This window comes from Leiobunum rupestre, chromosome 10 (genome assembly GCF_980474605.1).
Source record: "Leiobunum rupestre chromosome 10, qqLeiRupe1.1.hap1, whole genome shotgun sequence".
NCBI lineage: Eukaryota > Metazoa > Arthropoda > Arachnida > Opiliones > Sclerosomatidae > Leiobunum > Leiobunum rupestre.
Window position 1 is genome coordinate 45965229 of NC_143393.1, and position 271699 is coordinate 46236927.

General features: G+C 35.1%; 1 protein-coding gene across 3 annotated transcripts; it reads right to left on the minus strand.

Moving 5' to 3' along the window:
• Positions 1 to 63760: 63760 nt before the first annotated feature.
• On the minus strand, positions 63761 to 203593 carry LOC149926042 (pikachurin-like). 3 transcript variants are annotated; one of them, XM_090160735.1, is made up of 13 exons: positions 203195 to 203593; positions 103019 to 103135; positions 99820 to 100371; positions 85333 to 85534; positions 83764 to 83908; positions 81843 to 82032; positions 78787 to 78912; positions 76643 to 77109; positions 75257 to 75437; positions 73726 to 73801; positions 71008 to 71238; positions 70074 to 70177; positions 63761 to 66550 (listed from the first exon to the last, which is right to left on the minus strand). In XM_090160735.1, exons 1-13 carry the CDS (start codon positions 203313 to 203315, stop codon positions 66402 to 66404), a joined length of 2661 nt encoding a protein of 886 aa, XP_090016861.1. In that variant the 5' UTR covers positions 203316 to 203593; the 3' UTR covers positions 63761 to 66401. The 3 variants fall into 3 exon arrangements, with proteins under 3 accessions (XP_090016861.1, XP_090016860.1, XP_090016862.1); XM_090160734.1 differs by having other exon boundaries at positions 73726 to 73804; XM_090160736.1 differs by lacking the exon at positions 203195 to 203593 and having other exon boundaries at positions 73726 to 73804; positions 99820 to 100390; positions 103019 to 103122.
• Between the last annotated feature and the right edge of the window lie 68106 nt (positions 203594 to 271699).

The following is a 271699-nucleotide window of genomic DNA, read 5'->3' on the forward strand; positions in this document are numbered from 1 at the left end:
TTTATCAAATACACCCTGCAGAAATATAATTTTATCCATTCGTTTAAATTTTATACCTCGCAGAAATATATTTCTTCACATAGAATTTTAAAACATCTAACCCTGTAATTAGCAAAATTCTTACATCCATAATCGATTTTTAAAGCAAAAATATTAAAACTCTTAGGGCGTTGTCTTTTTTTGTCACGAAAATTAAATATAAAGTCCTTCAAAAAAATAATTAATAATTTTATATTTTTATACATGTCTACATATTTAAATTGTTATTCACAAACAATTTTAAATACCTTTTACATACTGATAAATTATAACTGGGTTCTATCCTTGTAGTATTAATCACTTTAATATTCAAGGTTTTATATTTTGAAAAAAATTAATGAAAAATACATTTGGTATAAAAGGGCAAAATTTTCTATTGAATCATAACAGGCTAAAATGGCTTCCACAAGTAATAGTCAAATCTCCGAGAGTCAGGTAGTTTCAGTTTTCGATAGTCCTGAACAGGAGATGTTAATAGAGTCGGACGAATCGGATGGGGACTATATTCAAGAGGTTCGTCGCATGTCAAACATCGAACAAGTTGGAATCGAACAATCAGTGAAAGTCAAGAAAGGGGGAGTGTCTTACGAAACTAAAACTCCGAGAAAAAAAGCGAGCGACAAGGGATTATATCTAGATATCCAGATATATTCATATAAAAACATCAAACATCTTCCCCAAGATGAACTCTGGAAGGGTGATTATAAGAGGGTGAAATTCTTAGCTAACACCCTATCCGTGGATGTTATTCGAATCATAAACTCAACAAACAGGCTGAAAAAATTAATTGAGCAGACGGAAGGAAAAATTGTTGTTCCACCCACGAAGGCAAGTTAAACTCATTAATTAATTATTCGTAATAGTAATTAGAATAATATTTTAGACCTGGAAACGAAATTAGAACATGGAAGACTCCGACGAATACGATTCGGACTCTCAATTAGACTTTTCATCGTTAAACAGTTTTAATTATAAAAAGTTTCATAAAATTAAAAAATTAAGCCCTAGAAATTCAAAAAAGTGGAAATGTAAACAACTGGACATTGACCTAGAACTAATATACTTAAACGAAATCCCCACACATTTATTTTTTACAGTATTTGAAAAGATTCTGTCCAAAATTATCAAATACGTAAGACAAGAAGCACCCGGTTTCGATTTCCTCAGATTTGCAATTCAATCGGAAAATTTAGAACATCCAATTAACATTAAATTTAATAAAATTGATCAGTTAACTGTTTCGCGAATATTTAACCATATAGCTCGCGTTGCTCAATCAAAAAAAGATTTCTTACTAGATGGAGAAATTAAATTTAGTATAATTCTTTTGAAATCCCCACAGAAAATGGGAAAAAAAATTTAGCTTTAAAAAACAGAGACATTATCGATCTTGATGCTTTTTTAAAAACTAAAGCCAATTTTTACTATATCAATAATTTCGATAATTTATGCGTAGCAAGAGCCCTTACAGTCGGAATAAAGCTCTGTGAAATTGCCGAGTACAAAAAGAAAAAACTTCCATTAACAACCGTTCTTAAAGAATATAGAGCCTTAACATTCTTTCGTAGTAAATTACAAACTAAAGCCGCTAAGAAATTACACGACGATGTAGGAATTGCTCGAGGCGCTGTAGAAATTGGCGATATAGCTAAATTTCAATCATTTTTAGCCCCAAAGTATCAGATAATAATATTTAACGCCACGGAAAATTTTCAAATTTATTTCAAGGGTTTTCCCCCTGCCGAAAATAAAATTCTACTTGTAAAAATTGGCACGCACGTTCATTTAGCTAAAAATCTACATTCCATTTGGGGCGGTGTAGCTTCGTGCTTAGACTGTGAAAATGTTTTTTATTCAACCACACATAGAAACAAGCACCACTGTTTTGACACTAGAAATATTAAATGTAAAAGATGTTTAGGTCGAGAATTTCACGAAATTTTAGAAATTCCTTTAATTCGTTGTAAACTTTGCAATAGATATTTAAAACAAGGGGAATGTTATAGTTTTCACCTAAAAAATGAAACTTGCAAGCTTTTCCACAGATGCGAAAAATGCTGTGTTCAATTTGAAACTTCAAAAACTCACAAATGTGAAACAGCTTGCGAATCTTGTAAAATCGATCATCCTCCAAACCAGCATTATGTTAAACAGTCGACCTTTAAAAAGAATCCAAGATCCTATGTATATTTCGATATTGAAACCATAATTGAGAATAATGTGCATAAACCCATGCTCTTAGTGGCCCAAAGTGAAATTTTAAATCAGCCTGTGGAAACCACGGTTTTTGAAGGACAATATTGTGTAAATAACTTTCTTAATTTTTTGTTTCAACATGAAACTATTTTACTTACTGATGGGAAACGAAAGAGAAAAACTATTAGACCAAAATTTACCAACCTCATCGTAATGGCCCATAATCTAAGATCTTTCGACGGAATGTTTATTATTTCTAAATTAATTAATCATGTCATTCCCGAGGTTATTTACGATGGAGCCAAGATACTCACTATTTATATTAAAGGGGTAGACATTCGTTTTGTAGATTCTTTGAACTATGTTAGTGCTCCTTTAAGACATTTTCCTAAAATGTTTTCTTTGCCTCAATCTAAAGGATATTTTCCCTATATTTTTTGGACGAAAGACACTTTGAACTATTCAGGTAAAATTCCGGACGAAAAATACTTTGAACCCCATAAAATGAAAGAATTTGAATACCGAGAATTTAAAAATTGGTATTCACACAAACAGCTCGAACCGGTCTATTGTATTAAATCAGAATCCAGAGCGTATTGTCTTTTAGATTGTAATTTATTACGCTTAGCTATGCAGAAATTTCGCATCTTATATAAAGAACTAATTGAAATTGATATCAGTAATTATGGGGGTATCTCTCTTTCTGGGGCACTTAATAATGTATTTATCGACAAGTTTTTAGAACCATATACACTATGTACTATACCGGCTATCGGTTTGGCAAGTAGACAGAATCAAAGCGAGATTGCATTAAAATATTTATCTTGGTATGAAAAGGAAAATAATTTAATTTTGCAAACTGTCAGATCCGCGGCTGGGGAACAGGCTGTAGGTCCGTATTTTGTAGATGGCTACTGTGAAAATCCACCCATAGTAATTGATGTAATGGGTGATTTCTGGCACGGTTGTCCAAAACATTTTTCTGGCTCGAGCTTTAATTCAATTGTCGGAAAAACATTCAAAGAAATTAGAGAAAAAGAATTAGACCGAAAAGAATTTATTGAACAAAGTTTACCAAACCACACATATATTCAAATTTTTGAATGTGAGATATTAGAACTGTTGAGAAAGAATGTCGAGGCGAAAGCCTTTTTTAATACAATTAAAATTATTCCTAAAATTAATCCTAGAGATTCGCTAGTGGGTGGGCGTGTAGAAACGATCAAGCTGTATCATGAAGTAGAGCCCTTACTTGGAGAACAAATCAGATATTTTGACTTTTGTAGCCTGTATGCCTATTGTTTACAAAAAATGGAGTACGGTTGTAAAAATGTTAAAGTTATCACACACAATTTTGATTATGCCCCAGACGCGTATTTTGGAATAATTAGCTGTCGAATCCTCCCCCCCAGAGACCTCTACTTACCCGTTCTTCCATACCGATTTAATAAAAAACTTTATTATCCTTTATGCGGAAGTTGTGTAATAAAAAATGACGACAAATGTGCCCATAGTATTGACGAACGAGCTATAACGGTAGTCTTACCCTCGGTGGAAATCTACTATTCAATAAAAGAATGTAACTACAAACTATTAGAAATTTTTGAAGTGTACCACTACAGTATTACAACAAATTTTTTCAAACCATATATAGACATTTTTTTTAAAGCAAAAGTTAAAAATTCAGGATTTCCACCCAATATTAAAACATATCAAGAGCAAAAAGAGTATTTAGACGCGATATACGAAGCTGATGGAGTACGGTTAGAGCCTGAGGAAATTGTTGATAACCCATCCTTAAGAACTTCCGCGAAATTGGCGCAAAATTCGTTATATGGCAGAATGGCGTTAAGAATGGACAAATCATCAACTAAAATTATACATAGATACTCCCAATTAACTGAGATTATAGCAGACACATCGAATAAATTAACAGACTTTCATTTAATCAACAACGATGTTGCCATGGTAAGCTATAAAAAAAAGTGAGCTTGCCCCAACTTTTCGCAAAGGTAACGTTATTGTGGCTTCCTTTGTCACCAGTTACGGTCGTATTCATCTGCATAAGCTAATTAATAGGCTGGGGAAGCGTGTAATTTATTATGACACGGACGGAATAAAATTTACACATAAACCACACGAGTGGCTACCCCCCCTCGGTGGTAATTTAGGTGAACTTACGTGCGAGACTCCGAATTCATATATCACAAAATTCGTATCAACTGGACCAAAAAGCTACAGCTATAAACTTGAAAATAATCGGACAATTATAAAACTTAAAGGAATAACTCTTACCAGGGAAAACTCAGACATCATACATTTCGACGCCTTCAAACAAATGATTTTTGTGCCAAATACCGAGTTTAAGGTGAAAATTCCCTTTAACGTAATAAAAGATAAGTACAAAATGCTTTTACGTGTTGGCAACTTAAGTAAAACTTTCAAAAAGACTTTTTGTAAACGTGTGCTACAAGATAATATTTCCAGTGTCCCCTATGGTTATTTAGAATGTGAAAATGGCGAATTGTAAAATAAAGTTGTCATTTAATTATAAATCTAAAAAACATGTAACAAAAAAACTTGCAAAACAGGTGTCATTTAACCACATAGTTATAGTAAATGAAATCTCTTCCGAAAATCGAGTAAATACTTTATTTTTAAATAACCTAAGATTTAAACTTTTAACTTCCAAAATTGAATTTTTACTAAAAAACGGGAATTAATTATTTTTTGGTGAAGGAGATATTGTGATTTTATTTTTTTATTCAAAATGTTATTTTTGTATGTTATTTTGAAACTTTATATAACTGGTGAAGGTATGGTTTTGATAAGAAACATTAATCTTTAATAAAATAATTTTTTAAATTTTAAAAATGTGTTTGTTTATTTTTTCATATATTCTATAAAACAGGCAATGTACTAACAAAATACGTAGTATGTTGTTTTTGTTTAAACAGTAATGTCTTATATAAAATTTCTTTCACCGTTTCGAATGATGGTATCAGGCCCTACTATGTCGGGCAAGTCAGCATGGACGAACTCACTAATTAGATGGAGGAATGAATTAATTGATAAACCTCCTATTAAAATTATTTATTGTTATTCGGTTTGGCAATCAGGTTACCACGATTTATCTCAGTTTTTAACCGATATAGAGTTTATTCAAGGACTTCCGCCAATGGACAGCGAGTTCTGGGAATCAAATAGAAATTCTTTACTTATTATTGACGATTTAGCAGACGAACTTTACAAAAATGATCAAATTGCGAAATTAGTTACCGTAGACAGTCATCATTATGAAATTTCAGTTGTATTAATCTCACAAACCCTATTTCCTCGAGGCAAACAATCTCGTTTAATCTCTCTTAATATGTCATATCTAAATCTGTTTAAATCTCCTCGAGATCTAAGTCAAATCCAATATCTGGCCAATCAAATATCTCCAAATAACACAAAAATAATTAAAATGGCCTACGATATGGCTACTGGAGAACCTTACAATTCACTATTTATAGACACATCTGTAACCACTCCAGATAGCTTACGATTAAGATCGTACACATTTAATCAAAACGGACCACAAATGGTAGTTTTTTCCAATAATAAATAATTTACTATATTATTATCAAGTTCATTAAAGAAAATGACACCAAAAAAGACAGTACGTAAAAAAACTACTCCTATTGCAAATCCCTCTGACAGGTTTAAAACACACTATCCATATTTAAATTTATTGTATAAATCTGAAGGAGGGATACGTAAAAATTTATTAGCTAACAGTTCTCCAACACAATTAAAAGCCTTACAAAGCGTTTGCAAAAACTTGAAAGGTGGTGGAATTATATTATCTAAAGCCAAAAAAAAACCACTTTCTAAATATAAAAAAACAATACGCTTCTTAGCCAGTCCGAAAATTTCGCAAAAAAAGAAGCGTGCTCTAATAATTCAGAAAGGTACGGGATTCTTCATACCGGCTTTATTAGGCTCTATTGTTCCTTTAATTGCCAATTTATTCAATAAAAGATAAAATGAAAAAAAATGATTTTAGTTCCCGCCTCGAGTGTCGGACAAATATCTCAAGAAAATAAACAGCTTGTTTCTCCCCAGGAAACGTATTATAACTTGTTAGATAATGAGTTGCAAAATATATTAACTTCTAATTTAAACAGCCGCTCTAAATTGCGAGAATTTCTAAAAATACTGAGCGAGGCCCGGGAAATGAGAAAAGCGATTCCGGTACCTAAAGTTGAAATTACAAACTTTCAAGCCCCCGGACCTGTTGCTCCATTAAATTCCCCGTTCACCTCGCAAATTTATTCACCTTTCAAAACGCCCGAGGGAGTTAACGCTGGCGACGCTGCGGAGGTGCGTTTAAATACTATGACACGCAAAATGAAAGAATATCTCAGCGAGAGAGAAAACGATCAGAGTAGAAAATTCCCGAGTCTCTTAAAAAATGTAGAATCTTGGAAGAGGAAAGCATCTACGCCGATTGTTAAGCAACAAAAGACAATTACCGATGATAGAATGCGTAAACGATTAAGTCGAGAAAATGAAATATTTGAAGAATACTTAGAAAATACCGATATTGGAAGTCAATTAAGTCAGGAAGATGATTGGGATCGAGAGCTGTCTTTGGAGGAGGAGGGTGCTGTCGGTGGCGTTCCAATATCGCCGCAAAAAAAATTAAAATTACCATCCCCCCCAAAAAAATCGCCGAGGCCTAAAAGACAGACCCGCCCTCCTTCTCGTTGGCAAGAATAATAAAAAATGTGTAAAAAATAATTATGTGTGAAATAAATAAACATTTTTTTATTTTAAACAAATCGATTTATTTTGTTTCCACTCTTTCATCAAATGAATACATTTATTCAACAACGCTAAACTATCATTTCTTTTTAAATCGAAATTATACAATTCGTTAATTATTTTACTGTAAGAAATCCCCATACATCTCGAGGTTAGAAAATAAATCACATGTGGTCCGCAGTTTTGGCTTTTATTTGATTGAAATTTATGAGTATTGTGTCGAATACGCTTGCTATATCGCTCTAGGAAAAATCCATAATCACGATGTGATCTTCCTAGAGAACAAAAAAAGTCCAGAGTGTCGCCCGATTTGTAAACAGCCGTCCAATGAGACCCTGGAAGCGTATCAGGATCTGTGTTGATTACGAAACAATATGATTTTTTTTTAATTGGAACTTTTGGTAATCTATTAGCGGGAAACACTCCGATAAATTTATCTCTCGAGCGGGGGTCACACTTAAGTATAGCTTGGATTTGATTAGTGTTCATCTTTTTCACGTCACTGTCAAAATGCATAATTTCTCATATTGATCTTTTGTTAAGTTGATTCCTCTGATAGATGGTTTTAAACTACCGTCTTCTTTTTTAAAATGTCGCACGTCAAAAGTTTCGTTACATTTTACAAGGTACGTGTCTCTTCCTAAATCGAAGGCTTTGTCGCAAATTCCAATATCTAAGCTGTATTCGGGACTTCTTTTTTTAAATTTCATCGCGGAGGAAACTATTGTTGCGCTCACTCCAAATATTACAATCGCGAGACCCAGGCGAATGTGTACTTTACCCATGGATAACAAAATGTTGAATAAAGACTGTAGCGCTCTACACTTGAATTTTAACTATTTCTTGAGCGTAAAAAGCTCCTTTAATTATATTGCCGGTCAAATCTTTCACAATATACATACAGGGATCTCTCGTAATTACTCTATGAATTTCAAATATTTCGGCTGTAAACGTTCCCTTGTATGCTTTATCAAATGTTGCTTTTGCAACGGCTAATCGAACTTTATCCCCAATTTTTAAACTTGCCTTTCCAATCATACTAAGATTGCCATAGGTTTTTTCCCAAATTGCCGATTCATTGTTTTTATTGACATCTTTAGGGGCGATTCCCGTTGTTGAATGTTTTCGAGCGTTATAAGATTTTGCAATTAATGGTAGTTTATTAAGATAGTGTAAATCGCCGGTCTTGGTAATTATTTTAAAAATTTTAGATTTTACCGTGCGAACGAGTCTCTCGACCATAGAAGCTTTTTTCTCGGAGTACGTGAGGTAATGGTGGATGTTATAACGTTTTAAGAGAGCGCGAAATGGGGCGTTTCGAAATTCTGTCCCTGCGTCGGTACATAAATTAAGGGGTACCCGTTTTTTGAAAATCTCTCTAAGGCCTTCACAATCTCGCTCGAGGTTTTATTTTTAATTGGCAGAATGAAAGCGAATTTGCTTAATATATCCTGAACTAATAACGTATAGCGGTACTTTTTATTAAAAGTTTGTAAAATAGGGAGGTCTAATAAATCGGCCATAAATGTCTCATCAATCGTCGTTACATATAATTTGTTACGTTTAAAATTTAACCTCCTAGCTTTGTGTTGTGTGTAGGTTGGTTGTTTACTGAGAAAATTTTTAATTTCTTTTTCCGAAATTTTGGGAATTTTTTTTCTTAAAGTAACACTGTCAGAATAACTGTATGGGTTTTCAACATCGTAATAAACTTTACTTAATTGTTTGTCTGTTTTTGACAACAACATCTTTAAATGTGTGAATAGAAATAATAAAAACAGATTATAGTAAAAGTTTTATTTTAATAAATTAAATCGCATTTTAAGTTTGAAACATTTTGTACAATATCAAAATATAATTGACTTTCTACTATTAAGGGATCAAGACCAAATTCCTTTTGGAATCTTGTAACAATATGATCGTAGTTTAATTGGGGGATAGCTATTAATATCATATTTTCCACTCGGTCTTCAAAATTTGTGCTAAATCCTAGTTTACAAGAGACATCGTGAGCAATCGAAGATTTACAATGCGGATTCTCACAATTTTCGGTAATTTCAAACATTTTATCCGTGAGCTCATGTACAATTATGTCACGCATAATTTTTTTTGCCGACAAAATTAAATTAATTTCCTGATCGATTGTATGTTTACAATGTTTTAATCTTTTCCACCCTGCTTGGTTGAGATTAAAACCATAATTTGTTGAATAAAAAAGATGATACAAATGGTTTTTTCCTCTGGCACAAGCGCGTACATCCACGAGTTTTTCCTTTTGTCCCTTGAAACAGTCGATTTTTATCTTTGAACCTTCAAGAGGAAGCCAGGTGTGAAAACTAGCAACTTGGTCTTCAAAAAAATCAGTTATTTCCTTTTCGAATGTGAATAGAGATTGCCAGGCTTCCAAATTCAGTTCAAATTCGGCGCAAGTGTCTAGTCGGTAAATTTTGATGGATGGATTTACATATCCTAGCACCGTTACTTCTTGTTTGGGTGAGAGACTGTGAGTTCGAGACATCTTTACCACTACGATTTCGCGAAACAACTAATCAATCTTTGCCCTCGTTGATTGATTTTATTCCGTAATATACGTAACTTGACGCTCTTGGTTAATGACAAATCGGTTTTCGTATTCTCCAATAATAATTATGTTTTGAATATTAGTTAAGGGGGAAGAAAACTTCATTACCATACGTAAACTACCATTTCGTTGAATTGAGAGATTGTTAGAGTTTGCCGAGGAATCGTAAGTTAAATCAAACGCGAATAATGTATTACCGTTTTTATAATTTTCGTAATCAATACAATTACCAGAGTTATTTCCAATTAAATCCATTGCCGAGAATAGTGAATAATACGACCTAGTTTAAAGGTTTTTATTAAAATCTGGAGTTAGAGCAGTTTCTGGTATATTCTGGTCGTCTAATGAAAGTTGTAAGAACGAGAGATTATTATGGTTAAATTGAAAGGGATTTTCTCGACTAGATCCATTGTAAGCTGAATTGTTTACCATTCCGATTATTACACGATTTGGAATTTTACCTAAAAAAATATTTGACTTCACGAAATCGCTCGCGCCTGCTGAAATTGTCAGAGTTTTAACAACAGTTTGTGTTAGATCGTACAAAGCCCTCTGTTTGTGCAATATCGCATTATGTGCCAGCTGGAGATCTGGATTTACGAGAATATGTTTAGCAGTAAGAACCGCTTCTTCGATAATCAATCTATATTTGATATTAACATCTTCTTGTGAAATAAGTATAAATTCATCGGAATTTTTCAAGAGTCGAATTCTTAAATTCACTTTGTTTAAAAGAAATTTGTCTATTTTACAAGAATCTACATGAAGTCTTCCCATATATTCACAAAGTTTCGATCCCGCAATATCTTTACTTCTTTTTAAAATTCCATTATTTTTCATATCTTTATTAGCATCGTTAAACGCTAGCGTTGGGTCGCAAAACCCGTCTTCGTAATAGCCCTCGGCGGTTTTGTAAGATTGTTTGGCGCCTTTATCAAAATTTAAAACTGTTGCTAAATATGCTAAATATGGGTAGCAGTTGTTGCTAGATTGTACTAAAGTCTCATTCATAAACACGTCTATTTGGCTAAAAATAGAATGCAATGGAAGATTGCATAGTGATACTTTTTTTTCGGCTGCAGGTATATCTGTTAAAACACCGTTTTGTTCTTTTTTAACCCGAATTCGAATTTTAAGCATCAAGTTTGACATGTCAATATAATAATCTCCCCCGGGGATAGAAAAATCAATCTGTGTAGCATTAGATAAGGGAGCTATAGGGAAATAGTCTACAAATTTATTCCCCTCAATATTACCATTAATCAGGGGTTCGTTAAAAAGTTCCAACTCCGAACACATAGATTCAAATTGAGGCATAATGCTTTAGTCAAGAAAATCGGTTTTTGTTCTCTTGCGTTTTCTTTGCTTATTGCGTAATTTTGATTTGCGCTTCTTTACTCTTCGAGCTCCAGAGCCTTTCTGTGTATTTAATATGGTATCACCGAGACTATTTAAAAGATTTGTTCCAGCAATTTTACTATTTTTTTTTAACGACTCCTTAAAATTTTGACCAGCAACAACATCGTCCATAATTCTCTTCCCCATAACCAACCCTTGAATACCGAGTGATTTAGCTACGGGTTGAAAAAGAGGTGTTACGAATCTTGCTAAACTTTTAAAAATTGACCCAAATCCACGTCCAGTCTGATATTGGCTTCCTCGAAAGATGTTATATCCGCGTCCTGTTTGAACATAATGATGATAATATCTTTCCATGATGAGCTTGTTTTAAGTGTACTTTAGACTAAGCATCCAGTCTTTTAAATATTAATTTAATAATAGTCTTGCCTGTTTTATATGGCAGGAGTTCACCGTAATCCGACCTTAAAGAAATTTCTATAGTCTGTATTTGATCGTAGAGAACTGGAAAATGGTCTAAAAAATGAAATCTTTCAACCTGTGCTCGATTTTTATTTTCGTTTAATTTGATAATTCTCAGCAGTGGGGTATTAGTGTGTCCTGTTATTATAGGTTGTATAATATTTGTATAGACATAAATTCCGGATATTCCGTGGTTGAGATCTGCGGGGTACATGCCTATTTCTTTAAAAAGAGGCCTTTCAATTTGATTGTTTGAAAAACCTAACATTCGCCCGAGTTTGGGGTTATCTATTGGAAAGGTTAAAAAACTGTTTCCACCCAAACCTTTAACTGAAACTGTCGAATCTGAATTAAAATTAAACTCGAATTTAGCCCAACTCTGATGTGGCAATGATTGTTTCATTGCTAATAAAATATCATCAATAGTGTGGTACACACCAGTTGGAATTCGACAATGGAATTTGTCTACAATATTTAGTTTATTATTTTTACCATGTTCGTAATTGTGGAAATCAATATCACGTTTTTGTCGTCGACTATTCTCAACTCTGTTTAAATCGTTTCGAAAAATTATAAAATTAGCCGTATTATCTAATTCTAATCTAATTTGAAGATGGTCTAATGGTTTGCTTTTATAAACTGAGGATATATAATCTACTTTGTACTCAATTTGTAAGAGGCCTGCTAGAGGACCGAATATTTTAATTTCCAGCCCACTCATTAACTCAATTTGAAAATAATAATTTCCATTTTCTTTGAAAATAAAAAATCCAACCTTAAGTGAGATATGCGAATCAAAATATTTTTGAAGTTCATTCAAAATTTTGAAATGAACAGATAACGGTTTAAAATTCCCGCTTAAATCTTTATCAGCCTCGTAATAGTTTCGTTCAAACGTATAACTGTCATTTTCCCAGTTAGGGTGTTCGATTGGAATATTTTTATTGTACCTAAAATCTATAACAGATTCCTCATCTGACATAAATTTTTCCTCATAAACTTTTAAAGGATTTTGACTGCTAATTACACCATTTTGAAATTCTGGCGCGTTTATATTAAAAATATTTGCTAATCTCCCAGTGAAGGCAATTTGTAGATCTTTAGGAAATGAAATTCTTAAGTAATGACTTCGATTTATTTCTTCTATTGCGTAACTAATTTCGTACCGATTTAAAGGGGGGAAGTTAGTCGCCTGTTGAATCTCGTTTTTTAATTGCCTATGCAAAGATAATGGGATAATATTTCCAAAATCATCTCTCTGACCTTCAAATAAAAAAGGTTGTATGATTGATACGGAATAGAAAGCCCAATCTTCCTGCTCAAATTGCGGTATTTTTGTTGTCTCAATACGTATGTCGATAAAATTTGTACGCGAATTAAAAGTAATATTATTTAAATTATTTAACTGTCCAAATTTTTGAATACCCGTAAAATAAGTGTCTGGTGGAATTTTAAAAAGATCTGCTAATGGATTTTGAAATTTAATTTCCATTCCTACCGGTATTTCTAAATTAAAATATAAATTATCTTCATCATCGGAAGATATTGCGGTTTTTAATCCATCAAACTGTCTTGGTTTACATCGTTCTAATAAATCACGTATAATTAAGTGTAATGTGAACGGTTGAATTTCATTATTATATTGTCTTTCTCCCTCATATCTGCCCGCTTCAAAAACAATCGCGTAATTATTCCATTGTATTTGTTTAATAACAGGCTGAGATGGTGGATTAATGGGTATTGGGAGAGAACTTGGTAGAATATTTTCTTCGGAAGGATTTAAAACTTCTGGTTGGTTGACGTCTTCATTAATATTTAGAATTAAAGGTTCTGTTGGTAAAATGTTGTTTATATTTTCTTCTAGTTTAAAATTTGGCTTTTCTTCTAAATTTGTTTTTGGTTCAAGTTTTGGTTTTTCCTCTTGTTTCACTTCTGGTTTTAGTTTCGGTTTCTTGTTAATTTTCTGTTTTTTTCTCCTGGGTTGTGATTGTATTTCTTCCACGGGAATTTGTCGTGGTAAATATTTTTGTTGATATTTATTCACAACTAACGCTTTTTTAATTCGTACTTCGATAAAATTTGTTGTGTAAGTTAAAGAAATAGTTTTAGCGTGATTCGAGAGAGGATAATTAGAAAGATAATCACTGTCGACAAAATCATTTTCTCGAAATTCCAGAACAGATGCTAGGGGCGATGCTTGAGGTATTCTTACTTGCACATCTTTTTGTAACTGTATTTTTAATTTTGAACTGTCTTCGTTTTCGTCAACTTTTACCGTATTCATATGTATTTTTCCTTTAAGTACTTGATTGGCTTCAATAGTTTTAGCAAACTCGTTGAGTATATTATTTTGAAGAGATGTTGGAATATTATTCTTATTTCGATCTAGATCACCCTCGTAACGTTTTGGTGGAATTTCAATTTTAATATAATCCCATTGATTTTCTTCGGGTGAAATAACATCTGACACGTGCCCTACTTGGAAATGCGAATACTCATTTGTTATATTCGAATAAGTTTCAGGAAGAATTATTTCTGCTAATGCGCAAGACCATTTTTCATTATTAAAATTTAAAGGTTTTGCTAATTGAACTTTAAAGCTAGAAGGTGTATTTTCCGGGTAAATATCGGGTGATGCGTTCGAAGGTAGAAATACTACGAAACTTGACATCTTTATAATGACAGTTTCAGTTGGGCGACATCTCGTTTTATACTAATAAAAGATTTAGCGTGATAGATCGAAAGGATTGTGATTTGAACTTGAGACTGTTTGAATAACGTCCTGCAACGCTACCGATCTACCACGCTAAACCTTAACATGAAAGAGTTAAAATATCTATTTTTACGTAGGAAAAATAATCACAATATATTAGAAAATCATCTTTATTTACATATTTTCAATCATTTGACAAGTTTGTTCAAGATTTTCCAAAACCTCAATGGGTGTTTCAACTTGATTAAGAGTTAAAATTTGATTATTTTTACAATATTCTTGAAAAAAAATAATAGCTTCCATCTGCTCATCAGATGGCATGACAAAGTCTGGTGGAAATACAACATTTGATTTTATTGTTGAATTTAAAGTTTCTTCGGACTTAATACCAGTTGTCTTTTTTTTACGTTGAATTTTCTTTGGAGTTCCAGTACCATTAACAAACTCGTTTAACCATTCTTGATGTTTTACGTTAAACTCGTTCAAATAATCAATAATTTGATCGTCTAATATTTCTTCTTTGGTTGTATATTCTGGTTTCTTTGAATGAAGACAATCGCAAACATCAATACGAATTTGATTTTTATAACTACTCGATAAGTGATCCATTAAGTGTTGTTTAAAAATTGTCTTGTCAAGACATTGTTCTTGACAAATCCAGCATTTAACACTAAAGTTTAAATTATCAAAGAAATTAAAAGCGTGTTTGCGACATGGCTCATTATAATAACAAGGATTCTCGGTAGGCGATTTGCATTTAATTTCTGGTTTCCCCATAAATAACTTCATTTTTTTAACCTTTAAAGAGCTCGATTTTTGAGACGTCTTACGCTTACACATATCCTTTGACTTTTAAATGTGAAAACAATTATTATTTATAGAAATAGTTATTATTGCAAGTTTAGACACGTTTATTAGCTGTTTAAAGTATTTTGGGTGGGGCCAAAACCGCCAAGGGTATAAAGCGAAGGTCGCGAATTCGTTTCCCCATCTCGCAAATAGCTAATTAGCATTTTAAACGGCGAAAAAACGAAAAAAAACGAAAAAACGATATCAAAAGTAAATAAGTGTAAGTATTTGGTGGGGTTACATATTACCGCCGATATCTCGGTTCGACCTTGTCCGATCGTGACCAAACTTGTTGATTTGATAGACCGAGGCTTAGTGGTTGTGGACAGTTGTCAGGCGTCGAGGTCAAAGATCATCTTCAAGGTGAAATTTGAGATTGAAAACAAAAATATGTTTTTCGATTTTTCCAAGGACAAAAATTTTTGTTTTTGAAAATATTTTGGGGGGGTGGGGGGTTGTTTTGTCGGCCATCTTGGCGGCCATCTTGGAAATAAAAGCGCTAAGTTTTAGTTATATTCTACTCGTTTCGTGGTAACCGGCAATGGTGGCAGGAAACCGGACCGATAATTGGTAGCCGAGGAGGTCCCGGGTACGGTGGGACTGGCATCAACGGGCGTGTATTTGGTAGTAAGTAATGCGTCAGCAGCGGTTGGAAGTTCGGTACCAACGGAAGCGGCGACAAAAGGGGTCATGTTAAGGCCAGTGGTAAGAGAGTTTCCGGTCATCGCATTCAAGACCGGATTCGAGATTACAGAGTCATCGGCCAGAGAGACGTTTGAAGGAGCATTCTTTCCAAGAGCAATTGAGTCCCGCCGTGAAGCACAATTTTGAGCGATATGCCCAGCGGCGCGACAACCGTGACACAATATCGGTCGAAACGAAAAAGGTAAGCGGAAGACCATCGAGTTCGGCAAAGAGACGATCCGGTAGGCGTTCACGAGTAGCGCGAGAAGAGAACTTCATGAGGACTTGACGGCGGGAACTAAACAAATTCGGGAGTTCAGGATCGCGCATAGAGTTGCACAGCGTTTTAATCGGTCCAACGACAGTGCCAAAAGAGGACATCATTTCACGGCGAAAGGCATGCTCGAAATGCGTTGGCACATCAGAGACAATAACTAGGACAGGCGGCTCACAAAGTGGCTGGCAGTTAACGAAGGAGGTGTCATGCATGGGTAGACCATTTAAGATGAGATCTTTGGCCCACGAGTGGGACAAGAAAAAGACTTGAATGCATCCTTGAATCTTCATGAACGAGTATATTTGCGAAACAGGAACGACCTTTTGAATAGTAAAAGAAGGTCGGGACTTGAAAACGAAACGACGTGGACGGGTTGTAGCGGTAGAGTTTCGAGCGTTGACGGAGGCGGAGTAGGTGTGATAATCGTTGTGGGCATTGGTATCGGCAGGAACGTTATTTCCATGGTGGTTAGTGAAGGGCGTAGCTAAGTTACTTTTGGTAGAGCGTTTTTATGCGGAATCAGCAGCAGGCGAGTCATCAAAAGACGATGTAAGATCAGGGGGGTTTTTTACCACCTTCGGCCATGGTTGACGTAAAAAAGTCAACAACGTGGGACGACCCAGGCTTAGTAACGGCAAGCCGTTACAGCCCGGTTTTAAAGTTGTATTGGTCCTATTAATTCGAAAACGGAATTAAACCTAAGACCATTTACACCTGGACTGCAATGAAGGTAGGCGTTGTTGTTAGGCTAGTGTCGCCGCTACCCCAACGCCACTATCGTTATTTAGAGGCAACTCTCGTCCACAAGGGAATTCGGGCTGAAAAAACGCGTTCACTTCGCGCTCCTCTCCAGACATTTTACTCGGTCACTCCGCGAGTCCTGACTAATTTTCGCCCGTTATTTACGGCGTCAAGAGAGAGAGCGCGAACCGTTCGCCTCCTAATGAAGGGGGGGGTCAAAAAAGGAGGGGTTGCTGCATGTTTGTGGATTACTATCGCGGATTTTCTCCACTTGGTGATGTTTTGTAGCAGACACTGTGAAATCGGAGTTATAACGTTGGCATTGTAGTCCAGGTGTAAATGGTCTTAGATTAAACACACTGCAAAATATATAAAAAAAGGTAACAGTACCTTGAAATAATAAATTCCCGAGAAACGAGCAAGATAAACCGCAATACACCGCAAAATGACCAAAATTTAATTAAATATTTATAAATTATATTAATCTTATATTTAATTAAATATTTATAAATTATATTAATCTTATATTAAATTAAATATTTATAAATTATATTAATCTTATATTAAATTAAATATTTATAAATTATATTAATCTTATATTAAATTAAATATTTATAAATTATATTAATCTTATATTAAATTAAATATTTATAAATTATATTAATCTTATATTAAATTAAATATTTATAAATTATATTAATCTTATATTTAATTAAATATTTATAAATTATATTAATCTTATATTTAATTAAATATTTATAAATTATAGTAATCTTATATTTAATTAAATATTTATAAATTATATTAATCTTATATTTAATTAAATATTTATAAATTATATTAATCTTATATTTAATTAAATATTTATAAATTATATTAATCTTATATTTAATTAAATATTTATAAATTATATTAATCTTATATTTAATTAAATATTTATAAATTATATTAATCTTATATTTAATTAAATATTTATAAATTATATTAATCTTATATTTAATTAAATATTTATAAATTATATTAATCTTATATTTAATTAAATATTTATAAATTATATTAATCTTATATTTAATTAAATATTTATAAATTATATTAATCTTATATTTAATTAAATATTTATAAATTATATTAATCTTATATTTAATTAAATATTTATAAATTATATTAATCTTATATTTAATTAAATATTTATAAATTATATTAATCTTATATTTAATTAAATATTTATAAATTATATTAATCTTATATTTAATTAAATATTTATAAATTATATTAATCTTATATTTAATTAAATATTTATAAATTATATTAATCTTATATTTAATGAAATATTTATAAATTATATTAATCTTATATTTAATTAAATATTTATAAATTATAGGGTCATTCCACGTCAAATCGACAACTCATGCAACCATGGGTCGGCCGAATCAAATGAAATTTAAACCACCTAAACAAGGGACAAAACCATGGGGAAATTGAAATTTTGGGTGAAATCGATGCAGCGGTTGCGTTACTAGGGCCTTTCGAAAATAAGTCACTTTTTCAAACTCTTGAAAAGTTCATTTTCGCACCCGCAAACATTTTAAATAATAAATTGAAGAATATTTCGATGATTACTATGAAACTCTCGATTTTAGGGTAACATACAGCGCTGATTTCGAAAACATTGATTATTATTTTCTAAATATTACCGTTTTATTATACCAAGTTAAACCATCGTGATTTTTATTCAACGGGGGGTCATTTTCGATGTCCAATTTCGTGATGAGGGTAAACTTTGATTTTGGATTTCAGACATTCATAAAAATGCTCTTTACATAAGTTTTAACTTGCTGTGCTACACTTTATGTCTAAACTATTTCTAATATGCGAAATATTAGGTCAAAGTCAGTAATAAATTCTCGAAATTTTCAAAAAGATTTTATTTTAAAAATTAAAAAGATAACACTCGATTAGACTAGTGCTTCCAACCGACTCCCAGATATCAGTTGCGATATCTGATCTGATATTACATTATATTACATTATTATAATCAATGTACATTACATTACATCAGTAGAGGATAACTAAATTTGAACATATAAATCCAAGATGGCCGCCAAGATGGCTGCCAAAACAACCCCAAATTTTTTTCCAAAAACCAGTTTTTGACCTTGGAAAAAGTAAACAAAATATTTTTGTTTTCAATCTCAAATTTCACCTTGAAGATGACCTTTGACCTCGACGCTTGAGCTCTGTCCACAACCCCTAAGCTTCGGTCTATCACCCCAACAAGTTTGGACACGATCGGACAAGCTCGGACCAAGATATCGGCGGTAATATGTGACCCCACCAAATACTTATGTTAGTTTACTTTTGATATCGTTTTTTTCGTTTTTTCATTTTTTAACTGTTTAAAATGCTAATTAGCTAATTGCGAGATGGGGAAACGAATTCGCGACCTTCGCTTTATAACCTTGACAAGTTTTGGCCCCACCCAAAATACTTTAAACAACTAATAAAAGAGTCTAAACTGTCGATAAAACTATTTCTATAAATGATAATTCTTTTGACATTTAAAAACCAAAGGATATGTGTAAGCGTAAGACGTCTCAAAACTCGAGCTCTTTAAAGGTTAAAAAAATGAAGTTATTTATGGGAAAACCAGAAGTTAAATGCAAATCTCCTACCGAGAACCCTTGTTATTACGAGTAGCCATGTCGCAAACACGCGTTTGATTTTTTAGATAGTTTTAAATTTAGTGTTAAATGCTCGGTTTGTCGAGCTTTATTTCTGAAACGAAGAGTTTTTAAGATGCATCTGATGAACCATTTGACATCTAGTTATACGAATAAAATACTTCTTAATATTGATGTTTGCGATTGTCTTCATTCAAATCAACCGAAATACACAAGCGAAGAAGAAATATTAGACGATCAAATTATTGATTATTTGAACGAGTTTAACGTAAAAAATCAAGAATGGTTAGATGGGTTTGTTAACGATAATAAAACTCCAAAGAAAATTCATCGTAAAAAAAAGACAACTGGTATTAAGTCCGAAGAAACTTTAAATTCAACAATGAAACCAAATGTTGTATTTCCATCGGACTTTGTCATGCCGTCTGATGAGCAGATGGAAGCTATTATCTTTTTTCAAGAATATTGTAAAAATAATAAAATTTTAAGTTTTAATCAAGTTGAAACGCCCATTGAGGTTTTAGAAAATCTTGAAAAAACTTGTCAAATGATTGAAAATATGTGAATAAATATGTTTTTCTAATAAATATATTGTTCTTATTTTTCCTACGTAAAAATAGATATTTTAATTCTTTAAGGATAGGGTTTAGCGTGGTAGATCGGTAGCGTTGCAGGACGTTAATCAAATAGTTTCAAGTTCAACTCCCAATCCTTTCGATCTATCACGCTAAATCTTTTATTAATATAAAACGAGATGTCGCCCAACTAAACTGTCATTATAAAGATGTCAAGTTTCGTTGTATTTCTACCTTCGAACGCATCACCCGATATATATCCAGAAAATACACCTTCTGCCTTTAAAGTACAGTTATCAAAACCTTTAAATTTTAACAATGAAAAATGGTCTTGTGCATTAGCAGAGATAATTCTTCCTGAAACTTATTCAAATATAACAAAGGAGTATTCGCATTTCCAAGTAGGGCACGTGTCAGATGCTATTTCACCCGAAGAAAATCAATGGGATTATATTAAAATTTAAATTCCACCCAAACGTTACGAGGGTGATCTAGATCGAAATAAGAATACTATTCCAACATCTCTTCAAAATAATATACTTAACGAGTTTGCTAAAACTATTGAGGCCAATCAAACACTTAAAGGAAAAATCCAAATAAATACGGTAAAAGTAGATGAAAACGATGATAGTTCAAAATTAAAAAGATGTGCAAGTAAGAATACCTCAAGCATCGCCCATAGCTTCTGTTTTGGAATTTCGAGAAAATGATTTTGTCGACAGTGATTATCTTTCTAATTATCTACTCTCAAATCACGCCAAAACTATTTCTTTAACTTACGTAACCAATTTTATCGAAGTACGAATAAAAAAAGCGTTAATTGTGAATAAATATCAACAAAAATATTTACCACGACAAATTCCCGTGGAAGAAATCCAATCACAACCCAGGAAGAAAAAACAGAAAATTAACAAGAAACCGAAACTAAATCTAGAAGTAAAACAAGAAACAAAACCAAAACTTGAACCAAAACTAAATTTAGAAGAAAAGCCAAAACTGAATCCAGAAGAAAATCTAAACAACATTTTACCAACAGAACCTTTAATTCTAAATATTAATGGAGACGTCAACCAACCAAAAGTTTTAAATCCTTCCGAAGAAAATAATTCGCCAAGTTCTCTTCCAATAGCAGTTAATCTACCATCTCAACCTGTTATTAAACAAATACAATGGAATAATAACGCGATTGTGTTTGAGGCGGGCAGATATGAGGGAGAAAGACAATATAATAATGAAATTCAACCGTTCACATTACACTTAATTATACGCGATTTATTAGAACGATGTAAACCGAGACAGTTTGATGGATTAAAAACCGCGATATCGTCCGATAATGAAGAGAATTTATATTTTAATTTAGAAATACCGGTAGGTATGGAAATTAAATTTCAAAATCTATTAGCAGATTTTTTTAAAATTCCACCAGACATTTATTTTACGGGTATTAAAAAATTTGGTCCGTTAAATAATTTAAATAATATTACTTTTAGTTCGCGTACTAATTTTATCGACATACGTATTGAAACTACAAAAATACCGCAATTTGAGCAGGAAGATTGGGCTTTCTACTCTGTATCAATTATCCAACCTTTTTTATTTGAAGGTCAGAGAGATGATTTTGGAAATATTATTCCATTATCTTTACATAGGCAATTAAAAACGAAATTCAACAAGCGACAAACTTCCCTCCTTTAAACCGGTTCGAAATTAATTACGTAATCGAAGAAATAAATCGTGGTCATTATCTAAGAATTTCATTCCCTCGAGACCTACAGGCGGCCTTCACCGGGACCTTAGGAAATATTTTTAATATAAAAGCGCCAGAATTTCAAGATGGGGTTATAAGTAGTCAAAATCCATTAAAAGTGTATGAGGAAAAATTTATGTCAGATGAGGATTCGGTTATAGATTTTAGATATAATAAAAATATTCCAATTGAACCACCTAATTGGGAAAATGACAGTTATACGTTTGAACGTAATTATTACGAGGCTGATACGGATTCAAGCGGGAATTTTAAACCGTTATCCCTTCATTTTAAATTTTTAAATGAACTTCAAAGATATTTTGATTCGCATGTCTTGGTTAAGGCTGGATTTTTTATTTTCAAAGAAAATGGAAAATATTATTTTCAAATCGAGTTAATTAGTGGGTTGGAAATTAAAATATTCGATCCTCTAGCAGACCTCTTGCAAATTGAGTACAAAATAGATTATATCTCCTTAGTTTATAAAAGCAAAGCATTAGACCCGCTTCAAATTAGATTAGAATTAGATAATACGGTTAATTTTATAATTTTTCGAAACGATTTAAACAGAGTTGAGAATAGTCGACGACAAAAACGTGATATTGATTTCCCCAATTACGAACAAGGTAAAAATAATAAACTAAATGTTGTAGGCAAATTCCATTGTCGAATTCCAAGTGGCGTTTATCACACTATTGAAGATGTTTTAATTGCGATGAAACACTCATTACCACAACAGAGCTGGGCTAAATTCGAGTTTAATTTTAATTCAGATTCGACAGTTTCAGTTAAAGGGTTGGGCGGAAACAGTTTTTTAATTTTTCCAATAGATAACCCCAAACTCGGACAAATGTAAGGTTTTTCCACCAATCAAATTGAAAGACCTCTTTTTAACGAAATCAGTATGTACCCCGCAGATCTCAACCACGGAATATCCGGAATTTATGTCTATACAAATATTATACAACCTGTAATTACAGGGCACACCAACACACCCCTGCTGAGAATTATCAAATTAAACGAAAATCAAAATCGAGCACAAGTTGAAAGATTTCATTTCTTAGACTATTTTCCAGTACTGTATGATCAAATACAAACTATAGAAATTTCTTTAAGGTCGGATTTCGGTGAACTCCTGTCATATAAGACAGGAAAGACTATTGTTAAATTAATATTCAAAAGACTGGATTCTTAGTCTAAAGTACACTTAAAACAAGCTCATCATGGAAAGATATTATACCCATTACCTACAAACAGGCCGCGGCTATAACGTCTTTCGAGGAAGCCAATATCAAGCTGGTCGTGGATATGGGTCAATTTTTAAAAGTTTAGCAAGATTCGTAACGCCTCTTTTTCGACCCGTAGCTAAATCACTCGGTATCCAAGGGTTGGTTATGGGTAAAAGAATAATGGACGATGTTGTTGCGGGTCAAAATTTTAAGGAGTCGTTAAAAAAATAGTAAAATTGCCGGAACAAATCTTTTAAATAGTCTCGGTGAAACTATATTAAATACACAGAAAGGTTCTGGAGTTCGGAGAGGACACAAGCGCAAATCAAAATTACGCAATAAAACAAAAAAACGACCCAGAACCAAATCCGATTTTCTAGACTAAAGCATTATGCCTCAATTTGAATCTATGTGTTCGGAGTTGGAGCTTTTTAACGAACTCTTGGTTAATGGAAATATTGAGGGGAATAAATTTGTAGATTATTTCCCTATAACTCCCTTGTCTAATGCTACACAGATTGATTTTCCATCCCCGGGGGAGATTATTATATTGACATGTCGAACTTGATGCTTAAAATTCGAATTCGTGTTAAAAAAGAACAAAACGGAATTTTAACAGATATACCTGCAGCCGAAAAAAAGTTTCCCTATGTAACCTTCCACTGCATTATATTTTTAGTCAAATAGACGTATTTATGAATGAAACTTTAGTACAATCTAGCAACAACTGCTACCCATATTTAGCATATTTAGCAACAGTTTTAAATTTTGATAAAGGAGCCAAACAATCTTACAAGTCCGCGGAAGGCTATTACGAAGACGGGTTTTGCGACCCAGCGTTAGCTTTTGATGATGTTAATAAAGATAAACAAAACAATGGAATTTTAAAAAGAAGTAAAGATATTGCAGGATCGAAACTTTGTGAATATATGGCTAGACTTCATGTTGATTCTTGTAAAATAGACAAATTTCTTTTAAACAAAGTGAATTTAAGAATTCGGCTCTTGAAAAATTCCGATGAATTTATAATTATTTCCCAAGAAGATGTTAAAAATAAATATAAACTATGTATCGAGGACGCGGTTCTTACTGCTAAGCATATTCTCGTAAATCCAGATCACCAGCTGGCACATAATGTGATACTTCAGAAACAAAGAGCTTTGTACGATTTAACACAAACCGTCGTTAAAACTCTGACAATCTCAGCAGGCGCGAGCGATTTCGTGAAGTCGAATATTTTTTAGGTAAAATTCCAAATCGGGTAATAATCGGAATGGTAAAAAATTCTGCTTACAATGGCGCCAGTCAAGAAAACCCCTTTCAATTTAACCATAATAATCTCTCGTTCTTACAACTTTCTCTGGATGACCAGAATATACCAGAAACTGCTCTAACTCCAGATTTTAATAAAAACCTCTACACTAGGGCGTATTATTCACTATTCTCGGCAATGGATTTAATTGGAAATAACTCTGGTAATTGTATTGATTACGAAAATTATAAAAACGGTAATACATTATTCGCGTTTGATTTAACTTACGACTCCTCGGCAAATTCTAACAATCTCTCAATTCAACGAAATGGTAGTTTACTGATGGTAATGAAGTTTTCTTCCCCCTTAACTAATATTCAAAACATAATTATTATTGGAGAATACGAAAACCGATTTGTCATTAACCAAGAGCGTCAGGTTACGTATATTACGGAATAAAAAACAATCAACGAGGGCAAAGATTGTTTAGTTGCTTTGTGAAATCGTAGTGGTAAAGATGTTTCGAACTCAGTCTCTCGCCTAAACAAGAAGTGACGGTGATAGGTTATGTCAACCCATCCATCAAAATTTATCGACTACACACTTGCGCCGAATTTGAACTGAATTTGGAAGCCTGGCAATCTCTATTCACGTTCGAAAAGGAAATAACGGATTTTTTTGAAGACCAAGTTGCTAGTTTTCACACCTGGCTTCCTCTTGAAGGTTCAAAGATAAAAATCGACTGTTTCAAGGGACAAAAGGAAAAACTCATGGATGTACGAGCTTCCGCAAGAGGAAAAAACCATTTGTATCATCTTTTTTATTCAACAAATTATGGTTTTACTCTCAACCAAACAGCGTGGAAAAGATTGAAGCATTGCAAACATACAATTGATCAGGAGATTAATTTAATTTTGTCAGCAAAAAATATTATGCGTGACATAATTGTACACGAGCTCACGGATAAAATGTTTGAAATTACCGAGAATTGTGACAATCCACATTGTAAATCTTCGATTACTCACGATGTTTCTTGTAAACTAGGATTTAGCACAAATTTTGAAGACCGAGTTGAAAATATGATATTATTAGCAATTCCCCAATTAAATTTTGATCATATTGTTGTTAGATTCCAAAAGGAATTTGGCCTTGACCCCTTAATAGTAGAAAGTCAATTATATTTTGATATTGTACAAAATGTTTCAAACTTAAAATGTGATTTAATTTATTAAAATAAAAACTTTTACTATAATCTGTTTTTATTATTGCTATACATACATTTAAAGATGGTGGTGTCAAAAACCGACAAACAATTAAGTAAAGTTTATTACGATGTTGAAAACCCATACAGCTTTTCTAACAGTGTTACTTTAAGAAAAACTTTTCCCAAAATTTCGGAAAAAGAAATTAAATATTTTCTCAACAAACAACCAACTTACACTCAACACAGAGCTAGGAGGTTAAATTTTAAACGTAACAAATTATATGTAACAACTATTGACGAGACATTTATGGCCGATTTATTAGACCTCCCTCTTTTACAAACTTTTAATAACAATTACCGTTTTACGCTCTTAGTTCAGGACATTTTAAGTAAATTCAATTTTATTCATCCAATAAAAAATAAAACCCCGAGCGAGATTATTAGGGCGTTCAAAGATATTTTTAAAAAACGGGTACCCCTTAATTTATGTACCGATGCGGGGTCAGAATTTAGAAACGCTCCATTTCGTTCTCTCTTAAAGCGTTATAACATCCACCATTATCTCACATATTCCGAGAAAAAGGCCTCTATGATTGAGAGACTTGTTCGTACGGTAAAATCTAAAATTTTTAAAATAATTACCAAGACCGGCTATTTACATTATCTTAATAAACTACCATTAATTGCAAAATCTTATAACGCTCGAAAACATTCTACAACAGGAATCGCCCCTAAAGATGTTAATAAAAACAATGAATCGGCAATTTGGAGAAAAAAATTATGGCAATCTTAGCATGATTGGGAAGCCAACTTTAAAAATTGGGGATAAAGTTCGCTTAGCCGTTGCAAAATCAACATTTGATAAAGCATACAGGGGAACGTTTACAGCCGAAATATTTGAAATTCATAGAGTGATTACGAGAGAGCCTTGTATGTATATTGTGAAAGATTTGACTGGCAATATAATTAAAGGTGCGTTTTACGCTCAAGAAATGGTTAAAATTCAAGTGTAGAGCGCTACAATCTTTATTCAACATTTTGTTAACCATGGGTTAAGTACACGTTCTCCTGGGTCTCGCGATCGTAATATTTGGTGTTAGCGCTACAATAGTGTCATCCGCGATGAAATGAAAAAAACGAAGTCCCGAATATACCCTAGACATTGGAGTTTGTGACAAAGCATACAACCTAGGAAGATACCCGTACCTCGTAAAATGTAACAAGACTTTCGACGTGCGACATTTTAAGAAAGAAGACGGAAGTTTGAAGCCATCTATTAGGGGAATCAACTTAACAAAAGATCAATATGAAAAATTATGCATTTTGACGGTGACGTGAAAAATGAACACTAATCAAATCCAATCTATACTTAAGTGTGATCCACGATCGAGAGATAAATTTATCGGAGTATTTCCAGCTAACAGATTACCCAAACCTCCAATTAAAAAAAATCATATTGTTTCGTAATCAACACAGATCCTGATACGCTTCCAGGGTCTCATTGGACGGCTGTTTACAAATCGGGCGACACTCTGGACTTTTTTTGTTCTCTAGGAAGATCACATCATGACTATGGATTTTTGCTAGAGCGATATGGCAAGCGTATTCGATACAATACTCATAAATTTCAATCAGATAAAAGCCAAAACTGCGGACCTCATGTAATTTATTTTCTAGACTCGAGATGTATGGGGATTTCTTACAGTAAAATAATTAATTGTATTATTTCAATTTAAAAAAGAAATGATAGTTTAGCGTTGTTGAATATATGTATTCATTTGATGAAAGAGTGGAAGCGAAATAAAACGATTTGTTTAAAATAAAAAAATGTTTATTTATTTCATACATAATTATTGTTACACATTTTTATTATTCTTGCCAGCGCGGAGGAGGCCTGGTTTGTCGTTTTGGCCTGGGAGACTTTTTAGGCGATGGTGATTTTAATTTTTTTTGCGGTGATATTAGAACGCCACCAACAGCACCCTTCTCAGAATCTAGCTCTCGATCCCAATCACCTTCCTTGCTTAAACGACTTCCAATATCTGTGTTCTCTAAGTATTCTTCAAATATTTCATTTTCTTGATTTAATCGTTTTTTGCATTTTATCATCAGTAATTGTCTTTTGTTGCTTAACAATCGGCGTAGATTATTTAATTTTCCAAGAATCTACAGTCTTTAAGAGACTCGGGAATTTGGCCTCTCCCCTAGTCTGTTCGTTTTCTCTCTCGCTGAGATAGTCTTTCATTTTGCGTGTCATAGTATTTAGACGCAGCTCTGCGGCTTCCCTAGCGTTAACTCCCTCGGGCCTCTTGAAGGGTGAATAAATTTGCGAGGCGAACGGGGAGTTTAAACCCATTTTTAATGGGGCAACAGGTACGGGTGCTTGGAAGTTGGTAATTTCAACTTTAGGTATTGGTATTGCCTTCCTCATTTCTCTGGCCTCGCTCAGTATTTTTAAAAATTCGCGTAATTTGGAACGACTGTTTAAATTAGAAGTTAATATATTTTGCATCTTATTATCTAATAAGTTATAATATGTTTCCTGGGGAGAAACAAGTTGTTTATTTTCTTGAGATATTTGTCCGACACTCGATGCGGGAACTAAAATCATTTTTTTTTTCATTTTATCTTTTATTGAATAAATTGACAATTAAGGGAACGATAGATCCTAGGAGGGCCGGTATGAAAAACCCAGTGCCTTTCTGAATTATTAAAGCACGCTTCCTTTTTTGTGAAATTTTCGGACTGGCCAAAAACCGTATTGTTTTTTATATTTAGATAATTGTTTTTTTTTGGCTTTAGATAAAACAATTCCACCCCTTTCAAGTTTTTGCAAACGGTCTGTAAGGCTTTTAATTGCGTTGGAGAACTGTTAGCTAATAAATTTTTACGTATCCCTCCTTTAGATTTATACAATAAATTTAAATATGGATAGTGTGTTTTAAACCTGTCAGAGGGATTTGCAATAGGAGTCGTTTTTTTAAGTATTTTTTTTTTTGGAGCCATTGTCTTTAATGAAGTTGATAATAATATAGTAAATTATTTATTATTGAAAAAAACTACCATTTGTGGTCCGTTTTGATTAAATGTGTACGATCTTAATCGTAAGTTATCTGGAGTGGTGACAGATGTGTCTATAAATAGGGAATTGTAAGGTTCGCTAGTAGCCATATCGTAGGCCATTTTAATTATTTTTGTATTATTAGGAGATATTTGATTACCTAAATATTGAATTTGACTTAAATCTCGACGAGATTTAAACAGATTTAGATAGTACATATTAAGAGAGATTAAACGAGATTGTTTGCCTCGAGGAAATAAAGTTTGTGAGATTAATATGACTGAAATTTCATAATGATGACTGTCGACGGTAACCAATTTAGCAATTTGGTCATTTTTGTAAAGTTCATCCGCTAGATCATCAATAATAAGTAAAGAATTTATATTTGATTCCCAAAACTCGCTGTCCATCGGAGGTAGTCCTTGAATAAACTCTATATCGGTTAAAAGTTGAGATAAAACCTGGTAACCTGATTGCCAAACTGAATAACAATAAATAATTTTAATAGGAGGTTTATCGATTAATTCATTCCTCCATCTAATTAGTGAGTTCGTCCAGGATGATTTGCCTGACATAGTAGGCCCTGACACCATCATTCGAAACGGTGAAAGAAATTTTATATAATACATTACTGTTTAAACAAAGACAACATACTACGTAGTTTGTTAGTAAATTGACTGTTTTATAGAATATATGTAAAAATCAACAAACACATTTTAAATTTAAAAATTATTTTATTAAAGTGTAATATGTTTCTTATCAAAAATCATTCCTTCACCAATTATATAAACTTTCAAAATAACATACAAAAATATCATTTTTGAATAAAAAATAAATCATAATAATTCCTTCACCAAAAAATTATACATCAATTCAATTTTAGAAGTTAAAAGTTTAAATCTTAGGTTGTTTAAAAATAAAGTATTTACTCGATTTTCGGAAGAGATTTCATTTACAATAACTATGTGGTTGAATGAAACCTGTTTTGCGGGTTTTTGGTTACAAGTTGTTTTTTAGACTTATAATTAAAAGATGACAATTTTATTTTACAATTCGCCATCTTCATATTCTAAATAACCATAGGGTACACTAGAGATATTCTTCTTTAACACACGTTTACAAAATGATTTTTTGAAAGTTTTACTTAAGTTGCCAACTCGTAAAAGCATTTTGTACTTATCTTTTATTACGTTAAAAGGAATTTTCACCTTAAACTCGGTATTTGGTACAAAAATTATCTGTTTGAAAGCATCGAAATGAATAATTTCTGAATTCTCCCTGGTAAGAGTTATCCCTTTTAGTTTTATAATTGTCTGATTATTTTCAAGTTGAAAGCTGTAACTTTTTGGCCCGGTGGACACGAATTTTGTTATATATGTATTCGGGGTCTCGCACGTAAGTTCACCTAAATTAACACCGAGGGGGGCTAGCCATTCGTTTGGTAGATGTGTAAATTTATCTCCGTCTGTGTCAAAATAAATTACACGCTTTCCCAACTTATTAATTAATTTATGCAGATGAATACGCCCATAACTGGTGACAAAGGCAGCAATTATTACATTACCTTTTGTAAATGTGGGTGCCAGCTCACTTTTTGTTATAACCTACCATGGCAACATCGTTGTTGATTAGATGGAAATCTGTTAATCTGTTTGTTTGGTCTGCGACAATTTCGGTTAATTGGGAGTAGCGATGGATGATTTTAGTTGTTGATTTATCCATTCTTAAGGCCGTTCTTCCATATAATGAATTTTGCACCAATTTCGCGGAAGTTCTTAAGGATGGGTTATCAACAATTTCTGCGGGTTCTAATCTTACTCCATCTGCTTCGTATATCGCATCTAAATACTCTTTTTGCTCTTGATATGTTTTAATATTAGGTGGAAATCCTGAATTTTTAACTTTTGCTCTAAAAAAATGTCAATATATGGTTTGAAAAAATTGGTTGTATTACTGTAGTGGTAAACTTCGAAAATTTCTAACAGCTGGTATTTACACTCTTTTATTGAGTAGTAGATTTCCACCGAAGGTAAAACCACCGTTATAGCTCGTTCGTCAATACTATGGGTACATTTTTCATCATTATTTTTCACACAACTACCACATAAAGGATAATAAAGTTTCTTATTAAATCGGCAAGGAAGAACGGGTAAGTAGAGGTCTCTGGGGGGAGGATTCGACAACTAATTATTCCAAAATAGGCGTCAGGTGCATAATCAAAGCTGTGTGATAACTTTAACATTTTTACAACCATATTCTTTTTTGTAAGCAATACGCATACAGACTACAAAAGTCAAAATATTGGATTTGTTCTCCAATTGAGGGGTCTATTTCATGGTACAGCTTAATTGTTTCTACGCGTCCTCCAACTAAAGAATCTCTAGGGTTAATTTTAGGAATAATTTTAATTTTATTAAAAAAAGCTTTCGCTTCAGTATTTTTTCTCAACAAGTCTAATATCTCACATTCAAAAATTTTAATATATGTGTGGTTTGGTAAATTTTCTTCAATAAATTCTTTTCGGTCTAATTCTCTTTCTCTAATTTCTTTAAATGTTTTTCCGATAATTGGATTAAAGCTCGAGCCAGAAAAATGTTTTGGACAACCGTGCCAGAAATCACCCATTACATCAATTACTATGGGTGGATTTTCACCATCTACGAAATACGGACCTACGGCCTGTTCCCCGGCCGCGGATCTGACCGTTTGCAAAATTAAATTATTTTCCTTCTCGTACCAAGATAAATATTTAAAGGCAATCTCACTTTGATTCTGTCTACTTGCTAAACAGATAGCCGGAATAGTACAAAGCTTATATGGTTCTAAAAACTTGTCAATAAAAACATTGTTAAGTGCCCCAGAAAGAGAAATACCCCCATAATTACTAATATCAATTTCAATTAGGTCTTTATATAAGATGCGAAATTTCTGCATAGCTAAGCGTAATAAATTACAATCTTAAAGACAATACGCTCTGGATTCTGATTTAATACAATATACCGGTTCGAGCTGTTTGTGTGAATACCAATTTTTAAATTCTCGGTATTCCATCTCTTTCATTTTATTGGGTTCAAAAACTTTTTCTTCCGGAATTGGTCCTGAATAGTTTAAAGTCTCTTTTGTCCAAAAAATATAGGGAAAATATCCTTTAGATTTAGGCAAAGAAAACATTTTAGGAAAATGCCTTAGTGGTGCACTAATATAATTTAAAGAATCTACAAAACGAATGTCTACACCTTTAATATAAATAGTAAGAATTTTGGCTCCATCGTAAATAACCTCGGGAATGACATGTTTAATTAATTTAGAAATAATAAACATTCCATCAAAAGATCTTAAATAATGAGCCATTACGATGAGGTTGGTAAATTTCGGTCTAATTGTCTGAAACAAAAAATTGAGAAAGTTATTTACACAATATTGTCCTTCAAAAACCGTGGTTTCAACAGGTTGATTTAAGATTTCACTTTGTGCCACTAACAAAATAGGTTTATGAATATTATGCTCGATTACAATTTCAATATCAAAATAAACATAGGATCGTGGTTTCTTTTTAAAGGTTGACTGTTTAACATAATGTTGATTAGGAGTATGTTCAATTTTACAAGAGTTGCAAACTGTTTCACATTTGTGAGTTTTTAAAGTTTCAAATTGAACACAACATTTTTCACATCTGTGAAAAAGCTTGCAAGTTTCATTTTTAAAATGAAAACTGTAGCATTCACCTTGTTTTAAATATCTATTACAAAGTTTACAACGAACTAAAGGAATTTCTTAAATTCCGTGAAAATTTTGACTTAAACACCTTTTACATTTAATATTTGGAGCGGCAAAACAGTGGTGCTTGTTTCTATGTGTGGTTGAATAAAAAAACAATTTCACAGTCTAAGCACGAAGCTACACCACCCCAAATAGAATGTAGATTTTTAGCTAAATGAACGTGCATGCCAATTTTTACAAGTAGAATTTTGTTTTCGGAAGGCGGAAAACCTTTGAAATAAATTTGAAAATTTTCCGTTGCGTTAAATATTATTATCTGATATGTTGGGCCTAAAAATGTTAGAAATTTAGCTATATCACCAATTTCTACAGCTCCTTGTGCAATTCCTACATCATCATGCAATTGTTTAGCGGCTTTAGTTTGTAATTTACTACGAAAGAATGTTAAGGCTCTATATTCTTTAAGAACACTTGTCAATGGAAGTTTTTTCTTTTTGTATTCGGCAATTTGACAGAGTTTTTGTCCGACTATGAGGGCTCTCGCTACGCATAAATTATCTATGTCGTTTATATAGTAAAAATTGGTTTTAGTTTTTAAAAAAGCATCAAGATCAATAATATCTTTGTTTTTAAGGCTAAAATTTTTTTCCCATTTTCTGTGGGGATTTCAAAAGAATTATACTGAATTTAATTTCTCCATCTAGTAAGAAATCTTTTTTCGATTGAGCAATGCGAGCTATATGGCTAAATATTCGAGAAACAGTTAACTGATCAATTTTAATAAATTTAATGTTAATTGGATGTTCTAGATTTTCCGATTGAATTGCAAATCTGAGGAAATCGAAACCTGGTGCCTCTTGTTTTACGTATTTGATAATTTTGGACAGAATCTTTTCAAATACTGTAAAAAATAAATGTGTGGGGATTTCGTTTAAATATATTAGTTCTAATTCAATATCAAGTGGTTTACATTTCCACTTTTTTGAATTTCTAGGACTTATTTTTTAATTTTATAAAACTTTTTGTAATTAAAACAGTTTAAAGATGAAAAGTCTAATTCAGAGTCCGAACCGTAATCACTGGAGTCTTCCATATACTAATTTCTTTTCCAGGTCTAAAATGTTATTCTAATTACTGTTACGAATAATTAAGCAATGAGTTTAACTTGCCTTCGAGGGTGGGCAAACAATTTTTCCTTCCGTCTGGTCAATTATTTTTTTCAGCCTGTTTGTTGAGTTTATGATTCGAACAACGTCCAGGGATAGGGTGTTGGCTAAGAATTTTACTCTTTTGTAATCTCCTTTCCAGATCTCATCTTGAGGAAGATGTTTAATATATCTGAATATCTAGATATATGCCCTTGTCGCCCGCCTTCTTTCTCGGAGTTTTAGTTTCGTAAGAAACTCCACTTTTTTTTCACTTTCACTGATTGCTCAATACCGACTTCTTCGATATTTGACATGCGACGTACCTCTTGAATAAAATCTACATCCGATTCGTCCGAATCTAATAGCATCTCCTCTTCAGGCCTATCAAAAACTGAAACTGCTTTACTCGCGGAGATTTGACTATCGCTTGGGGAAACCATTTTAGGCTGTTATGTTTTAATGGTAAAATTTTGCCCTTTTATACCAAAAGTAATTTATTTTTTCCTTAATTTTTTTCAAAATATAAAACCTTGAATATTAAAATGTTTAATACTACAAGGATAGAACCTAGTTATAATTTATCGGTATGTAAATGGTATTTAAAATGGCTTGTGAATGCCAATTTAAATATAGGCATGTATAAAAATATAAAATTATTAATTATTTTTTTGAAGGACTTTATTTTTAATCAGTTTTTTTTATCATTGAATCAAATATTTTCCGTGACATAAAAGAAAACGCCCTAAGAGTTTTAATATTTTTGCTTTAAAAATTGATTATAGATGTAAGAATTTTGTTAATTACAGGGTTAGATGTTTTAAAATTCTATGGGAAGAAATATATTTCTGCGAGGTATAAAATTTAAGCGAAGGGATAAATTATATTTCTGCAGGGTGTATTTGATAAAAAAAATTGTCTTTTGACTTGATTTTAAACAGGTTAAAACAGGATGTAAAAATGAAATATTTCTAAATTTTTCTTATAAAAGAGTGTCTTTACCGTATACGTTTTATAAACCATGGGATCTCGCGAAGTTTTGACTTTTTCCGGTAAGATTTATCATCCTCTCGCTATTAACCCTTTTTCACTTAAATATCTAGCTTTACGCAAAGTTAGGAATTATAATCTTTTTAAAATTAACGATGTTTCGATTAGACTTGAAAATTACTGTATGAAAACCGTCTTTCTTGAGTGTCAAGCATTAGTAGAACCTTTTAAAAAAATCGTTTTTGCGTGCCCCTTTATAAAAAAATCTTTTAAATTATCACCATCTGTGTTTGCTTCAGTTTTTTCTAGAAGAATTAATAACAATTCTTGTCTATTTGACGTTCATTCTAATAATTTTTTCTGCCCCCACGATGGTTTTGAGTTTGACGGTTTACTTTTCCACACTCAAGCCACTCTTGAGGGCTGGTTTTCTTACGAAATTTTACGTTTAATTGGAAAACATATGCGATTATATCAAAATTTAAATAAGATCCCATGGTTTCGACAGCATAGAAATCGTAGGAACCTTCAACACGACCTTTTAATTCTCTATCAATTACAACAACTTTCTTTCTTTTGAAAAAAAATTTTAACTATAACCAATGACTTTCGCCTAACAAGATGTACTATCCGTTTAGAATTAGGAATGATAGTTCTATTTTTTATTAATGATTTGGATCTACAAGAAGTTAAAATAGTTACAACTTTAGAGTAAGGAATACTAATTTTAAAAAATAATTACAATAATTAAGATAAATATTTTTATTTAGTTGCAAATTATCTCCTCCAAATTCGAATTTAAACGATCGTCGGCAAATTTTCCAACTACGACTCAAGGTATTTACAATATTTTTTTATTTATTTATTTTAAAAAATTAAATTTATTTTTTTAAAATAGGACTCAAATCTCATAAAATTTTAATTTTGTGAATTAGACATTTTTTATTTAAAAACTATGTGTTTTTTTATTTTTTAATTGTTTATTTTGTAAAGGTTAAACAATTTAAAAAAAAATTTATATTTTTTATTTAAAATGTTTTCTTTTTAAAGAGTTTAAGTGTTTTTTAAACATGTTTTCAAAAATAACTAGCTTTATTAATTTAATTCAGGCGGTGGATGATCTTTTTAATACTTCATAATCTACTTTTTCTTTTTTAACTAGCTTTATTAATTTCATATTTGGATTGGTGCAAAGGCCTTTTTTTCTATATTAAACATCCTTTGTTTTCATCTTTTTTATAAATACATTTTCAAGAAATTGTATTATTCTTATCTTTTTGACAGGTATCTAATTTTTTGGTTAAATTAATTGGGTGATATAAATATCTTTTTTGTTTTTATTAGTATTAGATTTTTTATATTTTCTTTTGTTATTATTATTATTATTATTATTATTATTATTATTATTATTATTATTATTATTATTTAAAAAACTTCTTGAAAATTTATTGTTTACAACTGATGTAAACGAAGTTCCTCTGGGATACAATCTATTGCTCATTTCAAACGACCCATTGGTCATTTATTATTCTTATTTTTTTAATTTTTTTCATATCTTCTATATACTTTTTTCTATACTAATATCGTGTTTAAACTATAGTGTTTGATTTTTACCTCTCCGAGGGGACAAAGTCCCCTAGGAGGGGTTATACAACGACCGTGTCTGTCTGTGGGTCTGTGGGTGGGTCTGTGGGTGGGTCTGTGGGTGTGTCTGTCTGTCAGGACTGCGAACGCGTTCGCATTTTCGGTGCAAAGTGTAATCACTGCGTACGCAGTTTCTCAAAGGGTTGGCAAAACCACCGTGCGACGGTGAGCGTTAACGGATGCATTTGCGGTTTGGTTTGGATGGTGTTTTTTCACTCACCGTCGTGACGGTTTGGTGTATTACGTTTTTGTAATGTTTATGCGTAGGTTGTGAGTGTTGAATTTGTTGTGTTTGTGTTCTGATGGATGTGCATGTTGAGTCTGTTGTGTTTATATGGGCGTTTTCTCTCCAACTTCTTCTTAATGACTTTGGGACGGACCGAGTGCTGAGTGTAATGCTACCTCTCAACGTTCAATGGCAGGGTTTCCACCAGTTGTACACGGTATTCGTCTTAGTATCAATTTGCGATCGTATCGGGCGGGATTAGAACCCGAGACCTCCTGATTGACAGGCGGACGTTCTACCACAGAACCACCGACACTTGTTACGCCTTATTGAAAATTAGACCTTCAGCTTTATCGGAAGCGTATTTAATAGAGTACGAAATTTTGGTTTAATTGAAATAGAATTGAAATTGAAATTATTGCATCGAAGAAATTCTAATTTAGCGTTTCTCTATTGATTAAAAACAAATGCGCCACCCAGGTTTCGAACCCAGACCATTCGGCTTGGCAGTCGAGCGCTCTACCACAGAACCACCGATAGCTGCTTAGATTCACTGAAATTAAGACAGGCATCGTAAGCATAATAGGTAATAAAGTCTTTTTTTATTAATGAATTTATGAAGGCCTAATCTGGTATTTTTTAAAGGTTAAATCTTGTTTTAGCGCAGTCAGCCGAGATTAGAGGGTTAAAGGGTAGACCCTGTGGGTAGTCCACTTTCTTAACGACCTATATATAGTTCTGTTAATTCAAAGGAGATAATTTAACGTTAATTGCTTTAAAAGCTGGCGGTTAGTCAAGTGGCTCTCTGTGCTTTGTTGATGGTAAGGTTTTTGCTTCTTGTAAATACATTTGGTGTGGATATTTGGATATCTACGATTTCTTGGGTGTGCGAGTCATTATATGATATTGGAAATTGGACGGCATTGGTCTTTTTCATGTGGTATGCGTCACAACGTCAACAGGAAGTGAACGAGTTGTCCACTACCAGATATCTACGGTATCTTCATCAAGGGCGAGTGTTGAAATAAAATGAGCGTTAAAGATGCGGCAAGTATTTCGTAAGCGAGTAATTCCAAAAAGCCTCTGTAGATATTTCTTTCATTAAAATTTGCGTCGTATTATATTTAACTGATAAACTTGTTCTGTAAAAGGGTTTAATTCAATTGTGCATTGTTATAGTACGTCTAACGTACTGTTGTAACTACTTAACTTATGATATTCTGAATAAATTAAAATTGGTCGTTTCGTCTCAATTATTTTAATTATAATTAAAATTTTATACCGGGCGGGATAGAAATGGGTTAATATTTTTAACAAATAACTCTAAATTGCGGAGATATATCTTTAAGGGTTATCACGAGAAATTAATACCACTAGGGACAATTCTACCGAGGAGAGGTATATTTTGGCTTGCCAACTTGTCTTATATATGTTTATTTTAGTAATTGTTGAGTATATTAACTGAAATTTTATAAGTACATTTTGTACTATGTCGTTTAAAAGTAAATATAATTGTTTTTTATTAATTTGTTTAAAAAAACTTGTTTGGGAAGGATAGGGATAATTAGTTAACCTTAGTTGTAATACAAAATTAATAATTATTCCCAAAGGCAATATTTTTAAATTTTAAAATATAGGTCAGGCTTAAACTATAAAATCTCAATGTAAAGGATTTTTACCAGGAGAAATCTAGAATCAAGATGTCTGGTGAATTCTATCTAAAGCCTGTAGTTTCTTTGCCCCGATTGTTAAAATTTATCTCTCTTCGAGTAGTAAGAATGAATAATCTTTTTAAAAAACAAACTATTTGTAGATAATTCGAAGAACGTTGTTTAAAAACTGTATTTCTAGAATCTAAAACAGTAATCGAACCATATGGTTCGATTGAGTTTAAATGCCCCTTTTTTAAATATTCCTTTAAGTTAAATCCCTTATTTTTTGTCGCACCCTACGAATCGCGAATTGAAAAATCGCAAAACCTTTGTTCTTTTTCTGTGCATGATAAAAGTTTCAAATGTTATCGTCCAGGAATTGTGTACGATAATTTATTATTCCATTGTAGGGTAATGTTAATCGGTTGGTTTAGCTACGAAATTCTTCAATTATCTAGCAAATATATGCAGATATTTTGTAATACTAGTCAAATTTCGTGGTGGAATCACAAGAATTTAAAACAGTTTGATTCTGAACTTCACGTGTTAGATCAAATTCAACATGTTGGCACTGTACAACATAACGTTCGATCTGTTTTAATTAATTCAGACATTCTCGAACTGTATACTTCCGAAGCGATTAAGACCAAAACCAGTGTTTTTATTCGTGCGATGGTAGAGCAACAAAAAAAATAAAGAATTCTTGTGGTAAATATTTTTTAGATATATTCGTTTTTAATAGATTAATTTATTTATATTTATAAATTCTAGCCCGAATTTCCAACCCGACATGTCGTTTTGTACCGAAGAGGAAAAATACCTTCTACGAATTGATGTAATTATAATTATTTTTAATTATACACTTAAAATATTTTTAACATTGTGTTTTTTATATTTTTTAGCCTTCAAATTATTTATACCCCCTTCTTTAATTCTTTATTATTTATTAATTTAATTTGTTAGATTATATTTTAGTTTTATTTGTAGTGTTTCTTGTGTTGTTTGAAATATAATAGTTATTAAATATTATAATATCTAATTGTGTTTTTGATTACTTTTACTAAAACTAACATTGTTTTAAAACAATAAAACTATTAAAATATTTGCGAAAAAAATGAAAAAAACTTATTTATATTAATTTAGTTATTTAAAGTATTTTGGGTGGGGCCAAAACTTGTCAATGCTATAAAGCGAAGGTCGCGAATTCGTTTCCCCATCTCGCAATTAGCTAATTAGCATTTTAAACGGTTAAAAAATGAAAAAACGACAAAAACGATATCAAAAGTAAATTAACATAGGTATTTGGTGGGGTCACATATTACCGCCGATATCTCGGTCCGAGCTTGTCCGATCGTGTCCAAACTTGTTGGGGTTATAGACCGAGGCTTAGGGGTTGTGGACAGAGCTCAAGCGTCGAGGTCAAAGGTCATCTTCAAGGTGAAATTTCAGATTGAAAACAAAAATATTTTGTTGACTTTTTCCAAGGTCAAAAACTGGTTTTTGGAAAAAGATTTGGGGTTGTTTTGGCGGCCATCTTGGCGGCCATCTTGGATTTACATGTTCAAATTTAGTTATCCTCTACTCAAATCGCATTACATCGCATCGAATTACATTGCATCGAATTACATCGCATGGCATTACATCGCGTCGCATTACATTGCGTCGCATTACATCGCATAGCATTGCATCGCATCGCATTGCATCCCATTACATCATATCGCATTACCCCGCATCACATTACATGGCATAAAATGGCTTCGAATCGCATTACATCACATCGCATTACATCGCATAGCATTGCATCGCATCTCATTACATCGCATAGCATTGCATCGCATCGCATTATTTCGCATTACATCGCATAGCATTGCATCGCATCACATTACATCACATCGTATTACATCGCGTTACATTGCATCGCATTGCATCGCATCGCATAGCATTGCATAGCATTGCATCGCGTTACATTGCATCGCATCGCATCAAATTGAATTACATCGCATCGCATTACATCACATAGCATTACGTCGCATCGCGTTACATCGCAAAGCATCGCATCGCATAGCATCGCATTACATCGAAGTACATTGCTTCGCATTACATCTGTTGTGTTCCAACTAATTACAGCATGACATTTACGAGAGTAAAGGTAGTTGATTGATGATACATTAAATAGTTATTTACATGATGAATGGCGAGGTAAACATTTATAGATCGTTCGGTCGACTGCCCCGTTCCAGATCGTGCAGCCGTATTTATACTACGCGTGATCTAGTGATGCGATAAGAATAGCCACTACGGGTTATCTAGTGATAACTATAGTCCAGTCGGTTTTTTAGTTCGTTTTTATATACACAACATCTTACGTTAACGCAAAAATTCACCAATAGTCTTTGAACCAATTAATACAGACACTGAATTTATATAGCAAGAACGCAAACACTGAAACATTTGGCATAATAGCCACTGTGCATGTGAGGAGCAGCATAGCTTTGATTGTATGTGGTGATTTTAGAAAATACCTCCATGGTTACTACAATCATCCTACATAATTCTACTACATTGCTACAAGAATTAAATTATTATGAAATAAAAATGGAGAATTCAATTATTATTAAATAAAAATTAAGAATAGAATTAATATGAAAATAAAATAAATAGTTCAATTATTATTAAATACAAATTAAGAAGAGAATTAATATTAAATAAAAATTAAGAATTAAACTAATATTAAATAACATTAGGAATGGAATTAGTATTAATTAAACACTAAATTAATATTTTAAAATTAGGAATGTAATTAGTATTAATTAAACACTAAATTAATATTTTAAAATTAGGAATGTAATTAGTATTAATGAAATACTAAATTAATATTTTAAAATTAGGAATGTAATTAGTATTTATTAAACATTAAATTAATATTTAGAAATTAGGAATGGAATCAGTATTAATTAAACATTAAATGAATATCACATATCGTTATTTTGATACAGTTTTTTTTTATTTATCCAACCTTAACATTGCTACCAGGTTTTCATATTTTTATTTCTAAAAAACAAATAAATAGATACCGATCTGATCTGTTCTTTTCCCCCAGATCAGATATCGCAACTGATATCTGGGATTCGGTTGGAAGCACTAGTCTAATCGAGAGTTATCTTTTTAATTTTTTAAAATATAATCTTTTTGAAAATTTCGACAATTTATTACTGACTTTGATCTAATATTTCGCCTATTAGAAATCGTTTAAACATAAAGTGTAACACATCAAATTAAAGCTTATTTTAATAGCATTTTTATGAATGTCTAAAATCCAAAATCGAAGTTTTCCCTCATCACGAAATTGGCCGTCGAAAATGACCCCCCGTTGAATAAAAATCACGAAGTTTTAACTTGGTATAATAAAACGGTAATATTTAGAAAATAATAATCAATGTTTTCAGCGCTATATTTTACCCTAAAATCGAGAGTTTCATAGTAATCATCGAAATATTCTTCAATTTATTATTTAAAATGTTTGAGGGTGCGAAAATGAACTTTTCAAGAGTTTGAAAAAGTCACTTATTTTCGAAAGGCCCTAGTAACGCAACCGCTGCATTGATTTCACCCAAAATTTCAATTTCCCCATGGTTTTGTCCCTAGTTTAGGTGGTTTAAATTTCATTTGATTCGGCCGACCCATGGTTGCATGAGTTGTCGACTTGACGTGGAATGACCCCATTTTAATCTTATATTTAATTAAATATTTATAAATTATATTAATCTTATATTTAATTAAATATTTATAAATTATATTAATCTTATATTTAATTAAATATTTATAAATTATATTAATCTTATATTTAATTAAATATTTATAAATTATATTAATCTTATATTTAATTAAATATTTATAAATTATATTAATCTTATATTTAATTAAATATTTATAAATTATATTAATCTTATATTTAATTAAATATTTATAAATTATATTAATCTTATATTTAATTAAATATTTATAAATTATATTAATCTTATATTTAATTAAATATTTATAAATTATATTAATCTTATATTTAATTAAATATTTATAAATTATATTAATCTTATATTTAATTAAATATTTATAAGTTATATTAATTAAATATTTATAAGTTATATTAATTAGATATTTATGTTATATTAATTAAATATTTATAAGTTATATTAATTAGATATTTATGTTATATTAATTAAATATTTATAAATTATATTAATTTTATATTTAATTAAATATTTATAAGTTATATTAATTAAATATTTATAAATTATATTAATCTTATATTTCATTAAATATTTAAGTATTTTAATCTAAAATTTGATCGTGATCAGGAATTGAACTCTGGTCGCGTTGTTACCATGCTGATAGTTCACCGCCGAGCCATTGACTTCCTTAGGGAAAATATTAAAGTAAAGGAACCATTATGATAAGGCGGGTTTTGTTACTAAACGGATGAATACAATATCTGTGGATATTTTTTAAAGAACTTTGTTTTTTAATTTTTGTGAATTTCGTCGGGAATTGAACCGGGAGCGCGGTTTTAGGACTTTGATTCGTTGCCGCTGTGTTATTGATTCCTTCTACGTTGTGTTATAAATCTGTAATATATTATTCAATGACGTTGTTAAACTCTTTAATTGTCAGTAGGTTTAGTTTTTTCGGATACTCTTTTTTTAATATAATATGTATCTGGGTTTTAGGCAAAGGAAGGGTCGTATGTTATTTTTACTGATCGAGATAGAGGTTGTTTTTTGTCTATTCTTTGATCTTATATTGTTATCTTTGGTTTTTTTAGATTATTTTGTTTCCGCGAAAACGTCCAGTTTTGGAAGAGACTTTAAGGTGTGTAGGTCGTGTTGTTTAGCTATCCGGTTTCATGATAAGAACGTCGAAAATTCCTGTTTGTTAATGGTAAGGTGTCGCACTAACTATTCCGTCTACGGTCATTTGATATACGAGCTGTGGTTTAGTCAAGTGGCTTTCTGTGCTTTGTGATGGTAAGTTTTTCGCTTCTTTTAATACATTATTGGTGTGAATATTTGGACATCTACGATTCCTAATGCAGTCATTGATTTCCTGGGTGTGTGAGTCATTATATGATATGGGAAATTGGATGGTATTGGTATTTTTCATGCGGTATGTGTCACAACGGCAACAGGAAGTCTACGAGTCGTCCACTACCAGTTTTTCGCCTTGAAGGCCTATCGGCCGAAGTACCGCATATTTTTCCCCATTAAAGCTTAGTTTTCTCCCCCATTTCTTGGTCTCTTTACTTGTTCGCGTTTTTACTACTCACTCTCTAGACCATAGGTGGTTCTCGTGTTTTTGCACTACCAGATGTCGAATATATTGTTATTCTACGGTATCTTCATCAAGGGCGAGTGTTGAAATAAAATGAGCGTTACAGATGCGGCCAGTATTTCGTAAGTGAGAAAAATACAAATACCCTGTGTAGATATTTCTTTGATTAAAATTGGCTTCGTATTATATTTAACTGATAAACTTGTACTGTAAATAGGGTTAAATTCAATTTTGCATTGTTTAAGTACGTCTAACTCGCTGTTGTAACTACTTAATTTATATTATTCTGAATAAATTAAACTCGGTTGTTTCGTCTCAATTATTTTAATTAAAATTAAAATTTTATACCGGGCGGGATTGAACCGGGATTACGTTTTTAGTAAATAACTCTGAATTGCGAAGATATATCTTTAAGGTTCATCTCGAGAAATCAATACCACTAGGGACCATTCTTCCGAGGAGAGGTATATTTTGGCTTGCCGACTTGTTGGTACCACTTTGGAACAGTTATTAGGAGTTTCTTAGTAAAGTTGGTATACTTATTAAATAAAGACGTTGTCAGGTTAATAGATAATATAAAAGGCTTTATTCGGAATGAAATATAATAAAATATTATAGACTACACGATTCGGCCACGTAAGGGAGAAGCGCGGTACCTTGCGCATGGATTACCGTTAACCACCAGTAAGGGAAGAGGGAAAAGAAAAAGCAATAAACATGTAAGCATAGGAACACAGGCGCCATCTGGCATTAGTTGCTCGTACTTAAAAAAATAGTTAACACAGTCCTCAATTTCCATTCCTATTCGCCATAGTTCCACTAAAAAAGGTCAATGAAAAAAAGTTCCAAAATGATAGAATGAAAGCCAAAACCAATGGCTTGTACAGTTTATCTAGATACAAATTTTTATTACAGTAATTTGACAGTGCAATTTACGGTAATTTGTTAGAGTGTGCAAGGTCATGCTTTAATTTATTTTCTAATATTTTTTATATTCATTGCTTACTTTGCAATTGCGTGGCTTTACCACAATCCGGCCATTCTCTTTTTGACGCTAGTAACTCATATTTTTTAGCAAATTCTACGGCTTAATTCTCATTCTTAGAAATTTCGCTGTAAAATACCAAAATTGTCATTTCGAACTCACTTTCATGTTCGTTAGATAAAATTCTGACAGACATGTTCTAAAATAGGCAGATATTTACGAATTTTCCCTTCCAAACACAGGGATAAATATTGACTTCATATGTCTATTCATTAAAAGAATACCAATTATAAATTAAAATAAATTAATTTTAGTTACAATTTCGTGGCTTACGTTCCTCACCTACTTTTTTAAAAGTTAATCGGGAAGAACTTTAGTAAAAGGAGATCCATCTGAAAAACACTACTTTTTAATGGTAATTTTGTTTTGTGAAATGTTTTTGAAATACATTAGGCTTTTATAATTATGGCTCATGCACTCAAGTCCAGTAGAGAAAGTGTAATTTAGATATGTACCTTTGAACATATTTTTAATCTAGAGCTATCAATATAAACGTAATATGTCACAAAAAACTCCTACTCTATCTAGTATTGGTCGAAAAATCATCGTGTAGTTTGTGCCTTTTCATCACATTGTACACGAAAAATACATAATTAATGCATGCAAAATAAATTTTAAATGCACGAAAAAATCGATAAATACACGAAATAAAGCCGCTTAATGCACAAGCAATAAGCGCTTAACACTCAAAATATAACAGTTTAATACACGAGCAATATCTACTAATAGCATGAACAATAAACACATAAACACATAAGTACTAGTACAATAACGGTAAAATAAACGACATATAACTGCATAATACATGAAATATAACTACTTAATACACGAACAATAAGCGCTTAATACCCGGTCAATATAAGCTTAATTTAAGAAATATAAGCGCTTAATATATGTACAAGTATCACTTAATACAAGAAATATTACCGCTTAACACACGAACAATAACCACTTAGTCGAACAATAACCACTTCATACATGAGCAATAAGCGGTTAATACTGTATATTTAACTTAGATTAATTATTCGATTGATTAAATGGCAACTTTATTAAATTAGATCTAGTTACATTTACTATGCTGTCTTTATCTGCAACCATTTTTTATTGCGTCATCTATTTTAACGTTATTCGTAAGGACTATTTACGTTATTGGTGTCTATGGCTTAGGGAATAGAAATACGATACAGTACATGACAATATCTACGTGTTTTTCTACCTGGGAGATAGCAATTAAAGTTAGTTGGGTAGTGGCAAACTTCGATGAAGTTACGACCGAAGGCACAGTTTTGTCTAGAGATTCCATTATACTGATGTTATTATAATTATTCCTAATATTTTTCATAATTTTAAATGATTTCGCATCGCAGTTTCGTCACCATGGGTCCTTTTAATATCTTTACTGTAATAGATGCAAGTTGCATATTAAAAGTTTTCTTCCGGTTTGAAATAGTTTGAAATTTTGCTCACCCTTCCTCCTTTTCTCTTGACTTTGCAACTTGAAGTAGTTGAAACCATTGAACTGGTACATGAAGAAGCTTCGTTGCCAAACGGGCTACAACTAGCTTTAACGCCATCTATCACCGCCCTCCGCACTCTTGAAGAAGAAACGGCCAAGTGACACTCAAAACCGAAAGTAAAACTAACCACCACAGTCGAACTTAGTACTTTCTCATGGAATTGGGAGCATTACGGTTACCCTTCACCTTTACTCTCTTTGCACTTCGCGTAGTACGAACCGTGTCATTTCTATAGTTTAAAGAAATTAGCAGCCGATGTCTAAAAGTATATTGTGAAATGCTAAACTAAGCTTAAAACATTAACAAAAATTCCTATGTCAGCCTCTTTAATAGAAAAAATTTCAAGGGACGTTTATACCGCTGACGAAACTTATCCTATAGTTATAAAATTCAACATTAAATATGTTGTCAAAGACGAGCCAAAGAATTAATACCTGGCCCATTAAGAAATAGAGAGCACGAGTTAGTCCCGCTCTATAGGTCTAGTTTAGGTCAGGTAACTGGCCTGCATACAGCTCACTGCCAGCTTAAAAGACTCAATCTGAAGGAACAGTTCTTTGCAGCTGTTAATACTTTGGAGTACAAAGGTTCAAGCACCTAGGTATGCATAAACGGAAAACATCTAACTTTTCGTTTTCTGAGATTGGACCTTTTGCACAATAAATCTCTAGTCAAAGTGCGCAGCTGTGCTTAGTAGCCCGCTTCCCTTTTCAATACAATAGAATTTAATGTCAAGGGGACAAACCCAAAAAAATCCAACAAATATTAAAATTATAGCAATAGTACTTTTTATAATAAAAACATTTTGAAAGAAAAATCACCCGTTATGAAATATGTTTTTGGAAAGCTATTAAATATGATCAAGCTGAAAATTTCGGGATCAAAGGGCCTTATGGTCCTTTATAACCTCCCAAAAGTCCCGAAGCGTCCGGCCATCGACAGATTTCGACACAATTGGTGTCAAACGATGTGTTTTGGAGAGTATAACGAAACGAATACACATTTCTATACCGGAATCTGATATTACAGAAGTAAATTCATTTTAAAGACAAAATTATTCGAAAAGTGTTTTATTTTTAATTTTCTTACCCTAATATATATTTTTATTTTCCAATTTTCACATATAGGGCACCCAGTATGAATATAAATTTTATATATATAACGTTATTAAGCATAACCTAGCAGTTTTTACAGTTTTAAAATGGGTTTCATTACACGCTTAACCTACTTCGATTTTTTAGCACCCGACACTCAGCTATTCAATTTCCGTTTAATTTTCCAATAACTTTTATCAATTACGAAAAAAATCAAAATTTTATCCAAACAAACAATTAAAATACATTTAATTGAATATCTTAATGCAAGATCTCTTCGACCTTGCTGCAAGAATTTCCTCTGCAATGAGAGCATACTGCGGAACAGTACAGGCCTGCAGTTTTACAAGAACACCTTCCAGTGTTTCCCGCTTTGCACTTGCAACTAATAATTTCCAGGAGGTAGTCAAAAACGGAATTGGACGAAGGCCAACGCTTGATTTCTGTCACGCCATTCTCTTGGAGTTGAATCTTTTCCAAGCCACTGAATATAAGTTTGGGTTTTCACGTATTTATATTTGAGTAGAAATTCACCTGCAAGAATACCATCATGGAATGTTGTCTAGCACTGTTTGTAGTTGGTGGTAAGTCTGATAGAGAAGGTTCTACGTTACTACAACTCAGTTGTAAGAATAGTACCGAGCTTCATCTAACGATTTAACTTCCTTTTTTTCGTACAGAGCCAATACAAAAGACTCCATTGCTTTGGCGATTTCATCCTTTGAAGCCCAGTCAAAAATGGAGGCTTCTTCCTTGACTCTACATGGTGTCTCAGGGCGATCAGCTAGTACATTTTTCTCAAAAACTATTTAATTTAGAGTTCTGAAATTTTCAGGGTATGTTTATTGCGAGGGGTAAGACACTCTGCGAACTCGGTGTACACTGCCGTACCTTTGACAGTGCTAAATGCACGAACTCGGTGTACAGATTATCTGACTGTCTTACCCCTCGGTTTATTGGCAAGGGAAAAGATTTCGTAGTTTTCTAAAAATAATTTTTTCACCGATAGTCGTCTGACAAAACGTTTGATAGAGAAAGTTGTAGAGCGTACAAATACATTTTTTTATATCGGAAAAGGGTAATTTTCACTTAGATTTTACAACATTAACAAAATCAGGGCATGATATTTGTCCGTGAAAAAGAAGGCGGAAGAAAAATAAATACGATTCATCCTGACATTTATTGAGACCAACTGTATTGACATTTTTGCTACTAGGTCATTTTTCAGTCATATAAAATATCAAAAAGGAAGTCGGGCCGACCCGTTTGTGCTACAGGGATAAACTGTAAGTCGGACCGACGTCGTTTCGACGCAATTATACAGTACATTTTGAGTCAGGATGACGTCGGAAATTTTGGGTCGGCCGACCCGACTTTGGGTAGGACATTTCGACCGTTTCAACAGAGGTGGTGTGACCTACGGCCGACCCTGCCATATAACTTGATCGTCGACGTCGGCCCGACCCTATTTTGCTACAACAGATAATGGTGAACCTTCGAATCAAAGTTGATTCCGCATTTTGGAGAAGCGATATCCAAAGATGACCATAGCAATCAAAGAAGAGGAAACTTTATTTATAAGAATAGTATGAACCTCAAGGCAGCTCTGAGCATGGTGTTTATCGAAAAACACAAAACTTCAATCTCAATTCGCGATGTTGTGTTTAAACTTCGTAGCGAAATTCTCAAGGCGGGCAAGACAAAATAGCCATTGAAATTGACTGAAGATGATTTAAAAGGAGAAGTTAAAATTTCATAGCTTGTTACCGAGTTTTTAACTTTTCTCATAAGTGGACCTGACAGTAAACGTGGAAATAGTCCAGAAACACACGTAGAACTGGGGCAATTTCCCAAGACTTAATTTACACTGACACAAATATTCACGTTAAACCTTCAAATCATCTACAGCTAGGTCTGTACTGAACCATTTTGGACACCCGTTAAAGCACAAATGTGTGGAAGTAATTGAGACAGAACCAACTTTTTCATTTCTCGAATAAAAACGAGTAACTCCAAAGGAAGCTTGTCGGACACTTATCAACTGAAGTAGCCTGGGACGACTAAGATTAATTCGTTGATAATGTTGATGGAAAATGTACCTTACATGATTTGCTTCCAGAATATTGGCGAGTTGGACTTAAAAAGTGGCAAAATTAATGAGAATATCCAATATTTTCTACACGAAAGCGGACTGGAGTTATCTCCGTACCGAAAAAAGAGTAACCATGAGCAAACGTGAAAGTTTTCTTTCGATTTCAAAACATATGAAATTAGTGCAACCATTTGGATGATTTCTTTAGCCTTAAAAATGGAGGGAACGGCTCTATGGTGTGGCTGGAGCTCCAACGTTTTGATAGATAACCTTCCTCAGATAAATCAATCGCCTACATCACTTTAAGTAGTTGTCTAATCTATGAAAAGATCCCTTAAGATTGCGGAAGAATGTGATCAAGAACATTTGGTCGTTTCATATGACCTAGTAACAGCGAAATTAACCGTGACCAAAGAAGCCGGAGAAAGCCCAAAAATTTGATAACCACTTCATAATGCTAGGACCGTTTCTTATTTGTATGGCATAGTTTAAGGCTGTTGGAAAGATTTTTGAAGAATCATGTGGTCCTGTGGAACTCCTGTTTTAGCTGAGTTCGGAATACTAGTAGACGGATCATTGGATGGCTTTATTGGGGGTTTACATTGCAGCATATTCGTTATACAAATTCTACATTTTGATCAGTTTTGCTCCAAGTATGAGATACCGGATAGCATGGCCAAATATATCAGTAGCTTGTTCTATTTGCACTCACGTTTTGATTTTGAAAAACTGACTAAAAATCTTCGAAACATTGTAACTGTGAAAATATTTCGCCTTTATTTGGAATTATCTCATAGCGTTCATACTGGAAATACAAAGTTGTTCATGCACTTCATGTCAACGCTATTTTTTACTTTCAATCATCCCAACTACGCGAGATGGCTAGTACGATTAGAATACAACTTGCTCAAAATGGAAGAATCACACCAGGGAATCAGGAAACAATTTGAAAATTGAGCTATTTCGATACGACGAACGAGTAGAAACGTTTCCAGATCAGCAATTGATTTAACTAACATTCGAACAAACAATCAACGCAGATGCCGCTAATGGCTTGACAGGAATATCAGCTTTTACAACTACACATCATGGGCTAGGAGTCATTTCATGAGAACACAATTTTCTTGCAATTTGTTCGATGAGCTTGGTTTACAAAAAAAACGAAGTGAGCTACGTTCCAGTAAAGTAACGAAGAACCAGAACCAATTTCAACGAAAATTTAACCATACCTAAGTCTTTTTGAACGGCATATTAAAACCCAATCTCTATAATATCAGTACGAGAAAGGCTACATCGGATAAAACTTCAAATTTTTTATTGAATGCGTTCCATATTTCAAATAAATAGTCTTTTTTGGGAGAGCAAACGATATTTTTTATTCTCAACTGAAGACTGTCTGAAAACGCCACTGCTCTTATACTCGACCAAATCGCATCTGACAAACTTCTCCTTTTGTAGTTTGTTACTTTTCGTGGCCACTCCTAGGAGTGACTAATTTTCCGAGAAAGCCCGTGTTATGTTCTAGTAACAATATGAACGACAAAGCTGCGAAAAAGAGCTAGCGAGATTGGGAACCCAGCTGAAAACCATAAACGCATAAAAGTAGATAAAGATCTCTTCTGTATTCGGGCACTAATGGTTTATTTTTTAGTCCCTTTTAACTTCGAACCCGAAACCTCCACATTCTACAAGCATGAAGCATGCTCGTTAAATTTGATGGCATTTCCCCCTCTCTGGCTCTTTCTCATTACAAACATCTTACGTTTTAAAGGAATCAAGAAATTTCCAATCATATCACAACAATTACAGACAAAATATTTCAAATAAAATATTATATTTCAAACCTTTTTAAAGTAATACATTATAACCAAACATCAATACAAATTTGAATAAGCTAAACACTATCATTAATGGTAAATTGAAAATAAATTTCTAAACGACCATGCGCTGTAATATTTTTGATTAGCAGCCCATACTCATTGCGAGCACAGATGTTTGGATCGCATTTGACTTTGCGCCATTGCACTTTGCGCCATTGCACTTTGCGCCATTGCACTTTGCGCCATTGCACTTTGCGCCATTGCACTTTGCGGCATTGCACTTTGCGCCATTGCACTTTGCGTCATTGCACTTTGCGGCATTGCACTTTGCGGCTTTGCACTTTGCGGCTTTGCACTTTGCACCATTGCACTTTGCGCCATTGCACTTTGCGCCATTGCACTTTGCGCCATTGCACTTTGCGGCATTGCACTTTGCGGCTATACACTTTGGGGCTATGCACTTTGGGGCTATTCACTTTGCGGCATTGTACTTTGCGGCATTGCACTTTGCGCCATTGCACTTTGCGCCATTGCACTTTGCGCCATTGCACTTTGCGCCATTGCACTTTGCGGCATTGCACTATATATATATATATTTTAAACGCGCTCTTTACCTTATTTTTAACACCATATAGGAAGATAAGTAAGTCAGAAATTTATTCGAGAATGCTCAGAAGGACCACCACGATTCGATCACCCTATCAAATGATAATCAGTGCTTTCTTATACGGGGTGTTACGGATAAGAGTACCAAAGTTTCTATATGCATTCTAAGGGTCTCTATGAGTAAAAAATGTCTCATAAACATGGGTCCTAAAGTGCTTCGTTTCAGAGATATGGGCTCCCAAAAAACTACCCCAAAGAAACCGGACACAGCCTTAAATCTGGCAAACAATATTCTTCCTTGAACCAAATTGTTTTCATTAAACTATCTATTGTTTTTTATTCGTGAGGTGAGAAACTTTAATAACGAGTGGCAAAAGTTCATTAATGTCCTTTTAGAAGTTAAATGAGCTTGAAGACAAATACAAGCCATTTTAATTTATTGATACGATTTTAATTATTAAATTTAAAGATACGTTTTTTTTGGGTAGTTTTTGGGAGCCCATATCTCTGAAACGAAGCACCTTAGGATTCCTGTTTATTAGACATTTCTTACTCAGAGACCCATAGAATGCATATAGAAAGTTTCGGTACTCTTACCCGTAACACCCTGTACAGTGGTTCGCACTAACGATACAGTCGTTTTAGTCATCCTTCTAGGAAATTATAGGCATATGGAAGAGGGTGTTAATATTTGTATATTTTATATTATTAGTATTATTATTATATTATTTTCGAGCGAACTTAACTATAAAAGTTTTACGAATCGTTTCTGGATGTCAAGAAAAAGTTCAAGTGTCATTGTGGTGGCTTTTCCGCTTTCCTGTATGGGTGTAGTTATTTTTTACACCAATATCAATTTGAAGTGACTGAAACGTTTCCAAATTTTGATGAAAGCGCAGTTAGTAAATATCGTCCACTTATTTTGTAGTAGGCTCCTATAGACGAATGTTCACTGAGGTTGTCCGATTTAGGAACAATTGATAAACGTATATTTGAACAAAATGAAGAAGACGAAAGAAGAAGACCTTGACTGCGGTCTGCCAAAACCATTCGGCACAAAGAATCGCTTAGTTTACACCTTGAACCGTTTAGGAGGTGGACCTTTGAGAGAAATGAGGAAAGTTAGCCGAAGAAATGCAGGTTTATTCGAAACAAATTAAATGAAAAAAGCCTTTAACTCTAAAACAAAGAGACGCCACAGCGCGTCATCAAAGTTGGCCGTCATCAGACAATACAGCAACCAATGGGGGCCGACATTTTGGAAAGTCACGTGCCGGAAGTGGGTAAACGCCTCGTTACAAAACCGTCAATCCGAAAGCTTTCTGATTTCGAATCTATGGTACGAGGTGTATATTATCTTTGTGTTAATCAACTTGTTATTGAAAGTACATTAAATGGAGAAAATCTAGTTCTCCACAAAATGCTCTGCGTAAGATAAAATTTGCTACTTCAAATATCTGAAATATAGAAATTGGGCAAGAAGAGGCAATGAGGCGGCTCAAAAAGGACGCCGATATCTCTTTCTCTTAAAAGCTTTAAAACTGAAAGAGGTGATGAAGAAGGGCTTCAACGAAGATTATTTAGAGAAATAATGGCAAGGATATATGGGACACGGAAAATTGAGCGATCTTCTCCGAGCTCGTTTTCCGTTCCTAATGCTAATACTGGTCAATTACCCCCTGCAATTCCCACGTCTTCCTAGCTAAAAAAAGTTTTGGATTTTGGCTTCTTAGTTTTTTTTCGCATTCTAGTTGCCCATTCCTCGAAATATCGCAAACCTTCCAACATAAACTTTATAACGGGGTGATGACATCGATTTCACAGGTTCGTGACTTAACAAACCCTTTTCGAAGAAATTCGCCTCATACAGGTAGCTGCATCATAATTCTTGTAGGTGTTACGTTTCATTTAGTCCAAGGTTCGCAGTCAATGTAAGATTGACATAAGCCTTTGACATGAGCCAATTCGTAGTCGTCTCTGCTTTTCATGTCAATTAGTTGACTCCAGCCAAAATGAACACGGTTCTTCTAAAACCTTTTTGAGTAGACTTTTTGGAGTGATTCACCGTGTTAGACCGTGTTCTAAGCTGGGTGGCTTGGACATTCAATCCAGGGAATCCAGCGGTCTCTTAGAAATTGATTTTTTCAATCAATCGACTTTGTTTCTCTTAAAGTTTATAACAAAGGTATCTATAATTATTTTTATATTTGAAAGATATTTAAAAAATACCGGTATGTACATTGTTTAAGGATTTTAAAGAAACATACCTAATTTGAACTTCGAAATAAATGCTTCTAAAGAACCAAAGCTGTTCAGACTAAAATTGAAATTCTTATTTTCAGGATAAATGGCGCACTTTGCGTTCCACTTTTGAATTTTCTTTTGGAGTTGGTCTCCGTTTATTGTGTTGGGAATCCTTTGCGTTTGAACTGCTTGCGACCTTCTCGATTACGCTAAAAAATCGCACTGAGTTGTTTTTTCAGCCGTAAGAAATTAATTTTCCAGTTGAGTCTCGCTTAAAAAACTTGTTGAGGCTAACGGTAATAGTTAGTGTAGGGAGCTGTTGGCTCGCGTGGCATGCAGGGCTTGCCACCACCCTCCTACGCATTGTAACCCGGCCACCTGAATTAAAGGCTTCAAAAGTCGCTTGATGACTTTAGGCCTAGCTGATTATTAATTATTAATTATTATTTCACTTTCTGACGTTGCATTATAAACTTGAATTTCTTTGTGGGTAGACTTTTTAAGGTAGAAGTTCCACCGCGTTGATTGTATCTTCCGATGTATTAAAGGTGGTTTTAAGTTTATCCCCGGCATTATGGAGATAAATTATAGATTTCTTTAAAAAAGCCTAAGCCAAACTTTGAAGCGCTATCAAGTTAAAACTGAATATTCATAAGGACGCGAAGCCGCGAGTTTGAATCACATGAGTTATTTCTCGTGCAGTAACTTTCGATTTGCACTACCTTTTTAAAAGAAAGATTCGATTACTTTAAAAAAATTTAAATTTAATGGATGATAATTTTACAAAATTAAGGAATTGTATCATTACTTGTTATATATAATGTAAACCACGATCCAAGTCGGATTGCGAGCCCCAGTCTTTTGTATGTAATAACATTTATTTTTTCTTTCTCGTTGCCCATACGCCTTTTTTAGAGCTGATTTATTGCGACACATTACTTTCATCTAAGCCGTGTTCACACTAGACACTTTGGAACCGTTTTTAAACGGTTTCGAAGGATAAAATTGAACATTTTCGGTGTCAACTGTATTAATAGCCATACGATAAATACATTCGATATCAAAATTTTACAATTCGATCTTTTGAAACCGTTTTAAAAGGGTTCCAAAGTGTCTAGTGTGAACGCAGCTATAGTGAAATTGACACTAATTGGCGTAACTTACGTCGTGTAATCGAAGACGGTTCTTTAAGATTTGTCCCGTATAAACAGCCAGGCCAAGGGTTTCGACCTGCTTTTCAGAGGTGTGCAGATTTAAAAAAAGTTCATTCTGAAAAGTTCTCCGTCATTGAAAATACAAGCGCGAACGGCTCTACGGGTATTCCCTTCGTGGAATAGATCGAGAGCTAAAATACATAACAGGAAAAAGTTCGGGCCGTCACTAAAAAACGTTCTGAACGGTAACTCGACGGCAAATCTCTCGGCCCGTTTCGCTCTTATCAAAAAATTCTGTTGATGAACTATAATAGTCCAACTCATTTGGTAGAAAGCTCAAAGAAGGCTCTGTCTATAAACATAATTTCAACGAAGGAATTCCTCGCCTGAAGGCGCCTTACCCCTCGCTGAGTGAACTAAACAGTCCGCGAAATATTAGAAAACGTTCAGCAGGAGGCAATTTGAAATGATTCAACCGAGAGCCTTATAATACCTTCCCACATCATCGAAATTCATATCAGTGAACTTTTTCCTAACCAAATTTCACTAGTTCGTGCATTTGAAAAATGGTTTCTTAATATTTTTTTATCGTGGAAAATATTGACTTAATTCTTTTCAGTTGTGTTTTTACTCAAAATAGAGTCGCGTCTCTCTTCGTGTGTGCGTTTGCCAGTGGCGTAACTAATGACCCGCAGACCCGCGACTGCGGGGGCCCATGGTAAACTAGGGGCCCTATAACTTTAAGTAGGGGCCCATCGAAGAAAGTCAATGGGGGAGAAAGTGGAGGGCCCCTCAATCTTCATTGCCAAGCCCAGGAACCAGTGGCGTAAGTAAGGACACGCAGAATAAGTGACTGCGCGGGAGGGGGGAGGCATGACCAGCTTGGGGCCTTTTCGTTTGAAGTATTTCGAACAGGCCGTGCAGAGGAGGAACGCCTCTGGACTAGGCTGAAAAGGGCCCACAACGGACTGATGGAGAGCCGTAGCCAATCGAACAAGGTCTAGAAGGATGGGTGCAAATCAGAACGATTGAAGGCTCGAGGGGGGGGGGGGTTCTTCATAACAAAAAAAAATTTGTGTGTGTGTTTTTTATAAAGGACCGCTTTGATATCCTGCAGGGTGGACCAAAATTTGTCGTTACGCCAATTGATGCTAGAGACAACAGACTAGATGACTGACTGGGCTGGTTTTTGAAGTGTCCGAAGGGGGTCATGGAGGCCATGCGATTCTATTTTTAATTTATTATTAAATAAAAAACAAAGAGGTGGCCTCCTCAAAAATGGTTACAAAAAGGTTGAATACAATTATGTACGATTCCTATCTGAGAGAGAGGTGGGAACCCGCATACCAAAAAGGTACTTTTACCCTCCCACAAAAGGCCACAATATGAGAAAAAAAAACGCGAAAAATATCCGCCCGACCCGGTAAATATACCCTACCCAAACCCGGGCAGTTAAGCCCGGTAAAACAATACCGAGCACTGCAGCGGGTTACCCCTGGGTACCCACGGGTAATTTGTTTAATGTTTTTGTCATGCTTTTGTATATACATGTAGTATTTTATACACCCTGAATCCACGTACGTAGATAAAGTAATTTTTCCAAATTGGTGGCCATAACCAAAACCTAAGGAGTCGTACTATTCGATAATCGATCGTTGCATAAGTAACATAAGTATGAGAGAAAACGAACTGGCTTTTCTCTTTGTGGCAATATATATATACACACAAGACTCAGGGGCGGATCTAGACCATTTAGGAAGGAGGGGCGATCATGGGCACCCGCAGTCACTTTTTTGGGTGCAGTGGCGCACCCAGATTTTTTTCTGAGGGGAGGGGGCGATGATTCCCAAAACATTTTTAGGTAGAGGAGCGCCCCTTTGGGAGTGGGGAGGAGCGTTTATGAAGGATTTGGTCATGCTTAATGTTTCTTCTTCCTGAGGGGTAGTCAGGCGCCGTGGGTGCACCACTGGTAAGGTGGGACAAAATGGGCGAGCTCGGCGACATATAATTGAAAAATAAATGTAAAAATCAATCTATAGAACGTGAAAATGTAACAAGGGGCTCTCATTTTCGTTTGCTTATTGACGAACTACCCTGTACACTCTGTTTAAAAGGTCTTCGACGGGTGAAATTTTCGAACTCTTTTCAATTTTTCCAGAAATCTATAAGCGAGAGAACCATGAATCCAATTGCAAATGTAATTTTTTTTTTCAATATCTTTCGTAATTCATCGTTGGTGTCCGCCAAAAATTACTATTTTGGCGGGAAACTTCAAAACTCTCTTTCGGCAAATTTTTAAATATTGGTGCTACGACACTGAATCTTGCATTTTTGAATTCGCCTTGGTCGGTTCGTATTTAGAAAGTGTCGTTTTTATCTCTATACGACCAACGGTTGAAACGTTATCGTGATAAAGGGAATATAACTTCTAACGCGTTCTTTATGGAAAACCCCCAATATTTATGGTATTCGACGAAAGTTTGGAATCACGATAATTTTTCAACCGTTGGTCGTAGAGAGATAAAAACGACCCTTTCTAAATACAAACCGACCATGGCGAATTCAAAAATGCAAGATTCAGTGCCGTAGCGCCAATATTTTAAAAGTTAAAATGAGTTTTGACATTTCCCCTTTGACCTTTTTAGCCCTAACTGTTAAAGATATATGAACGACACACCGGCATCGACATCGGCATACACTGTACATCCGGGGTGCTCAAACTGGAAATCTTTTGGCAAATTGTGATCTCGACCTTGGAAATGGCGATCTTGACCTTCAAAATGTGTATCGCGAAAATAATGCAAAATTTTGATAAAAAATATTGTGGCGATCTCGGCCTTCAAAATGGCAATCTTTGAAATCACAAATTTGAGCACCCCTGCTGTACATGAAACCAATACACACCAAACCTAGGGATTGTTTGTAAAAATAGCGTTGGGAGAATAAGAAGTGTCATGCTAACATTATTATGTGATTTATGGTCGTTGTAAATTGGCAATCTCGTACCAAGGAAATCAGAAATGTAAACAATATTAAAGACATTCAAACATGATTGCGAAAATTAAATCTTTTATATAAATAAAATTCTTCGTTTAGGTGTTTCTGACAATTTTGAGTGTGCGTGTTTGTTGCTTTGATGCTCTTTATGCACGCCCAAGATAATTTATTCGATTGACATGATATTTGACCTGCTGCAGTTTGGCGCTTGCCGTCAGGTTGTACAGGTGTCTTGAGATTGCTAACCTTCGTTGATTTTTTGTCACTGAACCAAAACCTGTGACCGAGGGACCGAAACGCCTGACCTCGCGTTGTCAAGAGACACGACGATTTTGTATCTCTTTCTACGCTCCCCCGCGTTAGTGCTCCGATTTCGATTAATTTTTATCCATGAATAAAATAGGCTCGTTGATATTTAAATAATATTTATTTAAATAACCAATAAATGAATAAAAATGTTAAAATGTTTAAATAAGTAAATAAGCCCATTATTTAAATAAATGCAATTTTTTTTCAAATAAATTCTTGGTTGCGTAAAAAACATAATTAAATAAATCAAAATGATATTCTTTTTACCAACTTTTGTTAAATAAATCGGAAAATGTGTTAATAATGAATAAAAAATTCCGAGCACTGGGCACGACCTTTAAACTTTAAAGAAGTATTTTAATTTAGTCTTCTTTCTCCACCCGAACGTAAGATACTCACCTAGCTGAAAGCCCGGTCCATATGATATATCTTTACTTCTTCGGTCGTTTCACCCGCGTAATTTCCAGGGCCTGAAACTCCTCGTGTCCAAATTACCCATTCCTTAAAGGCCTTGGATTTTTTCTTCCAGTTTTGCTTTTCCGCAGCGCATATAACCCTGGTGGTGGGCGAACGTGCTCTGCAGTTGGCCTATCACCAGGATATTTGCGTTGCGGAAAATAAAAACTGGCAAAAGAAATCCTAGACCATTAAAACGGTATTAAATACGAGATTTCCGTCACTGACACTCACTATTTAATTTTAAGTGCCGTCATGTCGTATGACTGTGGCTTTCTAAAAAGGCAAGGCTTTTAGTGGCGTACTTTAGTATGATTTGAAAATCCAAGTATACGATATTCTTTTCCACTCACAAACTTTTCAAATAAAAATACAATACTTTGGTCCTAGGAAAAACGAATGATCATAACCGAGGGGTCGGACATTTACCAAAATCCCGTACACTTTGTCTAAAATCGCAAAATCTTTTAACTCACTCTATGGTAAATTAACATCGAAATCCCAAAATCACTTCAAAAAGTAATGATAAAATCGACAAAATCTCTACGAAATCCCGAAATCCCGTACAAAATAATGGCAAGTGTCCGACCCCTCGATCATAACTCTAAAATATTCTTCAATAAGTATGTCTCTTACTGAGAGCAACTCACGGAGTGACTTCATCTCGGTATGAACATCGCCCCCTAGCGAGGCGCTGTTAAAGGCTACGCCAGACACGAGAGCGAGCGGACGCAAAATGGCGCCGAAGCCCATTATGGAGTCTCTTTTGTGACTAGCTCTCAGTAAAGGCATAGCCTGTGAAGACTAAGAAGTGTCATTCTTATGTAACAATATTACAAACTTATGGTATAAACAATTAATGTTACTTTAAATAATACGCACAAGCAAAGTCGTCTGTTATCTTTAAATCAAAGAGGATTTATATTGCTATAAATCCATTCTAAATTGCTAAGGTTTAGTGCGATAATTTGTTTAAAGGATAGGGTGACTTTTTAACCGAAATGTACAGAAAGCGCTTTTATTTTTGATATTAATTGTTATAGTACAAAAGTGTTGAAAAAGCGTCGCAATTAATTTTTATTAATGGTCAATGTTACTGAAAATTTTCTACACACTTTTACCATGAAAATATATTACATATTATTTTGCGGTTTTAAATTGGATTTGAATCTAACAATAAATAGCTATATTCCCGTATTACGAGTAAAGCTGGCACGTGTTTGAGTGTAATACTACACCTACGGTATTTAGTAATATTACCAGTTACCGAAAACATTCTTTCAACGTCCGCGGAACTTGCAGGAATTGATAAGTACCTTTTTGCTAATTTACCATCAAACCCGATTCCGAAGAGATTCTTCGACTGAACGAACTTTGGAAATTGATCTAGAACAAAGTTCATTGATATGAGTTTTAAAAATCGCGGAGTGTTTCGCTCCCTCAGCGAGGGGTTAGCCCCGGCCGGCCGGGGAGCCCTTCGTACCCTGAACGTTGGATAAACGTTCACGTACACTGTAATATAGTTCGTGAAATGAAGGAGAGTGAGCTGAAAAAACATTCACGCCGTGAGCGAAATTTTCGTTTTGCCCAGCTCTGCTGCTTTTACGCGTTCTCGACAACTTACCGGGGAACGTGATGTTAGGCTAAAGTGCCGTCGGCCGTCGTGCCAACTAGGAACAACAAACACAAGGAGAACGCAGCTAGCCTTAAACACGCTAATGCAGTGTTGTGTACAAATTTCATAGGACGAGCTTTTACGCTGAACGTTTTACGGAAAGGGGGAAGTCAATTTCCGAATTTTCCCGTTCCGACGGCAGCAGGCGCTAAAGCGTCTAACCAATGAAAAATGTACGCAAGAAAATCCACGTCTTCTGACGGGTTGTGTTCTCATTGTTGCGGGTGCTGTGTTTGTTGCTCCTAGCTGCCAAGCATTCATCAAGGCTATGTTCACCAGTTTTGAAGTTTCCCCTCTAGAAGAAGATCGTTGGAATTCCATTTCTTATCAGCAAGACACAGCCAATGAATTCAACTACCATTTCGCTATAGTATATCTGCCAATGTAAAAGGGCATCGTCTGATGAATCATTTTGCAAAGATGAGTGTTAATTTTAAGTTTTAAAACGATAAAATTGTGAATAAGCCTTGGCTACGATGTTAAGGGCTCGCGGCGGAGATTTCTCCCGCGTGGTTCTACATTTAAAAACGTTTATAATGCATTTCGCGAAATTTATTTGAGAAATGCATAGTTGAGAACGTAGCCACTAGGAGGTGCAGATTCCCACTCATAAGTACCTAGGAGTCACGATCACCAATTCTCTAGAATGGTCTACCCATATTGACCAAGTCACCTCTCGAGCTGAGCGGGCACTCGGATTTGTGCGCATATATCTCTCGCACTGCTCCTTCTCCACCAAAGCCTTGGCTATAAAAACTTACGTCCTGCCCATCCTCGAGTATTGCTCCTCGGTTTGGTCACCGCACACTGCGAGCGGCACGCACGCGCCGGAGCGCATTCAGCGGCGCGCTCTCCGTTTCGCGGTCAACGTCGGGTTTTCCTGGAGTGTGAGCATGACCAGGGTTATGAAAAACTTCGGTGGGATACATTGTCTTCTCGGCGTCGGGTGAAACGCCTCACCCTAGCGAATAGCGTTATCCATCGCTCGAACGGCGCCCTGGCCCTATTAACCTCCGCCATCTCGGCATGGCGCCGAGCCCCCACGGGGTGAAAAAGGAGTTTCGTTCATCCTCCTTGGCCTTCACCTCTCCGTCCGGAAACATTCCTTTCTCCGCGATTGGAACGATCTCCCTGACTTTCTCAAAGTCGTAGCTAGTCCCAACCAATTCAGGAAGGCCTTTACGACTTACCTAGACCTCTTTGTCTAGTCTCTAGCGGCTCTTTATTGGAACGCTGTATAGCGTTCCTGTATATATTCTAATTCCCTATCTATATGTTACATATTTATGCGGTTTTTAAATTCTCTGTCTGTCTGCTTATATACAGTATATATTTTTTTCGCGCTTCTCGTATGCATTCGGTATAGTGATTCTTGTATATACCTTTTGTTTGTATTACTGTGTCTTGACGTGATGGGTTTCGATCTTTTGTTGGGCAATAAAAAGAACTTCAGAAAAAAAAGATTTTGAATACCTGCCTCTTAATAACGGCTATGTGCTCGTCAAAAATTTGGCCTAGACCTTGGCTTATGATAAGATTTTGATTATATATGTATACACTTATCTAAATTAGGCAGTGTTGGCACTGATAAATCTAATGGAAATGGGCGTTGTTTTCACTCACGCCGTGTTACAATAAATCCTGCCTCACTTACCTCATTTGCTAGCACGGCAGGCGGCAGCTAGACCAGTTTCTTGGAGAATATCATGAACATATCATTAGTGCGCGAACGAATAGACGCTTCAATAAATCATCCTCCCAAGAAATCGCCAAGAAGTAATATTTCTGAGAGCCAGGACCCGCAAGGTATTGTTTATATAGTGTTTGTGGAAATAATGGAAACTTTTCACCTGTAAACAGAACGTCGTGTTTTTACCAAGCCTCAATATGTCAAAAAAACTACCTGGTTAAAAGGGAACGCTTGTGGCTGCCGTAAATGTTAAATTTCCATTTTAACAAGCACTATATAAATAGTGACTTACAGGTCCTGGCTCTCAGAAATATTACTTCTTGGGGAAACAAGCCAGGAATTTTTGCCAGAGTTCGAGAGGCATTCATTCGACGGGCGCTTGCATGTATTCGAGTCGGCGGAGGTCATTTTGAACAATTGCTGTAATTGTTGTTAATTGTATCTTTAAATATAATTAATTTAATTAGTACCATATGAATGTTTGTCAAAAATAAAATTAACAACTTGGTTTTTGAATGGTATCAAGTCATTTAAATTTGGTTGGCCTTGCTAAAGTCATTATTAAACAAAACATATATTTAATAGTTCACAATAATCAACTTTTGACACTAACTTTATCGTTTCATCGATACAAATCAAATGCTTATTCAATGCAAGGAATTTGTTTCAAGGCAGAATATAGTATATTTGAGTGATTTTAGTTGTTTTAGACGGTACTTTGTGGGGCCCATATCTCTGAAACGAAGCACTGTAGGACCCATGTTCATGAGACATTTTCGACTCATCTGGACCAAAAGAACACACGCTCGAGTTCGCGACCTGCTAACCCGAAACACCCAGTTTGATTAAATGAGCGGAAGAGTCAGATTGAGCGAGAGAAGAGCTGAGCTCCCTTTTCACTTTTAAAAATACGATGGAATTAGTTAAGGTTTTCAGTGGTTTTCTATGTTCGTTGATAAAAAAAGTCCATCACTGCATCTATAGACGCTTCAATAAAACATCTTGGACCAGGGAATTTCCAAGAACAGTGCCGGATTAAGGACAAGGCCTACTAGACACAGGCCTATGTGCCCCCACCACTGATGAAATCAATGTATATTTCACTGATTAGGTTTAAGACAAAACATATCAGGCTTGTTGCTTTATTATTTGAAAAATCATTACTCTCGTGAAATAAGCTCAGCTTGCGAGTTTTGCGTTTTTACGCTTTCCTTACATAGACCCCCATCAAATTCTGCTTCGGGCCCCACCTTCAGCAAATCCAGTACTGTCCAAGAAGTCATATTTCGGCGACACCGGCCTGCATGTAGTGCTTGTTGAAAAAAAGAAAACTTTTCACCGGTACGGCATGCAGACAAGTGTTTACTTTTAACCAGGTAGTTTTTTTTTGACATAATAAAGCTTAGCAAAAACATGAAGTTCTATATACAGCTGAAAAGTTTCCATTATTTCAACAAGCATCATATAACCAGTAACTTGCAGGTCCTGGCTCTAGAAATATTACTTCTTGGCGATTTACTACAAGATGTTTTATTTAAGCACCTATTAAATAATGGTCTTGGAGGACCTCGAGCCTGCAATGATAAACTAAGGTCCTAACATTTTGTTACGCCACCACTGAAATATTCCAAGTGTATACGCGTATAATTTCCTGGTCCAAGCTCCAACAAATGGCGTCGGTACCCGGCGAATTAGGAGGGGGGAGCCGGTACAAATTAGGGGGGCCCGGGCTGGCACAAGCTAGGAATCCTCAACCTGGGTTTTCACAACTGCGATAACCGATTTACGCGTAAATCGGTTCTTGACAACAGGACCAATCAGAACGAATAAGTCTCCTTATTTTTTTTAGTTGCATAGAGCTTTTTTTATTTGTTTACAACTTTTATTTTTATAGGCTCACTATACATTGTCGTGGTTTTTTTACTGTGTAATGTTCACGGCATGCTCTTATAATGTTTTATATTAACATGCTCAATACAAAATTAAAAATTTTACTCACGCTCCAGTTTTTTTTTAAATTTAAAGCGCAAAAAACTTGAAAACATTTTAGAGAACATTTTTTAGTTTACTTCCATTTGGTTCACCGTAACAGATAGGTATTGTCACAAATAAATGAACCGAAATCACCGGATAGCCATATCTAAAATGCTATTTACTCATTTCCTACGTGCATTAAAGCCCCTCTTAAATAACATGGTTGTATCAAGAACGCGTTCAGAATTACTGAGGACGTACGAGTCTGCTTTCTGGGTCGATATTTATCACGAGAACGATCGATTTGACTGCCGATTTTAATTTAAGCGTTTGATTATAAATAGCGGAATGATTTATTAAAAAAAAACGAATTTTTTTAAAGTGGAGGCTAACATTCTTTGACATATGGCGAAACTATTTCAACTTTAAGCCCTGCCTAGATATTATTCCTTTAAACTGAATAACTGACTCGTACGTTTCCAAGAGCTCTCAATACGTTCTTGGTTGTAGCGTAATTTCCCCATGAGAAATGTTTAAGAGGCAGAGCGGGGGATATCAACGACCAACGCTTGACGGAAATATCGGCATAAACATTCAAAGCTGTACGATAACTTCGGTTCATTTACTTTCGCTATTGTGATAAGTCGGGTACACAGTGCGCTATATAGTCATAAAATTTCTTGCAATGGGTGGATTTTTTTGTATTTTTCTCGTATCAAATAAATGTACACCTTTTACTTCTATAATAATTTACTTTTTCTATATTTTTTTGGTGAAGTTTTCATTATTTTGTACAGGGACTAGGAACAATCACAAATAATGTTAATGTCGACACTCTAGAGTAGACTTCCGCTGAGAGACCACCATGTTTGTTGAGGGAAGTCGTCATTCAAAATCGTGCCACATTTTGTTATTTTAAGTAATTTTTTTTAATACAAAAGAACCAAAATATAAAGTTTCATCTTTTCGTGTGTGTTATAATTGGGCTGTGATATAATGGTATTTCAATATGCATTTCTAAATCAGAACATTTACATTATAGTGTTTTTTTGCGTATGTACAAAAGTGTTTTTCGTTTTAAGGCGTTGCAAAATATGCTCGTGTATTTCGATTAATTAAAGCGTCGAATTTTAAAACGTGTAGATTTCCACGCGCCATTTAGAAACGTTTCTGAAACCTGTAAAAAAGCTTCGTAGAAGACTACCCGTTTTTGCGGTTTATAAAAGCGCCATCTACTTGAATTTTGGAACATTTTGGTTTCGGTTTCCGTATAACCTCGTTAAAAAAAATTTATGTGTGGTTTTAAGAAATGGATAATAATTTATTATACCAGAAATTAGGAAGGCTTGTCTTAAATGGTAGCTTCCCTGTAAGAATTTTATGAATCGGTCAACTAATGGTACTTTTATAGCCAATGGTTATTGTACTTTTTGCCATCGTATGACGAGAAATGTGGAGATTAACGTTGACTATATTTAAAAACTAATATGACCTTGAATAATTTTAAATAATTTAAAATAAATATTTGGACTTATTTTACAAACAGGCAAAGAACATTAGGTTTAGTGTTAACGATTTTATCTGCACAATGTAATTATGGGTCAAAACAGTCGGTTGTAAATTAAGTAATTAAAATCGTTATAAAAATACATAAAAAAATAATATTCAAATTGAAAATGCGCGGTCATATTTTTGAACGCTGTTCGAAAAACACTCTACATTTAATCCTAAGCAATAGCCACATTTCACAAAATGTGTTTCTAAATAATTTTATCAGGCCTTTTTTTAATTTTTTCCCCTCATAGACTTAAAAATTGTATTCACAGTGATATTTGTTTCACAATACTTTATGATATTATTTCATATATTTTTTGACTAATTTCAATCGTGTCTTTAGTTTTGGAGTTTCTTGATGTTGCTAATGTTTTAGTAGTAGTAGTTGTAGTTGTTGTTGTTGTTGTAGAAAACATTTTATGATCAAATCACCCACAAGGATACATCACAGAAATTTTCTAAATAGCTATTATATTTTTTATTCCTTTTTGTAATTTTTGCCGGTGAACTCAAAAAAAGACGCTTTTTTGGATTCTCTAAGAACATTGATTTTTTTCAAAGGCGAATTTTTTTAAATTTGGTGAAAAGTGCAGATTTTCCGGATGAACTTAATTTAATTATCACCATTAACTTAAAAGTTTATCATTTTTGCATTATTTTTAATATTGTTTATTTAATTTTAATGAACTGTGATATATTAATTTTTTAATTAATTAATTATTAATTAATTAATTTGATTGCTTCAGAAACACGCTTTGAAAAGAGGGCTCAAATCAATTTCGTTAAAGTTTTAAATTTCCCGTTGATTTCCAAAGGAAGCTGGTGATTCGAACCTCTTTCATTTTTTACCTTCATATCATCCGCAAATTTGTAAAAGTTTTGACAAGGCAGATTTTGGTTGTATATAAGATCTGTTTAAGTATTTAGACGGCGTTTCGGTTGTGTGTTGTCAAACGATTTGTTTCCTAGTCTTCTTTTGTCATCCATCCGGACCAGTCTCACGCGGCGTATTGTCAGACGCATGGCTGTATATTGACTCCCGTGGCCGCTTGCGTCACGAGCCTGACGTGGAAGTCAGTCGACAACGTGAAGTTCGCTATGCAGCCTACCAGCCCGGTTTGGAACTTGTTGACAGTCTGATGTCCGATGTCTCTGAGACCCCCTGAAAGTTTGCCAGAAAGAATTGAAAAGTATTCCAGGTCCAGAATTGGTTGTTAATTGAAATGAAAAGTAAATAAGTTTTAAGTTAGGTCATTTCCCCTATAATAAAAGCGTAATTTGACAATTAAGATTTTTTAGAATATACGTCTAAGGATATTAATTTAGCAATTCTACTTAAGAAGTATATTTTAGCAATTCCACTTAAAAAGTATAATTTATCAATTCCACTTAAGTATAATTTAGCAAAGCAATTCCACTTAAGACAAATATTTTAGCAATTCCACTTAAGAAGATTAATTTAGCAATTCCACTTAAGAAGATTAATTTAGCAATTCCACTTAAGAAGATTAATTTAGCAATTCCACGTAAGTATTATTTAGCAATTCCACTTCAGAAGATTAATTTAGCAATTCCACTTAAGAAGATTAATTTAGCAATTCCACTTAAGAAGATTAATTTAGCAATTCCACTTCAGAAGATTAATTTAGCAATTCCACTTCAGAAGATTAATTTAGCAATTCCACTTAAGCAGTAGCGTAATTAGGAACTCCGGGCCCCCCCCCGCGAAAAATCGACTTGGGGGCCTTTTAAATAGCACCGATTTTATTCATAAACGTTTGGGGGGCCCCTAGTACTCGGGTCCCCCCCGCACCGCGGGGTCTGCGGGGGCGCTATTTACGCCACTGCACTTAAGTATAATTTAGCAATTCCACTTAAGAAGATTAATTTAGCAATTCCACTTAAGATTAATTTAGCAATTCCGCTTAAGTATAATTTAGCAATTCCACTTAAGAAGATTAATTTAGCAATTCCACTTAAGAAGATTAATTTAGCAATTCCACTTAAGAAGTATAATTTAGCAATTCCACTTAAGAAGATTAATTTAGCAATTCCACTTAAGAAGTATAATTTAGCAATTCCACTTAAGAAGATTAATTTAGCAATTCCACTTAAGAAGTATAATTTAGCAATTCCACTTAAGAAGTATAATTTAGCAATTCCACTTAAGAAGTATAATTTAGCAATTCCACTTAAGAAGTATAATTTAGCAATTCCACTTAAGAAGTATAATTTAGCAATTCCACTTGAGATTATCTTAGCAACTCCACTTGAGATTATCTTAGCAACTCCACTTGAGATTATCTTAGCAACTCCACTTGAGATTATCTTAGCAACTCCACTTGAGATTATCTTAGCAACTCCACTTAAGAAAATTAATTTAGCAATTCCACTTATGTATAATTTAGCAATTCCACTTAAGAAGATTAATTTAGCAATTCCACTTATGTATAATTTAGCAATTCCACTTAAGAAGATTAATTTAGCAATTCCACTTAAGAAGAATATTTTAGCATTTCCACTTAAGAAGAATATTTTAGCATTTCCACTTAAGAAGATTAATTTAGCATTTCAATGAGCTCAAATCTTTCATTTATGAGAAAAATATAGGAATAAGCGATTTCAGGGTGAACACGCAGAGAATTAGGGAAAAACGAAATCCGTGAATGTACCTGAGACCGAAGAAAAACTTCCCAGCGCGTGTTTTCCCGCGTTTGAATTTCCGAAAACCACGATTTACATAGTGAGTAACATCTAAAAGATCATTTTCAATTCTTAAAAAACATTTTAAATAATGTATTTTAAGGGAATTTATTAAAGCTCCAATACCCCGCAAAAATATCTAAGAATTATGTGATAGAAAATCCTAAATTATGACATAAAAAAAGGAAAATTATAAATTTATAGGACTCTTTATATAATTAAATTATTGAAATATACAAATTGTTTTAAATATATTTAAACCCTGAAACGTAAACTTTAAAATATGCGCGGCACTATCGAGAAAATACAGGGTGTTTCAAAAGTTTATGGAAAACGTTTAAGGGTTCTAAGCGGTGAGTTGATAAGTATGCCTGTTTTTTTTCCATTTTCCTACAATGAGTTTAAAAAAATGCCAGAGAGCTTCAAAATGTGGCGTACTAGCCCCTGGAAGTAGGCCGCAACAAGCGTAAAAAAGTAAACTTAAACAGTATTTAAAGTCCCTGCTGCTTGGTTTTGTGCTTGTGCAGCCTACTTCCAGGGGTTAGTACAGGGTTCGTACGAAAATGTCTGATCTAAAATCTCTGACTTTTCCAGGTTATCCCTGACCATTTTTTTTTGGTTATATTTTTGGACATTTTATTATTATTTTAGGTCAAAAATTGTTTGTTAATGTGTGGTTTGGTTGACTGACCAAAATCCCTGACTTATCCCTGACTTTCTACGAAATTATTTAAATACCTGACTTATCCCTAACATTTTTTCTCCATTTTACAGATCCTTGACTTATCCAGGTTTTCCAGGATATTCAGGTTCTGTACGATCCCTGTAGTAGGCCACACTTTGAAGCTCTCTGGCACTTTTTTAACTCATCGTAAGAAAATGGGGGGAAAAACAGGCATACTTCTCAACTCCCCCCCTTCAACTCCTTAAAATTTTGCGCATAACCATTTGAATCACCCTGTATATTAAGATAAATATGTTTACTGTTGATGTGTAATCTACGTAGCTGTATCAGTTGGAATAGGCGCTTAAATAAAACATCTTCAAGGAATTGCCAAGAAAAATTTGTTCCGAGAGCCAGCACACGCAAGTTACTTTTTAAATAGTGCTTGTTGAAAGAATTGAAACCATTTATCTGTACGGTGTTTCCTTTTTTACGACATACTGTATTAAAGTTTATCAAAAACACGACGATCTGTTTGCTTTAGTCCCATTCGACCGAAGGCGGTTTTTGAGGTGTCCCATTCGACCGAATTCCGCCGAAACGTGTGGTTTTTATGTGTCCCATTCGACCGAACGCTGCTATATAAATTGGCTTTTGCTATGTTTTCAATTTAGTTACTGAAGTCGTTTGCAATGGAGCGGATAGCTAATAAAGGAGGGTATTTATACATCAATAATAATTATTTATTCCGTCTTAATCTCAAAATGAAGTAGCACTCTCCCTACTAGATGCAGTAGCTATGAATTTAGCTATGCCATTTTAATATCTTTGTACTATGCATTTATTTGAAAATAAAATGGAATGAGCATGAATTATATTTTTATCTTCACCTAGTCAAGAAAAGTAACTGAACCAAAACTGAAATAGTAAACTTAACCAACTCTAACCTAACCTAACCTAACCTAACCTAACCTAACCTAAACATGGATCTTCGATAGTACATACCTTATAAATAAAATACCAAATCACCCCGCCAATTGGGCTACATTTTAAAATTCTTTCGGTCGAATGGGAATAAACGATCTGTTTACAGAGGAAAATCTCCCATTGTTTCAACAAGCACTATATAAACAGTAACTTGCTGGTCTTGCCCCTCGGAAATAATACGTCCTGGTGGTTTCCTTGAAGATGTTTTATTTAAGCGCCTATTAAAACCAAATATGATAAAACATAGGATACGCAGGCTGTGGGATAGCTGGGAGTTCAGTATATTGGACACAAAGTTTAGACGCCAATTTCGTAAGAACGAGTACGTTACCTAGAAAGAGTCCACTGTTGACGTTAAGTTGACTTAATCCTCCGGGAGACGCCACCGTCGCAACTGGACTGTTGTCCACTATCAGGGTGCCCTCACGTTCGAATCTAGACGCAAATATCAATTCGTCTTTCAAATGGTTATCAATTTTATGTCCCAATTCAGTAACGTGGTAAAGCATCCTTTTGACAGACTCAAATGGCGAAATGCGTGTCAAGGCTTGTAAATTAGATTATTTGAAAAATAAATGTACCGAGGAACTTAAAATTTTCGTATCTGGTCTGTTCATGCTTCTAAGACATAGGTTAACCTACGATCAAGTGAAAAAACATGAACGACGTCCATCAGTTAGTGTGTAATGTTTTCGAGATTTAATGTATATATTCCACATTTTCTCTGTTTACGTTAACAATTCTTGCTATGACACATTTCGATATTTCAGTCGCTGATCAAGATGCTTCGCTTCATTAACTTTCTAGTAAAACTAACGACAATGTGGGCAAGAGATTGCTTTAGCTGATAATGTGTATAAGATACGACTTAACCTGACAATGTGGGTAAGCGATTGCTTTACCGGATAATGTTACAAGATACGGCTTAACCTGGCAATGTGGGCAAGCGATTGCTTTACCTAAAAATGTGGGTAAGCGATTGCTTTACCTAAAAAGGTGAGCAAGCGACTGTTCTACCTAAAAACTGCTTTACCTGATAATGTGTACAAGATACGGCTTAACCTGGCAATGTGGGCAATCGATTGCTTTATCTGATAATATGGGCAATCGATTGCTTTATCTGATAATATGGGCAAGCGATTGCTTTACCCAAAAATGTGGGCAAGCGACTGTTTTACCTAAAAATGTGGGCAAGCGTTTGCTTTACCTGGAAATGTGGACAAGATACTGCTTTACCTGACAATGTGTGCAAGCGATTGCTTTACCTGACAATGTGCAGAGTATGCCACCAGCCGTCGTCTACTTTGGTGGTGTTCTGTATGAGAGAGACTTCCCCGGAGCCGAGATTGTACTGGAACTTCAGGTACCCGTCTCTGATGCTGAGGGCCAAATAGTCGCTGGCGGGGCCCAGCAAGCGCTCCCCGGTCCACAGGAGCAGTCCTTCGGACGCGAACGACCGGAAACGGAATTTGATGTCCGTTTTATCCCCGCGGATTCTGCGGGCGAAAAAAAGCAACAACAATGAACTTATTTAAAAATTATGGAATATCCGTTGGCCATTTTTAATGTTTAAATTTATTTCCACTCTTTCGCCAGTAAAATATGTATAAATATATATAATTTCAGAAGTAAATGGAATGAAGTTGCCTGAACACCATTCGCTTCGCCCTACGCAATTATGACTAATACACAGTTGCTCTCTAGTTGACCCTAGAACAGCCAATTACAACTTGGTCTAGCCGTGGCTAGACAGCGCTGATGATGCCGTAGCTAGACTGATTGGACACTTGGAGAGCGTCATAAAAATCGATAAACTTACGACGTAAGTCCTGCCTCTACGACAGTTAAATCGAAGTAAGGTGATCTACGTACCTTCAATATTCATGGGTTTATATCAAGAAATGCATGACCATAATTGAGGCATTTATCTCTAACTTGAAATCGTCGTTTTAATGAAAAGTGGCTAATGAATAATCTGGCGTAAAGCGAAAATATTCATTACATTCATGAGTAATCTCCAGCCCTAAAACTCTAGGAGTAGCCGGGACCAACGTAGAGGCAACATTCAATGGGAAAAATAAGATAATTTCAAAGTGCATTCTTATTAAGAAAACTGTAACAGTATATAGGTTGTCTATAACAGATCGATATTTAAACAGATCAATCTAAAGAGATACGGGTAGTCTAAATCGATTATTTTCCATAGACTTTACACGGAGAGCAGTATTTCTGGTATTTCCAAAATATCACATTTTTACAATTCTCCGATATTCCATTTACAACGTTTCTCAAATATTTACGACAGATCTCAAATATTTACGACGGTTCTAAAAAATTTACGAAGTTTCTCAAATATTTACGACATTTTTACAAATTCAAGCAAAGTTTCTCCGGATTTCCCGAGATTTGAAATATTTATAAAATTTCATTTAGTTCTAGTGGATTTCTATATTTCTAGAAAAAGTTGGATTTCTCACTAGCCCCTCGAATTTTGTCGTCGTTGTTAATAAATGACGTAGTAAACATTTAACCTAAGTGTCATACTTACGCTTCGTACGTTACTTATGCTGGTAATAATACAGATCAGTAAAAGAATAAAATTAAAACCCAGGGGCACAAAATCAGGAGTCGTCATTCCATTGTTGAAAATAATACACGTGTAAAACAAAAGCCAACTTCGATCATTTTCATCGAGCCATTGGAGCGAGGTTAATTTGGTCGATCGTTCGCTGAAGCGAATGAAAACATCAGCTTCAATGGGAAATACGCCACTTGAAATTAGAATATTCCTAGTCATTTCATTCGATTGAGCTTTCGATTGGTTCCTCCCCTTCCGGAGCGAAGCACCCTCAAATGGCGTTCTGTTGTAACGCTGATTCTCAAAGACTCCAGGTTCAAATGTAACGAAACTTTGCGCGCGTACAGAACTAACAACCCTTCAGGTTGCACCCTTTTGATTCTTGAATTTCGAACTGGGATATTTGAGGTCAAAGTTCATAATTTTACGTTTATTTTTCAATAGCTTCTTTGGATTTGAATTTGATGTAGTGTCTGCTTTGATGAAAAGATGCAGTTGGCAGACTAGAGATGGAAGTTAATAAAATATCGAGATAATCATTGTGTTCAAATATTTCGAAATAAAGTTTGGAATACACCGTAAATTTAATACTGCGCTTAAATATTCAAAAACAATTAACGGTAGTTCTTTGACTCGATATTTTTTAAGTTAAAGTTAAGGTTACTGAGTCAATGGCCAAATTAAGCCATATTGAGTCAATGGCAAAAGTTAGAAATATATAGACAATGGCAAAAGTTAGCCATATTTAGGTAATGGTAAATGTTAACCACGTTGAGTCAATGGAAAAAATTAGCCATACTGGGTCAATGGCAAAAGTTAACCATGTTGAGTCAATGACAAAAGTTAGTCATGTTTATCCAATGGCAAAAGTTAGTCATGTTGGGTCAATGGCCAAAGTTAACTATGTTGAATCAATGTCATAAGTTAGCCATGTTGAGTCAATGGCAAATGTTAGCCATGTTGAGTCAATGGCAAATGTTAGCCATATTGAGTAATAGGCATGCTGAATCTATGCCATAATATACGGACAACGAACTATAACATTGAAATTATGTTTAAAGGGTTTTAATTTCCAAATCATTGTTTATTGGGGTTTGGGCGAAATACAAATAATGTCTTGAGATTTTTATTTACTTTGGTAAATCATTGACCTAGAATTCAAATAAAATGATAAAAAGAGCTTATAAAATATTTGTGGGCTTGAAATATTTTAAACTCTTGAATTAATTAATTTTCCAAGTAACAAAAATATAAGTGGAGTCTTTTCAGGTGTCAAATATATATAATTTTCATGTATCTACGTAAAATCTTTCACCCCAGTATTTTCCATCTGTCGCGGAAATAATCGTTTGAAAACGAAATGGCCAGTCTAGAACCTTAGAAATAAATAGTTGCGTGTTTGTACCTTTTCATGATATCTTCATCGATGAACTGCAGGTAACTGAAACCGTTGAACATGGGCTCCGCAATCATTTCAGTCACTTCTGTGGAGACAATTTTAATTAATACGGGAACTTTAGAAACACTATCAAGGAACCCTTGACGAACCTGGTCAAAACGTTCGTTGCTTAAAGGAAATATTTCGTCATTTTTTTTTGCTGGATTTCTCTTATACTAACAAGGAGACTACCTGAGGTGGTTATCACCGATTGTGTTGAAACAAGGGGCTAAGGTAGACCTTATGGTAGTATGAAAATTGCCAAAGGGAAAAGTTGCAATGGGCTTTACGTTTTCCATGGCAACTGAAAATGTTTTTGATCTCTCAAAACAAAAATCTCCATTTAAAAAAGCATGGGATTTTCTCGGTTTTACAGGGTACTTACTTACTTAAAAAATTTCAAAAAATTAAATTTTCAAAACTTACCCAAAAAGATGAATTGGACCTGTTTTGGGTAAAATTGATCAAGGATTCTGGGTAAAATTGATCAATTTTGGGTAAACAAGAAAATCCCATTCTTTTTTAAATGGAAGGTCAAAAACATTTTCGGTTGCCATGGGAAAACTAAAGCTTATTGCAACTTTTCCCTTTGGGAATTTTCATACTACCATAAGGTCTACCTAAGCCCCGAGTTTCAACAAAATCGGTGATAACCTCCTCGGGTAGTCTCCTGTAAGTCTAACTACTCGCTCTACTTACACGCTCGATATAAATTAATAAATACAACGAAATATTATTTTCTGGAGTTACAATAAAACCTCTTTAACACCTCTTTTCCAAGCGTCTACTTTATAAATGGTAAGCTCATTTTGCTATTGAGTGTCGCTCATTTTTCGGCGGCAGTGTTTAGCCAATGAATTCGAAAATACAGGTGTCGTCTTACATTCGACCAGCACGTTTTTCCGGGTACATTTCCAGTAAGGCGGAAAACAATTAATTTAACTAAGCTTTGTAAAGCAACCCTTTGGTCTTCTATGACGAAGCTGTTTTTTTTGCTGACCTCATTATCTAAGTGAAAAATTGCTCGTTTGTGATCGAACAAACGTTATTAGTAGGTTTTCAAGTATGCTCTACAACTTTCTCCCTAGCACCTATCGGTCAAAAATTAAATTAAAAAAACGTGAAACGTATTAGAGTTTTCTGAAATTTACAATTTAAAGCGTTCCTAACAAAATACACATACCCTGCAAATTTCAAATGATTATTTCCAATAGTTTTTGAGAAAAAAAGTCTGGTCAGAGCAAAAAACTTGTTGAGATAAACGGTAATAGTGAAGGGCTTACTACCACCCGCCTACGCATTGTAACCCGGCCAACTGAATTAATGGCATTAGAATTCGCTTGATGACTTAGGCCTAAGGTGGTGCCTTGGGAATTAGCCTAGCAAAAAAAATCGAGCAACCCTGTATAATTTTCTGGTGGAACTAAAAATGAGTTGAATTCCACAGGAGGAAATATTCCCTTTAAATACGAAGTTTAATGGAGTGGAGAAATAATACCTTTTTCGCAGTTTGTGCCAGCGGATCCCAGCAGGCAGTGGCAGATGTAGAAGTCCATCCGGGTCTCGCAAGAGCCGCCGTTGTGGCATGGCGAGTGCACGCACGGGTGCTCGCAGTTCGCGATGTTGATCCCGGACAGAGCGTCTTGCACCAATTTTAAAGGCCGATTGTTTATCACCACCTGAAAATACACAAAAAATACGTTTCAGAGATATTATATCAACGAAATTCACGTGGTTACCGCAAGGAGCGCGAGTTATTGTTTTTTAAGTCTATTATCCTAGCCCGCGGGCCTTCTTTCTAGCAGTGAGGTCTAACATAATCATGGCACTAATTCTTAACCGAAGAATAACTTTACGGCAAAAAATAAATTACAATCACCCTGTCCATTAGGAACAATATTTAAATCACTGTCCATTAAATTTATAAGCACAATATAACAACCTACAAGCAGCACTTTCTCAACAACCTAGTGCATTAACAACGGTCCTCATCACCTTGTCTTTTATCAAGTGAAAAATAAATTTCATCAATTGCATTGGTGTAATAACAAATAATAGTAAAAAGAAAATGGGCTTCTTTAAAAATAATCTCCGAAATTACCCAACATGGCATATCCAACCCCCTGTATAACACACGTGCGGTGCCCTAATAAGGACGCTGAAAGATTCCAACGCCCTGTATAACACACGTGCGGTGCCCTAATAAGGACGCTGAAAGATTCCAACGCCCTGTATAACACACGTGCGGTGCCCTAATAAGGACGCTGAAAGATTCCAACGCCCTGTATAACACACGTGCGGTGCCCTAATAAGGACGCTGAAAGATTCCAACGCCCTGTTTAACACACGTGTGGTGCCCTAATAAGGACGCTGAGAGATTCCAACGCCCTGTTTAACACACGTGCGGTGCCCTATTAAGGACGCTGAAAGTATTAGACCATGGACACACTACGTAGAGGTTTCCAAGGTCGATAATCAAATATTTGCGTTCTGAATCTTGAATTGGTACTAAATACAAATATCACAATAGTGCGTACGCGGGTTTTGTGTCCGGCGAATTTGCCTGACTTTGAAATAAAATTTCTTAATTCAACCATAATCGTAGCACTAACTAAAAATATAATAGCCGAAAAAAAGTGTTCAAATGACCTACTTGTAGGTCCCCGATCACCAAAATTCATAACGGGCTATCGAGGTTACGATTGCCATATCATTGACCCTTCGAGACCTAATGGTTAAAAAATTATGTAGAATATGGCGCGAGGAGTACACCCAAAAAGCCCTCAGAGATTGCGTGTAAAAATCAACATTAAACCAGACTGTCGTACTTGCGCTACTTATGGGAACGTGAAATATGTGAAAACGACGACACTCGAAAGCGTACCTTCTGAATGCAGCCGGTAAAGTAATCCTTGATTTCGGCCTTCCTGGCAACGTCGTGAAGGTCAGGCACTCCTCCGATGTAGAGGTTGAGTGGCAAGGACAGTTGGGTGAAGGCGCCGGGAGAGATGCCGTGGACGCGCTTCTGCTTGTTGACCTCCAAGATGGCGTCGCGGGCCGTCCGCGAAATGAAGACGTTGTGCCATTCGTCCATCTCGAGCGGTTGCGGGCTGCGCACCACGGCGGGGCCAGTGCCAAGGTCGAAGCGCAGTTCGACGAAGCCGTTGCGCAGGTTGACGCTGAAGAAGTCTCCGGTGCCGTCCATCCGGTAGCCGTTGTAGAAGAGCAGCCCGTTGGGCTCTCGCGCCCGGAACACGATCTGCACCTCCAGGAACGACAAGACCGTGTTGCCCAGCCCGGAATATTGAAAGTACGACGAACCGTTGAAAGATGGCACCACGATATCCACGGCTTAATATGGGATCACAAAAGACGAGGTTAACACTAGACGACGACCAAAATAATTAAAGTTCGCTTTTCAAGGACAAAAACGAGGCGACGGCGAGTGCCGGCGCGAAAAAATTGAACCTGCTGCACACATAAAGCACGCGCGCTTGCATAGTTTCACGTCGCTTTACGTCTCATGCCGGTTTTCGCCCTAAATAAGATTTTAAAAGGCGACGCTCACCATCGCGGCGTTATTACCCTACTGAAAACCACCCTTTAAGCTGAACGGAGATTTCTAAATTCGACGTTAACAATCGCGGCATTTTTACCCAACTGAAAACCACCCATATGGCTTAACGGATAATTCCTAAACCAACGCTCAGCGTCACGGCGTTTTTCCCTACTGAAAACCACCCTTTAAGATTAACGGAGATTTCTAAAGTCGACGCTCGACATCGTGGAATTTTTGACCCTAATCTTTAACCTTCCTTTAGTCTCCCAATTTACGGACTGTTACTTAAAGGTCTCCAGGAATACTGTCCCGTTATTTTACATAGAAAAATGAAAATTTTACAGCATAATTTAAAGTCATCCCTATAGTTTGTAGAATATAAATTGATAATCATGAATCTTTGCATGGAGTCGTGCTCTAAAAAGATTTTCGCGCGACACGGTGATGACCATAGATATAGGAAACGTATGTAAAGGTCTAGATAAAATATTTCAAAGGGAGTGAATACGGAGGTGACAGCTAGAAGAATCGCGTAATTTCTGCAGGCTATCCGTATAAGGCGCTATCTATCGGTAAGAAAGCTCGTGCTATCGTCGCGAGAGCCATTGTCTCCTGCTTTAAAATTATACTAAAAGTCACCAACAGATGGTGTCTAAAGACTACGGCCTGCGGAAAGGTCAAGCACTTAGTACTAAAATGCTAAGAGAGCTCGCGCTCTTGGTCACGTGCCTTCCTCGGTGTCTGCTAGGTGTCAATTCGGTATTTTATGTTAGGCTTAGACGACCCAAAATTTATCTAGACCTTTATATACATTTCTTATATCTATGGTGATGACAGTGAGAGAATGGGGGCTGATAACAAGTCGGCCCAGCCGAAATATTAGTTTCATATCGACGCAAAGTATCAAAGGTTAAATAGTTAAGCTACCTTCGATGTCTTACGACGTGCAATAATAATCCAATATAATTATTTTACAAGGTCGAAAAATATTCTTATTATAACATATTGAAAGAAATTATCTAATTCAAACTTCCCGCCAAACTAATCCTATTACATTTTTAATTCTTTTTCTTTTAATTATTTTTATTAATTTCAAACTTCCCACCAGAATCTCTCCAACAAAGATTAAATTATTCGGTCGAATGGGAATTCGGTGTGCAGGGAAGATACCTTTGACAAGGGAGAAAAATAGTTAACAGGGAAACAATCATATAAAACTTTTATATAAAGCTTTTGGAGGTACGATTTTAAGGTTTTTTGTATACTAGATGGCGCTAATTGTTAAATAATTATAATTTCGACGTCTCAAAGAGTCTGTTGGTGCCATCTGCAAAGACTTTTGTTATTCAAAAATTGGCCACTAATGGTGATAACCCCTTGTCAAATGGGTATCGATCTATTTATAAAATCCTTGGCAAAATCTCAGCTAGCCCTACTTTTACGGCGAAGTTAAGGAAATAATGTCGTACCCTTTTCGCACAGTGCTCCGGCAAATCCCAGAGGACAAAGACAAACGCCCTGGTCTGGACTGGAGGCGACGCAGTGGCCACCGTTCCGACAAGACATCCGGTTGCAGACATCGGCGCTGCATTCCTCTATGAAAGAACAAGCGGAAAACCAAAACACTTATCAAGACTATTTTGAAAACCAAAAACACAATTATTAGTACAATCGTGAGATAAAACAATATCCAAAATGGCGTCTATGGCCGAAGCTACTAACAAAGGAGACTACCCGAGGTGATTATCACCGATTTTGTTGAAAATCGGAGGTGAGGAAGACCTTATGATAGTATGAAAATTGTAAAGAGGGAAAAGTTGCAATGGGCTTTAGTTTTGCCATGGCAACCGAAAATGATTTTGATCTCTCAAAACAAAAAACCTCCATTTAAAAAAGCATGGGATTTTCTCGGTTTCACGGGGTACCAACGGCGTATTTAAGGGGGGGGGGGGTTGGGGGTCCAACCCCCTCCCCGAAATGCCGATGACGGGGGGGGGGTGCCTAATAAAAATCAGTGAAACTTCCGTCAGCACCCCCCCCTTGAAATTTTCCCTCAAAACCCCCCCGAAATAAAATCCTGGATACGCCCTTGTGGGGTACTTACTTACTTAATAAATTTGAAAAAATTACATTTTCAAAACTGACCCAAAAGATGAATTTGACCTATTTTGGGTAAAATGGATCAAGGAATTTGGTTAAAATTGATCAATTTTGGTTAAATTTTAACAAAATTTGGGTAACCGAAAAAATCCTATGCTTTTTTAAATGGAGAGGTCAAAACATTTTCGGTTGCCATGTTAAAACTAAAGCCCATTGCAACCTTTCCCTTTGGCAATTTTCATACTACCATAAAGTCTACCTAATTCCCGAGTTTCAACAAAATCGGTGATAACCACCTCGGGTAGTCTCCTTGTAAGTGTTACTACTCCATAGATGCTTCAATATCACCCATTCAACGATCGCACCATTATTACATTTTGAAGAAAAAAAATATGCAATTAGGAAAAATTGCGATTATAAAGTTCATGTTAAACCTAGTTGACTTTGTTTGGCATCAGAATGTTTTGTAGGCTAAATCTGATAACCGACCAACCGGAAATTTTTTAAATCAGCGATTCCCATTTTCGCCACTCAGGGCTGGAAATAAAGAAAGCATGGACGTGCAAGGTAGTCTTTACATGGTCCTTGCCAATTGAGCTGGAAGTGGTGCCAGAAATAAGTGCACAAACCCCGCACGGTTGAAAAATAAATTTCTTAGGCCTAACGGAGATTTATTGCGTCGACGACCGCCATTGTCCCGTTTTTGCCCTTTTGAAAAATGAAAACATGCCTTAAGGAAAAAATTCCGCTTATAAAAGTAATGTCGAACCTAGTTGACTTGATTTGGCTTGAGTACGATTTTCATTTACCGATCGCATTTTCAGTTATATTAACTAAAATTATAGGAAATTTGTATTACATTTAATTACTTTTTATTATTTCAGGTGACTTCGGTTTGCTGCACATTGCAATTGTTTTATAACCAATTTTTGGGCATTTTTTATTCGTTTGAAATGTATCAAGCGATTTCCATTTATGATATTTGTTTAAAAATTACTTAATGCCAATCAAATTAGTTAAAATCATGATTTTGACGAAGCAGCGGGTAAAAATACGAGTGTATTTATAGAATGGCTATGTTAAAATGGACTAACTTTAAACTGGCAAGAGAGTGGGGGGGGGGAGAAAAACGTCACATCGGAAGACGTCAGTTTAAGGGAACCAATGAGATACCGGGCTTATTTGATTGATATTTAGGGGGAGGAGCTTACTGTTAGAGAGTGATGTCATGAATGTATTCATTTCAACCATGAATATCAAACTATATCATTACCCTTTCTACCATCTGGGGCTAAGATGGGCGGTTCCTTTCTGCATTTTACGTAACCACTTGAGCCAATCAGGAGACAGACGTTTGTCATTGACTCGATCCACAAAACGTTTCCGGGATTGCGCGATTTAACCGGCGAAGAAAATGACTCGTGATTCTTTGCAGGATCACCGCAGATTCTGCCAAATCTCGGATAAAAATATGATATTCATCTAGCTATCCTGCTAATGTTATTCGGTTAAAACATGTACCTTCCCAGGATGATTTTTAAATAAATGTTTTGTAAGAAAAAATAGTGCTTTATGAAGGGCGTCAAATATTGATTTTCTTACAATATTTATTCTGTGAAATATAGTGAAATAAGTAAATATCCCTACGCGGTGTAATTTTTACATTTCGCAATAGACTTTTTCGTAAGATATCATGTTGTATCAAAAGCATCGTAGCTTGATAATTATCCGATGGAAAAATCATGATAATTATCAAATCGAAAGGAATGCGTATTTTTTTCCGATTTCACTAGCAATTGCAAGTTTAATGGCTAAATGAAGTAAGCGACACAGGCAATACAAGTTTGTTCAAAGCAATATTTTCGCAAGCTTCTACTGAATTACTCCTATATAACCATTGAACAGGTCTATTCTGGTTACGAATATAGGACAATTTCGTACATATTAAAAAAATCGGATAATTATTAAAAAAATCGGATAATTGTCAAAAGAATCGGATAATTATTAGAAAAATTGGATAATTATCAGAAAATCAGATAATTATAAAAAAATCGGATAATTGTCAAAAGAATCAGATAATTATTAGAAAAATTGGATAATTATCAGAAAATCGGGTAATTGTCAAAAGAATCGGATAATTATTAGAAAAATTGGATAATTATCAGAAAATCGGATAATTATAAAAAAAATCGGGTAATTGTCAAAAGAATCAGATAATTATTAGAAAAATTGGATAATTATAAAAAAATCGGATAATTATAAAAAAATCGGATAATTGTCAAAAGAATCGGATATTTATTAGAAAAATTGGATAATTATCAAAAAATCGGATAATTATAAAAAAAAATCGGATATTGATGATTCTTTGAAACCCTGATCAAAATCATAAGTATATAATATGTGTTCAAGGGTGGGCGCAATTTACCGATATCAAGTCCATCGCTGGCGTCGCCCCTGTTGCCTGACCGGAAGTCGTAGAGGCGTTTGTTGATCTCGAGCAGGCGGACGCATCCGTGGAACCCCCGGTCCATCTTGAGCCGCTCCTTTATGATCGTCGTGTTCGGAGAACCGCCCATGAAGAGACTCAAGCGGAACGTGATTCGGGAAAACAGACCCTGGTGACCAAAATTCTAATTAACAATTTCACTCGACGAAAAATGTCTATAGGGTAACCGCGTTATTTAGCAGCGTTGTTTCCAGAACCCGCTAGTTACCGTGATCCCCTACTTACGCTCCTCCCACCATTAAAAACCCTCCTTTTCCCCAATTTCATAACACCACCGAGAACGGTGGAAAGACGAAAAATGAACAACGACAAACGTTTGATATCCGTGATTAAACAAATATTCATTATTTTAATTTAAAGATCTAGCTTTCGTCAATCTAGACGATCTAGACTGTTGCGCCACTTTGTTTTTAATCGGAAGGTGACCAGTTTACAGGGCTCTTACTAGATCCCTAGGATAAAAAAATTAAAAAAAATTTCCTCAACGTCAATGATACAACTCCATAAATTGGAAATTGTTCCCTAAAGTACAATATTTTTTATTACATTCATACAGTGCCGGATTAAGTACTAGGCCTACTCCAAATTGTATCGTCAAGATTTGGACGAATTAACAATTACTCACAGAATATCTAAGCCTAGTACTATTTTATTTACCAGCTTTGTTTAAAGGCCCGCTGCCATGATCTCCTACTTAAGCCCCTCCCACAAATAAAAACACTCTTTTTTGTCCAAATTTTTAACACTGGTCATATAGTATCATTTGAAAGAACTATCTTTCATTTCGTCGTTTGTAAACATTAATTAAATGTTTTTTGCTATAAAGATTTATTTAAATTCTATGTTTAATTCTAATTTAAGTAATGAATGTTTATCTTTGGGGCCGGACCGCCCTCGGTGACCAGTTGACGTCACATATCGTATTTGGTCCCTACCCCTTTTCCGGTAATAACGAACCAGGGTCACACTAGAGGTTAAAACCCAGTTTAGGTCGGTTTGCATGCCAGTTTTGACCGTCGACGATAATTCTTGGTTCACACGCGCGAAATCGCTTCACCCCGGCTCGCTTATAGCTAAAGCTTAACGTCATTTCAAATTATGAACAGAATTTTGAAAATACTAAAATGTATCCCAAAACAATTAGTTAATCATGTTTACTATATATACAGTAATATTATTTGACACTATTTAGAACTTTATTCCCATTATTTTTTAAAAAATGATTAATTTTACTTCGTCGCCTGGTTGTTTTGAAAGCGATTCTAAGCGAACCGACTTGGACGAGTTGCTTCCCGAACCAACACGAAGCGATTTCTCACGCTGGTTTTGAAAACCTAGGATGATGGAAATTACGGAGAGGAAATTATAGGGTAGACTGGGTAGGTAGGCTTGGCAACGCTAAACCATTGAACTTAACACAATATAGACTACTAGCGGAAATAGTTTCAACTTTAGGAAATATTTTCGTCTGCTAGCTATTGGCACGCCACGTGTTATTATAGTTTTTACAATGAAACAAGAGACAAATAATGGTAAATATATATTGTTTAATTAGATATTACAATATTTTGCTACTAAAACCAAAGAAAAAACCGTTACTACTTCTTATTACGAACGTCTAGCAGACAAAATTATACGTACACCCATATATGTTAATCTAGTAACACTGCCTGCCGTAAGATGGCGCTACAGGCTTAGGTTAAAGATTTAGCTCAAGCTACGTGAGCGTAAGTGCGACAGGGAGCCCGTATTGGAATAATACAGTTTTCCCTTCCAGGATACGGGTCAACCAAGCGATTTTAGGGGTAAGTGTGAACCTGGCTTTAGCGAATTAACTGACCTTGGATCTGCCTTGCGTCTGTTTGCCATTGTTCAGTTGCATCCAGGCGTCCCATCGGTCTCGATACACGGTCAGATAGTTCCAGGAATGTAACACGACGGGCTGGTCACTCCGGACGATGCCTTCGCCCATTCCGCAATCGAACCTGCACCGCAGACAAACAGTGACGTATTAGCTGAAAACTATTCGTGAGTTCTGAACCGTTCAACCAGTCCCCATGCGCACTATTCGGCAAAAAAAATTCTAGAACTACCCAAATGCAAACTATTCGCAGACAAGAACCTCTTGTTGAACCGTTCGGAACCGTTCTAAATGGTACCTGCTCAAGAGCAAATACTGGTCGGAACTCAAGGTTGAAATCTCTAAAATTCGTCTGCACATCGGGCTGCGTACGTCAAATCGTACGAATCACAACTATTTGTACAAAAGTTCTGAACTATCCAGAACTTTTGCGTGACGTTACAGCTCAGTCCTAGGCCGTTCTCTTAACGGTTCAGAACTCACGAATAGTTTTCAGCTAGAATCAATCGTGTCCGAAGACGGCGAGGGTAGGGAACCAATGTGAAACCGAGCTGATCCGATGTTCTTAGGGGCGAAGGTGCTACTGCTAAAGAGTGAGGTGGTTTGGGAGTAATGCTAAGAATCGTCTCGAAATAAATGAATTCTTTGTGCTAGGAGCAACAAACACAAGGAGAACGCAGCTAGCCTTTAAACACGCTAAGGCAGTGTTGTGTACAAATTTCATTGGACGAGCCTTTACGCTGAATGTTTTACGGAAAGGGGGATGACAATTGCCGTATTTCCCCCTTCCGACGGCAGCAGGCCCTAAAGTGTCTAACCAATGAAAAATGTACGCAAGAATATGCACGACTTTTGACGGGTTGCGTTCTCCTTGTGTGGGGTGCTGTGTTTGTTGCTCCTAGCTTTGAGTCAGTTAGTTGAAATTAAACTAGAGAGCTCGGCTATCCGGATTTCAAAGAAAAACCTCGTATTCGCCAATTTTGTAAATTTCGGTCTCGTAGTAAATTTAAGTACATATGCAAAATGTACACCTTACGGTAATATATCAAAGCTGCAAAAAAAGTCTAAAAACAAATAAAAAATTTCCAATATAAAATATGGTGTTTACTAGGTTTTGTCGTGGGACAGCCGAGCAGCAACGATACGTTGGTGACCATTTACCAATGTAAGCTTTAAATACCGCGGAATCAGATTTTTCTAATATTATATGGATGGAAAAGGTCATTTTCAGCTCGGGAATGACCGGCGATGGATTTTCAAACTAGTCGCAATGTTTGAGACTGGAATAGAAATGGCGGGAACGGGTGAAATGGGAATTTTCGGGAACGGGTGTAACGGGAATTGCAAGAACGAGTGTAACGGGAATTGCGGGAACGAGTGGAGCGGGAATTGCGGGAATGGGTGGAACGGGAATTGCGGGAATGGGTGGAACGGGAATTGCGGGAACGGGTGGAACGGGAATTAGGATGAGAATGGAAATGTAATGAACGGGGAGAGGCGGGAATGGAAACGCTTCAAATGCAACTCTTTAAATTACGAGTCAATTACCTAAATTCAGCGAATCCTCTGTTGAGAGTGACAGCAATGAAGTCTCCCAGAAGGTCGAGTTTTTCTCCGCTGTAGAGAAGAATGCCATCCTGGATTTCGGGCCTGAACTCCAGCGTGATCTGCATAGACTTGTGCGCGTCCCTGAGGATTGGAAGGGTTAGGTACGACGTCCCTTTGAAACGAGGATACCGCACTTCCGTGGCTAACAGACGGGGAAAGACAAAAATAGATTAAATTTACTTTGTAACCCGGCCACCTGCTTAAAGGCATTAAAAGTCGCTCGATGGCTTGGGCCTAAGGTGGTGCCAAGGGTATAAGCGGATTATTATTACATAAGTGGGGAATCTGCGGTAGTTTTTGTTGAAATACATAGAAATTTTAAACCTTAAGTAAGCCTAACAGGTGGGGTGGCGAACTGGTTATCACTCTTGGCTAGCAGCTTGCAGCACTGAGTGAAGATTTGGAAACACTTCTTTCGCGTTGAGTTTGTAAGTTTCTCCCTGCTGGTTAGAAGGGTTTTTCCCGAGTTCTTCAGTTTCCCCTTTCCACGCCAAGGTTAACGGTAATAGTAAGTGTGGGCGCTATTGGCTCGAGTGGCGTGAAGGGCTCGCCACCACCCTCCTACGCATTGTAACCCGGTATTTGAATTCACAAGTCATTACATGTAGTTGATTTAGGCGTGTGTGGTTCCTTGGCTATTAGCTTAGCTGATTATTATTATTATTATTATTATTATTATTATTATAAGAGAGCCTGCTAGAACTGTCTTCGAATAATATGTAAGCAAGAACCTCGTAAATTAAATTAACACATTAAGTTTTATTCGATAGCTTAAGTGCAAAGTCCGTAAGTTGCGAGATCGTAGTTACTATGTTAGTTCTCTAACTTCTCTTATTTAAAAATAACGCCGCTTAAAACAACCGGCCAATGCCGCCTGCTGATCAGATAATGGAAGTTTTTTTGTTTTTATTAAAAGAAGAAAGGGCTGATTTGAGTCTGAGAAGACCGCGAGCCCGGCGAAGACACCATCTGATTAATCAGGGCGAGATATGTGTAACGGACGTGGAGACAAGGGTGGGGACACCCGTGGCGGAAGTATTCCGACCACCCGTTGGGGGATTGGTGGTCCTCCTCACACGGCCATCCACAAACTCTGCCTCCCGGACGCCTGGGATTACAGGAGTGAGCCACTACTCCCGGCGATAATGGAAGTTACCCTTTAAAATTAACTTAGAAGTTGATTATTATGTGTGTATTTATTGCCTTTCCGCGAATATCATTAAATTGTCGCCATCTAGTAGAAACAAAAGAAACTTTCGGAAATATATATAACAGATAATTACAGAACTATGGTCTTAGTTTTATGTTTACAGAATTTTTATTTCATTATTCGATTCTAAATGTATCTAATGGACGGTTAAATAAATGTGGGTGGAATTTTGAACCGTCGCTACGTTATCTAGGGAGTGAACACCTGGTTGGTTGATATCTGAGCATGCGCAGACACCGTTTTTGCCTGTCGCCGTTAAACAAATATACATGGTAGACGTAAATCAAGGTTCCTAGAAAACACGAGTGACGTCGCCGTAGTTTTATTTATTTTTAACATAAGTAACATAATATTGAAATTATAATACAATGGAATATAATATTATTAAATACAGTATTATGAAATATAATATTATGAAATACAGTATTATGAAATATAATATTATGAAATACAGTATTATGAAATATAATAGATTATAAAATATATTAATTTGAAATATAAAAGATTCTAAAATATATTAATATGAAATATAATAGATTTTAACATATATTAATATGAAATATAATAGATTTTAACATATATTAATATGAAATATAATAGATTTTAACATATAATATTATGAAATATAATAGATTTTAACATATAATATTAAGAAATATAATAGATTTTAACATATAATATTAAGAAATATAATAGATTTTAACATATAATATTAAGAAATATAATAGATTTTAACATATAATATTATGAAATATAATAGATTTTAACATAATATTATGAAATATAATAGATTTTAACATATAATATTATGAAATATAATAGATTTTAACATATAATATTATGAAATATAATAGATTTTAACATATAATATTATGAAATATAATAGATTTTAACATATAATATTAAGAAATATAATAGATTTTAACATATAATATTATGAAATATAATAGAGTTTAACATATAATATTATGAAATATAATAGATTTTAACATATAATATTATGAAATATAATAGATTTTAACATAATATTATGAAATATAATAGATTTTAACATATAATATTATGAAATATAATAGATTTTAACATATAATATTATGAAATATAATAGATTTTAACATATAATATTATGAAATATAATAGATTTTAACATATAATATTATGAAATATAATAGATTTTAACATATAATATTATGAAATATAATAGATTTTAACATATAATATTATGAAATATAATAGATTTTAACATATAATATTATGAAATATAATAGATTTTAACATATAATATTATGAAATAATAGATTTTAACATATAATATTATGAAATAATAGATTTTAACATATAATATTATGAAATATAATAGATTTTAACATATAATATTATGAAATATAATAGATTTTAACATATAATATTATGAAATATAATAGATTTTAACATATAATATTATGAAATATAATAGATTTTAACATATAATATTATGAAATATAATAGATTTTAACATATAATATTATGAAATATAATAGATTTTAACATATAATATTATGAAATATAATAGATTTTAACATATAATATTATGAAATAATAGATTTTAACATATAATATTATGAAATATAATAGATTTTAACATATAATATTATGAAATATAATAGATTTTAACATATAATATTATGAAATATAATAGATTTTAACATATAATATTATGAAATATAATAGATTTTAGCATATAATATTATGAAATATAATAGATTTTAACATATAATATTATGAAATATAATAGATTTTAACATATAATATTATGAAATATAATATATTATAAAATCATATCGATCCATGTTAGTTTTAGGTCATGGTGGAATTAGAAATAAAATAATATTATTTTTACGAAGAATTACCCGTGAAAAGGTTTAAAAATATAAATTGAAATTTTGTTTTTTCGTATTATAAGCTTCGAGCTTAGGAAATATATGTAAAGAAAAAGCAGACAACTTTTGAATTTCTAGGTTTTTCGGTTGAGCTTTCAGCAGACAGCTTTCCTATATTCAAATTAAACCTCGGTCGGTAGGCGGCGATACTTATGACCAAAATTTAAACTACGCACGAAGCCTATAGAGACGTTTCGAACCGCGGCTCGTCGTTCTATAATTATATTAAATATAATATAATATATTATAATACAATATAATATATTATATTAAATATACTATAATATATTATAATACAATGTAATATAATAGATTACAAAAAATAATGAAAAATGAAAGGATATAAAATTAAATTAAATTAAACTGAAATTGAAAATTGCTGGTTTATCTAATTTAAAATTGGGCGACTTTTACTTCAACGTATCGTTTGAGAATATTTAAAAAGGAACGACAGACAAATGAAAGTAAACTATATGCCCCCTCTAATTCAGTCTTCCGAAAACACGAACTCCAGAGACGTCACTCGCGACTGCGCAGGAGGAGAAAGAGAAAAAGAAACGTTTTCAAGAGAGGAGCAACATTTTTTCCCGAATGCGCCCCCGTTGGATGTAAATCACGATCCCTGATCGTTATATTTCTGAAATAAAGACATTGTAACCCGGCCACCTGAATTAAAGGCTTTAAAAGTCGCTCGATGACTTAGGCCTAGGGTGGTGCCTTGGGTATTAGCCTAGCTGATTATTATTATTATTATTAAAATGCTCGTTTAACTAGAATTTCAGCTTTAACTTCGATCTCGTTAAATTAAAAAAAATGATTAATAAGCCAGTTTCAATTATGGCAGAAGCATGTACGTTGACTTCATACCTCAGCGTGACCTCGGTGACCTAGGACGTCAGCTTAGGCTTTCCCTCGTTGTGAAAAGACCCGTAATAGTTATTTTTGAAATAGATAGATGGCGGTTATTGAAACTAGCTCTTTACCATAAACGTAGAAAACAATAGAAATAAGATCAGTGCATATTGAAGTCGGTAAGGCTGGCTGCCTTGAGGTTCTCAACCCCCACTTCCGAGGCTGGGAAGCCTATTCTATTTTACCGTCGTTGCAGTTGTACACACTCACGCTGTGATAAAAATTATACAGATTGCAAATAACGCAAGATATTTGGATGGGATAATATTTATTTCATCCTAACTATTCCATAGAGCGCGAAGCTATGGGAGTTCTTACGCCATCTACTACCCCATGTAAGCACTAAAAATTCTTACTTAAAATAAAGTGAACCCAGTCCTGCGTACGTAAAAGAGGTTGTACTCGCGGCAAAGGACAGGGGCATGTGACAGCCAAGTGTCCATACAAATAATCAGTTTGTCATTCATATCAGAAGCGTGCAGAAGTAAAGCACTGAAGAAGGAAGGTGGACAAGCGAATCACATTTCCGAGCAAGAGGGCCATTTTTCTGAATATGACGTATTCAATGTAAGCGCTACCAAGAAAAATTATAACCGATATGCAGTAGCGGACTGGGTCTGCTATTTTGGGCTGCCAGAAGACAAAGGGCCCCAGCTTTAACAACTATAACACTATCATGTTTGAGGGGCTCACTTCATGAACGGTCTAAGGGGCCCACCTGCCATCGGGCAGGTTCACTCTATGGCCAGTCCGACACTGCCGATATGTACCGATATCAAGAAAGGACCAGTCATCATTTGAACCATACAGGATCAAATGTACAGTTAATGGTGTGTACACTGAGATGGAGGTCGATACGCGATCGGCCTTCACGCTTATATCACGACATAAGGCTGAAGGTATGATCAAAATGGACACCGCTAACACGTCTGGCATTCAACTAGAGTCTTTTTCGGGTCATCAGATCGAAAACATACTCTCCATTATTGTGTACGAAGGAAAGGGTCCAACACTCTGCGGCAGATCTTGGATTTCGTCATCTCTACCAACTCTTTAAGAAATTAACTCTGAAGCAAATAACGTACTTAGTATTTCCAATTCTGAATATTCGTTGCAGACTGTCCTGGCCAAGCGCCAAAACGTCTTCGAATCGGAACCCAGATGGTGTCTAAAAGGTGTAAAAGTGCATCTACATCAAAAAGCAGGAGTCGAACCAGGATTCTTTAAAGCGACAACAGTTCCCTATGCCTACAAGGACAAAGTGGATGGAGAACTGACAAGGTTAGCAGAAACCAACATCATATCTCCGGTTCCATATGCTCAATCAGCTGGATGCAAAATATTCACTAGGCTTGATATGCGAGATTCGTATAGCTAGTTCTCGAGAATATATTTATATTTAAGTAGAATGACAATCACACATGTTTCAATTTCGTTGGAAAACATAAGGTTAATAATAATAATAATCAGCTAGGCTAATACCCAAGACACCACCTTAGGCCTAAGTCATCAAGCGACTTTTGAAGCCATTAATTCAGGTGGCCGGGTTATAATGCGTAGGAGGGTGGTGGCAAGCCCTGCATGCCACGTGTTCGAGCCAACAGCTTCCTACACTAACTATTACCGTTAACCTTAACACGTTTTTATGGAAGGGGAAACCGAAGATCTCGGGGTAAAACCCCTTAAACCAGTGAGGAGAGAACTTGCAAACTCTACGCAGAAGGAGTTGTTCCGAGTTTTCACCCAGTGCCACAAGCTGGGATCGAACCCGGCTCCTCTTGCTGCGAGGCGAAAGTGCTAACCACTCCGCCACCCCACCCAGAGAGCCAATGATATACCGGGTTGATTTGATTGATATTAAAGCAACTGTCGGCTCTATCATTGCCACCTGTATTATGAAATGGCCCCCGTTATTAGAGATGGCCATGAATCTATCCGATTCTTCGAAAAAAGCAACTTTACTGGAGAGCGTGGTGCCATCTATTTATGGCAAAGGAAACTAAAATTTAAAATATCCAAATGGTACCGTCGTCAGTAAGCCATTGTATAGTATTATATTTAGATCTCTTATACTCTATTTAGTCGACTTTAACCTAAATTATAAATCCCAATCCCATATAAAATATATTGTTTAAAATTACTGTAATTTATGTTATTGATCAATTTACAAACGAGCCAATCAACGCGAGGGGTACCTTTAAGTACCCGCCTTTTGGGTCAAAATATAGCTTAACTATCTTGTTTTTATTTCGACGGTAGCGACATCTGTCTAAAAAAAGAGATACTTCACGTCGAGCCGACACTTGCTTTAAAGCGAAGGATCATACTGAGGTGGATTGCAGGAGAAACGCTCAAAATTGTCGGAACATTATCACTGACAACTTGTGAGTATAAGCTAAGACCATTTACACCTGGACTGCAATGCCAACGTTATAACTCCGATTTCAGAGTGTCCGCTACAAAACACCCCCAAGTGGAGAAAATCCGCGATAGTAATCCACAAACATGCAGCAACCCCCCCCCCTATTTTTATCCCCCTTCTTTAGGAGGCGAACGGTTCGCGCTCTCTTCCGCTGTTTTGCTCTTGACGCTGTAAATATCGGGCGAAAATTGGAGGACGCGAAGTGTCGAGGTTAACGGTAATAGTTGGTGTAGTGAGCTGTTGACTCGATCGCGTGGCATGCAGGGCTTGCCACCACCCTCCTACGCATTGTAACCCGGCCACCTGTTTAAAGGCATTTTAAGTCGCTAGGTGACTTGGGCCTAAAGCTTGTTTTCCACTAGTGCGCATCATAATGTTATTTTCTTTACGCGCGTAAAAACGTTTGAAGGTTTCAAAGCTGAGAAACGCGTCGTTGCGCGCGCCAGTGGAAAACAAGCTTTAGGTGGTGCCTTGGGTATTAGCCTAGCTGATATTTTTAAGCATAAACTGAACTGAACTTCTACGTATTTCGTGACGAATGAGCTACATATGCAGCAAGCGTAGCTTATTTTATAGAAAGGCCTATTGGATTTTGAAATCGAATACGTGTGAATGTCCGACTACCGGCTCACGTTCCATTTTTGTGGCCTGGATACTTCTCTCGTTATATACTTTTGGCAGTACGTAAGCATTACGACCACAGTTGTCGGGAAGCAACAACTAAACATCAAACGCTGTCGATCGCCCTCAAGCATTGCAAACTAACTCCTCGACTTCGTACGAAATTACTTTTCCTTTTAACAGTCGTCTGTTTCGCTGAGCTCCGAAGGCGAACATCAAAAGGAGAGCTTCAACACGAAGTAGGCGGAGCGCATCGAAAACGCAAAGACCCGAAAACGCGAACGGATAATAATGCATTGAGCAACAGAATCAATACGATGCTCTCTGCGCCGTTGTTTTTTCGTAGTAATTGATCTTTAATCTCGCCGCTCTACCTTGCAACCATCGAACCAGAAGAAAGAGATAACCAACCGGCAAACAATTTCGACTTTTGTTGGCCCGGGGGGGGGGGAGACCCATTATTTCCACGCTGGGCATCTTCTCAAAATTAAAACTCAGATCATGAGCGACTAGAGTCTAAGGGTGCACTATAGAACCAGCGTTGGGTATTTTCACACGATAAAAGCTCAGCTCGCGAGCGACTTAAAGATAAGGACGCTCTTTAGAATTGGCGTTGAGCATTAAAAAAATGTTCGGCTAGTGAGCACCTCGAAAAAATAGGCGCTCTCTAAAATTGGCGTTGGGCATTTTCACAAAATTAAAAGCTCAGCTCGCGAGCGACTTGAGGATAAGGACGCTCTTTAGAATTGTCGTTGTTGAGCATTTTCAAAAAAAGGTCAGCTCGTAAGCAACTCGAAGATAAGGGCGCTCTCTTGAATTGGAATTGGGCATTTTCACACAAATAAAAGCTCAACTTCCAAAAGAATCGAGACTGAAGGAGCTTTCTAGAACCAGCGTTGGGCAGTTTCACAAAATAAAAGGCTCAGCTAGCGAGCGACTCAAGGTTAAGCGTGCTTTTTAGAATTGGCGTTTGGCAGTTTCACGAAATAAAAAGCTCAGCTCCCAACCGAACCAAGTCCAAGGGCACTCTCGAGAATTGGCATTCACTGATTCACAAATAACTTTCAAATATTTACAACGATGCCCAGCATTTAGAGGTAAGAATTTCATATTATTTATTAAATAACTATGATGTAGTTGAATCTTCGAGCAAGTTCAGTGGGAGGCATACAATTGAATCTTACGGCAGAATTGCTACACTTACCGTTTATTACCGTTTACAAACAGCTTCACTGAAAATGCACCGATTGAAATCAAATTTCAACCTTCTCCCCTTGTTCAGAAACTATGTTTAAATTTTTAAAGCCTTCTGTAAAGCTTTCACGGTACACAGACGAGACCAACATGTTTTCGACTTATTTTTATGGAAACTGGAAACTAAAAACAAGAGGAAACCCCCTTAAACCTATGAGAGAACAGTGACACAAAAATGGACTACAAAATTTAAAGGGCTCGTAAAAATATTTTAATAAAAATATGTCAATATTAAAGTAATACAGTTGACCATCGTTATTCGTAAAAACAGTTGTTTCTATACTCAGTTGCAGGCTAAGAAGAATAAAATATAAAACCGGTAGTACAATAAGAGCAAGAATACCTTACATCATTTCCGCTTACTCGTCCTCGCGAAGTTTTAATTTGACCACTTCACGGTCAAATTTGAAATTGGAATCTTTCTATTTAAGTTTCAGGTCGCCTGAATTTTTAACGAGTAAAAATATTCAAGTAATCAGAAGTGACTTTATTTGATATGAGAAAAAAATTGTTTTGAATTATTTTAAAACTTTAAAATAAAACGATTTAAATAAATTTCGCGTCAGTTTTAGGAATTAAGAAATTTGCGCTTTTAAAATCTGAACATATATATTATTTTATTTTATCCTAATTATTTCTATAAATACTTTAATTTAATAAAGAACAATTATTAAACACAATTATGAAACTTAAAAATAAAAGTTTGATTGGTATGTAATATTTCTATTACCAGGTAGAATTTTCTTATGGAGCTTGAGTGCAAAATCTATTTGTGGTGAGATCAATGTAAACAGACAACTAACGCCATCTACAGACCTGTGAATGAAGTTTCGCGGATGGTTTTTATTGATGCCGACCCCTTTAGTAGTCTCGGGTTACATTTATTTTGAAAATAAATAACATAAAGAAATAGGCATTTCTATAAAATAACGTGGCCTTCTTGTTAACTGTTTTTTCCCCCCACTTCTACAATGCTTCACAAGTTCTGCCACTAAAGAGAGGTAATGAATTCAATTCATCCCTATAGCTTGACTGCACTATCTCAAGAACAAATTGGGCAGTCGTAGCGAATTTATGGAAACCTATTATCATTATTAATGATAGCTCGCTGAGCAGACTCATCCACTCACTTGCTCCTTCACGCTCTGCCAAGCTCAGTTCAACTAATCAAATTACAATATTATTGTAGTTTACGTTCTTCGTAAAAAGGAAATTTTCGATTAATGCTCATAAAAGAGGTCAGTAGTATTGTTTTACCAGCGAAAATGTACTGCGTAAGCTGACATCAAACGCTCAGAATTGCTCAAAAATGAGCTAATCGTGCCCAGCCTTTACCTAGGGTTTTGGTATAAAGGCACGGATTTTTGTCATGGTCTTACAGTAATAAGGTTTAATTAAATTACGGAGGACTCATGAGGCACATGAATTTTAATTGAAATTTATTAAAACAATTAAAAACATATATACAACTTAGATATTACAAAGCCGGACACAAAAATATAGCGCTGAATCTGAACAAACGCTCAGAAACGAGCTAATCGTGCCCAGCCTTTACCTAGGGTTTTGGTGTTCATCACCCGAAAATGTACCTCTCAATCCGACAACAATCGCTCAGAAAGTCTCAAAAACGAGCTAATGGTGCCCATCCTTTACCTAGGGTTTTGGTGTTCACCACCCAAAAATATACCGCTCAATCTGAACAAACACTCAGAAACGCTCAAAAATGAGCTAATCGTGCCCAAACCTAGTCTAAGTTTTTGACTTTCACCACCCAAAAATGTAACGCTCAATCGGAAAGAAAACACGGAGGAGCGCTTGAAATTGAGCGCAGTGTGCCCAGCCTCTAGGTAGGCTCTTGGTTTTCATTCAGGCGTACGTGCCTAGTTTCCGATAAGGCGGGCACGCGGTCAAACGGACGTATTTTCGAGTTGTATTTACTGGGCATCCTCTGTTTTTCGTAGATCTTTCGATTAGATCAAGGCTCTGTAATCGGGAATGGTCAATTCGCAACAGCGCAGGGAGAAAGAGTTGATGGCAAATTAAATGACCACGTTTTGCCGTTTTGTTCCGTACGCCTGGATTCCTTCTCGAAAATTGGGTTGACTTGGCAGCGCGTAAAAAATACCTTTCACCAGAAGCGTATAAGATGCCGTCTACGAGAAAAGTAACCATAAAAAAATTTAACATATTGAAGCAACGTAGAATTGGGGTGAAGTCGAGTGATGTACTACTTATTTTTTTGGCCACGTCTACTAAACAATGCGTGGCGCCCTCTGTTGTCTGAAATCGGACTACAAAGGTCTTTATTTTTTAATTTGAAGTATTACATAATATATTTATAGTTATTAAATAATTTCAATGATAAACTTCAATTTGAAGGGAATATAACCTCAAGTCGTTTTTTAGGTTTTTTATACTTTTTTATGTAAGCAATTTAGGCGGGAAGTCACTAAACAGCACCAAATATATCTGAAGTCATAGGAGGGAGCGGTAAATGGTCGAAGTTTGGTGTTCCACACCTAAAACCTGGGGTTATATTCCCTTTAAATAACAATTATTATAAAGATTTTATTCTTATACTTAACAATTACATAAAAATATAGATAAATAATTAAAATACAATATGAATTTCCAATACAATACTGTTGACTGTTTATAAATACGAACATATTGTTCAATTATGCTCCGCCCAAAAAAAATGGCAAAGCAGGGCGTCATGGAAACGGGGAGTATCTTTTTGATTGTTTTCTATTGTTTCGATACATTCTTGATAAATTATATTTTTCTCGAGGTAGATGGTTAATAGGCGAAACTATAAAGTCCAGAGGGGCTGAAAAGAGGGTAGGTCACGTGACTTTGTGGAGAACTGCAGCGTCATCTATCCTAAGAAATACGAACTATTATTCATTTTAATTTGCTAATGGTGGTTTAAATTTTGATCGATTATCTATTAATTATTATTATTTAAAACACTGTAATAGAAAAGTGGAAGTTAATTAGCTGTCTGCAGTATTTGGAAGTAATAATGTTTTTCTTTAACGTCGCACGGCCAACTATGAACACGAGTTACCGAATCGAAGTTGGCTGTGAAAAGGTAGTCACGTGATTTTGTTTTCCCATTTTAACAAGTTGGTTAATACCAAATTTACTTTATAGTTTCGCCTATTCTCTCTCAACTAGTTGTGTTTTTCTAGTCTCGAACGACGACGACGATGAAGTGGTTTTTATAATATAGATAGATGATATTTTCCCACTTTTTTTGAGATACACAAATCGGTATCGACCCAAGGCCTTAGACACCAGCACACAATAACTGATTAATCAGGGCGAGATAAAAGTAACGGCCATGCCAACGGGGGGATACGTGGGGACAGGGGTGGAGGATTGGTGGTCGTCCTCACAGGCCATCCACAAACTCTGCCTCCCAGACGCTTGGGATTACAGGAGTACGCCACTACTCCCGGCGATATTTTCCCACTTGCCAACAATCTATTGGGCCGTAGCTGCTCCTTCAAAACGGGACGCCATCTAGGGAGGGAACACCCGATTGGTTGATATTTGAGCATGCGCAGACAAACAAATATCTCTGGTAGACGTAAATCATCATTCCTCATGGAGCAAGTGGCGCCATCTAAATTCACTAACCGGTATAACCCTGAAGTAAAGGATTGCTAATGCTCGTCCAACTACAAATTTAGCTCTAGCTTTGAACACGTTTAATTAAAACGCCAATAGACCTTTATATGAATTCCTAGCTAGACAGGCCAAACACTTTCACAAAGACCACATAGCGCTACTTCAGAAGGACTTGGCAACAGGGTTGCCACAGTTTTTTCACAACCAAATTCCCTGAATTTTCTTGGTTTTCCCTATCTTATTTTGTGCCAAGATTTTTTATTTTTTAACTTATATTTTGGTAAAAGTTTCCTATTTGCAACCGAAATTAAATTCAATGATTTTTATACCCATATTCAACTTCCCTGACTTTTCCAGGTACCATGGAATCTTAATTATTCTGTGGTTATCAAAAGTCTGCTCATTCCTAATTGATTGGTAATATTCGGAAACGTCAGTGCATCACCCATAAAGTCAATTTTCAAAATATAGCTAAGGTAGCCTACGTGAAGATAGTATATTTCCAAATATAGTAAGTCCATAACTGAACTATTGACAAAATCAATGAGATATAGTTGGGTAACTGTTTATAACTGTTTGTATAAAATTATAACCGTTAAATGACTCAATGAGTAGGATTTTGATCTTAAATCCACTATTTATTCAGATAACTAGGTTGGCAGGTTTTCCGGATAATTTCTTTTTTGAGCCTCCCTGGATCATGAAAAATCGGGCCAAGCCTTCTGTCTCTCTATACACAAAAGTAAATAATCACAGAAGTAGTATTTTATAGAATGGTTTATTATTAATTGAATTAATTATCGTCGACTTGAAAAACGGTAGAAATGAGCTCAGTGCCTATCGAAGTCGGTGCGGGTGACAGCCATGTGTGGGAGTGGTTAGCACTTTCGCCTCGCCGCAAGTGGAGTAGGGTTCGATCCCAGTTTGTGGCACTGGTGGAGAATTCGGAACAACTCCTTCTGCGTTGAGTTTGCAAGTTCTTTCCCCACTGTTTAAAGGGGATTTCCTCGAGCTCTTCGGTTTCCCCTTACATAAAAACTTGTTGAGGTTAGCGGTAATAGTTAGTGTAGGGAGCTGTTGGCTCGCGTGGCATGCAGGGCTTGCCACCACCCTCCTACGCATTGTAACCCGGCCACCTGAATTAAAGGCTTTAAAAGTCGCTTGATGATTAGGTGGATAGTGACTATGTTGAAAGATTTTTAGCCAAATCTATGGTTAAACTTTTATCATTATTAAAAATGGCGCGAAATTTGAATTTAAAAAAAACCGCAGCGTTAACAATAAATCAAAGGTTAAAAGAATGAATAATCCGTCGATACCAAGTCACCAAGCATACATCACACTAAAAATTTACATTTTACAGTTTTTTACTGTCAGGAAATGTAGAATGGACTGTGAAAATATTCCAATTTATTTTTAAGAACATGCTATTAAAATTATTTCAATATCTATAGATAAATCGAAAACGTACTAAATAAGTGTAAAATATTTGGAAACGTATTTTCGCAATTTAAAATCCGAAACGTACTAAAAAAGGACAATAGGCCTTTTTATATAGTAGCATTGGCCTTCTTGTTTTAATGTTGCTGCTGCGTCACGGGTGACGTATCGATGACGTTTTACTACGAAACGCCTTGGACATAAGAGCAGAAGTAAATGAAGTTATCGAAATAGCGCTCAGAATCGGAGGGCGATTTCCTTATATTATGAAAATGATGAGAAAATTAAATCAAAGAAAGCTAATTTCCATCCCCGTCTTTTGACGCGATAAATTTCACTTGGGAATTGTGGGTATAGCTATTTTGTATAAAAATGGTTTCATAAAAACAAAATCTTTTTTTTTTCGGCCTAGAAGCGCGCAAAATTTCAAATTCGAGGTAAAAATATTTAACTTCATAAGGCAAACCCCTACAGCATGGGGAGTATAGTAGTCTGATAACTTCGGTTCATTTACTTTTGATAAGAGTAAATAGTTATTTTTATAAATTCAGCTTGCCCAAATTGTTTTTATGTGGCTCTTACGCCACGATGTCATAGCTTTATTAGAATAGTTTTGACACGCGCGGGTTGCAGGCACACGTGAAAATCCTGGGTTTATCGCGCCCGAAGCGCGCGCTCGTAATATTACCAAAGTTAAAGCTGTGACGTAGTAGCTACATTCAAACAAGAAGGCCACGGTAATTTATAAAAACACCTATTCGACGAGGCACCATGTTTTTAAGCATAAACTGAATTGAACTTCTACGTATTTCGTGACGAATAAGCTACATTAAAACAAGTTCAGCGAGCGCTGCTTATTTTTTGCAAAGGCCTATTGGATCTGCCGCAGCACCACTGCTTCCCCCTCGCGTGCCCGGGGAATAACTCGACCATGATGTCCCCGTTTTTCTTCGTTAGAAGAAGGGTTTAGAGCGAGCGTATTTGCGGAAGTAAATAAGGGGCGGATCACTTACGGTATTCGCAGAAGAAGCCTCTCCTTCCCAGCGGGCAGCGACACCTGGCGACTTGTTTTCTCTGGTTCACAACACAAACACCGCCAGACTCGCACTCGAAATCGCGGCACGAATGGAACTGCACCTGGTTGGGGGGCGTCGAGGGCGGCTCCTGGTGGCGGGCGTCGGCGTAGTCCTCGTCTTCGTAGTCGGCGTACGAGTCCTCGTAGGCCTCGGCGCTGTCGAACGACCCGTACTCGTCCGCCGTTTTTAATTTTCCCGGCGCGGAGGCCGAGTTCGTTTTCACGTTATTATCCATTTCGTGATTGTACGTTTTCTGTTGCAAGTAACGGCCGACTTTTTGGCGTTCGTCGTCCTCGTAGATGGCGCCATCGGCGTCGAAAGCCTCCAGGACGCGATTGTTTCCATTGGAACGGAGAGCGCCGTCGCTCGACTTTAAAGGTAAAGGCTGCGGAAGAGGTAAAATCCGTTTACCGTTCACGGACCTCGAGTAAGTTAAATTGCCTTTGCTTCTCTTGTCGTTCGTCACGTTACCGCTCAGATTGGAGTTCTCTGAAAGTAGACCAAATTTCTATAAAATCTTTATTTCTAATCGACTTTCTGGCGAAACCAACGAAGTGCGATACTGACCGAAACGCGTTCGGGGACCGAGAATAAACGACGCTAGATTTACTCTTTTAGGCACAAAACGTTAACATAGATGGCGTTCGGAGGCGTAAAAGAGTAACACTAAAAATCAAAAGCGGACGACGTACGCGAGGGAAGGGATTGTAAACTCTGCAGTCGTCAATTCTCAGATACTTATACACATTCTTGGTTCTGCGCAAATTCAGTGATCAGACGCGACATCTACCGTCAGAAAAGAGACACGTTTAGCGTTAAATTTGTTCATCTTTTTACTATCGTACTAGAGATCCACGTTAAGTTGTAAATAAACTGATTTAAAGCGGGGTTGGGAAAAAACCTATTTCTTAATTTTTTAAATAAAAAAATCTAGTTAAAACCACTAATAAAAAAATGCTCAAATTGCTTATATCTAGCCTTTATTACTTTGAAAATGCTCAAATTGACGGATTTAAAAATTACATGACAGTACCTTTACATTGTGAGGTATAGCAGGCTTATTTACCCGCTTTTAAACCCTAACATGGCGGCGTATTTTCACGTGCAAAATAAATTTTAAGATCCTCCAATTGCTTATATCTAGTTCTCATTACTTAGTAAGACGACGTAGTAAACGAAAAAAGTGAAGTTCAGTTTTAGTTTCGTTTTGAAATAAATAAATGCAAAGTATTATATTCGTCATTTTTTCTTTCAAATAAATAGTATTTCAAATTTTCAATATTTCTAATTCATTTCTCAATATTTTTTAATAAGAAAACGGTTTTAATCATGTTGGTTCTTGGCTTGCCAACCCTGATTTAAAGACTAGGGCGGATGGGTTGAAACCCCTTTATTCCTGTTTCACAATTAAAACGCCCCCTGTCGTGGCAGAAGTTCCAAAATATTCTTTCACTAGCTTTTTATAATAAATGATAACTCTAGTTTTATAAAAACCTTCGAATTAATAAACTGCTCCACAAAATAATGAAATGGGGTAATCACCTGAAAAACTGGTTCCAGGAACCCCTGCTTTCAGAATAAATACACTAGTAATAGCAATTAGAAAGCTGGTTGCAAGTACCCCTTAGTTTTAGAATAAATAACTTCGAAAAAGCAATAAAACACTGGTTCCACGAACACCTGCTTTAAAAATAAATAAACTGGGAATGGCGATTAATAAACCGGTTCCAAGAACCCCTGCTTTAAAAATAAATAAACTGGGAATAGCGATTAAATAATTGGTTCCAGGAATCCCGGCTTTAAAAATAAATGAACTGGGAATAGCGAATAAAAAATTGGTGCAGGAATCCCTGCTTTAAGAATAAATAAACTGGGAATAGCGATTAAAAATTGGTTTTAGGAACACCTGCTTTAAAACTAAATAAACTGGGAATAGCGATTAAAAAATTGGTTCAAGGAATCCCTGCTTTAAAAATAAATAAACTGGGAATAGCGATTAAAAAATTGGTGCAGGAATCCCTGATTTAAGAATAAATAAACTGGGAATAGCGATTAAAAAATTGGTTCCAGGAACACCTGCTTCAAAAATAAACAAACTGGGAATAGCGATTAAAAAATTGGTTCCAGGAACACCTGCTTCAAAAATAAACAAACTGGGAATAGCGATTAAAAAATTGGTTCCAGGAATCCCTTCTTTAAAAAAAAATAAACTGGGAATAGCGATTAATAAACCGGTTCCAGACACCCCTGCTTTAAAAATAAACAAACTGGGAATAGCGTTTAATAAACCGGTTCAAGGAATCCCTGCTTTAAAAATAAATAAACTGGGAATAGCGATTAAAAAATTGGTTCCAGGAACCCCTGCTTTAAAAATAAATAAACTGGGAATATCAATTAAAAAATTGGTTCAAGGAATCCCTGCTTTAAAAATAAATAAACTGGGAATAGCGATTAAAAGATTGGTTCAAGGAATCCCTGCTTTAAAAATAAATCAACTTGGAATAGCGATTAAAAGATTGGTTCAAGGAATCCCTGCTTTAAAAAAATATAAACTGGGAATAGCGATTAAAAAATTGGTTCAAGGAATCCCTGCTTTTAAAATAAATAAACTGGGAATAGCGATAAAAAATTGGTTCCCGTAATCCCTGCTTTTAAAATAAATAAACTGGGATTAGCGATTAAAAAATTGGTTCCAGGAACCCCTGCTATAGAATAAATGAAATGAGCCAAGAAATATCCTCCTTCGGTTTGGTATTTTCAAAATATTTAGATGGAAAGTCGACTACGTGCTGCCTGTATATTCGAAAATAGAGCAATATTATAAATGGAATATACAAACAATCAAACAGATATCGTTATTTCACTGTATATGGTTTGCTTAAAAAATAAGCAAGGTTTTCCGTTTGTATCTGCGTATTGCACCCAAGCCTTCATATTCGAAAGTTGGAAAGTTCGCTAGCAGAAGCAGATCACCTACAATCACCGCTAGGTTGCGGGGATTGGCGCGAAACAAATTCTATACGCAACGGAAATATTAACTAATAACACTACAGCGACATCTTCCGAGCTATACGTATAAGGGTATATTCACTTATTGTCCTAATTTAGCCTTAAAATATAGAGCGTTTGAGCTTACCCGAACAACTGTATCCATTGTCTCCTAACGTGTAGCCATCTTTGCAGGCGCATTCAAACGTACCGTCGTGCAGATCAAAACACAGGTGCTGGCATGGGTTGTCATCCCCACACTCACCTGCAACAAAAACGTTACATTCAAAATAAATAATTTTTGTTGTATGTCGGAAATTTCCGGAAAATGACCGAGGATTTTTTCCGAAAAAAATAAAAAAGGTTTCATTCCGTGATTAGTCTAATATATTGTTTGCCAATTTAGATAAAGCGGCATTTTCGCCTCATTGTTTCGAATCTGAAAGTAAAACTAAACATCTAAACTAGTTTAAACTGATTAACAACGTAACACTGAGGCTCTTTCCATGAGCGCACCCAGATCGACCTTTCGGTGTCGACGCATCTGAACGGTCATGGAAACGGGTTAGTGCGATAAAAGTGGTCGACCTTCTTGGCACGACAAAAGAGGTGTTCCGGGGAGAAAATATCGCTCCTTTTTGTTTCTTGGAAACGGTCATCGCATCGTTCTCACTACATTTTGGGTATTTCTCTCCTTATTCCTTCTATACTCGGTGTGCCTCTTAGCCAATTTCCGAATTGAAAAACAACTGGTAAATCTAGCGCTTCTAATTTCTATCTGAACATATCAATCCGTTATCTTTTTCTCTCATGATCAGGTACAATCTGAATTATATATCCAAACTGCTTCACTAATTTCACCGTCAAATTTACATTTATATGAACGTATAAATTTGTGGCGTAAGCGTAAGTAAAATTAGTTTGGGTGAAAGTCGAGTTTGACTTAATCCACCGCATTGGGCTAGAAAGAAGATATTAGTATAAATGCTTCAAAGTGCCAGTTAGTAGCGCTACAAATGGAGCGATCTACTCATCAGTGGGGGTTCGATTCGAGAATGGAAACAGGCGGCGATATCGCGTCGCGTAATTTTCATGACCGTTCAGATGCCGAGACACCGAAAGGTCGCTCTGGGTGCGCTCATGGAAAGAGCCTCACTATAAACGTTTTGTACTATGTTTACTGATATTAGACATTTTATATCGATAAAAGTTAAAAACATTAAAAACCCTTATAAAGTAATTTATGTTTCAATTTTTTATTTATTTACCGGAAAATGTTTTGGAAAATTTTGCGCATTTCGTAAAAAAAAAATTAAATTTTTTTTCCGCATTTTATTTTTCCGGAAAATTAACAATAAATAAATAATACATAATAATGAAGACAAAAATTTAACACTCCTTCAAAATCAGCACTCCACTATATTACGATAGAAGGTTTCCCCAAGTTTAGGCCTGGAGTTGTTTAGCAGAGTATTCTTTAAGACCTTTTCACACGAGCCAACTTTTCAAACAAAAATGCTGAGTCAGCAAAACTGGATCATTGATCCATTTTTTCTCGCGTACTTTTTTGGTGGATCAACTCATCGAACTTTTCTTCACACGAACCAACTAGTTGACTAAACTCAAGTTGACTCATCTAGTTGTATCAAAAAGTTGAATCGTGTGAAAAGGCCTTTAGATGAACGCAATCTGGATAACACACGTGTCTGTATTTTAGATAAGGCAGTAGGAATAGAGGCTCCGACAGACTTCTCACCCCAAAAGTCAATCAACAGCGCTCCTAGCGGCCGAAAAAAGCGATTTCTGATGATCGAACGTCCTACTTTATACTCCCTTTAAGAAATTAGCTACTTTCCGATAACCGAGAAATTAGAGGCATAATTTTACTTCACTCATTTTATAATATGCAGATTCCAAAAGAATTTAAATGCGTTAAAAGACTCGGAATTTCGGCAAAAGTTAATTGCAGGGCGCCGATGAAAGGAGCTCTCTTTACGCGTTTAACCCTTTACAACGACCCCGCAGCGTCTCCAAACTATTCGATAGAGGATTTCAACAAAGACCGTAAATTTTACTTCTCGGGTGTCCTGGAGGGGGGGGGGGGGGGGTTGGCGCGAGGGTGGATCCATTGTTGTTGTCCCGGGGAAAGTAATTGGATTCGATCGAATTGGAGGCAAAGGCTTAAAGAGCAGACGCATCAGCGGTGATCAACGAGCGTTCGCTTCTGACGTCGCCTTCTAGATAGATCATTGTTTAGCGGTGTCGTTTCTCAGAAATAAATCTACGGGTATATTTTGTTTTATCTTCTATCCGTAATAAGGGTTCCAGTATGCCGAATTTATTAATCAACGGTGTTAAAAAAAGGTACGTTCACACCGAAGTTCGGTAAAAAAATGCGCGTTAAAGAAACAGGATCTTTTTATGGAGAGGTTAAAGCACTCTCAGTATTTTTCGCGAGTCGTTCGTCAGTTTCAAGCCAACAATGTGGAAAATGTCATTTTATGATTTACTAACAAATAGATCGCGCTAGATATATCACCTTTTATATACTTTACAGCGTGAAAAAATTAATGATAATGCCAGGATTTTTTAATGGAGAGGTCAGCGCACTCAGTATTTTTCGCAAGTCATTCGTTGGTTTCAAGCCAACAATGTTCAAAATGTCGTTTTATGATTTACCAATAAAAAATTGAGTGGGTTTTATAAATAACTATAGCCAACTTTTTTCAACTTAACAGCGTAAAAACATTATGATAATGCCAGGATTTTTTAATGGAGAGGTCAGCGCACTCAGTATTTTTCGCAAGTCGTTCGTCAGTTTCAAGCCAACAATGTTCAAAATGTCGTTTTATGATTTACCAATAAAAATAGAGTGGTTTATATAAATAACTATAGCCAACTTATTTCAACTTGACAGCGCAAAAAAAATATGATAATGCCAGGATGGTTTAATGGAAAGGTCAGCGCACTCAGTATTTTTCGCAAGTCGTTCGTCGGTTTCAAGCCAACAATGTTCAAAATGTCGTTTTATGGTTTACCAATAAAAAATAGATCGAGCTACATAAATCACCGTAGTATTTTTTTAAATTTAATTTCCGAGGAATTAATCATATTACTGAACAATCAAAAATTCACGTTTTGACGAAAGATTAAAATCAAATAGTTTTCCACCTACACCTCCAATCAAAGAAATGACCACTTTTCTATATGTAAAATACAGGCCTTTACAAATTTGATTTCACCGTTTCGCTAAGATCATAGTGTAGTCACAGTAATATCTTTTGACATCAACAAAATAAATGACTTCGTTAAAACATTTTTTTAAATTTAATAATAAAATACTTCGGCTGAAATCAAAGTGTAGATTATTTTCGCATCAAGAAAATTGATGATTTCGTATAATATGTATATTTTTCAGTTTAATAGTAAGATCATTCAACGTTTGGCTAAGATCAAAGTGTAGTTTCAACAAAATAGATGACTTTTTGAGAACATTATATTAAATTTATTAATAAGCTTGATCATCATTTGGCTAAGATCAAAGTGTAGATTCTTTCCGCTTCAACGAAACAGATGATTTCGTAAAAACATTTTGTAATTTTAGTAAAAATCTTCTTCATCCAAGTGTAATATCTTTTCGCGACAGTTGTTAAAATTTGAGCGGACCATACGATACATTATCACTCGGACCAATAGTCACGGTTGACTGATTTAAATCAACTTGATTTTAATCACGATTAAATCGCGATTTAAATCAATGATTTTTTTCAAAAAAAAATCATTGATTAAAATCAATTTTATAAAGTATTTTTGAAAAAGAAAAAACCTCGCCAATTGCTATAACTTAGGTTTAATTATAATCTTTCTTGTACTTCCCCCTAATGTTGCATTGGATTCTACCTGTGGGTGGAGATTCTGCCTAATTTTTTTTGTAAAGTACCAAAATAGGTTTTTAAAAAAAAACTTGTATATGATTATTAGCTTAAATTTAACAAATTCATTATACATATTAGTCTTTAAAAATTCAAACATTTGATTTAGGTAAAAATTTTATACTAAATTATATAAAACTTTGAAATTTTAATCTAAGCGATCATCGGCTAAGCTCAGAAAAGCCGGCTATATAAATTGTCTCCTGTTTTGACCTCATTAGCGGCAGCTTTGTCTCTAAATTAAAACATATTTGATTTATGTAAATATTTAATTTTAAATTATTTAAAACTTTGAATTTTTAATTTAAGTCAAATAAATAAAAAAATCAATAAAAATCCGATTTAAATAAAAAAAACCGATTTATTTGATTTTATTAAAAAAACAATTGCCAACCCTGCGAATAGTTAATCGTAGATACAACATGTTTTACGAAAATTGCGTTGACTGGTGTTTATAGGTCCTTAACTGGTCATTTGGGGGTGCTATAAAAAATTCCATAAAGCAATTGCGGCACCAATAGCCATCGCCCCGCGTCTCGAAGACTAGACGGAATGTTTTATATCGGCGACCAGCCATTTATCAACTCATTCCGCAGGCGCCTTTTCGGAGCCAACTAAGTAATTGTCCACCCTTTCATTTATTCCACCACCGTTGCCTACGTTATCATAAGGCCGCCGCCACGACTTGTTTATTTGCGTCTTATTCACGAGAGAATGCTGTAACACTAATTTACAAATATACTTTTATTACTTTAAGAATGCCCCCCTTAGTAAATTAATTCATGCTCTGGTCATTTCCCGCCTCTGGTCTTCCCCAACACGTCATCAGCATCGCGCTCGCCTTGGAACCAGTTCGCACCAGTCTTCCCCATCTAGAAGCTTCGCGCTGCGTTGCGCCTTCTCCGTGGACGAACTGTTTGAGGCCCCATAGCTCGTAGTGCCCACCTAGTGCATAAAAAGGCCGGACACACGTGTCTCTCCCCTCTCTTGTTGTTGTTCTTCTATTGAACCTTCACCATTCTTGGCATCGCTAGTAGAAGCCTCTTCAAGATGCTCCCGCCTTGAGCCTGCTGGACTTCGCCCACCTCGCCGGTTTCGTTAAGCCGCTGGAGCTGCACCGATGGCCGCTCGCCGTAAAGTTTTGCCCTCAAGCAATCTACCTTTCGGGCACCGAGTAGTGAACCGTTTTCGTCCATAGTGCAAGTTCTTCAAGAGCATCCACTCAACTCGTAAGATATGCATAACCTTAATCATATATGAAACTATTGGGTAGACCAGAGCAAAACCAAACTCCCCCTCGTACGTATTATTACTATGTTTTTTAATTACAATGTATTATGTGGTAAACTAATTAACTGTTTAATTGATCTATTAAACTTATTTTGATTTCTTAAATCATTACTTTCGACCTCTTTATTTTATATCTAATGTTGACACTTAATTAATCAATTCCCTAGACAAAAACTACGTACCAATTATCAATAAAATAACCTTAAATGCTAAAAGTGTCACATTTTGGGGGCCCGTCCGGTTCTAAATTTTTTTAAACACGACGTTATGACAAATTACCTTTTTAATGATTTTGATTTTCCCTTGGCCAATTAATTAAGTAATGTGGTAGGATATTTTTATTTATCGATATCGTGATTGGAAGTATTTTTGTTTGGTTGGTCACCCCCGTACTTCCACCTTTCTTTTAAATTGTTCGTATATTTTGGCATGCTCTCTTGATTTTTGGGTAATTTAATTTGCTTGGTTGGTTAATGAGTAGTTTTAGGAACTTACATACCCGTGGTTGTAGCCCCCGTTTAGGTCCAATTTATAGCTGCCAAGAGTGTTACGAACTTTATTTAGCTGAACAACTCAGTGGTAGGGACGCCATTATTGACAATTTCGACGGTCCACTTAGGGACGCCCTTTTTGAAGAAATAGAAATTCCATCCCAGTTGTTTGCCACTATGCCAAACAGCGTCGCCGATCCCCGCGCCGCGGATATTGTAGCTCTCCAGGCTCAGGTGGCCCAGTTGACCGCCCTGCTGGGAGGGAACGTGGGACACGCCGCAGCGGCGGCCGCAGTGCCAACCGCTTGGGCACCCCCCGTTACGCTTCCTAGTTTTTCAGGTAGTTTTACAGAAAATAATGCGCAGGAATTTTTGCTAAAGGCGCGCCAAGTTTTAGTCTCTCGGAATTGTCCCGAAAACTATTTTCTTAAACATTGGATACCTATAATGCTCACAGGCGCGGCCCTTGAGTGGTTTTCAGACCAGCCCGATTTTGCCACTTTCATTGCTTTTTCTGCTGCCCTAAAGGCCGAATTTCTAGCCCAAAACAATGACGATAGGTTGTTAGAGCAATTGGATAACCAATTTCACAAACCCGGGGAATCTGTGGGAAAATATGTAGAGGGCATGATTGTCATAATTCGCAAATTAGCCACCCCTATGCCAATGGCGACGCAAATTAGATGTATTCGTAGAAACTTACATGCCGATCTTCGTGTTGCCCTCGCCACTTCCAAATTTAGTACCGTACGCGACCTCGTGGCGACTGCTGATTTAATAGAGCAGGCTAAAATCTCCCGTAGAGGGGACGACAGTTCAACACCCCAGGTAGCGAAGTCTCACGACCAGTCCGTTCATAAAAATATAGTTTGCCTTCGTTGTGGGGAGCGCGGCCATTATCAGAATCATTGTCAAGCCCGCGAAAATAGCCAAGCTGGGAACGGTTCAGGGAATTCCCAAAATATTGGAAATAACCAAAATCGGCAATTTCGTCCCCGAAATAATTTTAGTGGTCTTGGGAATGGTTTTCAGCCGGGCATCAATAATTTTGTTCGCCCTCGTAATGGTGGCATAGTTTGTCACCATTGTGGTGAACCCGGTCACATACGCCCCTTATGTCCCCAATTAATGGCTTCCCGCCAAGGTCCACCTCAAAATGTCCCTGCTCAGCAGCCACAACGAGTAAATCCGGGAAACGGAGTGACGGGAGGTTCGGCCTCCCGACACATTCACCCTGTCCCTCGCGCCCACCAATCTTAAACCCTCCTATTTGTACCGCCAGATTCACAAGTGGAAATTTTCCAAATTCTACGTTGCCTACATTGGCCAAATTAAACATTTCCATTAATAATTCTCCTTGTCTTGCCCTTGTGGATCCCGGTTCAACATATACCCTCGTTAATGATAGGTTTCGGGAGGTAATTTTAAGTGATATTCATAATAAGAGTACACGTGTAAAATTAGGGATTAAATTGGCCAATAAAACCCGAGTAACTGCTAATGGGAGTGGGACGGCACAGATTAGTCTTCCTGGGAAGGTGCTTACCAACACCGTTCATTTTGTTAAGAATTTAGTATTCCCTTGTATTTTGGGCATGGACCTATTGCAATCTTTGGGCATGGTTTTGAATTGCTCGGACATGAGTTTTAGTTGGAATTCTTCCCCGTCGCAAAAGTATTATTTTCTCCGCCATTTCTTACATCGTCCCTCCCCCCCGGTAAGCGCTTCGGCCGTCGGTTGTGAAATCGACGAGGAAGACTTAAAGAAAGCCCTTTGTTTAGCCAAGGTTACTGCCAGTGAACGTACGAACGTTCTAGAGCCCCTCGTTTGTGAATTTAGACACTTATTTGCTAAAACCCCCGGAGTTACTCATACTACCATGCACTATATCGATACGGGTGAAGCTCTCCCCATTTCTTGCGCCCCCTTTCGTTATTCCCCTCACAAGCGCGACGAAATTGACAACATAATCGACCAAATGTTGGAGAACGACTTAATAGAACCTAGTAACTCCCCTTGGTGTTCTCCGTGTTTTCTTGTGGCTAAAAAGGATGGAGGTTCCCGTTTATGTGTCGACTATACCCTGCTGAATAATTTAACTAGAAAGGATTGCTATCCTCTCCCCCGTATCGATGACATTCTCGAGTCGCTTAAAAATCCCAAATATATCACGACCCTAGATATGAAATCCGGTTACTGGCAGATTCCGCTCGACCCTGGTAGCCGCGATAAAGCTTCTTTCGTTACCCACAGAGGACTTTTTCGTCCAAAGGTTTTGATGTTCGGTTTGACCTCGGCCCCCGCGACCTTTCAGCGGATGGTCGACCACTTGCTTTCCCCCCTGCGCCGCGACAATGTTTTTGCCTATTTGGACGATATCATAATTATTTCTTCCTCCTTCACTGAACATATGGCAACCCTTCGCAAAGTTTTCACCACCCTTAGCAACGCGGGATTAACTATTAAAGCCAGCAAAACGACCTTTTGCCAGACCGAAGCCCTCATTTTAGGTCATATTGTAAATGAGAAAGGTGTCACTGTTGATCCCGCTAAGACTTCTGCCATTCGCGATCGTCCCCCACCGAAGTCTTTAAAACAGTTACGTAGTTTCATAGGCGCTGCCTCCTACTATAGGCGGTTTATTCAAAATTTTGCGGCTATCGCCGAGCCTCTTCATTCTTTATTGCATAAAAACTCTGTATGGCAATGGACCCCCGCTCATCAAACTGCATTTGATACTCTTAAACTAGCATTAATCTCAGCCCCAATTTTAGCGCAACCCGATTATTCGAAATCCTTCGATATTTTTTCCGACGCCTCTAACACTGGCTTAGGTGCTGTTCTTAGTCAGATAGTGGATGGTAAGCCTGTGGTGATACAGTATGCAAGTAGAGCGTTAAATAAGGCAGAGCGTAACTATTCAGTCACCGAGCGTGAATGTCTTGCAATTAAATGGGCTGTAGATCAATTTCGGCATTATATTGAGGGTGGTCTTGTAACAGTTTACAGCGACCATAGCGCTCTTCAGTGGCTGCGAACAGCTCGTGACCCCACAGGGAAGCTAGCTCGTTGGCGCCTGGCAATTCACCCCTATGTTTCGGCAATTCGGCATGTGCCCGGTAAATGCAATGGGATAGCGGACGCGTTATCTCGTTTTCCGGAAGAGGTTGATTCGGACTCGCTGGTCGAGTACGAATCTCCTCTTCTAAATGAGCCTGTTTTGGCATCCGCCGCTTGTGTAGAACCTAGTTTGTGTATTGATTTTGACGACCAAATAGTTAAAGATGCGCAATTATCAGACCCTAAGATTAACGCCTTGAAACATTACCTCGAACGCTCATTAAGTCCCAAAGAACCTTCCTTGCTCGACTTCGTTTTAAATCATGCTCCTCGGTGCGCTCTGATTGATGGTATAGTTTATAGAAATATTATGTCACCTACGTCTGAAAACAGTTCGTTTAGAATTTGGGTTCCCTCGTCTTTGGTCGACAAAATTCTAGTTTTAAACCATGACATTCCTATATCAGGTCATCTTGGCATTTTCAAAACCTTACGCAGAGTACAGTCTCGATATTTTTGGGAGAAAATGACGAATACCGTCACAAAATACGTTCGTTCTTGCGCTACCTGCCAAGCGCATAAACACCCCCAGTTAGCCCCCGCAGGTCATATGAAGTCTTCCCTTCCTTCAGACCCATGGCAAGTTGTGTCTATCGATTTAAAAGGTCCCTTTGTCCCCAGTAAACGTGGTTTCACCCAGTTACTTGTTGTTGTCGACACCATGACCAAATGGGTAGAATTATTTCCGTTGCGTCGAGCCACAACTACGGCAATTGTAACCAAATTGGTAGATGAGGTTTTCTCGCGTTTTGGTGTTCCCAGTACGGTTATTTCCGACAATGGTCGACAGTTTATTAGTAAAATTATGACCGCGGCTTATAAACGGATGGGTGTTAGCCAACGATTTACGTCCTATTATTCCCCCAGAGGAAACCCTGTAGAAAGATATAATCGAACTATAGGTACTTTAATATCATCCTATATTACCGATAGTCATCGGGATTGGGATTTGGAATTGGCAGAAAAGGCAATGGCCCTCAGGACCGCGCCCAATGAGTCCACTCGTTTTACCCCCGCTTATTTGAATTTTGGCCGCGAATTGCGCGCCCCCTATGACATCGCTCCTGTAGTTTGTCCCGAACGAAATTTTTCTGAGGCCAACATTAATACCCACGCTAATAGCATCTCGGATCGTGTAACATCCGCTGTCAATCAGGCGAAGGATAATGTTTTAATGGCCAGCGCTAGACAGGCGAAATATTTTAATGCGCGTCGACGCGAATTTGAGTTTCACGTTGGACAAATGGTTATGCGTAAAACGCATTTCCAATCTTCCGCAGGTGATCGTTTTATGGCAAAGTTGGCAGCGAAATGGGATGGCCCATTTCTTATTGGTAAAAAGTTAAGCTCCCATACCTACACTTTAGCTAACCTTAAAACTAAGCGTTTAATGAAGGGTACATATCTCGTTGACCAACTTAAGCTTTATTTTCCTCGAGATTCTGAGAGTATTCCGGAATTAACCCCTTCTCCCATTAACGCTCCGGTTTTTAAGGAGCATGAAAGTTTGCCCTCTAGATCTAGTACCCCCGATTCAATGGACGGTGACCAACCTCCTCTTCGTCGGCGGCTTAGGCCTAGAGATCCATTAACTCATCGCGTCCTGAAGTCTAATAATGTTGTATGATTCAAGGGACTCCACTGAAGTGTGTTTTTAACCTTTAACTATTTTGTTTTTGTTGTGAGTAATTTGTACTTGTGTTTATAAATTATTGATTTTGTTTGATTAATTTGTATTGAGTTTTCAATCTAAGTGCTTCTGTTTGTTTACATGTAGTATGGATCTCAGGTTTCTTCCATTCCGTACGTATCTTTCTTAGCTAGCGTATTATTTTTAGTATTTTGCATGTGTGTTTTTTTTTTTATCTTTTAATGGCCATTGTATATATTGTATATAGACATATCTGGATATCTTTAATTTTGTTTATTATCTCAATTTTCATAGTTGACAAATTGTTCTTGCTCTCGTAATTTTTTTTGTTCAATCGACTTTGTGTTTGATCATTTTGATTTTTGATGTCTGTATGGTCAAACGAGGACGTTCGACGTTTCGTTGTGGGGAATTTGTAACAATAATTTACAAATATACTTTTATTACTTTAAGAATGCCCCCCTTAGTAAATTAATTCATGCTCTGGTCATTTCCCGCCTCTGGTCTTCCCCAACACGTCATCAGCATCGCGCTCGCCTTGGAACCAGTTCGCACCAGTCTTCCCCATCTAGAAGCTTCGCGCTGCGTTGCGCCTTCTCCGTGGACGAACTGTTTGAGGCCCCATAGCTCGTAGTGCCCACCTAGTGCATAAAAAGGCCGGACACACGTGTCTCTCCCCTCTCTTGTTGTTGTTCTTCTATTGAACCTTCACCATTCTTGGCATCGCTAGTAGAAGCCTCTTCAAGATGCTCCCGCCTTGAGCCTGCTGGACTTCGCCCACCTCGCCGGTTTCGTTAAGCCGCTGGAGCTGCACCGATGGCCGCTCGCCGTAAAGTTTTGCCCTCAAGCAATCTACCTTTCGGGCACCGAGTAGTGAACCGTTTTCGTCCATAGTGCAAGTTCTTCAAGAGCATCCACTCAACTCGTAAGATATGCATAACCTTAATCATATATGAAACTATTGGGTAGACCAGAGCAAAACCAAACTCCCCCTCGTACGTATTATTACTATGTTTTTTAATTACAATGTATTATGTGGTAAACTAATTAACTGTTTAATTGATCTATTAAACTTATTTTGATTTCTTAAATCATTACTTTCGACCTCTTTATTTTATATCTAATGTTGACACTTAATTAATCAATTCCCTAGACAAAAACTACGTACCAATTATCAATAAAATAACCTTAAATGCTAAAAGTGTCACAATGCGCTCTGATCTCGACCTAAAAAGAAGTTTTCAAAAAGGCATTTCCATTGAGACACAGTGGCGTCGCTAGGGTGTTTTAGGCGGCGCTTGAACCACCTGAAAAATTTCTGAAGCTCCACCTAAAATTTCCGAAAAGCGCCTCCTAAAATTATGAATTTTTTCCTTTAAACTTGACAAAAGTTTCTTCAAACTTAAAACTGGGCATCAAAAATTTAATTTTTCCTAGTCGCCCTCAATGTTACAACTTTACAAACTTTTTGGGGAGCCATCTCTCCCCCATATAACTCAATGAGACGCCCCTGACCAGTGCTTATGGCTTAAGCGCGACCAGTTTTGAAATCCTGGTGGCCACAAATTCTATTAAAACCATTTAAATTAATGAAATATGTGAAATCACCTTTTTTTCCCTCAAAATCTGACATTACATTACTCCAACTATGCTGAAGATGGCGCTACACAACATTCCGCTTTTATTTAAGAAAGGAGCGTGACCCATGCTCCGTGGCACGTTCCAACTAACACGGGCCACGGAGCACGCGTCGCGCCTTACTTAAATAGAAGTGAGAAAGCCCCTAACGTTGTGTAGCGCCATCTTTCGGAGTAAAAATAATCTTCATTAAACTTCTTTAAATATTGTAGAAAATGTTCATTCCATCCCAAATTTGTTATAATGCAACAGTTTAACCTTTGCAATATTTCTTTCATGTCTTGGACTCTTAAAAATTGAAAGGTTGCCGTTGCCTAAGCAACGGGGTCCATATACCAGATAACCTAGTGGCCTGAATTGTCGAATAAAAATGCCAGAAATTAATTGACCAGTGCACGGGTCTACATAATAACGTCGGCAAAGGTCTGGACATTATTTTAGCACTGGAATATTTAAACAACAGTATGGGGGGAACTAATGGTGAATCTACACACTACGGTACAGTATGATGGTAGTTTTCCCCCGGGTAACGCAGAATCTTCTTCCTACCTTAGTTCTAAATCCAGGTATATCAAACCAATAAAGTTGAGTGAAACATTATTATAATTTTAAAAAGTAGTATTACGAAATGCTTTTTTTTTAAATGGCAAATAAATCTACAATTTTGAAACTACAATGGCACTGGTTTCAATATTTTTTAAATAAACGAATAACTCCATAAAAACAAATTCAGGTAAGTCAAAACTAAGGTAGCGAACTTTTATCGCTAAAAAAAACATCGGCAACGCTCCATTCCTTTCGTCAGAAACATGAACTACATTGATGCACCATCGAATTTTCTATTTTATACTCCCTTTAAATCGCGGATCAGGAAATCTAAAGAGGGACTCACGACTATCGAAGTATCGACACTGTACGCGTGAGATTAAAAGCGCTTTTGCTGTAGTCATTTCAAACACTAAAAATATTTTGCAGTGTCTTTATCCGAAACGAACGTAATTCAATTGCTGGCTCGCTTTATAGCTGGTGTCCGTCAAGTTGACAGGGAAGTCTACTTATTTTAAGCACAAACTCTTGTAAGAAAATGGAGACTTTTATTGATGGTGCCTATCAGCTATAAATTGAAAGATCAGACGGAAAAGGATCTCACGATTTCATAGATAAAGTTGTATCAGCGGTGCTACCAGCCACCTTTCAAAAAAATTGCCCGAAAGGTTGCATTTGAGACGAAGACGGTTAACTAAGGGATAAGTTAAAGTTAATAACCGGCTGGAAGTTCTGGCTATTTGAATTCAATTTTAATTTGTTTGCGACTCAAAAATCTATTAGGTCCTAATTTCGCGTTTTAATTTCATTCTTGAAGACATATTGGTTCGAGTATTTCGTCAGTTTTATCATTACTTTGAATTTGTGAGGGTTTCGCTTCTTTGCTACCTTTTAATTATGGACCTTTCTACCTTTTCACGTGTTTTAACTCAGAGATGAGACCATATTGAAGCGAAGCTCGCTTGTTACGGATTTCAAATATCGAAATGTTTGTCTTTACCATTGGCCTGGTAAAACATTAATTGAATTGAATGCAGTAAAAATTTATGACACACGACTCAGTGCCAGAGCATTGAAAAATATTTAATTTTTATATTTATTACTTTCATTCCAACCTTCCCAAGTATTTATTTATATTTACGTCGTTAGTACAATGATAATGATAATGTTGTGAAGACTAACAGTAAGCTAGTAGCTACTCCCCTAACATAAATCGAACCAGCCCAAATTTTCAATGGGTCCCTAAAATTGACGTTTTTCCGTAGCTATAGTTCTTTCTATAAATTAACTTGGCATTCTGGTTTTAATGTTAAAATGACTAAATATATATCAAATGTATAAATTATCTCGTTTAGTGTTTATCTGCAAAAATTCAAATTTATTTAATACTACACCAGGGTTCATACAATATTTCAAAAACCATTTTCCCTGATATTTCCAGGTTTTCCAGAGTAGTTTTGAATATTTTCCAGGTGTACTTTTTAAAACAATAGGGGTCTCTAAAATGTTAAAAGCATTACTATTACACTTTCTAATACAATATAGTCAAGATTGAACGTATGAATTCAATACTAAGTAATAATTTCAGTAATACTAAAACAAATTGCACATAATTGGGAGTTCTCAAATTTATTTTCCCGGATTTCCCTGATTTTTCAGGAAAATGTTCATTTTACCTGATATTTCCCTGACTTTTTGCTTTAAATAAATTTCACTGATATTTCCAAGTTTTCACTGATTTCCATGTTTGTATGAACCCTGTACACCGTTATCAACACGAACGACAAAACCAAATCAATGATTACCCTAGCGTGCGTTAACACGGAAATTAAATTAAACTATTTTTTTTATTCAGGGGCAAAACTGTTTAACCAAATATATCCGAGTTTCTGTAAGACAATAACATCTTTATCCAAATTTAAGAACGTGGCGAAACCAAAGGTACTTGAGGGATAACTGCTAAATTTTTGTTTATCCATTTTTTAACAATGTATTTTATGATATATATAAATAAAAATGTAAAAGTTCAACTCTGTTTAGCTAGAGTATGTCTATAAGTCTATTAAGACTTGGTCAATGATAACTTGTAAAATATTTTTTTAAATTAATTAAATATTGAATTGATTTGAGTGTTACTTTTACAACAAGAATAAATAAATTATTGGGGCGTCATAAATTTTAAGAAATTTTGGGCTGATTTTTAAATGTGGCATTTAAATCCTGTGACAGCTTCGGGTCGTTAGCCATAAATTAGTTTAAGTTTTGTAGAAACAGGAGAAAATGAATTTACACGCTTTTTTTCTGTCAGTAGATGGAGCTTCAGTCACTGCGCTTGCACCTAGGGTCGGATCACTTACAAGGAAAGTACCCAAGGTGTTTTAAGTGGTCAAAAACATTTTCGGTTGCCATGGCAAATCGAATGGGTAGTGCAACGTCTCCTTTTGGGAAATTTCATACAGATTCATATAGCTCTACATTAAGCCGACTTTGAACAAAATCGGTAATAAACAACTCTGGTACTCTCCTTGTTAGAGTTAGCCTTGACAGCGCTTACGCAATTTACACCCCCCTATTCCTGAATTTGAATATGCAACTCAGCTACTCGTTCTCCCGGGGCTCCCACCAAAATCTAAAAAAAATAGGGAAATAGGGGATTTTTCTGGCTAGAAATTGGGTGAAATAGGAACCAAATATTTTAAAGTAGGAACCAAATAGGGACCATTTTAATAAACAAAAATAAGATCTTAATTTAAACTTTTAAAAGCATCAAATTTTTAAAACTGACTTAGTTTTAATTTAAAAAAATGTTTTATCACAAAAATTAAGTACTTAGTTTAAATTTCTAAAAAAACTTTTATCAATCCCAAAAATGACTATAAATTTTTTGTAATAATTCTATCACATTAAATCGGGTTTTTTTTTTTCGTTTTTCTACGAAATATTTTAAGCCGATGGTACTTTTCACCAAATTTACTAGAAATAGGGTGATTTAGTGACCAAATCCCGATTTTATGGTGGTTTAGGGACCTCGAAAAAAGTAGGGGCTTTTAGGCATTTTAGGGACCTGGTGGGAGCTCTATTCTCCGGAAAAAGGCTTAAAAAAAAGACTTTTTCATCACACGCGAGGAACTAGAAAAATGTAAACACCTTTTTAAGTTCTCTATTAACTACTTAAGTCAATTTCCCCCAAGTGCATTAAAATGGTTTCTTTTGGTGGTCAGGTAATCCAGTGTATAATAGCGCGATCATCGGCTAAGCTCGGAAAAGCCGGCTATATAAATTGTCTCCTGTTTTGACCTCATTAGCGGCGGCTTTGTCTCTAATGGACACAGCCGCCCAACAAATAACTCTGCTCCTTTTAAGCCTTCTTTTTATAATCATAAAGTCCTTCTAGAGTACATACAGGGTGTTGCCAATGTTGGCTATGACCGGGGTCTTTTTCTCAGACATATCTCAACTAATTTCAATAGACCATTCTATAAAATACTACTTGTATGGTTATTTACTTTTGTGTATAGAGAGGCTGAAGGTTTGGCCCGATTTTTCATGAACCAGGGAGGCTCAATAATGGATTATTTGACAAACCTGCCAACCTAGTTATATGGATTGTTTTCCCGGTGCGCCGCTGATGGTAAATAATATTTTATAACAGGGCTACCAGATTTTCCGTTAATATCAGTCTCTTTGCAGCTTTAACAAAAATGTAGTTCTTTTTTTATCACGTCTGTGGCTTCGTGTTTCGTTGGAAACCTAGAAATATTGCTAAAAAGTCCTACAATGAAAACGAAATTTGATATAAACGCCACGCCACGCCACGCCGCCGTCGTTAAATTTTGGTTCAACGCCGCCGCCGCCGCCGCCGATGGAAAATCACCGGATCGCCGCCACCGGTCAAAATTCGGCGGCGTCGGGGTCTACTCTGAACAACTGTGAACACTGGCTTAAGGGGTTTTCTTACAAGATTTTCGGTCTCCTCTACCCATAAAAGAAATGTTGTAAGTCGGAAAGTTTTCCGTATTTTTCCAAACAAAATAAAAACGTTTTCATTCCATGATTAGTCTAATATATTGTTTGCAAATTTAAATAAAAAGGCAGTTTTTCGAACCTGAAAGTAAAACTAAACCTCGAGACTAGTTTAAACTACTTTAAACTGATTAACAATTTAACACTATTAATGTTTTGTAGTATGTTTACTAACATTAGACATTTTATATCGATAAAAAGGTAAAAACATTAAAAACCCTTAAAAAGTAATTTGTTTCAATTATTTATTTTTCCGATCTGCGGAAAATTTTCTGGAAATTTTTCCGCATTTTATTTTTATTAACCACACTACATAAAAACGTGTTGAGGTTAAAGTTGATAGAAAAAGTATATTTATTTCCACTTCAGGAGAATGACCATTGGCGGTCACCATGGTCGAAATTTTGCACAGGCGCGTGCTCCTAACGTCAGCTTTCGGGAACCAATGAAAAACGGGGCTGATTTGATTGACATTAAGGGGGAGGAGTTTACTGTTAGAGCGTGAGGAGTACTGGGAGCAAAGCTAACCATAATCGCGACAAGGGCATTCTCGTTTACTATAAATAAATACATTCTTGGTAATCTTAACTAAACAAGTGGTTAGAACCGGGCTCCTAAGATGTCTGGCAATGATCTGGCTGTAGATTTAGCCTTAGGGTATCGGGCTAGCTTCATTTCTTTAGGGGAAATTGGGGAATAGTAAAAGTAACAGTAAAAATTATATTATCCCTAAGTAGAAATAAATATGTTCTTGGTAATAGTAAGTCAGGGTTCGTACAAAATTTCCGGAATTAAATTCCCTGACATTTCCAGGTTTTCCCTGACCAAATTGACAAATTTTCCATGACCATTTTTGTACAATAAATGAATGGTTTGAGGTTAAAATCTTGAAAATATTTTCTTTCAAAAATTTATTTGTAAAATTCAATGACAAAAATTACTTTTACGATTAATAGTACACTATCTAACCTTTATTTAAAATGTCCTAATTTAATATTTTAATTTTAATTAAAAGTTATATAGTGTACTATTATTCGTTGAAGTAATTTTTATCGTAGCTTTTTAATTAGTTGCGGGTTCAAAAATGACATAATATTTTATAGACGAAGTTACAATTAAGTAAATTTTACTTATTTAAATTTTAGTCAAAGTTATATACTGCACTATAATTCGTTGAAGTAATTTTTATCGTAACTTTTTAATTAGTTGCGGGTTTACAAATTACATATTATTTTATATATATAAATATATATATATTATATTATATTATAGACTTACAATTTAGTAAATTTTGCCGGACGCTTGTCCTTTAAAATCGACTAATTTCTCAAAATATAATTCAAATGCTGAAAAATATTGGTCAAGGTTTGGCTCTACAAAGTGAAGCACCCTGTACGACATTAACGTTAATAGTCCAATTCGCCTACAAGCGACGAAAAGAGGCTTTAAAATAGGCGACTCTTGAAGCCTAAAAAACCCTTGGCCATTAGAGGAGTGGGATAGAGAGGAAATCAAAAGGAGCCCGGCACGTAATGCGCCGGGAGTCAAGACAAGGTTGGGGCGGAAATTGAGGACGCCTCTTCATTCAAGATGACTAGCGCCATCTATGGAAAAAAGAAAGAAGCCGAACAAGTGGGGCGAGACTAATTGTCCTTTCGCCGCCTCATAGGCCGTTTGCTGGTCAAAAGTGTGGATAACTTATTTAGAATCAATGAGAACTTGCAGTTTAACAAGTAATACTTGGTGTGGAGTTTGATAAATCATTTTAGTTGAAACCAAAAGTGTGCCAATCGGACCTATTTCTTAACGTATGTTACGAGCGAAATACAAGTTGGGAGGGGAAAAGGGAAAGTACGCCTTGGGGAGGGAAGGAAATTAAAACCCACAAATAACGCCTCGTAGTGAGGAACGGAGGAACTAAGTAGCACTGGTCAAAGTTAAAGTATTTTTGATTTTTCGTCGTTCTGTAGAGATGCTATCGCCATCTACCTACGATATAATACCATAGACTAAAAAGAGATCCAGAAAGGCGACAATAAATAGTCTTTTATGTGGTTGATCTCGAGTCGAGCATTCTTTAGACCTTAAACGTACGAAAGTACGGGGATTGCCACACTTTTGGTAATTATGTCACTTTTGGCTGGTGGATTAACGAATTTCATATTTTTACCCATAGGCAAGATTGTTTCGATCACTTAGATTTTTTATTTGGCGAAATATTTTTCTCCCACGGATGGCGCTACTAACGCTACGTAGCCCCTCCAGATCAGTGTTACCTAAATGTCACATTTTTAGAATAAAGTCCATGTCAGTGGCATAAAGTGGCAAATATGGCCAAAAGTGGCAAATATGGCAAAAAGTGACAAATAGTGACTAATAATCAATAAATGCATTTAAATGATGTAAATAATATCTTTCAGAGATGTAGCATCACTTACATGTGAGATAATGTTTCAGTTTTTCACAAAAGAACCATTAAAAACACCTTAAAGACATATAGCAGACGAATTCAAACTCAGGAAAAATCGTTGAAAAATAGCCAAAAGAAATTACTAGATTGGGCTATAATTGAGTATCTAGCCCAAAACCTGACAACTAATACAGTATATTTGTCTAAAATAGCACAAATATATTTTTCCTTTCGTATGTTTTTTATTTTTATTAAAATTTATTATTTCCCACTTTTTGGCATATTAGCCAGTAAAAGTATTATTCGCCATGTCGGTATTTACCACTTTTTGCCACATTATTTGACACCTGACATTTACCACTTCGGAACACTGCTCCAGATATTTGGTAGGCTTTACCTGATTTACTGCTTGTGAATCCTATTTTAAATTAGATTCCTCCCTGTCAGAAAATTGACTTTTGGAAAAGAAGCAAATAAATCTTCATTCATTCACCTGAGGAAAGGGAACACCACCAAGTTTTCGTGACATTCGGACTCAGTTCTCTAAATTAATCATCGCTTTGTTATAAATTCATCAACAATTTAATTTTTGAAAATTGCAAACAATCTAAGCAAATCTAAACTAATTAAGAGCCAAAAGGCAAAACTACTTTCAGTGATATTCCTTTATCAATTCTAGTACAAATTTGGAATTTCAATTAAAATAAATATTTCAGAAACTAAAACTAAATGTTCGTTGATTAATTTTAAATATTAAAAAAGTCTTTAAAATTCGCACGAGTAAAAACGCAAAAAAATTAAGACGATTATTAAATTTCCCGCTATCTCCTATAAGTTAGGCTGATTCTCAGTACTCCGATGTAATGGGGGAAAGCTCTTAAGTTTTTGAAGGGGCTACACAGTGTCGGGCGCGCCATCTATTAGCCACTTTTTCATTAGCCAAACTCTTCTATGGTAGAATTGCTAGTGATCGCACCATCTCTCTACAGCCCTGCCATAGGGTAAAACCTCTGTAGGAGCTTCTATTTCTAACGCAAAATTAGCAGACGATTATCTTAGTGGAAAATTATTCGCTTTGCTAAATTATTCACTGCGTAAGCTTCGAGAAAGTTTGCATTGTTCCGTTTAAAGTTTTTTAAATTTTACCGTATTTTGATAATTTACATACTCTCACCAGGTTAATCGGATTAAATACAGATTATACGAATTAGATACTGCTTAAATGGATTAAATAATGATTACATGGATCAAATAATGATTACATGGATCAAATAATGATTACACGGATCAAATATTGATTACACGGATCAAATATTGATTACACGGATTAAATACTGAGTAAATGGATTAAATAATTATTAAAATTGATTACATGGATCAAATAATGATTACACGGATCAAATAATGATTACACGGATCAAATAATGATTACACGGATCAAATAATGATTACACGGATCAAAAAGGGATTACACGGATGAAATATATGGATCAAATAATGATTAAAATTGATAAGGTAGGATTACAATTGATAATTTATAATTACAATGAATAAAATATTACTAAATAGGTTGAATTATTAGTACACTCAATTAAATTTATGAAATCTAATTATGATTGTACTGAAGAAATTATCATTGTAATTGATAAATTATCATTGAAATTGATAAATTATCATTGTAATTGATAAATTATCATTGTAATTGATAAATTATCATTGTAATTGATAATTTATAATTGTAATTGATAAATTATCATAAAAATAATTAATTTATAATTAAAATAATTAATTTGTGATTAAAAGAATTTATTTATGAATAAAACAATTAATTTGTGATTAAAATAATTAATTTATGAATAAAATAACAAATTTATGATTAAAAGAATTTATTTATGAATAAAACAATTAATTTGTGATTAAAATAATTAATTTATGAATAAAATAACAAATTTATGATTAAAAGAATTTATTTATGAATAAAACAATTAATTTGTGATTAAAATAATTAATTTATGAATAAAATAACAAATTTATGAATAAAATAACAAATTTATGATTAAAAGAATTAATTTATTTAAAAAAAATTAATTTATGAAAAAAGAATTAATTTATTTAAAAAAAATTAATTTATGAAAAAATAATTAATCGTGATTAAAAAGAATCGATGCTGATTAAAATAAATTACGATTAAAATTAAATTATCTAGATATTGGGGGTAATAAATCCAGATTACTTCGTGATTAAAATTATGAAATAGTCAAAAAAATAAATGAAATCTAGAGTAAAATGAAGAGCTAGTTCGATATTTAATCAGCAGCAATTATTCATGAAATGTCTTCACTGATTGTCGGCTAAGCCTATTCAGGGCTGTCTCATTTAAATCAATTCATTTTAAAATCACTTATTGTACTTCTCTGTAGTTATGAAAATGTGAAAAATATATACCAATGCAAATTCAGGACGCACGTAATAAGTACTAATTAAATTTAATTATGAGAATTAACTGAAATTAAGTTTACAAGGCACGCAAATTAATAATCAATTTGTTAAGAAAAGGCGAACCAATCCATTCAAATAATAAATTAGATTTAAATCAAATATATCTATTTTATTAACAAAAAAGCAGCAACTCTAGTACCGTAATGGAAACACTAAATATAAAATATTATTAAATGAGAAAAAACAACAACACTGGCGTCGTACTTATGGTTATTATGATACTTACAGAAAAACTAATAAAAAATTTAAAAATAAAAAAATCTTGACTTCAAAATTTATAGAATACAGAAAATCGGCACTTTTGGAGATGATTTCGTCGGAAGCTCCCCAAGGATTTTTGGGACGTTGTAAAAAATAGTAGTAGTAGTTTAGTATTAGTAGTAGAGAAAAGCGAGTCGTAATAAGAGCGTTTGTACGCCATAGATCACGACCGTAATCGGTTCCCCCTTTTCTTTCAATTCTCTCGGCCGCCGATTCAAAGGTCATACAATTTGAAGGGTCACTGAAATGGAAAAATACTTCGAAACGTATCGTCCGTTTCCCAATCAAGTCCGTAGATCTCTTTTTCTATTCTCGCCCTCGCAGCGATGGACACGCTCCGCTCATTTTTGAGCCGTACTGAGGGGTTTGAGCCGATATGGAGCGGATCATTTGTAGGCGCCAATACGGCATAAGAAGAACTAGCATCCACGGGAGTATTTAGGCGGTTCAAATTACGCCAAAAAAGGGATAGAGGGGTGGTGATCAAGGTAGGTTTCTTTTACAGCTCAACAGGGTGCCAAATTTAAGTTCTAGGTTTAAATGAGAGCTAGCAAAAAATAACATTACTTTTAGCTCTTAAGGGTGGTGCCAAAAGTAATTTTCTTTTAGGTCCCAAGGTGACGGGAATAACGTAGCATTTCATTTAGGTCCCAAGGTGACGGGAATAACGTAGCATTTCTTTTAGGTCCCAAGGTGGTGGGAATAACGTAGCATTTCCTTTAGGTCTCAAGGTGGAGTGAATAACGTAGCATTTCTTTAGGTGCCAAGGTGGCGTGAATAACGTAGCATTTCCTTTAGGTCTCAAGGTGGAGTGAATAACGTAGCATTTCTTTAGGTGCCAAGGTGGCGTGAATAACGTAGCATTTCTTTAGGTGCCAAGGTGGCGGGAATGACGTAGCATTTCCTTTAGGTCTTAAGGTAGCGTGAATAACGTAGCATTTATTTTAGGTCTCAAGGTTATGGGAATAACGTAGCATTTATTTCAGGTCTCAAGGTTATGGGAATAACGTAGCATTTCTTTTAGGTCTCAAGGGGACGTGAATAACGTAGCATTTCTTAAGGTGCCAAGGTGGCGGGAATGACGTAGCATTTCTTTTAGGTCTTAAGGTAGCGTGAATAACGTAGCATTTCTTTTAGGTCTCAAGGTAATGGGAATAACGTAGCATTTATTTCAGGTCTCAAGGTTATGGGAATAACGTAGCATTTCTTTTAGGTCTCAAGGGGACGTGAATAACGTAGCATTTCTTAAGGTGCCAAGGTGGCGGGAATGACGTAGCATTTCTTTTAGGTCTTAAGGTAGCGTGAATAACGTAGCATTTCTTTTAGGTCTCAAGGTTATGGGAATAACGTAGCATTTATTTCAGGTCTCAAGGTTATGGGAATAACGTAGCATTTCTTTTAGGTCTCAAGGGGACGTGAATAACGTAGCATTTCTTTAGGTGCCAAGGTGGCGGGAATGACGTAGCATTTCTTTTAGGTCTTAAGGTAGCGTGAATAACGTAGCATTTCTTTTAGGTCTCAAGGTTTTGGGAATAAAGTAGCATTTCTTTTAGGTCTCAAGGTTTTGGGAATAAAGTAGCATTTCTTTTAGGTCTCAAGGGGGCGTGAATAACGTAGCATTTCTTTTAGGTGTCAAGGGGGCGAGAATAACGTAGCATTTCTTTTAGGTGCCAAGGTGACGGGAATAACGTAGTATTTCTTTTAGGCCTCAAGGTGGAGTGAATAACGTAGCATTTTCTTTAGGTCTAAAGGTGGCGTGAATAACGAAATGCGAACTTGGACAGTACTATATTAGAAAGTTGAATAATTGGTCTACGAGATTCTGTTTTACGTTTAGATTATAACGACGAGGCAAAGAACTTGTATTGGAACTAATGACCTCGTTTAAAATCTATCAAACCTGACTCTCAGTAAAAATTTAAAGTGTGAAATTTAAAAACTGAAACACTAACGTGTAACGTAATTTTGAACTTATGAACGCCGCCGCAGCGGATATTTTTCCGCCGCTGAATCATTTAGTTTTCGGCGCGCCGCCGAAAACTTTCAACGCTTCCGAATATGGTTTACAAATCGGCGCACATCGGGACCACCGTGTGATACTCGCGAAACGCCGCCGCCGCAGCCGCCGACATAAATCAAATCGGCGCTATGCTCTACTTATGACGGTAACTATCCGCGTTATTGCTATTACAAAGACTAAAGAGTAAACTTAAAACCGAGTCTTTTTCGTCGTCGTGTACCATGCTTTACCAAAATGGTATTAAAGGAAGGCCGATTTTTCTAAAAGTAATATGAAACTCCTAGGCAGTTCCAGATATAAATTTCCTCGGGGTTTTACATCCCGAAGTGTAACCGACCGATTTTGTTCAAACTCGGGGGATTGGTAGACCTTCATGTAACTTGAAAAATCCTAAAGGGAATTTATTCAATGGGCAACCGTTTTGCTATGGCAACGAAAAATGTTTTTGACAACACAAAATATTAAATTTTCCCATTGAAAATAACATGGGATTTTGACCTCAAATTGATCAAAAGTTGATCAGTTTTGATGTTTTTTTTTGTCAATCTATATCTATTTTTGCTATTTTTGCCATTTTCGAAATTTTGAAATTGGTTAAAATTTTTCACAGGGGGGGGGGCGCGCCTAGGATTCGTTCAGAATCCCATGTTATTTTCAATGGGGAAATTTAAATTTGTTGTTGTCAAAACATTTTTCGTTTAGGATTTTTCAAGTTACATGAAGGTCTACCAATCCCCCGAGTTTGAACAAAATCGGTGGGTTACACTTCGGGATGTCTCCTTGTAAGTCGCCTTGGGAAGAAGAGTGCCTGAGACCTCTATTTCAAGTGAGCAGGAGCGGATTTGCGAGGTGAGCGTCAACTGGTCGAAAATGCCCATCACCGGGGGGGGGGGGGGGGCTAGTAGCGTATAGACTCCGGTACGTAGCGATCACGCTTTACAGGTTATAAAATACTCTTCGGCGGATACTGCAGATAGTGGTTTCTCTCCCACCATTTTATTTCTTTATTTTTTTTCGCAGTTTGTTGGAAGTTTGGAGAAGATTTCTAGAGTCCCCCTCCTCAACTGGCCCGTTATAAATCAGACTGTGTATAGACGAACTCAGTCTAGACTCCATCTATAGAAATAGACGCCTTTACTTAGAGGACTCGCGGGGTTTGATAAACCAGCTCGCTGCAAAAACGGCGTAACTACTTTTTTTTGGGATACTCGTATTGATTCTCGGCTAATACTTTTTAAACTTATATATTAAATCTCTATGTAAAATATTTATCAGTTTCAATTGAATTACGGGCGGTTTTTCATCTTAAAAAACCCTTTGACGGTAAAACTCCTTCAATTTAAAACTTCAAGTTCATCAATTATTTGATTAGTATAGTTGAAGAACCAACTCATTTTGAATTTTGGTTTCCAGCTATCGATAACTCCTATGAGAGTAACAGTAAGCCCTCCCACGTTCCAATTTATCTTCCAAAAAAGGAGTAAATCTCCAAAATTTATCATACTGGTATCGGCTTTAACGAAGCTGATATTGGCCGATACCGGTATTAGAAAAATATTTCCAGGAAAAACTTTTAAAAATAGGAAAATTCTCGATTAACTAACTATTGATAATATTTGATTTGATTGGCCGCGCCACGTACGCCAGACTTCAGAAGCTAGATCATACCTTTTTTTAGACCGGGGGTCATAAACAAATAAATAACCACGATATTCGATATGTGATAGAAAGTATGTATCACGTAAAATGAAAAGAATCATATTCGGATATGCTTTATTTCAGGAAAAATTAGAATAAAATGGTATGACAGTGCACTGAACCGTCCTTTACAATGATTTTATCATATACACTACTGTTATGATAGATACCTTGTTATTATTGAGCACGAATAGCCGATACATCAGCTGTACCCATATCGGTGCATCTCTATATTTGTTTTACTTAAATATGAATTTTTAATTTTGTATTTGGTTTACTTTTTAGTAATTGTTTGTTTTTATTTTTTATCTGTACACAGTTAAATCTCTTAATATGTTCGAAATAAGCCCATTGTAGTTGTTTTTGAATTTATCACAAATAAATAAATTGATTTATTTTACTGTCGTGGGAATTTTTAATCAAATTTTTTAGTTTAACTTTTTTGAGTTTAATTGATTTTTATGTTATGCCACTTATTAATCATAGAAAAAAATATTTCAATGAAATCAAATTTTTTATTTTAATTGATTTTTGGATATTTAACCATCAATTCATTAATAATTTGTATAAGTTTAAAAATGTATACAGGGTGTTACGGATAAGAGTACCAAAACTTTCTATATGCATTCTATGGGTCTTTATGAGTAAAAAATGACTAATAAACAGGGGTCCTAAAGTGATTCGTTTCAGAGATATGGGCTCCCAAAAAACTACCCAAAAAAACCGGACACAGCCTTAAATCTGGCAAACAATATTCTTCCTTGAACCAAATTGTTTTCATTTAACTATCAATTGTTTTTTATTCGTGAGGCGAGAAACTTTAATAACAAGTGGCAAAAGTTCATTAATGGCCTTTTAGAAGTAAAATGAATTTGAAGACAAATACAAGCCGTTTTAATTTATAGATACGATTTTAATTATTTAATCGAAAGATACAAAGATCATAAAAATTCTAAAGGAATGGTTTTAAAATTGTCTTATATTGTAGCTAATATAGTACATTGGTCCAGGAACGCTTATTGCACGGACGGGGTCAAGCAAAATGGGTTAGAAGCTCAAAGATTCAACCAGCAGTAGATTCCTAAAAGACTGGTGTCAGATCGACTGGCGTTTGAGTCTGTAGATAGACGGCTAAGAGAAATACAAGAAATTTGTATCTTTAAATTTATTAATTAAAATCGTAACAATAAATTAAAATGGCTTGTATTTGTCTTCAAACTCATTTTACTTTGAAAGGACATTAATGAACTTTTGCGACTCGTTATTAAAGTTTCTCGTCTCACGGATAAAAAACAATTGATAGTTTAATGAAAGCAATTTGGTTCAAGGAAGAATATTGTTTGCCAGATTTAAGGCTGTGTCCGGTTTTTTTTGGGTATTTTTTGGGTATTTTTTTGGGAGCCCATATCTCTGAAACGAAGCACTTTAGGACCCATGTTTATTAGACATTTTTTACTCATAGAGACCCGTAGAATGCATATAGAAAGTTTCGGTACTCTTATCCGTAACACCCTGTATTGTCAAGTTGATCCCGTCTTTAACGTCAACTTTGTAGTAACTCTTAATAAGAATAATAATAAACTAAACTTCTTATTTTGTAAGACATCTTAATAATAATAATAATAATAGTAATAATTATAATAATAATAAAATAAACTTCTAAATTTGTAAGAACTCTTAATAAGAATAAAGTAAACTTCTAAATTTGTAAAACTCCTTAATACGAATAATAAGAATAAAGTAAACTTCTAAATTTCCTAATAACCCTTAGAAATAATAGTAATAAACAAAACTTCTAATTGCTATAGGAATTTTTCAAATGTGAATATGGTTCTCTAAAGTCCCTGAACTTTTGCAAAATCATACTCAAGTCCGATATCACATGAAATATTCTCTAGATACCATATTTTGGTACCGAGTCAGTCTATGGCCGTTGAGAATCCGGCCACTATACTCAGTTCCTAAAAAAGCCTACATATATATATATATATATAGCAAAAGAAGATTGGAGTATATGTTTCTGTATAGCGGCTATAGATAGAATCAGAGATTCGGCGCCTGGGATGAACGAGTGGGATTGAAGTTTTTCAGATCCTCCGCGCGAGAGGGGGAGCTGGCAAAATGAGGCGATGTGCTTTTCGAAGTTGATCAATCACACTAGAAATCGATTCATTTCTAATTGAATCCTTCGGATAAATCTCCCGACGGTACTCTCCGATGGGTGGGCACCACTCGCTCATTTTAGAGCTCAATGCTCGGCTGAAGTGAGGCGTGCGTGGCGAGAGAGTGGTCAGAAGAGCCAGCCAAGGATATACATTACTTAATTTTTTGAACGTAATTAAGTTGATTACGCGGTCAGTATGATGGATAACAGATCAAATAACGCGATTACAGAGTTATTACAAAATTAGTATGGCGTATTACAGATGTTTTTACGTTTGGCAACAGAACGATTACCAAAAGAGCGATTGAGGTAAAAATAAGAGCTACGTAATAAAAATTGTAACGCTCCAAGCGCCATCTGTTGCAATTCCCGTTAAGCTTTTTTTTAAATTCGGCGTTAATTGTCGCCACCAATCGTGCAACGGCGAGACTAAATGGGCGAGGGAAAAAGTGAAGCAGCCAATGAAAATGCAAATATTATAAGTCTGAGAGCTCGCTTTTAAAGTCCGAATCCATTTTAATTTCTCACTCCCTTAAATATATTAACATATTTTTAATTTTTAATGATAACGTCGGCATGCGAATATCTAATACTCTTATCTTGATGGGCTCCTAACAACCATGATGAAACAGCGAATTAGAATGAGCTGCTCTTGATTAGCTAACAACAGAAAGTTAGAAAGGTTGGGTGGCTCTTGATGAGCTAACAACAATGATGAAATAGCAAGTTAGAAAGATTGAGCAGCTCTTGATGAGATAACAACAATGATGAAACAGCAAGTTAGAAAGATTGAGCGGCTCTTGATGAGCGAACAACAATGATGAAAACCGCAAGTTCGAATGAGCGGCCTGTGAGATAAGGATTAGGTTGGCGAAAATGCCCAACACAAGCAGTAACTCCAGTAGAGGGAAGCCCACGTCTAAGCGCGGGAAGTTACAAGAGGAAGAAGGGAATTAACTCTTATCGACCTTGTGTGGGCCCCGAGGTCTACGTAATTAAAGGTCAAAGGGGGGTGTTTCCTAACATCGAAGTTGTATCAGAAGGGAGGACCGATTCCCAGGGATAAGCTGAGCCATCATAAGCTTCCAGATATCCTCACGGCAATTGGCCATCTCCCGTCCCATTTTTAATTAAACTGAATGGAGGACTGGTCACCGCCATCTTGGTCAATGGCTTGTGCAAGCTACGGACTATTTCGCTGATGAGCGCTCAATTTCGACATTAAGAAATACCTTTCTTCACAATACAGGGTCCATACAACTATTGGCAAACCGATTTCCAGGTTTTTCCAGATGCAACAGCACCGAATGTTCAAAGTTAACCTCAATGAAAAAATAAACGGGATAAGGTTTCTCATTCCACAGTTGCCATTTAAACTAACAAGGAGACTACCCGAGGTGATAATCACCAATTTTGTTCAAACTCGGGTATAATGTACACCTCCATGTAACTTGAAAAACCTGCACGGGAAAAGTTGCGACGGGCTATCGTTTTGCCATGGCAACCGAAAACGTTTCTGACAACATGATTTGGAATTATTTCCATTGAAAATAACATGGGAATCTGACCAAATTGCATTTAAACTTGATTAAATTTAATTATTAAAATCAATTTAAATTTTTTTAACGTTTTTGAAATTTTCAAAATGTTTGATTTTTTAAAAGGTTTCCCAGGGGGACCCTTAAAATCCTTCAGATTCCCATGTTATTTTCAATGGAAAAATACCAAATCATGTTGTCAAAAACGTTCTCGGTTGCCATGGCGAAACGAAAGATCGTCGCAACTTTTCCCTTTAAGGTACATGGAGGTGTACACTATACACGAGTTTGAACAAAATCGGTGATTATCACCTCGGGTCGTCTCCTTCTAAGTTGGTTCCATATTTATTAATGGGGAAACTTTCTGAACTCTTATAAATTTCATTGGTTTCCATGACCTTTACCAAAATATTGGAATTTATTTGATATTTCCCTGACTTTTACTAAAAAATTGGAATTTAGCTGATTTTTCCCTGACTTTTACTTAAAAATTGGAATTTAGCTGATTTTTCCCTGACTTTTACTTAAAAATGGGAATTTAGCTGATTTTTCCCTGACTTTTACTTAAAAATGGGAATTTAGCTGATTTTTCCCTGACTTTTACTTAAAAATGGGAATTTCACTGATATTTCCCTGACTTTTACTTAAAGGATAATTTCCCTGATACATGTTTTGAGTGAAATTTATACAACTACGATATATAACACATCTTAAGAAAGTGTATAAATCTGCCTATTTCAAAATTAAATAAAAATTAAAATTAGTTATTTATAAACCATATTTTCTCGACGCAATATTTTATGCAGCAACCATGGCCATAGAAGAGATGGCTGAGTCAATTTTCCTTCCCCCACCTTGGATTCTGGCTCTGTGGTATTTAGCGCCATAGTGCGGCAGGAATTGGAATTATAAAGTTATATATTTACGCAACTAGTGCGCTCTAGCGCCCACGCCAAGCGGCGGTTTCTTAATGTAACGAACTTTTCCAACGACACCTGTCGACAAGGAACGATATTGTTTATGATTTTATCTAGAAAATATATTTAAAAACTTTAATTTCTTTTATTTAAAATACTATTTTATCAATTGCTATTATCGAATTAAAATTAGTAAACTTGAAAAAAATATAAAATATTCACACACTAAAATATGTTCAAGGCATCAAAAGTCGATCGATGGTGCCTTCGGTATTAACCTAGCTGATTATTATTATTATTTTATTTTTAATAATTTCTGTTTAAAGGGAATATAACCTCAGGTATTTGGTGTGGAACACCAACGCTTGCAGCTTTGGCCGCTCTTGCCTTTGGCATTAGAAATGTTTGGCGCCACTGTGCAGGGAAATTTGAAATATTGAAGGGGTCTTCCATAAAGATGGCTTTGCAGGTTATATTCCCTTTAATAACTCAATTACTATGGTTTTTTGAAAGACTGAAAATATTTTATATAAAAAACTTTTTCCTAATTTTTTTAGTAATAATTTTAAATAAAAAATTATGTTTATTTTTATTTACTATAACGATTTCTTAAATTTTAAATTTTAAATATTATTTTATAATTTGATTATTTGCAAAAGTTAACGCCGTTTATACCGCGATGTGGCGCTATAAAACGTTCATCGGGAGAGCTACGACGAGAAATGGAGGGGGTGGGGTGGGAATGACAGTGACTCAACCCAAGGTTCATAAATACGCTAATAAAGGTTGCCTACTTAGCGGGGTTTCCATTTTCCCGTCGTCTGCTCTTCGGTCTTCTACGCCAGCTATGACGTCAGTGGGACTACTGATGCAACCTTTACTGTGTGTCGACATTGCTTTCTTAAATGTTTTTTAAAACATCATTTTCAATTAAAATTACCTTTACATATGCTAATAAATAAACTGAATAGTCTGTTATATGATTTGCAAATGCTCTGAAGTTTTCATTATTTAAAGGTGGCTAAAAGAGGAAGGTCTATTTTTGTTTTTGGGATAAACTCGAGTCTTAATAATTCAATTCAATGTAAAACGAGCAATATCTCATATATCAAAGTATTTAATTATAATTGTTTATTAAACTTAAATAAAATATTTCAGTTTTAAGAATATAAAAGGAAAATTTATTCACCAAGTTATTAGAAATCACTTAATTAAATAAATATTACAAATAACTATTGATCAAACTTCAATTTCAGTAGAGTTGTAACTACTGATTATATGTAGTTAAATATAAAGATTGAGATCAAAACAATAACTAAATACTTTTTTCTCAAGAGTCCAGGTGGGGGCTAGGGTCAGAAGACCGAAGAGCCCGAGAGTTAAGATATAAATAGGAAACCACATGAGTGGTTAAATTCAATTACAAAAAGTGACATTTGACAATTTTTTCTTGAAGACATCCAGAGTGCCCGCGCACACAATGTCACCTGGGAAGTAGTTCCAGGGAATAATAACCCGATGAAAAAAGGATAATTTTAACGAGTCACATTTAGAGTGCCGGAGTCATAGCTTACGACTGTTGCCTCTCGTTCTGAAGGTAGAGACCAAACATGAAAAATAAGATTGATTCGGATCATGGAGGAGCTTGTAGAGGGTAACCAGATCAAGAACTAATTAAGGGAAGTTAGTCTACCTGAACGAGAAAAATTCTTAAGCACGAATTTTGAGCTTAAGAGCTGCCTAAGTACACACTTTTACCATTATTATCTTTATTATATCTGAAATAGAGATTCACAGTAATATTTTAACATGCTTTTGTTTTAAAAATCTTGATTAAATTTTCTAATCCATTTACTGGCTTAATTTACTTTATTCAATCGAGTCAATCACTTAATGATTAACTATTCCTAATTTCTTCAGCTCCTCGAATCGTGAAATCGTCACTGTTTTGGCCTAGGCTTACTACCGGCTAAGATCTTTAAACCAAATAAAAATATATATTGAATTTATTTAAATGAAATTTTTGGGTTACTTACTTTAGTTTATATAATTTAGTGATCATAAAATGGTCTTAATGGATACTAATTTCATTTAATTACTAAAATATGTCAAAGATACGGCGATAAGACAATACTACAGCATTGATTTCAATGCGTAAATCTGAGCTTCTGGCTTCCCACTGACGTCACCATCCCGGCATCGGCTGCTTATGCAGCTAGCCAATGACAATTTATTTCGCTCAGTAGGTCCCCTTGGACTCTACCATCTCTTCTATGGCCTAGCCGCCACTAAAGTTAAAATTAGGCCTACTCCCGCCTGTAGAAGTATTCCACACGCAGCGCACCGATGTCCAGGGAGAAGCTAGCTACCAGGGATTGACTCTCCAGTCGCTTATCATCAAAAGTATCAAATAGCCCGTCGAAATTTTTAAATTACGCTACGCGAGTAAGGTCACGCGTACAATTGAATTGCGCTTTTCTTTTGGAAAGAAACGTAAACGATTTGGAAGCGCAGTTGGGCGCAAACGTGCTCGTGGTGTGTTAAGGCAACCCTTCCGAAACAGAGCCGACGCAAAAAACCCCAAACAAGATCGGACAACTGAAATATGAGTAAGCAACTGCACGTACACGTATTTCCTTAATAGCTGGCAGCGGAAATATTTTCGAATAGAAACTGACGGCAAAGGCCACCGAACAAAAAACACCACCAGAAACAAGCTGAGCAAGTTCGAAATATATTCGTATTTACGATGCAGGCATTTTAAAAATAGGCTGATTCGTAAATGCTTACCTTTAAACAAACATTTATAGTGAAGCCCATAGAGGTTCGATTTTATACTGGGTTGCCACATTTCTTTCACAATAAAATTCCTTGACTTTTCCAGGTATTTTCCTGACCATCTCCGGAGATTTTCCCTGACTTATTTTGTGCCAAGTTTTTTTTAATTTCTAACGTATATTTTAGTAAAAGTTTCCTATTTGCAAACCGAAATTAAATTTCCTGACATTTCCCTGATTTTTATACCCTTATTCAAATTCCCCGATTTTTAGACTCATTTTTAAAAGTCCCTGACTTTTCCCTGATTTTTATACCCTTATTCAAATTCCCCGATTTTTAGACTCATTTTTAAAAGTCCCTGACTTTTCCCTGATATTTATACCCATATTCAAATTCCCTGACATTTCCCTGATTTTTATATCCATATTCAAATTCCCCGATTTTTAGACTGATTTTTAAAAATCCCTGACTTTTCCCTGATATTTATACCCATATTCAAATTCCCTGATTTTTAGACTCATTTTTAAAATTCCCTGACTTTTCCCTGATATTTATATCCATATTCAAATTCCCTGATTTTTAGACTGATTTTTAAAATTCCCTGACTTTTCCCTGATATTTATACCCATATTCAAATTCCCCGATTTTTAGACTGATTTTTAAAATTCCCTGACTTTTCCCTGATATTTATACCCATATTCAAATTCCCTGACATTTCCCTGATTTTTATATCCATATTCAAATTCCCCGATTTTTAGACTGATTTTTAAAATTCCCTGACTTTTCCCTGATATTTATACCCATATTCAAATTCCCCGATTTTTAGACTGATTTTTAAAATTCCCTGACTTTTCCCTGATATTTATACCCATATTCAAATTCCCTGACATTTCCCTGATTTTTATATCCATATTCAAATTCCCCGATTTTTAGACTGATTTTTAAAATTCCCTGACTTTTCCCTGATATTTATACCCATATTCAAATTCCCTGATTTTTATATCCATATTCAAATTCCCCGATTTTTAGACTGATTTTTAAAATTCATTGACTTTTCCATGATATTTATACCCTTATTCAAATTCCCTGATTTTTAGACTAATTTTTAAAATTCCCTGACGTTTCCCTGATATTTATACCTATATTCAAATTCCCCGATTTTTATACCCATATTGAAATTCCCTGACATTTCCCTGATTTTAAATCCATATTTAAATTCCCTGATTTTTAGACTCATTTTTAAAAATCCCTGATTTTTCCCTGATATTTATACCCATATTCAAATTCCCTGATTTTTATACCCATATTCAAATTCCCCGATTTTTATACCCATATTGAAATTCCCTGACTTTTCCCTGATATTTATACCCATATTCAAATTCCCTGACTTTTCCCTGATTTTTATACCCATATTCCAGGTACCGTGGCAACCCTATTATACTAGATGGCGCTAGTTTAAAACTTTTGGCGGGGAGACAATTAATACACGCTAATTTATTACAAAAATATACTTCTAGATGGCGCTAGTTTAAACTTTTAATACCTGCTAATCTTCTAGCAAAATATATTTCTAGATTGGGCTAATTTAAACTTTTGGTAGGAAGGCAATTATTGCTCTCTTATTTAAGACAAAAATATACTTCTAGATGGCGCTAATTTAAACATTTTGGTGAGAAAGGAATAAATACTCGCTAACTTATTAAAAAAACATTCTTCTAGATGGCATTAATTTAAACTTTTTGGTGGTAGGGGAATTAATAACCGCTAATCTTCTACTAAAATATTTTTCTAGATGGCGCTAATTTAAACGTTTTGGTGGGAATTTTGAAAGAAACTAGAAATAAGGAGTGCTTTTACATTATACTGACTCATTCCTTAATTTTTATATTATTTTAAACCTTTTCTAAATATGTCCACTTTTATTTTTATCATTAAAGATTTAAAATAAAATTGTTTTATCTAGATTGACTCTCCGGTGGCGAACGGCGGTTGAGTGAAAACCATAGGTCCGTCCAAAATCCGGGTCGGACGCGGCAAAAAGCAATATGGCGAGATATAGAACGAAGCCCATTACGCCGCTCTTATTTCTTTACAGGTTTCTCGCTATATTTGAACTTTGTTTTATTTATTTTTTCCTAAAAAAATATTTGAATCCCCTTTTAAAAATGGTGAAGGAAAGTCTGTCTGTCTCATAGTTTCAACTTGTTATATATCTCTTCATTCGTTTGTTTTTGGTTTCTGGCTTATTTGTTTTCGTGCAGATTCCCCGAAACAAAGAAAGATGGCACTAAAGAAGGTACGCTTTACTCAAAGTAAAGTTTCGTGCCCTCCGAACAGAAACGTCGTAACTTCTAATAATATCGTCAACCTGGCTTAAAATTTTTAACGTCAGATTAAACGATATTTCGTCATAAGGATAAATCCTTTTGGGAGCGTTGATATTTGAGCATGCGCACAGAGCTTTTATTTTTATTGTCACCAATAATATTTGTGGTAGACTAAATTATCATTCCTTATGGACAGTGTTCCGAGGTGGAAAATTCCGGCCTGGACAAAAATGAATTTAGTGCCCCAAAATATTTTTACCACAGAAAATTGAATTCTAAAATAATAATAATAAAAAATTTACACAAAAATTTCAGTTTTTTTGCTACTGAAGGCAAATATATATGCATAGGAATGGTCAGATTCTGATTAACATTAAAATGGTCTGTTAATTTTTTGGAATAATTAATTCTAACATTGTAAGTTCAGTGTAAACTAAGACATTTTTACAATAAACTTCTTAAAATGGAACACGTTGTGCCATCTATGTAATCGCTAGAGGACTGGGGCCTAGCTGATTATTATTATGGTCCATTTTTACGCAGTCACGTACGAGCTCTGGTCTATGGTGCTACAGACAAATCAATGCCAAGCTTTTTATGAGCCCGTTCCTAACAAGTTTGTTAGTTACCAATAATGTATATATATTTTTAAAGTTGGCATTCATTGTTTAATTTTCCTCGGCTAATTGACTGATACTTGGTTTCTATCGGTAAAGTAAATTGAATATAGTTTTAATTTAGTTCGATTTCAAATGCCATTGCTATATTTAGTTCATTTCCATAAATGCATTTATCTAACTAAATTATGTAATGAAATATATGAGTTTGCAAGGTCTCTCCCCACTGGTTTAAGGGGTTTTTCCCCGAGCTCTTCAGTTTCCCCTTCAATAAAAACTTGTTGAGGTTAACGGTAATAGTGAGTGTAGGGAGCTGTTGGCTCGCGTGGCATGAAAGGCTTGCCACCACCCTCCTACGCATTGTAACCCGGCCACTTGAATTAATGGCTTTAAAAGTCGCTTGATGGCTTGAGCCTAAGGTGGTGCCAAGGGTATTGGCCTAGCTGGTTCGTTTTTATTTCTACTTCTGAATAGTGACTACGTTTAAAGATTTTTAGCCTGAATTTAAAAAGTATTTAATTAATATTAAGATAATTTTCCCTTGGTATAATTTATAGATTCACAGGAATTTACCAAAGATCACTTTTTGCTTCGTAAAAGACCAGGCCAGCATTGGCAAAAAGTGGAAAATAACGAAATATTTCTTGTAAAAACTAAAAACATCTGTTTGATTGAAATGTAGAGACAATTTATTTTATGTAAAGTAACGTAATACTTTGATTTGACTTAATGCAACAGAAAAGTTCAAAAATGCAATTTCTTGCATCTGAATTAGTCTTCTAATGTATAAATTTTTACAATTTATTTTTAATAAAAAATATATTGACCACTATTTGGCCAATGGCCAAAGAACACCTTATTTTCCACGCCGAAAATTTCGACTATTTTCCAAAATATTTTTTACCTGGAATTTTCCACCTAGGAAACACTATTTATGCTTCCTTTAATTTATCGTTGAAAATGAGTATTTTTCAAGTTACAACATTTTTCATCTCAGGTTGATAGTTCCCCTTTAAGTAAAGGTCTTTGCTCTTTTTTGCTTTCTCTCGGGTTGAAAGTAAAAAAGAAAAAAAACGCTGATGGTAAGAAGAGCCGTTGATCAATAGATCTAAACATCAAAATCACTTTGCTTTGAACAAAAGTGCACGTTATTTAATACGGCAAAGGCTTAAGGCTATTATTTTTATAAGCTGGCGGCCATCTGCTGATAAAGCGGGAAAACGACGAGTTTTAGCGCTTCTTCACACTTCTGCGCTCCGGAAGTAGACAGACACCGTTCCTGACGCCGTTCGCACTCGGAGATTTTAGTCCGGAATATAGCTAATGTCAGCTAATTTACAACATTGATGAAGCGACTGTTAAAAAATGGCTGGCACTTTCGCCCCACAGCGAGAGGAGCCGGGTTCGATCCCAGCCTCTGAAAACTTGGAACAACTACGTTCCCAAGCAGAGTTTACCATTCTGACACCGGTACATTGGTACTTTAATAATACGTTTTCAAATTTTTAGTACGAAAATACGTTTTGGATTTATTTAATCGTATTAGTACGTTTGGAAAATATATGATATTGTAATTGTTGACAGCAGTTACAATGCCGGATTCAAATTTAAAAAAGGAAGAAAATTGGTTTCATAGATGGCGCACTAAGCGGAAAATCGAAAAGTACGTGTTTCCCAAAAAATGCTTCGAGCATACGTTCTGTGATTGGAGGAAGTACGCTCCTGAAATCGCTCGGAACCAAACTGTTGTAGAGGTTAACGTTAATATTGAGTGTAGGGAGCTGTGGTCTGGGGTGGAATGCAGGGCTTACCACCACCCCAACTAATGGCATTAAAGGTGGCTCGATGACTTGGGCCTAAGGTGGTGCCTTGGGTATTAGCCTAGCTGATTATTCACTGGTTATCATCTCGAGACAAAGTTCGAGTTAAATCCTTGTATTGTTTTTAGTTCATTCCCCCTCTTTGTAAGGGGCACTAGATTTTAGCGCCATCTATGATTCTTTCGTAAATTCTGATTTTGTATTAAAATGAAATTTCCGATTTGCCGCTAAGTGGACTGAGGTTGCGCAATACTTTTGGTTTTTTTCCGATACCATTTAGTTAATTAATCCAAAACATTATGAAAGAAATAAATAAATTTATCAAAAATTTCGGTTTTGTTTTAGGCAAATAGACCATTCTATAAAATACTACTTATGTGGTTATTTACCTTTGTGTATAGATAGGCTGAAGGGTTGGGTCCAATTTTTCATGAACCAGGAAGCTCAAAAAAGAAATTATCTGGCAAACCTGCCAACCTAGTTATGTTAATAAATAGTGGAGTTTTGATCAAAATCCTATTCATTTAACGGTTATAGTTTTATACAAACCATTATAAATAGTTAATCAACTATATCTCATTTATTTTGTAAATAGTTAAGTTAAGGACGTACTATATTTTGATATATACTACCTTCACGTAGGCTATCTTAGCTATATTTTGACTATCGACTTTATGGGTGACGTTTCAGATAGGCTGAAGGATTGGCCCGATTTTTCATGAACCAGGGTGGCTCATTATTAATTTCATCTGGCAAACATGCAACACTGGTTGGCTGGTCGATATAAAATATAACTAAATTAATGTAATATGTCTAGCCTGAATAAGGACGGGACATAGGCCAAATTCTTAAAACGAAAGAATAATGAAAGTTGCCAGTCCTACAGCAATAGCTTTAAAGTCTTTGCTCGGATTTTATAGAATGGTCTATTTGCGTTTCTGGAAGAACTCCTGGAATAGGAGAATGGTCTTTTTCATACTTGCCTTTCTAATTTTTAAGAAATTCTATTTTCCCAAAACCAATTTTTCAGGTGAAACCACGCGCAAATGACATTTTTTTATAGTCACATTTGTCATAAGCTTATAATAACATTTCTCAAAAGACTGCCAGTGACATATTTTCCGAAGGTTAAAGTTTTCTTGTCGGAAGCCTAGGATCACCACGTGGTATTTCAAAAAAGTAGCTAGCACACCCTACGACTTGCTCACTGGCGTAACTAGCGACAATCACCTATTCTGTTAAATCTGGTGGCAGCTAGGAGCAACAAACACAACACCCCAGACAAGGAGAACGCAACCCGTCAAAAGACGAGGATTTTCTTGTGTACGTTTTTCATTGGCTAGACGCTTTAGCGCCTGCTGCCGTCGGAAGGGAAAATTCGGAAATTGCCCCCGCCCGTAAAACGTTCAGCGTAAAGGCTCGTGACGTTCGTCCAATGAAATTCGTACACAACCCTTCGTTAGCGTGTATAAAGGCTAGCTGCGTTCTCCTTGTGTTTGTTGCTCCTAGGTGGCAGTAATATGAAATTCGTTGATCAACTATAAATATGGAACTTTATACTCTCTTTAAGTCGCGTATTTATTTCGCTAGAGGAGGCTATCGCTTTGGGTATAACGTCAGTTTTGCGTATTTTTCTCGTCACCCCACACAATTATCAAGTAGTTATTTTATACTGACGAGTCTCAAATAGGACGAAACCGGTCTACCATTGGAATTTCTGGCTATTTTATTTAATTTAATTAGTTTTGCACTCGAAGATCTGTTTGGTCTTTTTGTTTGCTCGAAGACCTATCGGTACGAGCTATTAGTAAGTTTTTTTAATTTCTTCAAATTAGTTTAGGGTTTAGCTTTATTATCCCTTTTCTAATGGACTTATCTACTTATTCGCTAATTTTATCATCCTGGTTATTTCGACTAACTGACCCACTTACGGAACTAACTCTCTGGTGATCGCACTGGTCTAAATTCTAAGAGTTCAAACTAGTTTAGATATTCTGGAATCACCGCTCTCAAAATGGTTTCTTCCACTTCATAGTTATCTTGTGCCCATACAATTAATTCCTATTTACAAACGTCAAGATAAATTTTGTTTGCTTCGTCACTCGTGACCTTCGGTTTGGTCGCGCAGAAAAGAACGGTAGGTTTTTTTTGCTTACTAACTTACGTCATTAGTGCCCTCTGGCGGTAGAAATTTGATGCAAATACCAAATAATTTGATAAATTTGGATAAAAATTGACAAAATCAAATCATTATTTTTAAATAGAATAGTTGGATTTTCAAAGTTCATTATTGGGTAATCTATAATTTTAAAAACTAGAATTCGATTTGTCGGTGCCTAAGAATGACCAAATAATTTGGTCAAATCGAACACTTTGCACAGCCCAAATCGCAGTCGTCCACGTAATTTTGTCGGTCTTGTAGTGCGAACGTATCTTAGGCGAGGGAATAAAGCGTGTCGCCTATCATATAGAATATCGGCCAGGGGCCAAACGAGGGGGCCCTAAGCTGGATTAAGCTGGAATCGATAGTCTAGAGTGCCCATTGCGAGGTTTTAAGGCTTACATCACGTCAAAGATTCAAGAGACCAAGTTTCCGATCTTTTGCTTAAACTTCCCCCGGCCCATCCAACACTTCCCCAGCGCCCTGTTCGCCCGGGGGCAAGAGGGGGGCAGGGGGGGGGCTTTTAAAGCCTAATCGGCCGCGTATGTTTCGCCAGGTTCTGAAGTTGTGACCTAGATTTTCTTTTTCAACCCTAATGACTGCTCCGAGTGTCGGGGATTTATATCAGGGTTTTTTCGCTTCCCCCCCCCCCCAACCGCCACAAATCCAGGGAGCCTAAAAAACGCTACCCTTATTTTCCAGGCTACGTGTAAAACCCGGAGAACGCGCCTGTAGGTGAGAACAAATTTGTTGCGTTTTTTTTCCTTCTTTTTACTTTGATTTGAAACTGATTTCCAAAAGTGGTATTTTCAGAGGAGTTCGCCGGATGGATGTCTGGTTTTTGTTTATTTTACGCCTCACCAGCGTTTTAAAAGACCGATGAATGAATGGATATTTACTGACCATTTTAAATTCAGATCAAATGTATCTGGGAGATATTATGTCACACTTGCTTTCCCAGAACTCCCTATCTTTTCTCGTTACTGAACAGAAGCGCCATCTAGGTTATATACATTAATTTTAAATAAATATTAACTGAGATAATTTCTTTATTTTTTCTGAGTTTAAAAAGAAAAACAATTTATTAATCTATTTTCCTAATTTATCGAAGCCATAATTGTTTTCTTATTTATCATTAGCTTCTATTTATCAGCAAACGAGGGCGCTGTTGATAAACCAACAACAACCCACTTCCTTCACCCTGATGGGGGGGATAAAGTTGCCTTTTTGTGTTGAATAAACCTGGTGTAACCCAAAAAATGTCAACCGGATTTGTTTCTCAAAAATAGTCACATTTTTAGTTTAAACAAATAGGCTAGATTATTAAGGAACTATAAAAGACAAAAAAATCCATTAAAGTTAAATATAAGGTCGATTTTCAGATAACAATATTTGTAACAGAAATTAGACCCAATCGAACGTTAATCCTCAGACTGGGATGAAATTCAATGAAAGAAAATGAAATGTTGGCGTTACTAGAATGTAGTACACTTGGATATTTCCCGACACTAGTAGATACACTAGTCAGTTTAGCAGACACTGCGTCATTTCAAAACAGAAAGCAAAAATTAGCAGACGAATAACTAGCTGGTAGGTGAACGTCTTGGAATACACCACTTCGGTAATACGTACAAGTGGATCTATTTTTAAAGAAAAGAGAGAGGCTACCATTTATATAATACAATCAATACGTAACTTCCTTTTATACCGTTTTTACTACAGGGTTACCACAATATTCTCATATTCAAATTCCCTGACTATTCTTTGTTTTCTCTGACCATTTTAAGTTATTTTCCCTGACGTTTTAAGGTCACAATTAGAGTTTTTAACTTTTACATTTATCAGAAGTTAATAAATTTAATCAACTTATATTACAATACAAAAGTTATTTCAACATTAAAAAAACTTTCAAGAATCTAAATAATAATAACCGAATTTGCCATAGATATAGTAAAATTACCTTAAAAAAGTGTCAAGATTAAACTGAATAGTTCTTTTTATAAAAATCCTTGGCCATCTTGTTGAAATGTTGCCTCCCCGCTTCAGCTGTGGATCCGTTTTCTCTCCCACTAAAGAGCTTATGAACTCATTCTTAGGCATTGCGGAACTGTTCCAGGGCAACATTTCAACAAGTTGGGCAAGCGTAAAGACATTTTATAAAATCAACTATTCCCTGACTTCTTACAATTTTTTAAAATTACCTAACCTTTCCCTGACTTTTTCAACCCATTTTTAAATTCCCTGACTTTTCCCTGATTTCCCTGACGTGTGGCAACCCTCTAATAACTACTTTTGAAAAGCTGCCTTAGATGGCTGAAGTAGCGTATCAGTTTGAACAAGTAAATGAATACGTTCTAAAAGTATAATATGGCTAGCCCCGACTTGTTTCTGAAATGTTTTTCTCGTATTTTGAAGAGAGATAGAAGACTTGAAAATGGCCTTTGTAAATTTATGGTTAAAGACGCGGAACCGTGGGCTCTGTTCTTCATTTTTCTCTCCTTAAAACACTTCCTGGAGATAACGCGTAATAGCGAGCTTAAGCAAAATGCCGTAAAACGTATTACGGAAAATTTCGCACGCTTCTAGTCAAGTTAGCTCAACGAAACGTCTGATACTTAACCTCCCTTAAATATATCGCGCATTCGGTAATTTGAAAATATTTCCCCAGATACGTGGCTCGAGTTTCATTCTATTTAAGGTGATAAGAAGTTCTTGAAGGCCTTGGAACCTGGCCTCACTTTCTGAGAAACACCCGAGATCATTAGTTTCATAGTTTGAAGATTTAGCGCATGGCCACGTTGGTGGCGATCAATTTTACGCAAACGGGTTTAGATTATTTAGCCAGTAAATACACAACCTAATGTATAACAGGGTACCCGACGAGGGTACATGTGTTCCGACATGTTTGGACTGTACTATTTCCATAAGTAACAATTTAACCATAAGTATGACACTTCCTATTGTTTCAATGCTAATTTACTAACCGAACATAATTTCAACACCGACCATCTCGCCCAACTCCGACTTGGACTCGCAACTGAACTGACAAGGAGAGTACCCGAGGTGTTTATTGCCGATTTGGTTCAAAGTCGGCCGTAATGTAGACCTATATGAGATATGAAATTTCCCAAAAGGAGGCGCTGCACTACCCATTCGATTTGCCATGGCAATCGAAAATTATCGTACCAAAGCTAAAATATTATCGATTTCAGAATTAAAACTGCCGGTAAACGTCTATTTTGTGTGAAATACTGACTTTAAACTTTGAAATAACTTTTTTATTAACACTTAAAAGTTCGACGGATTGAAAACTTATGTTTAAAAGTCACAGTTTTAACTGGTTTTCAGTCAACTTAAAAATTATCGTACGCGAAAGCTGAATTATCGAAAAATGTGGAGCAATTTTCCCTTTTACGACCTTTGTGATTTGGGTAAACGTTTTCTCGTCGACTTCCTATTGGTCTAATCCGATTGGGTAAGCGCTATTTAGCCCTAAAACGTGGCATGGAACACTTTTCTAATTGGAACGAACTTTCTAACACTTACGGTTCTCGATATAGTTTTTGGATGACCTTGACGACATGGTTCAAAGTCATCCAAATTTTCAAAGTAGGTTTCCCTCTGCACACTCTATGCGACCTAAATATTTCTAATTCGTACCTAAAACTGTTTTGGAGATATTCACACTGGTCCATATTTTAGTGGACACCCTGTATAGTACGCCATTGAAAATATCGTACGTCCCAAAAATGAGACAGAAATTATCGACGTGTACTATAATTATCGTACGTCTAGCAACTGTGATAAACTCCTAAAGCTGAAAAACTATGATTGTCTATTAAGCCCAAAGGAACGTCTGCGAAATTTTGTCAGTAGAAATAGGTGACGAAAATGTGAGATTAAGTGGTCCACCTTTAAAGGAAGAAGCCGGTGTCTGTGAAAAGAGGAATTGCCTCAAGGCACAGGAAATCTTCCTTTGATGGCTTTAAAGACTTTTGCGCTGTGTGAAGTCACAAATAACGTGTGTAAGCCGGTATTGAAACCGCACCAGATCTGTTGTACCTAAATTAAACTAACACTTACAAGGAGAGTACCCGAGGTGTTTATTGCCGATTTGGTTCAAAGTCGGCCGTAATGTAGACCTATATGAGATATGAAATTTCCCAAAAGGAGACGTTGCACTACCCATTCGATTTGCCATGGCAACTAAAAATGTTTTTGGCCACTGAAAACAAAAAAATCTCCATTTAAAAAAGCATGGGATTTTCTCGGTTTCACAGGGTACTTACTTAAAAAAATTGAAAAAATTCAATTGAAAATCACGAAATGGGTAATTTGGACCACATTTACGTAAATTTCATCAAGTTTTTGTAAATTGGAACATTTTTGGGGTAAATTTGTAACACATTTAGTGGTGAAAAACATTTTCGGTTGCCATGGCAAATCGAATGGGTAGTGCAACGTCTCCTTTTGGGAAATTTCATATCTCATATAGGTCTACATTACGCCCGACTTTGAACAAAGTCGGCAATAAACACCTCGGGTACTCTCCTTGTTAGAACAACAGTTCTTTATGATATGTGAACAACTAAATTATATTGTTGAAACCCTAAAGGTAAACATTGGAAGCCAGAACGATGTAACGCTTTGTTTACTGTTCGGCTTTCGACGTAAAACTTAAGTTGTTATTTTGATATCGTTAATTTCAAAACAATCGTCACCAAGAATGGATTTATTAATAATATATCTAGCGTTCCAAAGGGGCGTTGCGATAGATTACGGTCGCGAATATTTATCGTTATGATGATGTTTGTGCATACCGCAATATTTAATTCGGCGACCGTAGCCTGGAACTTGCGTATTGCGCGTAATGAGATTTATTTCTCAAAACTTCAATAACTTCTTGAAATTACACACATTTTGAACGAATTGGGAATTATATTTTTTGGTTCACCCGCTTTGGATCCGCGATAAATTCGAAAGCAACGTAATCAATGCTCCAGCGAAATTGAGCAGCTTTCCGCGTTTTATAGCGGTGGGTTAATCTATCCATCAACGAAGACGGCTAATTCTCGAGGCAAAACGGAATCTTATCAAAGTTAGCGCCGCCTAGTGTCGAAACTTTCATAATAAGAATCAGAGGCCAAGAGTGAGTAAAGCCAGACGCCCACTGCCCCTCGGGAACTTCCACGAGCCTGGGCCTCTCGCGAAGGCAACGCCTCGTGGAAGGCGGTATGGAGTGGCTGCGCACGCCTGGCTTAAGGCTTTTAAAGTTCACGATGTTGTCTTCCTTCCAAAGTTTTAATCAATCGAAGCGTCGCGATCTAAGCCCCGGCTATGTACACTCGCTGCGGGAGGACTCTTCAGCGAACTGTGCAGGGTGCTGCGGACGACCCTATTTCTTCGTAACGAGCTCCTGGAACCGAAACTTCCTTATCGCCAACTCGAATGTCCAAATCGTGGTAGGCATAGTAGAATTTACTGTAGTTTCTGTATTAGAGTTCATAGGGGCTTTTTATTAACTTATAATAGAAGCTAACTGATTTCACTGAAATTTTTAACGTTTCTAGATTTAAATTTAAATTTGTGGTCTGAGATATTTAAATAATATGATCAGCTAGGCTTATACCTAGAGTTGCAAGTTAGAAAATTCCCGCTCGGAAAATGTTTCCTATTTTTCCGAAATAAAGAAAATAAAAAGGTTTTAATTCCATGATTAGCCTAATATTGTTCGCAAATTTACATGTTGCGGCATTTTCGCCTTATTTTGTCAAATCCAAAAGTATAACTAAACCTCTAGACTATAGTCCAGAATAAAAACCTTAAAAAGTAAAATAGGTTTAAATTTTTTATTTTTCCGATTTCCGAAAATATTTTGCGGAAAATTAACAACTCCACTAATATCCCAGGCACCACCTGAGACCCGAGTCATCAAGCGACTTTCAAAGCCATTAATTTAGACTTATATTGCCTTTAAACAGGGGGCCGGGTTACAATGCGTAGGAGGGTGGTGGCAAGCCATACATGCCACGCGAGCCAACAGCGCCCTACACTTACTATTACCGTTTACCTCAACACGTTTTTATGGAAACCGAAGGACTAAAGGGAAACCGCTTTAACCAGTAGGGAGATAGCTTTCAAACTCAACGCGGAAGGATTTGTTCCTACTTTTCACATAGTGCAACAAGCTGGGATCGAACCCGGCTCCTCGTCGGATGTTAAAGTTTGTAACGCGTGGGTCCTTGGAAACCACAAAGAAAAAAAATCGTGTTATCAGAAGTATATAAGGTATTTCTCACGAGAGAAGAATCCGGCTAATGATTCATTTTAATGGCCTAGTCTTTAATATTGTTCCATAAGTTTGTCACTTTAGGACATTTTTTACTGAGTGACGTCATCACAAGAGGGAAAATCTCCTCCTAGCGAGGCACTGTCAAAGGCTAGGTGTGACGCGGGAACAAGCGACGAAGCCCGTAATGCAGTCTGTCTTGTGAATAGCTCTCACAAGTCACACTTATGTAACAATAAAAATACACTTAAACTTCATTTCGCTAAGTTAAACGTATATATTCCACATGCGCCTAATATTTAGTATTTTGGGTCAACTCTCGCCGTAGCGGAATTTTCACTCCAGGGTGGTCCAACCGGCCAAACTTTTCATACAGACTATAGAGCTAGTTCAGCAGGACTAACAACTTTTGTTATTCTTTGGTTTAAGAGAATTTGGCTTATGTCCTGTCATAATATGAATATTTTAGAGACGTACCTTTTAGGAGTTGTAGGAGGGACCCTAGGTGTTGAAGTATGTTTGGGGTTCAGAATATTTTCATGATCTAAGTTTCTTTATAAACCCGTGGATTTGTGATTAGTATTTTGCTTATTTGCCATCATACATTTATTGCAAAAATCATTTAAAATAAGAAAGCCGGAAATTAGTGAAGCCTAGGCTAGCAACTACGCTACTCCTAAAAATCGTCTGCTCTCAATTTCTTACGGGTTTGCCAAATAAATATTTTTCTCTCACACGAAAAACCTCCTCCAAACTCAAAAGGGGGAAAGCACACCACACCAATTTTACAGAACGCTCTATTTAAATCAAATGATTTTATTTAAATAATAATCAGGAATCCATACCTCTACTTCGAATGCTTATCGTGCCGTATATCGTATGGTAAGATCACTCTGACGGCTTTGGCCCCGCCTACGAGAGAAAAATCCCCTCTGCGCGCGCTCCCCTGTCACGTAGTTATTTGTTAAGTTATCATAGTGACGTCAAAAAACCGTCAGCCACATCGAGACGAAAATCTGCCGCGATAAGCATTCCAAGTAGAGGTATGGATTCCTGCATTAATTGATTGAAATCCCTCAAACTTCGACATATTTTCGAAAATGTATAGAGTGTTTTCGTCTGATATGATTTTGAAAACTTGTAACGTCACAGCTATAGTGTTAATAGTGGAAGCCATGACAGTTACCATTTTTTATCAACAGGCAAATTACATTGGTGACGTCGTGAGTTTCGAATTGAAAGCACTCTATAAAATGTCAATTCAGGACAAACTAAATTACAAGTAATTAAATTGTAGTTCGCATTACCACGGAAAAAGAAAGAAATATGTCTCGGGGCCCAGATTTTTTGTTTTACCGGGGCCCGGGCCCATTCTGTCCGCAGCTATTGTAAAAGTGTCCAGGGTCCGGGTTTCGACTGGTCTTCCTCTACGTTTGTTCCCTAAAACTTGAGAGTTATCTCGGAAGTTCTAACGGTTCTCTCGGGGGCAGGGTACGTACAAAATTTTCGGAATTAAATTTCCTGACATTTCCAAGTTTTCCCGGACCAAATCACCCCTCCCTGACCATTTTTGTAAAATAAATGAATGGTTTACGGGGAAATCTTGAAAAATATTTATTATTTATTTTAATACATCTTTCACAAATTAATTTGCCTGATTTTTTTGGGGTCATTTTAAAATTCCCTTACTTTTTACGACCATTTTCAAATTACCTGACTTTTCCCTGACCTTTTGGAATCATTTTCAAATTCCCTTACTTTTTACGACAATTTTTAAATTCCCTGACTTTACCCTGACCTTGTAGATTCATTTTCAAATTCCCTTACATTTTAAGACCATTCTCAAATTCCCTGACTTTTTGGAAACACTTTCAAATTCCCTGACTTTCCCGGTTTTCCAGGTCGTGTACGTGGGAGGGCCAGATTCGTTATTTCTCCGGGGGCTCGGGCCCGTTTTCGTTAGTTTCCCTGCTAACGGCAGCGCTGCACCCTGTGAAAGGTCGGGTGTTGCGAGTTAGGGACGCGTCATCCCAGAGTAAAAGAGGGCGTGTGCCGGCCTAGCGAGGGAGGCGGCAAGGGCGCTCACCCACCCTTATCGGCGTTGGCCCAGCCCCGCTTCTTCGATGTAAATATAGCGTCGCAAAGCCCGAGTTACGAAGCGATTCGGGGTTCCGCTTGATTTATTGGTTTGGAAACAACGGCGCCGCTATTTCATAACTTTGTTTGTTTGCGCTCCGGCTTCGCGAAGAAACTCGCGATTTAAGTAGACACTTCAGCCCCGTTTTCCAACTCATTACTCCGATTGGCTAATGGCTTAACGACGTGTTTTACCGAAAATGACGCCCACGCTATTGGACCAGCTTCCTTGAAAATACCTACTGTACGCAGCCATTATGGATTCGTCTTTGTTGGCTTTTGAGACGCAAATATCCGTTATGATGGTTAAGCCATTGAAAAGGTATGTTCACATTTAACCCAATTTTACCTTCTCCCAAAGTTATCAGTTCTCCCAAAAACATGGTGTCCCATTTGTCCCAATTCCATTTCTCCGAACCGGAGTTCATTTAACCCAAAAATATGTATTCCCATTTTTCCCAACGATCAAGTTTCCCAAAAAAATTGATTCCCATTTTTCCCAACGATCAATATTCCCAAAAATATGGATTCCCCTTTCTCCCAATCATTATTTGGAATCGGTAAACAAAGTAAGTTTACCGTTTTGTGAATATGTGAATTGACTTGGCGTTAGGTTAGGTTAGGTTAGGTTAGGATCCAAAACCCCAGAAGAATTCCTCGAAGCGATAAAATGGGGATTCGATGTAAAATGAAATGGGCAAAATTTGATGTACTTGCATATTAAAATAAAACTTAGATTCATGTTTATACCAAGTGTAATTTTGGGACAAATGGGATTTGGGATAACTATTTTGGGACAAATGGGATTGGGACAAATAGGATTGGGACAACTAGGATTGGGAGAAATGGGATTGGGAGAAATTGGAATTGGGAGAACTATTTTGGGCGAAATGGGGGTAAACCATTGAAAATATACAACAGGAATGTTTTGATTAGGCTTTAAAATGTGTTTTCAGATTTTCTGAAAGAAAGGGTTCCATTTTGCATATTTCCCCTGAAACTTAAATTACAGCCTCCGCAGATTGTCAAACATTGTGTTATCTGAACAACGGAAATAATTATGATAATTTTGATTATCCGCATATACGCTCAGATGTCAGATTATCATTCATTGTACCCAGATATACCAAAGGTGAGATTAGTTATAGCAAATCAGTTCAGATCGGTTATTTGGGATAATGAATCAGATAAATCTTAAACTAAGATTGCTGGATGAAGGGAATATCAAATTGTACCTGATCTGACTTAATTATTATCTTTAGGTATCTGAAAATTCCGACCTGAATTACCAGATCAGTTGGTCGATGGAAGCACTAGATGCAAAGCAGTGGCGTACACAAGTGAACCTAAGATATTATTTGTACGTATATTAAGGAATATCTCAATTAGTCGATCCATTACCATAATTAGCCCAAGTATTAGCAACCAAAGAGTGGCTTAACCACAAAGGAAAACCAATTACCAAGCTATTTGAATCACCATGTCCATTAGGAACAATATTTCAATCTCCCTGTCCATTAACAAAAAAGAGCTTTTAACATTAACCAACTAAGCGTTATTTCTTACCACATAAAACCAAGATAATAACAAGCACGAAAATGAACGAGAAATGCCACTTAAACTACATTATTCAGAAACGCATTCTTCGCTATATAAATTTCCTAGCAGTAACTTAACGATTTTATTTCGGAAAAGTTGTAACAGGGCGGAAAATGTAAGGTGTCAAAAGTCCCTTTCACTTAGTTGTACGTGCAATTTTTATGATATAGCATTCCGACTAAGATTGCTTTTATGATAAATTTCCATATGCAATTTTTGTAGGGAATTGCTTATCCCTCATTTCAGTATCAGAATATATTTACCTAAATTCAATCCGAACGTAGATATTAGCGCTAAAACCATTCTCCATCATAAAAATTTGCGCGAACAACCGAATGATGAGGACTGGGCTAAAAGAAGTTTATGGTTGAAGATCAAATATTGGAATATAGAGTACTGAATATGTATTTCTTACAATTCAATTCATACTATATTCCAATATCACAACAGTGCGTACTCGGGTTCTGGCAACTATTCTCATAATTTTGCCTATTTGTTGTTCAATTTCTAAAGGTCATATTATATTAATCCATTTTAGAAATGTCAATTGCGTAAATATCAAAGTTATCAATAAATATTTAATGTAGATTATTATTTTTAAGCTTCTTTATGGCGTATTTTTAGTAATTACTAATTATGCTCCTAAACAATCATCAAATCGGGCGTTTCTGTACGGCAACGTAGTAATCTCGGCATTACCCGTTCTATACTTACCCTGGATTCGCCAAACGGAATTTGTTTAGGTATGTCTCACTTCTATTACTAAAAATAACTTATTACAACTGTTTTTGAATCTTAATATGTTAGTAAAGTAATTATCACTATGAAACTTAACACAATAGACGGTGTTTTCCAAGATTATATAACGCGCATGGGTATATTTAGAAATACAACCGAAAACAGCCCACATTCTAAATTCCCGGCACCGATTTAGGCTAGGATCTTTCCGCCAAATATAATAGATATTTTGACTTTCTTAACCTGCAACTAGGTATATACGCTTATAGCGGCGAAATGGTTTGAGCTCTCGCCTCGCAGCTTGTGGCACTGGGTGAAAAGTCGGAAGAGTTTTGCAAGTTCCTACTCCCACTGGTTGTAGGGGTTTTCCGCCGAGTTCTTCGCTTTCCCCATCCATGAAAACTTGTAAAAAAGCACTAAAATGGACAAATGATCAACTTGCGGGGTCCCAAATTAATATTGCGATATCCGCAAATCGGTGAAACAAAAATTGAAACATACGAGCGTATATTACTTTTTAAGGGTTTTTAATCTAGACTAGTCTAAAGGTTTAGTTTTACTTTTGGATTCGAAAAAAAAGGCGAAAATGCCACAACATGTAAATTTGCGAACAATATTAGGCTAATCATGGAATTCAAACCTTTTTTACTTTTTTCCAAAAAAATACAGAAAATTTACAACTCTAGTTGAACGGCGGCTAGAGCATCAACACTGTACGTGAAACTATTTAATACACACAATACTCAATTGGGTTGGTGTATAAAAAATTGAGTTAGAAGAAACCACCTATGGACTGTGAGACGGATGATAAAATACGCGAAAAAGTAGATAAGTCCATAATTAAAAGGGATAATACAGCTAAATCCTAAACAAATTTGAAGAAATTAAAAAACTTACTAATAACTCGTACCGATAGGTACTATTCTCCACCACACTCCCCCCTTTTCGGCTTTCCGTTGCTATATGTAACGCGTTTTGAAATTTTTAATGTTTAGGCTTAGTTTCTCCTTTAGATTTGACAGTCGCCAGCCAGATTTCCCGCACGGTACTGATGAGTTCCAAATAGAACGAAACCGGTCTACCGTTGGAATTTCTGGCTATTTTATTTATTTTTAATTTAGTTTATTACTCGAAGACCTATTTGATCCGAGTTTTGCGTTTTTTGTTTGCTCGAAGAGCTATCGGTACGAGTTTTTAGTAAGTTTTTAAATTTCTTCAAATTTGTTTAGGATTTAGCTATATTATCCCTTTTAATTATGAACTAATCTACTTTTTCGCGTATAAAAAATTGCACAGTTTTAAACTATTCTTGCTTAAGTCGAAACTAATTTATCCCTCCTATTTCTCGTAGGTTTTGTGTTATTCTTAAACGATTTACGTCAAGCGTATCAAGCTTTTTCCACGCATACATAAGCCTAGCAACGTCTATGCCTTCCCGAGTTAGGTTGACAAAGGCCGATACGTCTCTGAAAAGGAGGGCTCGAATTCCACGTACAAAGATTCAATGAGGGACAATTACCCATCATTAGGGACATTTAGGGTCCAAATTACACGAATACGACGGCTATTAGAGGCACTGTCACGCTGTGGTAGGACATCGTTAGCTCCAGTTATCGACAGAACTTCCGGTGGCCCAGCCGGAAATGACTCATCGATTCTGGTCAATTATTGCGCGTTGAAAGCGGTTTTTCATTAATTTAATGCTTTCTTTCAATTTTTGCTCCACCGAAGTCAGGAATAAACCCATTGTTTAGAACGCTAAAAAAGCTGCAAACTATAGTTTGGCTGGAGCGTCAATTGTAACAATGAAGGGGAGCATGCCTGATACAGTGACATCTACATTTGAAAAGTTGAACCATGGACAGTAAATTAAGAGGACAGCTTTTCGATACCCTTCCACAGTGCATATTTTTTCTCCCCGCGTATCAATCAGCTCGAGGGAGTCTTGCAAGGTCATTTGTACCACGTTATTTTAAAATTTCAAAATGGCAATCTAATGCGGTTGATATTGTTACGTAATCTTTTGCGCTTTATATTTTAGTAGTTTTTAATTTTGGTTTTTTAAATTCAATAAAAACTATCAACTGATATTTAGTATATCATATTTAATCTATAAAAACGTGAAAAAATACCTTTTGGCGGAAAAATATACTTCGTGTGTATCTTTTTTCGAACAGTATCGTCCACTCTTAGCGATACTTGTTTTTTTTTTTTTTTCAAATAACCTTGGATGACTCCCTTAGTGTGATTGGTTTACGGGGGCTAAAAACCAGGCTTTTTACCGATCCTCTAAAATCTACTATCAATTGTTGAACTAAACTAGCTTAATTCGTCCGCTTAAGTCTGCAGCAAGGTTCGTGCAAAATATTGAAAATTCTGGGCTCCCACCGAAAAATAATTAGACAAAAAAAATTCCCCATTAAAAATGGATTGAAATACGAAACACTTTTTGATATAAATTACGCAAAAATCTGACTTTTCAAAGTAGGGAGCTGTTGGCTCGCGTGGCATGAAGGACTTACCACCCCCTCCTACGCTATTTAACCCGTCCATTAAAGGCGTTAAAAGTCGCTAGATGACCTGGTTGTGCCTAGCTGAGTATTATTATTAATTGAAAAATTTTAATTATCGAAAAATATGGTTTATATTTATCCCAAAACTGTTAAAATCACAAACCTGGATTCAGTTTGGACCATTTTGTAAACAGTCCTTGAACAAAGGAAAATGTATTTTCAACCAATTAAGCCCTTCGCAAACCCCAAATTTAAATAAAAATAAATGACATCTAATTAAAAACCTGACTTAACGCTTCTGAAACGCTACTTATCAGTAATACCATAAGTGTATAATATTGTTACATAAGTGTGGTACTTCCAATTCTTCACTTGCCAAAGTTTTACTTGCTATTCACAAGCTAGACCGATTGCATTACGGGCTTCATCACTGATTTGCGTCCACGTAGCCTTTGACAGCGCCTCGCTAGGGGGAGATTTTCTTCTTGTGATGACGTCACTCCGTTACTAGCTCTCAGTAAAATATTTCCCAAACTGACAAACTGATGGAATAATATTATAGACTTTGGGTAATACGCATTTTTGTTACCGGGTAACTAGTATAAGTTGCCTGAAATTGATAAAAAGGTTATCATTTGAGGAAAGTATATCCATCTTAATTCTTGGGTTTAGAGGTAATTATTTTAGATAAATAGTGTTGATAATTTACCGGAAAAATAAAAAATTAAAAACCCTTAAAAAGTAATTTATGTTTCAATGTGTTTAACTTTTTATCGTTATAAAATGTCTAATATCAGTAAACATACTACAAAACATTAATTGTGTTACATTGTTAATCAGTTTAAACTAGTCTAGTAGTTTAGTTTTACTTTCAGATTCCAAAAAAATTAGGCGAAAATGCCGCTTTTTTTAAATTTGCAAACAATATATTAGAATTCAAACTTTTTTTATTTTTTTCGGAAAAATTACAGAAAATTTTCCGACTTACAACACTAGATAAATATTAATTTTTAATTATATAATAACAATTAATATATTAGACGTTATAAGATTACGTATAGTTTAAATAATTAGGAAATGGGAAATCGCTTCGATACAAAACCGACAATTGTAAAGTTCGCTGAATTTGAAAATAGGGTGGGGAATTCTATATTAACTTTGGTTCAAACTAATATCGATTTTTTAATTGTCGCGACTTAAAAAACAATGACGCCTGGGCAAAGACGGATACTTTTCAGAACTGCGTAGTGTTCCATTTCAAAACCCACATTTCACCCTTAGCTAAATTTACACTATTACAATTCGCAACCAAACGTTTCAGTAGCGCCAACAAGCAGAATCTATCTAAACTAACAAGGAGAGTACCCGAGGTGTTTATTGCCGATTTTGTTCAAAGTCGGGCGTGATTTAGACCTATATGAGATATGAAATTTCCCAAAATGAGACGTTGCACTACCCATTCGATTTGTCATGGCAACCAGTGGCGTAGCTGAGAACTCAGAGGCCCCTCCGCAAAATCTCTGTGAGGCCCCCCTTTTTAATTTTTTTTATGGTTAGCGGGGCCCCCTAAGCTCGAGGCCCCCCCGCACCGCGGGCCCCGCGGACCATCAGCTACGCCACTGATGGCAACCGAAAGTTTTTGACCACTTAAAACAACAAAATCTCCATTTAAAAAAGCATGGCATTTTCTCGGTTTCACTTACTTTAAAAAAATTGAAAAAATTAAATTGAAAATCACGAAATGGGTAATTTGGACCACATTTAAGTAAATTTATAACTTAAAAAATAATTATTTACTGAAAATAATTTTTTATTATAAATTAAGGCTATTTGAACTCAAATATAAATAGCCTAGATGGCGCTCATTTAGCAATCACGATAAAAGAGTGGGAAATAAGAGAAAGCAAGTCTGACTTATGGTCGACATTCTAATGCTGCCGTAGTCTAACCTCCTAAAGTTGAATAACCCTGGTACAATCTTCTTTGGAGAAATCGTCTTGGCCACTAAAGTCGGAAGAACGCATTAGACGGTAGGAATAGAGCCTCAGTCCCTCAGACCTTTTTACTATAAGCAGCGAAAAACAAACGTGAATTTCGTTGATCCACCATTATACTTTATCCTCTCTGCGCGTTAAAGGGAGTACAAATAGAAACGGTGTTACCAAAAATAAAGCCATTTATTTTCCCGTGGAAAATAGGGGGAAATATGGCAAAAAGTGGTCAACAGTGGATAATAAATAAAATTTCAAACTATTTATTTTAGAGTAGAAACATTATACTTTAATTTAACATAATACAACAACAAAAAACAGTAAAGAAAGGTAAAATGTTGGCTGACTAATGTCGAAACCTAGTAAACGCCAATATTAAAAATTTCGAGTTAGTAGAAAATTCCAGTAGCTATACCACCACCTGGATATATTTCAACCCAGCAAAAACATTCACTGTACGAGTTATACCAGTAAATACCACCATGGATAGTAGATTTTAGAGGATCGGTAAAAAGCCTGGTTTTTAGCCCCCGTAAACCAATCACACTAAGGGAGTCGTCCAAGGTTCTTTGGAAAAAAACAAGTATCGCTAAGAGTGGACGATACTGTTCGAAAAAAGAAAAAAAATACACACGAAGTACATTTTTACGCCAAAAGGTATTTTTTTCACGTTTTTATCGATTAAATATGATATACTAAATATCAGTTGATAGTTTTAATTGAATTAAAAAACCAAAATTAAAAATTACTAAAATATAAAGCGCAAAAAATTACGTAACAATATCAACCGTGCATTAGATTTCCATTTTTAAATTTTAAGATCACGTGGTACAAACGACCGTGCAATACTTACTCGGAGCCTATCGAGCTGATTGATACGCGCGGAGAAATAAAATGGACTGTGGAAGGGTATCGAAAACCTGTCCTCTTAATTTACCGTCCATGATACCACTTAAGTTACCGTCAGAAATTATGTTAATCAAAATAAAGAAACTGAAATACCTCCAATTTTAAAAATGGTGTTTACTAAGTTGTTTGTCATGAATTCGATAATTTTTTACTGATATAAAATTTTTACGATTTTTTCAATAGTCCAAAAGGCGCCGATCAGTTTAGGAAAGTATTACGGCGACTCAAACTAGGCGCCCACTGCCTCTCCGTTTCGTATTCGTCCTGCCTTCCACAAGGCATTGTCTCCGTTACGAAGCAAAGGCTTGTGGAAGCTAGGACGGAGACGTTACGAAGATCAGTGAGCGCCTGGCTTCAAACGTCCGCCTTTTTTGGTGTGAAGAATCAGCCAAAAAAGATAGCAGTGTTGTCAGATTCAGATTCAGATTATTTTGTTTTAAATACACCGGAAACGGACAACTTTCGTTTTCCCGCCAAAATATGAAGGAAATAGATTATCATTTTGGGGTGTAGTATCGACTAGGACAATAAAATATTATTTATCAAAATAGGCCTCGTGCGTAGTATACATTTTGGTCATAAGTATCACCGCCTACCGACATAGTTTTAAATTTAATAAATGAAAGCAGGAATCCATATCTCTACTTGGAATGCTTATCATGACGTATATCGTATAGTAAGATCACTCTGACGGCTTTGGCCCCGCCTACGAAAGAAAAAATCCCCTCTGCGCGCGCTCCCCTCCCACTTAGTTGTTTGTTAAGTTAACATAGTGACGTCAAAAAAACCGTCAGCCACATCGAGACGAAAATCTGCCGCGATAAGCATTCCAAGTAGAGATATGGATTCCTGATGAAAGCTGTCTGCTCGTTCAAAATTCTCTCAGCGCGCTTCCCTCTTAGGAAGTTGTTTTGTTAAGTTAACATAGTGACGTCAAAAAAACCGTCAGCCACATCGAGACGAAAATCTGCCGCGATAAGCATTCCAAGTAGAGATATGGATTCCTGATGAAAGCTTGCTGCTCGTTCAAAATTCTCTCAGCGCGCGCTCCCCTCTTACGAAGTTGTTTTGTTAAGTTAACATAGTGACGTCAAAAAAACCGTCAGCCACATCGAGACGAAAATCTGCCGCGATAAGCATTCCAAGTAGAGATATGGATTCCTGATGAAAGCTGTCTGCTCGTTCAAAATTCTCTCAGCGCGCGCTCCCCTCTTACGAAGTTGTTTTGTTAAGTTAACATAGTGACGTCAAAAAAACCGTCAGCTACATCGAGACGAAAATCTGCCGCGATAAGCATTCCAAGTAGAGATATGGATTCCTGATGAAAGCTGTCTGCTCGTTCAAAATTCTCTCAGCGCGCGCTCCCCTCTTACGAAGTTGTTTTGTAAAGTTAACATAGTGACGTCAAAAAAACCGTCAGCTACATCGAGACGAAAATCTGCCGCGATAAGCATTCCAAGTAGAGATATGGATTCCTGATGAAAGCTGTCTGCTCGTTCAAAATTCTCTCAGCGCGCGCTCCCCTCTTACGAAGTTGTTTTGTTAAGTTAACATAGTGACGTCAAAAAAACCGTCAGCTACATCGAGACGAAAATCTGCCGCGATAAGCATTCCAAGTAGAGATATGGATTCCTGATGAAAGCTGTCTGCTCGTTCAAAATTCTCTCAGCGCGCGCTCCCCTCTTACGAAGTTGTTTTGTTAAGTTAACATAGTGACGTCAAAAAACCGTCAGCCACATCGAGACGAAAATCTGCCGCGATAAGCATTCCAAGTAGAGATATGGATTCCTGATGAAAGCTGTCTGCTCGTTCAAAATTCTCTCAGCGCGCGCTCCCCTCTTACGAAGTGGTTTTGTTAAGTTAACATAGTGACGTCAAAAAACCGTCAGCCACATCGAGACGAAAATCTGCCGCGATAAGCATTCCAAGTAGAGATATGGATTCCTGATGAAAGCTGTCTGCTCGTTCAAAATTCTCTCAGCGCGCGCTCCCCTCTTACGAAGTTGTTTTGTTAAGTTAACATAGTGACGTCAAAAAAACCGTCAGCTACATCGAGACGAAAATCTGCCGCGATAAGCATTCCAAGTAGAGATATGGATTCCTGATGAAAGCTGTCTGCTCGTTCAAAATTCTCTCAGCGCGAGCTCCCCTCTTACGAAGTTGTTTTGTTAAGTTAACATAGTGACGTCAAAAAAACCGTCAGCTACATCGAGACGAAAATCTGCCGCGATAAGCATTCCAAGTAGAGATATGGATTCCTGATGAAAGCTGTCTGCTCGTTCAAAATTCTCTCAGCGCGCGCTCCCCTCTTACGAAGTTGTTTTGTTAAGTTAACATAGTGACGTCAAAAAACCGTCAGCCACATCGAGACGAAAATCTGCCGCGATAAGCATTCCAAGTAGAGATATGGATTCCTGATGAAAGCTGTCTGCTCGTTCAAAATTCTCTCAGCGCGCGCTCCCCTCTTACGAAGTGGTTTTGTTAAGTTAACATAGTGACGTCAAAAAACCGTCAGCCACATCGAGACGAAAATCTGCCGCGATAAGCATTCCAAGTAGAGATATGGATTCCTGATGAAAGCTGTCTGCTCGTTCAAAATTCTCTCAGCGCGCGCTCCCCTCTTACGAAGTTGTTTTGTTAAGTTAACATAGTGACGTCAAAAAACCGTCAGCCACATCGAGACGAAAATCTGCCGCGATAAGCATTCCAAGTAGAGATATGGATTCCTGATGAAAGCTGTCTGCTCGTTCAAAATTCTCTCAGCGCAACAGCTGAAACATTGAAATTCAAAAGTCATCTGCTATTTCTTCACATATTAAGTCTATTGGGCACATATTCCAGTAACATGGTTGGCAAAAATCCGGCTTTTTCAAAAATTTAAAAATCCAGTATAGATAAATCCGGTTAAAACCATTAATAAATAAATGCTCAAATTGGCCGATACAAAAATTAAGTTTTTGCGCGTGACAGTACCTTTACATTGTGAGGTATAGCAGGCTTATTTACCCGCTTTTTACCCTAACATGGCGGCGTATTTTCACGCGCAAAATGAATTTTAAGATCCCCCAATTGCTTATATCTAACTCTCATTACTTACGACAAAAAGTGAAGGTTAAGTTTTAGTTTTTTCAATATTTCTAATTCATTTCTCAATGTTTTTTTAGTGTTGTAAGTCGGAAAATTTTCCGCGGAAAATTTCCCACTCGGAAAATTTTCCGGAAAATTACCGAGGCCTTTTTTCCGGAAAATTTTCCGTATTTTTCCAAAAAATATTAAAAACGTTTTCATTCCATGATTTGTCTAATATATTGTTTGCAAATTTAAATAAAGCGGCATTTTCACCTCATTTTTTCTAATCTAAAAGTAAAACTAAACCTATAGACTAGTTTAAACTGGTTGAAATGTAACACTATTAATGTTTTGTAGTATGTTTACTGTTATTAGACATTTTATATCGATAAAAAGTTTAAAACATTAAAAACCCTTGAAAAGTAATTTATGTTTAAATTTTTTATTTTTCCGATTTGCGGAAAATTTTCTGGAAATTTTTCCGCATTTTATTTTTCCGGAAAATTAACAACCCTAGTTTTTTTAGTAAAAAGTGGTTTAACCATGGATTTTCTCTGTGGTTAAAACCAGGTTCAACCAGGGTGGATTAAACTAGTCTGGCTGGTTATAGCCAACCCTGCCCAGTAAACGCGTTATTACATAGGTTAATCCAGCTCTCGAAAACGCGTAAGGGAACTTGTAGGAATGTAGCTTTATTCCGTACAAGCTACGCGTTTCCGAGAGCGGGCTTAAGCCCGTCTACGCCGGAAAGAAATCCAATATTTTCCAAACTATTTCGTAAATGGACGTCTCCCTCTCCGAAAACTAAACAGAAGGAATTGAAACTGTAGCCTAGAGTTTCAATTCCTTCTGTTTACCTTCTCTATGAGAGTTCGGGAGTATTTATAAATTCGAGCTGGCTCCTATTTCGTGGATAATAGGCGAAGAAAAATAGGGAACGCCAAAAAAGCGGCTCCTTTTAAAAAACACATAAATATCGAAAGGACGGCACGCGTGGCGCTGTTTTTTTCAAAAGCCGTATAAAAGGTCTAAACATAACTCGGGAAAAAAGATTCGCAATAAAAACGAGGGTGAACTTCTCGCCGCTGATTTATGGGCTCAAGGGCCAAAATTTATTAGCGAAGTTAAGCGGACCGAGTTGCGAACGGCAAACGTACAGGCTTGCACCGCGCTACGCCGACGTTTCGACAAATTAACTTGGCAGTTCCGCGAGAGCTTTCTGAAGTTGACGCGGTAACGGGCCATCGCTTATTCTCAGTTATCGATTTTGACAGTCCTCTTCGCTTTTCCGATTCGTATACAGTCTTCGAAATGGGTTTTACGGCGAGTTAACTCGTACAATCGCCACTATCGCCTTATCATCAAAAACACAGCGCCATCTATCGTGATTCTGGGACATTATAAGCGTGTTTAGAATACCATTTGTAACACGTGACAAAGTGACCGCGAGGAAAATCCTACAATCTTTTATAGGACAAATAGGATATTAATTCTAGTCGTTTTACAGGATTTAATAGAAGGGTTCATTTCGAAAATGAACGAATAAGCCTTAGCTCTATGTTTTAATGGTCAGAAACATTTAGTGTTTTGGTCTATAGCTAAGGTTGCGTATGCGAAGAGAATATATTTCAAAATATAGAAAAATTATTAAATGAATACGAACGCAATCAATGAGATTATTACATCGTATACAAGAGTATATGTTTAAAAAATGTCCCTGAATATTAGTAAGGTTTCTAAATAGTTAACTAATAAACTAGTTCTTTGTATGTTTGCCAGATATCTTATCTCTTTGAGCATCCCTGGTTGTAGAAAAGTTTGGTACTCTTCGTCCCTCCATAAGCCAAGGGAAGCGAAAACCTCGCGGAGGAATTTGTAGAAGGGTGTCTCTTTCGCCACCGGGTCATATCGTTATCTCGCTGCTGGCCTGGCTAGAACAAGCTGCCGAAAGGACAAAAATAGTCCGTTGCTTATGTCGCCATCTACATTCTCGAAACCGAACATTATTAATAATATATAAGGCACCACTTTTAGGCCCAAGTCATCTAGCAACTTTTAATTACAACTTTAATTTCATATGAATTTAATAATAAAATTACACTTTTAAGTTTAACCTCCAGCGTCACTATTCCTAGAACAGACAACGACGAAGCGAAATGCTCTCTCTTTACGAAATGTTTCGCTCCTAAAAATGGGCCCCGCCATTGCTTCTCACTTAGCAGTTATTTTAGATGGTTCCGACAATTGTCCCAATTGCTTCTGTTAAGTGTTTTTCCCTTTTTCAGTAGGAAAGTTTTTTCCCCAGATTTCAAATATGTAGAAATTAGTGCAAAATCCTACTCATTTATAAGTAACCTAGCTTTTCTTGAACCTGGTGATTGAAATGTTAAATTCGTTGATCCACCATTAACATTGGCGATACATATTCCCTTTAAAGGGATTAAAGCCTCCACGCATTCTTTATGGGAGACCAATAACAAGTTCGCAAGAATTCACTAACTATACTCAGTGGCAGGTTAAGAAAGGCAAAATATCTAGTATATTTGGCGGAAAGATCCTATCACGAATTTCCGATAAATCGACGGCGGGAATTTCGAATTTGGCCTGTTTTCGGTTGAATTTTTAAGTATACCCCTGGAAAATACCGTCAATTGCGTTAAATTTCTAAGTGATATTTAATTAATTATCATAGATAAGATTTAAAAACAGTTGTACTCATTTATTTTTAGTATTACAAGTGAGGCATACCTAAATAAATTCCGTTTGGCGAGTCCAGGGTAAGTATAGAATGGGTAATGCCGAGATTACCACGTTGACGTACAAAATCGTGCGATTTGGTGATTGTTTAGTAGCATAATTACTAAAAATACGCCATAATGAAGCTTAAAAATAGTAATCTACATTAAATATTTATTGATCACTTTGATATTTACGCAGACATTTCTAAAATGGATTAATATAATATAACCTTTAGGATTTGAACAGAAAATAGGGAAAATTCGAAATTCCCGCCGCCGACTTACCGAAATTTCGTACTAGATATTTTGCCTTTCTTAACCTGCAACTGAATATAACGCCAGAAATATTTAAAGCAATATAATGGAGAGACCAATATTAGAAGCGTTGGTGTTCCCCACCAAATACCCTTTAAACGCTAATTTTCCTACTGCGTCATTTATAATGCTTACTTATAAAAATGGTTTGCACAAAATGGCAGCGCCCACATTTTCGCGTCTTGGAAGTCAGTTTCGTAATGGTGTCCAGCAAAACAAAATGGGTGCAATGTCGGTTTATAATTCCGGCCGTATCGATGTGGCGACGGCGGACTAAAAAGCGAGAGACGAGTGAAAGGCGACATACGGGGGCAGCCCGGCATTCTCTCCCTACTCGTTATTGATCGAGCTGCCCCGCGCGTTCCATCTCTTCACTTGTTAGGGCTCCTATTAGAGAGGACGCCTGTATAGATCTTCGATATTTTGGGACCTATAAGCCGAGCCAGTAGCGTGGTTCCTAAGTATGGATGAACAACGGGGATTATGTTCGGGTTTTTTAGGGACACCGTATTAACCGAGAGTGTTAGGCGGGACACCTCGCTACTAGCAGGCTAATGCTACCTCTTCGAACTTTGACATTATTATATTCGTACTGCGGCTATCGAGGATTTGGTTATTTGCTAAAATCCTCTAAAATATTTATAATATTAATTCCCAAAACCAGGAACAGACGATTCCAAAAACCCGGAACAAACTATTCCCAAAACCCGGAAAAGGCGATTCCAAAAACCCGGAACGAGCGATTCCAAAAACCCGGAACGGGCGATTCCAAAAACCCGGAACGGGCGATTCCAAAAACCCGGAACGGGCGATTCCAAAAACCCGGAACGGGCGATTCCAAAAACCCGGAACGGGCGATTCCCAAAACCCGGAACAAACGATTCCAAAAACCCGGAAACGGCGCGGCGATTCCCGAAACCGGGAACCAGCGATTCCAAATACCCGGAAACGGCGCGGCGATTCCCGAAACCGGGAACCAGCGATTCCAAATACCCGGAAACGGCGCGGCGATTCCCGAAACCGGGAACCAGCGATTCCAAAAACCCGGAACAAACGATTCCCAAAACCCGGAACAGGCGCGGCGATTCCAAATACCCGGAACCAGCGATTCCCAAAACCCGGAAACGGCGATTCCGAACAAATTGATTTTTTAATGTATATAAAAAAAACTAAGAAATCGATTGAATTTAAATTGGAATTTTATTTCAATTGATTTTTAGATAAAATTTATTTTTAAGCGATTTCTATCTTTTTATTGATATATTGATTAATAATAAGCATGAAACGGTAATGTAAATTAACGTTTAAATTAAACTTAATTAAATTGAATTACTAATAAGTTTTAGAATTTTCATTGCAACAGAAACTACTTTTTCAAGTATAACAGGTGAATTATATTATTAAGTTGTTTAACTATCATTTAATTTAATTCACTGATTTAAATGGTTTTTCTTTAAAAAACCGTTGGTTTTTTTAATTTTTTTTATTTTGCTACTATTAAATTATTCGCAATTATTTGTACATTTTCTGACTAAAACACTACGAAACTAAAACAAAAACGTCTGCTTGGCCAAAATATTTGTACCTAATCAAAACTAAAACTAAAACGTCGTTGTAATGTTGAAAACCGAAAAAAAACTAAAGCAACAAAGTCATACTGCTGTTCTATAGTTGATTATTGGCTAATAATAATCGACTAAGCACAGATAAAGCACACTTGTGTTTGTTTAAAGTCTTTAAAGAGAATCAAAAAAAGTGTAATCCCTTTAAGTATAGTCCATAATAAAAAGTTAATTTTTTAATCTGTCCATATAGTCTTTGTACTTTAATTTTTATTAACTCAAATTAAATTTAAGAACAGTATGTACAATTAAAAGGAATTAACACAAGCGAAAAAACAGTCTTAAAATATTATAAAACAATGTTTAAAAAAAACCTGATTAAAAAAACGGTTATTTTGGTTTTATTCAAAACAGGCAGGTTTATTATTTGCCAACCCTGAAATTTGGTCTCCTCATTGGAACCACAGGCTATGGGCTGCATTGCAAAGGGTGATAAAATACGCGAATAAATAAAATAGTCCATACTTATTACTGTGGTTCTATTTTACTTAACATTTCGTTTATATTATTCTCCACCACTCTCCCCCTATTCGGCTTTCCGTTGCTACGCAACGCGTTTTGAAATTTTTAATATTTAGGCTTAGTTTCTCTTTTCGGTGTAATAGTCGCCAGCCAGATTTCCCGCACGGTACTGATGAGTCCCAAGTAGGACGAAACCGGTTGACCGTTGGAATTTCTGGCTATTTTATTTTATTTTATTTAGTTTTTGGTATTCGCGTCTTTTGGTTTGTTCGAAGACCTATAGGCGCTTAAATAAATCATCCTGCCAGGAAATGGCCAAGAAGTAATATTTCCGAGAGCCAGGACCCGCAAGGTATTGTTTATGTAGTTTCACCTGTAAACAGAACGTCATGTTTTTGCCAAGCCTTAATACGTCAAAAAAGATACTTGGTTAAAAGGGAACGCAATGGGGAACGCTTGTTGCTGCCGTAAAGGTGAAAAATGTCCATTAATTTAACAAGCACTATATTAAGAGTGACTTGCGGGTCCTGGCTCTCGAAAATATTACTTCTTGGCGATTTCCTGGGAGGATGATTAATTGAGGCGTCTATTGGTACGAGCTATTTGTAAGTTTTTAAATTTCTTCAAATTTGTTTTTAGGATTTAGCTTTTTTATCCTTTTTCATTATAGACTATTGACGGCTTTTAAAATTCATTTTGCGCGTGAAAATACCTCTACATGTTATGGTCAAAAAAGCACGCAAATTAAAAGGCTGTGTGCCCAAGACATGTACCTGTAGTGTCGCGCTAAAACGTCATTTCAAAATCCGTCAATTCTACTTAATCGCGTATGTTATTAGTCTTATAATTGCCCTTATCCCTAAAGATAAATAAATAAAGGGGGAATAACATTGAAAATAAAGTTGATAACCGATAGAAATAGTCGATATCTATCGGCAAACCGTGTTGGAAATAAGCATCTTTAAAAACTGGGACAATATGAAGACTTCTAAGGGTAAAATATCAACTTTTTAATTTCTTCAGACGTTTGAGTTAAAATATAGGGTATTATAGGAAATTTAATGAAATTATAGTAGAAAAAGGAAAGACGTTAAATTATAGGAAAATATAGGAAATATAGGAACTGTGGTCACCCTGCAAGTGGGTAACCGAACCCGCCTATTAAGACCATTCTAGAACTGACGCACTTACCTGAAACGCAATAATAAACTTCTGGTAGCGGGGGTTTTCTCGTAGGGAGCCTAATCTCCGCGAGGGGGCGCGAGTGGGAACGTGTCGGCGTGCGTGTTGCAGGCAGTTAAAAGCTTGTTCTCCGTGAAGTCACGCAGCGGGCGAGCGAACTCGTAATCATTGAGAAACATCGTGTAGAAAACATTACGAACCAGCACACCGCAGAAAAGTAAAAACATGCATTTCAAGTTGTAATATAAATGATGTTCAGTTCGTATTTTATTTATTAAATGGGACGCACGTATTTCAGCACTTTGCATTATGTACCACTTAAGGAACAAGAGCGGCTTTACGACAGCGGTTTTTTCGTTCTAATCACCAAGTATTACAAACACGACAAGCTTTGAAAGGGAAGTGGCAAGCTCCTATAGGCCTCATTTCGCGCCAAAATGTGGACCCCGCCATCTTGTACAAATCATAACCCGCAACACTGCCGCGACCTAAGAGCAACAAACACAGTACCCCACACAAGGAGAATGCAACGACTTTTGACGAGCCGTCAGAAGTCGTGCATTTTCTCAATGACATTTTCTCGTGTACAGTTTTCATTGGTTAGACGCTTTAGCACCTGCTGCCGTCGGAAGGGGAAAATTCGGAAATTGTCTTCCCCCCCGCCCGTAAAACGTTCAGCGTAAAGGTTCGTCCAATAAAATTCGTACACAACTCTGCGTTAGCGTGTTTAATGGCTAGCTGCGTTCTCCTTGTGTTTGTGGCTGCTAGCTGTCATGGATGTTTATGAGTATGCAGTATAAATGCTACAGTAAGAAAAGTACCATTTCGTTAGGCAGGGTTGCCACAATATTTTAAGATTAAAATTCCCTGACCATTTTAATGACAAAATTAGACAATATTTTATTTTATAGTTTACTTTTATAATAATATAATAATTCTGAATCAACTTCTTTTTTAGTACAAAGGTTATTGCAAGGTTTAAAAAAATAACAAAACTTCCAAGGAAATAAATAATTATCATAAAATTTGTCATAGATCTAGAGTAAAATTACCTTCAAAAAGTGTCAAGACAAAATTTTATTGCTTGACTTTTCCCGAATTCTTAAAATTCCCCGATCTTTCCCTGACTTTTCAAGTGTGATTTCCCTGTTTTCCCTGACGTATGGCAACCCTCCAACTCACAAGGTACATTGCCGACCTGATCGACTAGCTTTATAGTACCAAGAAGAGTTTTCTTGTCAGAATTATCGTACGCTCCAAAAATTTCAGATTGTAAAAATCAATTCCCATAAAAACGATATTGTTGCAAATTTCGAATATAATTTTGAGTTTTCTAACAATTTGCCGTATATAACCTAAGACCATTTACACCTGGACTACAATGAAAACGTTATAACTCCGATTACAGAGTGTCCGCTACAAAACACCACCAAGTGGAGAAAATCCGCGAAAGTAATCCACAAACATGCAGCAACCCCCCCTTTTTTATCCCCCTTCTTTAAGAGGCGAACGGTTCGCGCTCTCTTCCGCTGTTTTTTCTCAGACTCGGGGTTCCTCTTAATTTCTAGCGGGGGTCTAAATAAATTTTCGGTGGTCTGCAACTTCTCGGCCGTTAATTGGTTAAGCCTAGGGCTCTAGGCAACAATAATGCCGGCTATTCGGTGCTCTTATGGTGCATGCAAAAACGATAAGCGGTATATTCAAGACAATATTCAGTTAATTAAGATTCCCAGTGTAAAACTGGAACGTGCCAAATGTGATAAGTGCGTCAAGGCTTGTGGTAGGTTAGACCAGCGGTTCCCAATTTTTTGTTGCTATGGAACCCCAAATTATCCACCTAATTCTGGCGGAACACCAACTAATTTTTTTAACTTATCTTAAAAGACTCTTGACACAAACAAAGATGGCCGCGCGGCGAATTCTCGGAACCCCTGTGATACTTCCACGGAACCCCAGGGTTCCGCGGAACACCTTTTGGGAACCGCTGTGTTAGACCTTACAATGAAAGATTTGGAGAGTCGATACTCGAACAACCAGCCTAAACGATTTTACGTGTACTCGTCGCATTAATAATTCATAATTAAACATACCTACAACAAGTTCCCAAAATGTTTTAGTTGGAATTTCAATAAACTTTGCAGTGTAGTTTCCACTTAAGCCTTGACGCCGTACACAACGGGCGAAAATTGGTCACGACTCGCGGGGCGACCGAGTAAAATGTCGGGAGAGGAGGGCGACGCTATGAACGAAAGGAGCGCGAAGTGAACGCATTTTTTCAGCCCGAATTCTCTTGTGGACGATAGTTGCCTCTAAATAACGATGGTGGCGTTAGGCTAGTGTCGCCGCTACCCCAACAACAACGCCTACCTTCATTGCAGTCCAGGTGTAAATGGTCTTAGATATAACCAGTGAAATTCTCATCGCTTCTTTTACAATTTTTGATGTGATAAAGTGAGTGTTTGTTGACAATCTGCTGTCGTATATCGTACAGATGGTCAGATTATCTTGCAAATCGATAATTATCGTACGAGTTGGCAACGCTGCTCACCAGTTAGAAGGTCTATATTTTATATACAGCTAAGGTGAACTACGCGAAGAGAGTATTTTTCAAAATATACGACTATTACAAATTGAATAATAACACAGCACTGATATATCGTTATTTCATTGAGAACAATAGTTTATTTTAGAAAAATTAACCGATAAATGAGTATTGTTAAGTACTTTTATTTATTATTTAAAATTTCGTGGAAAAGACTTCGGCTTGGGATAAGGGAGAAGCCAGTACTGGATTACCGTAGTACGATTGTAAAAACATGGGATGAATTTATCAAAAATAACCCCTTTTATCTCAGTAAAACACTTAGGACGCGCAAGGTCTAGCATATTACTTCAGAGCACATCACTTGTCGATAAATAAGTCCAGTTTATGACGTTTATGGGAATATAATTACAGATCTTGCCCGTTATTTGATTTCACTACTTTTATGGCCTAGAGTAATATAGGACGTGACGTTTTTGTTTAAAGGACCTTGCAATTTTTAACCGAATGGTTTTTGGGTGGATAATATTTCTCACAGAATTCGCGTCTTGAAAGAAAAATTTCAAAGGCTTAACAAACCTTACTTCGTTACTTATTAGTTTTTTTAGAGTTATGCGAGTGTTGAGACGGATGTAGGAAAATTAAAAAGTGTGTCAAGCCTTTAAATTATGTGCTGAAAAAAGTAACTTACAAGTGTAATTTTGGCCTAGTGGAGGATAATTGACACGTCCTTTAAATGATTATTACGTAAGAAATGGCAAATTTTTGCAGAATATAAATAAACACCTGTATTTTCAAAAGCGGAATGGTTTCGGAATCGTTGTTTTAAAAATGAAAAGAATACAAACAAATGTTTAATTTTATTACCAAGGCTATTTCCAATTTTAAGAAAAAGGTAGAGAATCTTACATCATACACAGGTGTCGTTTGTTAATTAAACTTTCTTTAGTTTAATTAACCCTCTTATATTGAACCACATTGTTGAAAAAATAAACTTACATCGTAAAATACCAATAAATCAATAGATTTAATAGTATATATTAAACGGGAACATGTCGTTTTAAAATTTCACTCGTCTTCGAATGGAGGCGTCATTTCGTACTACTCTTGACGCAAAGGTCGCGCCACCTATCGAAACTTTTGATTGCGAATTTAGGGGTTGTTTTGTAATGAATTTTTAAAGTTTGACTTCGAAATCCGTTCACCGCGTGCAGTAGCTCATGCTTCATTATTAACCAACGTAAATTTGTTTTTGGCGATTTCCGCCGGGTGGCTCGGCGGGTAGGGTATTCGTATTGAAACAAAATGGCGCTGATTTTGTAGCGATCCAAATGACAACCGAAAAGAAAATATCAATTTTTTGGAAGCGTTGAAACGTATTTTTTGTTTATATATATATATATATATATATATATATATATAATAATCAGCTAGTCATCAAGCGACTTTTAAAGCCATTAATTCAGGTGGCCGGGTTACAATGTGTAGGAGGGTGGTGGCAAGCCCTTCATGCCACGCGAACCAACAGCTCCCTAAACTCACTTTTAATTAGAGCCTCGATTAACTTTCAAAATGCAATGAGGCGGTAATTGGATAATTGATAATCGATCGGAATATCTTCTTATTCGAAGAACACGTCTTGGAACAAACATTTTACTTTTTGGAGAAATTACCCTGACGGATCGAATAATAATTACCAAAAGCCAATATTTACTTTTGATTATACGCCACTGTACATTAAGATCACTTGTTATCTTACGTGATTCTCACCCGGTGGCTCTCGAGTGGCGGATTCATTTGTACCCAGCCCCTTGGAACGGTTTTATTTCAGCCCTCCCTCGTTTGGGGCCAAGCTACTTTTTGGAAAATTCCTCAGTTTACAGATCATGGTTTTTACGAAATCGTGGTGTTGTTAATTTTCCGGAAAAATAAAAAATTTAAACCTAAATTACTTTTTAAGGGTTTTTAATGTTTTTAACTTTTTATCGATATAAAATGTCTAATAACAGTAAACATACTACAAATCATTAATAGTTTTAGATTGTTAATCAGTTTAAAGCTAGTCTAGAGGTTTAGTTTTACTTTTAGATTCGAAAAAATTAGGCGAAAATGCCGCTTTATTTAAATTAAATTTGCAATCATGGAATAAAAACCTTTTTTTATTTTTTTCTGAATATTTTCCGACTTACAGCACTACAAAATGGTGACCCACAAAGTGTATACAATGGTATTAGCCTAGCTGATGATTATTAAGTTCTTTTAAGTTCTTAAGTTTGTTTAAAAATTACAACGATAAATGAGTATGCAGGGTTGCCACAGTTTTTTCACAATCAAATTCCCTGACTTTTTCAGGTTTTCCCTGACTTAGTTTGTGCTAAGATTTTGTATTTTTTTAACCTATATTTTAGTAAAAGTTTCTTATTTGCAACCGAAATTAAATTTCTTGACATTTCTCGGATTTTATACCCATATTCAAATTCCCTGACTTTTCCAGGTACTGTCGCAACCCTGAGTATGGAAATGCAATTTTTCAGTTCGGGAATGGACAAAACACTAATCGTAATTCTGTACTGGAACTTAAATTATAGATTATGTTAAGAAACACTTGCAATTTAATATATATTTTTTTCATTTATAACAGTAGGCTCAGTTTTCTAGAGGTAAAACCATAAATTGGTTAAATTTTGAAAGAAATTAAATAATTATAAGGTTTATAACGCTATTATAATTAAAAAGAGTTGAGTATTTGTTACGTCATTTTTGGGGCCAATTAGTCTTCGTTACGAGAGTCAGGGTTATCGAAAAAGTCGGCTTTTTGAGTAACGTGATTTGTAGGGATGCACCGATATATCAACCTATTTTTCTAATATCGGCTTAAATGAAGCCGATATTGGCCGATACCGGTATGAGAAAAATATTTTCAGGAAAAACATTTAAAAATAAGAAAATTATCGATTAACTAAATAATGATAATTTTTTATTTGACTGGACGCGCCACGTACGCCAGACTTCAGAAGCTAGATCATACCCTTTTTTAGACAATAGAAAATATGTATCACGTAAAATGAAAAGAATCACATTCGGATATGCTCTTAAAAAACTTTTTTTAATGAAAAATTCGAATAAAATGGTATAACAGTGTACTGAACCGTCCTTTACACGGATTTTATCATATACACTACTGTTATGATTGATAACTTTGTTAATATCGGCCGATACTATCGGCCACGAGTAGCCGATATATTGGCTGTACCCATATGGGTGCAACCCTAAAAATTTGTGAATCAACATTTAATAATGTGCGAAACCCCGTTCATTAATCAATTCAATGTGGTATTATTATTCCATTTATAATATTCTTATATTTTGAAAAACATGATATTCACGTAGAATAGAAAGTACCGAATCAAATTGCAGTTTTCTTACTGTACTATTTATACTGCTACTTATGAACAAGGAGAATAAAGAACTCCGTAACCTAGATTCTAATTCTGAGAGCTTTCTCGGTGACGGTTTTGTAACGAAGCGTTTACCCACTTCCTCCAACGGTCGCTGAATTATCCTATCACGGCAAACTTTGTTGACGCGCGGTTGCGCGAACAGCGCGTCATCAAATTTGGCCGTGACCCTTATCTATAGTTGGTTACTATGGTAACTATGGAGCAAATCGTTTTGGAGTTCTGGCAGGAAGTGGGTAGACCGTGATCGACTTCGAGCGAGGCAGTTATTTCGAATTTAGGGTTCCAGGGTGACGGAAAGGTTAGCACTTTCACCTCGCAGCCAGAGGAGCCGGGTTCGATCCCAGCTTGTGGCACTGGGAGAAAACTCGGAACAACTCTCCCCGTTTGTTAAAGAGGTTTCCCCCTTCCTATAAAAACTTGTAGAGGTTAACGGTAATAGTGAGTATAAGGAGCTGTTGTCTCGCGTGGCATAAAGGGCATTTTAACCCGGCCAACTGCATAAATGTACTATTCTCCACCACTCTCCCCCTTTTCGACTTTCCGTTGCTACGCAGCTCGTTTTGAAATTTTTAATGTTTAGGCTTAGTTCCTCTTTTCGGTTTAATAGTCGCCAGCCAGATTTCCCGCACGGTACTGATGAGTTCCAACTAGGACGAAACCGGTCTACCGTTGTAAATTCTGGCAATTTTATTTATTTTTAATTTTGTTTTTCACTTGAAGATCTATTTGGTCCGAGTTTCACGACTTTTGTTTGCTCTAAGACCTATTGGTACGAGATATTAGTAAGTTTTTTAATTTCTTCAAATTTGTTTAGGGTTTAGCTTTTTTATCCCTTTTTATAATGGACTAATCTACTAATTCGCTAATTTTATCAACTGCATAAATGGCTTTAAAAGTCGCTTGATGACTTAGGCCTAGCTGATTAATATTATTATTATTACATTTGTAATAAGCCACCATGATAGCTGTGTTACCACAGCTCCAAACACGATCTATCTGACTATAATAACACTTGCGAAAAAATCGCCACCTACAGTTACTGGTTACTTGTAGCAGCACGTGTCAATGCGGAAAAGACGACCCAGCATCTTTGGATAATTAGGCGCATTTAGAAGACCTTAAGCGTTTCTTCCGCGAAAGTTGAAAAGTTTGCGCATAATCAAAAGCACTTTTTCTTTCTTCGACAGGTCATTAGCGATGGGAGTGGTCAAAAGCGTGAAGAGATTAAGCGCGTACAATGAAACGTCTAGGAAGAACGCGAACACACGTTATTTTGTAATTAATTAAAACTATTTTGGGGTGGCCTGTATAGACTATGTTTGGGGTCAAAACATGGGCGCTGCCATTACAGCCATTGACCCCTCGATTGTCCCTCACAATGTCTGCCATTCTAGCTCATCTAGCAGTGATTTTAAGTTTAAATATTAAAAATTATTGTTTAGCCCTACTCATTTGTAAACAAGCAGTCACGGACATTTTAAATACACACACTCCCCCGATGTATTAAATATATTTTAAATATTAAATTTAAATTTTAACCAATTTTCAATCATCTTATACTTAATAAACCCAAGAGGAATTTTATCGAAATTGAGTTTTTCGAGTTACCTGGTTTTAAAAATAAGGTAGCGGAACCCGACCAGGTTTATTTTAAATAATATTTAGACAAACCGAATTTTACGAGTTACCTGATTTTGTAAATAGGGTAATCTTAGTCCACACAAATCCCTTAGGATTGTATATCCTATTAACGTAGATCACCTTAGCTATATACAAAAAATCAACCTTTAAGGGTTTGTAAATAACCATTTTTCTTACTCAGGGTTCATACAGAAACCCGATTTCCCTGATTTATCCCGGTTTTCCCTCGGATAATTCCCCGTTTTTTTTCAGGTTCAAGATAACCTCAATTAAAAACTACGCTTTACAGAGTATCTCATTTCGTGATTGTCATTTAAGTTAAATTGGTTCAATATAAAGAAGTATTAAAGCCAAATATGTTTTAAGAAAACCTTACTGATGTAAATTTGTATTCATTAGGGAAAACTTTCTGAACCCTTATAACTAATTTTGAATAAAAAATGGGAATTTCCCTGACTTTTCTGTCGACAGTTGAATTCCCATATATTTTAAGGTTTTCCAGGTCTGTATGAACCCCGTTACTGTATCATTTATACTGTTAACTGCTGATTTCTACAAGATGGTGGCACCCACATTTTGGCAATGTCTATAGTTGTAAAGAACAGTTAATATTAGTAAGAAAGTAATTTACTTTAGAATTCCCCAAATAAAAGATTCGGTTATTCCGAAATAAAGAGTATGAGCAAACGCTGACTCCGGTTTCCTGGGTTTTTTACCGTTAAAGATGTTTTTTTAAATAGACAGACATGTGCTTAATAGGAGAAATAGGATTATATTTCTAAAAATATAGGACTTTATAGGACCATTATTGCAAAATTATACGATACATAATTTATATTTATTTTAATAATTTTATGCAATTAAAAAAAATCTATATATAGTGAAATGAATCTTTGATTTTCACTATACTAAATACACTAGTAGTTAACCATGTTAACAATAACCAATTAACAGACTAGAATGACTTTGTATAGGAATTTATCCTATAGCTAAATCTACCAATTTAACTGACATTGTGAGTGGCGGGATTTTAAATGGCCAAAATATAAAAATTATAGGACTTTGCTAAACAATATAGGATGTTATCGGACATTTTTGAAAATATAGGATTTTATAGCAAACATAGGACTGCTGGGGACCCTGAAATTAATTTTATCAGCTAGGCTTATATCCTTAAGCCCAAGTCATCTAGCGACTTATAATGCCTTCAAACAGGTGGTCGGGTTACAACGCGTAGGAGGGTGGTGGCAAGCCCTTCATGCCACGCGAACCAACATCTCTACACTAACTATTAGCGTTAACCTCAATACGTTTTTATGGGAGGGGGAAACCAAAGAGCTCGGGCGAAAACCCCTTAAAACCAGCGGGGAGATAACTTGCAAACTCTACGCACGAGCTATTCCCAGTGGCACAAGCTGGGAACCCCGCTCCTCTTGCTGCGAGGCGAAAGTGCTTCCTATCAGCCACCCCACACGATTTTTTGCCCCATTCCCCATCTCCCTCTCACTCCTTCTAGGGTATGCTCCCTAAGAGGAACTACCTTTGGACTACACTGCAAAGAGTGATTAAATACACGAATAAGTAGATTAGTCCATTCTGAAAATGGATAAAAAAGCTAAACTCTATAAACAAATTTGAAGAAATTTAAAAACTTACAAATAGCTCGTACCGATAGGCTTAGTTTCTCTTTTCGGTGTAATAGTCGCGAGCCAGATTTCCCGCACGGTACTGACCAGTCCCAAATAGGACGAAAACGGTCTACCATTGGAATTTCTTGCTATTTTAATTTATTTAATTTAGTTTTTCACTCGACGATCTATTTGGTATTCGCGTCTTTTTATTTACTCGAAGACCTATCGGTACGAGCTATTTGTAAGTTTTTAAATTTACTCAAATTTGTTTAGAGTTTAGCTTTTTTATCCTTTTTCATTATGGACTATTCTACTTATTCACGTATTTTATCACGTAAAACCATATGTCTATAAGATTGTTCCATAAGTTTGCCACTTTGGGGAATATTTTACTGAGAGCTAGTAACGGAGTGATGTCATCGCAAGAAGAAAATATCCCCCTAGCATGTGAAGTATATTAAGTGTCACACTTACGTTAAAATATTATACACTTATGGTAATACTTAACTTAGTTTAATTTTCCGATTAATTCCAATTTGTTTCAATAAATTCAATAAACTCAAAATAATTTATTGATTAGATTTTTATTAATAAACGAATTAACTCGATCTCCCCGTTCCCCGTAAGCGTTGCATTGTACGGGGAGGGGAGCTTAATCTCCAGAAAACCACCGAAACAACAGATGAGAAGCCATCAAGCCCCTCCGTTAACGGGGGCGCTGCTCAACCTCCCCCAACCGATGATGATTCAACCGGCGTGAGTAATAGACCTACGTTCTGCCGGCGAAAATATGCCGATTAGACTACATGTCGCTGAACCTTCGTTCCCAAATCAGGCATCTCGAATATTTTATTTTTACTAATTTTTTTTGAACTGCATTTTATAAAAAAATTGTAAAAATAAAATATTCGAGATGAGTATTACGATAACTTTAAAACTATGATGTTGCCAAGAGACAACCTTATATCAATAGCTAATAGTCGGAAAATACGGCAAATTGTGGACAAATAGTGGGAAATAGTCGGAAATATTAAAAAAAAGTGGGAATATATGGAAAATAGTGGAAATTAATGGCTTTAAAAGTCGCTTGATGACTTAGGCCTAAGGTGGTGCCTTGGGTTATTAGCCTAGCTAGCTGGTTATTATTATTAAATTAATTATTTTGTGGAAAATATGGAAAATAGTGGGAAATAGTGGGAAATATGGGTAATAGTGGGGAATATTGGGAAATAGGGGAGAATATTGAAAATAGTGGGAAATAGTGGGAAATATGGGTAATAGTGGGGAATATTGGAAAATATGGGAAATATGGGTAATAGTGGGGAATATTGGAAAATAGTGGGAAATAGTGGAAAATAGTGGAAAATATGGGTAATAGTGGGGAATATTGGAAAATATGGAAAATAGTGGGAAATAGTGGGAAATATGGGTAATAGTGGGGAATATTGGAAAATATGGAAAATAGTGGGAAATAGTGGGAAATATGGGTAATAGTGGGGAATATTGGAAAATATGGAAAATATGGGAAATAGTGGGAAATATGGGTAATAGTGGGGAATATTGGAAAATATGGGAAATAGTGGGAAACATGGAAAATAGGGGAGAATATTGAAAATAGGGGAGAATATTGAAAATAGGGGGAAATAGTGGGAAATATGGGTAATAGTTGGGAATATTGGAAAATATGGGAAATAGTGGGGACAATGGAAAATAGGGGAGAATATTGAAAATAGTGGGAAATGTGGAAAATGGTAAAAAAAGGTATGGGAAATAGTGCAAAATATGGAAAGTAGTGGAAAATAGGGGAAAATAGTGAAAATTTTTAAAATAATGAAAATTATGGAAAAAGTAGCTAAATTGCAAAATAAAGGGATATAGCACTTAAACATATAAAAACAACTAGTTAGTTGTGGTTTCAGATTTTAATCATTATGATTGTTGCCCATTTAACGTTTTTTTCCTTTAATTGTTCGAGATGTTCCATTATCTTATGTCATTAATTTTTACGTGCTGTTATTATCTTCGGATTTTTTTCTTCATTGTACATTTCGGCCTCTTACGCGAGCGCCGGTGCAGCTGGAAACGCGATATATTTGTTCGGTCTGTTGTAAACTTATCTAACTACAATGTCTTCCCAAGGCGATCGTGTGCCTTGCTTTCAGTGCGGTAAATCCTTTAAAAGTCTGAATGGTCATTACCAACTCAACGTGTGTTAAACCTACCGTTGAGTCTCGCGGTCAAACATCTTCGTCGTCGTCCTCCGGTGCGGATGTGTTTTGCGGCCTCATCGGGAAGATCGTGGAATCGAAGCTCTCCGACGGCGATATTACCGGTGCGGTTCGCATTGTCCGTTCGCACGATACCTTCGCGCCTAATGACCCTGCCACGTACGATATCCTAAAGAGTAAACACCCTTCTGGAATAACCACCAGGAGTATGGTTTCGAAGTCGATGATTTGTCTTCTCTTCCGATACTTAACGTGACTGACTCCAAGATCAGGTCTGCCGTTTCATCGTTTCCCGCTGGTTCGGCCGGTGGGTTGGATTGTTTACGACCTCAGCATTTGAAGGGTCTGTCGGGCCCGGGTGCCGGTGCCGCTGGGGAAGGCTTGTTAAAGTCTGTAACTAGCCTATGCAACCTCATGCTCGCGGGAAAAGTCCCAACAGAGATTTGTCCGATTCTATATGGGGCTTCCTTATACGCCTTAAAGAAGAAAGACGGCGGGGTTCGCCCCATTGCCGTTGGTAACACCATTCGCCGTTTGGTTGCTAAGTTGGGCTGTGAATATATAGCGCCGACTCTTGGTCCAATCCTTCGCCCAACTCAGTTAGGATTTGGTACTCCTGGCGGAGCTGAAGCCGCAACCCACGCAGCTCGTCGTTACGTAAACCACCCCCACCACGATCCGAAGGTCCTGCTGAAAATCGACTTTCTCAACGCTTTTAACATGATCCGTCGCGACCTTCTTCTCGCTTGCGTTTACGAGGATCTTCCGGAGCTTTACCCATTCTCGCGTCAATGCTATAAAGTCCCAACTCATCTTACCTACGGGGAATCTCTTATTTCTTCTGAGCGCGGTGTTCAGCAAGGGGACCCATTAGGTCCCGCCCTATTTTGTCTCCTTGTACAGAAAGTGTCTTCCCGTATGACATCGGAGTGAAATATCTGGTACCTGGATGACTCCTCCCTCGGCGATAACCCTGGTGTCGTCCTGAGCGACCTTTGTCTCCTTCGAGATATTTCATCTGACATAGGCCTTGAGCTAAGCCCATCCAAGTGCGAGCTCCTTGTTCTCAATCCCGGCGGCTTTGATGAAAAGTACTTCACAAATATGTTTGACCCAGCGGCCCCAGGAATTAAAATGATCCCTCGTTCTGACTATGTCCTCTTGGGTGCGCCCCTCTCTGACGAAGCAATTGCTTCTTGCCTCGCGAGTAAAACTAAAGCTTTGAGGATTATGGCTGGGAATCTCCATAATGTATCAACACATCACGGTTTCTTCCTTTTGAAAAGCTCTTTGGCCATACCGAAGCTGTCCTACCTCCTGCGAAGCGCTCCTGTCTGGCAGTGTAGAGACGGTCTCCTGTCTTTCGTTGAGTGTCTCCGGATGGCGCTCCAGGATGTCACAAATACTTTGATGGATGAGGGCCCCTGGATACAGTCGTCGCTTCCCGTTGCGAAGGGTGGGCTTGGAATCCGACACGCTTCTAAGCTTGCCCTCCCGGCTTTTCTCTCATCACAATCCAGTGTCGCCGAGCTGATTCGACAAATCTTACCAACCCACATAACTGACCCTCGTGATTTGGTTTTTTACGATGCCCTTAATCAATCGGAACGAATTACAGAGTCGACCTTACCTTCACCCGATCATTGGCGTCACCAGAGCGTGTGGGAAGGTCCAATTGCCGACAACTCCATCAACTCTTTGTCTGCCTTGGCATCGAGTGCATGTGATAAAGCTCGGCTACTCTCTGTAAGCTCTAAAGAGTCTGGCGCTTGGTTAAACGCTCTCCCATCGCCGTCCTTGGGCACTCATTTAACCAACGACTCTTTCCGCATCGCAGTCGGTATTCGGTTGGGCGCCCGGATCTGTGTTCCCCACATTTGCAACTGCGGAAGCCAAGTGGATTCCCTCGGCACTCACGGGCTCAGTTGTTAAAAGAGCGCTGGTCGTCTTTCCCGTCACGGATCCGTGAACGACACTATAAAGCGTGCGCTTGTTTCCGCGGGTGTTCCATCTATTCTCGAGCCCCCAGGCCTATCGCGGGACGACGGGAAACGTCCGGATGGGATGTCTTTGGTCCCTTGGTCTGGCGGTAAGTCGCTAGTTTGGGACTTAACACGCACAGACCCCCTCGCGCCTTCGTATTTGGCGGCTTCTTCTACAGCCCATCTCTGGGCCGCTACCCAGGCTGAAGTTAAGAAAAGGTCTAAGTACGCTGGACTCGAGAATCGGTACACTTTTAAAGCGGTGGCCGTTGAAAATATCGGCTCGTTCGGTCAAGAAGGTTTGGATGCACGCCATTGGCCGTCGTTTAAAGGACGTCACCGGTGAGCCGCGTTCGGTTCAGTTCCTTCTCCAACGCATCGCGATCGCGATTCAGCGTTGCAACGCGGCATCAATTTTAAACACCTTTCCTCCAGGGGCTTCCCTAGAGGATTACCTCTATTCTTTGTAAATTTTGTAAATATTTGCGAAATAAAGGTATAAATAAACTAGTTAGTGCATTTTTTAAACTAGGCTATTTGTTTTAGTATAGAAACATTTTACTTTGCTATGTTAAGTCTTTAATCTGACTCCGATATATAACATTTATCAAATTTCTGAAATTATAAAAATTAATATACAACCAGGGTTTCCGAGTAAAGCCATAGTTCCTACGCAGTACTGACGAGCCCCGGGGTAGGTACATTTGTTCGAATTTCAATCGTCCGAACCGCCGAAAGAACAAATGTTTCAATTGTTCGAATTGGACAACTTGTTTGTTTCATTCGTCCGAATCGGTAGCATCACTTGTTCGAATTCTGTCGCTAAATTAGTATTGCTGTTTTTTTTTTGGTCCGGATTTTTATTATAAAGTCTAATCATTTTATCCTATTATGTCCATTTTTCCTTTGGCCGATATAGTAAGTGCGAATTGCGTTGAATGTTGTGGATATTTTAGGTTAGGTTAGGTTAGGTTCACGTTAATGTTACTATTTTCTTATATTAACAATATTTAAAAAAAAAACAACCAATTCCTAATGTTCGAAAAAACGGACAAACGATTATTCGAACAAACGAAATTCGCCAGTAAAGTTAACATAAATTGAACGACTAAATCACCAACATAAGTTGTGATAAATTTTCCGGGCAAATGAAATACGTTTTCGAACATACGATCCTGTTTTCCGGCATTCGGGCAAATGATCATTCGGACATTTGTACCACCGTTCGGACGAATGAAATTCGAACAAATGTACCCAAATCCGAGCCCCAATAGCGCGAAACCGGTCTACTGTTGGAATCTCTGGCCGAAATGTTGACTTTTGTTATAAAAATGATTCATACTATTTTCCACGTGGATTCTCGACCACACATTTCATTACTCTGAAATGGAAAGATAATTACAAAAGGAAATTCTCGCTAACAATGTAGGTACCTGGTTTTGGAACTAAAGTAGCGATGTGTGGGCGATACGGTTCCTTCGCCAAATCCACACACTACATCGCTGCGACAATAAGGTAAGTCCAAAATGTTCGTTTTTCTGGTTCGGCGCGTTTTAAGTCGCTGCGCGGGTACTTGTAGGAGCGTAAATTGCAAGTCTACACTCACCAGGGTTGGCTGATTTAAATCAATTTTTATATAGTATTTTTGAAAAATAAAAACCTCGCCAATTGCTATAATTTAGTTTGAAATACAGTCTTTCTTATACTTCGTCCCTAATTTTGCATTGGATTCTACCTGTGGGTGGAGATTCCGCTGAATTTATTTTGTAAAGTACCAAATTAGGTTTTAAAAATTAAAAACTTTTATATGATGATTAGCTTAAATTTAATAAATTCATTATACATATATATTAAGTCTTTAAAATTAAAACATATTTTTTAGGTAAAATTATGATACTAAATTATATAAAACTTCGAATTTTTTATTAAAATAAAAACATCAATAAAAATCCGATTTAAATAAAAAAAGCGATTTATTTGATTTTTTTTTAAATAAAAAAATTGCCAACCCGGCCGTTCACGTTTCCTCACGCGTGCTTAACCTGTCTTTAAATTACCTCGGCTAAAGCAACTCCTGTCACTGGGTTCTCGGCCATATCTGGAACCAATTTCGAGAGAAATGCATGCTCAATTTGGAACCAATTAGCAAACAAAGTTAAATTAAAACTGTGTTTAATCTCAATTATTACAAAACGTGAACGAAGTTTTATTACATTATAATTTATTTATCCTAATAACTAAATTTGTACTAACAAGGAGAGTACCCGAGTTGTTTATTACCGATTTTGTTAAAAGTCCGGCGTAATGTAGACCTATCTGATTTTAAAATATTTTGCAACCGAGAAAATCGCATGCTTTTTTAAATGGAGATTTTATTGTTTTAAGTGATCAAAAACATTTTCGGTTGCATGGCAAATCGAATGGCTAGTGCAACGTCTCCTTTTGGAAAATTTCATATCTCATATAGGTTCCAATTGGCAAATGATATATTCCTTGACAATTCCCTGATGTTAGACTAATTTGTTAAATTACCTGACATTTCCCACATTTTTATAAAAAATTTAAAAATTCCCTAATTTTTAGACTAAATTTTAAAATTTCCTGACGTTTCCTTGATTTTTGGACTAATTTTTAAAATTCCTTGGCATTTCCCTAATTTTTCGACTAATTTTTTTAATTCCCTGGCGTTTCCTTAATTTTTAGACCCATATTTAAAATTCCCTGACTTTTCCCTATTTTTAGACCCATATTGAAATTCCGTGATTTTCCCCTATTTTTAGACCCATATTAAAATTCCCTGATTTTTCCCTAACTTTTAGACCCATATTGAAATTCGTTAACTTTCCCAGGAATTCCCGGTTTTCCACGTACTGCAATTATGCATTTCGGAGTTACCACACTTGAGCAGCGAGTCGAGAAGAAAGACAAAGTTGGCCGCGAGGCTCGGCTTCCCCGCAAAGCGCGTAAGAGGGCTTCTGGACCAGGCGAGTCTGCCCCGACGATCGATCCGAGACGGGATTTTTTTGCCGTTTCGCCGCAAGTCCACACCTAGAGCCGACAACCGGGGCAGCCCTAATGCAGCCTCTATTCTAATCTGTCACAAAAGTCTCTCTGCAGTGTAATGACTGAAAAGCGTCTCTCGCCTACAGCTGCCTCGACAAATTTAGGAACATTTTGCCGCGGAGTCAAAGCGGAATATTATGGAAAGGTCAATAGTCCAGTTCACGTTCCTCCGACTTCTAGATCATAAGGTGATAGTATAAGCAAAAGTACATACTATATCTACGAGATAAGTATCCGTCATGGATTTAGATCGATTGGATTTCAATAGAGTTTTTGAATTTGATTGAAATATATTTTTAAATTTGATTCAAATTGGTTGTATTTGATTTAAATTTCATTTTTTTTTATTTAAATTTCATTTTTTCTTTTGATTTAAATTTCATTTTTTCTTTTGATTTAAATTGGTTTTATTTGAAATAAATTTCATTTTTTGTTTCGATTAAAATTAGTTATATGTGAATTAAACATAATTTTTTTAATTGATTTATATATAATTTTTCCATTTAAATTAAATATAATTTTTCCATTTAAATTAAACATAATTTTTCCATTTTTATTTAAATATAATTTTTCCATTTGATTTAATTATATTTTTTCTATTTGATTTATAATTATATATTTCTGTTTTAAATATTTTTATTCAATTTTATCTTTTATTAATATTTAATTTAATTTTTATTGATATTTCATTTTATTTTTATTGATATTTCATTTTATTTTTATTGATATTTCATTTTATTTTTATTGATATTTCATTTTATTTTTATTAATATTTAATTTAATTTTATATATTATATTATATTATTTCAATTATTTAACTAATAATTAATTATAATTTAAAGTACCATGTTACTAATCTAAAATAAAGTTTGAAATTTTCATTCAAACTATCTTTTTACACACAATATTCCTTTGAAATTACATCCCAACAGTGACTCTTAAAAACTATAACTACTCTCTTGTAGTTGGAACACTTAAAATACTATATACTTCTAATACCACTTTATACTTTAACACTCATTACGGCCTAATTAAGTGCATTTCCAATCAGTCACGGTCTAGGCGTTTTCCACACACGATTAATTCTACGCGCTTAGTAGGCGAAATCCCGGTAGCTATCTTCTCCCTGAACACCGGTGTACTGCGTGTGGAACACGTTTACAGGCGCCCGTAGGCCAAATTTCATTTTCGATGAAGAATTTATTTAACAATTAAAATTTAGAAAATAATGAAGAATTTATTAGTACTATAAGACGTATATAAAATACTTATAGCTTACAAGTATCTATTTAAGACATGAAAGTGAAACTGGAAAAGAAAATTAATTAACAAAATACATGTACTAATATTAAAAAAACGGGTTGTATTTAGTTATCTTCTAAACATTGAGGAGTGTGTAGATTCTTATCTGAAATACGGTATTTTATCTCGGGGCAGTGCTTTTAAATCAAACTTGCTACGCAGAATAATTGTAATATGTATGAATAGACATACGCCTCGTTCTGTTATATAAATAATATAATGTATTTTCTATTGAACACATATTTAAACTTAATAGTCTTTTATATGTTTTTAAAAATAAGAATAATTACATAACTATTCCACACGCTTTCAATTTGGTGATAAAATAGTTCCACCAAAAGTGCCAAGCTGTCACGCACACAATCACGCGTTGTCACAAGGTGTATATTTGTAGAATAAGTGACCAGATGCCGTCAGAAATGAAACTTCATTTACATTATATTAGAAATATGTTAAAAATTGGTTGTTTAACAATTGATATTGATTAGGGGTTTTTGAATTTTTTATTTTAACTTCTATACTGGTTTTGTTATAGAGATATTGTTTAAACTTTACTATCCAAACGACCGATACACAAGTTTTCTTATTGGGGTCGAATAATTCAAAAATGTATTTTAATTATAATAAGAAAATGAAAATAAAAAATATGTAGATGGCGCTAAACGAAAATAAACCCAGACTGAAACTACGAGTGTAATATCGAGGATAGATTACTCTGAAGTAATTCATAATAATCATGAATATAAATATAATAATTTTAAAACTAGGTATTTGACTTTAATCAGATGTAATCATAATAACCTAAAAAGAGTGTTCGAACAAATTAAGAAAATATTTAACGTCGACGGTTATTTCAATCGCTGCTACAATAAAAGACTCTCTCTTTACGTCAAACCCACGTGGCGAAAAGTGGATCGATGAATGAAATATTTCTGGTTGGTTATAAGATTCGCCTTCCTAGTCAAAAAAACCAGTTTCAATCCATACTCAAGTCAAACCCAGTCAACTATGTTCGACATTCACTTAAAAAATACCATTTTGAACGCAAATTATTTTAAACTCTCGGTTAGGCCTAAGACAAGTTATTGCGTCGACGTAAATATCTCAGTTAGGCCTAACAGAAGTTTTCGCGTAGACGCTCTTACCATTTTTTTGGCCTTTTGAAAACCAACCCAATACAAGGAGCATATAATGAGTAGCTTACACGTCCAGGCTCTATGCATTAATACTTCCTGGGGAATAGTTGAATGGGTTTTATTGAAGCGTCTATTCCGACGTCTAGACCTTAAAATTTGGACAACGACGAAAGCCGTTAATTTAGCTCCGAATTTCGTTTTCGTGGATTTTCTTGGTGTGCTAAAACTGTCTATTGAGGCCAAACTAGTTGTGGAACTTTATCTCCATTTGCGCAATGCATTCCGATTGGTGAAACTGTGTTTGGAAAACAATTTGCCCGATAAGGCTCAAAACCGTTGTATTATCTCCTCCTTAAAGATAATACCTACGACATAAAAATGAAAGTGTACCCTCGCAGGCTCGAGACTCGAGTGTTACCAAAAGGCCACTTATTTTCCTTAAGGTTCAGGCCTTTGTCAAAAAGTGGAAATAGCAGAAAATATGACAAAAAGTGGAAAATAGCAGAAAATATGGCCAAAAGTAGAAAATAGCAGAAAATATGACAAAAAGTGGCCAATAAAGGAATATTGTGTGCAAAAAGCTAAACAACTATTTTGATTGAAATATTGAAACTGTTTACATATTTATTTATTTATTTGTAACATTATTCTTTTAATTTGACAGAATGAAGAAAAATAGTTAAAGCGTTGCTGTTGGAATGCCTTTCATCTGAATCAGAGTCTCTTTAACAATGTCCACTATTTGCCACATTGAACTTATTGTTCAGCCCCGAAAAACTCACTATTACTCATGTTATTTACCACCTGAATTTCTCTAACTGGCAACACTATCGTGACCATAGATATAGAAAACGTATATAAAGGTCTAGATAAAATATTCCAAAGGGAGTTAATACGGAGGTGACAGCTAGCAGAAACGCGTAATATAAGACGATATCTGTCGGTAAGAAAACTCGTGCTATCGTCGCGAGAGCCATTGTCTCCTGCTTAAAAATTATACTAAAAGTCACCAACAGATGGTGTCTAAAGACTACGGCCTGCGGAAAGGTCAAGCACTTAGTACTAAAATGCTAAGAGAGCTCGCGCTCTTGGTCACGTGCCTTCCTCGGTGTCTGCTAGGTGTCAATTCCGTATTTTATGTTAGGCTTAGACGACCCGAAATTGATCTAGACCTTTATATACATTTCTTATATGTATGGTCGTGACAGTTTTCAATGGGAGGTAATTTTCGCAACAAACAAAAATAAAATTTAATTTGCATTTAAAAATTGTAAAATTTACCTAACCTTATCACACGTACCCAAAGCTGATAACTGTAAAAACTAGGATATTTAAGTATTTTTAATTTTAATTTTCACGATGAAATGGTTTTAGGTAAATCAATTCGCGACCGAAAACTATCGCAAAGCCCCCTTTGGTTCGCCATTGAAACCTAGATAGGTATAGTGGCTAAAGCAGACGCTAATAGTTTTTCCTCATCGTTATTCGTAAATTTGCCTTTATAAATAATGATACTTGCATTTTAATATAATTTTTGCATCGTCTGATATATTTTGGTAATTTTATTTAATAAAAAAACGTTCCTATGACTTTATAATTTGTCCGTAGCAGGCGCTAGATCATAGGCGCTACCTCAGAGAAGCTACCGCCGTTACGCAGGGTTTGTACGACAATTTCTGATATAAAATCCCTGGCTTTTGCAGGTTATCCCTGACCAATTTTTGCCAATATTCCTGACCTTTTTGGATATTTTTTAAAATTATTTTAGGTAAAAAATTCTTTGTTAATGTGTGGTTTGGTCGACTAACTAAAATCCCTGACTTATCCCTAACTTTCTACGAAATTATTTAAATCCCTGACTTATCCCTGACATTTTTCCTCCATTCTACAGATCCCTGACTTCCGTACGAACCCTGTTACGCCATCTAGACTCGTTTCGGTCACGAATACATTTTCTTTGAAAATGTTCGGGAACCCGCCAAGGTACATGTTTCAAACGAATTGCATTCGCGCTACGGGTTGCGAAAAGGGTGCGGCCTACGTATTCTCTGTTTACCCGTATACATCCTTGCGAATATATATTTCGGTTTATTATTCTATTAACAGAGTGTGATAGCGTTAAGAGTTTTGTCGTTTTTAGGAACCATTAATATAAATGAAGAAAAGAGAAAAGAAGAGCTGAATTTATTTCCCTTTGTTGACTATTTGCGACGCTGTCCACAAAAAAGGCCGTGTCCGAAATAGCGACACCGTTTCTCTAAAATGAGGACAGCCACTGTCCGACAGAGATAAGACAGCGGCGAAGCCATTTTCCCGAGCCCCTTATTTAGATGAAAAATTGGTTTCGACGATGCCTCGCAACACTTTTGCCAGAGACGTCTAGCACTAAGCTACGAAAAAAATTATTTAAAGTTTGTTTACAAAACATTTATTTTAATTAATTTGAAAATTAAATTTTCGATCTTTGCTTACAACCTTAATTTTCGTTAATTAAAGTGCCCTTTTTAAACTTACAAAACATTTATTTTAATTAATTTTAAAATTAAATTTTCGAGCTTAGCTTACAGCCTTTATTTTCGTTAATTAAATTTCGCTATTTAAACTTACAAAACATTTATTTTAATTAATTTTAAAATTAAATTTTCGAGCTTAGCTTACAGCCTTTATTTTTGTTAATTAAATTTCACTATATAAATTTGCAAAACATTTATTTTAATTAATTTTAAAATTAAATTTTCGAGCTTAGCTTACAGCCTTTATTTTCGTTAATTAAATTTCCCTATTTAAACTTGCAAAACATTAATTTTCATTAATTTTAAAATAAAATTTTCGATCTTAGCTTACATTTATTTGGATTCATTTGTAAATTAAATTTCTTTATCTTAGCTTACAACATCTATTTGATCTAATTTAAAATTACTTCCGATCTTAGCATGCAAAATATTTATTTTAATTAATTGAAAAATAACATTTCAGTTACTTATTATTATTATTCTTACTATAAGAAATACATTTTATAAATTTTATTTTTTGCAGGTTCGATGGACCACTGGTGGCTGTAAACTAATTTTAAATTTTTCCACTACTTGTCAAATAATTTTAAAGTTCGAGGTTTTAGACTTGTAAGAAATGGCGTATTCAAAAATGGAGCCTTTAATGGCGGTACCCCTTACGGAAGGATCAATTTTGAACATTTTGTCCAAATATTAGTTTGAGGGAAATGGCCGGTCGGATCGCGTCGTGTTAAAGCCCTTCCGGTTGGTCAAATATTTATTTAAGGTAAAAGCGAAAGAATGGAAAAATAAAGTTCAAACTCAAAATCGAAGCAGGGATTTGGAAGAGGTGCCAAAACATGCAGGGCCAGATTGAAGAGAGCTTTAAATACGGGAATGGCTGATCAACGGCGGATGTAGAGGGGGCTAAAATCAATACCGCCGCGGAGGGAATATATTCTCATTATATTCTCGGCCACAAGAGGCCGCTAAGCAGCGCTGTTTCGCCGCCAAAGTATCCTAACTGAACATTTTCACGAAATATCCTCAATATTCCATTTCTATATTTAATGTGGCGCCATCTACGACAGGTTTTTGTCAAGCAGATACTACGCACCAACCATTTCTCATTCCTGATAATATATACTACTTAAGCATTTATTGTAGCGCCATCTATGGCAGTTTTTTGGTAAGCATGTACTACGTACTAAGTATTTCTTATTCCTGATAATATTTAATACTTAAGAATTTATTGCGGTGTCATCTACGGCAGGTTTTTGGAAAGGAAACACTACGTACCAAACATTTATCATTCCTGATAAAATATGATACTTAAGCATTTATTCTGGCGCCATCTATGATAGTTTTTTGGAAAGCTGATTCTATTTAAGAGCGTAGAAACGGGAAAAATAGCATTACATACTACAAACATGTCTATTTTCTGATAGTAAATGGAAATATAGTATTTATTGTAGCGCCATCTATAACAGCTTTTCAAAATGAAATAAGAGGTTAAGGGCCGCCACCTCCTACAATCGTGTAATTTCTTGCTGGCGCCATCTTGTGACCAAATATAATACGTATATATTTCAGTATGATATAGAAAATACAATTGAACTCCCCCCGTAAAACGCGTATTTAAGTTTTGTAGAAACGAGAGAAAAGGAAATTAAATACTAAACACAGTGATACGAAACGCAAACTCAAAATCTGATGAAAACGCTTGATTTTTATATGTAAATTTTTTCTCTTCCCGAAGGAGCAATCCAGAAATGGTATCAATGTTTAAAATAAAATCCAAAAGTTAATAGTTCTCCTTCAAAGGGAGTACAAAGTTCAATATTTGCTGTAAAATGTAGTATAACATACAAAAATATGACAATAATGTACAGGCCTTTAAATTAGGTTACAAGGAGTAGGAGGGTGGTGGCATGCCCTTCAAGCCACGCGAGCCAACAGCTGCCTACACTCACTATTACCGTTAACCTCTACAAGTTTTGATGGAAAGGGAAAACCGAAAAACTAGGGGAAAAACCCCTTAAACTCAACGCGGAAGGAGTTGTTCCTAGTTGGGATTCCGGGCGCGGGGCAGTTCGGACATAATAGCCGGGGCCCGGCGAAAAGGGCCCCAAATCATGCTAATTAGAGGCCCATCGCCTTGCAGGGTTAGCCCAACCCAGTGGGTTTTTAATGGGTTTTTACATTTGGGTGGGTTTTTAATTTTAGTATACAATTTCCATATTTGTATTAGACGATATGTAAAAATATACAGATACTGCAAAGCTGAACCAAAGGACTGGTAGGAGTACCAAGTTATAAGTTTCAAGTTAACAAGACAGTTAACTTTGTAAAGTTTGTATCATATTCACATTACAATTCAATATAAGATATATATTAAAGTGGTCATTGCACATTGAAGAATTTGGTTTTTCATTAAAAATCTGAGATTTGAAAGTGGGTTTTTACTGAGGTGGGTTTTTGGTTTTCGAACCCTGTCGCCTTGCTCTACAAAAGCGCCCCCTTTCAATTAGAAGGGCCCCACAATGACGTAATTTGGCCCGGGGCCCGAAATATCTTTGCACGGCCCCGTTTCGAGTTACTATATTCTGTCACTGAGGCGACCGATAGCTTCACACGGGCATAACTCGAGAGAAAGGCAAAATGGCTTTAATCGAATCAAAACTGGGATTTCCCTCTCCCAGATCGCCCCATTACAATCATCATACTTAAACGGACATTCGCTACGCGTTATCCAGAGAATGCAAAGAATGCGTACCACAGCAAATAGAGAGATTCAGTTCGCCCACTAAAACGCCTGGGGGAAACGTGTAGCCTTTCTGGCGGAACAAAACTTACCCCAAAACCTAACGCTTAATAGGATTAAGTTGAATCGGAAGAGTTACGTAAGACTAACATAAATAAAAACCTTTTGATACTTCTATATTTAGTACCACCCAAAAATACAGCAAATTTTTTACCGATTTACACCATATGTTTAAAAATGATACCACGAATTGCACCGATTTAATGCGAAACTTAAAAACTATAATTTGAATTGGAAAGGTTAAATTGCGTAGGTGGGTGGTGGAAGGGTTGATTGGTTTAAACCACTGTGGTTTTAAGCTTGGTTTAAGCCGTGGTTTATATTAAATAAACCTGGTGTAAATTAGGTTTATTTGGTTTAAACCAAAAAAAATTGGAGGGGTTAGCACTTTCACCTCGCAGCAAGAGGAGCCGGGTTCGATCCCAGCTTGTGGTACTGGGTGAAAACTCGGATGCGTTGAGTTTGCGAGTTATCTCCCCTCTGGTTTAAGGGATTTTCCCCCGAGCTCTTCCATAAAAACTTGTAGAGGTTAACGGTAATAGTGAGTGTAGGGAGCTGTTGGCTCGCGTGGCATGCAGGGCTTGCCACCACCCTCCTACGCATTGTAACCCGGCCACCTGAATTAAAGGCTTCAAAAGTCGCTTGATGACTTAGGCCTAAGGTGGTACCTTGGGTATTAGCCTAGCTGATTATTATTATCTATAAAAAATGTTGACATTCAACAAAAAATACGTTTGAATGTTTCTAAATAATATATTACCAAGAATGAATTTAATTATAATAAATAGGGGGAGGTCATGAGTCTTAAAACATGAGGGGGGTTAAAATCTTCTCAACATTCCGTCCACGTACAAACAAATATATTCTTGATTTCATACATTATATATTCTATTTTATATAAATTTTGAATTGTTTTGAAATTTTGGAATAGTTCTTCGTGAGAAATTTCGCTATGAAAACCAAGTGCAGATAATCTTAAGTTCCACCTACGCGTTCGCCGTACGCGTTAGCATCAACGATGCTCAATCTCCTTCGCACTATATGGTAATGGCGTACTATTTGTCCGCGGGAGGTCGCAAAATTCCAGAGCCTTGATTAAATATGTAAATAAGACCGAAATCGTGGCCAAGGCACGCGTGGCTGTGTGTTTGTAGAAAGCTTCTATTAGCGAGATTAAGCAAACGGCTCCCGTACAAGTTTAAACGCTAAATTCGACCTCACTCGCGAGATAGCTTGACGAAAGGTCGTCGAAAAGCGCTGGAAGAGTACGTTTCCTCGTGCATAACGTCGGCAGCTTAATCTCGTTACTAATTCCTCTAAGTAAGCGTTTCGAATTAAGCGTACAAATTAACGGTTAATCGGCAGAGCGAGCTTCAGAATGTAAGCGGATTTTTTCATTCGAAGAACGCTAAGGATAATTTTGGTTCTAAATGCAAACGGTCATTTTTACGCTAAGGTACGACCATATTTTCGGCCATTTTCTCGTCTCACCGAGCGTTGGATTAGCCTGCTCGTTTACGGGGCTTAAGACAATTTTAGGATTTTAGATTTTTTTTCAGAAATTTTACTTAAGAAAAAAATAATGGACTTAAATCGAATATTTTAGATTTAAAACCAAAATAATATATTTAAATCGAACATTTTAGATTTATAAAAAGCAAAATAATGGACATAAATAATAGATTTAAATCGAATATTTTAGATTTATAAAAACCAAAATAATGGACTTAAATAATAGATTTAAATCGAATATTTTAGATTTATAAAAACCAAAATAATGGACTTAAATAATAGATTTAAATCTAATATTTTAGATTTAAAAAACCAAAATAATGGACTTAAATAATATATTTAAATCGAATATTTTAGATTTAAAAAACAAAAATAATGGACTTAAATAATAGATTTAAATCTAATATTTTAGATTTAAAAAACCAAAATAATGGACTTAAATAATAGCTTTAAATCTAATATTTTAGATTTAAAAAACCAAAATAATGGACTTAAATAATAGATTTAAATCTAATATTTTAGATTTATAAAAAGCAAAATAATGGACATAAATAATAGATTTAAATCGAATATTTTAGATATATAAAAACCAAAATAATGGACTTAAATAATAGATTTAAATCGAATATTTTAGATTTATAAAAACCAAAATAATGGACTTAAATAATAGATTTAAATCTAATATTTTAGATTTAAAAAACCAAAATAATGGACTTAAATAATATATTTAAATCGAATATTTTAGATTTAAAAAACAAAAATAATGGACTTAAATAATAGATTTAAATCTAATATTTTAGATTTAAAAAACCAAAATAATGGACTTAAATAATAGCTTTAAATCTAATATTTTAGATTTAAAAAACCAAAATAATGGACTTAAATAATAGATTTAAATCTAATATTTTAGATATAAAAAACCAAAATAATGGACTTAAATAATAGCTTTAAATCTAATATTTTAGATTTATAAAACCAAAATAATGGACTTAAATAATAGATTTAAATCTAATATTTTAGATTTAAAAAACCAAAATAATGGACTTAAATAATAGATTTAAATCTAATATTTTAGATTTAAAAAAACAAAATAATGGACTTAAATAATAGATTTAAATCTAATATTTTAGATTTAAAAAACCAAAATAATGGACTTAAATAATAGATTTAAATCTAATATTTTAGATTTAAAAAACCAAAATAATGGACTTAAATAATAGATTTAAATCGAATATTTTAGATTTATAAAAACCAAAATAATGGACTTAAATAATAGATTTAAATCGAATATTTTAGATTTATAAAAACCAAAATAATGGACTTAAATAATAGATTTAAATCTAATATTTTAGATTTAAAAAACCAAAATAATGGACTTAAATAATATATTTAAATCGAATATTTTAGATTTAAAAAACCAAAATAATGGACTTAAATAATATATTTAAATCGAATATTTTAGATTTAAAAAACAAAAATAATGGACTTAAATAATAGATTTAAATCTAATATTTTAGATTTAAAAAACCAAAATAATGGACGTAAATAATAGATTTAAATCTAATATTTTAGATTTAAAAAACCAAAATAATGGACTTAAATAATAGCTTTAAAACTAATATTTTAGATTTAAAAAACCAAAATAATGGACTTAAATAATAGATTTAAATCTAATATTTTAGATTTAAAAAACCAAAATAATGGACTTAAATAATAGATTTAAATCTAATATTTTAGATTTAAAAAACCAAAATAATGGACTTAAATAATAGATTTAAATCGAATATTTTAGATTTCAAACAAACTAAAATAATAGATTTAAATCGAATATTTTAGATTTCAAACAAACTACAATAATAGATTTAAATCGAATATTTTAGATTTAAAACAAACTAAAATAATAGATTTAAATCGAAAATTTTAGATTTAAAACAAACTACAATAATAGATTTAAATCGAATATTTTAGATTTAAAAAAATATCAACTTAATTCAAATTTTTTTGGATTTAATAAAAAACCAAAACAAACAAATTAATTCAAATCGATTAATTAGTTGATTTTTTATTAAAAACAAATAAAAAAACCAATTACCCGGCTTGAAATTTTGTTAAAATGTTTTCCATTACACTTGTATGTCCCGGATAAGCGAATAAGAGGCTGATGTCTGCGAGCGGTCTGATCCGGGGGTTGACCAGTCGGAAAAGAAGGACACTCGACCGAGAAAGGATTCTGCGGCCAAACACTTGGCCAGGACACCTCCGCCTTCTTCCGTTGAGCTCCTTCGAAGATTACAAGGCGATTGGACATTCTTATCGCTACTGAACACGAGATTAACGTTCTCGTGTACACTAAATCTCAAGATAGATTTGGAATTTTTGGGTTAATATTAAAATAAGATATTATTATAAATTCAATATTAAAATAAGATATTATTATAAATTCAATATTAAAATAAGATATTATTATAAATTCAATATTAAAATAAGATATTATTATAAATTCAATATTAAAATAAGATATAATTATAAATGAAATATTAAAATAAGATATAATTATAAATGAAATATTAAAATAAGATATAATTATAAATGAAATATTAAAATAAGATATAATTATAAATGAAATATTAAAATAAGATATAATTATAAATGAAATATTAAAATAAGATATAATTATAAATGAAATATTAAAATAAGATAAATTATAATTGAAATATTAAAATAAGATAAATTCAATATTAAAATAAGAAATTTATAAATTCAATATTAAAATAAGAAATTATTATAAATTCAATATTAAAATAAGATTTTATTATAAATTCAATATTAAAATAGGATATTACTATAAATTTGATATTAAAATAAGAAATTATTATAAATTCAATATTAAAATAAGATATAATTATAAATGAAATATTAAAATAAGATATAATTATAAATGAAATATTAAAATAAGATATAATTATAATTGAAATATTAAAATAAGATAAATTCAATATTAAAATAAGAAATTATTATAAATTCAATATTAAAATAAGAAATTATTATAAATTCAATATTAAAATAAGATTTTATTATAAATTCAATATTAAAATAGGATATTACTATAAATTTGATATTAAAATAAGAAATTATTATAAATGAAATATTAAAATAAGATATAATTATAATTGAAATATTAAAATAAGATATAATTATAATTGAAATATTAAAATAAGATATAATTATAATTGAAATATTAAAATAAGATATAATTATAATTGAAATATTAAAATAAGATAAATTCAATATTAAAATAAGAAATTATTATAAATTCAATATTAAAATAAGATTTTATTATAAATTCAATATTAAAATAGGATATTACTATAAATTTGATATTAAAATAAGAAATTATTATAAATGAAATATTAAAATAAGATATAATTATAAATGAAATATTAAAATAAAATATAATTATAAATGAAATATTAAAATAAGATATAATTATAAATGAAATATTAAAATAAGATATAATTATAAATGAAATATTAAAATAAGATATAATTATAAATGAAATATTAAAATAAGATATAATTATAAATGAAATATTAAAATAAGATATAATTATAAATGAAATATTAAAATAAGATATAATTATAAATGAAATATTAAAATAAGAAATTATTATAAATTCAATATTAAAATAAGATTTTATTATAAATTCAATATTAAAATAGGATATTACTATAAATTTGATATTAAAATAAGAAATTATTATAAATTCAATATTAAAATAAGATATAATTATAAATGAAATATTAAAATAAGATATAATTATAAATGAAATATTAAAATAAGATATAATTATAATTGAAATATTAAAATAAGATAAATTCAATATTAAAATAAGAAATTATTATAAATTCAATATTAAAATAAGAAATTATTATAAATTCAATATTAAAATAAGATTTTATTATAAATTCAATATTAAAATAGGATATTACTATAAATTTGATATTAAAATAGGATATTACTATAAATTTGATATTAAAATAAGATATTATTAAAAGTTCAATATTAAAATAAGAAATTATTATAAATTCAATATTAAAATAAGATATTATTATAAATTCAATATTAAAATAAGATATTATTAAAAGTTCAATATTAAAATAAGAAATTATTATAAATTCAATATTAAAATAGGATATTATTAAAAAGATATTATCAATCTAAATATATTTATAAACATTTTAATAAAAAATAACATTTTATAATAAAAATATATTATAAATTAATTATAGCTATAAATTTCAATCAATATTATAATTAATGATAACTAATTAAACCATATCATATTAATATTAGAATTATATTATATCAATTAAAATATATATGTTAAATGTACATTTTATTTTTAAAATTACCGGATTTTAATGGAAATTTGATATTGTAAAGGGGTCTTACGGGGAGAAATTTTAGTAATACAAGAAGTGGGAAATCTTAACTCTTAAATCGGTATTTTTTAAAACAAACCATTGTATACAGCGAAATAACGCTTATCGTATTGATTGCGTTAATATTTCATTTATATTATTGTTATATTTCACGTTGAAGCTGCTCAGAAAACGCATTGACGTAATAATTTAATATTTTCGAAGTGTTTGATCGTTTCAGCTAGGAATTTATAAGACGGTCGGTTTAATAATACAGCGAATTAAAATATATATTGTTTTTATTACCCTGGCGAGTTTTGAAAATCTTTCTAGAGAGCCCAATATTTCCGTTTCTAAGCAACGCCAATAAAATAACAACGCTTGACTATTTCCACGATTATTCAAATTACACGCGTTAATCATCCGTTCATTTTCCAACTAGTATTCCTTGGAACTATTCTCTTGGAACTAATTAACAGAACAGCGTGAATTATTAGCAAAGCAAAGGCGCCTAATTCAGCCATAGAATCGTTTCTATATAGGGAACCCCTCGGAGGTATATCTATGTACGCCAATTTATCTTATCGTTCACAGACGCAGAATGCGCCGATGCCAAAATGGATAAAACCTTAATTGGGGTTAGGCAACTTTCTCTCTCAATAAAAGTCCCAGAGCCTTATCGAAAAACATATACAGGGGGTATCGGCGCAATTTTATCGTAAATATTAATAACAGTCAGAATTGTCCAATATAAACCACCTCAATATATTTATAAAAATGTACAAAATTCAGTTTCCTAGCAATGTCAATTCGAAGCAAACTAAATTTAATTTCTAATTATTAATTAAATTTAATTAATATTAATTAAAATTTTGGTTTATACAGGGTTTGTATGAAAATTTCTGATCTAAAATCCCTGACTTTTCCATGTTATATCTGACCAATTTTGGCCAATAACCCTGACATATTCGTTATATTTTTTGACATTTTTTTAATTATTTTAGGTCAAAAATTCTTTGTTAGTGTGTGGTTTGGTTGACTAACTAAAATCCCTAACTTATCCCTGACTTTCTACGAAATTATTAAAATCCCTGAATTATCCCTGACGTTTTTCCTCCATTTTACAGATCCCTGACTTATCCAGGTTTTCCAGGATATCCAGGTTCTGTACGAACCCTGTTAGATAAATGTTCCACTCAAATTATTTATCAATTTGTCAAGAAAAAGAGGAACAAAACGTTAAAGAACAATAAAATAAAAAACAATCAATTAAAATTATTTTATTTTATCGGAAACAAAATTTATATTACCGCCGCAACCAAATAATTAATCAATTTCTCAAGAAAAAAGGGCATTAATTGTATAAAAATCATTAAATTGATTTTTTTTATTTCTTTTAGAAAGCAATAATACTGCTCCTAAAATTGAGGAAAACATTTTGACTTAAATGGCGCGTTACAGGAAGCTACAGCTAACAGACCCGAAAAGTACACTCGTACGTTCTTCATAACCTAAATACGTTCTTACTAAGTTTCAGGGTCGGTAAGAACCAGCCAGACTGGTATAATCCTCCGTGGTTTAAACCGATTTTAACCACCGAAAAAATACATGGTTAAAACCACTTTCTTTTTATAAAAAAAAAAATATTGAGAAATGAATTAGAAATATTGAAAAAACTAAAACTTAACCTTCACTTTTTGTCGTAAGTAATGAGAGCTAGATATAAGCAATTGGGGGATCTTAAAATTCATTTTGCGCGTGAAAATACGCCGCCATGTTAGTGTATAAAAGCGGGTAAATAAGCCTACTATACGTCACAATGTAAAGGTACTGTCACGCGCAAAAACGTAACTTTGAAATCGGGCAAATTGAGCATTTTAGAAGTAATGAGGGCTAGATATAATTACTGTGTCGTCACATTTGGGCTCTGAGAAAATTGCTATGAGTTGTAGAGAGACAGGATTTTCTACTACGATCTAGTAGAGGTCGGGGATGGTTCACTTTTATTCAATAGATAAAGCTCTCAAAATTATTCGTAAAACGTTTTGATCAAGTAATTTATATTTCTGTATTATCCGATTAATTTTTTGATAAATTTGTAACGACGTTTTTTTCGATAAAAAGCTCAAATTTTACGAATAATACATGTTTTTTAATCATTTTCCGAAATATTAACCGGTAAATTTCTTAGTTTACATTTTTTCCCCGAAAAAATTAATTTAATCATGGATAATGATTAACCGACCCTGACCCCTACGATCTAGACTGTCGCGCCTCTAGTGAGTACCGACTGAAGCTTGACCTTCCCTGCTATGGTTATGCTCCCTTTAAGTGCGCGAGTCTCAGTGTCCAGAAATTTCGAGGGATTTTAATTAATTTATGATAAAAGCGATCGAGCGAATCAAAACACCCTGTAGATTTCTGGGAATATCTAACTCGAATAAATCAAATCCTGGTTTTAAAAATTTACACCAACCGGGGCACAAAATAGCACTATTAAATGAAGAATATATTTATTTATACTAACAAGTACGTAATAATAAATACGACAGTTTCGGAGGGTTTCTACAGAATTACCATTCTCAAATTCCCAAAAATTTCCAGATTTTCCATATTACTTGAATTTTCTGCTATCGGATTATCCATAAACACGGTTTGGAAATAGAACTGATACCACTTTACTTATTATAAGGGTTGAGTAAACACAGAAAGATATAAATAAAAAATATTTTAATACCAACTTTATAAAAAGGAAACTGAATTCACTGACTATTTTTACTTGTTCTTAATATTTCCTGACTATTTTGCTTGTTCTTAATATTCCCTACTATTTTACCTACTGTTAATATTCCCTTACTTTTGACTTGTTCTTAATATTCCCTTTTTTACTTGTTCTTAATATTCCCTTTTTTACTTGTTCTTAATATTCCCTTATTTTTTACTTGTTCTTAATATTCCCTTTTTTACTTGTTCTTAATATTCCCTTTTTTACTTGTTCTTAATATTCCCTTTTTTACTTGTTCTTAATATTCCCTTTTTTCTTGTTCTTAATATTCCCTTATTTTTTACTTGTTCTTAATATTCCCTGACTTTTCCCCAATGTTTAGACGCACCTTGAAATTTCTGACTTTTCCAGGTTTTTCCAGATTTGCAGGTACTATTGGCAACACTGGTTATGACATTTGAAAAAGCAGACGACGAAGGAATCCCCAAAACACAGATGGCGCCGTATTTAATTTCACACGACGTTAAAAAGTTTAAATGTTTTTGCTTAACAAAATTTGAAACCAAACGTCAAGACGCAGGCGTTTACGCGTGAGTTGCCTAAACTGTCTATTACTGCCTAGAACAATAAAACGCGTACGCAGAACGCTTAGAGTGGGTTATTGCAGATATTACATCATTATCTTCGTGGATATGACGTCATTCCTCCGTCACTCCACACTTAGCTTTCAGTAATAATTTCGACATACTGACGCGCTTATGGAATGTGATTATTGAGAGGAATTTTGGCGCAACGTTTTACAATTCCCAATTATTAAAATGCAAATTTTTTATTTTTAATATTAAATATAAAAATATAGTTTAATATAATTTTTTATTTTATTTTCTTTATTTAAAAACAAGACAAAATTGTAAATTGCAAAAATAAGCAATACAAAAACCTGTACCTTTGTAAAAAATGTTTATAAAACATGTTGTGTTATAGCCAATAAAAAGTTGGAATTTATTAATTATCATTATTATATGAATAATTGCATTGAACCAATTATTTTTTATTTTGATTATTTTTAAATATCATTCCCAGAGTGACGTCATCACAAAAACCAATTAATACTCAAACTAAATCAATTCTCATTAGAAACAAAATATTAATAAATATTTTTAAATCTTTGACTAACAAACTTTATTTATTTATTTAAGTGAAATAATTACGTCGATAGCCTTAAAAGATACGCAATTGTAAGTTCAGCTAAACCAGTAAAAAATTATTACTGTAAACAGCAGAATTAAATTATCTTGTATTAGGGTAATTGCGTTTGACGAGGCATTTCATATCGAAATATCTGATTTCATTATACGAGGTCAAAATATTGTACGTTCACGATACCCCAAATTAATAATGATAGAGAATTGAGCCTTCCCAAAAATGTATATCTAGATCGTTAGGTTTAGCCAAAGATATAAATCTCCTGTTATAGAGAATAAGCTCTTCACAACGAAACGGGAAAAGAGAACGTCTATACCTTATTTATAGCCACTTTAAATGGTAACATTTCTTATAAATAAGATTAATTTGGACGTTACGAATGATAATATAACGAAATAATCATGATTTATAGTACCGGTTTGATTTACAACGCCTTCAAATTGCGTAAAAATTTCGCTTTTGCGTTTTCAAATAGTGAAAAAATAGGTTGAAAATCGCATCTAGAGATAAAATCAAAATACTAGAAACTACGCGTAGGAAAATACATAGAGCGCGAAAGATACGATTTGGTTGGAAGAGGCGATAGGAAGGTTATTTTTTCGCGCGTAATGAAAATGTAAAACGCGAAAAGTCTGAACAGTGTTGTTGTATGGCCGGGTTGGAAATAGGTAAACGGTATCCCGGGGGACTTACCCTGAAACGCCGCTTCGAAAAGAACATCGGAGGAAGCTTCGTTGAGGCCAGCTATCAAAGCGGACGAGGCGAAGAACAGCAAGGCGTACAGGCTGAGTTTCAGCAGCGTAGCAGTTGCCATGTTTGCCGTCAATTTGGCCCGGTCGATACTGAGACAAAGCGCGCTATAGTCCGCCCCTGTGAACGAGGCTTCGGCCGCCGAAAACACACACCGCCGTTGGCCGCTTCGTTACCGCGACTTTCCGTCAAGTGATTCAGACACGAAATTGTAGAGAGCGTTCTAAGAAACTCCATTGACTATAGGTCGCTTTCTAATTGTAAAACAGCGTCGAATTACGACGGAACACTTTCGATAACTCGTCCTCCGCCATTACAACCACTCGACAGCTAGAGCGCGACGTTCACCTGAAACGGAGTAGCAGACGGATCTCGCTATACAGCGCCGCGCCTGATCTCAGCGCCCCGGAAAACGCGTCTCTGGGGGGCCGTTCCTAAAATTACGCTGACTTCGTCGTCGACTCCTAGAAATTATAACAGAGGAATCGCGACTCGATGTTCTAAGGCTGGGGATTTTCGCGCGGTACTTCCGGTTAATATATAGACTCTGCTTCAGTCAGGGTTATTCAACTTTGGGAGCTTAGATTACGGAAGCTTTCGGATGGTGCCCATAAACCAGACTCCCTTTCCCCGAAATTTCCCGCTTTTACGGTTATTGTACTGGGAGCGCCATCTAGATTAATTATATTGAAGTAAAGTTAGACTTAGTTTTAAATAAATATTTCTTTATTTTCTAATAAGTACTTATCAAATTGATTTCATAATTAATTGACCTAACTAATGTTTTTTTATTTTTTCACGAGCTTCTATTTATCTGCAATAAGCTTCGTGCGTAGATTAAATTTTGGTCACAAGTATCGCCGCCTACCGACCGAGTTTTAAATGGAATATACGAAAGCCGTCTGCTCGTTCGAAATTCTCTTCACAACAGCTGAAAGTTTGAACCGAAAAACATTGAAATTCAATATTCGTCTGCTATTTCTTCACATATTTAGTTCACGGATATTAAGGCAGATGGCGCTATATTTACTAAGCTTGAAGCCTATAAATGAGGCTGTTGGCACATCAACTTATAATATGCCACTCCTTCATCCAGTCAGCTTAATTTATACAATCCCGGAAGTTAAAAGGCCTAAACCGCCCCGATACGTCTTAGTAGCTATTCCTCTTCTATATTTTCCATAAAATAACGCTGAATACGTCGTCTATTTATAGAAATTATAAAATAAGAATTGCAACTCTAGCTGTGATAATAAAAATTTCATGATCTATCTAGAGGTTCTAAAGCTAGAAGTTTGCGTGGGATACTCACGGGTAATATATTATTTAATCAAAGAGGCTTAAATAATGACATTATCGAAAGTAAATAGGCTTAATTAAATTGCCCGAAAACAATAAAGCTGTCGAGTTGCTTTTCCTCTTCTATATTTTCTATGGTTTACTCGCTTTATTCATATTGCGTTATTCTTATAAGATTTTATTTAAAAAAAAACTTTTTGTCGGTAGAGTAAACAAAATAAATAAAAAAGAAGTTTTTTTATGGTGGGCCATATCGAACTTTTTTAGTGTTTGTTTTTGTAACACCTGATGGCAGCACTAGAAAGTGGAAGAAGTCGGATAACATTAGAGATTAAATCCATATAAGAGAGTTTGTAAATTTCACTACAAGGATGATACTACCAGGATCTTTTTAAGTAGAGGTCAGAGCATTTTATTTTTCTTTCGTTAAGCTTGTTCGTCAGTTTCAGGACCTACCATATTTTACGAGCTAAAATTAATATTGGTTCTACCTTGGATAAATAATAGTAGTTCCGCGTGCATTTGTTAAGTGTTTGATACGGGTTCTGCCTTGTAGAAGGCTACGTGTTACGGGAGTTTCGGAAATTCTCCGTTGACTTCGCCGAAGTGGTGCTGCTGTCGCAAAAGCCTTTTGCTGGTCAGTTTTTTTTTTCAGGTCGAACTACTATTATTAACCCAAGGTTCCACAAGCTATCGTTAGAGAGCTTGCCGATACACGGATATTTGCCCTATGTATGTACTTTCTTTCCCCCACCAGGGGCAGACTACCTTTCTGACGTAGAAGTGGTTCTTATTTATATAGCTGAGACAGGCAGTGGCGTAGCCCGGGGGGGGGCACAGTAAGCACAGTAGGCACATGCCCCCCCCCCGAAACGTATGGTCGTACGTACACATATTTTTATTTTTTACTCTTTTTCAACATTGGTGCCCCCCCCCCCCCGAAACAAAATCCTGGCTACGCCACTGGAGACAGGCCCGTACGCTGACCTCTCCATCGAAAGATCTTGATTTTGCTACAAACATTTCCGGGAACTGATTTTGACGCAAACGAAGCTAAGGCGGCTCAGTCAGCAAAAATTATTTTCCAGATATTGACTTTGTTTTATGTTAAAACGTAGGCACCGCCATCAGTGGCGTAAATTGCAAATTTCTTCGATGTTCCTACAATCATCGTACTATCATAGTGTTTTCTTCTTATTGAATATGATTGGACGAAAGTTTGGCCAGAGTTTGATATTCTACTTATTTATCCGATGATTTTTTAAACTAACTATAACGATATGTCAATGTGGTGTCAAAATTCCCTTTTTAAAATTGCTATATTTTTCAAAACTTCTCTATTCACGTAGGTCTAGGGCCGCCGGGAACGGGCTCGGGCCCAGGTATAAACATAATTTCGGGTCCCGAGAGAGTCATGACTATTGGAGATCCCAGGAGTAGTGTTCCACGTTCGATCAAACCAGGGCTTAAAAGCCTTCGTAGGTCACTTTATCTGTACACCAAAACCTAGTTTCTGACTGGCCATTTAGAATATACCAAAATAATTGTTTCTTTATTTATGTAATTGCAAAGATAAATACTGCCTATAAACAACAGAGTCAGGGTTTTAATAGGTTTAGGCTTAAATGTTTTCTCAAAACTGTGGCTAAGCTTCTTTTAGACTTTTGTAAACTTTGCTCGGGGACAAGCAATTTACTTGGAGAGGAGCTTCCGGCCGTAATTAAAATCGATTTGTAAGTAAATTTAAAAGTACATACAGGGTGTTTCAAAAGGTTATGCAAATATTTTAAGGAGCTATCGGGGGTGAGTTGAGAAGTATGCCTGTTTTTTTTTAATACGATGAGTTAAAAGGGTGCCAGAGGGCTCTTAAGTGTGGCCTACTAGCCCCTGGAAGTAGGCTGCAGTAAACGCAAAACCAAGCAGCAGGGAAATGCGAACATTAAGGTTTGTGTTCGTGTGATAGGTAAAAAAGGACTTTGTAAACAAATCGAGGTAACCATCGTAAAAAGGTAACTTAAACAGTATTTAAAGTCCCTGCTGCTTCGTTTAGCGCTAGTTGCAGCCTACTTCCAGGGGCTAGTAGGCCACGCTTTGAAGCTCTCGGTATAGTCCCTACCGCCTATAAAGAACCATAATAGTCCAATTTGTCAAAAAAGATGAAACAAAGTATATTGTGGATTCAATCCAGTAATAAATATAGAAACTCCATAGGCTTCAAGAAAATAGCTTTAATGTCTCACCCCCCCCCCCCCCCCCATTTTTAAATTAAAAAAAAATTCAAAAGTTTTTTGAAAAATAAAAAGTTACGAAGGAAAATTAAAAAAAAATAAAATTAAATAAAGGAGTTGTAGGGGGTGAGTTGAGAAGTATGCCTGTTTTTTTTTCTTTTTCTACGATGAGTTAAAAGGGTGCCAGAGGGCTCTTAAGTGTGGCCCAGGGGCGTAGGAATGCCCCTACCCAGAATTTTGCTGTGAGGGGCAACTAATGTTATTTTCCCCTCCAACTTTGTGGTCTGTTGAAATCTTCAAAAGGCTCAAATGCTCATTTAAAACGCATATAAAGCTTATAGAACCACAACTGTGTTTAAATTTCAGTCTTTTCCCGCCAATTTACATAGTAGTAAACAGTACACATGCACTCGGAGAAGCTACACTCCTTTAAAATTTCAAAACCATTCTCCAGACCCGTTTTCGTTTCTCTTTGCCCCCTCCAACTTCTAGAACGTTCCTACGCCCCTGGTGTGGCCTTCTAGCCCCTGGAAGTAGGCTGCAACAAGCGCAAAACCAACCAGCAGGGAAATGCGAACATTAAGGTTTGGGTTCGTTAATGTCTCACCCCCCCCCTCCCCCTTTTTTAAATTTCAAAAAAAAATCAAACGTTTTTGAAAAATAAAAAGTTACGAAGGAAAATTAAAAAAAATCAACGGCGCACAGTGGGGCAAACTGAGCCCAAACCTGGCCAAAGTCAAAAAAATAAATCACGCGTATGGATTTTATTTTAATTTATAATATTGTTTATAAACCACCGCACAATTTACCGGTGTTTGATCTTTAACTGCAAAATTTTATTCTCCACCAGGCTCCTTAGAAGTAGTAGATTTGTTTAGAAATTTTAAGTAGGAGTTTTTGCATAATTTTTGGTATACATTCAGGCCTGATTTAAAAGGTTAAGATATTTTTTTGCAGTCTTTGGTTTTGGAAATATCAATACCAAGTAGATATCGATATTTAAGAGTTATGAAACTATTATACAAAGCCACGTAATTCAAATAGTGTGAATTCTGGAAAACGACGTTAAAGGGAATATAACCTGCAAAGCAATCTTTATGGAAGACCCCTTCAATTTTTCAAATTTCGCTGTACAGTGGCGCCAAACATTTTTAAAGCGAAAGGCAAGAGCGGTCAGAGCTGCAAGCGTTGGTGTTCCACACCAAATACCTTTAAAGGTCTTTAACTAATATATTCCTTTAAGAATTAATGTGACTTTTAGTTATGAATTTAGGTAGATTAAGTTACAATTTTTGATTTAAGTTCATGAATGTTCATTATTTATCACAATATCGATTAAAATGTTTGCCGATATTTGCCTATTTTCTATTTTTTGTACAGATTTTCAATAGATATATGAAATTAAAAAGGGTGTCCAATTTATAAACGACCCATGGCGATAACATCAAAACCATTTACTGTACTAATTTCAAATTTTTGTGGCACTTAACACGTGTTGGGGAACAATTAGAAATGATAACATTGATGACCTTGAACCGTTTCTTCAAGGTCATTGGAAAATTATCTCGAGAACCGTTAGATTTAGAAACTTCGTTCCAATTAGAAAGGTGTTCCTCATCATATTTAATGTCGAATAACTACTACAGGAATCGCAATTTCATACTAACCTCCAACAGAGTATTTCTCTTCGAACTGAAGGGCTATTCGACTGGAGCGCTACCGTGCGGAATTCGAGAGAGTTAAAAATCTGGTACAAAATGGCGAGGATCTCCCTAGCCTGATTTACGAGTTTATAAATAATTTTTTAGCTATGGCCCCCGAAAAAATGTTATTTGAAGATTATGAATTTCAAGAATAATGCCCATTTTAATGGAAATTTAGCTTTACCAGTAATTAATGAAGGTAATTTAAAAGCCTTTTAGAAGATTCATTACGAGAGCTATTTTGTGCCTCCTCTAGTTTTCAACCGTTTCGCAAAGATTAGATTAAAATATATTCTCAAGAATATCTGATATTCAAAAATTCTTATCATATTAGTTAATGAAATAGATTAGTATAACTTAACATGAAAATTCGGCGCTAATTTTACCTTTCAATAATCTAATCTCCAACTCCATGGACACTGCCATCTTGTCCCAAATTTTTAACTTCAAAGAACTTCACTATTTGGCGCTGCCCGCCACGTAAAATTTCAACGCGACATTTGGAAGACGAAGTTTTATAGGCTTACATTACTAGTCCTGTAGTAGTTTCCCCCTGGAATAACTTTAGCCCAAATTCATTTAATCAATTAAAAGCCGAAACATTTCACACTTAAAACCAGTTGGTCATCAAGTAAATAATGCTAAACTGGCTACAGGAAAGTTATTACGAATCTAACATAACATATGTTCTGTTCACGAATATTCTATTTATTCAAATTTATGTTGAGAACCATAATGGATATTCAAAAAAATTACAATTAGAAAAGTGTTCTTCGCCACATTTTATGCTAAATGGGCTTTGATATGATTCAATTTGTAAAATTAGTAATCAAAAATGTATTTTCTTTACAGTTCGTCGATTCAACTTAAAACTATGCTAAGTCAATGGGAGAAATTCTTTTACGTAATTTTTTGATTTATTAAATTTATATTGTAAACAGTTTAGCATTGTTTACTTGATTACCAACTTGTTTTCCGACTTTCAATTGATCAAATGAATTCGGGCCAAATTTATTCAGACATTAAATATGATGAGGAACAACTTTCTAATTGGAACGAAGTTTCTAAATCTAACGATTCTCGAGATGATTTTTCAATGACCTTGAAGACATGGTTCAAGGTCATCGATGTTATCATTATTAAGTGTCCCCCATTACGTGTTAAGAGTCACAAAAATTTTAAATTAGTACAGGAAACGGTTTTTGAGATATTAATTTTGAACAGGTTTGGGCTCAGATTGCGACTAGCGCGTGGCTAATGAATATAGGAGTGGTTCGGTGCCACTGAATTTCTTTAACAAGCGGTGAAAACTCTCCTTCCTATCCCTCTGTCGGGGAAAATAGGCGTAACCCATTCTTCATACTCCGATGGTGTCCCAAGGAACAACCATGTTTAAAATCCAGTAGACGCAAATCCTATTTTTAATCGTGGGCTCGTGGCTGCTACTTGTGGAACCTGCGCACTCCCGCCGAGTGTCTTACGTATTTTTAAGTCGAGAGAAGGACCGGAAGAGGTATATTTTATGTTTTAGGAAAGTTTCCTGTATTAATTAGTAAAGAGATTCATCGATAAACTATTGTTGTTCCCTAAATTACTTAGGCCTTGGTTAATTTCTGAAATATTGATGTGCCAAGATCTCGGGGCTCTGGAATATGTGTCTGCTTAATCTTGGATTAATTAACGCATAGGGGTATTCCGGTTTAGCAAAAACCTGGAAACCTATGCTAATGGCCCTCTAGATGCGAAAAAAAGCAAAGCTACATCTGCGCAAACACGAAAAACGGGTCACAAATATATTTAGAAAGTAGGGACACCTGAAATTTTTTTTCGAACTAGTTTTGCCGTCCAATTTGAAAGTAGATATATTAACGGGTGGCGTAATTTACGTAGAAAAATGTGTGGCCCGTTTTTCGCGCATGCGCAGACGTTGTCACGCCTATCTCTACCGATAGAGCGCCATTAGCACAGGATTTTCCTAGAGCTCGGCGTTTGGATAAGAAATAATAACTTTATTTATTTTTATCCACAAACGAAAATTATCCGAAAAAAACGATTATTTTACATATTAAATTGCTATATAACCGTGGATAATATCCATGGATAAACACTTAATTAATTTGTATGGTTAATCAAAACTTTAGCGGTTAATTTATCTGTTTCGCCGAGCTCTAGAGACCGGAATATCCCTATGAGTAAATTAATCCAAGGCTTAGTAGTGTATCAGTTGCCAGCAGTGTAGTTACCAAATTTCGACGGTTCTGATAGAAATTTAGAGTAGGTGGAATCTCAAATACTTTTAGAAGTCGTTGGGTTCGTCTTTTTTGGGAAAGACCAATTTTAAATAGATTTTTGGTTTATGGGAAAATATTATCAGGGAGAAAAGAACAACGCTTATTATCACAGAAACTGGTCTGCGTCTTGCAATTTTTTTTTGTGAATTAATGTATAATTTAATATTATAAGTGATATTGCAAAGACAGAATTTTTAAATTCGACTTCTGACCAAATTATTTGGGGTCAAACGAACACATCATACAAAGTTACGAAGAATATTTAATTAGGGAGTAAAAGTAGTTTAAAATATTATTAAAAGAAAATCAACAATGAACCAAAAAAACAATAAATAATATTGTTCTTTTGTCCCATTGAGCTATCGAGATCAGATCCCGAACAAAAATAGGGTTTTCCATTGCGAGTTGCTCCGTGATAGAACAGATAATTTCTTGTTCACTGTTGCTAGATAAGCTCATTGAGCGTGCATTTAAAATGGTTTCGGTAAAAAAAAATGATTTTTGAGAAAAAAACGGAGGTTGTCAAATAAGAAGAGTTTGGTTTTTCTTGCGCGAAAATCATCCTGATTATAACAACAGTTCAGATACAGAGTATCGTTCTGATTTTTACATAAAATATCTACTGAGATCATAAGTCTATAATTATTTTCTATAAATACTAATAAGTTAGTCGAAATAATTACTGTGTGGAGTCAGGTAGAAAAGTGCCTCCAGGTAATCACACGCCAGTACCCTGCGGTACCCTGCAGCATTAGGCAAAAATGTTAAGTCGTTCGAGCAATGGCTCGCCGAAAATGTTCAACACACATCAGATAGAGAACACACCGTCTTGTGCACATTTGATGGCGCCTAGGATGTCACTCTTCGTATAGGCTTCTATAAAATATGACACAATACAAATAGACTTTGTGCACAATCAACTATTTATTAAAAATAAACTTTAGTTAATTTTTATTAACCAGTTTTTTGCGTACCACGCAATATCAGTCTCTATAATTTTTTTTTATTTCGACTCATCATGGGTAATTGAATTTTAATTTTTTTTGGTTAACGAAGGATACACAAAGAAACAAGCAATGGTTAGGCAATATTAATTAAATGATACATTAGTTTTGGTACATTCCACTGAGTCAACCGACTTACGTTTTTTGTTAATTTCGGACCTGCTTTGAAAAAAATTCATTTTACTTGATGTGTTGAGTTTTCAGGATGTTAGGCCTATAACTAACTATACGGTGTCATCGTTTATTCAGCTTTACCGAAGTATACTAACTGCAGCTTATTTCACGTTATTCCCTCCGTGTAGCGGCGTTCTCAGTTTACACCATTTTAGTTTCGCTATCGGCTCGCGTGAGATTAATCAATTAATTGAAAGTCCAAGTATGGATAAATTTGTGGTAAAACACAAAGACCAAACTAATGTGATTGGAAATTCAACTTTGATTACCTTTTAGATAAATTTGGTTTTAATCTATTTAAGCCACATGTTCCAATGTCAAACGCCAGTGTGGCCCGTGCGGAACTTTAAGCTCATTTTAAAGTAGTCATAGCCTCATAGGTCTTAATAAATAAATTAATTTTTAAGTGTGCCCCTTAGGAATTGGCCGGGCCCCTTCATCTGAAAAACCATGGCAACAGGCCTATTTGGTGATGGCCGACAAATAAATAAGGACTGACTGAATAACGTGGAAACTGAATAACGTGCATCCTGATTTACGTGGAAAATTATTAAAACCTGAATAACGTGGAAACTGAATAGCGTGGAAACTGAATAACGTGGAAACTGAATAACGTGCACCCTGATTTACGTGGAAAATTAGTAGAACCTGAATAACGTGGAAACTGAATAGCGTGGAAACTGAATAACGTGGAATCTGAATAACGTGGAAACTGAATAGCGTGGAAACTGAATAACGTCCAAACTGAATAGCGTGGAAACTGAATAACGTGGAAACTGAATAACGTGCATCCTGATTTACGTGGAAAATTAGTAAAACCTGAATAACGTGGAAACTGAATAGCGTGGAAACTGAATAACGTGCATCCTGATTTACGTGGAAAATTAGTAAAACCTGAATAACGTGGAAACTGAATAGCGTGGAAACTGAATAACGTGGAAACTGAATAACGTGGAAACTGAATAATGTGCATCCTGATATACGTGGAAAATTAGTAAAACCTGAATAACGTGGAAACTGAATAGCGTGGAAACGGAATAACGTGGAAACTGAATAACGTGCATCCTGATTTACGTGGAAAATTAGTAAAACCTGAATAACGTGGAAACTGAATAGCGTGGAAACTGAATAACGTGGAAACTGAATAGCGTGGAAACTGAATAATGTGGAAACTGAATAACGTGCATCCTGATTTACGTGGAAAATTAGTAAAACCTGAATAACGTGGAAACTGAATAGCGTGGAAACTGAATAACGTGGAAACTGAATAACGTGCACCCTGATTTACGTGGAAAATTAGTAGAACCTGAATAACGTGGAAACTGAATAGCGTTGAAACTGATTTACGTGGAAAATTAGTAAAACCTGAATAACGTGGAAACTGAATAGCGTGGAAACTGAATAGCGTGGAAACTGAATAACGTGGAATCTGAATAACGTGGAAACTGAATAGCGTGGAAACTGAATAACGTCCAAACTGAATAGCGTGGAAACTGAATAACGTGGAAACTGAATAACGTGCATCCTGATTTACGTGGAAAATTAGTAAAACCTGAATAACGTGGAAACTGAATAGCGTGGAAACTGAATAACGTGCATCCTGATTTACGTGGAAAATTAGTAAAACCTGAATAACGTGGAAACTGAATAGCGTGGAAACTGAATAACGTGGAAACTGAATAACGTGGAAACTGAATAATGTGCATCCTGATATACGTGGAAAATTAGTAAAACCTGAAGAACGTGGAAACTGAATAGCGTGGAAACGGAATAACGTGGAAACTGAATAACGTGCATCCTGATTTACGTGGAAAATTAGTAAAACCTGAATAACGTGGAAACTGAATAGCGTGGAAACTGAATAACGTGGAAACTGAATAGCGTGGAAACTGAATAATGTGGAAACTGAATAACGTGCATCCTGATTTACGTGGAAAATTAGTAAAACCTGAATAACGCGGAAACTGAATAACGTGGAAACTGAATAGCGTGGAAACTGAATAACGTGGAAACTGAATAACGTGGAAACTGAATAGCGTGGAAACTGAATAACGTGCATCCTGATTTACGTGGAAAATTAGTAAAACCTGAATAACGTGGAAACTGAATAAGGGTGGTGGCGCTCTAGGAGATGTTAGCTCTGTTCAAATGGTCCTATCTCATCCTCCGACTTCGGTCAGGAAGGGGCTGGTAACTGGGTTTCGGCTCAGGCTAACGGAGAGGGTACAGGCAAACGGTGGGTCTCCGTATGAGGCGCAGAGGTCCTGTTTCCCGGCCTTTTGGGGAAACAACGGGAGTGCGGTGCCAACTGTGCCGGGTAACGTGGGCCTCTGTACCCGTCGTTCCCCTTGAGGAGCTCTTTCTGAAGGGTATGACTCTCGACATACGTGGGTAGGGTGTTGGCTGGAGTTGCACCTTCTGCTGGGTTGAGCGGCTGGCGCCGAAGGTGAGACCGTCAGCGGTAGGGTTCTCTACCTGCCTTCGCTGTTCTGTCACCTGTCCAGGCTGTGGACGCTGGCGTAAGGTATTATGATGATAGACCTCCGGCGGCTGTGGTTAGACGGAACGGCTTTCTGCGGCTGCGGCTGGATGGAACGGCTTGCTGCGGCTGGACGGCTGTGGCTGGATGAAACGGCTTGCTGCGGCTGCGGCTGCAGCTGGATGGAACGGCTAGCGGCGGCTGCGGTTGGACGGCTGTGCCTGGATGAAACGGCTTGCTGCGGCTGCGGCTGGATGGAACGGCTAGCGGCGGCTGTGGCTGGACGGCTGTGGCTGGATGAAACGGCTAGCTGCGGCTGCAGCTGTTTGGAGCACCTGTATATAAATGCTAACCACATGGCTGCGGCTGGGCGGAACGGCTGGCGGCGGCTGCGACTGGGCAGAATGGCGGGCTGTGGTTGCGGCTGTACGGGAATGGCTTACGGCGTCAGAAATCGTTGTAGAAGCGGCTTATTAGACACGGAGTCGGACTCGTTCTTCCTCCCAAATAATATTTTATTTTATAAATCTAATCAGGAATTTGAGAAAATTCGAGGTCGGAAGATATAGCGTCGTGGCTGAACGGGAACGGTTTACGGCGGTTGTCGTGAGCAGCGAAATAAAAGACGCGAACTTTTCCGACATAAAAACCGGTAAACCTTTTTCCTCTTATTTCAAAACAGAACTGGCCGTTAATTTATTTTTACACGCGCAAAAAATAACACCTTTTTTAACAGCAACCAAAAACTCACTTTCACGCGCGCGTGCGCTATATAAACATTTGAAAACGAATATAGGTACCTGTACTATACAAAATTACGATGTGTACAACCGAACATTCCGCCCGCCTTGAAATAACGAATTTCAAATGAGATAGTAAAAGTCCGAAAAGTTACATTTGCATACATAAATAACCCTTAGTAAACAGTTTGAATACAATTAAAATCAGTCTAGTGGTAACTGGCATAATTTAACTACGGGTCTTTTCAGTGATTTGTCAGAGGTTCTGACAGTTACGACGCGAACTTGATTGTCTTGTCCTGGATGAAGTTCAGTGATTCTTGCCATTCTCCACTTGGTTGGAGGTAAATCTTCATCTTTGAGCAAGACCAAGTCGCCGACTCGTAGATTCGGTTTTGGTGTAGTCCACTTTGGACGTTGTTGAAGGCGAGAGAGGAATTCATTTCGCCAACGGTTCCAAAAGTGCTGCAGTACTTGTTGGCCCAATTGCCAACGTGACAGGCGGTTGACGTTTTCAGAAGTGAGATCGGGTTCGGGTATTGCGGTGAGCGCATCTCCGATTAGGAAATGTCCAGGTGTCAACGCATTGAAGTCGTTTGGATCCGAGCTTAACGCCGTTAAAGGACGTGAATTTAAGCAAGCTTCGATTTGGCAAAGAAGCGTTTGCATTTCTTCAAAGTTTAGAACCATGGTGCCAAGAACTCGTTTCAGATGATACTTGACGGACTTCACCCCGGCTTCCCAGAGGCCTCCAAAATGTGGCGCTGTAGGCGGGTTGAAGTGCCAATTAATTCCTTCGTCTGCGAGCCATCGTGATACTTGATCGTTGTTGTTTGTAGAGACTATGAATTTGATGAATGTTTTCATCTCTCGATCGGCTCCTGTAAAGTTGGTTCCACAGTCGCTGTAAATGTCGGCGCATTTTCCTCGTCGAGCAACAAAGCGTTTCAATGCTGCCAGAAATGCTTCGGTGGTCATGTCACTGACAAGTTCAAGATGAATTGATCTTGTGGTAAAGCAAGCGAAGACGGCAATGTATCCCTTAAACCTGAGGTGACTTCGTCCCTTCATTAGTTTAAGGGTAAATGGTCCTGCGTAGTCGACTCCACACTTCAAAAATGGCCGAGCAGGATTTACTCTCGCTGGTGGTAAATCGCCCATAAGTTGCTTTACAGTGACTGCCTGCTGTCGTACACATGAAACACATCTTCTGATATGGAAACGTATGGCATCACGAAGACCGACGATCCAATAACGTTTCTGTAAGACAGAAGTTAGTAGTTGAGCACCTCCGTGAAAATGTTTATCGTGCTCGTGTTGTTTTAGAAGTTCTGTTAATTTGCTCTGTCTCGGTAACAGTGCCGGATGCCTTTGTTCGTATGGTAAGTTGGAGTGGCAAAGTCTGCCACCAACTCTAAGAATCCCATCTTGATCGATGTACGGACGCATCGAAAGGATTTTACTTTTCCGTGGTAATTCCTTGTTTTGTTTAAGGCAAGCTATCTCTTCGTTAAAACTGTTGCTTTGGACGACCCGAATCCAATGGGATAGCGCCTTTTCGTTCTCTTCCTTCGATAAAGGTCCAGTAATCCTCAATTCTGTCGCATTTCGCGAATTGAAGACAAAACGTAGAATGTAGGCGGTGATATGAATGAGTTTTTTAAGCGCTGAAAATTTGGAAAGGAGCGTGAAATCCATTTGATGATGTGTTACTAAAGAAATAATTCGTCTTTCCTCGGATAAACATTCATTTGGCTCTGAGAGTTCATGTAGTTCTTGCGTTGTTCCGGCGAAAATAAGGCACTGCGGTCCATGCCACCAGAGACCATGATTTCCCAGTTCGCTAGCGGATATTCCTCGAGAAGCGCAATCTGCAGGGTTGCTGTCTCCTGAAATGTGATGCCATTGCGCTCTCGGTAGTTTCTCGTGGATTTCTGACACTCGATTGGCTACGAACGTTTTCCAACGTTGCGGTGGAGCTTTCAACCAAGCTAGGACGATTGTTGAGTCCGACCAGCAATGAACATCAGCTATATCCAATCTCAATGACTCCCTGATCAGTTGAATCAGAGAAGCCAAAAGTAATGCACCAGATAATTCCAGTCTCGGAAGTGTGATTTGTTTGAGCGGAGCGACTCTTGTTTTCGCAGCGATCAGTTGTATTTTGATTTGTCCGTTGTTATTCACCGTCTTCAGGTATACGGCAGCTGCGTACGCTTTCTCCGATGCGTCACAAAATCCATGCAGGCTAATGTCTGTAGCTTGCGAAATGTGCCGTTGAACCGTAATGTTTTCAATTTCTGGTAAATCGGTTCGAAACGACCTCCATTTAGCTTCAAGTGGTTGGGGAAGTTGCTCATCCCAATTCAATTTTAGCTGCCACATTTCCTGTAACATCAGTTTCGCTTGCTGTATCCGAAAGAATCGTACGTTTAGTGATTGAACTTCTTGACGCTGGAGAAGTAACCATAAACGAGAAATTATCAGCCGAAGGAGTCCAATATAGGCCGAGAGTCTTGACTGATTCGTCGTTCTCGATGCATAGTGGCTTTTGTAAATCCTTCATGTTGGCTGGTAGTGTATCCAATAATGCAGCTTCATTCGACGCCCATTTCCTTATTTCAAATCCTGCTTGAGATGTAGCTTGAATGATTTCTGACTGAAGTCTTAAAACGTTCTCAATCGTTTCGTTGCCTGTCATTAGATCGTCCATGTAGAAGTCATTTTGTAAAGCCGAAGATGCCAACGGAAGTGTCTCTTTCACGTCATGGCCGAGTTGCTTCAAGACTTTAGTTGCTAGGTATGGCGCTGATGCGGTTCCATATGTAACCGTTTGCAAACGGTATTCGAGCAAGGGTTCGTGTGGGTTGTTTCGCCAAACAATTCTTTGAAGATCGGAGTCGTCTGGATGTACTCTAATTTGACGAAACATTTTGGCAAGGTCTGCTTTCATTACAATGCGATGTTGACGAAAGCGAATAAGGAGGTTGACCAAATCATCTTGAAGTTTTGGCCCCACTAGCAGATGATCGTTTAGGGAAACTCCAGTTGTAGATTTGGCAGTGGCGTCGAACACCACACGAACTCTCGTGGTGGTACTGTCTTCTTTGAATACCGCATGATGAGGCACGTAGTAAGATGGATTGGTTTCGATTTTTATTTCATTCGAGGGAATGAGTTCCATATGTCCAAGGGCAATGTATTCCCCCATGAACTTGCGGTACTCCTCATAGAGATTCGGGTTAACACGTAGACGTCGTTCTAAGTGAGAGAATCGACGGATTGCCATTTGTTTAGAATCTCCAAGTTTTGGTGCATCGTTTATCTTTGGTAATCGTACAGTGAATCTTCCTGTAGAGTCACGTGTATGTGATTCTTCAAAGTTCTTTTCACATTGAATTTCTGTTGGAGATAGTATTCTTCGAGGCTGGATGTCTTCTAGCTCCCAAAGATGTTTCAAATCTGCTTCCAATGTACAATGGTGGACCTTTATTTTCGAACTTCTTCCGGACATCAGCAATGGACCGGAAACTGCCCATCCGAAAAGAGTATTAAAGGCACCTGGAAGACCTTCTTTCCCCTTGCAAATGCCATCTTGTAAGAGCTCTAGATACACGTCAGCACCTAGTAAAATATCCACTTGTCCAGGGCTATGAAAAGTTGGATCAGCAAGTGTTAAGCCTTTCAAGTGTAGACAATTTCCAGGATCGAACGGACTGTTAGGTAAATAATCCGTGACCTTTTTCAGGACGATTGCCTCGACGATGAACTCCGACGTGTTAATGATATTTGACTGAATATTCACCATGACACTGCCTTGAGAGGTGTTCATTCCGGTTGCTCCAATTCCGTCAACCGAGACGTTGAAACGTGTTCGCTTCAATCTTAGTTTCCTCGTGAATTGTTCCGTGATGAAACTGGCTTGAGAACCCGAGTCCAGAAGCGCTCGGGCTGGATAAAGTTGCTCGTCAAGTCCCTTGACTTGGACCATTGCGGTTGCCAAGATAACTTGGGTTGATCCAATTATTTCACGAGATGGGCATGAAACTACACCGGAGGTTGCCTTCGTCTTCGTTAATTCCTTCTCTTGATGTAGAAGTGTGTTATGTCGTGCGTTGCATTTCCTACAATGACCAGATTTGCAGTCATTGCTTTGATGACCGGTTCGTAAGCAATTGAAACACATGGCACTCCTCTTGACCATGTTCCAACGCTCGTCCGAAGATGCATTCAGAAAATTGGTACATTTGTATACAGAGTGTGTTTCGTTGCAAAAGTGACACGTCTCGCTCAGAGCACCATGATGAGCCTTTGTACTCGGTCTCTGATGTAATGGAGGCTTCGACTTGATTGCAGTAGTTGTAGGCGGAGCTGCTGCTAAGGCTCTGGCCCGTTGTTCAAGAAATGTAACGAGATCCTCGAAAGTTGGTCTTTCGGTCCCCCTCAGGGAAAGTTCCCATTGTCGGCGAGATTCTGAATCCAGTTTTTCCTTTACAAGATGAAGTAGTATGGAGTCCCAATGTTGTACTGGTTCTTTGAGAACCTTGAGCGCCCTTATGCATTCGGCGGTGGTATCGATGAGCGTTCGTAAAGCGGATGAAGATTCTTGGATGACGTTAGTTTGACTGAAGAGACGTTTTACGTGTGCATCGATGATTTCCCGGGTATTGTTGAACCGATTGTTTAAGATATCCCAAGCTTCCAGATAATTAGCGTCAGTTACCGGAATAGATTGAACTAGGAGCGCTGCTTCGTTTCGTAATGATGACTTCAAATACTGAAACTTCTGAGCTCCGGTGAGCGATTCGTTGTTGTGTACGGTGGCCGTGAAGAGATCATGAAATGGAAGCCAATCGACGTAACCACCGCTGAATGATGGAAGTTCCAGCTTCGGTAAACGTACATCACTAGCTGGTCTGACTTGTCTCACTGGAATGTTTGCTGCTCTTTCATTTGATTCAGTGACGAGTAGGATTGTCAGATCTTCGAGTCGAGCGACTAGAGGGTTGTATTCATCTTCGTGATCCGCGAAGTCGTCGTCGTCGGGATCGATATTTGCAACTACGGCATCGTGAACCTCATCCAAGTCTTTCGATAGTTTTTCCACCTTGTCTACATACAGCTTCAAGGCGACGTCAGATAGATTCGTTGCTGTTTGACCCACCGCATTTTCAATCCTGGTGATCTGTCCCTTGATAGCTGCTCTTCTTCTCACCAGAATATCCATGATGACTTATGTTTATTCGTTTACGATCGGGATATGATCGATGGTTTAAACGGTTTCCAACGGAGAATCCACGCTAATTTTCACTGTCTCTCACGGAAAGATAGCCGATTCGATGATTAGTTGAGGAACATAATCAAGTTGACGAATGTATCCGGCTCGACGGACCAAAAAATGTCGTGAACAGCGAAATAAAAGACGCGAACTTTTCCGACATAAAAACCGGTAAACCTTTTTCCTCTTATTTCAAAACAGAACTGGCCGTTAATTTATTTTTACACGCGCAAAAAATAACACCTTTTTTAACAGCAACCAAAAACTCACTTTCACGCGCGCGTGCGCTATATAAACATTTGAAAACGAATATAGGTACCTGTACTATACAAAATTACGATGTGTACAACCGAACAGCGGTGGTGGCTGGACGGGAACGGTTTACGGCGGTGGTGGCTGGACGGGAACGGTTTACGGCGGTGGTGGCTGGACGGGAACGGTTTACGGCGGTGGTGGCTGGACGGGAACGGTTTACGGCGGTGGTGGCTGGACGGGAACGGTTTACGGCGGTGGTGGCTGGACGGGAACGGTTTACGGCGGTGGTGGCTGAACGGGAACGGTTTACGGCGGTGGTGGCTGGACGGGAATGGTTTACGGCGGTGGTGGCTGGACGGGAACGTTTTACGGCGGTGGTGGCTGGACGGGAACGGCTGATTGCGGCTGCGGTTGGATGGAACGGCTGGCGGTGGCTAGGAGCACCGGTCTATAAATTCTGACCACATGGCTGCAGCTGGATGGCAACGGCTGGCTGTGACTGCGGCTGCGACTGGACAGAATGGCGGCCTGCGGTTGCGGATGGAAAGGAATGGCTGGCGGTGTCAGAACTCGTTATAGAAGCGGCTTATTAGACTCGAAGTCGGACTCATTCTCCCTCCCAAATAATATTTCTTTTATAAATCTGATCGAGAATTTGATAAAAGTTCCAGGTCGGAAGATATAGCGTCGTGGCTGGACGGAACGGCTGGCTGCGGCTGCAGCTTAACGGAACGGCTGAAGGCGACTGGACGGCAACGGCTGGAGGCAGCTGTGACTAAACGGAACGGCTGGCTGTGGCTGCGGCTGGACGGGAGTGGCTGGCGGCGTCAGAACTCGTTGTAGAAGCGGCTTATTAGACTCGAAGTCGGACTCATTCTCCCTCCCAAATAATATTTATTTTATAAATCTAATCAGGAATTTGAGAAATGTTCGAGGTCGGAAGCTAAAGCGTCGTGGCTGGACGGGAACGTTTGGCGGCGGTTTCGGTGGACGAAAATGGCCTCCGGCGGTGCAGGCTGGACGGGAACAGTTGGCGGAGGAGGTGGCTGGACGGGAACGGTTGGCGGAGGAGGCGGCTGGACGGGAACGGTTGGCGGCGGTTTCGGTGGACGAAAATGGCCTCCGGCGGTGCAGGCTGGACGGGAACAGTTGGCGGAGGAGGTGGCTGGACGGGAACGGTTGGCGGAGGAGGCGGCTGGACGGGAACGGTTGGCGGCTGTTTCGGTGGATGAAAATGGCCTCCGGCGGTGCAGGCTGGACGGGAACAGTTGGCGGAGGAGGCGGCTGGACGGGAATGGCTTACGGCGTCAGAACTCGTTGTAGAAGCGGCTTATTAAATCAGGGTAATCAAGATTAGAAAATTTAATCACGATTTAATCACTCTAATCATAATTTAAACAAGATTTAATCAATCTAATCAGGATTTAATTTTTAATCCGGATTAAATCATTTAACCAGATCGAATCAAGATTTTATAATTAAAATCAAAACTAAAGTACGATAATTTAATATTAATTATTAATATTGATGGTTATATCGTAAATGTATTTGATTGAAATGATAAAAATTTAACTTATCGCATTTTATTTAAAACATCCGAAAACATCACAGCTTTGTAACAAGTTGTCACAGCTTAGTTACACGAGTTATCACAGCTTAGTAATTAAGGTAACATTGTAATAGGAACTACTTTTTTTCATGTAACATTATTCTAATCCGCTCGTTCTAATCAGGCACAATTGTAATCATTCTATTCACCAATATAATCATTCTGATTCTCCTTCAAATTTCTAATCGCGATTTATCACACTAATCATTATTAAATCGTTTCAATCAGGATTTAATCAGATTTTTTCATTTAATCATGATTAAATCAGATTTAAACATTCTAAACATGATTAAATCAGATTTAAACATTCTAATCATGATTAAACGTGATTTAATCAACAGAATCGTGATTAAATTGAATTTAATCAAAATAATCACGATTAAATCGGATTTAATCTTTCGAGGGGTGGGTCGTTAATCAAGGAAGTGACCTGCCCCTCAGATTTAACAGTTTTCTTCAAAATTTTCTCTCTCGGTTTCTCCGGCCTTAATTTTTTCACACTCCCTTTTCTCGTGCAAACGTTTCTCTTTGAGTTTTGCTTCTTCAAAATACTTCATACATTCAGCACTTGTTAGATGTTGTAGAGTTTCTTGACTTTCCGTGCCGAAGTTTTATTAAATTCAATTCGTTTTGGATATGTTATAAAAGGGAATATAAATTACCAATACATATTCTAAAAGAATTAATGAATACTAAGATAATTATATAACTGACTTCATCTAAATCAGTGGGAATCTTAATTTTTCAACAGCCCCTTTCCGGGCCGCTACCCAGGCTGAAACGAAGAAGAGATCCAAATACTCGGCTGTTGGCTCGATCTCGTGGCATGCAGGGCTTGCCACCACCCTCCTACGCATTGTAACCCGGCCACCTGAAATAATGGCTTCAAAAGTCGCTTGATGACTTAGGCCTAAGGTGGTGCCTGGGGTATTAGCCTAGCAAAAAAAATCCATCCATACAGGAAAAAGGTCTAGTGGGTTTAGACCAAATCTTACCTCTGTTGCGCCTGTTTCACGTTATCGACGATGAACATTTACGAAAGCTCGTGGGTTCTGTATACACTGTTTGGATACCTTTCACGGTAAATATGTTAAGCAGCATCTGCATTACCATCCGCTATTCCATACGTAAAATGAATGTCAGCCAGTACTTCAATCGTGTAACAATAACGCTCAATTACGAGTAGTAATTTCTCAATGAATGAGAAAATCGGCCAACAAACCTTAAAATACACATTTAAGCCATGACTTAAAACAATTGGTCTACTAAATCGTATCACCATGTCTATTCTAAAAAGGTAACTAAATCCAAAACTAGACCATAGTGCCTTTCCTTAAAAGTATAAGTTTCTATACAAAATTCGAATTAAGCGCCGGAAATTTCAAATTTCCCGCCCAGAAAAAGAGTGGAAGTGATGGCCTTGTTTATTTAACTCTTTCACCGAGTGAACTATTTAAGGGTGGGGAAAGAGTGATAGTAGCAGAAAATGTTTTTCTCACTCTTGCTCTATTGCGGGAGTTATTCCCGGACTAGAATATTTTCGCCACTCCCGCTCTTGAGCGGTAGTGAATTTGAATTGTTTTCGCCACTCTTACTCTTGAGCGGGAGTGGACTAGATTTGTTTTCGCCACTCTTACTCTTGAGCGGGAGTGGACTAGAATTGTTTTCGCCACTCTCACTCTTCAGCGGGAGTGGTCTATAATTTTATCCCACCACTCTCACTCAAGAGCAAGAGTGAATCCTTAGCAATCACTCGTGATTTTGCCCATGTCTGCCCACAGGGTCTACCCTTTAACCCTCTTATCTTTGCTGACTGCGCTAAAACAAGATTTGACCTTTAAAATTGCATACGTAAAAAATGTAGACTTTAAAAACCATTAATATACTCTTCCACTAAGCTGAGTTTATAATTTTCAAAGAAGCGTAAAATCTATCGGTGGTTCTGTGGTAGAACATTCGCCTGTCGTGCAGAAGAGCTCGGGCTCGAAACCTGGGCGGCGCTTTCGTTTTTAATCAACAGAGAATACGCTACAGTAGAATTACTTCGATGCAATAATTTAAATGGAACACGAAATTTCGTTCTATTTAATAACAACCGAAATTTAATACTGTGTTAATTTGTAATAAACGCTTCCGATAAAGCTGAAGGTCTAATTTTCGATAAAGCGTAATAAGTGTCGGTGGTTCTGTGGTAGAACGTCCGCCTGTTAAACAGGAGGTTTCGGGTTCACATCCCGCCTTATGCGATCGCAAATTGATACTAAGACGAATACCGTAAACAATTGGTGGAAACCCTGCCATTTGGACATTGAGCCGTTTATCGTAACCCTCAGCACTCGGTCCGTCGCCAAAGTCAATAAGAAGAAGTTAGAGAGAAAACGCCCATACGTACAAAATGCAAACACAACACACTGAACACCCACAACCGCCATAACTCAACATTCCCACATTACGCATAAACATTACAATAACATAATTTCCAATGAAACTGAGTTGAAACCGTCACGACGGTGAGTGTTAACGAAAAAACAACCATACCAAACCGCACCAACCGCAAGTTACTCCGTCAGACGGTGGTTTTGCCAACCTTTAAACACGATTTCATGACTTTTCACCGGTAACGCGTATTGGACTTTGCCCCCGGTAACGCGTTTTGGACTTTGCCCTCGGTAACGCGTTCGCAGATTATAGACACACACACACAGACAGACAGACAGACACACACACAGACACGATGATTGTAAAACCCCTCTTAAGGGACATAGTCCCCTCGGAGAGGTAAAAAGAAGACGGTTCTTGAAATTGCAAGCTTTTAATATAAACCCTCTATTGAATGATGCTAAAACTAAAATTCACTGTTGATAAAATTTTAAACCAACTGCTGCTTCCTGGTGACCTAATTTATGTAAAATTTCTCAGGAACTTTCGGACAGTGATCTGTACACAATTCCATTATAATATTTTTAAATAAATTGGTTAACCACTAAGTAGCAGTTCTTTAAGGAAAAACATTTATAATTAAAATTCACTAATAAGAAAATTTACATATTTTAATGAATTCAGATGATTAAAATGATTTATATACATATTTATGTTGGAAAGAAATTGCACCTTCATTGGACAAGTACTTAGCTAATTTGTTTCGAAATTCGGATGGTTTTTGCCCTGACCTATTAACTTTTCTCAATACAGGACCCTCTTGAATAAAAGCGGATGAAATGTTCGATCTCCATAAACCACTTTCTCCGTTGTATTTGCGCTGATGTATAGGTTTTCCTGCATCGTCTGTCATAAGAAAATTGTGGAGACATGTAGTAGCCTGTCAAGGGGAGCGCATTCGCGTATTTGCCCGGCGTTCCTTTTGAGAAAACTCGCTAGCTCTCTTTCTACCGCGCGAGTGACGTAGCTGGTTGACGGTTTTCCCGTAGACACGGAGAGTAGGGTGTCTTATAAGTACCGTGTAGTTTGTCTGTCATGGGTAAAAAATCTTGGCAAAAATGTGGTGAAATTGCATAATCTTGGGAGAATGTGAAAGAATATAAATACGTTGAAATTATTTTTGAGTTTTTCAATTATTAAGGTCGGACGTGGTCAGAAGAAAGAACTATATTTTTTAATAAAACTTTTATTAAAATAAAAAATAGGAACATTTTAATATTGAAAAGGCACATTTTGAAATTCATTAAAAAAGCAACATTTTGTTCCGTTTAAATCTGTTAACTGAACAAAAAGTCAGGTTATTTTTAAAACTAACTACTTATTTTTTTAGTTTTCTTATCTTTTTTCCTGTCTTGGGCCTCAGTAATAGTTTTTGAATTTCAATATTTAATTCTAGTTCTCATTTTTAAATAACAAAAAACAATATCCTTTCCAATTTTACCTTAAAACTATAACTTTTACAATTTAACTATTAATTTAAAATAATATTAGGCCTAGGCCCTATGCTAAGGCTTATGGAATCGAACTTATTAAATAAGCTTATAAAAGTTCTGGGTTTAATGTCAGCTAATACTGGAAGTTTTTATTATTTAGAGAATATAATACTTACTTAAAATTTAATCGAAAACGACCGCACGTATTTATTTTCTATACCGCATTTTTTCTGGTTTCTTTTATTAGGAATTCGACTGATTTCTCGAAGTCTCTCTCTCTTCGCGCTCTTCTACCCTCCCCGCGGCTTGTTTCTGGTTTCCTGTCAACCAGCGACATCACTGAAGGTGGACCGGTAGTTGCCTAGCCCCCCAACGTACCCGCTGAAGCGCTTCTCTACAAACCCCGTCGAAAGAGCTAACCTTATTATACGCAGTATTTTACCAACCTTGGTAGCCTGTATTATCCCATCAACATTTTCTGGGTGTTCTTTAATAGTTCTATGATATATATTCTATTGTGCCGCCATGATGCCAAAAGTATTTTCAATTATTCTTCTCGCACGGCAAAGCCTATAATTATATGTATTTTCGGTTTCGGTTAATAGTCTACCCGAACGTCCTGGGTACGGCTTCATCATATTTTTTAACAAAGGGAATACATCATCTCCGATAAAATAGTATGGAAAAACCACACTTGAATTTGGAAGAAAATCTTCTTTTGGCATATTTAGTTGAGTATTTGTTTTTACCAAATGAGCAAGTAGAAAATATTCCAGCGTCACTAGCACTACCATAGTTCCCAATGTCAACCATAAGAAAGCGATAATTAGCGTCACAAAGAGCCATTAAAACTACGCTAAATGTGCCCTTATAATTATAATACTGTGATCCTGAATTAGCCTGGCACGAAATTACAACGTGTTTACCATCTAATGCCCCACAGCAATGGGGAAGGTTCCAAGTCAACCAAAAATCTTTACTAATTTCCAACCACTCGGAAGGACTATTTGGCATTTTTAGATAAATAGGTGATAAAACCTCCCACAACGTTTTGCATGTTTCGCGAATAATATTACATACTGTGGTTTTACCTAATCGAAATTGAAAACTTATACTTGTTTGTGTATTACCACTTGCCAAATACCTAAGAAAAATAATAATTAGATACGCATTAATAAAAAATGAAGGTTATAATTTAAAGCACCTCAAAGTTAAAGCCGGACGTTCAGATGCTGAAACAGGTTTCCTAAAGCTGGTAACTTTTTTAGTTAGTTTATGCTCAACTAAATATAAAAGTTTATCGAACTGTTCTTTGGACATACGAAAAAAACTGCAAAGTACCAAAATGATTTTTGAAATATATATAAAATGTAATACAACTCTTCACACCAAGGCTTACTTGAAATATTTTTGTGGATCAGATGCACGCATTTCTTTAATTAAGTTCTGAAAATATCCTTGGCTCTCCCTTCTACGGTAAATATTTCTAACCCAAAAACGCCTTTCATATCTAGTTTTCCTTTGTTTGCGCCATAAAGCAACTACTAAAATCGTATTAATTAAATTTAAATACGCCGAAATAATATTATCTCGCAGTCGCACAGCCATTCTAGACCATCTATACACGTCTACTGGTCAGCTCCGGATGCAGTGAAAACGTCACAGCGCCACGTTGCGTTATTTTTGCGGAAATTTTGCGTTCTCGAAAATCGGTTTCCGCAAAATTTCTGCCAGTGAAAACTAAGCTTTAGCACAACTCGACTTTTTCCTTTGGGGCTTCATAAAGGCGCCCGTGTACCAGGCACCTGTGGCCAGTGCCAAGTGAGGAAGAATTACGACGACGACTTGAGGAAGCGTGTCGTCTAGTAACTCCGGACATGATCCAAAGAACATTTCGTAACATGATTCATCGGGGAGCGATCTGTATTGTAGCCGACGGCAGAATAATTTCACCTTTTTGTGATTGGTTTTTAATTTTAAACCTAATTTATCTGTTACCATCATAAATTATTTTAAAGCTTAGAAATAAACAATATTTGTTTTCCTCCATTTATTTTTTTCAAAAAATCATTCTTAAAGCAACTGTCGGCTCTATCATTGCCACCTGTATTATGAAAAGGCCCCTGTTATTAGAGATGGCCATGATCTATCCGAATCTTCGAAAAAAATGACTTTCGTGGAGACCGTGGAGCCATCTATTAATGGAAACGGAAGCTAAAATTCAAAATGCGAAACAATAACGTCGTCAGAGAGCCATTATAGAGTGTTATATTTAGACCACTTTTACTCTACTTAGTGAACTTTAACCGAAATTTTATATCTCATATAAAATATATTGTAAACAATTATTATAATTGAAGTTATTGACAAATTTACAAACGAGCATACTTTTATGTCCCGCCTTTTGGGTCAAAATGTAGCTCCAGCATCTTGTTTTGATTTAGACGCTAGCGACATCTGTTGAAAAAAGAGCTACTTCACCTAGAGCCGACACTTGCTTTAAAGGGAATATAACCTCAGGTATTTGGTGTGGAACACCAACGCTTGCAGCTCTGGCCGCTCATGCCTTTGGCTTTAAAAATGTTTGGCGCCACTGTACAGGGACATTTGAAAAATTGAAGGGGTCTTCCATAAAGATTGCTTTGCAGGTTATATTCCCTTTAAGAACAGACCATAATGCTTAAAGTTTTTGACAATATAGCAATTACCTCTTATTACCAGCTTGTTTTTTTTTGGGTTTTATTTCAGGACTTCATATCTTAGTGAAAAATTGGCTATTGGGACCGAACCAATTTTACTAGTAGGTTTTCGATTATGCTCTACAAGTTTAACATTGATGCTTTTCAACTAGCACCTATCGGTAAAAAAATAATAAAACCGTGGAACGTTTTCCAATTTATAAAATAACGCCTTCTCTACGTAAAGGTAAATCCATTTTATAGTAAATGTTTTTGGGAAAAATGGTCGGATCACGCAATTCGGAACATCCTATACAGGGGTCTTTTTTTGCTCTGACTGGTCATTTTTCGCAAAAACTACAAGAGTTACGCTTAACATCCAAATTTTCAGAAAAATTGGAACATTTTTCACGTTTTTGAAAAATTTATTTTTTGTCGGGAAGATGCTATACAAAAAATCCAATGAAAATGATGTAGAGCACTGTCGATAATGTACAAAGAAAAAATTCCATTGAAAAAGGCCAATTTTTTACGAAGATACGAGATGATGAAAAAAAAGAGTGATCCATACGGGGCAATATTCAGTTTTGTGCGAAACTTTTAAAAAATGTCTTCAAATAGGTTCATTTAAAACTTTATTCGTACAATAATATCAGAACATTTACATGTAAGGTTCAATGATATCTCCGTTGGCCACCAAGCATGTTTCGGCACGATGGAGCATCTTTCGAAACGAGCCAGCGATCATATCAGGAGCGAGAATTAAGAAGGATGCAATAATTCGTTGTCGTAAATCATCTATGCTCGCAACGGGCATCTCGTAAACTCTTTGTTGGATGAAACCCCATAAGTGAAAGTCCACTGGCGTTAGGTCTGGAGAGCTCAGAGGTCATCGAACGGGACCGTTTCCACAACAAAGGGTTCCCCTTAAAAAAAGGGGTGACTTGAGGAAAGGGTAGGAATAACATGACAAATAAAAGAAATGCCATCTACAAATATTTACAATATTTCACAATAGGTAACATCCATACAGAGCTACGCTTCACCAAGGACTGATTGATGAAAGACGTTACGATTTCCGCAACTGGCTGCTCAATGCGGTGAACGACTATCCCCAATTTACGCGCCATGTTCTCTACACCGACGTAGGTTCTTTTTCTAGAGATGGACATTTCTACCATAAATTACGCTGCCATCATCTAGAGTCTACACTCCTGATGATGGCAGCGTAATACGCAGTAGCCGAAACGGGTTGAGTCGTGTTTTTAATTTTTATAATTAAAAAGAAAAATTTATAATGCGTTAAAATCCGTGGTTTTTATTTGTTTTAACTATAATTTTGCACTAGCGATTGGTATTATAATATAATGACCTTTCTTTGGTTGGAAGTCGACGAATTTCGTTTCAGGAAAATGGCAGCCCACCACATTATCACAGAGAGGTCGACTGAATTCCAGAACAACGAGTTCCCTCACGGATGGATCGGAAGAAGGGGTCCAATTCTTTGGCCTACTAGGCTTCCCGATCTGATACCGCTAGAATTTTTGTGGGGATTTATCAAAGAAAGGTTTATGCAACTCCTATTGAAACGAGAGCCGAACTTCGTTGTAGAATGAAATAGACCTTTCTATAAAGTAACATTTGCCTTCTTGTTTTGATGTTGCTGCGGCGTCACGGGTGACGTTTTCGGAGTTCTACGGGTTGCAAGCCCAACTACCGAACCAATCCTGCTACTCAAAGACATGAAACTCCCTCACGAATCACCACTCGCAGACGTCCAAATAGCCAGATATGCACCAGCGTCCCAAACAAACCTCAACATTAATGACGAACTCTATCGAACCGAACGCCAACAAATAAGTAGCCTTATAAACGAATTCTCGGTTATTTTCGCCACATATTAGTTCCCATAGTCAAGCATCATATCGAAACCGGAGATCAGCCCCCGATGCATCAACATCCGTATCGACACTCCAAATTCGAAAGGCGGATTATACACGAACAAATCGAAGATATGTTAGATCAAGGAATCATTAGGGAGTCGGAATCTCCGTGGTCTTCACCAGTCGTCCTAGTACGCAAGAAAGATTCCGGTTGGAGGTTCTGCGTGGATTTCAGAAAATTAAACTCTTACAAAGAAGGACGTTCACCCGCTACCTCGAATCGAACTTACGAGGATGCAAATACTAAACTACCTTAAATTGGCAAGTCGATCTCTAAGAAACCGACAAAGAGAAAACGGCTTTTATCAGCGCATCAGGACTCTATAAATTTACCGTCCTACCATTTGGGTAATGCAACTCAGGAGCAACGTTTCACCGGTATCGCCAGCTAGTAGCGAGTTTCAACACTGGTAGAGGACGACGCAAAAACTAACCAGTTGGAATTTGATATTTTGAAAATTTATTTAATTGGTAAAATTGTTCAAATAGGTAGAATTGTACTATTGGGGATCCGCCGCAATTTTGTTTTTTATTTTATTTATTTTTGAACATTCAATGGATAATACAATTTTATTAAAAATAAACCCCCGCTTTTCGAGAAACATTGAGTATTTACGTTATATTTCCAATTTCAGTTATATTCCAATTTCATAAATTCCGCTTTACTTTTCTGCTAACTTTTACTTTGAGATAGGTCTAGTAGAACACGCGAAACACACTAGTGGTGTACAGACAATACGAAAACTTGGTAAAAATAGTCTAACCTAACCTAACCTAACCTATGATACGATTAAATTGGTTAGGTTAATTAGGTTAGGTTAGGTTAGGTTCAATATATTATCATTATTATTATATCATTCTATATTACAACAAAGATATCAAATCGTAGTAAAGTTCAAATGTAGTAATACTACCGTCATGTACCCTACGATATATCAAAATTTATAATTAGGACCAAAATTGCGCTGTATATTCTACATAAATTAGGAAATATAACGGAATGTATGAATTTGGAAATATAACTTAAATTCTCAATGATTCTCAAAAAGCGGGGGTTAATATTTAATAAAATTGTATTCTCCAAGGAATGTTTAAAAAAAAGAAATAAAAACAAAATTGCGGCGGATCCCCAATAGTACAATTTTACCTTTAAATATGCCTGGTTTGTTCCGCAAATGAAAATCGAAACGTGTGACAATCCCTGTACTTTCGTATGATAAATGTTTAATGAATGCTCGACTCGAGATCGACCACATAAAAGACTATTTATTGTCTCCTTTCTGGATCTCTTTTTAGTCTATGGTATTATATCGTAGGTAGATGGCGATAGCATCTCCACAGAACCAGTGCTACTTAGTTCCTTCGTTCCTCACTACGAGGCGTTATTTGTTGTATTAACTTCCTTCCCTCCCCAAGGCATACTTTCCCTTCTCCCCTCCCAACTTGTATTTCGCTCGTAACATTCATTAGGAAATAGGTCCGATTGACACACTTTGGTAATTATGTCACTTTTGTTAAGACCTATATTAACTTTTCCTAAAAATTTGTATTCTCATTTTGTGGCTGGAAAATGTAAAAATCGACAAACTTTCAAATAAATCGACAGAATACGTACATGTTAATCATAGAATTTAGTATTTATTTCCCCAAGGAATGTTTTATGAAACTTAAAACTAAAAGTAGGCTTACAACATATTCAGCTGCGCCAACAATTTTGTACGTTAATGAAGGTAAAAAAAACTCTTCCCGAAGCACTTAAAATTGCTTCTTAATATTTACTGGAAATTAATAAATACAAAATTTAGTTATATATCAGGATATCTAATCCACAAGAGCTTTTTAAACCATCTATGTTTTAGTCTTAGTCAAATCTAATAGGAAAAATCAGTTATTGTCCGTACGAACGTGCTCAATTACTTTAAAGGTAAAAAACCGCGAAAGACTTCTTTTAGTAATGTAATTGTACCAACCGATTCTTTCTTGAAATTTATAGAGGTATACACTTGGAATGTCTAACAGTAGCGGCGCTAAGGGTGGGCTGAGGTGGGCTTTAGCCCCCTGCATTTCTGAGAGGGGCCACATTTTTATTAAAAGGGCCATATATTTATAATTAAGAGGCCACATACTTGAATTTATGAATCTTCTTAATCTCTAGAAATTTGTTTTATTGCTAAGAAACGTTTTACTGGAAAAAATCTTTCAAAATAATTCGTTTACTCAAGAAGAGAGTAGACCATAAACAGATATAGAGGAAGGAGGCAGAAATTGAGAGAAAGTTGAATGAACGATAGAAACAAAAGAAAGGGGCTTAGAGGAATTTAGGGAAATACCCGTGGCATGCACGTGTCCCCTCCAGGTCGGATACAAGCAGTAGGGGTCCAGTAAATGGGACGAGAGCCGCAACAATAAAACGACCTTGCTCTTCTCACTTCCTGGAAAATTTATAAGGGGTCACTAAAGTTGTAAGGGCCACCAAATTCTTAGGGGCCACAAAATAATTAGCTCACCTGTGAAAAAACCTTAGCGCCGCTACTGATGTCTAAGGTTCCATTGGGACTGTGATACGAAAGCGCTTCGAGAAAAAGGCGGGGCTTAATTACGTCAAGTGTAAGATGTAACACGACATTTTAAATTCATTGGCTGGAGGGTTGACCAATGAGGTAGAATAAATAGAGATCCAAATCCGCCTTCCAGGACCTACCGTTGCGCGGGACAGTATTTGCCGAGTTGGAGAGTTAGGCCTAATATATTAACTTAATCAAATCGTGTTGGCGGCATCTATCGTGTTATTGGAAAATTAAACCTTAATATATTTTGTAAGGGGGTCTGCTTATAGTATTATTTTGAGGGAAAAACATGAACACGTTTGAAAAACTTGGAATATTATATTTAGTTAATTTTTAAACACGTAAAAATTAACTTCGAGTAAATATATTATATTTATATATGTTTACGATATAAATAAAAAATACTGCCATTTTGAAGTCATTATTGGCCTTGGAACAAAATCAGTTTGGTGAGTTTTTTTCTAATGTTTTCTCTTTTCATTTATTTTTTGGATATTTTCCTCATTCGTATATCTGCATAGACTTGAATAATCCTTGAAACTAAGATTTAATAATATTAATAATAATAATCAGCTAGGCTAATACCCAAGGCACAACCTTAGGCCCAAGCAGTGCCGTCTTTCCCATTGGGCCCGTTGGGCCAGGGACCAGGGCCCCGAGTTCGAAAAGGGCCCCTTCGGGCTCAAAACAAAACCATTCAACATTAAAATTTCATATTTGCAATAATTTCTAAGTGAAGGAAAGGTTTATATTGTCCCCACTTTTTTTATTTCACTGAGACATTTTATTGCAATCGGTGAGCATATTTAGTCGGTATACAATGTGTAACTCCAAACTAGTGTAAGAGTTTTGCGAAGGAATTAAAAACTCAACGATTCAAAGTACACTATAAAGCAAATTTATTGTTAAAATATTTTAAACATTACAACATGATACTTTGTAACCCCAAACCAGTAGATTTGCATTTTAATGTTTCCCTCCCACAACTTTTGTATCGCGCTTAATAATGTATTTACCCTGGATTCTTTCTTCGTTTGAACTCCACGTAACCGGTGTCATTCGACTTGTAACTGCGTTTGAAAACGGCGGCGTACTCGCCACAAGCCGAAACATGTCGCGCCTTTATTTTTAGTTGAACTATTTTAATGTTTAAAATATTTTAACAATAAATTTGCTTTATAGTGTACTTTGAATCGTTGAGTTTTTAATTCCTTCGCATATTTAGTCGGAGCTGATTTCTACCTTCAATAAATTGTTTTCTCTTACCAGGGCCGGCGTTAGGGCGTGCGGGGCCCCTTTCCCCCATAACAAATTTGCCGAGGAAATGTTCTAAACCAATATTCCAAATCACAAGAATCTGACCGATAATCCTAATTTTTTTCGGAATCAAAGAATCATCTTGGAATCTGGAATCGAGTTCGAATCATAAAACCTTACCCGGAATCAAATTCGAATCATTGAATCGTCTCAGGGCCCCTGAAGAAAGCGCTTACCGCGGGACCCGAGGCGGTCGCCTCGTTCGCCTTGCCCTAAGACCGGCTTTGTCTCTCACCAACAGTTTTCCGGACACGGCCAAATTTTTAGGGTGACTATGTTTAGAGTGGGAAGTTAAAGTCAAACGAGCTTGAAGTAGGTCCGTATAAGATAATGCCACTATTTGATACGACTAAATTATGACGTTAAATTTCGGGTTTACTATTCCCACCGGCGGATCGAAGTTTTGTTATTAATTTTCTGAAATACCAAATAATGAATTTCAGAAAACCGAGTATTTTATTTAAACATTTTTACTATTTGATTTTGTCAAATTTACAAAATTATTTGGCATTCCCATAAAATTTTCGCCCATAAGCCCTGAAACTTTTGCAGTGTTTGAGAGAAGGCGTTAAGTTGTTTCATGACGCATTATCTTGAGATGTTTCTCTCTTTAAGGAATGTGTATGAAATAATTATAGCAAAAATAAAATATACTGTATCCTAACAATAAACTTTTAGCTTCTGAATCTTTGCCTTTGTTTTGTGTGTAATTTCCTTAGCTCACGATTATACTTATAGCATAAATCGCATAGTACGAATAGGTATGACACTGAACGATTTCTGCGAAGGAAACTATGTGACAGTGATTGTGTAATCGAAAGTTTTGGAAGGGGGACTCTTCCCAACCCAAACTCTTCGCCGGTAAATGCCAGGTTAGTTTGATGCCGATAGTCACTATCGTAAACGCATTTAAGTTTCAAATTCAAAAAGAAATACTCTAAAGGGAATATAGCCTCCAACGCGATCTGTATGGGAGACCCTGCAATTTTAAGGATTACCTCTCAAGTAAACCACTAAGCAGCGCCGATGCCTCTAAAGCCATAGGAGGAAGCGGCCAACAGCGAAACCGTTGGAGGGCGACCAAAATACCAGAAGTTATATTCCCTTTAAAGAATGAAGCGAGTGTTTATAATTCTGATATTTCACTTTCGATTCAATAATACATCATTATTTTACCAAAGTAAGCGTTATTTATATTTGCAGAAGTTAATTTTCTTCTGATACTTGTGAAAGGGTTTTAATTTTCAAAGGGTCTGGGCTCGTTCATAAAAAGTTGAAAATGGCTAACAGCAACGATTTCCCGCGCGTTGTTACCTGGAACTTACAAAGACTAAGTAATTCTAGGACCGGTGTCAGTTTTTAGCAACATAATGATTTAGGTTGTCATTGGCGAAACAGAATATAAGTAAAAATGTTGCATTGGGTGATAGCAGAAGAAAATAGGGGAAGTACGTATCTGTAGCTTTGAGCCGTAGAAGTCGTCGTGTGAACCACGAAAACGCCTCTTTACGCATAATAAACCAAGCTGAAAAAGTAGTTCCACTTTTGTTTTGATTCAACACGGCTATAAACGACGAAAGAAAATACGCCTTAGCTCAAATAGCAGAGAATGAGAAGGACAATATGTTACAATTGTTCAATTTAAGAAAAATTGATTTTTTAAACGATGTATTCATCCGCGATTTCCCGCCAAACCGTTTTGGCGCGAAAATTCGTGAAAAGTGACGCCTTTCCAAAGCTGACTAGAAGCGTACTTCCCCCTATTTTCTTCTGGTGATAGGAAATACAATATTTTGTTACTTATGCCTTTAGGTGTTTATTAACCCAGAGCATAAGCCAATGGAAAAGACGAAAGAAAATTATGTCAGCAATGCTGGTAGCAGGTTTAGAAAGTTGGAGGGGAGAAAGTCACTGAGGAATTGTTTTAATATCATCCTACGATTGATGGGGCCGAGAAGTTCAAGCTATTCCATCACGTTATCTTTTCCCATTTTATGCTGTAATGTTATTTACCATTATTTAACAACTTTTCCCATTTTATGCTGTATTGTTATTTACCATTATTTAACAACTTTTCCCATTTTATGCTGTAGTGTTATTTACCATTATTTAACAACTTTTCCCATTTTATGCTGTAATGTTATTTACCATTATTTAACAACTTTTCAAATTTTATGCTGTATTGTTATTTACCATTATTTAACAACTTTTCCCATTTTATGCTGTAGTGTTATTTACCATTATTTAACAACTTTTCAAATTTTATGCTGTATTGTTATTTACCATTATTTAACAACTTTTCCCATTTTATGCTGTATTGTTATTTACCATTATTTAACAACTTTTCCCATTTTATGCTGTATTGTTATTTACCATTATTTAACAACTTTTCCCATTTTATGCTGTAGTGTTATTTACCATTATTTAACAACTTTTCAAATTTTATGCTGTATTGTTATTTACCATTATTTAACAACTTTTCCCATTTTATGCTGTATTGTTATTTACCATTATTTAACAACTTTTCCCATTTTATGCTGTATTGTTATTTACCATTATTTAACAACTTTTCCCATTTTATGCTGTAGTGTTATTTACCATTATTTAACAACTTTTCAAATTTTATGCTGTATTGTTATTTACCATTATTTAACAACTTTTCCCATTTTATGCTGTAGTGTTATTTACCATTATTTAACAACTTTTCAAATTTTATGCTGTATTGTTATTTACCATTATTTAACAACTTTTCCCATTTTATGCTGTAGTGTTATTTCCTATTATTTAACAACTTTTCCCATTTTATGCTGTAGTGTTATTTACCATTATTTAACAACTTTTCCCATTTTATGCTGTAATGTTATTTACCATTATTTAACAACTTTTCAAATTTTATGCTGTATTGTTATTTACCATTATTTAACAACTTTTCCCATTTTATGCTGTAGTGTTATTTACCATTATTTAACAACTTTTCAAATTTTATGCTGTATTGTTATTTACCATTATTTAACAACTTTTCCCATTTTATGCTGTATTGTTATTTACCATTATTTAACAACTTTTCCCATTTTATGCTGTATTGTTATTTACCATTATTTAACAACTTTTCCCATTTTATGCTGTAGTGTTATTTACCATTATTTAACAACTTTTCAAATTTTATGCTGTATTGTTATTTACCATTATTTAACAACTTTTCCCATTTTATGCTGTATTGTTATTTACCATTATTTAACAACTTTTCCCATTTTATGCTGTATTGTTATTTACCATTATTTAACAACTTTTCCCATTTTATGCTGTAGTGTTATTTACCATTATTTAACAACTTTTCAAATTTTATGCTGTATTGTTATTTACCATTATTTAACAACTTTTCCCATTTTATGCTGTAGTGTTATTTACCATTATTTAACAACTTTTCAAATTTTATGCTGTATTGTTATTTACCATTATTTAACAACTTTTCCCATTTTATGCTGTAGTGTTATTTCCTATTATTTAACAACTTTTCCCATTTTATGCTGTAGTGTTATTTACCATTATTTAACAACTTTTCCCATTTTATGCTGTAATGTTATTTACCATTATTTAACAACTTTTCAAATTTTATGCTGTATTGTTATTTACCATTATTTAACAACTTTTCCCATTTTATGCTGTAGTGTTATTTACCATTATTTAACAACTTTTCAAATTTTATGCTGTATTGTTATTTACCATTATTTAACAACTTTTCCCATTTTATGCTGTATTGTTATTTACCATTATTTAACAACTTTTCCCATTTTATGCTGTATTGTTATTTACCATTATTTAACAACTTTTCCCATTTTATGCTGTAGTGTTATTTACCATTATTTAACAACTTTTCAAATTTTATGCTGTATTGTTATTTACCATTATTTAACAACTTTTCCCATTTTATGCTGTATTGTTATTTACCATTATTTAACAACTTTTCCCATTTTATGCTGTATTGTTATTTACCATTATTTAACAACTTTTCCCATTTTATGCTGTAGTGTTATTTACCATTATTTAACAACTTTTCAAATTTTATGCTGTATTGTTATTTACCATTATTTAACAACTTTTCCCATTTTATGCTGTATTGTTATTTACCATTATTTAACAACTTTTCCCATTTTATGCTGTATTGTTATTTACCATTATTTAACAACTTTTCCCATTTTATGCTGTAGTGTTATTTACCATTATTTAACAACTTTTCAAATTTTATGCTGTATTGTTATTTACCATTATTTAACAACTTTTCCCATTTTATGCTGTATTGTTATTTACCATTATTTAACAACTTTTCCCATTTTATGCTGTATTGTTATTTACCATTATTTAACAACTTTTCCCATTTTATGCTGTAGTGTTATTTACCATTATTTAACAACTTTTCAAATTTTATGCTCTATTGTTATTTACCATTATTTAACAACTTTTCCCATTTTATGCTGTAGTGTTATTTACCATTATTTAACAACTTTTCAAATTTTATGCTGTATTGTTATTTACCATTATTTAACAACTTTTCCCATTTTATGCTGTATTGTTATTTACCATTATTTAACAACTTTTCCCATTTTATGCTGTATTGTTATTTACCATTATTTAACAACTTTTCCCATTTTATGCTGTAGTGTTATTTACCATTATTTAACAACTTTTCAAATTTTATGCTGTATTGTTATTTACCATTATTTAACATTTTTCCCATTTTATGCTGTAGTGTTATTTCCTATTATTTAACAACTTTTCCCATTTTATGCTGTAGTATTATTTACCATTATTTAACAACTTTTCAAATTTTATGCTGTATTGTTATTTACCATTATTTAACAACTTTTCCCATTTTATGCTGTATTGTTATTTACCATTATTTAACAACTTTTCCCATTTTATGCTGTATTGTTATTTACCATTATTTAACAACTTTTCCCATTTTATGCTGTAGTGTTATTTACCATTATTTAACAACTTTTCAAATTTTATGCTGTATTGTTATTTACCATTATTTAACAACTTTTCCCATTTTATGCTGTATTGTTATTTACCATTATTTAACAACTTTTCCCATTTTATGCTGTATTGTTATTTACCATTATTTAACAACTTTTCCCATTTTATGCTGTAGTGTTATTTACCATTATTTAACAACTTTTCAAATTTTATGCTGTATTGTTATTTACCATTATTTAACAACTTTTCCCATTTTATGCTGTATTGTTATTTACCATTATTTAACAACTTTTCCCATTTTATGCTGTATTGTTATTTACCATTATTTAACAACTTTTCCCATTTTATGCTGTAGTGTTATTTACCATTATTTAACAACTTTTCAAATTTTATGCTGTATTGTTATTTACCATTATTTAACAACTTTTCCCATTTTATGCTGTAGTGTTATTTACCATTATTTAACAACTTTTCAAATTTTATGCTGTATTGTTATTTACCATTATTTAACAACTTTTCCCATTTTATGCTGTATTGTTATTTACCATTATTTAACAACTTTTCCCATTTTATGCTGTATTGTTATTTACCATTATTTAACAACTTTTCCCATTTTATGCTGTAGTGTTATTTACCATTATTTAACAACTTTTCAAATTTTATGCTGTATTGTTATTTACCATTATTTAACAACTTTTCCCATTTTATGCTGTATTGTTATTTACCATTATTTAACAACTTTTCCCATTTTATGCTGTATTGTTATTTACCATTATTTAACAACTTTTCCCATTTTATGCTGTAGTGTTATTTACCATTATTTAACAACTTTTCAAATTTTATGCTGTATTGTTATTTACCATTATTTAACAACTTTTCCCATTTTATGCTGTATTGTTATTTACCATTATTTAACAACTTTTCCCATTTTATGCTGTATTGTTATTTACCATTATTTAACAACTTTTCCCATTTTATGCTGTAGTGTTATTTACCATTATTTAACAACTTTTCAAATTTTATGCTGTATTGTTATTTACCATTATTTAACAACTTTTCCCATTTTATGCTGTAGTGTTATTTACCATTATTTAACAACTTTTCAAATTTTATGCTGTATTGTTATTTACCATTATTTAACAACTTTTCCCATTTTATGCTGTATTGTTATTTACCATTATTTAACAACTTTTCCCATTTTATGCTGTATTGTTATTTACCATTATTTAACAACTTTTCCCATTTTATGCTGTAGTGTTATTTACCATTATTTAACAACTTTTCAAATTTTATGCTGTATTGTTATTTACCATTATTTAACAACTTTTCCCATTTTATGCTGTATTGTTATTTACCATTATTTAACAACTTTTCCCATTTTATGCTGTATTGTTATTTACCATTATTTAACAACTTTTCCCATTTTATGCTGTAGTGTTATTTACCATTATTTAACAACTTTTCAAATTTTATGCTGTATTGTTATTTACCATTATTTAACAACTTTTCCCATTTTATGCTGTATTGTTATTTACCATTATTTAACAACTTTTCCCATTTTATGCTGTATTGTTATTTACCATTATTTAACAACTTTTCCCATTTTATGCTGTAGTGTTATTTACCATTATTTAACAACTTTTCAAATTTTATGCTGTATTGTTATTTACCATTATTTAACAACTTTTCCCATTTTATGCTGTATTGTTATTTACCATTATTTAACAACTTTTCCCATTTTATGCTGTATTGTTATTTACCATTATTTAACAACTTTTCCCATTTTATGCTGTAGTGTTATTTACCATTATTTAACAACTTTTCAAATTTTATGCTGTATTGTTATTTACCATTATTTAACAACTTTTCCCATTTTATGCTGTATTGTTATTTACCATTATTTAACAACTTTTCCCATTTTATGCTGTATTGTTATTTACCATTATTTAACAACTTTTCCCATTTTATGCTGTAGTGTTATTTACCATTATTTAACAACTTTTCAAATTTTATGCTGTATTGTTATTTACCATTATTTAACAACTTTTCCCATTTTATGCTGTATTGTTATTTACCATTATTTAACAACTTTCCCATTTTATGCTGTATTGTTATTTACCATTATTTAACAACTTTTCCCATTTTATGCTGTAGTGTTATTTACCATTATTTAACAACTTTTCAAATTTTATGCTGTATTGTTATTTACCATTATTTAACAACTTTTCCCATTTTATGCTGTATTGTTATTTACCATTATTTAACAACTTTTCCCATTTTATGCTGTATTGTTATTTACCATTATTTAACAACTTTTCCCATTTTATGCTGTAGTGTTATTTACCATTATTTAACAACTTTTCAAATTTTATGCTGTATTGTTATTTACCATTATTTAACAACTTTTCCCATTTTATGCTGTATTGTTATTTACCATTATTTAACAACTTTTCCCATTTTATGCTGTATTGTTATTTACCATTATTTAACAACTTTTCCCATTTTATGCTGTAGTGTTATTTACCATTATTTAACAACTTTTCAAATTTTATGCTGTATTGTTATTTACCATTATTTAACATTTTTCCCATTTTATGCTGTAGTGTTATTTCCTATTATTTAACAACTTTTCCCATTTTATGCTGTAGTATTATTTACCATTATTTAACAACTTTTCAAATTTTATGCTGTATTGTTATTTACCATTATTTAACAACTTTTCCCATTTTATGCTGTATTGTTATTTACCATTATTTAACAACTTTTCCCATTTTATGCTGTATTGTTATTTACCATTATTTAACAACTTTTCCCATTTTATGCTGTAGTGTTATTTACCATTATTTAACAACTTTTCAAATTTTATGCTGTATTGTTATTTACCATTATTTAACAACTTTTCCCATTTTATGCTGTATTGTTATTTACCATTATTTAACAACTTTTCCCATTTTATGCTGTATTGTTATTTACCATTATTTAACAACTTTTCCCATTTTATGCTGTAGTGTTATTTACCATTATTTAACAACTTTTCAAATTTTATGCTGTATTGTTATTTACCATTATTTAACAACTTTTCCCATTTTATGCTGTAGTGTTATTTACCATTATTTAACAACTTTTCAAATTTTATGCTGTATTGTTATTTACCATTATTTAACAACTTTTCCCATTTTATGCTGTATTGTTATTTACCATTATTTAACAACTTTTCCCATTTTATGCTGTAGTGTTATTTACCATTATTTAACAACTTTTCAAATTTTATGCTGTATTGTTATTTACCATTATTTAACAACTTTTCCCATTTTATGCTGTATTGTTATTTACCATTATTTAACAACTTTTCCCATTTTATGCTGTATTGTTATTTACCATTATTTAACAACTTTTCCCATTTTATGCTGTAGTGTTATTTACCATTATTTAACAACTTTTCAAATTTTATGCTGTATTGTTATTTACCATTATTTAACAACTTTTCCCATTTTATGCTGTAGTGTTATTTACCATTATTTAACAACTTTTCAAATTTTATGCTGTATTGTTATTTACCATTATTTAACAACTTTTCCCATTTTATGCTGTATTGTTATTTACCATTATTTAACAACTTTTCCCATTTTATGCTGTATTGTTATTTACCATTATTTAACAACTTTTCCCATTTTATGCTGTAGTGTTATTTACCATTATTTAACAACTTTTCAAATTTTATGCTGTATTGTTATTTACCATTATTTAACAACTTTTCCCATTTTATGCTGTATTGTTATTTACCATTATTTAACAACTTTTCCCATTTTATGCTGTATTGTTATTTACCATTATTTAACAACTTTTCCCATTTTATGCTGTAGTGTTATTTACCATTATTTAACAACTTTTCAAATTTTATGCTGTATTGTTATTTACCATTATTTAACAACTTTTCCCATTTTATGCTGTATTGTTATTTACCATTATTTAACAACTTTTCCCATTTTATGCTGTATTGTTATTTACCATTATTTAACAACTTTTCCCATTTTATGCTGTAGTGTTATTTACCATTATTTAACAACTTTTCAAATTTTATGCTGTATTGTTATTTACCATTATTTAACAACTTTTCCCATTTTATGCTGTAGTGTTATTTACCATTATTTAACAACTTTTCAAATTTTATGCTGTATTGTTATTTACCATTATTTAACAACTTTTCCCATTTTATGCTGTATTGTTATTTACCATTATTTAACAACTTTTCCCATTTTATGCTGTATTGTTATTTACCATTATTTAACAACTTTTCCCATTTTATGCTGTAGTGTTATTTACCATTATTTAACAACTTTTCAAATTTTATGCTGTATTGTTATTTACCATTATTTAACAACTTTTCCCATTTTATGCTGTATTGTTATTTACCATTATTTAACAACTTTTCCCATTTTATGCTGTATTGTTATTTACCATTATTTAACAACTTTTCCCATTTTATGCTGTAGTGTTATTTACCATTATTTAACAACTTTTCAAATTTTATGCTGTATTGTTATTTACCATTATTTAACAACTTTTCCCATTTTATGCTGTATTGTTATTTACCATTATTTAACAACTTTTCCCATTTTATGCTGTATTGTTATTTACCATTATTTAACAACTTTTCCCATTTTATGCTGTAGTGTTATTTACCATTATTTAACAACTTTTCAAATTTTATGCTGTATTGTTATTTACCATTATTTAACAACTTTTCCCATTTTATGCTGTATTGTTATTTACCATTATTTAACAACTTTTCCCATTTTATGCTGTATTGTTATTTACCATTATTTAACAACTTTTCCCATTTTATGCTGTAGTGTTATTTACCATTATTTAACAACTTTTCAAATTTTATGCTGTATTGTTATTTACCATTATTTAACAACTTTTCCCATTTTATGCTGTATTGTTATTTACCATTATTTAACAACTTTTCCCATTTTATGCTGTATTGTTATTTACCATTATTTAACAACTTTTCCCATTTTATGCTGTAGTGTTATTTACCATTATTTAACAACTTTTCAAATTTTATGCTCTATTGTTATTTACCATTATTTAACAACTTTTCCCATTTTATGCTGTAGTGTTATTTACCATTATTTAACAACTTTTCAAATTTTATGCTGTATTGTTATTTACCATTATTTAACAACTTTTCCCATTTTATGCTGTATTGTTATTTACCATTATTTAACAACTTTTCCCATTTTATGCTGTATTGTTATTTACCATTATTTAACAACTTTTCCCATTTTATGCTGTAGTGTTATTTACCATTATTTAACAACTTTTCAAATTTTATGCTGTATTGTTATTTACCATTATTTAACATTTTTCCCATTTTATGCTGTAGTGTTATTTCCTATTATTTAACAACTTTTCCCATTTTATGCTGTAGTATTATTTACCATTATTTAACAACTTTTCAAATTTTATGCTGTATTGTTATTTACCATTATTTAACAACTTTTCCCATTTTATGCTGTATTGTTATTTACCATTATTTAACAACTTTTCCCATTTTATGCTGTATTGTTATTTACCATTATTTAACAACTTTTCCCATTTTATGCTGTAGTGTTATTTACCATTATTTAACAACTTTTCAAATTTTATGCTGTATTGTTATTTACCATTATTTAACAACTTTTCCCATTTTATGCTGTATTGTTATTTACCATTATTTAACAACTTTTCCCATTTTATGCTGTATTGTTATTTACCATTATTTAACAACTTTTCCCATTTTATGCTGTAGTGTTATTTACCATTATTTAACAACTTTTCAAATTTTATGCTGTATTGTTATTTACCATTATTTAACAACTTTTCCCATTTTATGCTGTATTGTTATTTACCATTATTTAACAACTTTTCCCATTTTATGCTGTATTGTTATTTACCATTATTTAACAACTTTTCCCATTTTATGCTGTAGTGTTATTTACCATTATTTAACAACTTTTCAAATTTTATGCTGTATTGTTATTTACCATTATTTAACAACTTTTCCCATTTTATGCTGTAGTGTTATTTACCATTATTTAACAACTTTTCAAATTTTATGCTGTATTGTTATTTACCATTATTTAACAACTTTTCCCATTTTATGCTGTATTGTTATTTACCATTATTTAACAACTTTTCCCATTTTATGCTGTATTGTTATTTACCATTATTTAACAACTTTTCCCATTTTATGCTGTAGTGTTATTTACCATTATTTAACAACTTTTCAAATTTTATGCTGTATTGTTATTTACCATTATTTAACAACTTTTCCCATTTTATGCTGTACTGTTATTTACCATTATTTAACAACTTTTCCCATTTTATGCTGTATTGTTATTTACCATTATTTAACAACTTTTCCCATTTTATGCTGTAGTGTTATTTACCATTATTTAACAACTTTTCAAATTTTATGCTGTATTGTTATTTACCATTATTTAACAACTTTTCCCATTTTATGCTGTATTGTTATTTACCATTATTTAACAACTTTTCCCATTTTATGCTGTATTGTTATTTACCATTATTTAACAACTTTTCCCATTTTATGCTGTAGTGTTATTTACCATTATTTAACAACTTTTCAAATTTTATGCTGTATTGTTATTTACCATTATTTAACAACTTTTCCCATTTTATGCTGTATTGTTATTTACCATTATTTAACAACTTTTCCCATTTTATGCTGTATTGTTATTTACCATTATTTAACAACTTTTCCCATTTTATGCTGTAGTGTTATTTACCATTATTTAACAACTTTTCAAATTTTATGCTGTATTGTTATTTACCATTATTTAACAACTTTTCCCATTTTATGCTGTATTGTTATTTACCATTATTTAACAACTTTTCCCATTTTATGCTGTTTTGTTATTTACCATTATTTAACAACTTTTCCCATTTTATGCTGTAGTGTTATTTACCATTATTTAACAACTTTTCAAATTTTATGCTGTATTGTTATTTACCATTATTTAACAACTTTTCCCATTTTATGCTGTATTGTTATTTACCATTATTTAACAACTTTTCCCATTTTATGCTGTATTGTTATTTACCATTATTTAACAACTTTTCCCATTTTATGCTGTAGTGTTATTTACCATTATTTAACAACTTTTCAAATTTTATGCTGTATTGTTATTTACCATTATTTAACAACTTTTCCCATTTTATGCTGTATTGTTATTTACCATTATTTAACAACTTTTCCCATTTTATGCTGTATTGTTATTTACCATTATTTAACAACTTTTCCCATTTTATGCTGTAGTGTTATTTACCATTATTTAACAACTTTTCAAATTTTATGCTCTATTGTTATTTACCATTATTTAACAACTTTTCCCATTTTATGCTGTAGTGTTATTTACCATTATTTAACAACTTTTCCCATTTTATGCTGTATTGTTATTTACCATTATTTAACAACTTTTCCCATTTTATGCTGTAGTGTTATTTACCATTATTTAACAACTTTTCAAATTTTATGCTGTATTGTTATTTACCATTATTTAACAACTTTTCCCATTTTATGCTGTATTGTTATTTACCATTATTTAACAACTTTTCCCATTTTATGCTGTAGTGTTATTTACCATTATTTAACAACTTTTCAAATTTTATGCTCTATTGTTATTTACCATTATTTAACAACTTTTCCCATTTTATGCTGTAGTGTTATTTACCATTATTTAACAACTTTTCCCATTTTATGCTGTATTGTTATTTACCATTATTTAACAACTTTTCCCATTTTATGCTGTATTGTTATTTACCATTATTTAACAACTTTTCCCATTTTATGCTGTAGTGTTATTTACCATTATTTAACAACTTTTCAAATTTTATGCTGTATTGTTATTTACCATTATTTAACAACTTTTCCCATTTTATGCTGTATTGTTATTTACCATTATTTAACAACTTTTCCCATTTTATGCTGTATTGTTATTTACCATTATTTAACAACTTTTCCCATTTTATGCTGTAGTGTTATTTACCATTATTTAACAACTTTTCAAATTTTATGCTGTATTGTTATTTACCATTATTTAACAACTTTTCCCATTTTATGCTGTATTGTTATTTACCATTATTTAACAACTTTTCCCATTTTATGCTGTATTGTTATTTACCATTATTTAACAACTTTTCCCATTTTATGCTGTAGTGTTATTTACCATTATTTAACAACTTTTCAAATTTTATGCTGTATTGTTATTTACCATTATTTAACAACTTTTCCCATTTTATGCTGTATTGTTATTTACCATTATTTAACAACTTTTCCCATTTTATGCTGTATTGTTATTTACCATTATTTAACAACTTTTCAAATTTTATGCTGTATTGTTATTTACCATTATTTAACATTTTTCCCATTTTATGCTGTAGTGTTATTTCCTATTATTTAACAACTTTTCCCATTTTATGCTGTAGTATTATTTACCATTATTTAACAACTTTTCAAATTTTATGCTGTATTGTTATTTACCATTATTTAACAACTTTTCCCATTTTATGCTGTATTGTTATTTACCATTATTTAACAACTTTTCCCATTTTATGCTGTATTGTTATTTACCATTATTTAACAACTTTTCCCATTTTATGCTGTATTGTTATTTACCATTATTTAACAACTTTTCCCATTTTATGCTGTAGTGTTATTTACCATTATTTAACAACTTTTCAAATTTTATGCTGTATTGTTATTTACCATTATTTAACAACTTTTCCCATTTTATGCTGTATTGTTATTTACCATTATTTAACAACTTTTCCCATTTTATGCTGTATTGTTATTTACCATTATTTAACAACTTTTCCCATTTTATGCTGTAGTGTTATTTACCATTATTTAACAACTTTTCAAATTTTATGCTGTATTGTTATTTACCATTATTTAACAACTTTTCCCATTTTATGCTGTATTGTTATTTACCATTATTTAACAACTTTTCCCATTTTATGCTGTATTGTTATTTACCATTATTTAACAACTTTTCCCATTTTATGCTGTAGTGTTATTTACCATTATTTAACAACTTTTCAAATTTTATGCTGTATTGTTATTTACCATTATTTAACAACTTTTCCCATTTTATGCTGTAGTGTTATTTACCATTATTTAACAACTTTTCAAATTTTATGCTGTATTGTTATTTACCATTATTTAACAACTTTTCCCATTTTATGCTGTATTGTTATTTACCATTATTTAACAACTTTTCCCATTTTATGCTGTATTGTTATTTACCATTATTTAACAACTTTTCCCATTTTATGCTGTAGTGTTATTTACCATTATTTAACAACTTTTCAAATTTTATGCTGTATTGTTATTTACCATTATTTAACAACTTTTCCCATTTTATGCTGTATTGTTATTTACCATTATTTAACAACTTTTCCCATTTTATGCTGTATTGTTATTTACCATTATTTAACAACTTTTCCCATTTTATGCTGTAGTGTTATTTACCATTATTTAACAACTTTTCAAATTTTATGCTGTATTGTTATTTACCATTATTTAACAACTTTTCCCATTTTATGCTGTATTGTTATTTACCATTATTTAACAACTTTTCCCATTTTATGCTGTATTGTTATTTACCATTATTTAACAACTTTTCCCATTTTATGCTGTAGTGTTATTTACCATTATTTAACAACTTTTCAAATTTTATGCTGTATTGTTATTTACCATTATTTAACAACTTTTCCCATTTTATGCTGTAGTGTTATTTACCATTATTTAACAACTTTTCAAATTTTATGCTGTATTGTTATTTACCATTATTTAACAACTTTTCCCATTTTATGCTGTATTGTTATTTACCATTATTTAACAACTTTTCCCATTTTATGCTGTATTGTTATTTACCATTATTTAACAACTTTTCCCATTTTATGCTGTAGTGTTATTTACCATTATTTAACAACTTTTCAAATTTTATGCTGTATTGTTATTTACCATTATTTAACAACTTTTCCCATTTTATGCTGTAGTGTTATTTCCTATTATTTAACAACTTTTCCCATTTTATGCTGTAGTATTATTTACCATTATTTAACAACTTTTCAAATTTTATGCTGTTTTGTTATTTACCATTATTTAACAACTTTTCCCATTTTATGCTGTAGTGTTATTTCCTATTATTTAACAACTTTTCCCATTTTATGCTGTAGTGTTATTTACCATTATTTAACAACTTTTCCCATTTTATGCTGTAATGTTATTTACCATTATTTAACAACTTTTCCCATTTTATGCTGTAGTGTTATTTCCTATTATTTAACAACTTTTCCCATTTTATGCTGTATTGTTATTTACCATTATTTAACAACTTTTCCAATTTTATGCTGTATTGTTATTTACCATTATTTAACAACTTTTCCCATTTTATGCTGTAGTGTTATTTCCTATTATTTAACAACTTTTCCCATTTTATGCTGTAGTATTATTTACCATTATTTAACAACTTTTCCCATTTTATGCTGTATTGTTATTTACCATTATTTAACAACTTTTCCCATTTTATGCTGTATTGTTATTTACCATTATTTAACAACTTTTCCCATTTTATGCTGTAGTGTTATTTACCATTATTTAACAACTTTTCAAATTTTATGCTGTATTGTTATTTACCATTATTTAACAACTTTTCCCATTTTATGCTGTAGTGTTATTTACCATTATTTAACAACTTTTCAGATTTTATGCTGTAGTGTTATTTTCCATTATTTAACAACTTTTCAAATTTTATGCTGTATTGTTATTTACCATTATTTAACAACTTTTCCCATTTTATGCTGTAGTGTTATTTCCTATTATTTAACAACTTTTCCCATTTTATGCTGTAGTGTTATTGATCATTATTTAACAACTTTTCAGATTTTATCCTGTAGTGTTATTTACCATTATTTAACAACTTTTCCCATTTTATGCTGTAGTGTTATTTCCTATTATTTAACAACTTTTCCCATTTTATGCTGTAGTATTATTTACCATTATTTAACAACTTTTCCCATTTTATGCTGTATTGTTATTTACCATTATTTAACAACTTTTCCCATTTTATGCTGTTTTGTTATTTACCATTATTTAACAACTTTTCCCATTTTATGCTGTAGTGTTATTTACCATTATTTAACAACTTTTCAAATTTTATGCTGTATTGTTATTTACCATTATTTAACAACTTTTCCCATTTTATGCTGTAGTGTTATTTACCATTATTTAACAACTTTTCAAATTTTATGCTGTATTGTTATTTACCATTATTTAACAACTTTTCCCATTTTATGCTGTATTGTTATTTACCATTATTTAACAACTTTTCCCATTTTATGCTGTATTGTTATTTACCATTATTTAACAACTTTTTCCATTTTATGCTGTAGTGTTATTTACCATTATTTAACAACTTTTCAAATTTTATGCTGTATTGTTATTTACCATTATTTAACAACTTTTCCCATTTTATGCTGTAGTGTTATTTCCTATTATTTAACAACTTTTCCCATTTTATGCTGTAGTATTATTTACCATTATTTAACAACTTTTCAAATTTTATGCTGTTTTGTTATTTACCATTATTTAACAACTTTTCCCATTTTATGCTGTAGTGTTATTTCCTATTATTTAACAACTTTTCCCATTTTATGCTGTAGTGTTATTTACCATTATTTAACAACTTTTCCCATTTTATGCTGTAATGTTATTTACCATTATTTAACAACTTTTCCCATTTTATGCTGTAGTGTTATTTCCTATTATTTAACAACTTTTCCCATTTTATGCTGTATTGTTATTTACCATTATTTAACAACTTTTCCCATTTTATGCTGTATTGTTATTTACCATTATTTAACAACTTTTCCCATTTTATGCTGTAGTGTTATTTCCTATTATTTAACAACTTTTCCCATTTTATGCTGTAGTATTATTTACCATTATTTAACAACTTTTCCCATTTTATGCTGTATTGTTATTTACCATTATTTAACAACTTTTCCCATTTTATACTGTATTGTTATTTACCATTATTTAACAACTTTTCCCATTTTATGCTGTAGTGTTATTTACCATTATTTAACAACTTTTCAAATTTTATGCTGTATTGTTATTTACCATTATTTAACAACTTTTCCCATTTTATGCTGTATTGTTATTTACCATTATTTAACAACTTTTCCCATTTTATGCTGTAATGTTATTTACCATTATTTAACAACTTTTCCCATTTTATGCTGTAGTGTTATTTCCTATTATTTAACAACTTTTCCCATTTTATGCTGTATTGTTATTTACCATTATTTAACAACTTTTCCCATTTTATGCTGTATTGTTATTTACCATTATTTAACAACTTTTCCCATTTTATGCTGTAGTGTTATTTCCTATTATTTAACAACTTTTCCCATTTTATGCTGTAGTATTATTTACCATTATTTAACAACTTTTCCCATTTTATGCTGTATTGTTATTTACCATTATTTAACAACTTTTCCCATTTTATACTGTATTGTTATTTACCATTATTTAACAACTTTTCCCATTTTATGCTGTAGTGTTATTTACCATTATTTAACAACTTTTCAAATTTTATGCTGTATTGTTATTTACCATTATTTAACAACTTTTCCCATTTTATGCTGTAGTGTTATTTACCATTATTTAACAACTTTTCAGATTTTATGCTGTAGTGTTATTTTCCATTATTTAACAACTTTTCAAATTTTATGCTGTATTGTTATTTACCATTATTTAACAACTTTTCCCATTTTATGCTGTAGTGTTATTTCCTATTATTTAACAACTTTTCCCATTTTATGCTGTAGTGTTATTGATCATTATTTAACAACTTTTCAGATTTTATCCTGTAGTGTTATTTACCATTATTTAACAACTTTTCCCATTTTATGCTGTAGTGTTATTTCCTATTATTTAACAACTTTTCCCATTTTATGCTGTAGTATTATTTACCATTATTTAACAACTTTTCAAATTTTATGCTGTTTTGTTATTTACCATTATTTAACAACTTTTCCCATTTTATGCTGTAGTGTTATTTCCTATTATTTAACAACTTTTCCCATTTTATGCTGTAGTGTTATTTACCATTATTTAACAACTTTTCCCATATTATGCTGTAATGTTATTTACCATTGTTTAACAACTTTTCCCATTTTATGCTGTAGTGTTATTTCCTATTATTTAACAACTTTTCCCATTTTATGCTGTAGTGTTATTTACCATTATTTAACAACTTTTCCCATTTTATGCTGTAATGTTATTTACCATTATTTAACAACTTTTCAAATTTTATGCTGTATTGTTATTTACCATTATTTAACAACTTTTCAAATTTTATGCTCTAGTGTTATTTACCATTATTTAACAACTTTTCAAATTTTATGCTGTAGTGTTATTTACCATTATTTAACAACTTTTCAAATTTTATGCTGTAGTGTTATTTACCATTATTTAACAACTTTTCAAATTTTATGCTGTAGTGTTATTTACCATTATTTAACAACTTTTCAAATTTTATGCTGTAGTGTTATTTACCATTATTTAACAACTTTTCCCATTTTATGCTGTAGTGTTATTTCCTATTATTTAACAACTTTTCCCATTTTATGCTGTAGTGTTATTGATCATTATTTAACAACTTTTCAGATTTTATGCTGTAGTGTTATTTACCAATATTTAACAAATTTTCCCATTTTATGTTGTAGTGTTATTTGACCTTATTTAACAACTTTTCCCATTTTATACTGTAGTGTTACTTACCATTATTTAACAACTTTTCCCATTTTATGCTGTAGTGTTATTTCCTATTATTTAACAACTTTTCCCATTTTATGCTGTAGTGTTATTTCTTATTATTTAACCATTTTTCCCATTTTATGCTGTATTGTTATTTCCTATTATTTAACCATTTTTCACATTTTATGCTGTAGTGTTATTTACCATTATTTAACAACTTTTCCCATTTTATGCTGTAGTGTTATTTACCATTATTTAACAACTTTTCCCATTTTATGCTGTAGTGTTATTTACCATTATTTAAGAACTTTTCCCATTTTATGCTGTAGTGTTATTTACCATTATTTAACAACTTTTCAAACCGGGCGGTATTTGTTCGAATACTTCCGGTCATTTTCGAAAATAAATTTGACAGATTATTTCTAAAAACTGAAATATTTGGTTTTAGACCAATAGCCAACATGCCCAACATGATATAGCGACCTCACTCGCTTCACTCGCTCGGCGGTCACACAGAACGGTTTGATAAATGATAATGAACGAGCTTTCCGTAAGTGATATAAGACACATTTGATATAATTACTCTACTGCAGTGTATTCCCCAAAACGAAGAACGACAGTTCAAGTAATACGTTGGTGGGGACGGGCCGCGGTTCGTTTTTGGGTATTAGCCTAGTCTCCGACAACTAATCGAAAATAACTACGGGAAAAACTTGGACCCAAGAAAGGCAAGGGTGAATAGCTCATTGAAGGGGGGGGGGGGGCGTACATGATACCAAAAATAAGTGATAAATTTCTACTCGCCCTGCCCTACCTTGAAGAGTACTCGGCTACAGCCCATACTTGCTATCTCGTCGCAAAGGGGGCCGAAAAATAATAAGTGCCAGGGCATCACAATATGTAAAGACGGCCCTGGCCCAAGTCATCTTGCGACTTTTAATGCCTTTAAACAGGTGGCCGGGTTAAAATGCGTTGGAGGGTGGTGGCAAGCCCTTCATGCCACGCGAGCCAACAGCTCCATACACTAGCTATTACCGTTAACCTCAACAAGTTTTTTATGGAAGGGGAAACCGAAGAACTCGGGGGAAAACCCCTTTAACCAGTGGGTAGATAACTTACAAACTCAACGCAGAAGGAGTAGTTTCGAGTTTTCACCCAGTGCCACGAGTTGGGATCGAACCCAACTCCTCTTGCTGCGAGGCGAAAGCGCTAACCACTTGGCCACCCCATCCAGGCTCCTTATCAAACATATGGTCATTCAAGTTTGGAAATAAATCTTCATGTGCAATACATCATGTAACCAAAGATTCTATTTTGGCTTCTGATACATTTTTAATTGATTTGGAGAATTTTTATTACACTGTTTGATGGTTAAATTAAACCTCCATGATCACGAAGAATAATTATACCTCTGGGAGTCAAACTATAATCGTGAAAAGGGTCATTCCATTTAGAATCCGGTAACGCGACCACCATGAGTCAACGGATTTTCGTCAAATTTGGAACACATATTTCTGTTGCAAAAAAATGAAAGATTTCCAAATATTTCTCTAAAATAATGAGCGGTTTTTGATTTATATAAAAATGGCCGCCACCCCTGAAAAACCATCTCTTTGAAAACTCAAATCCGTACCCTTTTATATAATTCACTGTAAAATCCTATTTTTACATACAATCTCAACGAAATTGACGTACTTTATGTAAAACAAAGCGATAAAACCGAATACGAAATCAAACATGGCGTATCATTTATATTTTCTGCGTTATCATGTCGTTTTTGTAAGAAAAAGTAGATTCGGGGGTGTTTTTTTTGAGACAATAACGCAAGACGCCCAACTCGAAAATAATTATATAATATTTGACGTTATAAATCGTAAAGAGACCTTTCTAACCACATATTGGTATATTTGAGTATTTGTGTGTATAACGGCAATAACTGTTTTTGAAAAACTGCAAGAAATACGGTTTTAGCGTTAAATCAAATCCGTACCCTTTTATATAATTCACTGTAAAATCCTATTTTTACATACAATCTCAACGAAATTGACGTAGTTTATGTAAAACAAAGCGATAAAACCGAATATGAAATCAAACATGACGTATCATTTATATTTTCTGCGTTATCAAGTCTTTTTTTCAGAAAAATTAGATTCGGGGGGTGTTTGTTTTGAGACAATAACGCAAGACGCCCAACTCGAAAATAAAGATTTGATATATGCCATTATAGAGCGTAAAGAGACCTTTCTAACCATATATTAGTATATTTGAGTATTTGAGTGTGTAACGGCAATAACTGTATTTGAAAAACTGCAAGAAATACGGTTTTAACGTTTAATCAATTCCGTACTTTTTAGAAAGTATCTTATGAAAACCTTTTATTTTCTAAAAATTCAAATATAATAATATACTTTACGTAACAAAATTTGACAAAACGAGAAACATACAGAAAATGTCGTATTTATTTAATATTTTTTGGTCGTGCATTCGATCTGGTTTAGGAAAATTTTTTAAATACTGAAATTTTCGTTTCAAATATTTCTTGAGCTCGTTTAAGAAAATCACTGTTAAACATGAAACACCTGCCAGAAGTAGTCGTTGGCTCTGGATCAGGTAATAGGCAAAGTATATCTTTAAGGGGAACAAAGCATTCGTCTTTTCTTCTAGGCCAACTAAAGACATTCGTAAGTTGATCTCTAAACATGAACTTTAAACGATAATCGTTCTTTTCTTTGTGAGTGGCAAGTACGGTGGCTACTAGGGATGCAACGGTTCCACTTTTTTGGACTATCTCGGTTCCGGATCCGGTTCCTAAATTTTTGCTTTATCGGTTCCGGTTACGGTTCCGGTTCTTAAAATTTTAATTTATCGGTTCCGGTTTCAGTTACGGTTCTCAAAATTTAGAACCGATCGGTTCCGGTTCCTATACGGTTCCAGTGTGTTTAGTATTAATTGAAGTTATATACACAAGCAATTCAAATGAAGTTAAAGAGGAATAAAATCCACCACATTTATTTATTTATAATATAAAATTTGCTTTTACGAGTTAATCGAAAAATTTGTTTTTGATAATTTATATTTTAAAAATAGTAGCTTCCTCAGTGACGAAGCTATGGGTTCGGCGTCCTCCCGCGAAACAGTTTTGAGGGTCCCGTATAATCATAAAGGCCAAGTCGCGATTATCGCCATCTAGAGTTAGGGCTAACATGTATCGCTTTCTCCAATTCGATTTAACACGTACATGTATGTTAAATATATAAAACGCTTAAAAATGGCTGTAAGCCCGAAGTGAAACGAATAATATAAATCACGGCAATCAGCGTCTGGAGCATATAAAACAAAGGTTTTGGTTCCGGTTCCGGATACGGATATCAAATTTTTATACTATCAGTTCCGGTTTCGGTTCCGCGGTTCCTAGAATTTACTCGGTTCTTCTCGGTTCTGGTTACGGTTATCCGTTGCATCCCTAGTGGCTACACACCATACCTCATCATAGATGGCAGCGATATATTGAAACCGAGGGGGTAAACACTTCGTGTAGTAGGTGTACACTTCTATTTGTATTACGAATAATTACTTCCAATTACTTTGTAATACAGCGTAGTATTGTAGTATGGTGAATTATTGTATAAAACGGTGAATTACCTTGTAATACTGCGTACTATCACGTATTATCAAGTAATATTGCGCGTAGTAAGTGTAGTACGTTGTCAATTATGATGTAATATTATATAGTGCAGTTCATGATTACGGATTTGATTAAACGCTAAAACCGTATTTCTTGCAGTTTTGCAAATACATTTATGGCCGTTATACACACAAATACTCAAATATACTTATATATGGTTAGAAAGGTCTCTTTACGCTCTATAACGGCATATATGATATATTTAATTTCGAGTTGGGCGTCTTGCGTCATTTTCCCAAAAAACAAAAACACCCCCCAAATCTACCTTTTCTTAAAAAAAAAGACTTGATAACGCAGAAAATATAAAAGATAGGTTATTTTTTAGTTCGTTTTCGGTTTTATCGCTTTGTTCTACATAAACTACGTCAATTTCGTTGAAACTGTACATAAAAAAAAGTTTTTACAGTGAATTATATAAAAGGCTACGGATTTGATTAAACGCTAAAACCGTATTTCTTGCAGTTTTTCAAAAACAGTTATTGCCGTTATACACACAAATACTCAAATATACCAATATGTGGTTAGAAAGGTCTCTTTACGCTTTATAACTTCAAATATTATATAATTATTTTCGAGTTGGGCGTCTTGCGTTATTGTCTAAAAAAAAACACCCCCCGAATCTACTTTTTCTTACAAAAACGACATGATAACGCAGAAAATATAAATGATACGTCATGTTTGATTTCGTATTCGGTTTTATCGTTTTGTTGTACATAAACTACGTCAATTTTGTTGAGATTGTATGTAAAAATAGGATTTTACAGTGAATTATATAAAAGGGTACGGATTTGAGTTTTCAAAGAGATGGTTTTTCAGGGGTGGCGGCCATTTTGATATAAATCAAAAACTGCTCATTATTTTAGAGAAATATTTGGAAATCTTTAATCTTTTGGCAACTGAATTATGTGTTCCAAATTTGATGAAAATCCGTTGACTCATGGTGGTCGCGTTACCTGATTCTAAATGTAATGACCCAAAACTTTTATCACTTGGATTTTCTTCTAGAACAGCCTTGCATTGATCGCACTTATGGAGTCTGCATAGCTTTCTCACAACAAATCCCCCTACATAGTGGATGATATTATCTCTTAAGAGATTAGATACATCAAAATAAAAGTCAAGCTCTGACTCATCATCCAAATCTTTTGTAGAAAATGTTGGTATGTCAGAATTTATAACATTGGCAAAATTATTTGACATCTCGCTAAGGGTTGGAACTGCTGTTTCATCATAAGCAAGAACATTAGCAGATCCTGAAGCTTCGAGCTTTGCCATGAATGTACTCTTATAAGCAGATTTAAACTGTTGAACAGTTGGATTATTGTTCCATCCACCTTTTAAACGTAAGTACAAAAAAAGAGTTCCAGGTGATCCTGTGAAAGCTTATACGTTGCCAGGTACCTGTTGTTAAAAGTTTAAAGAATAATTGTTTCTATTTTTTGAACCAAATTAAAATGTCTTACTTTAGTGGTCCATCCGGCTTTATGTATGTATCAGCCAGATACAAAACACTAGTAATAGCGACTGCAAAACCTAGAGGGCCTGTTTTTCTATTTGATTCACAAATCAAATTACCATCATTTTCAGTTAAGTTTAACATTAGGGCTTTGGCTTGCAGTAAACCTGCACGTTTTGTTTCCTTATTGTTGTTATTAATAGGTGACTTAAAGTGTTTACCATGCGGATTTCTAGAATTGAGAATATCAAATGCCCTAGAAAGGAATATACAAGTAAACAACTGTTGGTAATATAATTTGATATTTCTTTACATACATATCAGTGGTCTTTATAAAATTAACGGTTCCATCGCACTTTAGAAACTCTTTAACATTCAAGCTTTTAAGAAGCATCAATGCAGAGGCCACAGATTCACTTATGATTGGCACGGCAAGTTTAACTTTCATTTTCTGAGTGTGGAATCTTATATGAAATCGGCTTAGCTTATTGTCTAGAGTTAGACCTTCTTCTTCTTGGACAAGCCCCAGTAAAACCACCAAAGACCAAAATATGTCCTAAATATTTGGTTTTTACAATTTTTAGGTCATTTTCCCTTAAAAAGTCATTAATCCTTACTTCATCATTTAGCTGATTTATGAGCATATTAAAATGCTCCCATAAGTTTCGAATAAGTTTCATCATGTGGCAAACATCCAACACAAATGCTACACTTTCAACTGGGTTTGCTATACATAATATAATATTCATTACTATTTACATTTTGCGAACGATTTACTAAAAAGTAATTTGTTTTTACCAGGAGTTTGGAAAATTGATTTTATTTCATTGGTTTTCATTACCACTCCAAGCCTCTGTGCCATTGAAATGTTTGATGATAATCCATCGCAAATTATGGCTACACATTTAACACCCGTTGACTGCAAATGGTGGAAAGCTTCTTTGACAAGGTTGTCCAGCAACCAGGCAGGTGTTCCATGTACAAAAATACCCTATTGGTAACTTCCAGCTTCCATTAATAGCAACCACCATAAAAACTAAAGCAGAGGTAGCTATTTGGCTGTTATCACCGTTGTTCTCAATGCTGGTTCCGTAATCAACATATCCGTCAAAATATTTTCCATTCCATCGAACCTCTTTACGTATGTTCATTTCATCAAACATTAATGAACAATAGATTGGGTAATTTGACTTTTCCACTTCTTTTTTCAGAAATTCGAAGCCAGGTTCTCCATTTATTTTAGCGGCCCAGTATCTGATGGTATTTGGGTGTGGTAAGCAAAAGAAGCGACGTAAATATCTGTATGCTTTTGGACTATAAAAATTCAGAGTCACCGCGAATTCTTTTAAAGTACTGCTATAAGTTTTGTTTGCTTTGTTTGACAAACCAGCCACTTTCATTTGTTTGAAAATTTCTTTCGCTGTTGGTGTAAATATTTCTTCAAATTTGACAAGGTTTTCCTATATCATTAGCTTTTCTTTACCAAGGCTTGATATTATGTCTTTGAAGCTTCTTATTATTTTATCACTCTCTCTTTTTGGTGTTTCGCAGTTTCTTATGAAGCTCTTTTCTTCTTTTTGTTTCATTTTGAAGCTGTCTTTTAAGCTTGGAAATTTGTTTGTCCTAAAATACTTCTTTGAATTAGTATTTCTAAATAACATATTTTGGCTTTATGATTATAACCTTCTTTATTGCCAAAGTTTCAAATAGTTTATCACCTTTTTCATAGGACAAACTGTAATTCTGAAAATAATTCTAAATTGAAATGCATTCTTAAAAATAAGTGACTGTTCATTAAAATTACATGATCTAATTCGGTTAAAGGAATTTGCTTTCTAGCATATTTTTCTTCATAAATTTCTATCTCTTCAGTCACCTCATTTTGTTTTTCCTAATTTTAAAATATTTTAATACTATGCTAAATTTTTTTTCATATTATATAACTTACATTTTCAATTTCATAATTTGCAAGCTCTATACATATATCTGTTTCTTCCAATGCACCAGCTGTGTATTGTACTTGATCAGTTTCAATTTCCATAAATTCGATCCGTTGTTGGTTTTCTTTGTAAGTCTGAATTGTTTGTCTATGTTTTTCGCACCCAAGGAAAGAGATAGATTGTTCATTTAAGTCAATGCGACTGTAGGTTTTCTAAAATTATTTGTTAAATAAAAATTTAAATAGCTTATTTTAATTTTATTTAGTCAATTTGTTAAATACAATTCCTCTTTTAATGTGTTGCTCTGGTAAAAGCAAAGTTGGAACCGCGGTTATATATAGTAATCTTAATTTCACGTTCTCACGATAATCCGATTCCAAAAAATGGTCACCACAAATCACGTCATTTGGATCAGGAGTCCAGTTGAAATTACCGATGGCTTCAAGCCATTCTTTTAACAAATCCGACCGATTAATAGGAAATCTTCAAAACAGAACATTTAATAACCGAAACATCTATGATCTGATCAATTTTTCAGTTTCTTACTTATGCCAAGAAACCTTTTTATTTCTCCCAGTATTTACACAACTTTTAACAAAACCTTTTCTACCCATTGCAAAAGTTATTCTACTTTTAAAACCAAAAATATTTAATGTCTACCAAATTTTAAAAGTGTACATATCTTAGAACTTTCAAAACAAGTATTGCGTTCAAAATTTCCGCCAAGATCAATACAGCAGACGACAGTTATCTTTCCTACGGCTAAAAACAGATGACGCCAACACGATTCGATAAAGTTGAAATTTAAGCCTAATTCTCCTACTCAAATAAAACGTGTCCCGCGAATCCCAGATTTGTTTGGATCTCTATTTATTCTACCTCATTGGGGTTGACGCGAAAATAATGCGTCGTCATGGTAACAAGTAGGCGATCTTCCCGCGCAAAATAGGCTTATAAAACAATGGATTTAAAAACCTCAATTTGTTATCGTACTTAATATTTTAAAGTAATTATAACGTTCTTCGCGAAAAAAGTGTAGTGAGACCTAATTTCAGGTATTTGTATGGTTATAAAAGAGATAATCAGGTAAGTAAGTATTATAATTGTAAGCTAATAATAAAATAATCATGACTAGGCTTAATGACGAGTTTTCGTCGAGTTAGGGTAGCGAGGCGTGATAGTTTTTCTCGTGAGTTTTCCCGCTTTAAGACGCGCCAATTTCTACGATCTTCATCACGGCCGTAAAAATCTTCCTTAGACATTAATAATAATCAGCTAGGCTAATACCCAAGGCACCACCTTAGGCCTAAGTCATCATGCGACTTTTGAAGCCCTTAATTCAGGTGTAGGGCTCGGAATCGGATATCCATTATCTTTTGTTATACACATTTTAGTTGATAATTTGTTAACAAATGTTTGGTTTTAAAAAACCAATCCGCTATCTTTAACTTAGATTAAACGAATTTCGGATAAAGACTGAATAATGTTATATTTTAGGGTTCTTATTCGTAAATATTATCTTTCGAATAAACGCTAAGTCCTTTATATTATCTATAGATACGACGTTTTTACGTTTTATCAAGAGATACAATTTATAGATAAACAAATAAATCGTATAATTTATTCATTTATCCGAATTAACGCCCGTCAAAATAAAATCGTATCTAGAAGACAAGTCTATTTCCTTGTGTAGTAAAATTTTACACGTTTGAACATTGTACTTCAAAATAACGACGCAGCGATATCTATTTGAAAAGTTTTTACTTTTTAGGCGTGTTCGTGAATAGAATCCGAAGTTATATATATACAATCTCACTTGAAATACCGTTGGGAATACTGTAACCGTAAACACTTCACGAATTATAGGCCTGTAATGCTGCCTAGGGTATTAGCCTAGCTAATTTTATTATTATTATTATTATTATTATTATTATTATTATTATTATTATTATTATTGTTATTATTATTATTATTATTATTTCTTAAGATTACCTGAGACCAGGTAAGCATTTATTTATTTCTTTTTATAAATGGAAAACGATTTGGCGATGTCCAGCCGTCCAACGTAAATGACATTTGACTAGAAACGCTCTACACCAAGGAAATAAAGTAATTACCAAAAATTAAGTAGTACATTTAACTATCAACCTATATGTTTTTTTTTGGAATCCTTGAGAATCAAGAATGACGCGCTTATCGGCCGTATTCTGCATGACCCCGCAAGTAAGAAGGGAAACGCCTACTTACTTCGGCGCTACCATTCGACGAGAGCTCACTGATTTCCCTCTTCTTCCCCTCTTGCTTGTCCAATTGAAGGGCTGCAGCGACGTCACTAGTGTGACGTGACTATTGATGACCCATGTTCCGGAAGTAACGTTAAAACGCCCTCTACTCCAAAATTAAGCGTACTATGTCATCTAGTGTTATTTTAGGCAAGATAATTTGCAATGCCATCTATTTTTCATTTTTTATTCAAAACTTTTGTAATGCCATCTTCTTACAAACCAAAAAGTAATAGCCCTAAAACAATGGCATCTACTTTAAATTTCATTAACTTTAGAACATCTTTAAGGATAATAACAATAATTAAAAATAGCCTTCCATAGTAATCTGAATCTTGTTTGAAATTATGATTATTTTTTACAATATTTGTATTACATATTCAGCTTTAGTGTACAATTTATTGAATAAAATTAACATAAAAGTATTGCCAACTTTGACCACTCTTGTCAGTTGCGCGGGAAAAACGGAAGAAGAGCTTCGTGAAGTTACCAACAAGTGACGAATATTCTGTAGTTCGTTTACTTTCTGGAACTAAATTCTAGCAAGAAATATGAACCTGTAGGCCATATAAAATTATGCACCTATAAGCCATATCGAAATAGGAACCTGTAGGAGTAGGGAACTGGTGATTGTATTATCAGTAGCTACTTAGCGGCTGGAGCTCTGTTCCAACAGCCAAATGTAGGCGGTGTTGATAATTACACCTTTTATGTTGCTATAATTGGCTGTTTTCAAATAGGGATGGCTCTTAAATCCACTTATGGAAATAACTGCTCACCCATTCACAAAAATAATTAAAGTTTTTTAATATTGTTTGGAAAAATGTGTAGAAATTTGTGAAATAAATATTTGACTCAATTCGGTTTTGTGAAATATTTTTGTAAGCACTAAGCAATTGTTTAAAAAGGGGTGATGAAGACCCAAATGTGAAGAGCTTCAGCGGCATAAAAGAAGTGCTCATAACTATAAGCAGAATAATCGATGGGAAACAGTTGCACTTGTGGTTAATCTGCATTGCTAGCTCCCAAAATTTCCTCATCTGATTTTAAAATAATGGAACAACCTAAAATCTGATGCAAGAAATAACAATACTGGTGGCGGATAATATCCAGACATAAAATGAACCACTTAAAAGAAAACCCTTGTACATATTATTGCATAAGTGTCGTACGGAGGAGTACCTTGTAGTATTTACATCTGAATAGGGGCTTTCTGTGAAAAATCTGCAATATATAAAGAGTGGTAATGATGCGAGGAGATAATTGTTAATAATAATCAGCCTTTTCAATCTGACTGCATCCAGATGGAGTGAGACGTTCGGAAGATTAATGAAGCTTCTGGAGTAGGGAAAAATATTTAAGTAAAAAGCAATTGTGATAAAATAAATATTACCTTTAAGTATAATGCTAATGAATTAACTGAGTTTAGTGCTCGTGATTTAAAAATATTCTTGTCAATTGTAACAGGACGGGAGAAATTTTTCAAAGTTCGAAAAAGTATATTCCATCGGCACATCGGCCCTAACAGTAAATAAAAAAACATTAAAGTAAATATCATTCGTATTGAGGTATTTTTAAGCCCCAGCCCTTGTGGGTTAGGACCCTAAGCCAACGTGCAAAGATATCACCCAAATATACATGCGAATGTGTATTATTGATTGATTCGAGTATGCATCTGCAAATAAAAATATTTGTATTTCCAAATTAATAATGTAATGATAATTTACAAAGAGTATTGTACCATTGGCTCTTCAATTTTATAATTTTGTACCGGAAAGCCGCATGTGTTGATGAGCGTTACTGAACGTAGCCCAGTTTCGTGGTTACTAGAAAAAAACACGTTGAAAAGAGCCTTCTCTGTAAAAAATAACGCCAATTAAAACCTTATGTTCAACGATTGTAACGTACATATTAAATACCTGCTTCTCCAACAACATTCTCAATTACATGCTGCTACCTTCGTTATAAATTTCTACTTCTTCCGCTAAGCCTATCGCTTCAATTCCCACGACAGCAGCAATAACTCCCATTGCAGTTTCGGCAAAATTCACTTTACAAATGATATTAAAAATGTCGGAAAATTTTCACCGGAAGTTGGGAATTCAAAACAAGTAATACGTCACACTAAAGCAGCCCTTCAATTGGCCAAGCAAGAGGGGAAAGAAGAGGGAAATCAGTGAGCTCTCGTCGAATGGTAGGGCCGAAGCAAGTAGGCGTTTCCCTTCTTACTTGCGGGGTCATGCAGAATACGGCCGTATATATATGATAGTATTATAGGTAACAAACATAAGTATGACACTTCCTATTCATTCAATGCTAATTTTATAATGATAGTCACGTTGTCATTGGCAAAACAATCGTCCGTGAATTGCTCTAGTCTTTGTAATATGCCAGGTAACGAAACTACAGATAAAGCCCCTTGAAAATTAAATGATTTACAAGTAAATAACACTTTGATAAATTTATATCCCGACTTAATTATTCATAGTAATGTTAACTATTATAAACATTCGCTTAATTTCAGAAGGTAGTTACTTTAGAATTTGAAAACTTATTAAAAAAGTACAAATGTACCGCTCGTTACATAACTGCCGTTATCCTCGAGATTACCGGATAGCGCCATAGTCTATGATAGCGCAGTGGTTCTAGTCTCATTTTTAACCTCATCCCGCATTCCCTCTGAGCGGGTACGTAGTTTTCATCTTCCTAGCTCTGAGCGACGGGATAGTCTGGTTCCCGGAATTCGCACACAGCGCGGTGAGAAAAATGTTTAAAATAATATTTTTTAGTCGTTTGGTTTTATTTAAAAACGCATAGAATAAGCATATCGACTTGAAAATATTATTTTTCAAAGTTATTCTCACTGCGCTGTTAGTGAATATCAGAAGCGAACTATCCTGCCGCCAGAGGACGTAGCGCTTAAAATTAAGCTAGCTTAGTGTATTACCAAAGATAATATAACTACGTACCCTAGATTCGAAATCAAGCTCTTTTCACGTAACGCAGGCTCTTACTGACACACCGATGTCGTTCAAACTCGAGGGATTGGTAGACTTTCATGTAACTGGAATTTATTCAATGGGTAACGGTTTTGCCATGGCAACGAAAAATGTTTTTGACAACATAAAATTGAAATTTTTCCTGTTTAAGCCATATTGGTTCATTTTCACCCATTTTGTTCAAATTGATCAAAATGTGATCAATTTTGATTTTTTTCACCAATTTTTAAAAAAACATATTATAATTTTGGTATTTTAAAATTTTTCAATTTTTTAAAATCTTTCACAGGGGGGAATTTTCAATGGGAAAATTTCCGTTTTATGTTGTCAAAAACATTTTTCGTTGCTATGATAAAACCGTTGCCCACTGAATAAATTCACTTTAGGATTTTTCAAGTTACATGAAGGTCTACCAATCCCCCGAGTTTGAACAAAATCAGTGTGTAACACGTCCTCGGGTCGTCTCCTTGTGGGTTCCCGGCGGAAGTCGGAAAAAACCATAGAAATCTCATAGGTAACTAGAATGCTGCCGCCTACGGCCGAGCTTGTCGCCAGTTCGTTTTGAACATTCAGCCAATGAGAGGCCGTAGAGTGGTTCCGCCAAGGAGGATAATAATCCTCCTGGGTTCCGCTACTATCGCGGGACATTAAATTCTTGGCAGAACCACTCTTTGAGCTCTGATTGGCTGAGATCTGGCTATCGTCTGCCACGGCGTTTGGTCCATTTGCCAGTTACACGGCAGCATTCTAGTTACCTAAGAGATTTTTATTGAAAAAACTGCCTCCATGGAGCTGGCAGGGCTACCGACATCTAGTTAAAACGTAAAGTTTTAGTGACAATTGCGCCGTGGTTTTTGACTCGCGGTTTTCAAGATACCAGATATTTTTGCATTATATTGTTTTAAAACAATAATGGATCATGCCTGTAGCTCTAAAAATGTTTCTAAACGAAAGAAAACTAAAGGTGAGTAATATAATCTTGGGATATCTATTGAAATTCCTTATTTCTCAACCTGCCTTTGGAGCCCGATTTTTCCGACTTCCGGCGCGAACTCAGTAAAAGCATCACGATAAAACGCGCTATCTATAAACGCCGTGATTTCGAATCTAGGATACGTACAAGGTTCGTAGAGAAAAATACACTATGGGGTACGTAGTTATATTATCTTTGGTATTACGGAAAAGTACATGAAATCATGGACAGTAAATTTACTGTCCATGGTGGGGGCTAAAAACCGGGTCCCTCTCTGGTCCTCTTAAATTTACTGTCCATGATTGAAGAAAATACGTCCCTGAAATCGCCCGGAACAGGGTGAGAAATAAGAATTTTTTTTAAACGGGACCTGTGGCCAGTAGAGCCTAGGTAGTGTTATTAAAAAACTGGCCACTGGCCACTTACCATTTTTAACCTTCAAAATCCGGCTTTCATAACTTATGGTCAAATTATCTATACTTGAATTGTGCTATAGACAAGACTCGAACAAGCCTACTGAAATAGAGACTTTATATTTCTTTTGGCTAACTGCTAAATTCGCTTCTAGAAGCAAAGACCAAACAATTTTACTGATTAATATAGTATTTTTTTAATGAACTAAAATCTTGAAGGAAAAAACTTTTAATTAATTAACTTAATTAAACTGGCGATTGGCCTGTGATAGTGCCTTATTTCTCACACTGGCCCGAAACACCACTGCCTTGTTAACATGGATTAACAATAACTCACAGGGATAGTTCTCTTCGAAAATAAGTTTGATTCAAACGCCATCGGTCCTAGCGGAAACGATTCAATTCGGCGAGAAAACGGGCAGTTTTTTTGGCACCGCGAAATCTAATGAATTTTTTGCATCGCGTTTCTGTTTTTAGTACTTAAAAATTTTTCATCAGGTAAAATTTTTTTCGATAATAATAATAATAATAATAGAATCCAATAACTGTTGAATTTTTATTAATGTAGAGTTAATTAGTATTTACCATAGAAATCTCATAGGTAACTAGAATGCTGCCGCCTACGGCCGAGCTTGACGCCAGTTCGCCTTGAACCTTCAGCCAATGAGAGGCCGTAGAGTGGTTCCGCCAAGGAGGATAATAATCCTACTTGGATCCGCTACTATAGCGGGAGATAGGTGACGTCATTCTCTCTGGTGACATTAAATTCTTGGCAGAACCACTCTTTGGGCTCTGATTGGCTGAGATCTGGCTATCGTCTGCCACGGCATTTGGCCCATTTGCCAGTTACACGGCAGCATTCTAGTTACCTATGAGATTTCTATGGTATTTACCTATGCGATATAAAAAAAATACGGCTTAAACAATGACAAATCCTATTAAATTCCGAATAAAATAATCTGCGGACCAATTTTACTGACAATCGCCATATTTAAAACCATATTAAAAAACCATAGTGTCGATTTCAGACACGAGATGGCGTTTCTATTTCCGGATTTGAATCGTTTTGGGGGCGGAAAGTGGGGAGTGTAGGACTATAAGAGGGGAAGAGTTTGTAGCAAACGTATTTTTGGCTGGCAATGATAGTTCTATGTAAGAGAACTATCCCTGTGAGTTATTGTTGGTTAATCCATGTAACAGCCTTGGAAATAACGGTGGTCAAAGACCAGTTTATTTATTGCTCAGACCAGTTTATTTATTCAAAATTTGGGGGGTCACTAGTCACCGTGTCCAATTTATTAATTTGAAATAATAACAAAAAAAAATAGAAGATGACCAGTTTAATAATTCGAAATAATATCAAATAATTGGAGATGACCAGATTATTAATTCAAGGTTTTTATCAATTTTGATTTCCCTGTTCACCGAATTTCTATGTACCGCGACTGCGAGTACTATCGCCGTGGCCACACGTCGAGGTTTTTCTTGTGTTGGTAATCTTGTTTTGTATTATTTTGTTTTATGTTAATATTGTTTTTGAATGCTTGGTGTACGTAATATAAGTGCGTACTCAGGAGCCCAATAAGTGTATTTCACTTTCTCTATCCTGACAATAAAGTATTATTATATATATAGGTATACACTTGGAATGTCTAAGGAAGATTTTACGGCCGTGATGAAGCTCGTAGAAATGGGCGTCTCTTAAAGCGGGAAAACTCACGAGAAAAACTCTCGCGCCTCGCTACCCTCATTCGACGAAAACTCGTCATTAAGCCTAGTCATGCTTACCTGATTATCTCTTTTATAACCATACAAATAGCTGAAATTAGGTATCACTACGCTTCAGGTTTTTAAATCCATTGTTTTATAAGCCTATTTTGCGCGGGAAGATCGCCTATTTGTTACCATGACGACGCATTATTTTCGCGTCAAACCTCCGGCCAATGAATTAGAAATGTCATGTTACGTCTTACACTTGACGAAGTTAAGCCCCGCCTTTTTCTCGACGCGCTTTCTTATCACCGTCCCAATGTAACCTTAGACATTCCAAGTGTATACCTCTATAGTTTCCTGATGTTACCAACATAATCTAACTTCTAAACATGTAGTATAGGCTTTTTAGGCTTATAAAAGTACATTAGAACATTTTATATGAGACCAGTTTAATAATTAAAAATCTGGGGGGTCACTGGTCATAAGGACCAGTTTAATCATTCGTAAGCGGGGGGTCACTGGTCATAATGACCAGTTTATTTTTAATTAAAATGATAATTATATACCGAAAAGAGAAAATGATAAAAGCTTTGCGCTCTCAGCTTCTCACAGCCAATGAAATTGCGGATTTTAACTTATTTCTACTCCTAAATCGAACGTATTTCCTGGCATCTGGCAGTAATGCATTTGACGTTCTTCCGCTACAATCAGTCCGATTCGTCGAGCACTCGAGCTAAATGTGAAACATCAAAGATAATTTAAACTCGTACCCTAGATTCGAAATCACTCTCTCGCGCGTTGCCGATAGCGTTTACCCACTTCCTGCCGGAACTCAGAAAAAATTCGTTCCATGGTTTTTATTCGAAGAACAAGAAGATGATTAATTATTTTTTAAAGTTCCTTAAGAAATGTGATAAATATCAAAGCTCTCTGGTTTGTGATAAATAAATATCATTATTGTTCCTTATCGCTATTAACAATGGACGCTTCAATAAAAGATACTCGGTTTCTACTCCCCTCTCCAAATTCATCTGGGAAGGAGCTATTTCCGGTCGGTCGGTTAAACGGTTGGAATGGCTAGCCAAAAAGTCATATATAAGCCAATGGAGACGCGTTTTTGCCCTCATGATAATTTTGCGTCAGATAACAAACGCGTCGGCTCACGTGAATAAGGAACATACTAATGTTAATTTTCGATAATATATTTTAAGGTAACCCCTGTAGCACATGAAGTCGTTTTAAGGTCGGGGTACGGTCGAAAAGTCACTTTATAGTCGACGACCAAATGCCGACCTAAAAACGTCCGAACGTTTTTCGACACTAAAACCGTAAATCCTTTTTAGGACTATTTATGGTCGGTATGCCGATCATTATCCGACTTAAAATAGACCTTACATTTAATTATTACCCCTGTAGCACAAAGAAAAAAAATGTTAGGCTAAGATATTATTCATGAAGATTTTTTCGTTACTTTTACTGAGCCCCAAGAAACTCTAGAACTCTGTACTCTAGATTCAAGAGCTTTCCGATTGAAGGAAATAAACTCATTGTTTCACTCCCGTTCATGGGAATTGACCAACTGCATACATGAATATAGCTATATTTACGGTTTAATGTGGTAATTTTCAGTCACTTAAAATATCAAAAAGTAAGTCGTTTCGACGTAATAATACAATACACGCTAAGTCGGGATAACGTCGTTTCGGAGTCGGTTCTTAGGTCTATTAAAAGGCGGTAAAGAGTCGACGTTTTGTAGTCGGCCGACCCTTTTACCCCTAGGACATTTCGACACACAATCCAAAGGTCGGCCGACCTTAGTGTTTAGTACCTTTTGCCGACGTCGGCCCGATTCTAATTTGCTACAGGGTAAAATATATAATGTTACTAAAACTAAGTATAAGAAGATAATATTGTTATTATTATCATACTCTTACGGTATAAATAATTAAAATTATATGTAATATTTTTATAATACCGGGCAATTTTAAAGCTTCTCATGGAGGCAGAATTAATTCATTTCGTATAAAATTATCTTTTGGAAAAATATGAAAACTCATTCCAACATATTAATTTTGCAGTCCGGTATGCAACAAGTGTTTCCTTTTGGGGTCATTCCATGACAAAACGCCTAGTTTTTTTTTAATTTGAACACCCGACCCCTTTAGATTTCGCCCGAAATTTGCTTATAGGGTTTTATGGGACTAGGAAAACGATTTTGAAAGTTTCATAAAGATCGGTAGAGCCGTTTACGAGATACAGCATACGTGTTTTTTCAAAAGTACACCTTGACCCCCTAAATGTTTTATCCTATATCTTATGCAGTAATTCTCGCAAAATCACATATAATATCTCATTTTAAAGAGAATGCACACCTTAATATTAATATTTAATCAGGCTTGTTATGTGACGTAAATTTCATTAAAATCTGGGCCTTTAAATAATTTTACCTTTGACCCTGCCCAGACACCTCAATCGTAGATCAACGATTTTAGCATTTTCAAAATCTGCGCTATCGAATACATAATAATCACTCAAAATCCAAAAGTAATATTTGTAGTTTTCGAGATATTCATTTTTGAAATTCACCCCACCACACACAAAATTAAATACCAAAACCATTTATTCTTATAGTTTACACACGAATCAATTTTTAGCTCGATTTTTAGGTTACACAGGGCTCCCACCAGGTCCCTAAAATGCCTAAAAGCCCCTACTTTTTTTCGAGGTCCCTAAACC

Coding starts and splice junctions, on each gene's coding strand:
- LOC149926042 (XM_090160734.1), bottom strand. CDS start 203,315: ATGGCAACTGCTACGCTGCTGAAACTCAGCCTGTACGCCTTGCTGTTC. Junction 78,913..81,842: donor CAGCGATGGACTTGATATCG/GTAAATTGCGCC, acceptor GTTCTTTCATAG/AGGAATGCAGCGCCGATGTC. Junction 70,178..71,007: donor CATACTCTGCACATTGTCAG/GTAAAGCAATCG, acceptor ATTTGCGTCTAG/ATTCGAACGTGAGGGCACCC.